We start from the raw sequence: 234,984 nt of genomic DNA on the forward strand, positions 1-234,984 counted from the left end.
TGATAGAGAAGGGTAGTCCCTGAGAAAATCGAGAAGGGAAACAAATTTACAGGAAGACAGTTTGATTTTAGATGAAGTGAGCTAGAGCTTCTAGCAGGTTGTGAGGAATGAGGATGTAGGATTTTCCACATACTCAGCCTTTTCCAGTACTTGTTACTCCTATTACCTTAGTGACAGTTATTTCCCTCTCATAGTCTTCCTAGAGCCTGGGTTTAGCACTGTCCCCACAGCCAGGAGATAAGCCTCCCAGGCCTGGTATCCTAGTCACTTTGCAGGGCGTAGACCTTGATATCACTGGTACATTCATGATAGAGGCCATAATTTAGAACCTACCCCGGCTCTTCAGAGAGACATTGGCTTTCTGAGTTATAGGATTTCCAGCAAGGTTCACTTTCCAGCCAGGGCATATATTGGGTTTTGGGGGAATCCTCAGATTCACTTTCACTGGGCAATGAAATGCCAGGATGTTGGGCAGAGAACGATGCTGAAATCCAGGTTCATCCAAGGCCTCAGGATGTGCTTTGAACAGGCCTTGCTTCCATCATTCAACACCCTCCCCTTCCCCCATCATCAGTGGCCCCTGGTGTTTGAGGAGAGCATTACCCTACACCTCCTTTCTCTCCCTTTTGGGCTCAGACTTGGGAGTTCTGGGAGAGAGGTACAGTCTTGTATTAGGAATGCTGCCTGGGGTAGGGCCACCAAGGAGGGTTATTCCTATAGCGCAAAGCTTTCTCTTCATGAACTCCAAGACTAGAGTTGTTTGGCTGTCATAGCATGGCTTGAATTTCCTGTGAATTTCCATTTTTCTTTCCTAATCTTTTATAGCACAGCTAAGCAGACTCACTGTCCTGTGCCATTAACTATCTAGAATGCTTTTAGCTGTGTTTAATAGCAGACGCTAACTTAACCAGCTGAAATGGAAGAAAACTTGGTCTCTCACATAAGTTTTCTGGAGCTCAGATGGGCTTATGGTAGCTGGTATGTCATTGAGGATCCAAATTCTTTCCATCAAGCTACTCTTGTCCACTGCAGTTTGTTGGCTTTGCTGGGCAGTTGGCTCCCCTCACTGTCGAAGAAATGTCTGCTCAGTCCCAGGCTTTATATCAGTATCCAGAGGATACTAGAGGGCTGGGTCTTATCTTTTGGGGAAGCCATTTCCTAGAAGCTGTCCAGCCAATTTGTCTCTGCATCTCATTCCCATTCTTGAACCAGTTGTTGATAAAGGGAATAGAACTATTGAGTCAGTTTACTCCATTAAGTTATCTTCATTCCTGGAGTTTGTCTCTTTCATTCAGGCCAGTGGACCTGACCTCCCTTCCATCTTAAGAGCCTGGCTTATAAGATACTTAACAGCTGTCTCCTGGAAGAAGGCCTGGCTGTACTTTCCCATTTTTTCCCCCTACTTCTCATTGATTACTACTAACTTCCCAAGTACTGGCTGCTCAACTGCTTCCTTGGGGGTGGGGGCACTATTCTTTCCTACCTGACCCCCTCCTTAACTTCCACGAGGTTCTCTGTGGCCCTCTGCCTTTTTACTTGGAGGCTGCCTTGCACATCCTTCCAGTGTTGATTGCTTCTAAACTCATTTCATGCCTGCTAGACTTCCCAAAGTTGCTCCACGTAAGATATCTTGTTAGCTGAGACATCATGTCATCAAGTCCTCCTGCCCTTACTCTATATCTGGCTTTTAGCTCCTGAAGACTGCATTAACTTCCTCTTTTGCCTCTACTGTTCCATTCACCAAAATAGTTTTAAGATCTGTGCCGTTTAGCTTCTGCTGTGCTATTCTTAGCAACACTCCCTTATTTCCTTCTGGCTCCATCTCACCAGTTATTGGCTAATGGCTTTGCCCTCTGCTTGGTGCCTGCATTTGTTCATTTGTCATACCAGCTTCTAGTCTGAAAAGGAGGCCCTCACCAGCAGCTTCAAACCAATTCTCCCCACTCTACACCTATTAACTATTGGTTCAACATGAAAGGGAAGGTGAAAGGACACACAGGAAAGATGGAATTAGATTCAGGTGTCTGTGTTCTGCCACTGTTACTTGAGATTGTTTTCCAGCTTTTGTTTATAGAAACAAAGCATTTGTGAGAATTCTCAACAGGGCTTATTTCTGAAGTTGAAGAATCACTCAGCAAATCCTACTGCAGGGAGGGAGGGCTAATGAAGTTGAAGTACGAGGAAGAGACAGACCTCATGCTCAGTCCACAAAGCCAGGTTTGGTTGAAAAGCAACCTGCTTTCTTGTGTTCCTAGAAGAATATAGGGCAGGGTGGGCAGCTCCAGGTTTATAGGCTGCACCCTTAACACTCAGGCTGTTTTTTCACCCTTGTACTCAGAATCCACCCATCTTGCTCATTTCACCTGTGAATCAGAGAATGGCCTCATTATTTGACCCCCTAGTATGAAGTCAAAGTAGCTTTGATGGCCCTAAATAGACAAGTATCGAGATACTGGGTGAGTTAACTTGAGCTCAAGAAGATTTGTCACCTCAGATTGGTGGGACTAAAAAACCTTCAGTGAGGAAAGGGGACTTGGAGTATTATAGTAGAATCCTTTTCTCCAATGTTGTGCATGTAGTTAAGATGAATAATTAAAATAATTGTGAGCTGAGGAATGAGGTAGAGCACACAAGAGATCAGTTAACACAGGCACCAGAGTCTTGAGGGAAGTTTTATATGGAAAAAAATTATGGATCGAATCAGAACTCTAAGGCCCCATTTTTCCCTTTAGGGGACTTTGACCTGGAGGACAGGAAGGCAACAAACTGCTGACTTAGAAATTGCACACCATCATCTAGTATTAGCCACAATCAATACTACTTGTAAGGTCAGCCCAGCCTAAACTGGCCCATTGGGGTCTTTAAGGCTCAAGAAAGAGGGCCATAGCTTCCTTCTCCCAAATGAGAGTTCAATTCCATGAGTTTTAAAGAAAAAACTTAAGGTAATTTCCCTCAAAGAACCTAGTGAAGAGGAAGGGATTCAGAAAGAAATAAACACAACAATGCCCTTCACTTCATTCACACACTTAGCATATGCAGCTTTAATCAACCAAAAGAAAAAGTCCCAAATGTACAAGTGAAAAAAAATCCAAACTGTTGACACAGGCTTAACTAATATCAGCTACTTTTATGTACAGCTGTATAAGTTCAAAAAAGCTATCCTATATGTATGTACAAAAGTTGTTTATACACAGGTCTGTACATAAGGGTCTATACATTTATTTCCTCAGAACCCTTAAGGTGCCACCTTTTGGTGAAGACACTAACACTTCATTCACATATCTTACAAAAAAAGACTGTTTCCTGTATTCAGGACTGACAACACTGCATCCTGTATTCAGACCATGTAGGCTCCACTCAATTGGTTAATAAGTTCCTTCCATCATAATGCAGACAACACCAGGTGCCTGGGTGCCCTTAAACAGCTTTGCACAGAGTGCTACAAAGTAAAAGCCCATAAACCAACATGAGATGAGGAAGCAGAGTCCTGACCAGGGTGCCACCAAAAGGTCCAGGCTTAGACAAGCCTGCTGCCCTGCTCACTGTCGGTACTCCAGTTCATCTACACTGATGACTTTGGCGGGCATGGAGGGCAGGGGCTGCTGTAGCACATCTGAGCCAAACCATTTGGCAAGGCCCACGGGGGAGCTGCTCCTCTGGCTGGGGCGGTGCTCTAGCTGGGGGTGCACATGAGGCAGGCCTGACCGGCTGGGCACATTCTGAGGCGTCGTCTGAACGCTGACAGCAGCTACCTGGGAACCAGACCCTGGAGGATGAAGAACTGTGGCGATAAGAAGGTTATCATTCAGAGCACAAGGAGGAGAGGTAGTTCTCTAGCAGGCCCTGCTTCACTCAAATCCTATTCATGAAACTCCAAACAGAATTCTTTACCACGTGATTGATTCTAGGCTTCTTTAGGAAGTTCCTTTGCAAAATGCCAGAAGACAGTACCTTGGAAAGCTGAGCTATTCAGAAGCAATCCATATTGAGAGCCCATCCTAGATGACATGCCCACTACTTTCCAAGACAAGCAGAAGCAATGACATAAGCTGGTGAGAGGGCATCTACTCTCGGCAGTCCCTATGCTGAATCTGTCGGAAGGATTCTCAGCCTCCTCTAAGAGGCAAAGGGACAAAAGAAAAAAAAAAAAAAAAAAAAGCCAGAGCACACCTGGCTCTCCCACTGTCTTCACAGGAATTCCAAATCCCACAGAGGTCAGTTTACTTCATCCTATTCTCTGATTACACCCTTATCCCAGTCTTGCTAGGGTGAATGGTCAGTGTCATTTTATCCCCTTCACTGGAAACTGGTTCAAAAACTTTAAGCCTGAGCCCGTTCTCAGCTCACCTGGCCCATTTCTGAACCTACCTGAGCGCTGTAGCTGCTGTTGCATCATTGCCAGATGCAGAGGTGTCCCAGGACGAGGGTTTAGGAGAGGGTGACTAGTGGCAGGTAAAGGGTAAAAGGGTTGACCCAGGATTGGGCCAGATAGTCCCTGTAAATGAGTCAGGTCCATCCCAGGAGGAAGCACACCTATTGGGCAGAGAGAAGAGACTGGTGAGAAATAATCTACCTGGAAATTTTCAAGCCTGACTATACAGTTTTGCTAATCAGGAAGTTTATTAAGAATGAAGAATGCTCAATGCTAGGTTCCTAATCTTTTAATCGACTAAGGGATAGATCAGATTGGACCCACTGGTTAAAATGGAAAAAACCTAGTAACATCTTTTTAGGGATGAAAACCTTCATCAGTTCTAGCAACTGTCATCATGCCAGGTCAGAAACTCACCAGCTTGGAGCAAACTTGGAAGATGCTGTGGATGTACTCCCTGGGCCAGCATCCTTTGGACCAACCCTGGGTGAAGCTGGTGAGCAGGCCGAACGATGGGGACATGGGGGACAAGGGGGACTTGGTGGACAGGGCGGAGAAAAGGTGTTCCTGGAACTGGGGATGCCAAGGTGGGTGTTTTTCTCCCAGTTGCTTTAGGTCGATAATCTTGTTCTTTGGTGTAACGATTGGTCTGGGATAGTGGGGTGGAACATGAAAACCGCTGTAGGGTTGATAGTTTGGGATTTGTAGTGGGAGAAGAGTCTCGATCAGCAGTGGGCACAGAGCTGGATGACAGGAGGTTCTCTGTAAGGATCCAGAAAGAGAATATTTTGGTATTGGCAAACTTTTCTCAAACACATTGTCCTCCCAATGATCCAGTAACTCACTTCTTAGCTCACAATCCTTATTTGATCCCCTCAACAGATTGAGAGGATTGCATCATAGGGTCCATCGTTTGCCTTATGAACAGGCCTAGTCAAGGTCATGGGTAGTTAAGGACAGACCTGGGAGCAGACCCCAAGTTTTCCAGTCTTCCAACACCTTGCTGCAAGTGTTTATTTTTGCTACACTCTAAAAAAACCAAAGACTCAAGTTGTAAATGAGATAACTTTTAAGAAGCCCACATCTTTGTTCTTATAATATTCCCAATCCAGGAATAGCTATGGGCAAGCAAGCCTGGCATATCAGGTCTGGTGGTCTAACTCAGTTGGGCACCCTGGTCTGCCCATATGCCTGTGGTCTGCATCTGTGTGGGAGCTAGTCCTGTCCTAGTCAGCTGCTTGGGATTAACATGCTTTTTAGTCGAAGGGGAAAATCAAGTGAGTAAAATTATGCAAATCCATCACAACAGAAAGCTTAAAGAGTAATTATAGTCTGGTGAAGGAATCTGAACTGCCTTTTAGTAGGACCAACAGGATTTCTTTTTTTTTTTCTCAGAAGCTTTCTCACAGGCAAAAAGCTCTCAGACCAACACTCTAGACCTATGTAAACCTCACTCATTAGAATCTGTTTCACTATGTCCTTAAAATCCCAACTGTGCAACCCCTAAAAACCTCTTACATTTTCTACATATTTATAAAAAGGCTCTCACACACCTCCTATATGCTTCACCCATTGCAGATTTTATTGGATGATTAGTCTCCACAGACTGGAGAGAACCTTTCAGAAATAAACCTGGTTGAACTTTTATTAATTTGCCAAATAAATGTACTAAAAATTCAAGCCAAAATAAGGATCCTAAACTAATGCTTGTTCTTCCTAATGCCAGCACTCATGCCTGCCACTGTTAGATTGGTCAGAATTTCAAGTGGCTTAAGTAACTGTGAGCTGGTCCAACCCTTCTCACTGTTAGACACAGAACTGTGGTCCAAAGCAACCAGGGGTCTTGTCCAGGGCTTTGCAGGCTGATGCTCTGTCACATTATTGGGCAGTACCTTCACTGGGCTTCTGAGTGTCCTCTTTACTGTCACCAAGAGCTGCTTTTCCAGATGCTGGCTCCTCCTTGCTTTTCTCTTTGCTCTCGTACATCTTACGAATCACTGAGGTAGGAGTGAAGGAAGGAGAAAGCTGCAGAGAAAAACAGTATTAACACATTCTTTAAATGCCTTTCCTAATCAACTGGCCAAACTACTGAAGCTGAAGAGTCCCCTTCTGGCTACATGTGGTAGAGGCCAACTCCAACGTTCTGGTCTCTAGCTGCTGGAAGAAAAGCAACAGGATGGGGCAAATAGGCGGTGGCCCAAGTGCACCATCCCATGCTCACAATTTCATCAAAACCTAGATTTAGCTCTAGCATAAAGGTAGTTGAAGCACAGAAGCTTCAACCTACCTGTCTGTGGTGATGGGGATCTGCCTATGCAGCCTCTGCTTCAGGATTAGGCTGGGAAGGGGGAAAGAACATGGCCAGAAGTATACCTTCAAACAGCAGCCCTCCCAGCTAGGAAAGGACATTTCAGTGACAACCACAGAACTTAAATTTCTCTATACTCCTAATATTTCCCATCTTAACCTGGCTACCAGAAAATCCACAATTATCTTCTTAAAGGTCTCCTCAGCCACCAGTACTCACTATTTGGGGTCATTTGTTCCCACCTCTTTATTGCCTACTTTTACATTGATGATTTTATTATGCATGCAACTTTTCTCATTGAACAAATCCTTGATGGCAGGAGACAGGGCATGAATTATGAACAGAAAAGCTCTTAGATCCTGCCTTCAGGGTGCTTAGTGCAAAGACCCACTTGAGGTCCTGAAGTACAGAGCAATAGTCTTTTCCCCTCATCAGCTTTGACTAGGTGACTGATAAAGGTCTGTGGGGGGAAGAAACCTAAAAAAGATAAATAATGCTGGTACACGAGTCGGCTGTAAAACCTGACTTGTCACCACAAGTAAGCAAACCTCTCTATCCCAGCCTTAACTTGCATTGAGACCTGAATCTGAATTTGTGAACTCCCACCATGTTTCTCTGGACTTCCCATGCTCCAAGCCCAGTCACCTCACCTCCCATCCTTACCCCTGTCCTCCCCTGCTCCCCACTCCAATTCTTCATTCGTTTGAACATATCACACCACCCTGTATGCTCTGGCTCTTAGTTGCCTATCTGCTGGAACACACTTTCCCCAAGGTAGGGGCTTCACTAGAACTTAGAATCCTAAGAGTTAGACTGTATCCTGAGAGGGGAGGGCCTAATAAATAGGCAGGTATAAAAGTCTATTAAATCACTGACTCCTGTGGAAGGCACTCAAGGACATTTTGGGGTACACAGTGATCCAACATAGGCACAACCAAACAGGGAGAAGCCTAGGAGTTATTCACAAAGGCAAAGGTCACTGACCATGCTTGTGATGGAGGCGGCTGGGGCAGGGGAAGAGGAATTCCCTCCATGCACAGGTGCTGGTGACTTGGTCACTCGCGGTTGCCTGTGAACAAACCAGTTATCAGTGTGAGCCCCAAGCTGCTCAAACTCCAAGTTCTAAAACCACATAAAACTTAAGGCCAGCCTAGGAAGCATCCCATTTCCTTTCTTCAATTCAATTCCCCAAGCATTTAATAAGTGTCTAACATATGCAAAACCATGTGCTAAGTTCTGAGGAAAGACAAAAGCTTAATGATACATGGTCCCAGGCCTTGCAAGAACCCTCATCTAGTGGGGGAGATACTTACTAACCTAGGGCAAACAAGGAACGTCAATATTAGGGTACCAACAAAGTACAATGGGAAAATGAGGGGTAGAAGGAATGAGAGGATACCCCTACAATGCAGGGACTTTGCAAAAGCTTCTCTTGGAAGGAGCTGCATTGAGTGTGCCAATGAGAAACTACAGACGGAGAACAATGATTCAGGTAAAAGGAACAGGTACAGGGACTCTGGAAGGCCTTGGGAATGTAGGGTTATCCAGGGCTAGTGTGTAGTTTACTTGCTGACTATTCCAGTGAGGTAGGCTAAGGAGGGCCTTTATTCTGTAGGGCAGGCTGTGCTCCAGAAGGTAGAGAGCAACACTGAGTAGCACAGTGCCTGGCATAGAACTGAGGCTCTGTGAGACACTGGTTCAAGTCAAATAGAGCACCAAGACTTTGAGCTATTTTAGGACCCAGTTACATGAAGCATTCCCTGCTACTCCTGGTCTACACACAGGGTTGGTCCCAGGCTTCCCAAATAAAGTTTAAAAGAGCAGACTTCCCTTCTCTCCCCAGACATCCTACTTATTCTCTCTTAACTTGGAAGAAAACAGGAAACAGTTGATGATGACATAAACAGGCTGAGAGAAGAATGAACTATGTGAGCTCACTGGCTAATCAAAGCTTCACTGCATTTCAGCCATGTCAGACTTTGTACTGCAAAGGCCAAAGCTCCAAGTACAGTCAATGATTCTGGAAGTTCTCTTGACTCATAAGCAGATGGGAATCCTAAACTCATGGCTTCTTTCTAGTCTGTACCAGGTAAGCCCCAGTGCTGCCACCCTGAGACTCTTGAGTATGACAAGGGGAGAGAGAGACAGTAGTACTCTGGGTGACTAAGAGGTAACCTCCAATCTGGTGGTTCTGCACGACCTATCATTTATTCCTTCTGATAAACATATTTGAGCACCTACTATGTGCTAGACACTGTTCTAGGTGCTGGGGATACAGCAGTAAACAAAAATCTCTGGCTTCATTACATTCTTGTGTTTGCAGGGGAGAGGGGTTACTATGGGCAGGGAGACAGAAAAAAAATAATATGCTAGAAGGTGATAGGTTCAATAAAAATATAAAGCAAGGCAAGGAGAAACCATATCTGTTGGGGGACACAACTGTGTACAGGGTATTCAGGGAAGGCCTACCATTTGATCTAAAAATTGAAGGCTCCACTGACAGTGGCTTGGATCTACCTGCTAGCTTCAAGTAAGTCACATTTAAAAAACCTAAGTTTATGTATCTGTAAAATGCAGTTCTTTACCCCATCTACCTCACAGAGTCGTTGCCAAGAGCAAATTAAATTGTGGATATCAAAAGTGCTTTGAAGATCAATAAATCGTTACGTTGTAGAGAGAAGTCCAGTGAAGGGGCTTGGCAGACCAGTCCTGAGCTCTCTGTTTAGGCTGAGGGCTATATAGATCAGATACATTTATGCACAGGAATGGGGTACTTACTGGTCCCAATGTTTTCTGAAAGTTTCAACATACAAAACCAGCTAAAGGAAGACACTGAGACAGCAATCTTAATAATCACATCAAAACAAATACGGCTTAAGTACCAAATACTATATGGGGCAGGAGTATAGTGTTCAAGGATGCACATTTTGGTGATAAAACTAAAAATACGAAGGTGGTGATTACTTTTAAAGACTGGACAATGGTCACTTCTGGAGAAAAGGGGTATTAGCGGGATAAGGCACAAGGAGGGCTTCTGGGTAGCTAACAAGAGTTTACCTTACAATAAGCCATACATTTGCTTCATGCAGTTTTCTGCTTGTTTTATTTTACAATAAAAAAGAACAATATTGCTACCCTTTCCTCCCCAACTTATGGTTCATTTCATTTCACTACTTGTTGAAACTAGTGGAGAGACTGGGAGGAGAGTGAAGTCAGCAATCATTTGTTAACAGTTCTGATCAACAAACCTGAATCAAGGCACAGTTTGATACTCAACAAGGAATCTGAGGGGGAGGAAGCTAGGTGTAGTTTTACTTTTCATCATTTCATAAGCATAACTGCAAATAAGTAGCTATGCTAGCTACATCTGTAAAGATGAATCCATTAAATGAAAAATATAAATAAAATTATATAGGATGAAAAGCCTATGCCCCTGCACTAGAATGCAATCATACGATTTCCTCTACTGAACATTCGGGAGATGTAACTGTCACCATATATTGTATAATACATCAGTGTGTAAAACAGAAGTTATACTATGGATAACTAATTTGCAAATCTCCACAAGGGTAGGATTAATAATTTACCTGTTTCTGAATCCATCTCTGGTTCTGTCCACCTGCGGTTTGCCAAAACCAGGCTGGTAGAAGTTTGCTGCCTGCACTGCAAGGTCATGTGGCAGGGCCAGTCCCTCCAGAGCTGCCTGTTGCAATTCTAGCTGGCTCATCTGCTGAACAGAAGTGGCAGAGGGGGTTCAGCAGAAGAATGACAGTCAGTGTACTTTCTACAAAGGTCTCTCTTTGCTCTTTTGGAAAAGGTATGTTTAAGCAGCAGCTGAGAGAAATGAGATATTGCAAACCTGACTAAACTGTGCTGCCATCCACGGAACAAAATTTTAGCTATTTAAGTATGACATAATTTCACCAATTTTCTAGCCTTCACTGAGCTTGAGTTATAATTCAAAACCACTTCCAAGCACTGCAGCAATTTAATTCTCTATCCCACAAGCAACAATAATGGTAAAAAGCAAGCAACAGATTGAGAAAGAGCTCAGCCAGACCTGGGCTGTGACAGGGCTCATGGGCTTGCGCATGCCTTGGAATGGATCTCCGAGAAGCTGCTGTGGTCCTGGTGTGAAACCTGTTGGGAAGGTTGAAGATTCAGTGCGTGTCAAGACAGCACCTGTACCTCCAAGAGGCATTATCAGCAATGCATGCTGCTCCTCGCTGAACATCATCTCTTTCAGGAAGTACTGATTTCCTGGGCTGATGATGTCTCTCTTCTTCTGTGGACCTCAATCAGAGCACCTAATGACTCAAACTGCTGGTATCTATCTTCCCAGCTAAGCTGTCAGTTTTGTTTCTTTCAGAGCCGAGACCTCTATCTGGGAGAGAATAGCTTTTCTAGCCAGTGACTTGGCCCATTGCAACCACACCAGCTGATACCAAAGCAGAGGCCAGTGCTCTGAGGTTCATACTCTTTCCATTATATCTCCCTAACTGTGGAAAGATTACAAAAACTTCCTCTCAAGGTATGACTGGCAGGGGCCAGAGCAGCCAGCAGCCTAAAGTGGTTGCAGGTGCAGGAACACTGAGATTCTGTACAACACTTTGCTAAGACAGCTTTCTGGAAGTGCTTCCTCCATTCATGTTCTGAATTAGCCACAAGACCTCCCAGTTGGTCGTGTACAACTTCACCAGGTTGGTGGAGAGTCACTACTCTGACTTCTCTATTAAGGAAAAACCTAAGGAGTCAAATTAACTTTTCTAGATTGAATTCCCAAAAGAAGGAAGACGACTAAAAAGCTGGATCCAATTTAGATCAACCTCAAAAGTACAAAACTTCAACATGAACCTATTTATCTAGAAGGGCAGCTGGATAATAAACTATCTTCCACATCTGTGTCCTTACCACCCCCTGAAAAAAGCATAACAAATTAACACATTTCTTTTTAAACTTTTCAAGGATACCCATGAAAAAGACTTTGCCAGTTTTAAGGGAGAGGTATAACCTAGGGGAAGGGGAGGGGAAATGATGACAGATAGGCATCTATGCACAAAAGCATTTACCAATTGGTGATGGTATTCTGGGACGAAGGTAGTCTGCTGAGGCTGCTCTCGTCTGAAACACCTGTGACAAGGGAGGAGAGGGTGCTCTTTGGCCCAGTAAAGATGTCGTAGGCTCCAAGGTCCCCATAAGGCCACTCAGAAGATTGGAAGAAGCAGGTCTCTGAACAGGTGGACCCAGAAGTTCCTAAAGGCAGAAAAGTCAAATCCTTGTGAACAAACCTAGTTCTTCCTCCTAGTCAGAGGTTGTGGATTAAATTCTGGAAGCCAATGATGAATCTCCCTCCTGCTGCACTGAAGGACTTGGCACATGTACATGCAACAAATTTCTCTGAACGTTCAGCTACCAACATTTCCTTTAAGTTAGTGCTACAAATATAAGTAAGATACTTTAAATTTCCATAGAAATTGCAAACCTGCAAACTGGAAACCAAGTGCTTACTTCATCATCTTTTTTAGCCACCTCCCCACGCCACATTGAGATTAACAAGTGACACAGAACGATGTCAGGCAGCAACATCATACCCTTCGTTGCCGGGCAACATGGATCATTCTCTAAGGCCCAAAGGTGGACCACTACACAAAACCAGTTCAGAGGACTACTGTTCAGGACTCCAAGGCCTCGGTATAAGATTGTGAAGTACCTGCAAGATGTTCTTAGGGACAGGTTGGCTTGGAATCTCAGCAGGGGACATCAAATGGCTTTCAAGCGTTCGCTAAAAAAATCAAAGGAAAACTGGTTTTAACCTTCTTACATACTTAACTTATAGATTAATTGGGGACCACCACAAGAAAACATAAAAACTCCCCAGGGAGTTGGCACTTAACAGCAGAATGATGTCCATATCACAGAAAAGTCAGATCAACCTGTCCCACTCTCTCATCACACAGGTCCCAAAGATCTCGGAACAGAAAGAATTGTCACATGTACGTGCAAAGTCCACTCAGAGACCCTCAGACAAGGTCTTTTCTGAGGTAACCCTAAGTCCATTTTACTATTTCTAACACTGTGACCAAAAGAAGGGGAAAAGAAAATGGTGAAACGGGAACACTTATTTACTGAGAAGCCACAGTAGGAAATTTTGATAATCTATAGATTTTAATTTTCCAGGCAACCTTTGCTACCCATTGTCTTTAACAAGATTTATAGACCACAGATGGTATGAAAAACCTAGTAAACAACATGTGAATTTGGCCAAAGTTGTTATATTTCAGAGTTTCATATTTCAGGAAATTTAAACTTTATTATTTTTTAACAAGCTACTCCAAATGGGTCTCATATACAGGGCAAAATTCATATCCTCCACTTTTAGCTCTTTTAATGCAGCAGCAGTTATATTTTGCATCGAACTTGTATTACCTCTGGTGCTTCAGGACATCCTTGTGTCCATTTAGCTCTGCCTGAAGTGCTTTCTCTGTCAGTTTCCCTTCCACAAGCTGGAACTGCCAAGGTCCACAGCAATGTCCTCAGGAGTGACAAATAGCCCAAAGCTATCCAAGTGTTTCATTGCTGGTTTTGGAATTGGAACTGACTGTAAATGATTTTAGTAAGATCTCCTCAAGAGTCATTTAATTCCATTTAACAAAAACAAATAGACGGGCTTCCTTGGTGGCGCAGTGGTTAAGAATCCGCCTGCCAATGCAGGGGACACAGGTTCGAGCCCTGCTCTGGGAAGATCCCACATGCCGTGGAGCAGGCCTGTGCGCCACAACTATTGAGCCTGCGCTCTAGAGCCCGTGTGCCACAACTACTGAAGCCTGCGCGCCTAGTGCCTGTGCTCCGCGACAAGAGAAGCCACTGCAATGAGAAGCCCGTGCACCGCAACGGAGAGTAGCCCCCGCTCGCCGCAACTAGAGAAAGCCCGCGCCCAGCAACGAAGACCCAACACAGCCAAAAATAAATAAATAAAATAAATAAATTTATTTTAAAAAACCCCAAAAAACAAATAGGCAACTTTATACTACATGGCTTACTATATTTGGAGGATAGTGTCTACAATTTAATTTGAAATAGAGTTTAGACTGAACCAACATGTCCTATTTTGGGGACAAACAATATGATTGAACCAAAACAGAGGCAGATCGGAAATAGTATACATAACACACACAGTCACAGTAATTAAAAGCTTGGAAGAATTCCATGACTTAAACAACAACATGCAAGTCAAGTAATATTTTGGGATAATGCCCAGTGCACTTATTACATTATTTCCTTGTTGCTTTTTTTTCTAGGTTGAGTTTGTGTTACTCTTTGCCTAGCACCTTAAATTATATCATCCATTCCTTTATGTGTGTGTTTGAGGCTCATTCCCTCAGCTGAAGCCAGATATATTTCAGAGCACTGAAACCCCAACATCATACCAGTTATCCTCACAACTCCGGGTCAACTGTGTTAATATCAAACCCTAGAATCATATCTGAAACAAGATGTTCAAAAGCATCAGGTAAACTGTTGAATTCCCCTGCTCCCATTTCTTTACTTACACTAGAAGTGGCTATTTACAAGATTTGACCCTTACCACTGTAGTCAGCACGTAATCACCATGACATAAAGGTACGGGGTTGGCCAAAAAGTTTGTTTGGGTTTTTCCGTTAAATCACAGAAAACCCCGAATGGACTTTTTGGCCAACCCAATAAGAAGAAAGCACAACAGGATAGTTTGCAGTCCTGTAATCTGGTCCTCATTTGAAAGCATTTATATCTAGTAATTCTTTGCATGGAAATTATCTAAAGCAGCTTACAAGGAACATTCCCCTATAACTGGCATGGTGTGGTCAGATACACAGAAATAAGTCTACCTATCTGAGATGCCTCCTTTCAGAGGCAGAGAGTCAGGTAGGTAGGCCAGGAACAATGGCGTCTGTTAGGATCTAGCACTAACAGCTGGTCAGAAAAGAAACATCAAAAATCAGCTGCCCTCCACTGGTACAAGGCACAATGAAACAGCTACTTCTCCCATGGTTAACCTGTAGCTCTCAGACAAGAAGGTGTCAGGAAAAACAAGAGGCAAAACTCAGTTTGGTAAATTTGCTATAACTTAGCAACTAGAGTAGTCTATGTTTTTATTTATTATTCAGATTTACCATTTCCCTTTCACTTTGTATCAAGGGTTAGCAACAGTAACACATAGACCATGGCTGAGAGGCGCCCTCTAAATGTGTTATGACAAAGACCAGTATGTGCTACACACCTGCATTTACTGACATGCAGTCACCCTGTAACCCAACTTCAGGTCTAAAGGTGTTTTACAAGTTTGGAGTCACAGCTGTTTTTATTAGTAAATTAACAGAATGCAACTGTCTTGAAAAATTCATCTTAGATACTTTACAAATGATATGTATACCTGTCAACTGCCTAATCAAGAAAGCAAGTAATCTCAGGTATCTGGGAGTAATTAGAAGTTGTGAAAAGATTTTACCCTAAAAATATGGTAAGTTACTTTAACTTAAGTAGCTGAATAAACAGAAAACCTTCTCTGGAGCTCATCCCTAAAGGTATGTTTACACCTTTTTTTTTCAGCAGTGAGTTAAGATAAGCAAGTTATGTCTGAATCTTTCAATCACTGTACTGTCACGCACAGTAACTTACAGATTAACCACAAGCCTGCTTTTTCAAGTAACGAACAGTATAGCGATAATTAAAAAACACACAAAAGTAGCAAGGACCAACTGACTACTAAAGAATTTCCAACTTACTCAGAATACCTTTTTTAAAAGCCATTTATTGGGTGGGAAGTGGAATAGAAAGAGGGAAAAGGAGAAAAGGTTGGGGTTTGTGCCAAATACTTACGCTGACTTTGGGCTGAGAAGGCAAAGTCCCACTTGCCTTCATGGTGCTCACTAGCTTGTTGAACGCAGTCATATCTCCATCTTTTCTGAGCTGTCGATTGCTGGTCACAGTACTCAGGGTCTCCTCTAAATGCTCTGCCATAAAGGGAGTTGAATTCTTCACCTGCTGGTCCACCTTCAAGCCCTTGAGCCCTGCTTCTACCTCTTCCACTGAAAGCACAACCCCCGAATGTGCTGAAAGGTTGAGAAAGTCCAGGTTAAGCGAAGCAAAGGAATATGTGGTAGGAATTCTCTTTGTATACCATGATGGGTAAGGTGAATGTAATTTATTTCACAGTTGAAGTGAGGTTGTCAGAAAAGGCTAACACCAAAAATAGACAAACTGAAGGCACTGAGATCCTGCAGTAGGACTTCTTGTAATGAGTCTTTCGGAGACTTATTACCAGGGACAGGAATCCCAGATGGCCCAACATGAGCAAGAGTGCTACCTGCACTATGGTTATATCACAAAGGTTGTATGTTGAGGGCTTAATAACCTAAGCAAGAACATGCCAGACTGGGGCAGAGGTGTGAGGAGCTGCCAAGTTATGCTCGGGAGGACTACAACATTCACGGGAGTGTTATACTCAGGTTCCAGGTAAGGAGGACTTAGAAGAAAAGTTCTTACCATGAAGCTCGTGACCCAGTGACTACCAGATTCTCAAAGAGGTAAAAAGTTTTTTTGAAGAACATTAAACAAAACCCACCATCTATCTGACTTTTGATGAGGTAGCAGTCTGTTAGAACCAATTCTGCCGTTAAGACAGAGCATCCAAATGTTTCAAATATCTAAAGCAGACTCTAATAAAAACTTACAGCTCTCTTTAAGCTTTTCTTTATTTGCAGAAAGGCTGGAAAGGAGAGGTTTTAAATCCACTTTGGCTTTCTGTAGCATTTCTAGAATATCCACTTTATTTTCAGCATGGTCTTCTAATGGTATAGGAGCAAAATAATTCCCCGAGTTCTGTCCAGGAGAGAGGATGGCTTGTTCCAGACCTAGTATTCCAAGTAAATATATTCATAATTAATTGGTCCCAATAAAGCACAGAAACATATCTTCAACAGTATTAAAAGGACACCAATTGAAGGGTTTTTTCAGTATCCAGAAACCCTTTAATGGACCCCTGACTAATGAAGACAAAATGAACCATATCAGGGAAAGCTCAAGTCTACATCCAAGACCAGAACCTGAAGCAATTTTACCTGCAAGTCTCTCCAGCTCTTCATGCGGTGTTGACCCAAGACTGCTGGATCGGCTTCCTGATCGGCTCGGGTTAGAGAACCACCTACTGAATCGACTGGCAGAGACTGACCCTTCTCCCAAAACATCTTCTATCATCTAAAGGGAAAGATAAAAGAAGCTAAGATAATAGTTTCTATGTGAAAAGGACAAGAAGGTTCAAATTTTAAGAAAGGGTCACTTACTTTGAAACTTCCTTTGATGATGCTGACCTGAAGGCAAACACCCTCAGAACTTAGGATTCTGAACATCTTTAACTTTTCTTCCCCTCCTGGATCATTTCTGAGTAACCCAAACTTGGGCATAACCAACCATGTATTCTCTAAGCATATAAAGCAAAACCTCTGTGCCATAGAAAGTGTTCTGGTTTTCTATCTTTGCCTCATTAGAAAATCCATGAATGTTCTAAGAGGGTATAGTTTCAAAATCAAAATCAGCATCAGAGTAAAGCATTCCATTGCCAAGCTGATGAGTGACCTTCAACTAAGCATCAGGTATGGAGAGCTGATGAAAGAAAACCCTTGCTTCAGACTTCAGCATCCTCAAGGTTGTAATGAACATCATGAAATCCAATGCTGACAATTTCAGAACCCAAAAGCTAAAAAGTAGAGCTCATAAAGATCATATTTCCAAGTCATATTTCCTAGTCAAAGTCCAAGTCAGAATGTGAAAGATGAACTTTTAATTGATCTCTAATATCTGTTTGAACTTAATGGAAAGTTTTCAGGTGTTCGTTTTCTTTTAAAGCTGACCTCCATAGTTTTTGGTTTAATAATAAGATCAATTAAATGATGCACTATGATCAGAAGTAATTTCTTCAACGCTGTTTCATAACACTAATTGCTATTACCAATCCTTCTTAAAAACTAAATTTAAGCATTGAAAATGAAATTTTCAGTTGTACCCCATTATAAATCTAATTAAATATCCAAATTGATCTTTATGCAGTTCTCTTATCAATATTTAGAACAGACAAGATAAAGCAAATATCAATCCAAAAATGAGGCACATCCTTGACAATAAGGCATAAACAGAAAACAGGTTTTTCTCAAGACTGGTACATAGATGACAGAGTTAGGGACTTTGTTTTATCTGAAGTCTAAAACCCCCAGTTTCTAGTCAAAGTTCAGCAGTGGAAGGTTAGATTCATTCTTTTATTCTTATCTGGAAGAATTTTCTCATAACACATACCCAATCTAAGCCACAAATAATTCTCTTCAACACAAGACCGAGACATTGATTACTTGTGGTACTTCTATTCTCTTAGGTATTATTCAAGTTTCAATCACATTCCACTTGTAGACTCTCATACCTTAAATAATGCTGACTTTTTTTTTCCTTTTTTTTAGGGCAAAGACCGACTTTTTTATTGGATTTGGCTTTGACAAGTACTGGCAAACCCTGCAGACACGAATACAAAATGATTGTAAACAAACAGGCCATGCCAGCAAATGCTGACTTGCAAGTCCACTAATTTGCAATCATTAAATTATAGCATTATAATTATATTATAATTATAAAGTGATGTTTCACTGTGATGTTTTATAAAGTGATGTTTCACTGTGAAAAATTGGGAATTACACCCAAAACACAACCACCTTGGTGATAAACAGGAATTTTTAAAAGTAAAAGCTACAGCTGTTTAAAATATTTTAATTTTGAAAAGAGTTTGAAATTTTAAAAATAGTAAAAATAGCTTTGCACTTTGTTTTTATTTCCTCTGATCATATTGTATAGGAAAAAAGCCAGAAGATACACAGGAAGAACATGAAAAAGTAAAGGAAGTGAATATAAGGTATCTGGACATTTTCTAAAGATTTGATAGTGTTAAGAAAGTCATTTCCATATTTTGATCAGTGACCAACTTTGTTAGAGAAGCTAAGTTTTACTATAGCTAAAACATAAGTAGAGACAAAGTCGCTTTTACACACCACTTACTAGAAATGCCAATTTCAAGAAGCTAGAGCATTTTGAACCCAAAAAGAATCTTAAGAGTTTATCTAGTCAGTCATTTTTTACCATAGAGCCAGCAGGGATACTCTAATACCAGTCTCTCCCTCCCCTTATGCACACTGGTACTCAGCTGACTGCTGCTACATCCCACAGCCTAAGCTAGTCAAGAAGAGGAGACTGTGAACTGCAGTCTGGTATGTTTCAGCTGCTCTTTCTAGACTACATTTTCAATAGCATTTTTAAGGTAACCTATATGACTGTTAGTTTGGTCCATCAAAGGTCATTTAGACTAGTCATATCCTAGGATTCATATTATTCTGATATAGATATTGTGAAATATTTTTGCTCTTTGACAATTACTAAGTTTTACTAATCAATGCTTTTCTTTCATTACTTTCCACTTTTATGGAAATTTCCATATTTTTGTATTTGTTTCACTCTAGTTTGATTTTTCTTTGGATTTGTAATGAATCCATTTAAGGCTACACACTTTCACCTTAGCACACTTTTGATTATTCCACCAAGGTTTTTCTATGTCATGCTCCTGTTCATCACTCTGCATAGTTTAGGATTTGTTTTGATTTCCTTTTTCTTCATTCAAAATACTTCTATGTACCTGTTACGTGTCAAGTACTGTAGTAAGAGCTGCATATCTAAAATCAGCTTATTTTTAATTACGTAACTGAAATTATTTGCACATGTGATCTAAACTTTCATTTTGTACAGATTTTCATGGCTGTCAACTTCTAAAGTATTGCAATGCCAGTAAATATAGCTTAAAAATATAGGTGTAATTCTGTTTATGCCAATTAATACCCAACATCTGTGGGGCCTACTAAGTGCCAGGTACTATATACCTCAAACACTTTATATCATTTGTCAGTTGATATTCAAATCTTATATAGCCCTTCTTATTTTTCCCAATTGGTCATTTTCTGAGCATTATAATAGAGTCCAGCTGGTTATACAGCACAACCAGAGCATCTCTTTTTACTGATCCCAGCTTTGCTTTTAAGGGAATCTATTATAGAATATACACCTTAAATGAGCAGTACCTCCATGAAAAACATGGAGAGATTTCCTAGCCAGGTACCTTCTCAGAATTAACCAAGTTTTGGGTGAGGGCCAAAGGATAAGATGGTGCTGAGTTCCTATTCCTCCCTTTTATGCTTTATAGGCAGTATAGTTGGGGGGAATAAGGAGTAAAGGCTGTTAACTGAAACTACAAAAATTAGAATTCAGTTTCCACTACTAACTAGCTATGTGACTTTAGGCAAGTTATTTAAACCTCTCTGTGCCTGCCTTCCTCATCTGTAAAACAGAAACAGTAGTAATCTAACTTACAAGAGTTTTGTGGGGATTAAATGACTTATTGGATATAAAGCCTAAAACAATCAGCACTGTATGCATGTTACCTATTATTTAAAGTTTAGTTTTGAATTCTTCCTCTGCCTAGGTACACAGGTAAGTTTCACAGGTACTCACATTTGGAGGCAAGTACAGGCCTCTAAATTTTGACCTTTTGCTGTGAAAACTTTTTACAATAAGATTTCAATCTGTCTTCTAAGAGAATGCAAAAAAAAAAGTCACTAAACACAGCTGGTATAAAAATAAAAAATTACTGTCCCCTCAAAAGCTAAGAATTTGAGAGGATCACTCAGTTTTACATCAAGTAAATTAAACTCGTATCTGGATGCAACCCTTCCGCTCATAGTGAGCCAAACGACTACTGGCCAGCTCACTGTAAGTGACGTATCTGGCTAGAGGACTTACAGTTAAAACTGTGCTAGAACTTAAGGAGCAAAACCACGCAGCTGCCGGTTGATCTGCAGCCGCCCTCCACATATTCCTGAACAGCGCTTTAGAAAAGTGTGGTCTTGGGCCAAGCTGGTCCACAATGAGGTAAGTTGAGAGTCGGAGTAAATGCTTAGCAACTTTTATAGCAACTGGGCATTGCTGTGATGTTTGTACTTTATACTAAAGTACTGGTCCTCAATGGATTGGAAATAAAACCTGGCCTTCACCATAGAGAATTTGAGAAGTACTGCCGTAGAACTGTGGCCCTGTACCTATCAGTGCTATGCAGTGTCTGCTCACCTATTCCAGGTGGCCATCTTTTAGGCTTTTGGGGGCAGGCAAATGACAAAGGCATGCCTCTCTGTCATGCCCAGCTTTGTCCATTCATGCAGTGATCAAACAAGAAGCAGTTACAGTTAAGGAGTAGAGTAAGTTAAGTTAGAACCACTAGTTCTAAAGGACTGGTCAAACTTACTTGCTTTATTTCATGTCCTGTAAAGGACATCTGGGACGTACAGATGCTTTTGGTCAAATGGTTTTTAAAATTCTATTTCATCAGTCCTATGCACTCTTTCAGCAACCACAGAAAAATCTCAATTCTGGGGGCATAGGCCACAGTTTTATCTTTTCTCCAAAAATTTGATGAGGCATTACTAATCCCTAAATGGCCGAAGGGGACAGGAGCAAGGGCAGGTACCAAGTGAAGATTTGGGATGTCTTACTATTTCTACTTTAAAAGTCGAGAAAGATTAGACCTCAACAGTTTAATAGCAACAGTGATAGTATCCCACATTCCTTTTCCTGAAAGGTTTTCAGAACCATCACATCACACAGGTACCACCTAACCAGCCTTACCCAAGGAATGCAGATCAGTATGATACTGATCATCAGTTATAAAAATCCACCTCCACAACAAACACTTAACAACTTAAAAAGCAGACAATGTTCTTAAACATCTGAAGAATTCTTAGTCCAATGCTAACAACCTGGAAAAAGTTAACTGGTATAGAATTCTCACTTAGTCATTTCCACTTAGCCTCTCAAAACGAAGCCAACAAAAATTCATATAATATTTAAGAATAAAAGCCAAAAAGCTCCCAATCATCAAGCAAAATAAAACTTTAAAAAGAGGTATCTTAAAGACTCAGGTCAAATTTAACCCTACAGTTGCTCCATCCATGTTTATAAGCATGCTGCTACACTCACCGAAGCCAAGCATGGCACCTTATCAAGGTTAAAGAACTCATTAAAGTCAAATTCTCCCGGGGACTGCTCGGGCAAGATGGCATCCCTTGGCACTTCCTGATCAGCAGCAGGCTCCTGTTCAAGGATGACGTCCACCTCATCCTCTTCAGCCACTCCTCCATTGCACTCGACCATGCCTGAAAGCAAAACCGGACAAAGACAGTCTGATCATGTAAACTGCTCCAGACATATTTTGTGGCCTCAGCATCGTCACACATACAGAAGAGCCACAGATGACTTTAAAAGCAGACTTCTTGTGCCAGTGCAGCACTTGCAACAGTAAAACAGTTCCCTTCTTATAGAAGCTAGAGGAGGAAAAAAGACTTAATAACAAGTCAGAACACCAACATGATTTAGGAAGGATTATGATCCCTCCTCTGCACATTCTTCAAGTTTTCTATAATGTAGTGGATTTTTTTCTAATTTTTTTTTAAAGGACAATTTTTGAGCCTCTCTTACTGCTTAAAAATGGAATGACATTAATTTGGCTCTGCTTTCACCCATGCATCTGCATCACCACTTTAAGTCAGGGTTCAGCAACCTAAGGTATTTATGTGAAACCTAGTCCAAGGGCAAGTTTCATCTGCCTACTAATTGTAGTTCATCCTTCAAGGCAAAGCTCAAATGTCACCTCCACTAGGAAGTCTGCACTGCTTACCCATTTTTACCCTACCAAAAAATTAATCACCACCTTCTCTATAATGTTTGTGTTATCTCTCAGAGTACTTATCACACTATATTATAGGAACAGTCTGGTGAGACTGAGCTTTCTGAGGCAGGAAAGCTGCTCTCATCAGCTTTGTCTTACTCTGCAGTGCCTGGTTCATTTAAAACTGAGTTATGTCTGGTTGTTAGGATGGGAAGATAAGGTCTAAGAGAAGCTACCAAGTTTCCATTGAAGGAAGCTAACATCTTAGTTTTAGCCAGAGGATGGGCAAAAGGCAAAATCCTTCAGATAAAAACAGACTTTTTCCTTTTAAAATAAGTGCACTGAGATACTGGAAAATCAACTTTTTAATTTGAAGAAGAGAACTCCTAAAGCCCCTCCCTGCAAAAGCACCGATGTAAAAGCTGCCTATAGTTTCCAGATCACAGCAGACATGAAGTCCTCCTAGGAAAAAAAAAGTGCCAAAGCCTGGACCCATCCCTTCTCAAAAGGCCCCAACAGGACTGCAGTCTCATTATTCATCCAGGATATTCTAGACCAAGAGAGGCTAAATGTTATCGTCTGCTTTCATTCCAATAACACTTCAAAAAGCTAGACAGCAAGGCAGGGGACAACAACTGAAAGGTTAAGTGGCTTGCTTACCCAAGGTCTCAATACTAACAGGTGGCAGAAACTTCAACCCTAGGTGGGCCATCAGTGCTCTTCCATGCTGTGCTGTGTGTGTAAGGCAGCACTGCCCCTCCACAGAGGTGCCTGCCGCCTCAGAACCCTGGGCCTTCTGAGGGCCTAAGGCAGCTGGCGAGACAGACGTTTGTGAGCCATGGACAAGGCAATGGGCAGCCTCTCCAGTGGGTCAGCACACACTTACTGCCAACCAGCAGAGGTAATCGATGTTCCTTAAAGACTGACATTTAACTAAAATGACTACTTTGGTGGAGGTATTTTCCTCATTTTACAAAGAAACCGAGCCCTAGAAAAGGTAAACAACTTAATAGCCTAATCAATGCCAAGTTTGTGTCCTTTTCCACTAGAGCAGTGCTTCTCTCTAACTCATTTAACCCACCAGAACCTGTCTACCTACTTGAGGATGAGAGCCAGAAGACAGAGTCTGTACTTAGTTCATACTCTTACAAAAAAAACTTCAGTATTTCTCCTATTCTCTTTTTTTGTGTGTTGAGATGAGAACATCTCTTAACAGAGATGCAAGCAGCAGAAGTGCCCCATGTGTAATTTTATGCCAGCTTGAGAGCAAACTGGGCCTGACAACTGAGAGTGGGTAGGAACATGCATTAGCAGACAAACACAACTGGCCATTTATTATGATAGTCTCAAAAGCCAGGGACCCAGGAAAGATAACTAAGGGCAAGTGTTATTATCACATTTCAGAATGAACATATACTTTTCTTTCTTTCTTTCTTTTTTTTTTTTTTGGCTGCACTGCACAGCATGCAGGATCTTAGTTCCCTGACTAGTGATCGAACCCATGCCCCGTGGAGTCTTAACCACTGGACTGCCAGGGAAGTCCAGAATGAACATATACTTTTCATTAGAGAGAACACAAATTAAAATTTTCTATCAGTGGAGGGTTTTAACCATTTCCTCCTTCTACATAATTGTTTTTTCTAAGTGAAATACATATTCAAATTGTTTCATTCATCACCATATGTATAATACCTAGCACTGGGCCCTGTAGAGTAGGTGCTCAACACACACTTGTATTAAAATCATGCAGGCAAGGAACACATTTGTCTTGTCCATGGCTATACTCCCAGCACTATTACATGCCTGCAGAAAACTCTACATACCAAGTTCAACGGAAAGCTGGAACACAGATATAAATGGATTCAAAAGCACTCATCATCCCTCCCCGTCCTTTCGTTCTTGCAGCCAAGATGCAACTAGAGTACCTGTTTATCTTAAACGCACTAGCTAGGGCAATTAACCAATGGGGTGAGAAAGCCCGGACCTCTGGATTCTACTGATACTTGAGGCGCTGCCATTAAACCCACGGGACAGGGTCTTGGTTGTCACCTCTTTCCAGTCCTGTCTCTTTGCATCTGTAAGGTGAGGAGGTGACACTACTGATATATTTTGCTACTTTTGGCTCCTCCCATGTTGATACAAGAATGGTTGAAATTCAGATTTCATCTCAGTTAAGAAAAAGATGGGCTTTTTCTCATCAGAAGCCTGATCTTTACCATGAGGTGAAAAGACCACACTTGCTGGTGCTGCTTTAGTCTGAGCATGAGACAAAGGCATCTCTCAAAGGCAATTTAACAGCAAAGTCTCCCAAGTTACCCACCTGCCTCTTCCCTGCTTCCTCCCAAGACCACCAGCCTGGTCACTGCTCTGAACAAGACTAGTGGGCCCCCACCCTTCACCAGGTACCCCTCGCACATTAGCTCTGGCTTCTTCAGTTTAGCAAGGAAGATACCTGAGAAAAGTGAGTTTGGGAGAAGCCAAGTGACAACACTATGAAGGCTTAACACCATGGTGAAGGAGGTGGGCTCTGAAGCACAGCATCTTGTTCAACTCCCAACTTCCCTACACACTTCTTCAGTGTCCACAGACAAGTCACATAAGCCGCCTGCATCTCCATTTGCTCATCTGTAAGATGGGCACAATAATATCTGCTTCACAGCGTTGTTAAGAGTAGGATTATATCAACAAAACGCTTACCACGTGTCCAGTACATACATGCTCAATAAATGAGACCCCTCATTATTTCTATCACATGTTCTTACCTCTGGGGAACCCTTTGGTGTACACAGTGCTCTTACTGGGTAATGGGAGACTTTTCTGTTTAGCACTGCAGGCAGGACAAATTGAGGAGACAGTACAATCTACACACAGTGAACTCACACTTAGGAAGAAGTTTCAAAATCAGGCTTCAACATTAAAAATTTGCCACTTTTAACACTGGTGCCTATTCCTAAGTGTACAATTAAGCCAATTATAAGCACATCTCATTTCAGAACAGTGAGCTTTCCTCTAAAAGTTTCTGCTGACCTTCCTTCACAGAGGCTGTGCGTCGCCTTGTTCTTTTTCTCCCCTTATGGTCTTCTTCCAGTATCTTATCATCAAAGCCAGTCAGCTCAATGGTTTCAGACTGACTTGTGGGTCCAGCTGAGAACCATTCTGGTTCTTCTTCTGTGTAGGAATCGTTTCTTCTACGCTCAAAGACACGCTTACTATCCACAAACTCCCTCTGGAAAAGTACATAATGCAAAATAAAAAACAGGATTCTAGTTACGGCATTTCTACCTCAATCAAGGACTGATGAATTAAATAACGCTCAGCAGTACAATGAAGATGCTATGCTATAGACCTGAAGCCCCTCCCCACCCCCAGCTCTCTGTTCCTCCCTCTGGCTTAACAACGGGCTATGTTCAGGGTAACCCGGCATTTCAGGGTAACCCGGTATAAACGAAGTGAACACACGAGGTGCCAGAGGATCTAGAAGACAAACCCTGAAACGCTTGTCCTTGTAGTCCCTCTCTCGGTCTCTGTCTCTCAAGTCTCGCAGGTCCTTATCGCTAAGACGGTGATCCTTCTCAAAGGTCCGAGCAGAGATTATCCTCCCACTGCCAATCCTTCGTCCACCAAGCAGGCGGAGCCCATCACTGTCTTTCTCCAATGGGCTTCCTGAGCGCCGGGAGCTAACAGCAGCTGTCACGTGGCAGCCCCCTCCAAAGCTTCGTCTCTGTGGGCTGAGAACAACATCTAAGTCATCTTCTTTCACACGCTCTCGAGGATCTGGAAAGATGCCGGAAAGAGAAAGTTAAGCAAACCAGCAAGGGCATTCTTCCTCTCTAGGTGGTCTGTCCATGACTGGTGGCCATGGGGGTACTGGAAAAGAGTCACCACTAAAACAGCTAGAGAGTTCACATATTTAACGAAGATGAGCAAACCTTCATCTCTTTGGAGGAATAAATGTACTTTATAATCAATAATTTTCTATGATTAATCTTCATAATCCCTTGGTTTTGACTAAATCCCCCCCCACACTTTTTTTTAAATTTGCTGCGCAGTGCGGCATGCAGGATCTTAGTTCCCCGACCAGGGATCGAACCCGCGCCCCCTCCAGTGGAAATATGGAGTGTTAACCACTGGACCGCCAGGGCAGTCCCTTGACTAAATTCTTATCTATGTAATTATTAGCAAATGTTTTGTCAATTAATAAACTACAGTAGGTATCAGTATTTGAAACAGTAACCACTTAAAAAGTTAAAGTATTGAAAGTATTGAATAGCTGAATATCCACATGCAAAAAAAAAAGACTTAAATTCATACCTACCACCATATACAAAAATTAACTCAAAATGGATCATAGATCTAAATGTAACCCCTAAAACTATAAAACTTCTACAAGAAAATATGGAGGAAATCTGTGACACTGGGTTAGCACAGTTTTCTTAGGCATGACACCAAGAGCACAATCTATCTTAAAAAATGATAAAATGGGGCTTCCCTGGTGACGCAGTGGTTGAGAGTCCGCCTGCCGATGCAGGGGACACGGGTTCGTGCCTGTGGGGCAGGGGTGGAGTGTAAGAAGGGACACATGGGGTGCTAGGGAACTTTTAGCTGTGATGGAAATGCTTATTACTTTGATTGTGGTAATGGTTTTACATTGTATTCACATGTCAAAACATCAAATGGTACACTTTATGTGCCATTTATGTACCAGTCTACTGAATGCCAATTTTACCTCAATAAAGATGTAAGAAAAACATGTCACCACACACAAAAATTCTTCCTAGGAAAATCAGAAAACTAAAGATAAGTCCAAGTGAGGAAAACCTCCTTTAATCCTCTCACTAGAAACATTTCCTAAAATGTTTTGGTATGCACTTTTCCAGAATTTCCATGCAGTGTCTGTTTTCTTCCAAAAATAAGACACAAAATAGACAGTTTTGTATAACTTGGTGAACATGTCACCAACATGTTTTTACAGCTGAACACTCCTATATATGGATATACCAAAGTTTACTCAACTTCATTTCTACTGCTGGACATTTAGGTTGCTTCTAAGTTTTCAGCTGTGTAGAAGGGTCTTACAGCTCAAGCTACAGTCATCACCCCATCTTCTTTGTTCAGTTCCAAGTTTTTTTTTTTTTTTTTTTTTTTTGCGGTATGTGGGCCTCTCACTGTTGTGGCCTCTCCCGTTGCGGAGCACAGGCTCCGGACGCGCAGGCCCAGCGGCCATGCCTCACGGGCCCAGCCGCTCCGCGGCATGTGGGATCCTCCCGGACCGGGGCATGAACCCGTGTCCCCTGCATCGGCAGGCGGACTCTCAACCACTGCGCCACCAGGGAAGCCCCTCCAAGTTGGTTTTATGATGCGTGTTCCTCTCATCTCAAAAAGAGTTCCCTGTTGCAACTAGTTCCTTGACTAGCTTTTATATTGCCAGCTATCCATTTCAGGGGGAAAGGTATGGAAGATCAAACTTTACTCCAGTCGCAAACCACATCGAAACCCGGTATTTGGATCATACTCTATTGTGAATTAAGAATTGCCAGAACTGGGCTTCCCTGGTGGCGCAGTGGTTGAGAGTCTGCTTGCTGATGCAGGGGACACGGGTTCGTGCCCCAGTCCGGGAGGATCCCACATGCCGCGGAGCGGCTGGGCCCGTGAGCCATGACCGCTGAGCCTGCGCGTCCGGAGCCTGTGCTCCGCAACGGGAGACGCCACAGCAGTGAGAGGCCCGCGTACCGCAAAAAAAAAAAAAAAAAAAAAAAAAAAAAAAAAAAAAAGAATTGCCAGAACTAACTTATACCTGAGGAAAAGTCTCACCTCAGACTGGGCATAACCAGCTCTCCAGCGCAGCTTTAGGGTCCCCACATCTAACTCAGTTATCCACTTCAATGAAAGACCTGGTACTTTTAATTCAAAAGCACATAACCTAATACAGTCTACTCACCACTGCTACATAGGAAGGCTATGATTTTACTCTGTTAGCTAATCAGAAATGAACTGTTTAAAAAAATAGATATTAAATAATAAAAAAAAAAGAAATGAACTGTTAAGTCAGTTTCCTGATAATGATACTTTCTCCCAATGCATAAAACTCTCACAGCTAAGAATGAAGCCAGCAGCAAAGAGCACTGTCTCCAAAATTGCTGCCCCCACTTCTCAGAGACTGCTCACCTACTATCCTGCGCACCAGGGAAGGTCGATCTGTATCTAACTCTTTCTTCAGACTTTCCATTGGCGAACTCCGTCCTGAAGCTGGGTAGAGGGAGGCATGCCACTTCTCAGGGTCCCAGACACCATCACTGCAAGTCAAAGGGCACCAACAGTTAGCACTTGCACCATGAATAACACATGTAGTTTAATTTCTACTACTTCAGGTGACAGGTTATGGAAACCCCTTTCCAATATAAAACTTCATGGTTGCCATCAGAATGGTTCTCTCTTTTAAGATGAAAACAAAAACAACTAATAAATTCAGCAATACATTGTTGTTGTTCACATAATAGCAATAGTCACTTGAAAAGCAGTGGTTTGTGCATAAATGAAACATCCAGACCACAAACCTTGGGGTACATATGGATTATAGTATCTATGCCTGTCCTATACAAAGAAATGCTCCATAAATATTGATTACTCAGTTTACTGAAGATTAGTACAGGGAAGAAAAAGCCCCTTAATCCTCTTATTGGAAGCAGCTCCTGGAAGGCTTAGTGTATATTTTCCAGAATTTCTATGTACAGTCTCAGTTTTTCCCACAAGTAGGACAGACAGCTCTTTAAGGGCCTAAAGTGTGTAGTCTGGGTTTGACTTTGTTACTCCCACGCTACTGATGGGGTGGCAGGTGGTGCAGTGTGCAGAGGAGAAGCTTTGGAGCCCAACGATCTGGTACCTAACTCTAGCTCTGCTAGGATGAGAAACTCTTTCCTCCATCTCTCTTATTTTCATTATTATTATTAGGCACAATGTCTCCACTTCAGAATCAAAGGGAATATGTGCCCATGATAACTATTTTATGCCAAGAAGAAACAGCTGTAACAAGAAAATTCAATTTGAGGCATAAAAAACCTTTACAGCTTTAATGAAGGAAAAACAAAACAAAAACAAAGAAAACCCCCAGCTAATCTGAGACTTAGCAAAAACTCCTAACCAATTAGAATCGCCATTATTCAAGTATCACCCTCACCAGGGGAAAGTGGTGAAGAGTCCAGATTTAGCAACCTTCTGAACTGTCCATGTACAAAATTTTAAAAAGCGTGTGCTATTCTATCAAAAAATTAAACACTATATATATTAAAAAAATGTGGGCCAATATGAACCATCTACCTTGATATTTAAGAAGTGACCTTAAAGTCTTAAGATAACCGTAAGAAATACAATGTAGGGTTATTCTAAGAGACTTTCAGACCATTTTTAGCTATAGCCTTCTCAAACCAAAGCTTTCTACCTTATGAAGGAGCCCAAGATGCAAAAGGGCTAATGTGGGGACTTCCCTGGCAGTCCAGCGGTTAAGACTCTGTGCTTCCACTGCAGGGGGCTCGGGTTCCATCCATGGTCAGGGAACTAAGATGCCGCATGCCGTACAGTGCGGCGAAAACAAAACAAAACAAACCACCCCCAAAAATCTGAATGGTTGAATGGTTCTCTTGTTTGGGGGTGAGGGGTGGGGGACTGATAGAAGGCCCAGAGTCCTCCTGATCGTCCTGCACCAGGCAGGCCTTTGAAGGACCCTCAAAGCACAGTGCAAAAAACCACTGGTAGAGAGAAAAGACTCTGGTCAAGTCTTAATTCTGCTTTCTGACAATGTGCCTTTGACCAATGTGTCATTTTCTAGTTTTAGTTTCATCACCAGTTAGTTGAAAGAGAATTGGTTTAGTTGTCCTTAGAGTTCCTTGCAGCTTAAATCTCTAAATTTCAGCTAATTAATAACAAAGCTGATGAAGACAGTGCAGTGAGATGCTATTTAGTCATGTTCATAGCTTACGTGCAATTTATTTGTGTGGAAGCCCAATGTCATTACCCCTGAAATCTCCCCACTCGTAATTCCAGCAAAACAATACAACTCCATTTATTAAGTTTGGTGTAACAAGAAGTTGACCCCCCCACCCCAGATACCTGTCGTATTTCTCAGAGAGGCACGAAGGCCTTTGTTTGGAATGAGGGCGTTCTTTAATATCCAAGAGCTCCTCCTAGAAAGAGAAATCATACGGTGATTTTGAACAATATTTCTTGGGCCACATATTTTCAACTTATTTTTGTTACCAGTAACTGACTGTCTACCTTAAGCAGTTCATACAGTTCTTATTTATTTACACCCTGACTTATTCCAGAAAGGACCAGAGTCAGCTCAAGGTTCTCACCAGAAGCTCAAGCAGAATTGGCAAATAACGTAAGTGATCAGTTTATTGCTAAAACACACCCTCTCATAAACTTCTGTCCAATAATATACCCCACAACACTGAACGCTGATCAAGGCATGGTAGCTTCAGGCTTACATAAAATCTTCAGCTACGGGCTTCCCTGGTGGCGCAGTGGTTGGGAGTCCGCCTGCCGATGCAGGGGGCACGGGTTCGTGCCCCGGTCCGGGAGGATCCCACGTGCCGCGGAGCGGCTGGGCCCGTGGGCCATGGCCGCTGGGCCTGCGCGTCCGGAGCCTGTGCTCCGCGATGGGAGAGGCCACGGCAGTGAGAGGCCCGCGTACCGCAAAAAAAAAAAAAAAAAAAAAAATCTTCAGCTATTCTGACTGGTCTTAAATGCATTAGATGCCAACTTACAAGGGGACAGATTTTTTTTTTTTTAATGTACATGGTCCTTTACCCCTAAACACTTCAGTGCCTGTTTCCTAAAAATGAGCATATTCTTTCACAGCCTTTTTTTGTGGCTCTATGAGAGAATTAAGCCCTATAGAAAATAATTTGAGTGACTATTTTTCCATTCTCCCAAGGATTATACTTGGCCAGTATCATTTTAGATGCACAGGAGAGAAGAGACTCTATTACATACAATGGATGCCTTAGGGCATAAGGGCTCACTTCTGCAGAACCTGGTTGAGAAGTGCTGTCAGTTTTATACAACCAGTTATCAATACCACTTTATCCCTCTGGATTCCAATTTTGTCAAATGACCCAATAATGTCCTTTACATTACGTTTTATTAGAATCTAACACAGGATCCAGTCTAGAACCAGATATTGGTTGTCATGTCTCTTTGGTCTCTAATCTGGAACATTTCTACAACTTCTTTTGTCTTTTATGACATTAGCATTTCTAAAGAATAAAGCCTACTTTTTTTTTTTTTTAAAGAGAACATTGTTCATTTTAGGTTTGCCTAATGTTTCTTCATGATTAGATTGAGGCTAAGCATCTCTGGAGCAGAATACTAACCTAAGAGATGTCCGCCTCAGAGCATCACCTCTGGATGCCTATGTCACCCATCTGCCCCTCATCAGTGATGTTAACTTGATGTTAACCACCTGATCAAGGTATTCTCCAGTTTTACTCTTTAGTTACTACATTCCCACTTGCAATCAGTACGCAATCTGTGGGGGAGACACTTTAAAATCATCCAAATATTCTGGCCTTCATCAATATTTCCCCATAAATTTAGCATCTACTGGTGATTCTGAGCCAAACCAATCTTGATTTTTCAACTGTAGGCCTCCCTCCATAATTACCAGTCAGGCACTTGACAGTCCACTGTAAATACAAACCCTCCCTTCTTCCCCTTTTATTTACCTATTTATTATTGACATGGGCTCACAGATTCCCAGCTTTTCCAATGGTCTATAATTCATTAATGTCCTTAATTATTTTGGTGCTCAAATTGAGAGTCTCTTCAAGCTGGCTCCCGCATCCTTTTGACATGCCCCATCATTTTTTAAAAGCACTTTCTTACTTTCTATCTTACGTTGTACCCATCCTGTCCTAACCCCAGAGTCAGCCATTTCTCAAGAAATCCAAGTTCCTTTAAGTGGGGAATAGTATAATAAATCAAGACTTGGGAACTGGGTATCCTCATTTGCTTCTAGGCCCTCTCAGCAGAACTAGGAAATATGTGTAGTTATATATGCACACGTGTGCACACACACACACCTGCTCATACACATGCATACACACAAAACCACTGCCTCCTTTTTATATAAACATTTTCATAGTAAAGTTAAAAACAGCAGTTCCCAAACTCTCAGTACCAGTAAAATGCTACAACTGCCTTGCAAAAAAGCATATACCACTGTGCTACAGCCTCTCCAACACCCCCGTCACAGGCCTCACAACAGAATGCTTGCTGCTTCTCTGATCACTGCTTCCCATATCTTGGGGTAAATATGGAGGGATAGAGTTACTCTCTCAGCCTACAGGAATCACAGCATATAAGCATGTCATGAAATTACTCAGTATCATCAGACACCTGAGGCACCTAAATGTTTTCTCCATTAGGTGAGAAATAGCAAAATGCCCTAGAACAAGATGACATTTTAGTTTTAAAACCAGAATGTCAATTATTTACATTTATTTACGATTCATTTATGAATTATGTCTTATTAATTGGGTAGAAATACCTAGAAAAATTTGGAAGTCTGAGATAAACAGAATTCCAAATATAAGGAAATGTCTAAAGGCTACTCAAAATTCTGAAAAAACTGTCAAAGTACTGACATATCACCTGCAAATTGCCAGTAGAGACTGGAGTCCAGTGAAATCTGCATGGTGAACACAGTGTCAGAAGGGCAGGGGTGACACAAATTTGGTGGTGAGGGGTGGGGAAGATGGACCAATAGTAGTTATGATGATTGCAGATGCAACAATACAGAAATCCTAAGAACAGTAGGGCTTAAAACATTTTCCAGTAAAAACAGGAAGGACCTTGTAATATAGGAAATACTTATACACTACAGGAAAAAACACTGCAAAGCAATCTTCTGCTATTAGAAGCAACCCAAAGATTATTACATATCCCCTCACTCCACCACCCTCAAATCCGAATTTTAAACTAAGAACACTAGTATACTATTAAACCAAGGGCAATATATTTCATACTTAAATATGTATATTCTCAATATACAAAAAGTTTCTAAACAATGAGGCTCTGTTTGAAACTTTTAACTCCAAATGATAATAGGGAGCCCAAGTGATAGGTGTTCTCTATTATTAGTACAGCTGTTTGCTGAAACGCTAATGATTTTATCTATTTATTTAGGAGTCAACTTGCAAAGATTAAAATTTTAACACAGCCGCAAAACATGTAGATGGACCAAAATGTTCTATTTGCAGGGATCAAAAAATATTTGAACAAAGGTAAAAAAAAAAAGCCTTACAAAAAAGGGAAATGAGGAGGCTAAGGAGAGATGACAACTAAATGTAATATGGTCTCCTGGATGGAATCCTGGAACAGAAAAAGGACATTGTTAAAACTAAGGAAATGTGAATAAAGTATGGACTTTAGTTAATCACAATGTATCAACATTGTTAATTGTAATAACTGTACCATACCAATATAAGATATGCTCCCAGTTTTTCTGTAAATCTAAAACTGTTCAAAAAAATAAAGTTTACCCCTGTCTCATACCATATACAAAAAGAAACTCAACATGTATCAAAGACTTAAACATATGAGCTATGACTATAAAACTCTTAGAAGAAGACATAAGTATAAATCTTCATGACCTTGGATTAAGCAATGTTATTTAGCTATGACAACAAAAGCCTAAGCAACCAAAGAAAAATGATAAATTTGACTTCAAATGTAGAAATTTTTTTGCTTCATATGACACTATCAAGAAAGTGAAATGACAACCCACAGGACAGGAAAAAATATTTACAAATCACATATCTGATAAGAGTCTAGAATATAGAGAGAACGCATACAACTCAACAACAAAAAGACAATAACCCAATTTAAAAAACAGGTAAAAGATCAATAGATTTTTCTCCAAAGATACACAAATGGCCAACAAACACATGAAAGATGTTCAACATCATTAGTCATCAGGCAAATGCAAGTCAAAACCACAGTGAGATACCATGTAATGTCTACTAGGATGGCTATTTTTAAAAAAAGGGAAAATAAGTATTGACAAGGATGTAGAGAAACTGGAACCCTCTAACATTGCTGATGGGAATGGAAAATGGTGCGGCTGCTATGGAAAATGGTGGCAGTTCCTCAAAAACTTAAACACAGTTACCACATGATCCAGCAATCCCACTCCTAGTTATAAACCAAAGAAAAATGAAAAATTATGTTCACACAAAAACTTGTACACAAATGCTCACAGCATTATTCACAACAGCCAAAAAGTTTAAACAACCCATGTGTCCATCAAATGATAAATGGTTAAACAAAATGTGGTAAACCTATACAATGGAATATTTAGCAATAAAACAGAATAAAGTACTCATACATGGTACAACATGAACCTTGAAAACACTATATTAAGTGAAAGAAGTCACATACTGTATGATTCTCTTTATATGCAACGTTCAAAATGGGTAAATCCATTGAGTCAGAAAGTAGGTTAATGGTTGCCAGGGCCCGGGGGAAGGGGATAAGGGGCGGGGGTGATTGTTAATGGGTAGAGTTTTTTTGCCAAGATGAAAATATTCTGGATTAGATAGTAGTGATGGTTGTACAACTTTGTGAATTTACTAAAAACCACTAAATGGTATACTTTAAAAGGGGTGAATTTTATGTATGTGAATTCTATCTCAACAAAAAAAAATTTTTAAGTAAATTAAACTAAGAGGTTTAGTTACCAGAGGTTAATGTTTTGTTTAATTTCTCTTGTTACAGACTTACTGCTCTAATCACAGATTTATAAATGCCAACTACTCTTGGATACAAAAGAGTGGCTCAGGTTGGTAAAAATGTTTTAATTTTCCCTCCCATATTATTCCAGTTTTCTTTGTTGACTTTATACGCTTGGCATATTCTAGGTGTGAATGCTCAATGTATAAACTTGACAGGCCTGTAAGAGCGCAAAGTGGAGCAGTGGGCGAGTTGCACACAGGCATCAACCACGCCAGCAGCACCAACTGTGCCATGGTATGCCTCTGACCAAATGCAATGCCCAAAACACAGCCCACTTGTCTACAGAGGATGAAGAGCAATTTATTAATAGGCTGAGAACTGGGGAAACCAAACAATTCTTGGATTGAATAGCTCCTAGGATTAACTTTAAACATCTAGCTCAAACTACAGGTACTGTTCTTGAGAGCAGGGCTTCTTAAACCAGTTTCATGGCATCAAGGAAATCATACACAAAACGCATTTGTGCAATTTCTGCAATGAGTGTTCATCTCCAATGGTTATCCAAAGACCTCCAATGGACCCCACAGAGGTTAAAAAGTAGTGCTTTAAACCAATCACGTTTCTCAAAATGTGGCCCAAGGTCCACCCCAACATTTAGGGAAAAATGAGATCCTCCTCATTGGGGTTAGAGAACTAAACCTGTTACCTTCAGCAATGTCTTAAGTTGCTTAAGATGGTATCCCAGCCTGAGAGGATCCCCCAGTTAAGTGGGGAGGAGAGAAACCATAAGCTAAGTCAACACAAAGTTTGCTCTTCCATAACTGTCCACAGAACACTTCCTGTGTGCCATGCTTAGTGGCCAGCACAGGCAGATGACTGTGGTCCCTGGCCCCACTGCTCTCCAATCTCTCAAAAGAAGTCTTCTTGAACTTGCCATCTCAAGAGTCCTTAACAGCAACTATTCCTGGAAAGGAATCCCTTTGGGATATCTTCAAAGAAAACCTTCAAGTTTGGCTAAAGGCAGAATACTTCAAAGTGCCCATTTTGAACTGGGAGTGCTCCTTCCCTATGAGTGTTTCAGGAGGGAATGTGAGAGTACCCTTTTGTAGAGTCCTGACAATCCACAGAAACTTACATCGTGAACAAGTTCACTAAAATTGTCATCTGGACAAGAGAAGAGTTATCAACAGAGACCTTAATTTTTGCATAGGTTACTAAAACCTGACCAGACAAGAACAAGCTGCTAATTGGCTAAGAGTCCCACATCCAAGGAAGTATAAACACATTTTCTTAGTTTTAGCAGCCTTCCTTAAAGAAAATGTGTCAAGCCTTCCCGAACAGTCTACTTGGGAATTACTAATATGGACACCCACTTTTCAGTGATCAGAATTAAAGTAGAAAGCAAATGATGTGAGTATAAGCTCAAAGCATCAGTGGTTAAAACCTTATACAGTTTCTTTCTGCAGAAATCCCCTGCAGAAGCAGCTATGCATTCTGATGACAATCTGACGTTATAGAATTTCACACAAGTCACTTATAGAAGGAGATGAAAGGGGAAATGTTCTTTACGTCCGTGAGCTGAATTCAATTCACAAGAGTAAAAAGCCCAATTTTTTTTTTTTTTTTTTTTTTTTTTTTTTTTTTTGCGGTACGTGGGCCTCTCACTGTTGTGGCCTCTCCCATTGCGGAGCACAGGCTCCGGACGCGCAGGCTCAGCGGTCATGGCTCATGGGCCCAGCCGCTCCGCGTCATGTGGGATCTTCCCGGACCGGGGCACGAACCCGTGTCCCCTGCGTCGGCAGGCGGACTCCCAACCACTGCGCCACCAGGGAAGCCCCGAGGTCCCTCTTTTTTTTTTTTTTTTTTTTTTTTTTTTTTGCATGGTACATGGGCCTCTCACTGTTGTGGCCTCTCCTGTTGCGGAGCACAGGCTCCGGACGCGCAGGCTCAGCGGCCATGGCTCACGGGCCCAGCCGCTCCTTGGCATGTGGGATCTTCCCGGACTGGGGCACGAACCTGTGTCCCCTGCATCGGCAGGCGGACTCTCAACCACTGCGCCACCAGGGAAGCCCAAAAGCCCAATTTTTTATGATTACCATGGATATTTTTATTTTACTGTTAGTGGTCTGAGCACCCTAGAAGTGCCCCAGTATCTCACCTATGTGTGCCTGGCTCTTCCTAAAGAAAGCAGATGTCCCTAGAGCAGTGCTTGGGTTGGGTCCCCCTTTGACCTCCTCTTCTAGTCCCCACCCTCCACATACCCACTAACATTGGGCTTGGCCCATCAGGCTCTCAGATGGTTGCTGACTGACCTGATATTTCAATCTATGAGTCACATGACTTTTTTGAAAGGCTTAGAAAGCTTTTAAAAATAGATGACAATGGGGTAATGGCATTCATAGATGACAGCCAGGGCAATGGTGAACGAATGACACAGGGGGTGCATGAGATACCTTCCACCATCCCCCATTCATGAGGTTTGTTGCTAAAGGGGCACTGTTTAGAACAGTTCTTACAGGCAGGTCAGGATGCAAACTGGATCCTGCAGAGCTGATAAGCAGGACTCAGCACCTGAATTCACCCAAGCCTCTAATGGTGGCTGATTTGATGCAAAGACTTTCTTCTATTGAAAGGATTTATGTGAAGCTAAGAAAATGGGAATGGGGGAAAAAAAAAAAAGGAAACCTTGCTTTTTCTGTTGATCTGGCCAAAACAATAAAAATAAACCTTGGCTTTTAAATGCGTTTATACAATCGATAAAAGCAATGTAAAACATGAACTAAGCAGGTAAATAAGTACCAGAAGGAAACTTATGAAAATCATTTTTAGGGTGGTAGCATTACATCTACATAGTGCTTTCTGGTTTCATATTAAAATGGAGATGGTTACTGTGACATTTAGAAAATAAGCACCTTGATCTAAAGGTGGTATCTAAAGAAGCTATCTTTCAGTATCTCCCCCTACCTTCATTACATCATAAGCAGTTTTTTTGTTTTGTTTTGCGGTACCCGGGCCTCTCACTGTTGTGGCCTCTCCCGTTGCGGAGCACAGGCTCCAGACGTGCAGGATCATCGGCCATGGCTCACGGGCCCAGCCGCTCCAGGGCATGTGGGATCTTCCTGGACCGGGGCACGAACCCATGTCCCCTGCATCGGCAGGCGGACTCTCAACCACTGCACCACCAGGGAAGCCCCCATCATAAGCAATTTTTAACATGTATTGTGTGCCAGCCACTTTTCTAAGCACCTGATATTCATTTTCTCATTTATTCCCCACAAAAATCCTATGGGTTTGGGCTTCCCTGGTGGCGCAGTGGTTGAGAGTCCGCCTGCCGATGCGGGGGACATGGGTTCGTGCCCCGGTCTGGGAGGATCCCACATGCCGCGGAGCGGCTGGGGCCGTGAGCCATGGCCGCTGAGCCTGCGCGTCCGGAGCCTGTGCTCCGCGGCGGGAGAGGCCACAGCAGTGAGAGGCCCGTGTACAGCAAAAAAAAAAAAAAAAAAAAAATCCTATGGGTTAGATACTATGCTATCTGTATTTTACAGAGGAAAAAGATGAGAGTCAGAGAAGTTGAGAATATGACTGAAGGCAACACAGGTTAAGGAGGTGGAAGAGTGGGGGATCCCAAACCAGGCAGTGGGGCTCAGTGGCCCCTTACCCTCTCCTCTCCAGTGATTCTCTTGAGAGGACAGGGGAAGGTGCCCAACCCCTCCCAGCAGCTTTGTCACTCAGTGATGGGTTTGTCCCAGTCCAGTGGGACTGCTGGGAACCCTGAACAAACTGCCACCTCCTTGGGCAGGCTTCCCCTAAGCCAGCTCCTCTTACAGCACCCCTTCCTGAACCAAAGATTTAGGAAGGGGTGCTAGAACCACAGATTTCTATGTCAGACGTTCCAATTGTGAAATGACTGGCTCCTTATCTAACTAGAAGTTCCCACCATGAGGAAGGAGGAGATGATACCCAAGGGGGCAAGGGCCCTTAATCCCAACTTTTCAAGATGACTTAAAATCGGAACAGGTAGGAAAGAGCAGTCAGAAGACAGTATCTATGGTGTTGCCAGCCAGCCCCCTCTAAGAACTTCCAGTTAGGTTTCTGGACAGCTGAAACATTAACATGGTATCATGATTTTTTGTACCACGATTCTGCCTTCCCCCATATAAACAGGCACCACTATTTTTATACTAGCTTAGAAGTTTATAGCTAAGTGCCTCACTGAAATGACCTGTTAGAGCCTACTATTCAACTCAGTTTATGAGATACACATGAAGTTATCAAACAAGATCTTTGTATAGCAAAAACTGACCATCGGACTACTGATTTCAACCTAGAATTTAAATCAAAGAGTATTTTCAAAGGCTTGACTTCAAGTCTTGCAACTGATTCTCTCCAAGAAGGCTAGAAGGATTACTCATATCAGTCCACTTCAGTTGCTTGTCTGTTTTCTTAATGATTTTAAAGCAAAGACAGGGAATTCCCTGGTGGTCCAGTGGCTAGGACTTGGTGCTTTCACTGCTGGGGCCCGGTTTCAATCCCTGGCTGGGGAACTAAGACCCTGAAAGCTGTGTCGCATGGCCAAAACAAACAAAACAAAACAAAGAAACAAAGCAAAGACACAAACATGGCTGTACCACTGTGACCAACTGCCCATCAGTCACAAATTAGGGTGGCCTCCTTTAAATATCCCTACAATGACAAATAAAACAGTGCCAATTTATAACCAGTCAAAGTAATGAAGAGCACACAGGTATAACTCAGATAATCCAACACCTATTTTTCAGCTGGTAGATTTAACATGCATGGTTAACATTGGTCAGTATCAAGCTGAATATTCTGAGTGTCCTCCGCTTTTATTCCGTGTCCAACTGGCAGGTGACAGCATTCAATAAGGAGTCAGTGGCAAGCTACAGGAGCAAAGGAGAAACAGCACAAAGTACGTAATACTTTGTGACCTAAGAAAATCAGTCTGTTCGCTTGAAGAAAAAAACATGGATCAGAATAGTGGGACAGGCCAAAGCATTTCTATTTTGTACTTCAAGCAGAAGATGGTATCACTAATAGAAGAGCAGGTACTACATCTCAAGAACTGGTAAACAAGGACCACTGATGAAGGTAAGAAAAAGCTGAATGAGTCCCAAACTTTTTCCACTAATAAGCCTCACTACCTCCTGTTTTCTAAACTAATGGTTCTCAAACTTGAATCTGAGTCAGAATTCTCTGAATTACTTGTTATTCAGCCGGTGATGGCTGGCCCTAACCCTAGAGTTTGATTCAATACCTCTGAGATGGGGCCCGAGATTTTGTATTTCTAACAATTTACCAGATGATACTAAGTGGTAGTTTTGAGGACCACACTTTGAGAACCACTGTCTAAACCAGTTTTAATCCATGACTTTTGATGTGAGACCCCACTCTATAACCTCCCAAAGTCTTTCAACACAATGCAATCACTTTAGAAAAATGCACATTTGAATACTACCAAAACATAGCTTTTGATCTTAGGAATCTGGCCTGGCAAAATGGACCCGAGTGGGTTTATAAATTAAGGGCTCAAGACCCTCAGGATAGCAGGTGCATATAATAAAGCTACTCCTAACCATCCAAATTAATAATCACTGAGGCTTAGGAGTAGGCCTGAAAATTCCCAATGTGACCCTAACTTGAGTTCCTGAGACATTCATGGAAACACAATGGACACCAACTGAACCCTGGGGAGTAACTATGCCCCTGAGTTGCTTGACAACATCAACACCATATTTCAAGTTCTCCACGGAAGACTAAAGCGTTGCTACTCAAAGCATGGTCAGTGGACCAGAAGAAAGGGCACCACCTGGGAGCTGGTTAAAAGGCCACATTTTGGGCTTCCCTGGTGGCGCAGTGGTTGAGAGTCCGCTTGCCGATGCAGGGGACACGGGTTCGTGCCCCGGTCCAGGAAAATCCCACATGCCATGGAGCGGCTAGGCCGGTGAGCCATGGCCGCTGAGCCTGCGCGTCCGGAGCCTGTGCTCCGCAATGGGAGAGGCCGCAACAGTGAGAGGGCCGCGTACCACCAAAAAAAAAAAAAAAAAAAAAAAAAGGCCACATTTTCAAGTCCACCCCTGCCCTAACGATCAGAATTCACACTTTACCAAGGTTAACAGGTGATCCCCAGACACATTAAGGTTTGAGAAGCAAGCTGGACTAAAGGATGTCCTACCACACAGGAAACTCTGGTCTGTTACCTTGAAAAGCACTCACCAAACACCTGAACTCCTCCACCTTCATGGGGAAAAAACCTCGAATTCTGAAGACTATTCGTGTTATCCCATAAAACAACTGAATACTACTAAATGGAGAAGGGTCAAAGCTTAAGAAACCCTCTCATCTGGCCAGTGTTTTTCTGACCCTGTAGTTAACTACAAATCCCTCAGTTACAAAGGTTTTCAGAAAAGACATCACTTACAAAAGTCACTGAGGACAGTTTCCTTCTACTGCTTCTAAACCTTCTAGCTTGTGAACCTGAAGCAGCAGAAACATTACTAAATGTTTTATTTATTCCAATAGTTTGATCCCAATATGTAAATAGGGAGTACGATGGTTCAAATATTATTCCAGCTGTGGAACCAAAAGACATTTATTATAGTGCTCAGAACACTGGACTGTTTCAAACTTCCTTCAAAAGGAAAAAGGCTTAGTTTGCCTCAAATCCCACATAAAATTACCAGAGTGCTGAGAAACATATATATGAAAGCACTACTCTAATACCCCAACCCTGCCTAAACATGACCCTAAAATTGCCATTAACTAAGTACTCTTGAATGAAGTGGAAAGTAAAACTATTTCTAACTAAATTGGGGAGAGAAGACCATTGAATGTAAACTTAAATGTGCCTTAAAGAAATTTTTAGGTTGACAGTTATCTAAGCATGGCAGAATTCTGAGGTTGGATTGTCAAAAATGGGCAAAACTGAGCTTCTCAGTCTTTACTATAGACATATATAAGTTCTACACTAAGAAAGACTAATAATATCTTCCTAAAAATGACATGCATAAAGATGGATATACATTAAAGATAAAATATACATACTACCCTCTGATGAGTGTGTGACAGTGATTCAAAAGCCTCTATGCCTGGACTCTACACGTAAAGTACCAGTCAGAATTTTTGTTCAAAAACTGCTGGGAGACCTGAATTCACATGAGCTTATATCAGTAAGGGCAGTTCAAATCACTTTCCCTTCATTTAATAAGCTTTTCTCCATTCAGATTTCACCTGTCAACATTTTGGGTAATGAATTTAAGTTGTGAAATACTATACAAGCACTCTCAGGTTTGAGAGAAACTATAATATATTTGGGAAGACCAAATCTGAGTGAAGAAGTAAAGTGCTTTGTATCAACTCACATTCTGTCATGCCAAAACAGATTGTATTAACACAGCAATTAACCAAAACTCTTTTACACCTGAAAACACTCTTTTCCTTAAGTTTTTTTTTTATGCTAAAAATGAATATTACTCCAATAGCATCAGATAGTTTATCAAGTAGTTAAGAGTAGTAGCATCAGTACACAAACAAAGCCCGAGTTTAAAATACTAACCAATCAGTATCCTGGGAAGCCAGGGACAATAACCACGTTAGAATCCTTGATGGGGTTCACACCAGGGAAGTAACAGATATGGGCCCAACTAGGACACAACCCTTCCCGTCAACAGTCCCATGCACATTTTATGTACTCCAGCTCAACACAGTTCAGTGGACTAGGAAAGAATTCACTGCTCCGGTCAACCTCTTCAGAAATGTTCAGTAGCCCACAGGACAGTGAAACAATAGCTTCAATAAATATATAACCTTGAGGTGATTCCTCCTCCCCCACCCCCCTGAAAGAGGAGATATCTGGAGGAGTTTTAAATCACCACGAATTTTTAGCTTTAAGTCTTAACTTTTGTTGAGTCCATATGCATTTTACAACAGGAAGTAAAAAAAAAAAAAAAAGAATTAAAAAATCTGGTTACCCTAGGCAAGCACACCAAAGAATATTCCTGTGGGGAGTTCGCCTCTCAAGGAAACATCGATACAGAGGACACTGATTTCTGTGAGGCATCCCAGAGCTGAAATCCTTACTCTATGGAATGTAAGTCAGTAACACACCAATTACACAGCTGTTACAGAATTCGTCTGCCAACATATACTGACCCACAAATTCACACAGGGAATATCGAGCCAATATTCCCTTCACCTGAAGGCTACTTAGAGGCAAATTCTAGTTTAAACTCTGGGTATTCACACTGCAGAAAAAAGTTCAAAGCAATGCTTTACTAAATCTAGTTAATATTTAGTTCACATAGTGAGTCAGAATGAGACTACCACTTTAAATAATACTAATGAAATTCCTACACAATGTTACTAACCTCCTCACCTATAAAGAAACACTATTTCATTAATAACAGAGCCTACTTTTGTATAGCGATGCGGGGATTTGGAGGCCGGTTGCTTCTTCAGGTCAAGGAAGGCATCTCCATTTTCTGTTTCACCCACACTTCTATCCATGGCTCCTCGGTCTACAGTTCTTTGCACCTGGAAGAAATCAGCACAAAACTGTCACCGAGAACAATAAATTTTCATAAGTCCTGACTGTTTAAGAAACGGAAATTCATATCTCTTAGACTAACTACCTTTAAAAAAACCCTCACCCAACAATTATGCTATAAACCAGACCCCACTTGGAAACAGAAACACTGGTACTTAGATACCTCTTCTAGCAAAGAGCTCTAAGCATCAACAGGGTAAGGAAAGGAGAAGTGCAACATGCCCAAATCAGGGTCCAGCCTTTAAGCAGTTTTAATACAAAAAGAAACCAACATTAGTCGCTGCCACCCGTGAGGGCCGTTCAGGCAGTAGTGGGGAAGTTTCTCGGAGTGGGGGCAGGTAGGAGGAGACTGGCTGGAGCTGGGAATCCGGGAAGTCGGGCAGTGGTAAAGTGCCTGTCACTTGCCAATGGACGGCGCCAGCTGCCCCTTGTTACCGGAGGCCAGGGACTGGGAACGGGGCCCGAGCGCCCCTCACTAGGCCAGCTGCACCTGTGGACATGTCAGGGGAGCCCGTGGCAAGCAAGGGGCGAGCGCCGGCTTCAGCTGCAAAACTCAGCTTCCCCTGGCCGAGACCCCAACCCCCAGCCTCTCGCGCAGGCCCCGGCCCAGAGGCCTCCTTCGGAGAATGGGCGGGGACAGTACTCACGGAGGGGAGGCGGGCCGGAGGAAGCGGGGAGGCCGAATACCCCGGCCCGGGCGCTCCGAGCTGGAGCCGGTATAGGCCCGCCGCCATCCGCCCCGGCCGGGCGGCTCGGGCCCCGCCAGCCCGCCCGCTGCCAGCCGGCCGCCCCGCTGGCCTCACGCCCCTGCCCGGCCCCCGCGCGCGCCCCGGCGCTCGCGCTCACGCCCGCGAACCTGGGCGCAGCGCACCCACGCCCCTTCTCTTCCCGCGGGCCCAGGCGCGCGGCGCCCCGAATCCCGGCGCCCCCGCTGCCACCCAGCCCTTACTCGGTGCCTCGGCCGCAGCTCCCCTGCCCGCCGCCCGCGCCGGTCCGAGGGCTGCTCCGCGCGGCCTTCACTCTCGCCCCCCCCACCCGCTCAGATTGTCTCCCTTCAGCCGCCGTAACCGCAGCCCAGCCCTCCGCCCCTCCTCCCCGGCCCCCTCCCCCTTAATAACTCCCTCCACGCACCCGGGCCCCAGCGCAGCCTTCGCCGACGCGCGCCCGGATGTGAGGTGTCCGTGGCGGTGCCAGCCGGAAAAAGGAAACATCGCGGCGCGCTCCTTGGGCGCCGGCCCCTGCGTACGCACGACGGCGGGGAGGCGGAGGCCGGGAGGGGATGACGGCAGAGGGAGGAGGCTTGGCCGGGGGCCGCGGAAGCCCTCCCAGGTGTTCGCAGGCGGTCGTCGTGGGCAGCCCCGGGGAGGACGCCCAGTTCCCACGTGCGCTTCAGGGCGGGGCGGAGCTTGAAGCTCGCGACCCCCGCCCGGCGGCTCTCCAAGGAGGGTTACTGCGGTCATGTAGTGGGTCGGCCGCTGCGTTTGCACGGTTCGCGTCAGCAAGAGAACCCTGGGGCTTCGGCAGCGGGAATCTGAGTTAGGCGAACTTGAGGGCTGTGCGCCTTCCGGTTGGGGTTCGAACCTTGGCTCTTTTTTTTTTTTTTTTTTTACTGGTGGTGTAATCTTGGGCAAAGTTCTGACTTCTGAGTTTCGCTCTTATTAAAATGGCCTCTATGTGTATGAGGAATAAGCGAGATTACGCGTTGCTGCATTAATAAGCAAACTTGCCACGGTTGCTGTTGAATGAGCTACGGGCGACTGACAAATTCATTGAAATGTTCTTTCCTGCCCCATAGCCTGCACGGGAAGAAGTGCAAGTGCGTTTGGGTGAAAGATGAAACTGCGAATGTCAGGCTGTTAGTATGTAGTGCTGAGACCGTCTGACGGCCACACAGACGCACGTATAATTTTCCTCCTCTCTGAACAAATGAGAGTAATTGCCATGCGGGGAGGAAAGGTTTGACGGAGATCACGTGTGAGCCGGTTTCTGCCCAGTGGGACCGTGGAATGATACATGGCTCTGGAGGGAAATGTAATTTTTCTCGCAAAGTATAGCGAAGTCTACATTTCTTTGAAGGGGCCTACTTTCTTTGAGCTTCACCTGTGAAATCAGCCGATTGGGCAGTGATTGAGCACTAAGTTCCCGTCCTTGAGTATTGGCAACGGACAACAAAACAATTACGAAAACTTTTTCTTTTCGTCTGTAATGATGAATAAAATGAGTTTCTCACAACTATCCTCTCTCTGCAAGCCACTGTGGAGAAGTGAAGAAGGCCTATTTTTTTGAAGCTCTTAAATCCTGGCTCTGCCACTCAGTGTGAAACTAGAGCCAGTCACTTCACTTTTTTGAACCTGTTTATTCATCTATCAAAAAGAGATAGCAGGGCTTCCCTTCCCTGGTGGCGCAGTGGTTAGGAGTCCGTCTGCCGATGCAGGGGACACGGGTTCGTGCCCCCGTCCGGGAAGATCCCACACGCCGCGGAGCGGCTGGGCCCGTAAGCCATGGCCGCTGAGCCTGCGCGTCCCGAGCCTGTGCTCCGCAACGGGAGAGGCCACAACAGTGAGAGGCCTGCGTACCGCAAAAAAAAAAAAAAAAAAAAAAAAAAAAAAAAAAAAAAAAGAGATAGCAGTACTTAGTTTTCAGGCTTTAAAGAGATAACATTAAAACCACTGTTCTGGTTATCTTTTGCTGTGTAACAAACTATCCCCAAGCTCAATGGCTTAACCCAACATTTATTTTGCACCAAATCTGTAAATTGGGGTGGTCCTAACTGGGACAGCTGGTCTCTGCTCCCTTCAACATCAGCTGGAAGGCTGTGTGCTAGGAACATCTAATGGCTCATTCACTCACATGTTTGGTGGTTGGTGGTGGCTGTCAGCTGGAACCAATGGAGCTACTCCTGGAACACTTAAACCTGGTCTCTCTGTGGCCTGAGCTCCCTCATAACATGGTGGCTAGATTCCCAGGCAAGTGTCCAATTAGGAGAGGGCCAGACAGTTGCACAGCCTAGCCTCGAAGTCACTGTCTGTTACGCCACATGCTGTTCCTTAGATAGGCATCACTAAGGCTGGCCTATATTCAAGGGAAGAGTGTCACAGAATTTGTGGGCATATTTTTAAATTACCACCAGCCATATATGAAATGTGCTCAAGGCATTGTAGCCATTATGATAAAGGCCTGGCCTGAAGCTCATTTCCTGGGTCCTCTGGTCTATCCTATGGAGGATGTACTCTTCCCCCAGGCTCTTCTTTAATGTCTTGTAGAACCACGTTCTTACCTCTCAAAGCCTTAATCTGTCCTTATTAAAGGAGAAGACGATTATTACCTAGGAATAAAGGTAATCATTTACTAAGGGAGGGCATCTGTGAACTAACTTCTTTCACCTGTGTCATGTAAAAGCTAGATGCTTGCAAATCCTTGTTTCATTGTCGCTTTTGAATGTTATTCTCTTTGGCAGGAATGATAATTTGTAATTCTAAATGCCCCCTTTTGCAACGAAAATGAATTTTCAAATATCAGTATAGGAACCCCTTTGAGAGAGTAAGAGAAAAAAGATTCTACTTCTTTACTAAATATTTGTAAGATCTTGGTTTAGGTTCAAATTCTTGTTTCAAAATTTGGCATAAGGGGACTCCCAACTTTCAGTCAGTTGGGGAAATTAACAGTCCAAGAACAGCAGAGAAGCAAATAGAAATCAGAAACCTAAAAACTTTGAGAGCAGCCTCAACTCAGACCTCCACTGCTCTGCACCTTTCTAAATGAGCTTTTTTCTACTCAGCTTTTCTTTCTACAAGGGTAATCCCTACTTCCAAGAAAATAGGATTTGAACAGTTTCACAGTTGTGGCATCATGTATTCAACGACTACAAAGAAATTATTAAGAGACTTCTGTAAGACCATAGAGCAAATTATTTGCTGAGCCTAAACCCTTTCTGGCACTTTACATCTTTGATTTTATATATGCAAAGTAGTTAAAAGAGTCTGACATCACCAAATGCTGCTGCACTAGCTATTGTTATTCTATATTGTTTTCTAATCTTACCCAATGGGACTAATTATTTTCATTATAATTCAAATGGAAATGCCTTTAATTCCTTCCTAAATTAGTCAAAGCTGATGGTGGTAAATGCACATGACAAAGTATCAGCAAAGCATTTAGAAAGCATGCTTACTGATTTATCATCCTGGATTATCATAATTTATATAAATGTTATTTAATAAAGTACTTATAAGAGTAACATTACAGTAAGTATTACAGTGTTAATCAGGACTTTGAAAGTAACTAAATTATTTTAAAACTACTTTGCCACATAACTTCAGATTAAAGATTGGTTCCCGTGTCCCGCTAAAATGGAACTTCTTTTAAACACTTTTAATTACAAAAATTAACATAGGTAAAAAAATCGAGCAAAAATGCAAATTACCTGTGATTCTAATACCAAGGCACCAAATAAGTTTTTTTCCCTCATGTTTTTAACGTAAAATCTTTCAAGCATTTAAATGCATAATGCTAGCCTTTGCGCTCTCCACCAGAAATCTCAAGTGCTTTCAAATGATGCTTTACAGGGCCTCCCTGGTGGCGCAGTGGTTGAGAGTCCGCCTGCCGGTGCAGGGGATACGGGTTCGTGCCCCGGTCTGGGAGGATCCCGCATGCCGCGGAGCGGCTGGGCCCGTGAGCCATGGCGGCTGGGCCTGCGCGTCCGGAGCCTGTGCTCCGCAGCGGGAGAGGCCACAGCGGTGAGAGGCCCGCATACCACAAAAAAAAAAAAAAAAATGATGCTTTACAAAGCACAGGAGAAAAGGATATAAAAATGCCCTACCTTAATAACCTATAATGAAAAATAATCTGAAAAAGAATAGTGTGTATATATATATACATAAAACTGAATCACTTTACTGTATACCTGAAACTAACAGCATTGTAAATCAACTATTCGTTAATTTTAAAAAAATGCCCTACCTACCGTCTCCCATCCCCACTTTTAAAAATTTGGGCCCACTCTGATCATCTTTTAAATTAATGACTATTTACTAACAATGCTTGTTAATTACATTTTAAAAGTAATGGTTAAGAGACGCCATCAACCTGGGATAATGTTAATTCGCCGGCGGGGCAACCCTCACCCGCGCGGTCAAGATTGACGACCTCCCAGTCTACGAATGCGCGCGCCCCAGGCCCCGGGAACCGGCTTGCGTTCCCCGGAAACCATCGAGAACCGAGAGCCAGAGAGGCTCACGCGGGAGCCCGGAGGTGGGGGAAGGAAGGCCGCGGTCCGCGCCAGCCTCTACAGGGGAGCCTCGACCCTGGTGCTTGACGCGCGAAGCGTAACTCGGGAATCCGCTTCAAAACAGCTCCCACTCCTCTTGTCTAAGAGTAGCAGTGGGAGGCTGAGCTGTGAAAGAAGCGAGTGGGCCACGGAGGCAGAGAGCCCTCCGCGGGGCCGCCCTGACAGCGCGTCCATCCATGCACCTCAGGGCCAACTCGCATTGCTGGGGCTCCAAGGCGGCCACAGGGAGGTGCGTCACCTGCTGCCCTGAGGCTCCGCTAACTCCCGGGTCTCAGGCTGGGCGTCCCTCATGCACGCCGCGTCGCCGTGGAGACGGGGGCGGGGCCGGCGCGAGATCTGCGTCTTAAGGGGCGGGAAAGCGTGGAGGCTAGCGTAGGACGGGCGGGCCTGAGGAGACCAGGCCGCGTCTTCCGGGAGTTCTCTAAGGCGTGAGGCGGGAGTGCTCGGCCTCTCCGACCGGAGCCCACCGACGAGCGCACGTCCCTCCGAGCCTGGCCGGTGACTACCCTGTGGGAGCGTCCGTTTCCTCCTCCTCTAGAAGTGCAGGTGAGGCTACCTCCCCATGGGGCTGAGGTCCGAGAGTTGGAGGAGAGGTGGAAAGGGCGCGCAGGACGGCTCCCGGGGCCCACTTTCCTCGCCCGACGTCCTCTTGCGCGTGTGGGGCGCCGCAGGCGGGTGCCGGTGCCGCGTCAGTGCAAGGCTCGTTAGCGTGCGCGTATCCGAATTCGGGGTTTCTGGATCCCTGCTGCGTGGCCGAGCGACGGGCGAGGGTTTTCAGACCGCAGGGGCCACACCTGAGCCCCGAGGGCCAATTGGACAAACACCCGCAGCGGGAGATGAGTGCTCCGTTTTTATTTGATGGGAGGCCGTTCAGATTTATTGTCAACCTCTGGATTATAGTAAAGATTTGTTGACTGAATCGTGTTAGGGCCCTGAGTACCAGCCCCAGCTGTCCTACTTAGCTGGTGACCTGGGGCACTTCTTCCTTAAAATAAAGATGGTTACCACCTGTTGGGGTGGTTGTATGAAAGCAGGTAATTAATGAAAACTGTTTAGTACTGTGCCTGGCACAGAGTACCAGCTCCATGAATGCTATTTTGAATCTAATCTATACACTCTAGGTGGCATGGTACCCGCCTAAGTGCCTTGGAAATATGAGACTTGGAGGTGTCATGGAAGGCTTCCTGGAAGAAGTAGTTGAAACTTATTCTGCGACCTAGTATATAAATTTAGGTATTTTCTTGCTTTTCTTTAGTAAGATCATTCATTTCTCAGTTATTGTTAGAAGCTGCAGAATACCGTAGAAACTTCTTTAAGATACTTTTACATTTTTCGAATTCACAAGTGTATTTAAAAATTAGTATTAAAACCTTAAATTAGAAAATAGTCTCCAGGCTCTAATTCCAATTTCCATTCTTCTGTTCCTCCTGATGTTATTTGTAAATTGGAAGTAAATAACCTTATAGGTGATATTTCTTGATTTGTTAGGTTTACACGTTAAGTGTTGACCATTCATGGGAGATGCACAGGTTTTCTTCCCTCATCTCACCAACGTGGTTATGTGGTAATTTGTTGTTAATAGTCAGTGTTTACATTATATAACAGATATTCACTGCTGAACCGAGTAGACTAACTGCAACTCTTCCTTTCTCGTACATCCTGTCATTTTTTTCTGAGAATTAATAATTGTCTTATTTTCTTATTTTCCTAGTGTTCCATGCACAGATCACTAATGTTTTTTTCTGAATGCTTCAGTATTTCTCATAAACCTGTCAGTAATTTTTTGCATTCTCTCCAAACCATCAGTTCCATTTCTTTCCTGGAGACTTTCCTCCTCTGCTCTAATCTGATCTGGTGGCTCTTCGCCAGCTGTTCCCAGTTCTAATCCAGAGACTTACTTTCACGTCTGTCCTGGGATTTGTTTCTTTTTACTATTCTTTTGTGTTAGATTCACTGTTGCCCAGATCCCTGGTGTGTGTTTTTTTTTTTTTTTTCCTTGATTTATTTCCTTGGTTTTTGGAGCACATTTTCCTGTAATACTACTACTTCTAGTACTTCTTCCTCCTCTTCTTTTCTTAATAGCTTTATTGTGATATAATTCACATGCCATACAGTTTACACATTTAAAGTGTTCAGTTGTTTTTAGTATATTCCCAGTTATCCAACCATCACCTTAATGAATTTTAGAACATTTTAATTACCCAAAAAAGAAACCCTTACCTATTAGTAAGTCACTTCACTGTTTCCCTTCAATCCTCCCAGCTGTAGGCAACCACCACTTTACTTTCAGACTCTATAGATTTTCCTGTTCTGAGCATTTCATATAAATGGAATCATACAATACGTGGTCCTTTGTTATAGGGGTCTTTCACTTAGCATAATGTTTTCCAGGCTTATCCATGATTTAGCATGTAACAGTACTGCATTTCTTTCTATGGCTGAGTGATATTCCATTGTATGGATATACCATATTTTGTTTATCCATCCTTTAGTTGGTGGGCATTTGGGCTTCTACTTTTTGGCTATTACGAATAATGCTGCTACAAATATTCATGTACAAGTTTTTGTATAGACATATGGTTTCAGTTCTCTTAGATATATACCAAGAGTGGGATTGCTGGATCAAATGGTAACTCTGTATTTGTCTTTTTAGTAACTGCCAGGTGGTTTTCCAAAGTGGCTGCACCATTTTACATTACTGCCAGCAGTGTAGGAGGGTTTCAGTTTCTCTACATCTTCACCAATACTTGTTATTATCCTTCTGTCTTTTTGATTATGGCCATTCTGATGGGTACCTCATTATGATTTGATTTTTATTTCCCTGATGGCTGATGATGTTGAGCATCTCAATGTTCTTATTGGCTGATTATATATCTTCTTTGGAGAAATATCTAGTCACATCCTTTGTCCATTTTTAAATTTGGTTAATTGTCTTTATTATTGAGTTATAGGAATTTAAAAAATCTAGATACAATTTCCTTAGCAAATATACAAATATTTTTCCCATTCATTGAGTTATCTTTTCACTTTCTTTTTTTTTTCTTTTCACTTTCCTGATGATGTCCTTTGAAGCACGAATGTTTAATTTAAAATTTTTTTTTATTTATTTAATTTTGGCTGCTCTGGGTCTCAGATGCGGCACACGGATCTTTAGTTGTGGCATGTGGACTTCTTAGTTGTGGCATGCATGCAGGATCTAGTTCCCCGGCCAGGGATCGAACCCCGGGCCTCCTGCATTGGGAGTGCAGTCTTACCCACTGGACCACCAGGGAAGTCCCACCAATGTTTAATTTTGATAATGTCCAGTTTTCCTGTATCTTCTCAATAAAGGCATATCTTATGCCTTTTCTCCTTGCATGTTGGAAAAGGTGTTTGATCTACCCTGACATTTGGCCTTGGTTCAGGACCTCTCATCTGAGGATTTACATCTCTCAGTTTTGAGAAACTTCTTATTTCTTTGATAATTTCTTCCTCTTTTGTTCTCTCATATCTCTCTGGAATTCCTGCTAGTTATATATCTGATCCCCTGGATTGAGCCTTTGATTTTCTAACTTTATTTCCTTTTGTCATTTTCCCCCCTCTTCCAATTTCTGGGACATTTCTTCAACTTTATTAACCACCTTCTAATGTTTTGATTCTCCTATATCTTTCTTGTTCTTTTTTTGTTTTCTTTTAAACAATATCCTTATTTTATTCTATGTGTATATAATATGTTCTCTTATCTCACTGAGGATATTAATCATAGGGTTTTCTTTTTTGTTGGTGGTGGTTTTTTCTTTTCTTTCCCATATTGTCTTTGTTTACTCCAGAATTTAAAAAAATTTTATTATGAAGAATTTCAACCGTGTATAGTATGTACCTATCACCCATTTTCAAAAATTAACTCATGAACTATCTTCTTTCATTTATATCTCTGCCACTGTATTATTTTTGCTTTGTTTTTTATTTTGAAGTAATCTCAGTCTTCAGAGAAGTTGCAAAAATAATACAGAGAACCCCCATATACCTTTATTCACATTACCACTTTTTAACTTTTTTGCTTTTTTTTTTTTTTTAATCATTTTCTCCATGATTGTCATAAGATGGGGGTTATCCAACTCTACAACTCCCTCCACATTTGTCTCTAGGCATTTTGTGTATGGATAAGCCCTCCTTTCTACCCCGTTTATCTAACTATCTGTGCATCCCTTTATTGTCAGATTGGACTCATGGATTCCCATTTTGTTTAATGTGTTATACTTTATTACACTCCTTAATTATTTTGGTGCTTAAATTTATCATATTTTATCTGTAAATTGTTCTCTATATTCTGTAAAAGACACAGTATCCTTTTAAAAGAACCAACACCACTATCACAGCAAAAAAATGATAATTCTTTAATAACTCATTAAAACATTAAGTTTAAAAAAGTTAAAGTTTAAATTTCCCTCATTGTTTCATGTTTTTTGTTTGACAGTTGTAGTTTGTTAAAGTCAAGATCCAGAATCAAAGTCCATGCATTACATTTGGTGGATAAGCATCCTTTTAAAAAAATTTTAATTATAATTTTCTTAATTTTTATTTTTTAAAATTATTATTATTTTTTTGGCTGCATTGGATCTTCGTTGCTGCACACGGGCTTTTCTGTTGTTGCAGCAAGCGGTGGCTTCTCTTGTTGTGGAGCATGGTCTCTAGGCACGCGGGCTCAGTAGTTGTGGCTCACGGGCTCTAGAGCGCAGGATCAGTAGTTGTGGCTCGCGGGCTTAGTTGCTCCGTGGCATGTGGGATCTTCTTGGACCAGGGATCAAACCCGTGTCCCCTGCATTGGCAGGTGGATTCTTTTTTTTTTTTTTTTTTTTTTTTTTTCACTGACAAACTATTTATTGAATTTTGTCATCAGTATGGGGTGTCTCTCGTGCTATCTTAGAATCCTAGGATTCAGGGAGGTGGTAAAGTGGCAATGGTGAAGTTGGGAATCTGGTCTCCCAAAAGTACCTGCCGCTCTACCCCTGATTCTGCAATGGCTGCCAGGCGGATCACCCCTCCGCTGGAGCCATCCCGCTCCATGGCCAAAGCGAGAGCATTGGCAGTGAATTGCAGACATTCCTCCTTGGTCATGCCCTCCCGGTAGGTAGCATCGACATAGCCATAGATATAGGAACTCCCGGAGCCCCCGATGGCAAAGGACTGTCTTACCATCATACCCCCCATGGGTACCGAATACACCTGCCCCCCTTCTTGGGGGTCCCAGCCCGCAATGATGATTCCTGCCATCAGGTCTTCTCGGTATCGGTAACACATCTCCTTAAAGAGGCTGGCTGCTGTGTGTACCAGCGGAGGCTCATTCAGCTCAATGCTGTGGAAACCAAGCTGATAAGTGACTGCGTCAGCTACTGCCTGGGTATCAGCTGCTGAGCCTGAGCGGCAGCAAAAAATACGATCGTGAATAGGGGTCAGCTTGTCAGTCACTCGATTGGCAATGTACGACCCAGTGGTTGTTCTGGAGTCGGCTCCTAGAACCACGCCCCCTTCAAATTGCACGGCCATGATAGTGGTCCCTGTTGAGACTTCCCGGTTTTCCCAGTCGGGGGTAATGGCCTCAGGCCCCCAGGCTGGTGCTGGCCGCGCTCCCCGAGCAGCTACTAAGGTGGCCGCCATCTTCCTCCTCCGGTACGGCCACAAAGCAACTGGCAGGTGGATTCTTAACCACTGCGCCACCAGGGAAGTCCCAATAAGCATCTTAAGTCTCTCTTTTTTTTTTTTTTTTTTTTTTTAATTGTGGTACGCGGGCCTCTCACTGTTGTGGCCTCTCCCGTTGCAGAGCACAGGCTCCGGACGCACAGGCTCAGTGGCCATGGCTCACGGGCCTAGCTGCTCCACGGCATGTGGGATCCTCCCAGACCGGGGCACGAACCCGTGTCACCTGCATTGGCAGGTGGACTCTCAACCACTGCGCCACCAGGGAAGCCCCTTAAGTCTCTTTTAATGTATAAGTTTTCCTATCTTTCCTTAGCAGTTTATTGAAGGAACTGAGGCGTTTGTCCTGTAAAGTTTCCTACATCATCGATTTTGCTGATTTTAAAGTCATTTTTATTTGTCCCTTGTATTTTTTGTAAGATGGTACTTAGTTCTAGATGACGCTTGATGATATTTAGATTCAAGTTTTTGGCAGGAGTACATCACAAGTAGTGGCGCTTCCTCAGGATTCCTTTGTTTGTTTTGGTTTCATTCTTTCTTTTTCTTTTTTCTTTTTTTAAAAAAATTTTTGGCTGCACTGCGTGGCATGCGGGATCTTAGTTCCCCAACCAGGGATCAAACCCATTCCCCCTGCATTTGAAGCAGAGCGTCTTAACCAGTGGACCACCAGGGAAATCCCATGTTTTGGTTTCATTCTTTTTTGTTGGAGGTCATTTCCAAATGTCTTGTGATTCTTGACTGTCCATTCATACTTGAGTGTCAGCAACTGAGAAATTAATCGGAAGCTTCCAGTGTCTGAGCCCGACTTGTCAGTTTGTGCGCTTTTCTCTAGGGGCAAGCCTGCCTTTTCATTGATGGAGGTGGGGCACAGATGTCTTTATTTCAAAGTCTGTTAAGTCTTACCTTCTTTTGAGAAGACTTCCAGTCTTCTGATTGGGAGCCAAGAAGTGTAGCTGCCAGAATTCTGAATGGAGGGTGGGGGGAGGGAGCTGGATACCCTGCCTAGCAGGGTTGGGGAAGAGACTAGGGGCCCCAAATGCTCACCAAATAGACTTATATTCAGTCCCCTCATTTGTGGCTTGTGGCTTCAGTTCTGGGCGCCTTTCCTTATTCCTTCTAGTTCTGAGCGCTTTGGGAATTCTATTGGCCTGCTTCTCTTTGGTATCCCACTCTGTAGGTTTTCGCTTCTTCAAATCTTTTAGGCCAGTTAATTTTCTTCCTACTTGTTGCAAAAATTTGTGGAAATCTTTCATTTCCTGTGATCTCTTCTCCCATCTCTTGGACCTTATGGTTTATACCCTTTTATCCTTTACTGTCATCTTAGGAGGTCAGTCTGTAGGTTTACCTTGGAGTCCACACCTAATGATTTTTGTTTTTCTTGGGCTGTCTTTTATATTTGGTTATCATTATGTATATTCCAACTCAGACATAAGTTCATATTCATACAAATCCTTACTGAGCAAACTTATGTCCTGGTCTTTCCAGTATTTATGTATCTCACCTGTTAGTTTCCAGACAGTGTTTTAGGTCCTGAAAATACAGTAATGAGGAGATCAGATATAGCTCCTGTTTTCATGGAATTTATATTCTTTATTAAAAAATTTTTTTTAAATTTTTATTTGCATTGGGTCTTCGGTGCTGCGCGCGGGCTTTCTCTAGTTGCAGAGAGCAGGGACTATGTTGTGCATGGGCTTCTCATTGCAGTGGCTTGTCTGTTGTGGGGCACGGGCTCTAGGCACGTGGGCTTCAGTAGTTGTGGCATGTGGGCTCAGTAGTTGTGGCTCGCGGGCTCTAGAGCGCAGGCTCGGTAGTTGTGGCACACGGGCTTAGTTGCTCCGCGGCATGTGGTATCTTCCTGGACCAGGGCTTGAACCCGTGTCCCCTGCATTGGCAGGTGGATTCTTAACCACTGTGCCACCAGGGAAGTCCCTGGAATTTATATCCTAATAGGGAAGGCAGATATGTAAAGTAATTAGAATGTTGGCACAGAGTGTCACAGGAGTCTTTGACTGCAGAAAACATTCCATAGCATCATTATTAAACCTAAGGCAGTGACCCATTTATTATAGCAGTATTTCACACCAAAAAAATCTCTATTTGAATCATCTTTCAGTTTAATTTATTTACAGAAATAGTCACTAATTGTGACTTTTGTTACTTGGAATGTAGTACTGGAAAGACTAGGACATAGGTTTGAGCTCAGTAAGGACTATTCATTTTGTATGGATAAACTCTCTTTTCTGGCTGATTCCTTGTCTGATTGTCATTGAAATATGTGACCTTGATTATAAGGGGTAATTTCATTCTTTTAGAATTAACGTCTCATGAATGCATCACAGTTACTCAACACAGGATGTGTCCACCCTGTTAGCTTTCCTCCACCACATACTTAAATTTTCCTCCTTTGTTTTACTACTTATGTTAGTTTCCAAAGGCTGCTGTAACAAAACCCACAAACTGGGAGGCTTAAAACAACAAATTTATTGTCTCATAGTTCTGGAGGCTGGAAATCTGGAATCAAGATGTAGGCAGGGCCATCCTCTTTCTGAATGCTCTGGGGAAGGATCCGTTCTGTGCCTTTCTCTAGCTTCTGGCGTTGCCAACAGTCCTTGGTGTTCCTTGGCTTGTAGACCCATTACTTCAATTTCAGCTTTCATCATAATATGCTGTTCTCCTTGTGTGTCTGTGTCTTCACATGGCATTCTCTTCTCTGTGTGTATCTGTCCCTCTGTCTCTTCTCTTTTTATAAAAACGTCAATCATTATTGGATTAAGGGTCCACCCTATTCCAGTAAGACCGCATCCTAACTTATATCTTAATTACATCTGCAAAGGCTGTTTCCAAACAAGATCACATTCATAGGTACTAGGGGTTAGGACTTCAATATATCTTTCTGGGGGGCACAATTCAACCTACAACATTGCTATTCTTTGCACTAAGAAATAAAAACTATGTTATTTATTAAGTTCATAATGAATATTATTGGTAGACATTATCACTAAATGAAAATGAAAACTGTACACTGATCAAAAACTGCCTGAAGATTCTTATAGATAACATTGACAACCATAAATATTAATCTTGGAGTGGGAGGGAATAGGAAATCTTGGCCTCTACTGGTGTTCTTATGAAGGGAAGTTGAAGGTCTTGGAGCATCACCTGAACAGGATGGATGAGTCAGTCATAACCTTTTTAGCGTGGCTCACTCTCCTCTCAGTTTTGTTTCTTAGAAAATCATTTTTAAAAATGCAATGAAAAATTTTGTTTTTAAATCAGCAACTTCCCAGGAATTCCTTGGAGGTCCAGTGGATAGGACTCCCGCGCTTCCACTGCTGACGGCAAGGGTTCGATCCCTGGTCGGGGAACCAAGATCCTGCAAGCTACTCAGTGAGGCCCAGAAAGAAAGAAAAAATCAGTGACTTCCCATGTTCATCTATTGTTGAATTAAGAAGGAGGTGCAGGAGACTAGAAGCTGATGTGTAGCTGTTGAGGAATGTGGCTCCTTAGAGGCTTCAGGTAAATTACTCTCATTCTACTTTTTCTTATAGTTAGAAGAGGAAGATAAAAGACTTTTTGATTCATGAAGAATCTGCTCACTGAGAAGTGTGTAGCAAGCCACTGGTTGAATTTTCATCAAAAAGGGATTAAGGGGAGAATGGAGAGGAAGGTTGATTCCAGGTGAGTGATGGGACTTGACAAAAAACGATAACTGAAACTATGGTCCATATAAAAGCCTGTAAATATTTTGTGTGTGAAAATAATAAATTTTTTAAAAGTAGTTTTTTCCTAAATCATGGGTAGTGAGATAGGAATTTTGGGTAACAGTTTTTTGTTGGTATTTTGGGTTTCTCGTCTAGAGTATAGTGTATAATGCACATTTCATACTTTATGTTACAGTCAAAATCCATTTTGAGTATGTGGAGATATCTATCATTGAAATTTTGACTTTGAGCTGAAATAAGGATGATTTTCCCGAGAAGTTATAACATTGAGGCTAGGTAGTATATCTTTCTCCTACTTTTGATTATAATTGCTTTCAGCCTGCTTTAAGGTTCTTTTGATTCCAAATAGGAGACTCCCAACTATGGCTCGCCTAGGAAGAAGGAGGGAGTTTACAAGAAGGAGACTGCAGTTTACTAACAAACCTCAGACTCACAGTGGCGGGCCTGTGACTTGCAGCTGGCCCTTCATGAGTATCCCGCCCCCTAAGAGGGATTGGTTCAGGGGTGTGCATGTGACTGCATGGGGCCAATCAGAAGTTCTCCTCTAAGGCCGAGACAGGCATTAAAGAGAGAGAGAGAGACCTACCTAATGGGTTGCTGTGGCAGCTGTTTCAGTCTCCACCCTGCATAGGCAATAGGGGACCCTATACTGTAGGAGTTACGCAGGTCAGCACACTGAGAGAAGCAGGAAGAGCTAACAATTTGAGACACCGGTTCTAGTCCTTGAGGCTCTGGTTCAGAATTCTTCTGAAGTACGTGAGCTAGGGAATTACCTCTTTGTGCTGGCTGTCTTCAATATAACCATCCAGATCTAATCTCCACTTGTGTATCCAGTGCTTCCCATTGGATTTGGCCAAAGAGGTGCTCTGGCAGGAGATAGTGAGGAGGGAGAGAGGAGAGTGAGGCCAGACTATTTATCCCCTTGGCTCCCTCCTTGCAAGATGCCTTGGGTTGGCTGTGTCCCTCTGCTGAAGCCCACAGTACCTCATAAGGTAGCAGACTTTGTATGACTCACCTGGATTCTAGTGATTATTCTCTCTTTTATCCCTTTGGGCCTAGAGGTGGTACCGCCTTCGCTTTCACCAGCTTCAGGTTCCTGCACTTTGCCTAGTGGTTTGTCTACACCCATACCTTTGTTAATATGCCATCCTCAAATTATCCTGTGTTTAGTATGTCATCTGTTTTCTTTTGGGACCCTTGAGAGTTTTTATCATGACTGGGGTTGGGTTTTGTCAAATATTTATTTGGCATCTATTGAAATGATCATATGTTTTTGTCCTTTTTTCTATTAGTAAGGTGTATTACATTAATCGATTTTCAGATGTTAAACTAGCTTTGTATTCATAGGATAAATCCAACTTGGTCATAGTATTTGTTACATGGTTTTTGTATGTTGGATTTGGTTTGCTAATATTTTTTTATCATTTCTGTGTTTATAGCCACAAGGGATATTGATCTATATTTTGTGTGTATGTCATATCTTTGTCTGCTTTTGGCATCATCAGGTTGTGATACTGGCCTAAAAGAATGTGATTCTGGAAGTGTTCTGACCACTTTTGTTTCTGGAAGAGTTTATAGAGTACTGGTATCATTTATTTTTTAAATGTCTGATAGAACTCATCAGTGAAGCTATCAGGATCTGGACTTTTGTTTTTAGGAGAATTTTTAGTTACTAATTCAATTTCTTGTTATAGATCTATTCAGAGTTTCTATTTATTCTCTAGTCAGTTTTTGTGATTTGGGTTTTTCTGGGAATGTGTTCATTTTCTCTAAGTTGTCTAATTTGTTGGCATAAAGTATTCCTTTATAATTCTTTTAATTTATGAAGGGTCAATGATAATGTCCTTTCTTTCATTCCTACTTTTGGTGATCTGTGTCTTTCCTCTCTTTTTTCTTGGTTTTAGCTAAAGGGTTATCAATTTTGCTGAAGGACTCCTGTTGTTATACTAACAGCAGCTAATTTGAGTTGGGTTCCTATTGCGTGAAACCTAGGATCCTAACTAACATACAGAAGTTTTTTATAGAATCGACTTGGTCTTGGACAAGGTGGAAGCCAGGTAGCTGGAGAGACCTATTCAGCAGTGTTTGGACCCTTCCTCCTGAGCAGTGCCATCTTTGTGCTTCACCCCCCACCTCCTGTTCAGACTGTGTCTCAGCTCAAAATTCAGTCCTGGGAGAAGTAATCTGGTTCGTCCAGCGTGAGTCAAATTTCTTCTGCTCTAATCAAGTGGGACTTGGAGGAGGGTCATGGAGCTCCCAGCATAGCTGCTGAGGTCCTACCCCTGCTGACCCCACAGAAGAGGGATCCATCCTTGAAAGCTGAATCAACACCCTGACAGTGTTTACCAATGATCCACAGAGAACTCATCAGGCCTGCCTTACTTCATCTTCTGAAGCAGATTAACCATGGCCTTAAAATGAAGCTCTGTTTCCTCAAATACTCTGCAGCTTTAGGTTGGGGAGCCTTGAGAAGGGAATGAATTCCCTAGGTATTCTGCTGTAAAGCAATCTGAGATCCCCTGTTGTGAGTCCTATAGGACTCCTTGGAGTTCCTTGACTCTCCGTGAACTTCCCTTCTACCCTGCATGTGCCGAGTATTCCCACCCAACTCTTTCCAGTTCCCTACTCCCGGCTTATTTCTACTCATATTTCCAAACTCAACTCTAATATGATCTCCAGGAAGCCTCTTCTGACCACCCTATTCCCACCCAGTATGTACGTTCCCATAACACCCTAAATTTACCTTTGTCTTAGCATTTAACGATTGGTATTCTCATTGTCATCTCAATACACCATAAGCTCTTGAGAAACTGTCTTTTATAGATATTAGGTGTGTGTCAGTGTCCTGTGCTTGCTGGAAGCTATCAATGTCTTGTTTTCTCATTGTAGGACATGAGAAACACATTGAATACATATTTGTCTTTGTAGCCCCTGGCCTTGCTATGTTGCTGGGCTTATAGTAGGTCCTTGATACTGAGTGAATAAACAAACATTACAGGATACATCTGCCAAGTAAACAGTTAAATGAATTGGTCAGTGCATGCCTTCCCCTTGGCACTTTTTTGTTTTTCTAATTTTTCTTAATTTTTCAAAAATTGAAGTATATTTGATTTACAATGTTGTGTTAGTTTCAAGTGTACAGCAAAGTGATTCAGTCATACATATATGTATCTATTTCAGATTCTTTTCCATTGTAGGATATTACAAGACATTGAATGTAGTTCCCTGTGCTATACAGCAGGTCCTTGTTTATTTTATATATAGTAGTGTGTATCTGTTAATCTCAAACTCCTAATTTATCCCTCCCCTCTTTCACTTGGTAACCGTAAGTTTTCTATATCTGTGAGTCTGTCTCTGTTTTGTAAGTTCATTTGTATCATTTTTTTAGGTTCCACATATGTGTATCATATGAAATTTGTCTTTCTATGTCTGACTTACTTCACTTCGTGTGATAATCTCTAGGTCCATCCGTGTTGCTGCAGACGGCATTATTTCATTCTTTTTTATGGCTGAGTAATATTCCATTGTGTATATGGAATATACACATCTTGTCTATCCATTCATCTGTCGATGGACATTTGGGTTGCTTCTATGTCTTCGCTATTGTAAATAGTGCTGCTGTGAACATTGGGGTACATGTATCTTTTCAAATTAGTTTTTAAAATTTATTTATTTATTTTGGCTGTGCTGGGACATGGCACGTGGGATCTTAGTTGCGGCATGCGAACTTAGTTGAAGCATGCATGCAGGATCTAGTTTTCTGACCAGGGATCGAACCTGGGCCCCTGCATTGGGAGCGTGGAGTCTTACCCACTGGACCACCAAGGGAAGTCCCTCAAATTAGAGTTATCATCTTTCCCCCTTGTCACTTTTGGATGAACATTTTCAAATTCTGTCTTTCTCCTCACTTCCATTTTTCTGTATTTCTTGGCTAATCAGTCCTCCCGTTGACATTAAAAAAAAAATTGTATTTCTATGTTTTTATTCTCCCCCATTCTTCATGATTTTTGGATTCCAATACTGTTTTTGAAGTGCCTTCTGTTTCATATTTCTTTCCATCATTCTGCCTTTCTTCTGTTCCATAATTTAACATTTTTAAAAATATTTATATTTTTTTATTTTATTTATTTTATTTTTGGCTGTGTTGGATCTTCATTGCTGCACACGGGCTCTCTCTAGTTGCAGCGAGTGGGGGCTACTCTTTGTTGCGGTGCGCAGGCTTCTCATTGCGGTGGCTTCTCTTGTTGTGGAGCACGGGCTCTAGGCATGCAGGCTTCAGTAGTTGTGGCACGTGGGCTCAGTAGTTATGGCTCATGGGCTCTAGAGTGCAGGCTCAATAGTTGTGGCGCACGGGCTTAGTTGCTCCGCAGCATGTGGGATCTTCCTGGACCAGGGCTCTAACCCGTTTCCCCTGCATTGGCAGGTGGATTCTTAACCACTGTGCCACCAGGGAAGACCAATTTAACAAATTTTATATGCCTACCTACTATGAGTGCCTGGCAATATATTAGGGGCTCAGTATATATTAGCAGATAAAAATGGTCCCTATCATCATGAGGTCTTCTGATGGGAAACAGGCACATATGTACAAAGACAAATCTGTGGTTTCAGTTTGTGATCTCTTCCTTTAGATGTTAGAATAACTTAGATTTCTGGGGCCACCTGACTTACACCAATGTTGGTATCTTTATGGTCTTTAAGTTTCCAGAGCTGTAAACAGTTCATCTGCTGCTTGAATCGCAGCTGGTGAGGAGGAGCTCAGAGTCGAAAGGAGAGAGCAGTGGGCAGGGATGACTTGAGGCATGGGCTTCCCAGTCTGACTACTTATTTGATTATGTAACAGGGCTTCAAGAGGGCACTGTCCCAGCACACCTTCCGTCAATTTGCTGTTTCATAGGCTCTTAACTTTTTAGGGCCTCTTTCATTTTTATTTTAAAATGAGTGGGATGAAAGTCTTATTTTTAAAATTTTTGTTACTGTTTTATTTTGAAATAATTTCAAATTTAGAGAAAAGTTACAAGAATAGGACAAAGAACCTTTCTTCTCCCAGATTCTCTTGTTGTTAACATTTTACCACATTCGTCTGTCTGCCTGTTTGTTTCTCTCTCTCTCTGTCTGTCTCTCAGCATTTTCATTTCATTTGTGGACATGTGCAGAGGGGCAAAACATTTTACTCACTGATGCACATGCTGCCAGCTGAGGTCAAACAAGGCAGTGTTCTGCCTTTTTGTTTCAGCTCATACTTTAAACAAGGGTCCTTTTCCCAGTCTGTGTAGTGCCACATTTTCACAGTTTTGTGCTTTTTGTTGACAGTTTTGCTGTTTAAAGTGGCCCCCAAGTGTAGTGCTGAAGTTCTGTCTAGTATTCTTTTTTTTTTTTTTTAATATTTATTTATTTATTTGGTTGCGCTGGGTCTTAGTTGAGGCTCGAGGGCTCCTTAGCTGCAGCATGCGAACTCTTAGTTGTGGCATGCATGTGGGACCTAGTTCCCTTACCAGGGATTGAACCCAGACACCCTACATTGAGAGTGCAGAGTCTTAACCACTGCGCCACCAGGGAAGTCCCTGTCTAGTATTCTTAAGTGCAGGAATGCTGTGATGTACCTTATGAAGAAAGTGTATGTTAGGTGAGCTTTGTTCAGGCATGAGTTATAGGGCTGTTGGCCATGAGTTCAATTTAATGATTCACTATATGTATTAAATAGGGTGTCTTTAAACAAAAGTACACATAAAACAAGGTTCTGTATTGATTAGTTGATGAGAATGTTTTTGAAGGCTGACAGGAACCTAACCATGTATTTTCCCGTATGGACAATGGTTCAGTATATTCACTAACTCTGTGTTTATGGACTTTATAGAACTTACCGCAAATAACGAGAATCAACTATATCTATATTTCCCCCCTCCCCTGGACCATTTGAGAGTAAGTTAAAGCCAGTTGTCCCAAAAATGTTATTTATAGCAAAAAGAAAACAACAAAATGTAAGAAAAACTTCCCTTTTTGTTCATTTTGTATTTTTATTCCCCTTTATTTGGAAATATTTCTCAGTATTTCCTTATCTTCCATGACCTAAGCATTTTTGACAAGTTCAGATCACTTACCTTTTATGCATATTTCTCAGTTTGGGTTTGTTCAGTGTTTCTTCATGATTGAACTCAGGTTGTGCATTTTTGGCAGGAATTTCGCAGAAGTGATGCTGTGTTCTCAGTGCATCAGTACCAGGAGATTTGGTCCTATTACCATTGATGTTAACTTTTTTTTTTTTTTTTTTTGGCTGCGTTGGGTCTTCGTTGCTGTGCGTGGGCTTTCTCTAGTTGTGGCGAGCAGGGGCTGCTCTTTTTAAAATTATTTATTTATTTATTTATTTATTTATGGCTGTGTTGGGTCTTTGTTGCTGTGTGCGGGCTTTCTCTAATTGCGGCGAGCGGGGCCCACCCTTTGTTGTGGTGTGCCGGCTTCTCATTGCAGTGGCTTCTCTTGTTGCGGAGCATGGGCTTTAGGCACAAGGGCTTCAGTAGTTGTGGCTCGCAGGCTCAGTAGTTGTGGCGCACAGGCTTAGTTGCTCCGCAGCATGTGGGATCTTCCCGGACCAGGGCTCGAACCTGTGTCCCCTTCATTGGCAGGCGGATTCTTAACCCCTGAGCCACCAGGGAATCCCGGGGCTACTCTTCTTTGTGGTGCACAGGCTTCTCACTGTGGTGGCCTCTCTTGTTGCGGAGCATGGGCTCTAGGCACGTGGGCTTCAGTAGTTGTGGCATGTGGGCTCAGTAGTTGTGGCTCGCAGGCTCTAGAGTGCAGGTTCAGTAGTTGTGGCACACGGGCTTAGTTGCTCAGCGGCATGTGGGATCTTCCCAGACCAGGGCTCGAACCCATGTCCCCTGCACTGGCAGGCGGATTCTTAACCACTGCGCCACCAGGGAAACCTGATGTTCACTTTTATCACTTCGTTAAGATGGTGTCTGCCAGGTTTCTCCACTATAAAGAAATGAATAAGTATCTTGTGGCAAGATATTTTGAAACTACATTAATAGCCTATTTCTCATCAAACTAGCACCCACTTGTTTTTACATCTGTTGATGATTCTTGTCTGAATCTGTTGCTACTGTGGTGGTTCTTAAAAGTTTATTAATTGCATTCTACTGCAAAGTAGAGCTTTCCATTTTCCCTCATGTATTTATTTACTCATTTACTTATATCAGTATTTTGTGGATTCGTATTTTATTTGGTGGGTTTTAATCTATTACTGTCGAAATTGTCCCAGATTTGGCCAGTGGGAGCCCTTTCAAGCTGGCTCCTGTGTCCTTTTGACACGCCCCTGTCATTCTTTGATCATTTCTTTACTTTTTGACCCATTAAGATATTCCAGGCTCATCTTGTATTTTCCTTGTCTCAGACCTGAAAGTCAGCTATATTTCCAAGGACTGCTGCTTCCTCTTAGTTGGCAGTGGTATTTTATTTTATTTTGTTTTGTTTTATTTTATTTTTTTTAGAGACGGCTTTCCTAGGGCCCATTACTTGGAATACTAGTTGGCAGTGGTATTTTAGAAACAATATTTGAGCTATCAGTTTGCTTATTGCTGATGGGATATTGTTGCCTCTAGGTATTTCCTGCAGGCAGATCTCTGACATACATTTTTTAAAAATCTTGAGTTCAAACCAATAAGATGATCTCTTAATGTTTCTGGAATGGGATTAAAAGTCATAAGTTTAGTGTTTAGTAAAAGTGTGTAGTTTCGTATTGTTATAGTTGTTTAGTTTCGTATTGTTATAGTTGTCACATAATCTGAAAATCATTCCTAGTTTATTACGTAAAGGAACCTATTTCCAGTTTGTAAATGATTCGCGTTAAATGACACATTAAAAAAGAGTGTGTTAGGATTAATGACTCCAAGGTGCCCTCCAGCTCTGTAGCTCCTGCTTAGAGCTGAGCCAGCAGTACCCACCTCCAGAGAGGGTGGGTATTTCTGTCAGAGATTGGGCTGCTTATTGTCCTTGAAGGGGAGTTATTATCATTCTGTCTCAATGAGCCTATCTGTTTAATTTCACTTGTATGTTAAAAAGTATTTGTGTCACATGCAGAGATAATTTGATTCTCTCCTTTCTCCCTTACTCCTCAAATTTAAGGTCTTCAAGGGATGGTGCAGTTAAGAAACCTTACTCTCCAAAGATAATGTCCAAAAAGAAGTCTTCTGCCTTTTCTGGGATCTGGAGTGAGATACCTAGGGCCAGGCACCCTGTACAACATCATCCCTCATATGCCTGGACCCGAAGGGGCCAGCTAAGAGAACTGCGCATCAGGTGAGCTTGCGAGGGGTTCCCTCCCCTGCCTCAGTGACCTTTCCATTGTTCTCCCTTGTTGGTTAAAATGAGGGGATGATTCTTATTCTCTTATCTCAGTTAATTGGAGACCTTGCTGACTGTTCTTCATGACAGAATGTTCAGAATATTTAGGAATCTGCTGATGTAAAATCTGTCATTGAGTGTTTTCATTCTTGGTCTCCAGTTGTGCCCCACAATGTATAAGCTATAAAGAGTCTTCCGGAAGAAGTCTAAACATAGTCCAAGAAAATGATCATTTTCTGCTACTCTTGATTAGGTCTTTGAAAAGGTATCCTTTTACTCATTCAATAAAAATTTATCAGGTGCCTACCCAGCCAGGTGTTATGCTAGATGCTGAGCGGACAAGGTGAATAAGACATTCCTGGTCCAAGACCTCATGAAAGCGTAAAATCAGGTAGGCTTGGCAGACTGTTAAACAAGCCACAACAGCAAAGTGTGGTAAGTGCTGTGAGAAGGGAGGATGTGGTGCCATAGGCCACCTGGCAACAACAGTCATGCCAGCATAGCCAGCAGTGACTTCCTGGAGGAGGTGGAGTTTAGCCAAGTCCTGAAGGATAATGTAAGAATAAGCCAGGTAAAGGGCAGGAGGAAGAGCATTCCAAGCTGAACCTGGAGATCAACTGGCCAAGACAAGCCAACTTTTTCTGTGTGTTCCAGGCACAGTGCTAGCTGGGGATACTGTGAGCCATGGTCCCTGCTCTCAGGGGCTCACAGTGCAGAGGGAACAACAGGTACCCTGCGAGCCGCTTCCTGGGATTTGGTGTCATAATGTTACACTAGGGGTGGGGGCCGGGGTCTGAGAGTACCAAGCTACTTGCTCTGTTTGGTTGGGGAGGTCCAGGAAGGCTTCATGTAGGAGTGAGCATTGAAGATGAGCCTTGGTGGGTAAGTGGGCATTTGCCAGGTGTTTTAGGCAGGAAGAATAATACGAGCAAAAGCACTAGCATGTACTTCCTTTTCCTCATCTCTGAAATCTTCATCAACAAAATACTTTATATTGAAAGTATTTTAAAAAAATAATCTGCTTGATGTTAGCTTTATAAATCTGTCCCATCCTGTGCTCTGTTTGATGCAAGATTATCTATATATGATTCACCTTTTGACTCATACTAGTATCCCACTCCCTGGGACCTTAAAGTTTCCGTCTCCTTTCCAGAAAATTGATGATATAAATAAACTAAATGGAGTTTTAAAATGCGTATGTCATTTCTTTCCCCTTTCAGATGCGTGGCCAGAAAGTTCTTGTATTTGTGGATTCGAATGACTTTTGGAAGAGTATTTCCCTCTAAAGCCAGGTAGTATTAGTTCAGAACACCTGAACTTCTGCTGAGTTCATTCTAGGATTTTGTTTTGTATCAAGCCCATATATAACCTTTACTATGTCATGTGTTGCATTCCTTCCCTACTCCTCCCCAGCCTCCAGGAGGTATATCATATAATGGTAACTTAACACATATTAGTTTGACTGAATGAATGTTTGCCCAGGAGAAGTAAATGAGCTCTTTCAGGTCCCTGGCAAGAGTGGCAGATTGACTTGGTCTAGGGCAGAACCTGGGGGAAAAGTTGGCATTGGCAAGAGGAGTGAAACTGAGTCAAGTGTAAGTCCCTCTGCCCGGTAGCTTCACTTTGTCTAGGTTGCCACCTGCTGCTGCTGTGGGTTTTGGTTAACATTGCTTTAGCTTCAGCGCCCTAAGTGGATCGAAAGGGGGAACCACCGGGGTCAGGGACACTGTGCAGGAGGCCAGAGGGATGGAGAGAAAGAAGGGGCAGTGTAGGGAATGTTTCAGAGAACTGACAGCCATTGAAAATGTAAGTGTTTTTTAAAAACTGAAATGTTATGGGTTCTCACCCTTCACCTCTCCCCTTACTATACCCTTTCCTGTTTCATTTTTCTGTAAGTATGGCTTTCCTGATCTGGAACATCAAGGTCTCTTGATTCAAGCTTTCTCAAGCAAATTTGGCCTGTGTGTGTGCGCTCTGAAATTTTTTCTTGGTATACCTTGTGGAGGGCCTTGCTGTTCCCATCTTCTTCGTATGTCTTTACCAGTGAGGCTCCCAATGTGGCCACAGCCCATCGCAGCTGCAGGGATGAGGCATAGTCTACCTCTGCTTTTCCTTCTTTCCCGGGACCTTGGCCCTGCCCTTCTTTACTGCCTTGGTAGCTCTTCGTGCCTTCAGTATTTTTTTTTTTTGTCTTTTCTTGTTCTCAGTGGGAGAACTGATCGGAGTAACATGGTTTGCCATTATTGGAAGACTCTTGTTTTTCTTTTTTTTTACTCGATTGAGTATTTTATTTATCTTCCTCCCTGTTAGCTTAGAAATTATATACTCTTCTATCCTTCTTTTACTGACTGCCGTAACAAATATAATATGTTTGTTTAACTTACTGGGATCTAATGTTAAAATTGGTTTTTTTGCCCTCTTCCCAAACAAGGCAGGGTCCTTCGAACACTTTAACTCTCCTGTCGCTGTCCCCACTTATATGCCCTTATCGTAAGGTATTTTAATTGTTTATTTTTTGTTTTTTTAAATTAAATTAAAAAATTTTTTTTGGGCTGCGCCATGCAGCTTACAGGATCTTAGTTCCCCGAGCAGGGATCGAATCCAGGCCACAGCAGTGAAAGCACTGAATCTTAAGCACTGGACCGCCAGGAAATTCCCTTAATTCAGTTTATATTTTAAAATCTTCAGAACATTATTACTCTCATTTTACACAGCCAGTATTCATTTATATTTATTCATGTGTTTACACTTTTTTTTCTTCTTTGTTTCTTCCTGTGTCTCCAGGTTTCCATCTGTGATGATTTTCCTTCTGTCATTTAAATGCTCTTGAACATTTCCTTTACAGTAGGTCTGCTTGTGATGAATCCTCTCAGATTTTGTCTAAAATTGTTTTTATTTCGCTTTCAGTTTTGAAAGATATTTCACTGGGTATGTTAGTCTACATTGCCAGTTTTTTCCCCCAGCATTTTGAAGATATTCCATTGTCCTATGACTTCCATTTGTAAGATGTTGATCTAATTGTTGCTCTTTTGAAGACTTATTATTTGTCTTATTTTTCAAAGATTTAATATGATATGCCTGGGTGTGGGTTTATTTTCTTAAAGTCTTAGCTCATTTTGAGATAGGTTACAGGGTTGTTTTCTTGGGTTTTGTTTTTGTTTTTATTTTCCTGTTCTGTGGGCCCATCTTTCTGGCATAATTTTTTTGTCCATAGACCTGTTATTCTGCTTCTGTTTGTGTGTGTGTGTGGGGGGGGTACACAGACCTCTCACTGCTGTGGCCTCTCCCGCCGCGGAGCACAGGCTCCGGACGCGAAGGCTCAGCGGCCATGGCTCATGGGCCCAGCTGCTCCGCGGCATGTGGGATCCTCCCGGACCGGGGCACGAACCTGCATCCCCTGCATCGGCAGGCAGACTCTCAACCACTGCGCCACCAGGGAAGCCCTCTGCTCCTTTTCTTTTCTCCTACAGTAACTTTGTATAGGATTTTACTTCATTTACTCCTCTGTTGCTCTCTTTTATATGATACTAATTTTTCTGAACTTTTAGAGTGAAGTGAGGTTTAGTTAAGCTTTCCTAATTTCACAGAGCTCCCTCTTCTGTCTCTTTTGTGGTGTTCACAGATGTGGTGGCTTGCTCTATGGGGTATCCTGGCTTGTTCCCCTACCACGCTTGGTCTGATCCTCTCTTTCCTTGTCTCCTTGTCCTTCTCCTGCTCAGTTTCTATTCTGCTCTCAGCAGTTCCTCCTCAGTATGAAGCCCTGTCTGTTTTTGAGGTCAGGTCGGTTTTGAGACTGTTGGGGCCAGACTGCTCCAGCAGCTTCAGCTCTTACATGAGCCCTGGTTTTGGTCTCAAGTTGGGCCTCTGCACTTTCCAGTGACTACTTATTGGCTGATTCAGGTTCTCTTGTTCTCAGGTTCCTCAGATACCACCTTCATCGCTCCTTCTTTCTTCTGTACAAATGTTAATACCATGGTGGTCTTTTGACTCTGGGTGATTTGCCCTCACCTGCTTGCATTTTGGGTTTGTAGGGATACCTTGTCACCTAGTTTTGTTGTAATAGATACATGAGTTTTTGGTTTTGCTACATGGTTGCTCTGTGTGTTTTGTAAGGATTCAGAGACTGAAAAACTATGTTGCCACCTTCACTCTCTTCCCCAAATCCTTTTCCTGCTTGATTTTGTTAAACTCATATTTGACTCATATTTAACTGGAAACCTCTTTTCAAATAATACCTATTTATATTCCAAGTACTCGGGAAACGCTGATTATGTTAGAAATGCATTTGACTCAAAGTAAGAGAAAGTCTGACGATGGCTTAAACAAATCGGGATTTGCTTTTTCTCACAGTTTGGAGGTTGGTATTGGTTCAGCTGTTTAGTGATGTCATCAGAGACTCAGGCTTTTAGATCCTTTCCAGTTTACCATCCTTAGTATACTGGCCCTTTGTCCTTAGAGATGATACTGTATAGTTGCAAGATGACTGTTCTAGCTTTACACAGGAAGGGGGAGGAAGGGTGGTGTCAGCTGGACCTGTCTCTATCAGGAAGGCAAAACTTTCCTAGAAACCCTCAGCTGCTTCTGCCTCATTGCCCAGAGCTATGTCACTGGCCATCTTTAGCTTCTGAAGAGGCTGGGAGAGAAACCTTTCCAGCCTTCCTAGTGGATGCGGGTGAGGAAGCAGAGGCTTGGCGGTGGGTGTCGTGTGTCTACGACTGATGTCTGCCTCACTGTGTTAGAGCATTCACATTGTACTCTTTTTCCTTTCTTTGCTCTTGAATGGTGGCAGGAAAGAATACTGGACTGGATTTTAGGAGACCTGAATTTTGGTTCTTACCTAGACCCTAGATAATGGTTTGATCTGGGGTTAAGTTACGGCTCTAGGTCTCAGTTTCTCAAATTGTAAAATGAGAGTGAGAATATTTTTTCTCTAAGCATCTACCAGAATTATAATTCTGATACTATGTTTTCATTGACTTTGAAATTTGTGATGGGGTGGTCAGTTTCAACTTGTAATCTCTTTTTAAATCAAGTGGGTTATTTGTTACTTTGGGTAAAGTTGGGCATATTGATCTTTGCTTTTTTTTTTTTTTTGTCTTTTTCCTTATTGAATTATTTATTTCTCACTTTTAGGAATGTTAGAGGGGAATGATATCATACCAGAAACTTCAGAATAATACCTTTATGTGCTTGGAGAATGTTTTAACTTCTATAAACTGGAGTTGTTTTATCATTAATAAATGAAACCAAAATGACCACTGAATTAATAGGGCAAAAATAATACATACAGTATGTGTCCATATGCAAGGCAGTCTTAAATAGGAAGTAGTCACCTCTTTTTCTGAAGAGAAGATCTGAACAAAATTACTTGGCTAATTTGGGAAGTAGATAAAACAGTCACGTCCATTTATAGTATTTAATTTATCAGTATTTTTCATCATTCTTAGTTAAGGCTTTGCTTCCTATTTTCTTGAGAAAACAGAAGTAACAGAAGAGACCATCACTCAGTCTACTGACCGCCAGCATCTATCGCCATATGACCTGCTTTCCCAACTGTTAGACAAATGAACTGGCCATGTATTCATCTGTGGCAAAATCCTTTTGTGTTGCATTCCCCTTGTGCCTACTCCAGGCCATCACAGTAGCAGGTTTTTTTCTGTCTCTTCTGTGTCAATTTTTCCCTCTTTACTGGATCATTTGTACCGGCAAACAATGCTATTATTTTCCTATCCTGAAAAAAAAAAATCTCTTTGATACTACTTCCTCCTGCAGCTAGCTCTCCCTCTCTTTGCTTCCCTCTACATTTCCTGGCCATCCCCAACCTCTCCAGCACCTCTTTTTGTAGTCTCAAGTCCATCCTACGAGGCTTTTGATTCCATCATGCCACCAAAATTGTTTTTGCTTTTGTAAGGTCACTACATTTGCTAAAATCAATGGTGAATTCTTAAATTTCCTCTCACTTGACTTACCAAGAAGCATTAGACAACCCATCATTCCCTTCTTCAAGGAGCCCTTTCTTCTCCCAGTGTCAAGGTTACCATCCTCTCTGTTTCCCTTCCACCTCTTTGTTCCCTCTAACTCTCTTTTGTTGGTTCCTCCTCATCTAAGTATCCCACCCCCAGTCCTTGCACTGCCTCTCTGTCTACCTCCCAACCATGTCAACCTCATCCCATGATTCCCAAAGGTACACACCCAGCCCAGACCTCTTCCTGGACTGCTACACATGTGACACTCCACTCTGTGCCCAATAGACGTCATAACTCAGTATGTTCATAACCAAAGTCTAGACCTTCCCCACAGACCTCCCTGTTCCTCTCTCCAGTAAAGGAAGCTCCCATCCTTCCAGTGACTCGGGTCAAGAAACCTAGGAGTCATCCTTGGTATCTTATTCCCTCACTCCCCAATTACAATGCCAAATGCCAAAATTATGTTGATTCAACCTTCAAAATAGATTCAGACTCCAAGCTCTTTTCAGTACCTCCAGTTGCTACCACCCTGGTCCAGGTCATCATGTCTCCCCTGAATGACTCCAGGAGCCTCCTCACTGGTCTCCTGCTCCCAGCCTTGTCCTTAGTCAGTCTCTTCACACAGACAGTCTGAGTAATCCAGTCATGTCACTCTTCGGCTCAGACCTCGGCAGCTTCCCATCCTGCTTACAGTAAAAGCCAGAGTCCTTACTGTGGCCTATAGGCTAGTCACCTTTTTGTTTTACCTATCTATGGATCTTCTCTTTTTCATTTCTGCCATCATAGTTTTAATTTCCAAGAGCTCTTTTTTGTTCTCTGAATATTCCTTTTTTTAAAAAAATAACATCCTGGAGGCTCATAATTTTTTTGAGGTTAACGTAATGATTTATTTCTAAGGTTTTTGACTGCTCGGTTTCTTCTAAGCTCCTTTTTTCTGTGTGCTTTTGTTCACTGTCTCATGTTGTATTCTTTCCTCAAATGTCAAGAGATCCTTTTATTATCTGCTCATATTTAAGAGTTAATATTAGAAGCTTATATACCCATTCAGTGTATGCATAGGGACTTGTAATCTGAGGGTTTCCCTTTAGGCTTTTGAGGCAGAAACCAGATAGTTTCATTGAGGGAACTCCCATCTGTCAGTATCTGAAGGCCTTTTCAGTTTTCCCCAGAGGAGAGGAATCCTCCAAACTCCTTCTGGGGTAGAGTAGGGTGGAGGCGGGGGGCGATGGTTATAAGCTTGGCGGCAAGCAGAGGAGAGGGAATGTGGGTCTCACTGTTCGGTATGTAGACTCTCGGTTTAGGACTGTCTCCCGAGCTGTGCCTGGTGTTGGAGAGTCCAGTGCCCCTCAGGTTCAGCCTCTCCAGAGATAAGCCTGAGTCTCTGCCAGGGTGAATAATGGGATCCAAGGGCCTAAGTGCTTCTTACGCACAGGCTTCCAAACAATCCTGTGTTTTCATTTCCACCCAGGGCTCCCCCCTTCCTGATACCTCTTGTTTCCATGCCTTTCTGGGGTTCATGCCACCAGCCACTTGCCTCTTGACTCTCCTCCCACCGACACTTAATTCTCTGCCTTCTTTCACCTGTTGATTCAGTTGCCACTCACCTGCCTGCTTTCTGTCATCTAAAATTTGTTGGCATCTTTTTTTTGTTTGTTTTTGTTTTGTTTTTTTGTGGTATGCGGGCCTCTCACTGTTGTGGCCTCTCCCGTTGCAGAGCACAGGCTCAGCGGCCACGGCTCACGGGCTCAGCCGCTCCGCGGCATATGGGATCTTCCCAGACTGGGGCACGAACCCGTGTCCCCTGCATTGGCAGGCGGACTCTCAACCACTGCGCCACCAGGGAAGCCCTGTTGGCATCTCTTGCCTAACATTGTTGCTCCTGTTCTCTTTCTTTGTGGGCTTACACCTTTTGAAAGTATTTGCTGTTATTTTAGTGAGGTTTTGGGAAAGGAAGGAAGTAGATGGATAGATAGATGGTAGAAGGAAGTAAATGGGTGTGGTTCTCTTCCATTAAAAATTTAAAAAATTGTAGGGCTTCCCTGGTGGCGCAGTGGTTGAGAGTCCGCCTGCCGATGCAGGGGACGCCGGTTCGTGCCCCGGTCCGGGAGGATCCCGTGTGCCGCGGAGCGGCTGGGCCCTTGAGCCATGGCCGCTGGGCCTGCGCGTCCGGAGCCTGTGCTCCGCGATGGGAGAGGCCGCAGCGGTGAGAGGCCCGCGTACCGCAAAAAAAAAAAACAAGAAAAAAAAATTTAAAAAATTATGAACAAAGCTGTTGCTCAAAAATTTTTTCAAACTAAAGAAATGTGTAATACAGGAAATACTAGTCTCCTGGTAATAACAATCCCTCCTGGTACTAACAATCCCTCCCTGAGACAGAACCACTGGTAACAGTTTAGTATTTTGGAGATCTTTTCAGGCTTTTAATTTGTATAATATAATAACTTTTATATGTACACATACATGTATGCATATAGGTAGATATGTTTTTATGTATACATACAAATATGTTGGTGTGTGCACACATTTTATACATATATATTTGGTGTATATTATATTCCAACATATGAGTCCTGGAAATACAAAAAAAAAATTAGCTTTAAAAAAGAGTTTAGGGGCTTCCCTGGTGGCGCAGTGGTTTAAGAATCCACCTGCCAATGCAGGGGACACGGGTTCGAGCCCTGGTCCGGGAAGATCCCACATGCCGTGGAGCAACTAAGCCCATGCACCATAACTACTGAGCCTGCGCACTAGAGCCCACAAGGCACAACTACTGAGCCCGTGTGCCACAACTACTGAAGCCCACGTGCCTAGAGCCCAAGCTCCGAAACAAGAGAAGTCACCGCAGTGAGAAGCCCTTGCACTGCAACAAAGAGTGCCCCCGCTCGCTGCAACTAGAGAAACCCCGCACGTAGCAACAAAGAATCAAAGCAGCCAAAAATAAATAAATTAAATAAATTAAAAAAAAAAAAAGAGTTTAGGGGATTTCACTGGCGATCCAGAGGTTAAGACTTCATGCTTCCACTGTAGGGGGTGGGGGTTCAGTCCCTGGTCAGAGAACTAAAACTCCACGTGCTGCAGCATGGCCCAAAAAAATAGTAATAAAAAATAATAAATAAATAAATAAATTTTAAAAAGGTTGAAAAACATATCATACCTACCACAAGGTAGCTTTACTTTTTCATCCAGCAATTTTTCTGGAGCATCTTCCATTTCAGTATCTTCCGCTCTACTCTATTCATTAAAAAATTACTGAGTAGCGTTGATTGAATTTAAGCTGTCCCCTTTTGATGGGTACTTATGGTGATTTTCTCTATTTATTACTATGAATAGCAGTGAGGTGAATTTCTTTTATTTTTATTTTTTTCCATTCTTTTTCAAATTCTTTTCCCATTTAGGTTATTACAGAATATTGAGCAGAGTTCCCTGTGCTGTACAGTAGGTCCTTGTTGGTTATCTATTTAATTAAATTAATTAATTAATTTAAATTCTTATCTTTATTTATTTTATTTTATTTATTTTTGGCTGTGTTGGGTCTTTGTTGCTGTGCATGGGCTTTCTCTAGTTGCGGTGAGCGGGGGCTACTCTTTGTTTCAGTGCGCGGGCTTCTCATTGCAGTGGCTTCTCTTGGTGTGGAGCACGGGGTCTAGGTGTGTGGGCTTCAGTAGTTGTGGCTCACGGGCTAAGTTGCTCCGCGGCATGTGGGATCTTCCTGGACCAGGGCTTGAACCCATGTCCCCTCCGTTGGCAGGCGGATTCTTAACCACTCCGCCACCAGGGAAGCCCTGGTTATCTATTTTAAATATAGCAGTCAATCCGAAATTCCCAGTCTGTTCTTCTCCCCCAGCCTTCCCCCCTGGTAACCATAAGTTCATTCTCTAAGTCTGTGAGTCTGTTTCTGTTTGTAGATAAGTTCATTTGTATCATTTTTTTTTTCAGATTCTGCATATAAGTGATATCATCTGCTATTTGTCTTTCTCTGTCTGACTTACTTCACTTAGGATGGTAATCTCCAGGTCCATCCATGTTGCTACAAATGGCATTATTTCATTCTTTTTTATGGCTGAGTTATATTTCATTGTATATTTATGTACCACATCTTCTTAATCCATTCATCTGTCATTGGACATTTAGGTTGCTTCCATGTCTTGGCTATTGTTTTTTTTGTTTTTTAAAATATTTATTTAGACTGCGAAGGGTCTTAGTTGCGGCATGCTGGATCTTTGTTGCGGCATGCAGGCTTTTAGTTGCAGCATGTGGAATCTAATTCCCCAACCAGGGATCAAACCCAGGCCCCCTGCATTGGGAGCATGGAGCCCTACCCACTGGACCACCAGGAAGTCCCATGTCTTGGCTGTTGTAAATAGTGCTGCAATAAACATTGGGAGGTGAATTTCTCTGTGTATATTTTTGCCAGCCTGTTTTTTAAAACCTGTGAGTGGGTGAGGATGAAGGACATGTTAGTAACCTACAGAACCATGAAAAGAAATTTGGAGTGGCTGACAGGCCAGAGTTCCTGAGTTACCAGTCTTCTTGACCATGCCTGTTAGCATCAGCACAATCTCACTGCCCTGCTGCTTGCTTTCTTAATAGCTTTTTCCCTTCTTATTTTCTCTTCTCTTTTGCTCTTGTTATAACTCCCCTAGTCAGATTTCAGTTAAACTAATATATTCTGTTAAGTCCTAGGAATACCATTAGGCATTTGCTTATTTTATAACTTTTAATCTCCTGGGTATGTAAATGAGAAGTGTAGCTACTATCTTTTACTGATCAAATATACTTTTTAGTCTGGTGAATGAAAAAAATTGAGAATGTTAATTCTCAACTCACTTATGGTATTTGAAAAGTCAGATTTTTTTTACTTTCACCTCTTTAATTGGTAAGATCTAGAGTATAAAATTTTTTAGCCTCATTTCTAGTTTAAGTAGTTCTAATGTTTTGATCTGAAAAAGTTGAATATGTCTATTTTTAATCTATTTTGGTGTTATCAAATAATGAACCACACTTTTCTATGAGAAAGCAATGGCCATATGAAACAGTGATTTGGGAATAGATATCAGCTCCAACATTGTCAGTTATGTCTCTCTGTTTTTTTTTTCACTGCCCTAGGTTTTACTATGAGCAAAGAATTCTGCAGAAGGTCTTTGAAGAATGGAAAGAAGAATGGTGGGTTTCCCGTCGAGAGTGGAAACTCCGTGTTCGAGCTGACTGTCACTATAGGTAGGATTTCATGTTACGTTACTTTAATTTTACTGATACACGTTATCAGATAATTACTTGTTGGCATGTTTCTGGTCAAAAGGATAGAAGTTTTTTTCCTGGTTTTATTGAGATATAATTGACGTATATTAATTACTGTATGAGTTTTTTAGGTGTACAGAATAAAGGTTTGACTTACATATTATGAAATGATTACCACAGTAAGTTTAGCTAATGTTTATCATCTCATATAGCCACAATAAAAAGAAAAGGGGAAAAAAAAGAAAAAAATTTTCTCCTTGTAATGAGAACTTCTAGGATTTACTGTCTTAACAACTTTCATATATATCATACAGCAGTGGTAACTATAGTCATCATGTTGTACATTACATCCCTAGAACTTCTTTGTCTCATAACTGGAAGTTTGCACCTTCTGACTGCCGCCCCCAACCCACCCGGCCTCTGGTAACCACAAATCTGATCTTTTTCTGAGTTTGTTTTTTTTTTAAGATTCCACTTAGCCTAATGCCCTCAAGGTCCATCCATGTTGTCGCAAATGGCAGGGTTTCCTCTTTTTTTTAATATGCATGTTTTTATGGGGTTTCCTCATTTTTTAATGGCTGAGTAAATTCCATTGTATATAGATACCACAACTTTACCCATTCATCCACCTTTGGACACTTAGGTTGTTTCCCTGTCGTGGCTATTGTAAATAATGCTGCTGTGAACATGGTGGTGCAGATATCTTTTCAAGTTAGTGTTTTTGTTTCCTTTGGATATATTCCCAGAAGTGGGATTGCTGGATTGTTTGGTAGTTCTATTTTTAATTTTTTAAAGATCCTGCATACTGTTTTCCTTGGTGGCTATACCAATTTACAATCCTACCAACAGTCCACAAGGTTCCCTTTTCTCCATATCCTCACCAGAGTTTATCTCTTGTCTTTTTTTTTTCTTTTTTATGTCTTATTTTTTGGAGACCTAATTTCCTACTTTTCCTTTTTTTAATTGAGGTAAAATGGTTTGTAACATTATATAAATTTAGGTGCACATTATAATTCTATATTGTCTTTTTGATGATGACCATTTTAACAGGTGTGTGGTGATTTTGATCTCATTGTGATTTTGATTTATATTTTCCTAATGACTAGTAGTGTTGAGCATCTTTTCATGTACCTGTTGGCCATTTGTATATCTCCTTTGGAAAAGTGTCTGTTTAGGTCCTTTGCCCATTTTTAAATTGGATTATTCGGTTTTTTTGCTATTGAGTTATATGAGTTCTTCATATATTTTGGATATTAATCCCTTATCAGCTATACGGGTTGCAAGTATTTTTTCCCCATTGTGTAGGTTGTCATTGTCACTTTGTTGGCTGTATCTTTTGCTGTGCATAAGCCTTTTGGTTTGCTGTAGTCCCACTTGTTTATTTTTTATTTTGTTGCTTGTGCTTTAGGTGTCATATCCAAAAAATCATTGCTAAGACTTATGTGAAGGAGCTTTTTTCCTATATTTTCTTCTGGAATTTCATGGTTTCAGGTCTTGCATTTAAGTCTTTAATCCATTTCTAGTTAATGAGTGGTGTTAGATATGAATCTAGTTTCATTGTTTTACATGTGAATATCCAGTTTTCCCAGCCCTGTTTATTGAAGAGACTGTCTTTTTTCCATTGAATATTCTTGGCTCCCTTGTCAAATATTAGATGACGGTATATACTTGGGTTAATTTTGGGGCTCTCAACTCTATTCCATTAGTCTGTTTGTCTGTTTTTATTCCAATGCCATAATATACTATAGCTTGAAAACAGGAAGTGTGATGCCTCCTGCTTTGTTCTTTCTCTGGATTGCTTTGACTATTTGGGGTCTTTTGTGGTTCCACATAAATTTTAGGATTGTTTTCTCTACTTTTGTAAACATGCCATTGGAATCTTGATAGGGATTGCATTGAATCTATAGATGGCTTTTGGTAGTACTAACATTTTAACAATATTTTTCCAATTCATGAACGTGGAATACCTTTCCATTTATTTGTCTTCTTGGATTTCTTTCATCAATGTCTTGTAGTTTTCAGAGTAGAGACCTTTCACCTCCTTGGTTAAATTTATTCCTAAGCATTTTGTTATTTTTGATGCTATTGTAAATGAGATTGATTTATTTCTTTTTCAGATAATTTGTTGTTACTGTATAGAATTGCTACTTACTTTTTTACGTTAATTTTATATCCTATGATTTTACTGAGTTCATTGATTAGATCTAACAATTTTTTGGTTGAGTCTCTAGGAGTTTCTATATGTAAAATCATGATGGCATTTGCAAATAGAGACAGTTTTACTTCTTCCTTTCCAATTCCAATGCTTTTTCTTTCTTTTTTTTGCCCAATTGCTCTGGCTAGGACTCCAGTACTATGTTAAGTAGGAGTGGTGAGAGTGGGCACCCTTGTCCTGTTCCTGATCTTAGAGGAAAAGCTTTTAGCCTTTCTCCATTGAGTATGATGTTACCTGTGGGCTCACCATATGTGGCCTTTATTATATTGAGATACTGATGATCATATGATTCTTTTCTTTCATTCTGTTATGTGAGGTATCACATTGACTGAGTTTGTGGAGGTTGGACCATCCTTGCAACGAGAAGAGTTTTGGATTATTTTCTGTATTTCTTCAAATTCTTTTTAGAGTAAGCAAGATCAAAGTCCTAAATTAAGCCCAGGTACACAATACTGTGTGCATGTGAGCACATATACACAGAGATACCCCTCTAATTCAAGTAATCATTATGTAATGATCATGCTAATGATTTGAATATGTTTTTCTCACTGACTCTCACTTCTGTATAATTTCTAATTCTGTGTTTTAAAATAATAAAGTTGTTTTAATTTGTATTGATTGGGAGAAAATATATGCCCAATATAGAACATTAAGAAAATAGAAATAGAAAAAACTTTAAAAATTTATTTAGTTTTTTAGCAATAAAGAGAAGAAACTCTTAATCTTTGACATTTGTATTCCCAAAGATAAGTGGAAGAAAAAGTAAAAATTGGGAATTAGATCACATATATATTTTTATATCTTTTTTTTTTTGCGGTACACGGGCCTCTCACTGTTGTGTCCTCTCCCGTTGCGGAGCACAGGCTCCGGACGCGCAGGCTCAGCGCCATGGCTCATGGGCCCAGCCGCTCCATGGCATGTGGGATCTTCCTGGACCGGGGCACGAACCCGTGCCCCCTGCATCAGCAGGTGGACTCTCAACCACTGCGCCACCAGGGAAGCCCTATACCTTTTTTAAAGTAAAAACTTAGTATGTCTTATACATTGTTTCTTTTTCAAATGGTATTCACTCATTATAATCATGTCTTTAAGCTCTTTGGGGCAGGGTTTCTGATTTATGGATGTTTCAGGTATCCATAAATATAGACGTCGTTGAATCGTTCTAAGAAGCTGGCAGAGTATGAAACCAAGTTTTAGGAAATGGGATAGTGAAGATATGGAGGGACTGACGGTCTTTTTTTTTTTTTTTTTGCGTGCTTTTTGGTTCTTTGCTGTGCGCAGCTTTCTCTAGTTGAAGCGAGGAGGGGCTACTCTTCCTTGCGGTGCACAAGCTTCTCATTGCGGTGGCTTCTCTTGTTGCGGAGCGTGGGCTTCAGTAGTTGTGGCTTGCAGGCTCTAGAGCACAGGCTCAGTAGTTGTGGCACACAGGCTTAGTTGCTCTGTGGCATGTGGGTTCTTCCCAGACCAGGGCTCGAACCCGTGTCCCCTGAATTGGCAGGTGGATTATTAACCACTGCGCCACCAGGGAAGCCCTGGGACTGACAGTCTTAATGTGTATAATGTATGTATTGAGACAGAAAAGACAAAGGAGAACATTGACTGTTTTAGTGCAAATGAGAGGTTATGTTTTACATGGTGTGGATGATTAAGATATGACTGTCCTTCCAAATGCCACAGCTTTGTGGGTGCTGAAGGTGAAGTTATTCTAGGGTAATTCACACCTTTCTTCCTTGGTAATAATATAAGGTGTGGAGAACGACACTCCAGTTTTAGCTTAGGATATAGATTGGCTTTTTTGTGTCAGAAGTGTTCCTGTTAATTTCTCCTAAGTACAGGACGGACTGGGTATGTCGAATTAGGAGTTGTTTTGTTTTAAAGAAACACTATTTGCTTTTTTGGCTCCTCAGATATTACTTGTACAGCCTGATGTTCCAGACCTGGAAGACCTACATGCATCAGCAGCGGGAGATGAGGAACAGGTACCTGAGAGCCGAGGATCATGGTGAGAAAAGGAAGTACACGTCTAAAGAAAATGCCTCTGTTTATTTGTCTTTTTTTTCCTTTATTAAGATTTTTTTTTTAAGAGCAGTTTTAGGTTCACAGCAAAGTTGAGGGGAAGGTAGCAATTGCCCATACACCCCCTCCCCAACACATACATAGCCTCTCCCATTATCAGCATCCCCCATCAGTGTGGTACATTTGTTACAGCTGGTGAACTTACACTGACACATCATAATCACTCAAAGTCCATAGTTTACATTAGGGTGTATTTTCTTTGGTGAGGTGTCGATTAAGTTCTTTTGCCCATTTTTAATTGGGTCGTTTGTTTTCTTGTTGAGTTTTAAGAGTTCTTTGTATATTTTGGATAATAATCCTTTGTCAGATGTGTCTTTTGCAAATATTTTCTTCCACTCTGTGGCTTGTCTTCTCATTCTTTTGACATTGTCTTCTGCAGAGCAGAAGTTTTTAATTTTAATGAAGCCCAGCTTATCAATTTTTTCTTTCATGGATGGTGCCTTTGGTGTTGCCTTTGGTCTAAAAAGTCATCACCATACCCAGGGTCATCTAGGTTTTCTTACGTTATCATCTAGAAGTTTTATAGTTTTGTGTTTTACATTTAGGTCTGTGATCCATTTTGAGTTAATTTTTATGAAGAGGGTAAGGTCTGTGTCTTTTTTGCATGTGGATGTCCAGTTGTTCCTATACCATTTGTTAAAAAGACTATCTTTGCTCCATTGTATTCCTTTGCTCCTTTGTCAAAGATAAGTTGACTATATTTATGTGGGTCTGTTGCCAGGCTCTCTGCTGTCTTCCACTGATCTGTTTGTCACTTCTTTTGTCAATATCACACTGTTTTGGTTACTGTAGCCTTATAGTAATTCTTCAACTCAGGTAGTGTCAGTCCTCCAGCCTTCTTCTTTAATATTGTGTTGGGTATTCCAGGTCTTTTGCCTCTATATAAATGTTATAATCAGTTTGTGATATCCACAGGATAACTTGCTGGGATTTTGGTTGGGATTGCATTGACTCTATAAATCAGGTTGGGAAGAACTGACATCTTGACAATATTGAGTCTTCCTATCCTGAACATGGACTCTCTCCCTGTTTATTTAGTTCTTCTTTTATGTCTTTCATCACTGTTTTGTAGTTTCCTCACACAGATTTTATATATGTTTTATTAGATTTATACCTAAATATTTCATTTTTTGAGTGCTACTGTAAATGGTGGTGTATTTTCAATTTCAAATTCCACTTGTTCATTGCTGGTATATAGGAAATCAGTTGACTTTTGTATATTAACCTTGCATCCTTCAGCCTTACTATGAATTGCTTATTAGTTCTAGGAGTTTTTTGTCAATCCTTTTTGGCTTCTTTACATAGACAGTCATGTCATTTGCAAACAAAGACAGTTTTATTTCTTCCCAACCTGTATACCTTTTATTGCTTTTGTCTAGTTGCATTAGCTAGAACTTCTAATATGATGTTGAAAGAGAGTGAGAGGGGTCATCCTTGCCTTATACTTTTATTTTTTATTTTACTCTTTTTTTTTTTTTTTAGTTTCTGCTTTATAACAAAGTGAATCAGTCATACATATACATCTGTTCCCACATCCCTTCTCTCTTGCGTCTCCCTCCCTCCCACCTTGCCTTATACTTGATTAGTGGAAAAGCTTTTGAGTTTCTCACCATTAAGTATGATATAGGCTTTCTGTAGATATTCTTTATCAAGTTGAGGAAGATCCCCACTTTTCCTAGTTTACTGAAAGCCGATTTACTTTTGCCTTCACAAAAGCTCAGAAGCTTTTGTGAAGGATGAGTACATTGTCTGTGAGAGAGAATAACTCCAAGTCAAAGGGAAGACTTGTTTGATTCCCTTTCCTGTTTTCCAGAATGTGTGATCTCTGAGCCGGAACTCCTGTGTGATCATACCCCTATGGTTTTCTCTATATGGCATGGTTTTGGCACCTGCCACTCACTTAAGCATGATTTGTGTGAACTGGCTGTTCGTGCCCTGCTGGTGCAGTGTTCTGGCTGTGTTCCTCTCGCAGCACTTGGGACTGTTGTCTGTTTTGCTGCCATGTGTCACATTGCAGTGCTTACTTCTGATCTTCTTTGTCCAGGTTGCCCCTTAGTGATCTTATGGCCAGTTTAGCTCTGGTCAGTGTCTGATTCCTGTAGTTGAACCCAGAAAACCATGTGGGGAGCCTAAGGGAAAAAAGGCACTAACTTTCAAAATGATAATGCAGCCTGCTGTTTCTCATAGCCATTTCACATGAATGCCCTGTAGGCACCTCAAACTCAGCACATCCCCAGTACAGCTTGTCCACTGCTCCCCGTTTAGACGTGCTCATCCTACTTTTCCTAGCTAAGCAAGAAACCTTACTTACAAATGGCTTCGTCGTAACAGCATTTAGTTATCTTCTCTTAAAACATGCCTCCCTGAGGTGTCCCTTGCACTCATCTTTTCTTTGCCAATGCCTGAGACTAAGCCTCATCTGTTTCCCCAGAGTATTATAAGTACCTCTTCTTTTATCTCCTTGCATTTATTTTCTTCTTTTTATAGATAATCTCGTTTACTCTTTGCAAACATACCTTGAAGGGAAGCACCATTTTGCAGATGAGGAACTCATGTGAGGTTACTTAGCTCAGTGACAAGGTCAGTACTCAGGCCCAGCTTATCTTACTCAGGAGCCTAAACTCTAAGCTACAGCACCATAGTAGTCCTTGTTGCCCGAGATATGCTTATTCCTAAGGTCTGAGGTGGGCCCAAAGAAGCTACATGTTAAATTCTTTTTCATATTTTGACTTGACTTGTCAACAACTATGAAATATGAAGGTATAACTCTAGTCATCCTGACCACATTTTGGAGAATGTCCTGAAAATGTTTTACATAATTTTATTTTCTCCTTTGTGTTCTAAAAAGAAAAGAAACTTATTTCATCAGTGATGACTTTCATAATGAAAATGGAATTTACCACAAAGGGAGACCTATGGACTTTTGTGCCTCCCATATTTAGTAAACTCTCTTTCCTCCAGGATCATTACTGGTCCTTGTTATTCACAGCTACAAACAGATACAGATAGTATCCTTTCCTTTTGTCTTGCTTATTCTACTTTATAATTATTGTTTCAAACAGCAAATTTTATAACATGACTTCTTCTTTAACTTTATATTATGGAAATTTAAAAATATCTACAAAATGGAAAGGTAGAATAATGAACTTGCGTGTACCCATCATCCAGCTTCCAATAATTATCGACTCACATATATCCATATCCACATTCACTTCTCTGCTTCCTGTGTTATTTCATGTGTAAATATTGCAGAATATAACTCTAAAAAAAATAAGGACTTTTAAAATAAAAGATTTCTGAACAGTGCAGTACACTGATTTTCCTTTAAAAGTTTTGTAAATGTTATCACTTATATAACCATTCTTCACATATTGCATCCTTATTAATTTTGTAGAGCTTCACAAGTTTTCCAGCAGAGGGCACTAGAAGACTGGAGGAATTTAGATATTCAAAGGAGGGATGAGTCAGAGCTTTTGAACTTTTGTCTTAACCCAGAGTGATCCATCTCCCCCATCCCCTTTTTGAAAATCTCTTTGGTGCCATCTAGATGCAAAACAAAAGATGCGACAGGCCTGGAAGTCCTGGTTGATCTACGTGGTTTTTCGTAAGACCAAACTTCGGATGCAGACCACCGCCCTGGAGTTTAGACAGTGGAGTATTTTGTGGTGAGTGTGCTCCATTGCCCTACAGATCAGCAGCGTTCATTTTACCTCAGCTTTGCTTTATGCTCCTGGAAAACCAGCATAAAAACCCACCTTAAAACAGTGTTTTGGGGATTTCCCTGGTAGTCCAGTGGTTAAGAATCTGCCTTCCAATGCAGGGGACGTGGGTTTGATCCCTGGTTGGGGAACTAAGATCCCACATTCCACGGGGCAACTAAGACCACACGCTTTGGAGCCTGCGCACCACAACTAGACAGAAGCCTGCGTGCCACAACTAAGACCCAATCAGCCAAATAAATAAGTATTTTTTAAAAAAACCCAAAAACAAAAAACAATGTTTTGATACTTAATAAATATTTATTGATAACTTGTTCAACATTGAGATCAGGTTTTCACCAAATCATAAGTAACACTAATTGAGTACTTACTAGAAAACCCTGTGTTAAGTTTCTGTGTGTGTTAATTTTTTAATGTAAAGTGTCTCATTTAATCCTTACCATAAACTATAAAATAAATACTGTTATTGCACAGACTAAGATATATGAGCTCAGGCAAGTTACTCAACCTTTCTGAGACTTACTGTATAAGTTGTAATTATCAGAACTAGGGCTCACCCACCCATCTCTCTGATGCCAAAGCTCATGCTCTTAACTTCTGCCTTGCACTGCATCTCAGCAGCATTGTCCACACATTGGAGGGTGAGTTAGTCCACTCTGAAAGCCAGGTGTGTGTAGCAATGAGCTGCTTTATAATGGGACTGATTCCACTGTGCATTGTTCCCAGTGGTCCTCTGGTGTCCCGAATGGCAGTGTCTTAAAAGCTCAGTTCCAGAGCGTGTCTGTAGTGTCTAAGTCTGGATCTGACCTTAGGAACCATCCGTTTCCAACCCTTAACTGACAGCTCTAGAACTGATTCTTGGCTGTTTAGGGAGAGGGACTTGAGCTCAGGGTCTGAGGCCCAGCCCTCAATGCCCTTCTCTTTTCTGGCTGGCCTTGCTCTGACTGGTCCCATCTTCGATTTGCTCTCTGACAGGGTGTGGTGGAGCACGTGGAGACGGCAACTGGGACAGGTCCACCTGGGCCGTGCCCTCCATGCCTCAGCTGTGAAGCACAGGGCCCGGAGCCTCCAGCTGCAGGTGAGTCCAGCAGACTCGGGCTTTGGTGTCCTCTGTCCACGTCGTCAGGCACCATACCCACATTGGGAGCTTGGGCAGGTGGGGTCGGACTCGCAAGCAGAAAGCTGACCGTCATGCTGCTGCCTCTCTGCTGGGCCCTCCCTGCAGCTCGAGGGATGGAAGGGGGGATGGGAGGCAACTTGGAAGGCTGGACTCTTCAACAGACAGAGGCCGCTGGAAGGAATGTGCTAGATGTGATTTCCAGTGATATTTAGAGAGCTCCTGTTAATTGTGGAGCCAGAACGGGATTTATGAATTAATTATAAATATGTTTAAAGAAACAGCAATATATTCTTTATTTCCTCATTACTCTTTTCCTACAGCAAATTAGAAAACAAGGGCAGAAAAGAAACTAAGACTGAAAAGAAAACCTGGCTTTTTCATATAATTTTGCTTATTTCTTAGAGTTCCTTTTGGGAAAGCCACTAGCTTTTGGTCAGTTATAAAGGCTTAACATCTGTACCAAACGTATGCTGTGGTGAAGCTTTTTTATGGCCTTTGATAAGCTTTCTGAACTTCTGTCACTTTTTAGTGTCTCCTGGGTACTTACAGGGCTGCCAAGTCAGTCATAGAGAATAGAACAGGGAGGAGGAGAAAAAGAAGTGCGTGTTACTATATTGTAGGAGTAATAACTTCTTTTTTCCATTTATTTATTGATTTATTTTTGGCTGCGTTGGGTCTTCGTTTTAGCGCGCAGGCTTTCTCTAGTTGCGGCGAGCAGGGGCTACTCTTCATTGCGGTGAGCGGGCTTCTCATTGTGGTGGCTTCTCTTGTTGCAGAGCACAGGCTCTAGGCACGCAGGCTGCAGTAGTTGTGGCACGTAGGCTCAGTAGTTGTGGCTCGTGGGCTCTAGAGCTCAGGCTCGGTAACTGTGGCACATGGGCTTAGTTGCTCCGTGGCATGTGGGATCTTCCTGGACCAGGGCTCGAACCTGTGTCCCCTGCATTGGCAGGCGGATTCTTAACCACTGCACCACCAGGGAAGTCCCTGTAGGAGTAATAGCTTTTTAATCTGACAACATTTTGTATCATCCATGCAAGAATATGCAGTATATGAAGATCATATGCAGACAGCATAGATTGGGGTCAGCAAACTTGCCCACGGATCAGATTTGGCCAGCTGATTGTTGTTGTAAATAAAGTTTTATTGGGATGCAGTTACACCTTTTCATTTATGTATTGTCTAAGCTGCTTTCAGGCTACAACAGTAAAGTTGAGTAGTTGCAACAGAGACCATGTGGCCTGCAAAGCCTAAAAAAAAGTATTATCTGACCTTTTAAGAAAAAAATTTGCCGACCTCTGAACTCATAAGGTGTTCTGAAGCAGTAGCAAGGAAATAGACATAGTTCTTGCCAGTGATAATAACAATAACAAGAACAGCAGGAGCAGTAATAGTATTTATTGTGGTCTTACTGTCCTAGGTGCTAGACTAAGTGCTTTACATGTGTTATCTCAATTTTCAAAATTATTTTTTAAATCCCATATATTACAGGTTAAATAACTCGAATGAGGGTCACGCACCTAGCAAAGGTCAGAGCCAGTATTTGAACCGAGGCAGCCTGAAAAGTGCAGAGCCGTTCTTTTAACTATCATGCTGCCCTGTCCTCAGTAGACTTGTGCTCTCAGGAGGGAGAGGGAACTATGAATGTGAAAATGCCAGAAGCATAGGAACATAATGAGGCTGGTTTTCTGTCGCTGATGGACTCCAGCTATGTGAGCGCTCGTCCCTTTTAGATAGTCACTTTGAGAGCCTATAAACTCGTACTACTGGTGCCGCTATTGCTCAGAACACTTTTAGAATTCCTTTTTTACTGTTGCCTTCAAAGCTTGCAACAACAGATACGAATGAATATTTCTAGTGATGGCAGGTTTTCGTGGTTTGAGGTTGGATTTAACTTAGAAGACACCCGAGAGTCGTTCAGAATCAAATCCAATGAAAAACGTGAGCAATCAAGATAACACTGATATGGACCACACTATATGAGACTCTAAGGCAAATTTTATAGTGCAGATTATAAGTAAAATCCTTGTGTCTGATAAGTACCATATGATTTACCAAGAACTTAAATTTAAGTCATTTCTCTTAATCCTCACAGCATCTCTGAACTAGGCAGGGCAGACGTCATGAGATATGTGAAATTTTAAAAAATTAAATTATGTACTTCAAAAATAAAAACATTAAATATAAAACATTTATTAAAAATATTAAAAGATATCCAAGTACCCAACATACAGGTTTAAAAGGTGTTAGCATTTTCCATGCTTGCCCCAGGATTTAATGTAATTTAATGTAATTAAATTCACAGTTCAAGCCCCCCCTCCTTCTGCCACCTCTCCTCCTTAGCGATAACCTGTACCCTGATACTGAAGTCCTCATTTTCTTGTGTTCTTTTGCACTTGTAAAAATGTGTGCATACATATACATAAAGAATAAATGTTCTGACTTTGTGTTGTTAGGAAACTTATGAATGGTGTCATACTGTACATTTACTTTGCAGCTTGCTTTTTTTGAATGCAACAGTGTATTTTTGAGGTTTATCCATGTTGATACATAGAGATCTGTCAACTACCTATAATATGCCTTTGTACTGAATAAGGCTCAGTTTACCTGCTCAGTGCTGCTGAACTGTTGATTCCTTCTGATTATGTTTTTTACAATTACAAACAGTGTGGCAGACAGCACTCTTAAACACAGATCCCTGTGCAAGAGTCTGAGTTTCTCTTGTTCCTGAAAGTGAAACTTCTTTGGGTATCATCTCATCATCCTTATCAAGCATCACCTATTTGCTCCAGTGCTGTGCCAGTTTATGTGCTAAAATTTCGGTTCCCATTTCTTTTGACCTCATCAGCACTTTGCATTATCAGACTTGGACATTTTCACCAGTTTGATAGGTCTGAAGTGGTAATTCCTTGTTGCTTTAATTTACATTTCGCTGATTCCTAGTGAAGCCCAGCATCTTTTCAGACACTTGTTTGCCATTTGAGTTTCTGTTTTTCAGCTTGTTACTATCCCTCACTCCTTTTTTTCTGTTGGGTTATTTGGCTTTTTCTGCTCTGTGGACATTGTCATACATTCTGCTTACTAATCTTTTGACTATTAGGTACATTGCAAGTATTTTCTTCTAGTCCATAGCTTGTTTTTTTGCTTTGTTTATGGTGCTTTTTGTTTCATGCAAGTGTTATTATTTTCAGTGTACCTAATTCTTGTATCTTATGGTTTGGTCTTTAATCTATCTTGGGTTTAATTTTATAAATTGTGTGTAACAGGGTCTTAGTTTGTCATTTTCCTTATGGATAATTTCTGCAGCACTGTTTACTGGTTAGTTCATCCTTTATCTTTTTTTTTTTTTTTTTTTTTTTTCTTTTTGCGGTATGCGGGCCTCTCACTGTTGTGGCCTCTCCCGTTGCGGAGCACAGGCTCCGGATGCGCAGGCCCAGCGGCCATGGCTCACGGGCCCAGCCGCTCCGCGGCATATGGGATCCTCCCAGACCGGGGCACGAACCCGTATCCCCTGCATCGGCAGGCGGACTCTCAACCACTGCGCCACCAGGGAGGCCCCCTTTATCTTTTTTATACTGACTATTAGTCCACCTCCATTATGGAGCAAGGTCCCATTTGTTCATGGGTCTATTCTGGGCTCTGTATTCCATTGGTCTATTTGTCTATCTCTGAGCCAGTACACACTGTTTTGATTATGATTTAATGAAGCAGGTAGGAAAGAACAAAGGTTCTCTAGTCATACTGCCCAGGTGGAAATTCTGCTGCCATTACCTATTAGCTTTGTGCCTTTTTTAATGAGTTACCTAATCTCCCTGTACCTTAGACTTCTTTTTTTTTTTAATATTGCATTTTGGTTTTTATTTTTTATTGCATTTTATTTTTTAATTTTATTTTTTTATACAGCAGGTTATACATATTAGTGTATATATGTCAATCCTAGTCTCCCAATTCATCCACCCCCCCACCTTAGATTTCTTATCTGTAAGTAAATAATAATGGTACCTTCCTCATAGGATTGTTGAGGATTAAGTGTGGTGATACATGTAATATGCTTAGAGCAATGCTTTGAGTATGGAAATCCTCAGTGAATGCTAACTGTTTATTACTACTCCTGATCTTACTGTATAGCTCTTAAGTTTTCATATGTGGAAAGAGATCTTCTTTATTCTTGTTCTTTTTAAAAATTGTCTTGGTAGTTGTTCTTTACTCTTACTAATTTTAGGATCAACTCGTCAAGTTCCACAAGAAAGCCTACTAGGATTTTTCATTATAGTACACTGACTTTTTACATTAGATTGGAGAAAATTGTCATGTTTGTGATATTGAGTCACCCCACCCATGAGCTTGACGTAGCTCGTGATATATTGATGGGCGTGAGAGGGAGAGTAGAAAAGATTAGGCCATGAGGTGACAAGGAGGCAGATGTAATAGTAAGGCTCTGCAGGCTGTGCCCATAAAGGCTTTGGCTCTTTTTCCAGGGGAGGGGGAAGCTACTGGCTTTGAGAAGAGGAGTGATGTGATCACACCCCTCCTCTTAACAGGCTCCTTCTGTTTCATCGTGTGCTGCCTTTTGAGGAAGGAAGGGAGAGAGAGAGAGAGAGTGTGTGTGTGTTATATTTTCAAGAAGAAACAATGGAAAAATAAACCAAAAACTAAGGAAAAGTGGTTACCTCTGGGGGAAGGGAGGGAACAAAGTACTTCTGTGAATTTACTTTGTTACATAGGTTTAACTTTGGAACCATGTAAATATTTGATATAATTAAAAACAAAAAATCATAAAGGAAAAGAACCAATCCCTAGGATTTTAGAATATGCCGAAACAAATATATCAAGTTTGTAGCAATGACTACAAAGAGAAAATAATTACTTTAAAATACAATATTTTGGCTGTTCATCCCAAGTGGGGATGTGTTCTAAGGACACAAAGAACTACTAAGAGATCTAAAATTGCATTCAATGGTCTTATTTTAAGTAGCAGGTTTGGATTGTTGGGTTGAATCTGTTACAGCTACATTGTAAGATAAAGCAAATAACTATGGCTGTGTCATTAGGAAGCATGATTTTCAGTGTAAAAGGAAAGATTACAGGTACAAAATCAGAAATTAAACAAAAGCCTTGTTATCTGAAATTGGAAATGTCAATATCGGTATGGACTCATGATTTTTTTCCCCTAAAATAGTGAATTTCTAACTCTATTTACTGAAAAGACTTAAATGCTTTATTACTGGCACTGCTTCTAGCATCCCCAGTGCCCAGGTTGTGGTCTCTTCTATTTCCCACTAAGGGGAACTGAGGCTTTTTGGAGAAATGGCTGACTCCAGGTATAGAGCAGGAATAGACATCATAAGCCTAGGAGGTAGTGTGCAGGAGTATGAGGAAATTAACAGAGGTTAATGGGGTTGTGTCAGAAGGACTCCCATAGGCTTAAGATAGAACAATTTGAACATCAAAAAGAATAATGACTGCCGTGGATTGAAAACATATCAAATATGTAAAAATTCATGCATTCATAATGAGAAGAAGAGCTCATTGGTCACAGTTTTGGGTTGTTAGAGCATTAATTCAATTCTTTGGAAATTAATGAAGGCCGAAGTCAAGCATTTATCCTGCCTTTCCTATACAAACTAATCTTTGAAAAACGAGAGGGTTAATGGGAGAGTAAGGCTTCTTTATAGAATTTCAGTTAATAAATGCAGGAGTATTAGAATTAGAAAATTGCCACCCCAGTGAGAAAATGGATCTAGGCAGCAATCACCCAGGGGAAAGACAACAGGGAAGTATAAGGGAGGGATCAGATTAATGCCATCTGAAGCCACTGAACAGTCTTGGCATTGCTAAAACTATGGCAGCCAACCACGATGTGATGTAACAGGAAGTACCCAGCAGCACTTGAGACACGTTCTTGCCTAAAATTTGAACATGACTCCCGTCAAGCCTAACATGAATCTGACTATCAGTTCATGGGAAATACAGGGATCAGAGGGACAAGTTAAAGACATCTGGAGGAGACAATCGGACAAATCTAAAACGTGGGACAGTTTATAGCGTACATGACCTGGTTTCTCTAACAAATTGGTAGCGTGAAGAGAAAAAAGGCAGGGAGGGAAATTGTCATATAGATGGAGAGATTTAAGTGACATAACCACAACAAATGAGAAAGGACAATTCTGGCTGTTGTGTTAAGAACAGACCTCAGAAAATCAAGGATAAAAGCAGGGAGGACAGTTAGGAAGCGATTACAAAGTTCCAGGAGAGATTCTGGACAAGGATGATAGGAAGATGGTTTTGGATTCTGGGTATGTTTTGAAGGTATTGCTGATGGGATTTGCTAGTGGATAGTTAAGATGTGAAGTGTCAGAGATATCTCTAAGAGGACTCCCAGGTTTTTGGCCTAAGTAATTGGAACAATGGAGTTGCTATTTACTGAAATGGGGGTGTTGGAGGGAGAGGCAGGTTTGTAGGGAAAGATTAGGAGGAGCTCCATTCTGAGCTCTATATCTTCAGCCTGATGGGCCTTCCAGATGTCCACGAGGGGGTGTCAGGGAGGCAGCTGGATATATGTGTGGAGTCTTAAGGATGAGTCCAGACCTGAGATGTAAAGTTGGGAGTCCTCAACATGCAGATGACATTTAGAGCCATGAGACTAGGTGAAAGCACAAAGGGGAGTGGGTATAGCCAGTGGAACTGAGCCTGTCTGGTGAAGAGATGGGAATCAGCGGCGGGAACAGAAGAGAGGCCAAGGTATACTGGAAGCCAGGTGGAGGCGGGTGTGATGAGCTGCGTCACGTGCTTCTGGCAGGCCAGGGCAGGTGAGGACTGAGATTTGGCCTTCGGATTGAGCCACGTGGAGGTCATTGATGCCCTTGATAAGAGCAGTTTCAGTGAACCCGATGGGGAGAGGATTCAAGAAAACCAGCTTAGAAGAGAAATGAGAAAGGTAGAGAGCCCCTTTGAAGAGTTTGGAAAGGAAAGCACTTGGGTGTTAGCTGGGTGGCACAGTGGTCTAGAGAGGGGTGTTTGGTGGTTGGTTTGAGGATCACTGATTTATTCCCTTCAGGAAGTACTTGTGTGACAATAATCTTTCATCCCAACTTTTTAATTTTGACAAATACCAAATCACAGAAAAGGTGGATTCTGGGCTCTCTTCACTAGTTTAACCCATCCTTAACATCTTTCCACATTTGCTTTCTCTCAAGTGTATCAGTATATTTTTTACATTTTCTGAGTTGCTTTAAAGTTGCAGACATAAAGTTTACCCTAAATACTTAAGCTCATATCTCCTAAAAATAAGGATGTTTTCCTATATAACCACAATATCACTGTCATATCTAAGAAATGTAATGTTGATATAGTAATATCTAGAATACAGTTCGTATTGCAGCTGTATATTGTTGCTCTTTTAGTGTCAGGTGCAGGGTACAATCAAAGGTCACCCATTGCTTTTGGTTGTCACATCCCCTCAGGGAGAAATAACAACACACTCAAATGCTGATTTTAAAAATCCAGCAGAGAGTGGAAACTGATGATGCAGAAGGGAGTGGGGGGAATTGCCAGAGTGATAAACTTGAGAAGGTGAGAAAAGATGGGCTGTATGCATGGCAGGGGCAACCTGTGATGGGAGAGTGGACAGTTTATCCAGAGCAACAGGAGAGAAGGCAGAGCCTGTTGGCAGGTGGGGGACATGTGAGAGCTTGAGAAAATTGTCTTTTGATTGCTTTTATTTTCTTGGTGAAATAGGAAAAATGGTATTCAGCTGAGAGGAAGCAAAGGGGAAGAGGTGTTACGGGTTTAGAAAGGTATAAGGGGGGCTTCCCTTGTGGCGCAGTGGTTGAGAGTCTGCCTGCCAATGCAGGGGACACGGGTTCGTGCCCCAGTCCGGGAAGATCCCACATGCCGCGGAGCGGATAGGCCCGTGAGCCATGGCCGCTGGGCCTGCGCGTCTGGAGCCTGTGCTCCGCAACAGGAGAGGCCTGCGTACCGCAAAAAAAAACAAAACAAAAAATCAAAAAAAAAAAAAAAAGGTATAAGGTATAAGAGAAGGTATCAAGTCATCTATGACAGTCACCTTCAAAGTAAGGCATGTGTTTTGCTGAGTGTGCACGAAGGCTTTCCCAAGGGTGTGCATTTATGGATAATCTTAAGGGAATCCTTCTGTAGACCCTCAGTTTCTGTAGGTCCACGTCTTGGAGACTAATGTCCCTGAGAAAGAGCCTCTTGACCATAGGCTTCCTCCCACTTTGAAAGAAAAGGCAGACCCTCCTCTCGTATCCCTAATCTGAATTAATTATATCACCCCTTGGATTGTCCCTGCTTCTTGTATATGCATTGATTTTATTAATCCTTTTTTCCCCCCTTCTTAATCCAGAAAAAATTACTTTCTGGAAGCAGAGAATGCCCTTCTTAAAGATCTTTTCACCCCAGATTCCCATCACTTACAATTCTCCTTGGGAATTTCCCCTCCTTTTTAGCCTTTCCTGTGTGTGTATCTAATTTTAGCCTTTCCAGTGTGTGTGTTTCTCTTTTCCCTCACCGGTACTTCACCTCTGTTTTCCTGCCTCCATTGACTGTTGTCTTTTCTCTGGTTTTCAGGCTTGGTCACGGTGGCAGGAACAGCTTCTGCATGTCTGGAGGGAGAGGCGAAAGATGGTCTCCGCAGTGAAACACCATCAGCACTGGCAACAGTGGAGAGCCCTGAGGGCCTGGCTGGAATACCTGCAGGTGCGCAGAGAGAAGAGGCAGCGGAGAGGTGAGCAGGAAGTCCTAGGCTCCAGGGACAGAGGGTTGGTCACAGTGCCCACTCTCCTGTTGCCTGTTACCGCCAATAGGGTGGTAACTTATTAAGGGGAGATATAACCGTGTTACACCACAGATTTTCAAAAAGGAGATTGAGGAGGAAGATAAATTATCCTCAATTCACAGTTAAGATATTTCCTTCTGTTTTTTATCAATATTTGATTCAGTAGGATTTAAATTATGCCATAAATACTGTGATTGTTATGATTGGTATGATACATACAATTTTGTATCTTTTTTTAACTTTTTATTTTATATTGGAGTATATCCGATTAACAATGTTGTGATAGTTTCAGGTGCACAGCAAAGCGACTCAGCCATACATATACATGTATCCATTCTCCCCCAGACTCCTCTCCCATCTAGGCTATATCTTGCCTTTTTTTTTTTCACACAACTAATCAATACTTTTCTGTGTCTTTAAGTGTTCTTAATAAATGTTATTTTTCAATTGATTGTATTTTACAGGAGAGGGGCTTACCTTAATCTACTTAGCAATTTTTTTTTTTTTTTTGGCCTTGCTGTGCATCTTGCAGGATCTTAGTTCCCCGACCAGGGATCGAACCCATGCCCCCTGCAGTGGAAGTGCAGAGTCCTAACCACTGGATCGTCAGGGAAGTCCCTAGCCATTCTTGTATTAATAGATATTTGGGTTGTTTGTCCTCAGTTATGCAGATGCATGTGATTTATGGTGATGAGTTTTTGAACGCTATTCTGATGGTTTTGTTTCCCCGAGAGAGGTCAGAAGTAATGATAAATAGGTCATGATCGTAGGTACTTTTTGTACTTCAGTTTCTTGAGCCCACACAGAAGTGAGTTGGAACACTGTGCTGGCCGCAGGGTTAGGCTCTCCTGCTTACCCTAGGCCTCCCTGTGGGATCTCCTAGGCTGCCTACACTGTCTCTTGGGAGAGGGAATGTGTCCGTGTGAAAATAGTGATGGGGGACCACCTGTCTGGTTGCCCAAGCCTGAAAGTTGAAGGCATGAAGCTATTTAATGATGAGCTGCCGACTAACGAGCCTCCAGTTATGGCATTCTCATTCCAGGACCAGTTCCCTTCCACTTGCTGGACTTATGCTCTTCAGGCCAGTCGCTAATTAGTCTTAAAAGGAGATGGAGCTGGCAGCCTGTAGCAGCCTGGCTGAAAGCTCACAAAAGCCTTTGACAGCATGTTGACCAAGTTGTGTGTCATTGACTCAGACCCTGAAATCCCATCCGGGAAACATTGATAAAGAGGCAAAAGTGAAATGGAGTCTTCTTTGAAAGCAGCAGTCGCCATTACTGCTCCTCAGTAGCTAACTAGGAGCCTCAGCCCTTTGATAGAACCCTTTTCTCTTTCCTGGGAGAGAAGAGATATACTGATAGCTAAGGGATTCCTCCCGTGTTTAAAAACCTTTTATTCTGGGACTTCCCTGGCAGTCCAGTGGTTAAGACTCAACGCTTCCAGTGCAGGGGGCTTGATCCCTGGTGGGGGAACTAAGATCCCACATGCTGCATGGCACAGCCAAAAAAAAAAAAAAAAAAAAACCAACACCTTTTATTCTAACATTCTTTGTGGGAGCAGCCTTGAAGCCCTGATGCCTGCCAGTAATGGGTTTCATCCTGTCCTAAAGGTGCTTCCAGCTCATCGCCTAACCTTGAGGGGGCAGCACTTAAGCTATTTTCTCTGTTGCAGAGATGGCTGAGGGATTCCACTGCGTCATTGTGCTCCAGACACACTTCTGTGATTGGCGGTGGGCCTGGAAGCGGAGGGAGAATTTGTACGTCCACCACGAGCGGGTAGAGGGGCTGGCCAGGAAGATGGTGCTGCGGAGGGCCTTTATTCACTGGAAACACTGTATCCTTTGCACCACCCAGCCCTGTCTGTACAGCAAGAACAGCAAGAGTTCACCAGCCTATAACACAAGAGTCAGGAGATACATGGGAAGTAGTTACCCAGCAGTTTAAGACAGTTCGGATCTCTGTTGACTTCTTTTTAAAATTTTTTGTTTCATTTTGGGAATATTCATACAAAAGAGTGCATATAACAAACATTTATAGTCCAAAGAATAATGGTAAAATGAGCACAACTCAAAAAAATAGAACATTGCTCACACCCCAGTCTGTTCCTCCCTGACTACATTCCCTTTCCTCCCCCTCAGAGGCATTGCCGCTGCCCTGATTTTGTTATCATTTCATTGCTTTTTTCTACCCATTAGATGGTAGAAATAGCCACAGCCATTTCTGCTTCATTTCATTTCTGTTTCAGATTTGTTTAATTTCATTGCTTTTTCAGAAAGCCATCTGTCCTTGGTGGCCCTGTCATTATGATCCTAGCTTCCATTCATTGAGCTGTTTACTGTGTGCAGACATTTTGCATTATCTCATTAATCCTCATAGCAACCCTGTGGAGTAGGTCTCACTGTCTCCATTTTACAGATGAGGAAACAGGTTGGGGGCTGCTAAGTGGTTTTCAAACTCATTGGCAGAGCCAGGCTTTTGACTCCAGTGCACCTTCTTAATTGCTGCCCCTGCTGCAATATGTTCCCAGGTGTGGGATTTGGACTGCCTTGGGTGTTCACCCACACTTTTGTTTGTTCACTGAACTCTTACTTTGTTTTAAACTCCTGCCTAAATTCTGGAATATAGGGAAACTTAGAGACTAACAGTAGCTCATTGTCTAGTGGGGAAAGTAGACATGAAAACCAGTCTTTGTAATGTGGCGTGATAAGTGCTATCATAAAAGTTTTTATCAAGTCTTGCTAGGGCTACTGTGGAGATCTAGCCGAGGAGGTGATGTTTGAGCTGAATTTAAGCCTTGGGGGATGACACGTTCTCCCAACAGGGAGGTCGGGAAGGGCGGTTCAGGTGTAAGCAGTGGCATTTATGCAGGTGTAGGTGAGGAAGAGCAGCCAGGGGTGATGACCGGGGTCTCCAGTGAGTTGTGGGGTATGGAGGGCAGGTAGATGCAGGCTGGGGACCGGCTTATAGGGCCCTTGTGTGCAGTGGTCAGGAATTTGGGCTTAATCCCAGTGGCGTTGGGGATCCTTTGCAGGTTTTTGAGAAGAGAAGTGATGCAGCAGATCTGTACTTTAGAAAGGCTAAAGCTCGATGGTGGCAGCGAAGCTGGCACAGGGGGACCAAGTCAAGTGTACTGCACGGTGCTGGGGGTGGGGACAGAACCGGGGAGACCTGGGAGGGGGCAGCAGATGGACTTGGCAGCCAAGAAGATGGAGGGGGTGGGTGGAGAAAAGGTTTGAAAATAACTCCAAGGTTTTTAGCACAAACTTCTGACTGGATTGTGATGCCAAAACAGAATGCAGGAGAACTTGGAGCAGGTTCTGCTTAGAGTTTGAAATGCTTACTCAAACTGGTGGCAGTTTATCTCAACTATTTTTGCCTCTCATGAAATGGGCACGAGAGGGGAGAAAGGCAGATAAGTAACTCACATGGTTCCCCTTAGTTCTTTCTTCCCTGGGTTGTCAGGGGGAGACAGAGGCGGACACCAGCCCACCTGGCACACCCATCATCTCCTGCAGCCGGGGCCCTTCAGATGGGTCACTAGGATTGCTCTGGGCTGGGGTGGGACCTTGTTGAGACAAGAAGCCTTAACTCTGGTAGACATGCTGCTGTGCGCAGAGGCAGCTATGCGACGGAAGGTGGCAGAAGAGCACCACAGGCGAGGCTTGCTGGTAAGGGCGCTACAGCCTCGCTCAGGCAGCCACTCCTGGGGGACCTGGCCCCTATCATGCTCCATAAGTGATTCTGGTTGTGTGGATGGCTTCCATCATGAAGCCCCCTTCATTGTCATGTCCCTATTTTCATTTTGGATCAGAGATGGTGATGGTGTGGGGTCAGAGGGTTTTGGGGCTGCAAAGGAGCCTTAGAAGTGATCTAGTCCTTGGGTGTTCTACATGGCAGACCCCCTTTTTAAGTGGTGGAAACCTAGTCTTCAAAATCAATCAAGGTAGAGATGATGTGGACAAAGCTAGGTCTGGGAAGTAGTGTCTGTTCTACCGGCTACTCTTCCCCACCTTCACCACACGAGGTGGCCTCCGAACACTTTCAGGAGCCTCTGTGGGTCCACAGAGCACGATATGAAAAGCCCTAGTTGCTTCGCTTCTGTCTCAGAAAACTGAAGCTAGGCTGTGGGGGATGTGCTTTGCTTAGTCACACGTGAGACATTTTTGACAGGAGCCAGGCCAGCATGTCCTGCCTCTACTCCACCCCCACCCCCACCCCCAGTCACCTCTCAAAATTCCTTCTCTCCCTTCTATTTTATTCTTACAAAACTGCATTTATAATTGTGTAAGCATACACATTGACCCCACATGGCAAAAAAAAAAAAAAAAAAAAACCCACCATAGGCTGGAAGTCTGTCTCTTTTCTGAGAGGCAGAGTTGACGTTTTGACCTTTGTCTGGTGTTTTCATCTGGGTCACAGGGACCTCTCCTGGTCAGAGGTGCGGGTGTGTTTGTTCCTGTGCAGTATCTGTGGACGGCAGGGAGTAGTCCCACAGCTAGTTATTAAGTGTCTACTGTGCAGGCTGGCTTGTATCAGGCTCTCAATTGAATCTCAAAACAGAGAAACACTCTGGGACATGGGAGCAGCTGTGAACAGCTACTACTGAGCTTCTTGCCACCCTCTTGGGCATTGCTCTTATTGTTACAGACACACCACTGATTTGTGTCCATTCTTCTTTTCACAGCATTTTTGCTTTAGAGCCCTAAAAGACAATGTGGCCCGTGCCCATCTCCAACGAATAAGAAGGAATCTTGCTCACCAGCAACATGATGTCACGGTGAGAGTCCTCTTCTGTATCAAGGCACCTCTTCTGATGGCCATTCTCTTTTCCTTTTAACCTTTGTGCTTAGAGGTTTGTTTGGACCTTTAGACTCCAGATCCTTAGTGTCCATTTTCTTTAGTAATCTATGCCAGAGGCTGGAGAAACTCTTATTCTTCTCTTGTTTAATCCCATTTTTTTTATCTGTTTGCTAAAAAAATTGATAGTTGAATCAGAGGTCAGGGACTGTGGATTCCAACCTTGACCTAGGGAATACACTTTAAGTCTTGCATTCCAGGAGGCTTTGGTTATGTTTGCACTGTGAGTCTGTTGTCTTCAGTGGTTAAATTTACTTGAGGGCAACAAACATTCTATCTCCACCTGTAGATTGTGTTTCTGAGTGTAGGAGAAAGGGGCATTCTAATTGTGAAAATGTTCAAGCATACAGAAAAATATAAAGAATAGTGTAATAAACCTCTATTTTACCATCTAAATTCAACAATTGTTAATATTTCCTTTTTTTCCCCAAATCATTCAAAGTAAATTACAGACATTATGACACTTTTACACCTAAACATTTCAGTATGCATTGCCCAAAAATAACATTTTCCTGCATAACCACAGTATCATTATCATCCCTAACAAAATGAACAGTAATGCTCTAATATTAACCAATACCCAACCCATATTCATATTTTCCCAGTTGCCCCCAAAATGTCTTTATATCTGTTTTATTAAAACCAGGATTCAATTAAGGATTGATGACTCACTCTACATTTGGTTATGTCTCTTAAGACTCTTAATCAATAAGTCCCCCCACCCCCACCCCCACCCCCACTTCTTTTGTTTAAACATGTTTAGTTTTCAATTGTAAAATACACAGAATTTATCGTCTTAACCATTTTTAAGTGTACAGTTCAGTGGCATTAAGTACATTCACATTATTGTGCAACCATCACCATTATCCATGTCCAGAACCTTTTTCATCTTGCAAAATTGAAACTCTGTGAATTAAACAATAACTCCCATTCTCCTTCTCCTCCCCCAGCCCCTGGCAACCACCATTCTCCTTTCTGTCTCTTTGAATTTGACTGTTCTAGGTACCTCATATTTACAGTATTTGCCCTTTTGTGATTAGCTTATTTCACTTAGCATAACGTATACTATCTTTCTTAATAACATTAACTTTTTGAAAAGGAATGCCAGTTATTTTGTACGGTCTTCCATATTCTCCAATTTTCTGTTTCCTTCTGATGTCATTTGATTTTCCTTTTTCCTGTGTAGCTCTTATAAACTAAAAGTTAGATCTAAGGGCTTGATTAGATTGAAGTTAAACACTTTTTGGCAAGACTACTTTATAGGCAGTAGTAGGTGATAAGATCAGTTTTAATTTCTAAAATGGCTTTGTCTTCCATGAGGCCCAGATTAGGAATACCTTCTTCATTCTGATTTACATAGATTTGGTAGATCCAGCTTTTTGCCTTTTATGTTGGCCCAGAATAGTTACATATTGCTCGGCCATAATTATTTTGCAAATCTGTTATATGTTGGGTGCTCCAAATTGAGGTAATTAATGCTTTGGGGGAGCTTACAGTCTTCTGGAGTTACAGATTTGCTAACTAATGGGTCAAGAGAGATCATTTTACCTTTTGCCTTAATAAACTTCTGTTTCCTTCCTGTTTTGCTGCAGCTACTGCACAGGTTCTGGAACCTCTGGCAGTCTCAGATTGAACAGAGGGAGGAAAGTGAGCAGCTCCCCTTCCTGTGTGCTGCCTGGGACCACTACAGGTAGGGACTGTGGCCTTCAGGCTCCCCAGGGGCCCGTTGTGACTGACTGGCTGGTCTCCAGGAGTCATCATCACCCTCAGTGTGTTACTGCGGCAGATTGAGAGAGGCCCTGCTGTAAACCAGTGTTCCTGAGCTCGCCTTTTCCTTTTGGTTGATGGGATGGGAGGTAGAATGAGGACGTTTGTGCTGGTGCTCGGCCACCACTGCCTCAGTTTTCAGGTGTTAGTGACGTTCCATCTTGGAATGTAGGCATTGATAGTGTCACAGAGACGGCCCAGGCAAGTGGGTGTTTGTGGTTTGGTCTTGGAGGGTGTAGAGTGTGTCCTCAATTTTTTAGAGTTAATCATTCATTAAAATAAATAAAAGCACCACATGTCCACAAGAAAAACTCAGAATGTATAGGAAAGAAGTAGAAAGTTAAAATAAAGGCTGCCTGGACACCTTCCTTCGACCCCTTAGTCTTACTATTCAGAGGGAAACACTATTCACTTTCTTGCTGCAAGAAATGTTCGATAGGGCTTCCCTGGTGGCTCAGTGGTTGGGAATCTGCCTGCCAATGCAGGGTCACGGGTTCAGGCCCTGGTCCGGGAAGATCCCACATGCCCAGAGCATGGGCCCGTGAGCCACAACTGCTGAGCCTGCGCTCTAGAGCCCGCGAGCCACAGCTACTGAAGCCTGTGCGCCTAGAGCCTGAGCTCCGCAACTAGAGAAGCCACCGCAGTGAGAAGCCAGAGCACCACAATGAAGAGTGGCCCCCGCTCGCAGCAACTAGAGAAAGCCCGCACACAGCAACGGGGACACAATGCAGCCAAAAATAAAATAAATTTAAAAAAAGAAAAGAAATGTTCGATAAACCCTCTCCCAAGAGTATAATTAACTTATTTTGCATAGTTATAGGTATGATTTGAGGACAGTGAGGTCCTCTCACTGTTGTGGCCTCTCCCGTTGCGGAGCACAGGCTCCGGACGCACAGGCTCAGCAGCCATGGCTCACGGGCCTAGCCGCTCCGCGGCATGTGGGATCTTCCCAGACCGGGGCACGAACGCGTGTCCCCTGCATCCGAACGCGTGTCCCCTGCATCGGCAGGCAGACTCTCAATCACTGCGCCACCAGGGAAGCCCTGGGGCACTTTTTAATGAGTCAGTGAGAATCACAATATTTAACTGAGTCAATTTGGAGTTGTCAGGATGTATCATTATTCTAAATGCTGGTTTACAAAACTGAATGTGGTTCTCACTCTCAGTATCACTGTGTGAAAGCATGTCACAGACCCAGGTGGTCCTAAACAGGCCCCAGAGTTTGGCTGTAAAATCAGAAAATTCAGGATATTTGGGGGATTTCATACATATTACCTGAGTTCCAGAGACACTGTGCTTGGTGGTCTAATTACCTTTACAAGAAAGTTGTCAAATTTTGAGGGCAAGCCACAGTCCAAAATCAGGGTGGGGGTTTGGCAGATTTCATGTCAGAAAACAGGTTCTTATTTCCCTTAGAATGAAACCCCTGGGGTGCCTTTAACGCTCAAGATGTACCTATGCCCAGATTTACCTTCCTTAAAATCAAAACAAAATTCTGAAAACCTGACACCTGAAAGTGGGAGGGCAGTTACCTTGGTGTTGTGTGTTTCATTTCAGAATAACATTGCTACGCAAGTGTTTCAAATTGTGGTTACAGTATACTCAGAAGAGGCGATCCCAGCAGGTATGGAGTTCCTCAGAGCAGGGAGCTCTGCTGGCTTACATTCTTGGATACGTTTGCTTTGGAAAGATTCTCGGAAAAGGCCTGTACCAAGAGGTCTGGTGTTCTGATTTGGAAGAGAGGGTACTGTGAAAAGCTCAAAGGTATCTGCCCCAGAGCCCCCCAGGGATGTCAGAAAGTCTGCATAACTCCTGTCCCTTCATCTGCTTTGAAAATGCAGCTGCTCTCTGAAGGTGGTGAGTGTATCAGCCATTCCATTCACATCTTGACCCAAATTGTTGATTATATTACTCAGCCAGCCCCTCCTGAGACCTTCAGGAGATGTTGGGGAAGGTGCAGAACCTGAGCGCCATATCCTAGAGCTAAACGGTGTGAGACCCAGGTGCCCACAGTGGTGGGAGGAGGCGGGGGTCAGGCTGAGGGATTAATGAAGGCAGGTAGAGAAAGACGGATTCAGTTCCATTTAAGAAAGACTTACTGAGCGGCTGCTATGCCTTAGATGCCAGACCAAGAACTGAGGATACAGCTGTGATGCAAAGCAGACAAAGTTCCTGCTCTCAGGGGGCTTGTAGTTTAGCCCCAGGGTGGCTCTAATGATGGCAGGTAGCCGTCTGGAGCGCTGAACGGAGAAGGATTTTCCAGGCCACATTCAGGCGCAGGGGAGTGTGTGTTCAACTGATGATGTCCGCACAGGCCTTGCAGTGGGAGGTGGACTACGCAGGCCTCTGTTTGGCCGTCCCTGCGGTGGAACGGGGAGGACACGAACGAAGCTCCTCCTGGTTATTTTTGTGCTGTCCTCTCCACCCCCTCCTCTATCTGCTGCTCGAGTCTAACAGTGAATCTAAAGAGTTTGGCTGGTTCCTCGGTTTTGGGAGGCGTACAGACTCCTTTGGGAGCTGGTTCTGTCTGCTTCTCTCCCCATTCCTGTTACCGCTCTGCCCCTTCACAGCTGCACTCAGTCAAGCTGCTGGTCCTTCCCTGAATATTCTCTGCGAGCTCCTGCTTCCCAATCTGCCTGCTGCCCTTTCAGCTCAGGTGTCACCTCTTCCCCCTGCTCCACCCCTCGTGCAGCTTTCTCATAGCATGTTGTTGGCTGGCCTCCCTCCCTGCCAGGCTGGGGGCTCCTTGAGGGTACAGCCTGTCCTGCCTCATTCTTCTCCTGAACTGTTGACAAAGGGTAGCTGCTGACTAGTACTTGGATGAGTGAATGAACACAGGAGTGAACAAACAGATGAGCTGCCGGTGATTGCTTCAGAGTTTTCCCCAAGGATCACCACAGTTCTTGGTGTTTGGATGGGGCTAACCCAGGGCATGGCTTGTTTTTGTGTCACCTTTGCCTTCCACACCTAGAAAATGTTTAGAATTGGTACATTCTTTCACGTCCCTTTGGATTATGTGGCTGTTTCGGAAAGGACATTGCCATTGGGTCTCTTAAGCTCATTGAATGCAAGCACAACAGAATGTGAAGAAGGAGCCCTTTTAGAAAAAGAACATGAGCCCCAGAGTTGAAAGGTTATGTGTATTCAAGGTGGAAAAGAAGCAAAGGGTCTCATTTAGTTTCTCCCTGAAAAAAGGGATCTCCTCGACCCTGGGGCCCAGCACTGGTAGAAGGTCGAGGGTCAGAGTCCTTATCTCTTACAGGGCTCCAGCACGGCCTGCACAGTGGAAGGTCTGAAAAATAGTAAGAGCCCTGCTCAGCTGTTGTTTTGTTTTGGTTTTTTTTCAGCTGTTGTTTTTTAAAAAATCTTTAGCTAACAATCTGAATGTTATCTCTTGGTTTAGATATCCCAGGAGCTCATCAGTTCCTTCTATTTTAGGAAAAGATAAAAATATTATTTATTGTGGGTTTCTTTCTATTTAAAAAGTAATATATAAAGAATGGCAAGAATGTTTGCTAATTGTTGAAGCTGGGCAATAAGTTTGAGGGGATTCATTATACTATTGCTTCTACTCTTGTTTACATTTGAAAATGCCCATAAGCAATATGTAGACATCACAGAAAATTTGGGAAGTATAGGAAGACATAAAGAAGAAAAAATTAAAATACCCATAATCCTGCCTCTTAAGATGACATTAGATGAGTAAACCTGGTATTTTTTTTCCCTCTGTGTGGGTAGGAATGTGTGTACCCATGTATTCACAAACACACACATAGGCATGCTGTTTAGTTTTCTATTGCTCTGTAAAAACTCACCCCAAACTCAGTGGCTTAAAACAACTACCATTTTATTATGCTTAAGGATTTTGTGGGTCAAAAATTGAGACAGGACGTAGCAAGGATGGCTGGTCTCTGCTCTGTGATTACTGGGACCTCCACTGGGAAGATTCTAGCGGCAGGGGGTTAGAGTCTTCTCGAAGTTTCTTCACTTACAAGTCTGGTTCCTGGGCTGGAATGACTTGAAGATGGGGCTCTACTGGGACTATTAACCAGAGTGCCTGCATATGACTTCTCCAAGAGGCTTGGGCTTCCTTACAGCATGGTGGCCCCTGGGTAGTCAGACTTCCTGTGTTGCAGCTCAGGGCTACAAAAGTGAGTGTTCCAGTGAACAAGACAAAAGCTATGTGGCCCTTTAAGACCTAGCCTAGGAAGTCACTTAGTGTCACTTTCGCCATACTCTAGTGGTCAAAGTAGTCACTGTCCACCCAGATTCAAGGGAAGGAGGATGAAAGAATTTGCAGTCCTGTTTTAAAAGCTGCCACACGTGTATATGCTTTTCCTCCCAAGTTTTGGATCATGGAGGCATATATAGTCTTATGTCAGTTGTCTGTCTTCTTACTAATGTATCAGTGAAATTTATAATAAAGTACAAATTTAAATAATCTGTACTACAAATAAACATTATAAACAAAATCAAAAGATATTTTACAGGGTCGGAACAAAATTCATAACACACGAGACAAAGGACTAATAAATTTAAGGTTGAAAAAGCCCATATATATCAGAGTTAAAATGCTGACAATCAGTAAAATGGGCAGTGAGGATGACCACTTAGGCCATAGGAAAAATGTTTAGATAAATATATATCTATACACACGCATACATAGACAAATGTATAAAGAGATGCTTAACTCACTTTTAATTAAAGGGAAGCATTTTCACCTGTCATGTTGGCAAAGATTAGAAATAATGATTTTCATTTTAAAAAATGTTTGTGTAGGAAGCAACCCTTCCTCGAGAGTGTGACCCTGAAAGGTCTTTTTCTTTTTAATGTAAAGTACAAATAAAGGTCATTCATTGTTTTACTTCAGCTGTTGCAGGCCAGAGCAGACAGTCACTTTCAGCGGAGAGCCCTCCCTGGGGCCTTCCAGGCATGGAGAAGGCTCTGGCAGTGGCACCAGCGGGAGCGAGTCCTCTATGCCAGAGCAGCACGCTTTCACAGGTACACCGTGCGGCTCCTGTCTGCTCTGGGCCAGGCGTCTCAGGTCCAGTTCTGCCACCCACATAGCCATTTGCTTTGTTTCTTAGCCTGCCAGTCCCCTAGACCCTGGTTCTTCCTTGATTTTCAATAATGTGGACTCTTTGAGCTCATCTAGCAGAAAAAGACAGTCACTGTTTCCCCTGGGAAAACTTGTGTCTATCTGTGTAGCAAGTGCTTTCAGAACAGCCCTGGTTTTATGCCCATTCCCTCGTTACAAGCCACAGTGAGCTGCATTAAAGCTGCCCGTTAGCTTTCTGGATCAGAGTGTGGTTGGACCTCGCATCGCCTTGGCAGGCTTTCTTGAGCGTGATTTCCCTGAAACTCTTGGTTCCTGTTCTGCTAGACCTGGCTTTTTGAAGTCTTGAAATTATCATTGTCAACAAAATTAGAACGGGCAAGGAGCAGGGCTCCATCCTTTTAGCTCTCACAGGGGCAAACTTGCCCAGAGCCAAGTCCGTGCTACCTATTGGTGGAATGTCATGAAGAGATTATTAATGACTAACTGTTGGCCACTGTGATGGGTGCAGTGTGATGGGAAAAAGGAAAATATAGAAGCTCATTTGCCTGTGGTATCGTCATCTTCACTAATAACTTGCTTCTCACAGCAGTCCTGATAGAACAGGTTCAAAGTGATAAATGACTCACCCTTGTAACAACCATTAAATGGCAGAGCCAGGGTTTACATTCAGTCTTCCTGATTCCAAAGTCCAAGTACTTGCTACTGGATCAAGAGGAATATCTTTCTGATGACTGGGTGTCAGCACAAGTTCTTCCAGAGCTCAGAGCTGGTGCTGAGGGAAGTGCCCTGGGGAGGCTCTCTGTGAGCTGGGGGTGAGGATGGCTGACGGGATGAGGAGGGCCAGACTGAGGGGCTGCCTGCTCCTACAGGTAGATGATGGACAGGTGTTTGAGCAGGTGCATGGAACTAGTACGTTGACAGTTTGGGATTTTGCCCTGAGGACAGTGTGCATCAATTTAGGACAGTGAAACAAGGGGGAGGGACATGCATTGGGAGAAGTTGCAGTGAACTTGGCTTTGGAGGACTCTGAACGCTGGTTTGAGAGAATCAGCCAGAACCCCGGGCTCCTTACACAAAGTTCAAGATGTTTCTAGGGGGTGGCCACAAGGAAAAGTGGCTGACGTGGGCTAGCACTTACCTCTGCCCCCGCCCCTTCAGAGAGCAGCTGCGCCTTTCCTTAGCTCCTGTGTTGAGGTCTAGTGTAAGATTCATTCAAAAAATGGCTTCACTATGAAAACACACACATACACACCCCTTTGTTTTCTTTACAAATGAGTCATGTTTGGTTCTATTGCTTTTTTGTATTTTGGCATGTTGTGGGGACCAGAAATTGAGGGTACCTTCAAAGCAGCCAAGAGGAGCTCCTAAAAGAGGGCTTTTGCTGGGGGGCAGGCATGGGTGAGTTTAGAACCATCACTTGAGACAAAAGGGTGGAAGGTGAATCAGAGGCAGGAAGTAGCACAGAGGCTTGAAGGATGGCGAAGAGGATCTAGGCGTTATCTTTTTCGGGTTTAGTGAGATCTTTTTAGAAAAGTTAGTTTTTCAGGTTCCCACCTTCCTGGTTCACAAGAAGGCAGAGTGATTGAGAACCTGGCCTAGAAGCCGACAGGCCTGACCGAGTTCAGACCCTTGCTCCATGCTTGCCAGCTCTGTGACTCTGGACAAGTCACTCAGTCTCTCTGAGCCCCAGTTTCCTCAAGTTTAAAATGGAGATGATTTGATAATAGTCCTTATCTCACAGGGTTGTCATGAAAACTAAGTGGGATAATCCATGTAAAATACAAGCAGAGTGCCCAGCATAAAGTATTAACTGTCCCCTGACCCCTAGAATTGATTTGTGACTCTTAGGGTAAATTAATATCCATAGGTTTGGTTTGGAGTTTAGCAAATCAAAGTTCTAAATAAATGTGTATGTTCTATCTTTCCATAATCCTTAGGGTATTTTAAAAAATATTTTAGGAATACGGATGGAATTTATGGTGGAATCTCATGAATTATGAATAAAAATGGTAGTTTGTTAACCTGCCAGTGAAATATTATACTGAGAATGAGACAAGACTCATTTGCCTTTTTTTTTTTAATTGAGCTAAAATTTACATACAGTGAAAGGTACAGATGTTAAGTAAAGAGATTGATGCGTTTTTACAAATTACATCTCTGGATAATCAACACCCCAGTCAAGATACGGAACATTTCCGTCACCCCAGAAAGTTCCTTCAAGCCCTTTTCCAGCCAGTTCCTATCCTGCATAAATAACCACTGTTCTGATTTCTGGCATTCTAGGTTAATTTTGCATGGTTTTGAACTTTGTACAGTGGGATCATGCAGTACGTACTCTATTGTATCTGCAGGTCTTTTAAAGTTCAGCGTAATGTTTTTGAGATTGTGCCAGGTTGTTGCATGTATCTGTAGCTGTTTTTTATTTGCCGAGTAGTATTCTACTGTATGAATCTAAGACAGTATTTTGATCCATTTTAACAGAGGAGTTGTTTCCAGTTTGAGGCCATTATGCGTAAGGCTGCCGTGAACATTTGTTTTAGTGGAATATGTTTTCATTTCTCTTGGGTAGATACCAAGAAGTAGACTTCTGGATCAGGGGTGGGTTTATGCTTAATCTTACAGGTGGTTGCATCATTTTACGCTCCCACCAGCACATCTGAGAATTCTGGCTGCTCCACATCCTCACCAACTTTGTTTTTGACACAGTCTTTTAACTTAGCCCTTACGGTGGGTGTGGAGTGCTGTCTCATTTTCCTGACGACTAATGATTGTCCAGCATTTCTTTAAAGCCTAATGAGCCAGGAACGGAAGCCTCTGTAATTTGACCAAGTCAGATTGATTGCCAGGAAGGAGGGCATTCCAGAGGAACTCTGGAATGCTGCTGTACCTGAGGGAAGGGAATTTGTAACATTTGGGCTCCCACTGAAGGAACTGAGGAGACTCTAAGAGAAACAGGGATCTGTTTTGGATTGATTGCTGTTTCTGAGGCAAGTTGAGGGAGGGACTCACTAGGGAGAGCTGTCATGAGTATCCTCAGGAGTGAATGGACATAGCAAAGCTTGTCTGGGGCATCACTGGTGAGGAAGCAATAACCACCCAAAGAGGGGGTCCTTGTGGCATCTTGCATGACGTTGGGAGAAACAGTGTTTCTTTGCAGTTGGCTTTCTGTGTGACTGATGAATGGTAGAGCTGTTCTTCTTTTCAGTCTGAGCTGATTTTCATTCTTTGAATACCAGACAGGTTTTGACTCTTTCAGCCTTTATCATGTGCTTATTGACCATTTTATATCTTTTGTGAAGTGTCTGTTCAAGTCTTTTTCCTCACTTTTTAAAAAATTGGGTTATATGTCTTTTTAAAATTCTTATTGATTTGTAGAAGTTTTTAAAAAATATATTCTGGTTTGTATTATTTCTTTTATTGGACTGGGTATTAAAAATATTTTCTTCCAGTGTGTGGCTTGCTTTTCCATTTTTTAACAGTATTTTTTTAAATTGAGAGCATAATAGGTGTTTATATATGTACTGAAATGAATTAATAGTTGTTGGGTTTTTTTGATGAGTGGAAGTGTTTAATTTCGATACAGTCCAGGGGAACTTTCCTGGTGGTCCAGTGGTTAAGACGCTGTGCTTCCAATGCAGGGGGCCCAGGTTCAATCCCTGGTCAGGGAACTAAGATCCCACATGCTGCACAGTATGGCCAAAAAAACCAAATTAAAAATAATAATAATAAAAATAAAAAGTAGAAAAATTATATTGTGGTGGTTTAAAATTTTTTTGATATAGTCCATTTCCTCAGTTTTTTTCTTTTATAATTAGTAATTTGGGGGTTCTCTCTAAAATAATTTGCCTACTCCAAGATCTCAAAAGATATCTTCCTACATTTTCTCCAGAAGCTTTATAGTTTTAGCATTTACATTTAGGTCTGTGATCATCTTGAATTTTTTTCTGCATATGGTATGAGGTAGGAGTCAAGGATTTTTTTTTTTTCTGTTCTTCAGTTTTTTCCAGCACCATTTCTTTATCTTTTTAATATTTATTTATTTATTCATTCATTCATGCATGCATGCATGCTGCGCCAGGTCTTAGTTGTGGCACACAGGATCTTTGTTGTGGCATGCGGACTTCTTAGTTGCGGCTTGCGGACTTCTTAGTTGTGGCATGAGGACTTCTTAGTTGCGGCTTGCGGACTCTTAGTTGCGGCATGCAGTCCAGCACCATTTCTTGAGAAGATTTGCATTCCCCCATTGAATTGCCTTGGCACGTTTGTTGAAAATCAATTGGCCATATATGTTTGTATCTATTTCTGGACTTTCTTTTCTGTTTCATTTATCTATGTGTTTAATGTGTTTATTCTTATGCCATTAAGATACTATCTTGATTACTGTACCTTTATAGCAGGTTTTGAAATCAGTTTATTCTTCCTGGGATTTTGTTTGGAATCACACTGAATCTGTATAGATCAATTTAGGGGAGATTGGATATCTTAACCATATTGAGACTTCCCATAAAAAGAACTTGGTACATCCTCCATTTATATAGGTTTTCTTTAATTTTTCTCAGCAGTGTTTTGTAACTTTGCATTGAAGTTATGTATATATTTTGTTAAATTTATTCCTAAATATCTTATTTTTTGATGCTGTTGTAAATGGAATTACTTTTAAAATTCATTTTCTAATTGTCCTAATATATAGAAGTACAGTCGATACCTTGAGTTCCATGACCATTCTAAATTTCTAAATTCACTTACTAGTTTTAGTTCATCCTTCCTTCCTTCTTTTAAAATTGCATAGGGTTTCTGCATAAATAATCATGTCATATGTAAACAAAGGCAACTTAATTATACTTCTCAGTCTGTAGGCTTTTTTTTTTCCTCTTATTGAACTGGCTAGGATCTCCAATAAGGTATTGAATAAAAGTGATAAGAGGGTACATACTTGTCTTTTTCCCAATCTTAGGGGGAAAACAAAAGCAGTTAGTATTTCACTCTTGAGGCGTTAGCTTTTTATAGATGCCCTTTATTAGACTGAGAATGTTCCCTTCTATTCTTAGTTTTCTGTTTTTATTATGAATGGTGGATAAATTTTGCCAGATGCCCTTTCCACATTACTGAGATGATCATATAGTTTTCCTGGTTTTCAAATGTTAAATCAACCTTGTATTCCTGAGACAAACCCAACTTGGTCATGATGTATTATCCATTTTACATATTATTGATTTTGGTCTGTTAATGTTTTGTTAAAATTTTTTAGATGTACTTTCACGAGGGATATTGGTCTATAGTTCTCTTGTAATGTTTTGCCTTTATTTTCTGAAAGGCTTTTTAAGGTTGGTATTATTTCTTTAAATTTTTGATGGAATTTCCTAGTGAAATTATCTGGGCCTAGAGTTTCTGTTTTTGTTTTTTTGTTTTTTGCGGTACACGGGCCTCTCACTGTTGTGGCCTCTCCCGCTGCGGAGTGCAGGCTCAGCGGCCATGGCTCACGGGCCCAGCCGCTCCACGGCATGTGGGATCTTCCCGGACCGGGGCATGAACCCGTGTCCCCTGCATCGGCAGGCGGACTCTCAACCACTGCGCCACCAGGGAAGCCCTGTTTTTGTTTTTTAATGAGAAGGTTTTTGATTACAGATTTCATTTTGTAAATAGATACAGAGCTACTGAGAGTTTCTTTTTGTGTCAGTTTTGGTAAGCTCTGTTTTTCAAGGAATTTTTCATTCTGTCCAGGGTGTCAAATATATTGGCGTAAAGCTGTTCATAAAAGTGCCTTTTGGAACTTCCCTGGTGGCACAGTGGTTAAGAATCCACCTGCCAATGCAGGGGACACGAGTTTGAGCCCTGGTCTGGAAAGATCCCACATGCTGTGGAGCAACTAAGCCCATGCCTCACGACTACTCAGCTTGCACTCTAGAGCCCGCAAGACACAACTGCTGAGCCCACATGCCACAACTACTGAAGCCTGCACGCCTAGAGCCCATGCTCTGCAACAAGAGAAGCCACCATAATGAGAAGCAAGTATACCACAACGAAGAGTAGCCCCCACTCGCCACAACTAGAGAAAGCCTGGGCGCAGCAACAAAGACCCAATGCAGCCATAAATAAATAAATAAATAAACAAATAAATTTATATTTAAAAAGGTGCCCTTTAATGTCTGTAGCATCTGGAATGATACCACCACTTTCATTCCTGATTTTGGTAATTTGTGTGTTTTCTCTTTTTTTCTTGATCAGTCTTGCTAAGAATTTGTTTTTTAAAGAAGCCAACTTTTGCTAATTTTCTTGTTTATTTTTCTTAATTGATGTAAGCTCTTTATTTTGTTCTTTCTACCTACTTTAGATTTTTAGTTTGATGTAGTCCATTTGTTTATTTTTGCTTTTGTTTCTTTTGCCTGAATGAGGTGTATCCAGAAAGATATTGCTAAGACCAATGTCAGAGGTTGTACTGCCTGTGTTTTCTTCTAGGATTTTTATGGTTTCAGGTCATACATTCAAGTGTTTAATACATTTTGAGCTAATTTTTGTGTGTGCTGTAAAATAGTGGTCTAGTTTTCTTCATTTACATGTGGTTGTCCAGTTTTCTCAACACTTTTTTTTTTTTTTTTTTTTTTGCGTTACACGGGCCTCTCACTGTTGTGGCCTCTCCCGTTGCGGAGCACAGGCTCCGGACGCGCAGGCTCAGCGGCCATGGCTCACGGGCCCAGCTGCTCCGCGGCATGTGGGATCTTTCCGGGCCGGGGCACGAACTCGTGTCCCCTGCATCAACAGGCAGACTCTCGACCACTGCGCCACCAGGGAAGCCCTGGCATCTGTTTTTTTAACTACTTCCCCCAAGAATTTGTGTAGCAGCAGCCTGGCAGCTCAGCATGGACTGGAAAGACTTTCACTGTGAGCATTGAGCACCACTGGTAATTCAACGTGGGGTGGATGAAGAAATAGGGTCTCAAATTCTGAGTCTTTTTCGTACCGTGTGGGTGAGGCCAGAAATAACGTGGAATGTGTTGAGTCATTTGTGGGTTTTTTGTCTGTTGTCTGCTTTCCTTCCTCCCCACCTAGGCTTATTTCGCTCTTAATGGCAGTGTGTAAAAGAAAAAATCCAATTATTTGGAACTTCTCATTCTTTTGGAGTTGTTTACTCTTATTCATTTGGGTTCTTTTAGGGTGATGTTAGAGAAGCAGTTGTTTGCACTTTGGTGTCAGAAGATATCTCAGCATCGAGAACACCGCTTGGCAGAGAGAATGGTAAGTGGTTCTCCCCTAGGAGGTACTGGGACCAGGAGGACTTGCTTCAAGCCTTTGCACTCACTGCCTCCCCTCCTAGGACGCTATCCAGACTCAGACCCACCCTGAAGGGCGACCTGCCTGTGACCAGGACTCATGAGGCAGGGGCAGGGTCTGGGCATTTGTTTCCTTTGTCAGTGGAGTTTACAGATGGCTCCTGGGCCAGAGCAGCTCCTGCACATCCAGTTCTTCTGCCTTGGTCATCGTTTGTGGCCTGCAGACTCCCTGGCTTCTGTATCGCCTCCTACTTGACCCATTCTGATCTCTCCCTACCGCAGGCCATACTCCACGCAGAGCGGCAGTTTCTGCGGAGGTCCTGGTCCACGTGGTGCCAGCAAGCAGCAGCACATCGCCTGGAGTGGCAGCGACAAGCAGTGGCCTGTGCCCACCACCGCCTCAGGTGGCTCAGGAAGGCCTTCTGTGTCTGGAGAGAGAGTGCCCGAGGGCTCAGAACAGAGTGAGTGGCCGCTTCTGCCTTTGAAGCCCTTCCCAGCTCAGGGCAGCTTTGACTGTAGTAGCAGCGCTGAGCATCATTCTGAGGGGTCGTGTTAGCCTAGACTCTGGTCTTAAGTTCTGGAAATTCAACTTGAAACAGTCTAAGCAAAACCAGGGCTGTAGGGAGAGGCTCCTGGGGCATCACATGGATCTCTGGGCTCAGGAACTCGGCTGGTCAGACGTGCCTATGGATCTTAGGTCCTGTCCATCAGCTACATCCTACTCGCTGATTTGGGCCCATTCGAAGCAACTGTGCCCAGGGACAGGTCGTGGCAGTTTTTACCTCGCCATGTGGTTAGGGGCCAGGGCAGGTGCCCCTGTGTTCCCTGCCTTGGTTCCTCTCTAGATCTACTTCATGCTCTGAGGGTCTCTCACCTCTCAAACTCTGGCCACATTTAACCTCCTCCTCAGTTACCTATTACCACACGAATACAGAGCCCTGTGAAGTTGTCCACAGAAATTTGATTTTATGTGTGCTTTTCTGGGTGGAGAACCTAAATCCTTTGGCAGCTCTTCTGAAAGGGTCTTAGTTCCCGTCCATGTTGAAGAACCACTGAGCAGGGGCCAGGGGCTGCGAAGGGGTGCCCCTCGAGAGGGGCCTGGGTTGAGCACTGACTGTCTCCCCACAGGAGGACGGGCAGGGCACGGGCTGCACGGTTCCACGCGGCACAGCTCCTGTGTTGGGCCTGGAGCAGGTGGAGGGAGGTGAGGCTTTGGCACAGGTGCGGCCCGCGTGGGGTTGTGGGCAGGTGGAGCCATGTGTCAGGCTGACTCAGGGCGAACATACGGTCTCCTCCACGGTCCCTCGGAAACCACCTGCCTCTGAGTGTGGGGAGGAGGCCAGGGTGCAGGTGCAGTGCTCACCTGGTTTCATGAGATGATTGGCTCACAGTTCCGTGTTCTGTTAGCTGCCAGGCTGTTCTTCCATAACGCTCTGAATTTAAAGTTCCTGGTCTAACTGGTCACAGGCATCCTCTTCAGGATGAAAAATGTTAAAGCTGAAATTGGTTAGCGTTTACCCGCAGCCAGGCACTTGCTCCCTATGAGCCTCACAGACCCCTAAGAGGAACATGTTTATAGAGGCGGATGCTGGGGCTCGGAGGTTAATAAGCACCTTGCCCAAGCTCCCCCAAACGAAGTGTGAAACAGAGGCACATCCGAGCCCTCCTTAGCCCCGGGCCCACAGCGGCCAGCTGTCTCCTGTGTCCGCAGCACCTGGCCCTGCACAGTGCCGAGCAGCAGAAGCTGATGCGAGCCGACCTGCATCGCCAGCACACCTTGCTGTACAGGGCGCTGCAGACCTGGCGGGTAGGAGAAGCTGCTTTCCTCCAAATCTCCTTGCCTGGTAGGGAGGGGGGTTCTGGAGGCTTTGTTTCCCTTCCTTGTTCTTCCTGCCTCTCCCAAAACAGAGTAGTAATTCCACAAGACTCAGGGCAAGTGCCCTGGCCAGTGGGTCTTACACTGCAGAGCTAAGTTCTCCCATCCTTGCCTGGGGTACCAGCCTTACCACCAGGGGGGCTCCTTGTCAGGGGTCCAGTGGTTGGACTCACCAGGTGAGAGCTTAGCAAGTCCTCTCCCTGTTGTTGGGTGGGCTCCTGCCCACTCCCCGCCCTCTGTGGTGAGCGCTCTGGGCATCACAGCCCCTGCACCTCTGCAGCTGCCTGAGAGTGGGGAGTGGTGTGGGCCTGGGGCAGCCTCCAGTCCTCCTGGTCATCTGCAGGTTTACCAGAGCCGGGTGCGGAGCATCCTTCAGGAGGTGGCAGCCAGGGAGAGCCAGCACGAGAGGCGGCTGCTGCGGTGAGTCTCCACGGCCCCAGCCCAGCCTGAGGAACAGGGAACAGACTACAGACCCGGATGGGTTGGGGGCCCTAACGAGGGCCAGGCGATGGGGCCTGGCTGCCTCGTGCTGCTCAGAGAGTGGCTTTGGCTTTTCCACAGCAAGCACCGTTCCCTGGGCCCCTCATGTCTTGCCACCCGCACTGTGTGCAGAGCCAGGACTCTGGGAAGCAGCTGCACCATCTCCTGCGTGTCTCACTCGTCTGAGCGCCTCTCCCTGCCCAGTTCAGACCTGCAGGATTCGCCTTTTCACCTCCTCTCAGCTCCCAGTCAGTCCCCCCACCCCCGGCTCTCCAGGCCTTTCTCCCAGCCTCTGGGACCATCTGTGTCTCTCACACCCGTGGACTCACTTATACCCCTCGGCTCCACTGCCTCCAAAGCCTGTCCCGCAGCTCCTGCTGAGCCAACCTCTACCCTATTCCCTCCCTCATTTCCGCTCTTTCTTTTCCTGCCTCTGTGTTTGTTTAGCACATGCTGTCCCAGGCTGCCCATGCCCTTCCTCCATTTTCCCCATCTCCACCTCTCTTATCATGGATGCATCACCTGTGTCACCGTCACCTGGAAACGGCTTAGTGTTCCCTGTGGTGCGTGAATGCACGAGGCTGCGGTGCCTGTGGTGCTCCCACGGCACCTGCACAGAGCAGCTCAGCCTTGTGCAGTGTGTGCAGTTTCAACGTAAATGTGGCTGTCAGCACGACAGATACACTTGGGCATGGGGAGACCTGGATGCAGGACCGGGCTGAAGAGCCTCGCAGTGTTCACACCCATATCACACTGTCCCCCCATGTACCCGCAGGGGTGCATTACGTCGCTGGAGAGAGAATGCTGTGGCCCAAGCGGACGAAGCAAAGAAAGCCTCTCGAGCAGCAGCTCACTACAGAAGGACCCTGTGCTCCAAGGTGGGCCCTGGCAAGCCAGCTGGCTGCCAGGGGGTGGGGGCCGTGTTCCTGTGAAGGGGTGATGTTGGGGGTGGCTGTGGAGGTTTGAGCTGAATGAGGAGCCTAGAAAACGAGATGGCTCCCTTCTCCAGCACACACAGCTGTGCCCACAGGTGGGTTTCTTCACTTGTTTATTGTACTGAAGTATGAACCAATATCCATTAAAACAAAAGCATGGCATGTAGTGAGTATGAACCAGCTCTTACCAGAACCAGTATTTCCCACACACGTGGAATTTTCCGCTGGGACAAATCCTGTAAGTCACCACACCTCTGTCCCTTTGTGTCGGCACAGGATGCTTGGGTGCCCCCCTTCCCCCATCCTGCTCATCGGCCTCGCGGGATTCGTGGCTGTGCGGGCTTTCCGTAGAGCATGCAGGAATGTGAGGTCATTGGTCATTGTCGCTGGGAAGTGGCCCCCAAAATGCCACTTGGTGTGGCCTGGGCCCACGTGCTGGGGGAGGGACATGGCTATGAGAAGAAGACGTGTCACTAGACAGGAGACTCAAATGACATGACAGAGGTGGTACCTGGACTCTGGGGTGTTTTAGAAGAAAGCAGTTTGCTGGGAGCCCCGCACTGGCGGCCGAGACTGTGCTCACAGCTTGGGAGCCTCCACAGATGTGTTAATTACACATGGTCAGGGCGCAGACTGCTCTCAGGAACACTCCGAGGCCAGCGTGTGTGTCCCCTCCCCTAGAAGGACGGTCAGGACTCTGCTTGGCTTCAGGGCTCAGAAGGGAGGAGGCCTTTGTGGGAGGATGGAGTTCGTGACTGTTTGGGGAGCGGGCACCCCCTGTGTTCTGCTACTGTGATTTCATATGTACCTCATGTGTGAAAGTGCGTGAAACGTAAGGCTTCCACTTAACAAATAGTAGAATGAAAGCCCACGTGAGGACTTGACTTCTTCGTGGCATGGTATGAAGTTTAGCTCCTCTGGTCCCGTCTCCTGAGATACAGGGCCTCCAGCGAGGGTGCTGGGCATGGTTGCCTGCCATCTGCGTGGACGGCAGGCGCTTCCTGGAACGTGTGTGAGTGCCGTATGCCTGGCCTCATTCCACGAGGAGCCACCTGCAGAGCTGGGGTGACCCTGGGGAGTCGGGACATGCCGTGATCACCCCTCTATTCTTCTGCCCCTTAGGTCCTGATCGCGTGGCGGGAGGCAGTGTCAGTGCAGATATACTACCGACAGCAGGAGGGCCAGGCTGTCAGGGACGCCCAGGTGGCGCTGAATAGGGGTAAGCGGGCCCGGAAGCTGAAGAGAGGCCTGTGAAGGACACAGCTTTCTTTATTCTCCCAAGGTGCTTCCCCTCAGTCTCTGTCTCTTTCTCATGTGTATTAGCTTCCTGTTGCTGAGGTAACCAAGGACCATAGACTTTAAAACAACAGAAAATTGTTCTCTGAGTCCAAACTCGGGTGTTGGCAGGGCTGTGCTCCCTCCGAAGGCTCTAGGGGAGGCCCCTTTCCTGCCTTGTCCAACTTCTGATGGCTCCCGGCAATCCTTGCTGTTCCTCAGGTTGTAGACAGGTCACTCCAGCCTCGGCCCTATTGTCACGTGGCTGTCTTCCCTGTGTATGTGTGTCTCTCCTTAGAAGGACACCAGTCACACGGGATTAAGGGCCCAGCCCCAGCCCACTTCAGCTGTCAGTTACTGCACTGCACCGACCCTCTGCCCAAATAACATCAGCTCTGAGGTTCCAGGATGGACGTGAACTTGGTAGGGAGTAACTAACTATTCAGTCCAGATACATCTTCACTTTCTCTTCCCAACTGATTGCCAACCAGTTTTTATTAAAATGAAAGGCCAAGGCTTGAGACCTACAGAGAAATGCAGACACGGAGCTGGAACGGGGGACTTGGGGGTTGCCGGGTGGGGCACTTTGATGGGAAGGCGGCGGCTGCTTGTCAGGTCAGCCCTGTCGTGTCAGAGTCCGCTTCCTTGCCCGTTTAGGGAGCAGGGACTTGCCTGGTTGGCCCCAGGTAGTCCCGTGACCTGCTGTACAAACAGCCTGGGAAACGGTCCAGATGGAGCCTCTGTTCAAGAGACGCGTGGAAACAGAGGCCCTTGGCTCTGCTGCGGGGAGTCTGATGCTCTAAAGAGGCAGCTCCTATTAGAATAAATGAGAAAACAAATGGAAATGTTTAAATCAGACCAGAGAGAAAACGGACCAACTTGTTAAATTGGCTTAATAGCATTTGTTCCAGGACAATCCACTTAGGTTTGGTTCTGACTAGTTCTTGTGTTGATGAACACAGATCCTGCTTCCCCCTGAATGGAATCCTGGGGTCCAGAATCCCGCACCTGGTCTGCCCTCAGCATGCTTCTGTGTGTCCTCAGGCTGCCCCTCGCCCCAGAAACCAGGGCTGTGTTTCTAGTCATTCCCAGGAAAGATGCCGAGGGGCTAAGCCCGTCCCTGGTCTCTGCTTGAACCAGAGTTTTGGCACCGGCGCTGCATGGGCCTTCCAGTTTGGGTCAGGTGGCCGCGGTGGGGAGGTGACAGGCACAGGACACAGCTAAAGCTTCTTCCCTCCTCTGACCTGCGGGCAGCAGCTTTCCTTAGGGTGGCAGCATGTGGCTGGCCCTGGGCTCGCTGTGTCCATTAGGGCTGGTACACAGGACTGGGGAGACCATGTGAGAAGACACTGTGTTGTCAGCACACAGCAGATGTGCAGTCAGTACCTGTGGGACCGTGTCTTGGCTTAATTAAGGCCTCTGAGTCTCAGGCACACCTTGGCTGTCCAGGGCTGGGCTAGGTGCTGCAAGAGGACAGAGTCGTGGACACTTACGCTCATCAGTGCTTGAGAGGTGCAGGCAGGGCCTCCTCTCAGCCTTGGTGTCTCCGTCTGTGGATGGGGATGATAGTACCTGCCTCTGGAGTTGATCATGAGGGTCCAGTGAGGCTAAGATATTCCCACGTAAAGCAGGACCTGGGAAATTTCAGCACTTAGTGCTAACACCTCCAAGCTTGTGAACGTGGCTTTCCCTGCCCACCTCCGGCAGGTCCCGGAGGACACCCCATCTTGGCCTCTGTGCCTTGGGGTCAGCTCTCTTCTGTTGTCTCTAAAAGAAACTTCTCTTGGGGCTGAAGAAGAGGAAAAAAATCAGAAGAGAGTGCTTGCTCCCTCAAGAGAGAATCTGGTGACACAGACTCAATGCAGGATGTGGCCCCTGCCTGCCTGTGGAGCTGGGGCAGGACACGGCCAGCAGACACCTTGCTTCTCCCCAGCCTGTCTCAGGCTGCCTGGGCCTCTGAGCCTCATTTTCCTCCCTGGAATATGGGGCCACTGTCTCCCACTTCCTCACACCCAGGGTCTTTTCGTTCATGTGCCCAGCAGCATCTTGTGGGCAGCTCCGCTGGGGCCCTGGCACACCTGCGGTCGCTGTGCACAGGCTTATGGCTGGGGGCGGGGTGTCCTTGGAGGGCCCAGTGGTAAGCAGCATATCTGGTTCCAGTCAGGGTGTGCATAGTCACTGAAGGTGGGTGGCCAGAGCTCTCCTCCCAGAGTGGCTACCGTCCACACGTGGTGTCTCACCGAGTGTGGGCTGACACCCCAGTTCTGTCCCCACACAGCCTTCTCCACCCTCTAAACTTTCACCGTTGCATAGTCATCCATATATTGATACTTCCTCTAAAAGAGCAAACTGACTCCGACCCGCCTTAGGCTGTCTCAGGACCTGGTTTCGGCGCTGGAGGGACCGCAGCCGGAGCGCAGCCCAGCAGAGGATCCAGATGGAGAGGGTGGTGCAGCATTACTGCCGGCAGCTGCTGCTGCAGGCCATGGCCCAGTGGAAGGTGCACCATCTGAGCTGCATCAGGAAGAGGGTGAGGCAGACAGCAACTCCCCGAGTTCCCCTGTGCGGCGGGGCTGTCTGGGCCAGGGGACCGCATCGCGGGGAGGAAAGGTCTTTCCAGAAGCACTTACTGCTTCCGTTGTGGATGCTGGGTGGTTGGAGCCCTGCGGGCGCAAGGCTGCCCTTCTGGGTGTTCAGTGAAGGCTGGGGAAGCCGGCCTTCCGGGTAGAAGATGGCTCAGCAAAGAACTTGGTTCAGTGTGAACCATGCCTGTCAGAGCTGGGTGACCTACCGACGCATCTGGGCACCCCTGTCTGGGGCAGGAGGCCCTTGGCTTCAACCAGGACGACTCCTGGTGGTGGGAGGATGGTTCACTTGGGCCTGGAGCCTGCACTGCCCACAGGGGCTCCGGGTGTGGGCACCTGGCTGTACCAGGCACACAGCCTCCTGTGCACGCTCTCTCCCCAGCTTCTGCAGAGACAGGCTGCCCAACTCCTGGCCCAGACACTCAGCCGGACCTGCTTCCACCAGTGGAGACAGCAGGTGGGAGCCGTGGAGAAGCCCCTTCTCGCTCCCCCTCCTCCCGCTGCCTCCTGAGCCTGCCTCTAGCTCATCATTTCTCATACCACCCTCTTCCCAGGGTTCCCCCATCCCCAGCCACCTCCTGGCACCACCAGCTTCCTTCACTTGGAATCTGTTTAAGGCCAAGTCACTTCAGGGCCATGTTTCTACAGTGTCATGTTGAAAAATTGTCAGGGTAATATTCAGAAATTAATAGGAAATGCATTTTAGGTCTTTGCCAAGGCCTTGATAAAACACCCGGTGGGACTGCGTCCTGCTCTGGCCCTTCACGGTCCAGGTCCCTCTCACCCTCGGGCCCGCGGTGCAAGCAGTCCCAGCTTTTCTCGCTGGAGCCCGCTGCACTGCCTCACTGCTCCAACCCCAGAGCTCCTGGCCTTCGTTCCTCCCAAAAGAGCTTCCTTGATCCCCCCTTAGGGAAGGCCTGACGAGAGGGTCGGAGAGTGACCGGGGCCATGGGGTCAGGGTGGCCTCCCTAAGGAGACATTTTCTTTCTGGCCCATAGCTGGCGGACAGGAGGCGGGAGCAGCAGGACACGGCACGGGCCCTGTGGTTCTGGGCCTTCTCACTACAGGCGAAGGTAATGGGCTCCCCGTCCCAGGAGAGGACCATGCCCCAGTGGAGGGAGCCTGAGCAGGAGGGCTGGGCCTCACCTCCTCCTCTCCCTGGAGGTGTGGACTGCGTGGCTGGGCTTCATGCTGGAGATGAGGAGAAAGAAGGCGCGGCAGGAGCGGGCAGTGCAGGCCTACCACCAGCAGCTCCTCCGGGAGGGCGTTGCACGCCTCCTGTGCTTTGCAGCGGGCATGAAGGCCTTCCGGCAGCAGCTGCATGCCCAGCAGCAAGTGCAGGTGGGCCGGGGTCCTCTACCCCTCTGTGGAGAGCGGGTAGGCACAGCACGACCTGACCAGAGGCTGGTTGCAGGCGGCCCACAGTCTCCACCGTGTGGTCCGTCGCTGTGCCACGGTCTGGAAGCAGAAGGCGCTGGGCCTGGGCAGGGAGCCTCAGCCCCCCACGTCCACTGTGCGCAGCAGGAGAGTGACGTTTGAGGGTCCCCTTCCCAGCCACCTTGCTGCTGGGGCTGGCGATGCCTCCCTGGAGACCAAGAGGACAACAGCTCCTCGTGGGCTTCGGGGAGCTCTGGACAGCCTGGCGTCGGCCGCTGGGGACACCCAACTCCTGGAGCTGTGAGTAGCACGTCCCTCACCACTTCCTCCTCGCTTCCACCTGGGGCAAAGCTTGGACGGTACAGGAATGACACTGGGCCCCGAGGGTCATGGCCGAGCCACTCGGAACCCTCTGTACAGGATCCTGCGCCCCCGTTCTTCGGCCCTAACCAAAAGGACCACAGCCTCTGTTCCTCCCAAGCGTGGGAGAGAATGTACGGTTCCTTAGCAAAGGAACGGGCCGTTGGGCAGCCCACCTCCCGCCCCAGACCTGGTAGTCTCCCCACTTCTCCCGTGACAGCCAGGAAACAGGTACCCTCTTGGAAACCCCACTTTTTTGTGACCTGGCCCAGCCCCATCCCCATCCCCACATGCTGTGCTGCTGTAGCTGACAAGGGCCCCATCTCTGAGCCTGTTCCAGCCTGGTTGCCTGGGTCAAGTGAGACAGCGTGGGTGGAGCACCCCTCGCCAGCAGGCTCACTGGAATTACTAGAAGTTCAGTAGGGCGCCTGGGGCGGAGCCTTTCCTTCTCTCTTCAGTATCCCTGTAAGATGGAAGGGGTCGGACTGAATTACCCCGCCCCACAGAGGTCTCAGGCTCCGAGCAGCCCCTGGGCAGTCTGGAGGAACAGCCTGTGTTTCTTCCCAGTAATGCTGCCCGCTGGGCAAGAAAGCAACCGCGACGCCCAAGCTTCCTGCTGGAGCCCGTTGAGAGCCAGACGCCCCTGGGGTATGGCACCCTTGGGGGGCAGGGGTAGGTGGTGTGATTCTGGGGACTTTAGGGCTGGTGGCCCCCCTTCTGTCCTGCTCCTCGGGAGGGTACCATGCCTGACCAGCTCGTGTCTTCCCTCTGCTCAGGCCTGAGGCACTGTGGGAGCATGGCCTAGGCGAGGTCCAGCCAATAGGCCTTGCGCTGACAACACCCTTCCTGGCAAAGGCCCAGACAGCACTGGACCCAAGCAGCCCCCTGCCAAGCGCCCCTGGCCTGAAGCCGCCGCCCACAGCGAGTACAGGCCTGGAGCTGCTGCCCCCTTCTTCCTTCATGCTGCGTGGGGCGGAAGCACACACCTGGGTAAGTCCCCCTGGTTACCTGGGGTCCTGTTCTGTGGTCTGGTCTTCGTGCCAGTGCTCTTTTTTGTGCACTTGGTGCTATAGCCACAGGAGTACTCATTGCTTCAGGGGAAGATGCAGGGAGGCCTGTGCAGGGGCCAGTGTCCTAGGGGCATGGCAGGGAACAGCCCCTGAGGCCCATCCCTGCTCGTGACGCTTACATGGTGGAGACAAAAGAAACCCCGGCATGCAGACGAATGAAGAGACTGTGGATCGTGGAGGGTCATACAGGGCCTGTTGATAAGTCTGGACTTCAAGAACAGGAAGTTGTGGAGGATGGTTGGTGGCTGTGCTCGGGTCCAGCAAAGGGTGCTGGCGGCCGGGACTGGGGGGGTGGCTGTGGATGTCGTGGGAGGCAGACTAGGTAGGGCTTGCTCTGATGAGTCTGATAAGAGGGAAAGAAGGAATCGCGGATGGCTCCTGGGTTTCCGGCCTGAAAAGCTCAGGGAGTGATGAGTTCTTTACTGTGAGAGGGAAGATGGAGGGTGGGAACCCAGCAGCTGAAGCATCACGAGTGTGTCTTGAACCTGTCAGATTTGAGGTTAACACAATAGATTCAGCCTGGCCTTCAGGAACAAGGTCAGGGCTGGAGATCAAAGTTGACAATTCGTTGGGCTTCCCTGGTGGCGCAGTGGTTGAGAGTCCGCCTGCCGATGCAGAGAACGCGGGTTCGTGCCCCGGTCCGGGAAGATCCCACATGCCGCAGAGCGGCTGGGCCCGTGAGCCATGGCCGCTGAGCCTGCGCGTCCGGAGCCTGTGCTCCGCAACGGGAGAGGCCACAACAGTAAGAGGCCCGCGTACCACAAAAAAAAAAAAAAAAAAAAAAAAGTTGACAATTCGCAGCACAGGTTGAAGGTAAAGAACCGATGGGGTCATGGGGAGGAGTGGGGCCAAGACTCTGGTGCCTGTGATGTAGGAGTCAAGGAGTTCGGGTAAGGAGGCGAGGAAGCACGAGTGTGCAGTGGGCTTGGGCCCCGCAAGGAGCTGGTGCCTGAAGAGCTGTGACCTAAGTAGGGGTGGGGAGAGGGTGGGGGATGGGAGAGTGTCCATTCCCACCAGAGGACACTGTCACCAGGAGGGGAGGAGGGTTGTAGCTGTGGTTGGACAAGAACAGTTGCCACTGAAATGCATGGTCATTGTAGGAGGGGGTGTGAAAGGTCAGTAAGGCTGGAAACAGCTGCTTGGGTGGTCATGGGACTCTATTGGTGTCAGGTGCTGAATGAAGGGGCAGGACCAGGTGAGCTGGCTGTGGCAGGTGCAGGTGTGGGGAGCCCCAGCTCCCAACCTTCCTCCCGCTTCCCTGCTCAGTGTTCATCCTTCCTTTACAGGCATCAGCCCGGCCGACGATACCTGGGCTTTTGTCCCAGGCCCCTTCATCCCTGGCCAGTGTCCCCAACCCCCGTCTGCTCCTTCCTGGGGACTTCACAGGCACCAGGCCTGGGCCTGGCTCTGATACTACAGGTGTGTACCTGGGGCCTGTCAGTACCTCAAGTGCTCAGGTCACTCCCGGCACCTGGAATCCCTGGGTTCAGCCTGGGCCCAGACGGGAGGATGGTCAAGATCAAGCTTATTATCCTATTGCCACTGGCCACATGGACCTGGAGGCCGAGCTTGAGGGCATCCAGCAGCAACTGCAGGACTACCAGACCACGAAGCAGAACCTCAGGTGAGACCCAGAAACCCGCCTGGCACCCATCCATGGGGAACAGGGGGAGCTGTCTGCCCAGTGATGGCCCCTGCATGCAGGCGGCACCTCTCCCCTTCTGTCCTGCTCAGGAAGGCCCAGGTTGGCCTTACCTTCAGGAAAAGCTGAGCAAAACTTTACACCCGTGTCTTGTGGAAGCCGGTGGTCTACCGGGCAAGTGTGACTGACATGGGATGATGCAGTGAGCCACCCTGCTTTGTCTGGGTCCACAGCCCACGTACCCCACGCCCAGGCCTGGGACCCTCAGCGTGAGCAGCAACCTCAATCAGAGGGAAGCAGGCAGGTCCCATGCGGCCAGCTCTGCACAGGGAAGGACAGAGGGCATTTCTGCCTGAGGGTGGAACAGGAGCCCTTCTCCCTCCACCCACACCAGAAGTGTGCTGGGCCTCTGCCTCGGGCCAAGCCAGGCAGCAGGTGCGTCACTCCCTCAGGTCCTGCCAACGGCAAGCAAGCAGCCTGCGGCAGTGGCTGGAGCTGAGCCAGGAGGAGCCCAGGCCGGAGGACCAGGAAGCGGAGCGGCAGGTTCAGGAAGAACTGCAGGAGGTGAGACCTTGGGCAGCCCCGGGACAGCTCCCAGGCGGGGCTTCCTCTCAGCCTGCCCCCTCAACCTCCCCAGGTGGAAGCGCAGATCCAGCAGCTGGCCTCCAAGTTGCAGGCCCAGCGCCAGCCCATCCGCACCTGTATCACCCGCATCCATGCCCTGCGGCAGGCTCTGTGCTAGTCACCACCCCATGTCCAGGAACAGAATGCAAAACTGCAGTGAGTTTATTTCAAAATGTTGCAATTAAATGAATTACTGTTCAGAAGTCTCCCACTTTTCATACAAAAATACTGTGCTACTGATACAGTTGAAAAAGTTCAAATGGCTTCTCCTGCAGGAGAAATTCACAGCATCCCCAGGAAACATGAAATCTGGCCCTATCCCCACAATCAGCGGCTCCCTAAGGACTGTGTACCTGTTGCCTGGGGACAGGTTTTCTAGGCACTGACATTCTCCCCTCCTCCACACATCAAATACACCACCAAGGTTCCTCTGCCTCTAACATAAGCCCCTGATCAATAGCAGCAACTTTCTGTAGGCCTAGATACAGGGGACCCAAGCTCTCCCCTGGCCCCAGCTGGGCCACCACCAGCTAGCTGCCTGCCCCTTTTGCTTTGGACACCACTGAGGGGGTTTGGTAATGGGTCCTGCCTACTGGAAAGAGGACCTGCCAGCTCCGGGAGGTCACTCATCGGGGCCTGCAACGCACAGAGCCATTAGTGAGCACCCTCGGAAGTTGACGGCAGAGTTGGAGGTGATGCGTTCAGCCACAAGTGCAAAGAGAGGACAGCTTTTCCCAACAAGCAGGGTGGGGCAAATTTGGGAGCAGTTGCATTAAGGGCCCTGGTCTGGGACCCACAGTCAGTGCCAGGAGGCACCTCACCCCATGCAAGGGAGGCCAAAAAGCAGTGATAGGAGGAGCAGCAAGAATGTACTTTAACTACCACTTATCTTAAAACGGAAATCAGACCAACCGAGTGCTCGGCCAGGAGATGTAGTCTCCAGTTTATACAACACGTTAGAAAATCTCCAAGAGGGAATCAATCGTCCCGGCCTGCACTTTCTCTTCAGGTGGGTAGGGGGAAGATGTAGGTCTAGGACATGAGGGGGGCTCTGACAACCTTGTCTGCACCCTGGACAGCAGGGACAGGAGTCACCCAGGTCCTGCCTGGTCAGACCCGACGGTCCCCTCCCTAGATAGCCTCAGAGGCTCCCCCTGAAAAGACCCTCACATTTCTGTGGAAAAGACCCCTCAGCAGCTGTGGCCATGAAAGAGGCTCTAGAGAGAGCCCAGAGCCTCCCCGAATCGGATTTTCTGTCCCGCTTTCAGCTTGAAGTTGAAGTCCTTGGGGGCCTCGAAGATAAGCACAATGGTGGAGCCCAGGTTGAACTCGCCCAGGTGCTCGCCCTTGCGCATGGGGATGCCCTCCTTGTTCGTGTGCGTCACGAAGCTGAAGTCATTGTAGGAGCCCTTGCTGTACCGTGGGCTGTTTGTGTGCAGGTCCTGTGGGAGGTGGAGGCAGAGCACGTGGACCTTGAACACACCTGCTGCCGTCCCGAACCTGTCCCCCACCCTGCTCAGAAAGGGAGGTCCGGACAGCAGCTCAGGCCATGGACCAGGCCTAACCCGATAGCCCCTGACCAGCTGTGAACTGGAGGGAAATGGAGGATTCAGACCCAACTGTTCACTAGTATGCACGGTGCCACAACATCAGCACCCGGGGGGCTGAGGGGCAAACCGACAGCAAGAGGGGAAGCCCCACGGGCACTGGCACCCCTCACACTTGGCCTCCATCAGCATGCCCCACCCAAGCTCCCCTTGAGTTTCTGCAGAAGCAAAGTGCCAGGCAGGGAAGTTAATTCCCTCCCTCACCAGCCACCTCAAGACAGGAGTGGGTGGGGGATAAGCAGAGCAGAAGCTCAGGGCCCAGCCCCTCCTTGGGGCAGCTGCTCCGCACAGCCAGGCCTGGTGGGGGATGTGCCCTCCTAGAACTTACAGTCCCGATGGACCTGGCTGCACAGGAGACGGTGCAAGTGGCCTAGCCCTTGGGCTTCGGCAGGATCTGGGCTCTGCTTACCCGGTCAAAGTAGATGCGGATGGAGCCCACGTTGGTGGCCCCCACAGCCGTCAGTGAGAAGAAGCCGTGTTTCCAGTCACCAGTCAGGACTACCCGCTCATTGTGGCAGAAGAGCTCTTTGATCCAGCGGGCCATGCCGGGGTTCACGGACATCAGGGAGCCTGTGGGGACAGACACTGCCACTCCCTGCCCATCGGGAGGACAAGCCTCCCAGAGCCCAGTGTAGACGTCTACTCTGGGAGGGCCCAAGACCCACTGTACCCCCCAGCCTGCCCCTGCCACCCACGCCCAGCAGTCACCTCACAGCTTTGGAGCCTGCGTCCCCTGACAGCAAGAAGCTGAGGACCTCTCTGAGGCCCCCAGGGGCAGGTCCCACCCATGTGCTGGCCCAGGCCTACCTGGGAAGTGGCGCCGGTGGGAGACAGTCCAGTCAGTGGGGGAATGGAAGCAGTGGTAGTCCCCGGGGGCCAGGTAGATGACGCAGTGGTAGAGCTCGTTCCCTTCTCGGGTGACCAGCTGGCTCCTGAAGGAGCCAGAGGAGGTCGCTGTGGGGCAGACACGAGCCAGGCACTCAGACAAGCACTTGATGCTGCCCAACACGAAGCCTGCGTGCAGCCTGGACACTGGCTCCAGGAAGGCCTGAAGCTGCGGGCAGAGTAACTACTGGTCTACAGGCCTCCCAGACCCACTCCCATCCCCACCCTCCACCCTCTGACATCCAGCGCAGCCACACCACAGCACAGCTGCCTGGCCGCCACCGGGCCAGGACCCACCTGGTGGGAAGGGCAGGTCCTCTGCGGGGATGCGAGGGCCCAGGAACGACTCCAGCGAGTAGGTGACCCCCTTCACCTGCTCTACCTCGCAGTTCTTCACCTGCCCGAAGTTGAGGATCTTCCCATCTGATGGGCTGATCTGTAAGGGCCAGGAGAGGCTCGGTGTGGGGGAGGGGAGGGGACAGAGGGCAGGGCCGCCGCCTCCTTGGGGTTTGGCCTGGGAGGAGTGCCCACCAGGCCACCTGTTCCTAAAGGCACAGCCAAGAGCTGCCTGTACGGAGGCAGGAATAGAAGGTGGGGTTGGGCCTCACCACGCTGTGCAGGCCGCACACGGGCCGGGCCTGTGGCTTCAGCTTGCGCCGGAAGAACTCGCTGAGGTTGCGGTAGTGGTGCAGGTCCTCCACGGCGGCCTCCTTCATGTTAACCCCGAAAGTCCAGATGTACAGGCTGTAGACGGGCCTGCGCAACCAGTGCGGCAGCTCCACTTGGTTGAGACGGCCCCAAGCCCGCGATAGCAAGCGCGTCGGCACCGACTTGTACAGGGCCACCTGCAGGCCGCAGGCAGGCAGGTGAGTCAGCCACACTGTGTGCTCACCCCCCAACCACCCCCATCAGCCGGTACCCTCTCCCCTCCCCATGGGGGCCACCTCCTGAGGCCTGAGCAGCTTGTCCCCACGAGGGCTTTGTGACATGGTTGTCTCTCACCAGGAACCAGACTGAGCTTCCAAATCTCTCACACACAGTACCAGACCAGCACAGAAGGGAGAGACCTCTGGTGCGCGGGCAAGTCCACAGCCCAAAGCGCATGTGCTCGTCCCCCACCCCACCCCGAGGTTGGGGACTCTCATGCAGATGGGTTGACCACTGACACCCACCCTGTCCACAAAGCTGTCCCCACCTGGTGCTCCTCCAGGAGGCAGAGGGGACTCGGCCTCTCAGTCGGACCCTCCAGCCAAACTCAGGGCCAGACGACCCAGAAGGGGCAGCCTCTTAAACCTCAAGTGCCTCTACCATAGTGGGACGTGCTTCTAATTGGTGGCTGCTGCTTGCTGAACACAACCAAGACACCGAGTCCCCAAAGCATAAAAGCAATTCCATTCCAACTTTAAACACCTTTAAAGAGGCAATAAGTTAGCGGCTCCCAGCTGACGCCCGTCCGCGGGGGCGGCCCAGGGGGCTGCCCTATGACCCCAGGCCTAATGCCCAGTGCCCCATAGGTGCCCCTGAGCTTTCAAACCCTGGCAACACCCTACGTGGGCTGTCCAAGGGCCTGGGAGCAGGGTTTCCTCCTTGGGGCCAGCTTGCCTGAGAGCCAGGCACAGCCAGGCCGCTCCCTTACGCAGCCCTGCCTGGGGCTCCTGGGTCCTCAAAGGCATCCTCACCCAAAGGGGCCCACACAGGCTCCAGCCTCCCTGAACCACCCTCTGGCGTCCAGAAATTAATTTGGATTCTTCTCAAAATCACCCCTAAGCTCTTTTCAGACACCATTTTCTGAATGCCCAATGTGGGTTCTTTCCAGAAGCAGAGTCCCCACGTGGCAGAAATGCAGGCAAAGAGAGCAGGCAGTGGACGGTGGGCCGTTACAGTCACCTGTCTGCAGCCCACCCTCTCCACAGGCTCGCCTTCCAACATGACCCTGCCGGAGCGCTCAGGCCCCACAGCACCACCTCTGATCTGACAAATGTCTCCTCCTCGGTCTCCTGGGCCCCAACCTCAGGCCTGCCTGGGGGGAGGCCAGGCCGCAGCCCCTGCACACTTACCCTGCTCACAGGTCTCCATCCCACCCGGCTGAGTGGCCTGAGGGCGCCAAGGGGCAGGAGGTAGTAGAGGACCGTCAGGGGCCAGGAGCGCAGTTTCAGGGCGGGTTTGGACATGCAGCTCAGCTGTCCCAGCCTTCGCCTCAGGGCCAGCTGGGGGAAATACAACCTGCAGGGCACATGTCCGCACACAGCCAGGGTCAGGGGAGGACCGGGGGCCCCACCTCACCCTCAGCAGGTTCGCCTCTCGATGGAGTCGGGCAGCACCGGCCAAACTCCTTCATCCCAACCCCACTCTGAGTTGGGGGCTTGGCTGCCTCTGGTCAGCAGACTCACTTCCCAGTCTCCCCACCTGCCTGTCAGCTGAGACACACAGGGTGAGGCACCTCTCAGATGGAGTAGCTTCTGAACCTGGCAGGGACCCCGGAGAGGACCTTGGGGCTGAGTGCACCAGGAAGATGGTGCAGCGCCTGCCTTGCGGCCCCCTACCGGCCTGGGGCCAGCTCTGCCCACACAGGCTCCGAGGAGAGCTAGTCTGATCCCCCTTAGCCCCTGGCAGCGCAGGATCTGGGAAAATCTCTTCATGGCTCCAAGCCTCTTATTTCCTCATTTGAGGGGCCTGACAAGATCACAAAGGAACATACAAACATGCACAAGCACTAGTGCGCGTGTACACACACACGCACACTCACGCACGCATGCACGCGCGCTACTGCTCCATCATCCCCGTGGTCTTTCTGCATCAGGTCAGGTTCTCCAAAACGATCCAGAGGTTGGTGGGGATAAGCTCCCCGCCAACCCTCAGGCCGCCTTCCAGGTCTGCTGGGGCCACATACACCTGACCCAGGCCCCTCCTTCCGATAAAGGTAGGTGGGCTTTCCCCAGACCCCACCAGCTCAAATTCAGCGCATTCAGCCAGGCTCAGCCTCGGGGGAGCCAGACTCTGGGATGAGCCTTTCCACCGGAACCCTGGCCCTCCTGAGGCATGACACTGAGGCCCAAGTCACCTTGCCACATGCCTAGGACCTAGAAAGTGCTCCTGAGGCCCCAGTGTGGCCATCAGAAGACCACACTGCCACCCACTCTGAGAATGTCCCGGGGCTTTGGTTTCCTCATCTACAGAAACACTTCATTCAACTGGAGAATAAGGCTCCATCTGTGCCTGTGTGCTTTCAGAGCAGCTCTGTCCTCTGCCCCCAATTGCTCAACAAACCAAGGAACAAAGAGGCACCTCAGCTGATATGAAAAGCAGAAAAAAATAGAGAACTGAGCCGAAGGCCAGGCCCTGCAGCTCAATGGTGGCCCTGGGAGGCGCTGCTTCTTCACTGCTCACCAGACCCCCTGTGTCCACTGTCTCTCCCATCCCACTCCCTCCAGCTTTAAGAAGGTCTGGCAAGTGGGTAGGGGCCAAGCAAAGCCTGACATCACTGCTCTCCCCTGGGCTCCCCCCATCTACCTCGCTCTCTGCAGAAGTACAGGGACCAATCTCGGAGGAGCTGTGCTGCAGCGGGGCCGGGGCGCAGCGCAGACACTGGCCCACCAGCCTGCTGGCCCCCCAGTACCTGAAACAGGCTCTCCGACTCAGGCCCCCCGGGCCAGGCCCCTCCAGCCACCGCCACCACCTCCACCACGGGGCCGCTGGACGTGAACTCTGACCTTTCGGGGGTCGAGGCGGGGCGAGGCCAGGTTAGGACGCAGCCATGGCCCGCAGCATCTCACCATTTTGCCGCGCGGAGCTCCGGTCCTCGCCGCGCCTCTGACTGACACATGGTGGGCGGCGCAGGGAAGCAGTGCCAGGCTCGCTCCCTTTGTCTCTCCTCCTTTCTCCCTTCCCCCCCGGAGCTCCTGCGCTGTCACCGCTCCTCGCCCCGGCGGCTGCGGCTGGGGGACCGCTCCCTGGCTAGGTCCAGTCCAACGGATCAGGGCTGTTGCAGAGACAGGCACCATCACACACCTGCTCAGCCTGCGCACCGGCCCCGCCCTCGGCCCGTTCTGTCCCTGGCTTGGCTGCCTGCCTGCTCCCAGCAGGGAGGGGACCCGGCGCCTCTGAACCCAGGAGCACAAGTGGGAATCTGAGCCCCGCGCTCCAGGCGGGCGCCCAGCGTCGGCCTGTCTGCGGCCCCGGCGGCCCCTCCCTCACTGGGACCTGACCCATTTTCCTTTCAGATGACAAAGTAGCATCTGAGGGATGAGGGCGCAGGAAGGCAGGAGAGGCGCGGCGGTGAGACCCCAGCATCTGGCCTGTTCTGGCTCTCTCCTCGTCGTCGTCCCCACCCACCGCCTCAGGGTCCCCCATATCTGCCTCCTCTGAAGAGGGGCACCAGGGCGACCTCAGGGAAACCAGCCGCCCCGCCTTCCCATCTCTCTGGGGAGGAACAGCACTTTGGTCTGCGGCCGCCCGGCTCCCTGAGAGGACGCCCAGCCTCTGCAGATCATGGGCAGGGGGAGAGCAAACATTCTGCAGCCTAGGAGTCACAGCCCACCCAACGCAGCCCTCAACCCACGCACCTGGCGTCGTCTTTAGATGAAGACATGCGGGGTCCCAGGGCTGCTCCGAAGGCAGAGAACTGACCCGGCCCAGGCCCCCGCGCCGAGACCGGACAAGAGGCCCCAACTCGGACATGGTTCGACCCTCACAGGCTGAACTTCTGAGGTCCTGGGCAAACCCACCTCAGCCAAGGAGGTGAAAACCGCCAGCCCGACACCTGCCAGATCTCTAGGTGTGAGTGGCCACGGGGCTGGATGAGACTGACTAAGGTCTGGACGTTAGCATGGATTTCCACCCCTGCCAAGGCCCACCCCACCTCAGACCAGGACCCCTCGGCAAGCTCATCTCCCCAGGCCACCCGCCTCGCTGAGTGGCCGTTGAATGGCAGGAGGGCGCCCACACAGGCCTCCTCCTGCCCAAGGCCCCATGGAAACTCTGGCTTTTGCCTGGCCAGGCTCCAGCTGAGGTCCCACTAACTCCCTTCCTACAGCCCACCTGCCGAGCACAGCCCTGCCCCGCCCTCCCAGCCTCGGGCCCCAAACTCGCCTCCCGGTGGCTCCCCAGGAAACAGGCCCAGCGGGGTGATGGGCAGTCAGGGTTGCTCCTGAAGCTAGGCTCCAGGACAAGGCTCTCTCCCCGACTCTAGAAACTTTAGAAAGCTTGGGCTGCGTGCACAACCGGGATTCACAGTGGGGGCTGGAGACGCCTTGTGGGCGGGGATGAGAGCCAGGCCTCCTCCTGCCAGTTTTCCTCGGTGGGACCTTGACCGCTGCAGGATGTTGTCAGAAAGGCACGTTCAGGAAGCCACAGACAAACCCAGCTTGGCCCAAAACCTCAGGACCTCAAAGCAAATCCCCGTGTGTGCCTTTGCATTGCATTCTCCCCCAAGGCCTCCAGTCCAGGGGCCTGACCGGGCCACACAGCCCACCAGGGCAGTGGAGGGGACTCTGGGGGACCAGCCCAAGGAGCTGCTATCCTGGAGAGACTCCAGGAACTGCCCTGAGAAGCTGGGCAGGAGGTCTTCACGCCTCAGTCCTGTCTCTGTCACTATTCTACTTCCTCTTCTAAAACGGGACACTGAGACCAGGGTCAGGTTTCTTTTAAATCACCAGTGTTCCCCAAAAGGCCCCCAGCAAGCTGACATGAATTCAGCTGTCCACCAGGAAGCGGGCCAACACCCTCTGACTAGCTCAGAGCCGCAGGACGGAGGGAAGGGGGTCCCTAGAGGTCACCCCTTCTCACTTTCCAGGAGCAGAGCCACTTCCTCAGCCAACAGTGCTCCCAGCATCCCCACCTCAGAGCCCCACTTGCCCTCTGCGCCTACAGTGGCCTTTGGAGGCCAAGCTAGAGCCTTCTCCCTTTCTGGTTCCCTGAGTGCAACTCGGGGAGTTCAGGCCTGAAGGAGGAGCCTGCAAGGAGAGCGCCCTGAAGCAGAGAAGTACAGACACCTTCCCTCTCTCCTGAGAGTCTCAAGGACACTCTGTGGAGGTGAGTTTGGGGCTATGACCAGTAGGACTTTAAAGTCATTACATGGCCATGTGGAACATGAGAACACAGAGGCTTTGGTGGGGGGAAAGGACAATCTGGTTACTGTGATCCTGGATGCCCTCCCCCCACCCTCGCGCTGAGAGCTGGGAAAGGCCTTGCAAGTCACACATGCTCTCTGAGTCTCAGTTTCCTTATCTGGAAATGGGAAGGGTCCTTCCTCCTGTTCACCGGCCTTGAGTCTCAGATCAAAGCTGTGACCAAGGCCAGGAACAACTCTGCTTAGAAACCCTACGCCTCTCTTCCACCCAAGAACTTAGTGCAGCCTCACCCCCCAGACCTGGCTCCCAATGCCTCCCCCCTCCCTTTCCAAACCCACGCTCTGGGAGGACAGAAGTTTGCTACCACTGGGAAGATGGAAGGAACAGGGCAGAGGAGGCAGTTCTGACAGAGGAGCCCAAACCACAGGGGCAGCGATGATGTGAGTAGGAAGAGATGGCTCAACAGGACCATGTTGCGGAGGGGGCTCACCTTTGTCAGGACGTGCTGTTCTGGGAGTTCACATCCCAGAGGTGCTGCAGCATCCCCACCCACCCCTCACCGCCCTCGACGAAGGCCTTGCAACCCTGCACGTGTCCAGCCCGAGAGCCCAAGGATGTGCTCCTGCTCCCTGAGTGGAAAGCTCACTGGGTGCCAGTTACCCGGCCTGAAGCCTCAGCAGAAACCCCCGGTGCCCCCCAAAACATGCGTCCCCAGCCTGACTTGCTGTGCACACTCCCGGCTCTGGAGGGCAGGGCTGCTGGGTAGCTGTGTCCAGGTGGGGCCACCAACCATTCCTCCCCTGAGTTCCAAGGCTAGAAGCTGACAAAATGTCAGAAGTAGGGAACCAGGAAAATGGATTCTCCCGGGTGAAACGGGTGAGCCATCTTGGGGAAGCCTTGGGCGAGAGAAGAGGAAGCAAAGAGAAGGGTCCAGAGGCACCTCTTTCAAGGGCGGTAGAGATGGGGACAGGACTCGGCAGGACTCTTTCTTAAATCCCCTCAAGGAAAGGAACCTTCTCTGGGGCAATCCTTGGCACTAGCGGGGAATGGGGTTCTGGGAAGGGCGGGGTGTCACTCCCTCCCGCCCCTTGGCTGGTACAGGGTGACAACTGCAGCATGTCCGGTCCCACCAAGGAACACTGCCGCCTCCCTCCCCCTCTGGCGCCCGTCCCAGACCCTTAGGGCAGAACTGAGGAAATGGGCGCAGGAGGACATCGAGCCGCCCGCAACGCCCACATTTCCCTTTTCCGGGCCGGGAGGCGAGGAGATGCTACACGACGCGAAGGAAGTGAGCTCATCCTGCCTGGCCCCGTGACCCACCGCGGGGCCAGGGAAGCCACACTCGATCGGGGTTGCGGGGTGGGCTCCTCAGGCCCCAATTGGTGAGGGGTGACCGGCCTCCCGGCTACGCGAGCAGGCCTTCCGCTTGCGCGGGGCGGCTCGGCCGCGGCCGCTCACTCACCAGCAGGTGGTCCGCTCCGCTGGCTTCTGCGCCGCCGCCGGCTGAACTCGCAGGGAGGCGTTGCTCCTCGCTCCTCGGAAGCCTGACTGCGGGCGGGCGGGCGGGGGCTCGGCTCCACCCAGTCAGGCAACCGGGGGCGGCGGCAGGAGACCGGACACCAGGCTCGCTCGTCAGCCGCGCCCCGCCCCCCAGCCCGGGGTTCCTTTAAGGGGAGGGGCGGGGCCAGGGGAGCGGCGGGAACAGGCGACCTGCCCGACGGCCACAGGACTTCGCGGGTGCCTCCTGGGGGCGGGGCTGGGCTCCCTGGGCCGAGAGCTCCTCCCACACACCCCTCGGGGCCGCCAGGGCCTCCACGTGCTGCGGACCTCACCCGAGGGCCGGCTTCTCTGGACTGAGCACAAAGCCACCTCCAGACACCTCTTCTAGCCCTCGCTCCTTCATACACCCGACCCTGAAGACAAAGGCTGCTCCTCACCCCACCCCCTCTCCTCCAGGCAGACACACCCTGACACACAAAATCCCCTGGTGCAGACCAGCAAACAAGACCCAGTGGGCAAGGTCCACCCGCGCCCAGCACGTAGGCTTCCTAGCGGGGATCAAGACCTGTGGGGTGATTCTCGCCTTATCTTTCTACCCCACTAGATGGTACCCCACTGCAGGGTCAGCACCCTACCCCCATGCCCACTGAAAACACTCAGTCAACATGGGATGGAATTAACCAGCTTAACACTTTTTAGGGGAGGGGGAGGGTCCAGCGGGGAACACCACCACTACTCAACCACAAAAAGCATGTGGAATTCAGGAGCCTGATTAGCTGAAAAACCCCAGCTTCTTTTGACCACTGGGAATTTAGTTTCTAAAGCAACATTTAGACGAGGAAGAGAGCTGACAGGCCTTGTGAAGAGATGGGCAGCTCAGCCAAGGCAGCCTGGAAGAGGACACAGCAGCATGCAGACACAGCCCCATACACCTGCCCCCTCATCCGGATCCAGCCCAACCAAGTGTTCCATAACAAGCTGGAGGGATCCTTGGGACGCCAGTAGGAACTGGGAGGCAGGGAGGTGCACGGCCCACCTCAGCCTCCTAGCCTGGGCTCACAGCATTCTTGGAGGCCCAGCGAGACTTTAGACCCCTGCTCACCTCAGAGCTCCAACCAACCACCACTCGAGATGGAATAAAAAGGAGTTAAAGCACAGGAAGATGCTGACACACAATCTTAGCAACACTAAATTCCAGAACCAGAAATCCAGGAAGACCGTCCTGACTTCCCCAAAGCCTGCAGTGCATCCAGCAGGACCCAAGTTAGACCTAAGGGGGAAAAACAAGTCTGGATCAAAAGCCCAGATTCTTATTTGCTGAGCGGCCTGTGGAGCGCTGATGCTCTCCACTGTAAAATGACCAACTGGGCCCCTCCACATGGACCAGAGCTCCTCTGTAATCATTCAAAGCCTCTCAGGCCTACTGGCGTCTAGGAAACTCATAAACCAGCCCACAGGTCTGCCCTGAGATTAGCCCACCCAGCCTTTTAACCTGCCCTCCACCACGTATATCTCAGGAGGGAAATGCCTTCTGGACAATATTCCAGACAATACTCAACATGATTTCTGGGAGTAAGAAAAAAACCCCTGGAAGGTTTACTCTCCCAGCCCAAATGAGGTCCCTTCTGGCCACCCACACTTGGTCCTTAATTTCTAGTCCTCCCACCTTGTTTGGACTCCCCTGGGCGGGAGTGCCACCTAGTGCCATTGCGAGGCTCTGCAGGCCCCAGGCCACTTGGCCGCAGCACTCCTGGACAGGCCAACCTCCTCAGTCAACCCACTGCCACTCCCCCGCTCCTTGCAGAGTGAACTCCGTGCCCTGCTGTGCCAGGGGACAGAAGGGAGTGGCGGGGTAGGGGTGGCAGGTGCTCTCTGTTAATTCTAATTCCCTGGGGGCCGATGGAGGCCCCTCGAAGAAGAGAGGTGATGGTCGGTGTCCCAAGGCTGGCACGAGGAGCCAGGGACAGGTTATCAGCCTTACAGAAGCCTGGGCAGGAACCCGGACAAGCACGGACTACGCTCAGGTGATTCCTTGATCTGAAGGCTTCTCATAGCCCTGCCAAATTCTCCCTTCGTGTTCTCGCATGTTTCCTAGCAATCCCACCAGCCCAGATGACTTCTCTGCCACCCAGGCAGCGAGGAGGGTGCAGCAGGGTAAGGAAGCCCAGCAGAAAGCTCCCTCCAGGCAGGAGCCCAGTCTTGTCCATTCCCTTTCCCCTTAGTGGTGCAGGCACAGAGCACCCCCTTGGGCTGGGGGAGGCAGGGGAGAGGAAAGACTGGAGTGGCTGCCACAGCTCCTGGCACATACCACAAAGGAGGTCCCTGAAGCCTTGAGATGTCCTCCTGCCCTGGAATAAGCCCAGGATTCTCTGAGGTCAGAGCTGGGCAGGCAGCAGGGTCTACTTCCCACCAACTTGACTGACTGCCCATTTTAACATCCAGAACTGTCTTCTCAACACCTATTAGGTAAGAGGTAAAATAGTACTTACTGAATCTCCACCCCCTGCCAGCATAGGACCAGGTATTTATTTACACCTACATCGTTCTCATTTAACAGCAGCCTGTTCACAGAGGGGAACAATAAAGCTGTAACAATTACAGGAAGTTTAAAAACATGCAAAACATGGTCTACACTGTCCAGGGTCATGGACTCGTGGAGCGAAGGAAATGCCAAGTGCAGATCAACAGGGTAGGGGTGAGCGACGTGGGAGACCTGACAGGCTGATCTGGCTTTATTCCTTTTCAGAACTGGAATGTCACACCCCACGTTTTAAAAATACTAAACTGAGGGCAGAAACAACGAAGCGGTGCTAACACACCCCATGGCCAGACGAGATGACAACAAACCACGTTATTATGCTCAGATGTGGACTGAAGTGTTCAGGGGTGAAGTTTATAGTGTCTGCTATGTACTTTCAGTGGCTCAGAGGAGAGTCTACATATGCACAGAGACAAAGCAGATACGAGGAAACATTAATAACTGGTCACTAGAGCAGTGTGTGGGTAACAATTCTCTCAACTTTTCTACTCTGTTCAAACGTGTTCACAATAAAATACTGGAAGACTTTGCTTTCAGCCACAGAAAAACCTCTAAATTCTACTACTAGGGAGAACAGCTCAAGACCGCATTGAGCACACAGCGCCTCTCTGGCCCTGAGGAAGCATCACGCCCACCACTGCTGCTTCATGAGGCGGGCGGGGCAGTTCCAAGCCGAACCCCTCCCTCCTGTCCAGGCAGCAGCCCTCCGATGACCACAGCCCGCTCTGCAGCCTAGGGCCCCATCTCCGCAGAGTCAGCTCCTTGGTTTGCAGGAGGAGGGACACGTGGACGGCTTCTTCCCCAAAGGGCTCCCAGGCCAGCTTCCCCACCGCCTGCACCCCTGTCCTCAGGACCCGTGAAGGCAAAAAGGACTCCTCAGAAGCACCAGAGACCAAGGGAAATCTGCCACCAGATGCCACCCTTCATGGAACAGGCAGGAAACCCCGGCGGGAGGGGGGTAGCACACCTGGGCACTCCCCCCATACACACCTGCCATCCAGGTCACCTGGTGACCTGGGCTTACAGACGCTATACAGCTTCCACCCCTCTTGGTAAGAAGCACTTATGAAGGTCTGTTCCCCCCTTTGACTTAGAGGGACAAAAAGGACAGCATACCTGAAATCACAACTGCCACACAAACGCAGACTGCGATGCTCGGGCACAGGCGGTGGCCTTCCAGCTCCAGTCAGTGCTGCTCCCTTGAAGCCAGTTCTCCAAAGAGGCCCGGTGGCAACCACCCTTCCCACTGAGGCCGAACGCCAGGCCCAGGTAGCCCAAATAAGGTAGCTGGGCTCTTTGACCCCAAACCCTGACCTTTTTCAGGAAGGACACCATGAGTTCCTGAAAAGAAACTCGTGGAAGCGTCCCCTCCTCCATGCCCGGCACTCAGCCTGCTCGAGGCTCCAGTTCTAAGGGCAGGGCGTTCTCCTGGTCTGACCAGAGCTGGAGGAGTGTGGTGGATTCCTTGTTCCGTGCCATTTAGACTAAACGTTAAACTTACAAATACTCTGAGCCAGTATAGACAGACAATAAACACATGAAAATGTTGAAGTGGACTCACATTTAAAGAAAAGCAAATTACAAACTGTATTAAGGTATGATTCTTGATGTTCCCTATTTCCTCCACTGCTCTCAGTAAAGAGCTACTCCACCCCTCCATCCACTCAAGTCAAAACTCATGAGTCATTTTCCATTTCTCTCTCCCCTCAATCCATCAGTGCATCCTGTCCACTCTCCCCTCAAAACATACCCAGAATCGAATGTGGAATCTAAAAAATACAGCAAACTAGTTAATATAACAAAAAAGCAGCAGACTCACAGATATAGAGAACTAGTGGTTACCAGTGGCGGGGGGATGGGGGTGGGGAGGAATATTGGGATAGGAGAGTAAGAGGTACAAACTGTTAGGTATAAAATAAGTTACAAGGACTTCCCTGGTGGCACAGTGGTTAAGAATCCGCCTGCCAATGCAGGGGACACGGGTTCGAGCCCTGGTCCGGGAAGATCCCACATGCCACGGAGCAACTAAGCCTGTGTGCCACAACTACTGAACCTGCACTCTAGAGCCCGCAAGCCACAACTACTGAAGCCCACATGCCTAGAGACCACGCTCCGCCACAAGAGAAGCCACCGCAATGAGAAGAATGAGAAGCCCGCGCAGTGCAATGAAGAGTAGTCCCCGCTCACTGCAACTAGAGAAGGCCCGCACACAGCAACAAAGACCCAACGCAGCCAAAAATAAATAAATTAATGAATTAAATAAGTTGCAAGAATATACTGTACAACATAGGGAATATAGCCAATAGTTTATAATAACCTTAAAAGGAGTTTAACCTTTAAAAATTATGAATCACTATATTGCACACCTGTAACTTATACTGTACATCAACTATACTTCAATAAAAAAAATACCAGAATCGAGGGCCTCCCCACCACCCCAACTCCACTGCTCCCCACTCTGATCCAGGCCACCACCTTCTCTTGCTGGGATCCTGTCAGAGCCTCCCAACAGGTCCCCTAATCTGTCTCCACAGCAGCCAGGACGACTGGATCAGAACCTAGATCACTCAGCACTCAGAGGACAGGCTGAGCTGGTGCCACGGGTCCTCCTGCCCTCCTACCTTCCTGCCCTCTGTGCCTCCAGCCACAGGGGCTCTTTGTTCTCCCTAAACAGCTACAAGTGTTCTCTATCCATCTCAAGCCTCTACCTGGACCACTCTCCCAACCCCTCAGATGCCCCCTCAGCCCACACGGCACTAAGCGGGGCCTTCCTTCCTTCCCTGACTGCCTTGCTCCCAGCCCAGCTCTGCCCCAGCCTGAGACACTGTGCCCTTTACCTGTCTATGTTCTCTCCACGGCCTTCAACCACTAGACATGTCCATGTGTCCGTCTGTTTCTCAGCTGTCTCAGCCCCTAATGAGGGAAGCTCTCTGAGGATGGGAGCTCTAGCTCTATTTACCAGTGGATCCCCAGCATCTCAACAGGGCCCGGCATACGGAAGGAGTTCAAAGATTTGTTGAATGAAGCAGCAAATTCAAGAAGAGAGGAATGGTGTTCATCTATGACAATTGTTTCAGTAACACCCAGTGTGGTTCATATACCCAACAATGCCTATTACAAATGGGTACAATAGTTTTAGACGTCAAACATGTAGCAAAAATCGTGCAGGTGCCCAGACCCCTTCAGACAGCAATTCTACACTGAGGCATTCAGCCTGAGGAAAAGGCCTACGTGCAAAGATGTGCTCTACAACGTTAATCACGATGGTAAAAACCACTGGGGCACCAGAATCCACTATGGTAGTAGAGCCACTTAAGGTATATAGTTACATGAAGTCTTGCAAAATCATCATATGTAGCAATATGTATAAGGTAAAAAAGGCAAGATACAAAACAGGAGTAGCTGACCCCTGAACAACACAGGTTTGAATGCGCAGGTTCACTTATAAGCAGACTTTTTTCAATAAATATGTACTACAGTACTACATAATTGGAGGATGTGAAGCCACGTATACCGAGAGTGGCCTGTAAAGTTATATGCATATTTTCAGTTGCTGGGGGGAGGGGAGTCAGTGCCCCTAACCCCCGCATTGTTCAAGGGTCAACTGTATATCCATTAAAAAAAAAAACAGACAGACATCAAGTGAAAAATAAAGCCCGTGATTATGCAACAAGTCGTCAGGTGAGAAGGGCTGGGAATCATGACTGTCCTCCCAGTTCTCCAACATTCTGTCAGAGCGTTACATCACCTCTGTCATTTACAAGAGAATGAGACTGACTTCCAGAAGGGGGCCAAGACCATTCAATGGGAATGTGCTGGGAAAACTGCACATCCCCATGAATGAAGTCAGATACTTAACCTTACACGATATAAAAAAACAACTCAAAATGGATCAAAGACCTAAACATAAGACTTAAAACTATAAAATTCTTAGAGGAAAACAGGAGAAAATCTTCATGACACTGGATTCAGAAATGATTTCTTGGATATGACACCAGAAACACAGGAAATAAAAGTATAAATAGATAAATTGGACTTCATCAAAAGCTATGATCGAGAGTAAAAAGATAAGCCATAGAATGGGAGAAAAATATTTGCAAATACATATACCAGATAAGGGTCTAGTATCCAGAAAAATAAAGAACTCCTGCAACTCAGCAACGAAAAACCACACAATTCAAAAATGGACAAAGGGGGACTTCCCTGGTGGTGCAGTGGTTAAGAATCCACCTGCCAACACAGGGGACACAGGGTCAAGCCCTGGTCCGCAAAGATCCCACATAACACAGAGCAACGAAGCCCATGCACCACAACTACTGAGCCTGCGCTCTTGAGCCCGTGCTCTGCAGCAAGAGAAGCCACCGCAATGAGAAGCTTGAGCACCACAATGAAGAGTAGCCCCCGCTCGCCATAACTAGAGAAAGCCCGCGTGCAGCAACGAAGACCCAACACAGCCATAAATAAATAAATGAATGAATGAATGAATGAATGAATGAATAAATAAATAAATATTTTTTAAATGGACAAAGGGCTTGAACAGACTTTTCTCCAAAGATATATAAATAGCCAATAAGCATGTGAAAGGATGCTCAACATCACTAGTCATTAGGAAATGAAAATCCAAACCTCAATGAGATACCATTTCACACCCATTAGGATGGCTATTATAAAAAATAAATTAAAAGGTGGATTAGAGACCTAAATGTAAGACCAGACACTATAAAGCTCTTAGAGGAAAACACAGGAAGAACACTCTTTGACATAAATCACAGCAAGATCTTTTTTGATCCACCTCCTAGAGTAATGGAAATAAAAACAAAAATGAACAAATGGGACCTAATGAAACTTAAAAGCTTTTGCCCAGCAAAGGAAACCATAAACAAGATGAAAAGACAACTCTCAGAACGGGAGAAAATATTTGCAAATGAATCAACGGACAAAGGATTAATCTCCAAAATACATAAACAGCTCATGCAGCTCAATATTAAAAAAACAAACAACCCAATGCAAAAATGGGCAGAAGGCCTAAATAGACGTTTCTCCAAAGAAGACATACAGATGGCCAAGAAGCACATGAAAACCTGCTCAACATCACTAATTATTAGAGAAATGCAAATCAAAACTACAATGAGGTATCACCTCACACCGGTTAGAATGGGCACCATCAGAAAATCTACAAACAACAAATGCTGGAGAGGGTGTGGAGAAAAGGGAACCCTCTTGCACTGTTGGTGGGAATGTAAATTGATACAGCCACTATGGAGAACAGTATGGAGGTTCCTTAAAAAACTAAAAATAGGGCTTCCCTGGTGGCGCGGTGGTCGAGAGTCCGCCTGCTGATGCAGGGGACACGGGTTCGTGCCCCAGTCTGGGAAGATCCCACATGCCGCAGAGCGGTGGGGCCCGTGGGCCATGGCCGCTGAGCCTGCGCATCTGTGCTCCGCGACGGGAGAGGCCACAACAGTGAGAGGCCCGCATACCACACACACACACACAAAAAAAACGAAAAATAGCATTACCATATGATCCAGCAATCCCACTACCGGGCATATACCCAAAGAAAACCATAATTCAAAGACACATGCACCCCAATGTTCATTGCAGCACTATTTACAACAGCCAGGTCATGCAAGCAACCTAAATGCCCATTGACAGACGAATGGATAAAGAAGATGTGGTACATATATACAATGGAATATTACTCAGCCATAAAAAGGAATGAAATTGGGTCATTTGTTGAGACGTGGCTGGATCTAGAGACTGTCGTACAGAGTGAAGTAAGTCAGAAAGAGAAAAACAAATATCGTATATTAATGCATGTATGTGGAACCTAGAAAAATGGTACAGATGAACCAGTTTGCAAAGCAAAAGCCGAGACACAGATGTAGAGAACAAACGTATGGACACCAAGGGGGGAAAGCGGCGGAGGGGTGGCGATGGTGGTATGATGAATTGGGCGATTGGGACTGACATGTATACACTGATGTGTATAAAATTGATGACTAATAAGAACCTGCTGTATAAAAAAATAAATAAAATAGAGCTTCCCTGGTGGCGCAGTGGTTGGGAGTCCGCCTGCCGATGTGGGGGACGTGGGTTCGTGCCCCGGTCCGGGGGGATCCCGCATGCCGCGGAGCGGCTGGGCCCGTGAGCCATGGCCGCTGGGCCTGCGCATCCGGAGCCTGTGCTCCACAATGGGAGAGGCCACGGTAGTGAGAGGCCCACGTACCGCAAAAAAATAAATAAATAAAATAAAATTCAAAAAAATTTGTTTAAAAAGGTGTTGTTGAGGATGTGGAGAAAGTGGAATCCTCAAACAATGCGAATGGGAATATAAAATGGTACAGCCACTGTGGAAAAGTTTGGTAGTTCCTCAAAAAGTTAAACATAGACTGACCATATGATCCAGAAATTCCACTCCTAGTTATACACCCAAAAGAACTGAAAGCAAAGACTCAAGCAGATACTTGTACATCAATGCTCACAGAAGCACTATTCCAACAGCCAAAGTGGAAACAACCCACTATGTATCAATAGATGATAAACAAAACGTGGTCTATCCATAAAATGGAATACTATTCGGCCTTAAAAAGGAATGAAACTCTGAAACATGCTATAAACATGGATGAATCTTGAAAATCTGGTAAGTGAAATAATAAGCCAGACACCAAAGGACAAATGTATGATTCCACTAATATGAAGTACCTAGAATAGTCTTCACAGAGACAGAGTAGAACAGTGCTTAAGGGGGCTGGGTGGGAGGTAGACTAGGGAATATTATTTAAAAGGTACAAAGTTTCTGTTTGAGATGAAGAAAAAGTTCTAGGAACGGATAGTGGTAATGGTTGCAAAACAGTATGATGGGGCTTCACTGGTGGCATAGTGCTTAAGAATCTGCCTGCCAATGCAGGGGACACAGGTTCGAGCCCTGGTCTGGGAAGATCCCACATGCCGCAGAGCAACTAAGACCGTATGCCACAACTACTGAGCCTGTGCTCTAGAGCTCATGAGCCACAACTGCTGAACCCACGTGCCACAACTACTGAAGCCCGTGCACCTAGAGCCCATGCTCTGCAACAAGAGAAGCCACTTCAACAAGAAGCCTGCACACCACAACAAAAGAGTACCCCGCTGCCGCAACTAGAGAAAGCCCGCGTGCAGCAATGAAGACCCAACGCAGCCAAAAATACAACACAGGGAACATGGGTTCCATCGCTGGTCCAGGAAGATCCTACATGCCGTGGAGCAACTAAGCCCGTGCGCCACAACTACTGAGCCTGAACTTTAGAGCCCATGAGCCACAACTACTGAGCCCATGCACCACAACTACTGAGTCCGTGCACCACAACTACTGAAGCCTGCGCACCTAGAGCCCATGCTCCGCAACAAGAGAAGCCACCGCAATGAGTAGCCCCTGCTCGCCACAACTAGAGAAAGCCCGCGCACAGCAATGAAGACCCAATGCAGCCAAAAATAAATAAATAAATTTATTTTTTGGAAAAAAAGAAAAGAAATAGACCCCAAAATGACAGAAGATGATGAAAAGGAGAAAAGGACTTTGAGACAGCTAAATAAACAAGCACAATATGCTCAAAGATGTATGGGAAAATATCATAATGAGAGAAATGGAAGACATAAAAAAGAACCACTTGAGGGCTTCCCTGGTGGCGCAGTGGTTGCGAGTCCACCTGCCAATGCAGGGGACGCGGGTTCGTGCCCCGGTCCGGGAAGATCCCACATGCCGCGGAGCAGCTGGGGCCGTGAGCCACGGCTGCTGAGCCTGCGCGTCCGGAGCCTGTGCTCCGCAGTGGGAGAGGCCACAGCAGTGAGAGGCCCGCGTACTGCAAAAAAAAAAAAAAAAAAAAAAAAAAGAACCACTTGAAACTTCCAAAATGAAAAACAGAATGTCTTCAATGAAAATTTCTACAAAAAGCTACTAGAATAAGTGGATTTAATAAGATTACAGAAATGTTCATATATTGCTAATGGGCACACAAAATGGTAAAACAACTATTAATACTTTCAAAACAGTTTGGTGGTTTCTTTTTTTTTTTTTTGCGTTACGCGGGCCTCTCACTGTTGTGGCCTCTCCCGTTGCGGAGCACAGGCTCCGGACGCGCAGGCTCAGCGGCCATGGCTCACGGGCCTAGCCGCTCCATGGCATGTGGGATCTTCCCGGACCGGGGCACAAACCCGTGTCCCCTGCATCGGCAGGCGGACTCTCAACCACTGCGCCACCAGGGAAGCCCGATGGTTTCTTATAAATACACAGTTACCTATGAATAGTAATTGTACTTTTAGGTATTTACACAAGAGAAATGAAAACAAATGTCTACACAAAGACTTAAACACAAATATTCATATAGACTTTATACATAATAGTCAAAAGATGCAAACAACCCAAATGTCCACCAACAGATGAAGGGTTAAAAATAATATGTGGGGCTTCCTTGGTGGCACAGTGGTTAAAAATCCGCCTGCCAATGCAGGGGACACGGGTTCGAGCCCTGGTCCAGGAAGATCCCACATGCTGCAGAACAACTAAGCCCGTGCGCCACAACTGCTGAGCCTGCACTCTAGAGCCCAAGAGCCACAACTACTGAGCCCGTGTGCCAAAACTACTGAAGCCCACGTGCCTAGAGCCCGTGCTCCGCAATAAGAGAAAACACTGCAATGAGAAGCCCGCGCACCGCAACTAGAGAAAGCCCGTGCACCGCAACTAGAGAAAGCCCGTGCATAGCAATGAAGAGCCAACACAGCCAAAAAAAAAACTGTGGCATATCCACCCAATGAAATGCTATTCAGCAATAAAGAGGAATGAACTTCAACATTATGGTCAGTGAAATGAACCACATAGGACAGAGTACATTCCATTTAAATAAAATTTCTTAAAAGAAAAATCTCATCTATAGTGATAGGAAGCAGATCAGTGATTGCCTGGAACCATGGGTGGATACTGCCTGCAAAGGGATACATATTTTCTATCTCCAGTGTGGTGGTGATTACACAAGTCTATACATTTATTAAAACCAATGAATTATATGCTTAAAAAGGGTTTTATTGCATGTAAACAATACCTCAGTAAAGTCGACTTAGAAATTGAATCAGGGCTTCCCTGGTGGCACAACGGTTAAGAATCCACCTGCCAATGCAGGGGACATGGGTTTGAGCCCTGGTCAGGAAGATCCCACATGCCGCAGAGCAACTAATCCTGTGCACCACAGCTACTGAGTCTGTGCTCTAGACCCCGCGAGCTACAACTACTGAAGCCCGTGCCTAAAGCCTGTGCTCTGCAACAAGAGAAGTCACCACAATGAGAAGCCAGCGCACCACAACGAAGAGTAGTTCCTGCTCTCTGCAACTAGAGAAAGCCCACGCTCAGCAACGAAGACCTAATGCAGCCAAAAATAAATTAATAAGTTTATTTAAAAATAAAAGAAATTAAATCACTACAGCAGCATTATTTACAGTAGCCAAGACATGGAAACAACTTAAGTGTCCATCAAGGGATGAATGAATAAAGAAGTTATGGTGTATATATTTACAATGGAGTATTATTCAGCCATAAAAAATAAGGAAATTCTACCATTTGCAACAACATGGATGGACCTTGAAGGCATTATGCTAAGTGGAATGACTCAGACAAAAAAAGACAAATGCCATATGATCTCACTTATATGTGGAATCTTACAAAAAAAACAAAAAACCCCACCAAACTCAGAAAAACAGATCAGACTGAGGAGGAGGGGGAGCGGGGAATTAGAGGAAGGTGGCCAAAAAGTACAAACTTCCAGATATAAGAGAAATAAGTTCTAGGGATGTAATGTACAACATGATGACTATAGTTACCACTGCTGTATTAACATATAGGAAAATTAAGAGAGTTAATCCTAAGAGTTCTCATCACAAGGAGAAACTTTTTTTTCCTTTTTTCTTCTTTATTTTCTTTTTATTGTATCTATATGAGATGATGGATATTAGGTGAACCTATTGTGGTAATCATTTCACAATGTATCAAGTTATCATGTTGTACACCTTAAACATATATACAGTGATGTATATCAATTGTTTCTCAATGAAATTGGAAAAAAATTAAATCAACTTTCAATAAATATGTAAGTATGGAGAGACTTTCTGGAAGATACACAAGAAATGTTAAAAATTCTTGCTTGGGGCTTCCCTGGTGGCGCAGTGGTCGAGAGTCCGCCTGCCGATGCAGGGGACACGGGTTCGTGCCCCGGTCCAGGAAGACCCCACATGCCGCGGAGCGGCTGGGCCCGTGAGCCATGGCCGCTGAGCCTGCGCATCCGGAGCCTGTGCTCCGCAACGGGAGAGGCCACAACAGTGAGAGGCCCGTGTACCGGAAAAAAAAAAAAAATCTTGCTTGGGGCTTCCCTGGTGGCGCAGTGGTTAAGAATCCGCCTGCCAATGCAGGGGACACGCGTTCGAGCCTTGGTCTGGGAAGATCGCACATGCTGCGGAGCAACTAAGCCCGTGCGCCACAACTACTGAGCCTGCGCTCTAGAGCCCGTGAACCACGACTACCGAGGCTGCGTGCTGCAACTACTGAAGCCCACATGCCTAGAGCCCGTGCTCTGCAACGAGAAGCCACTGCAATGAGAAGCCTGCACACCACAACGAAGAGCAGTCCCCACTCGCTGCAACTAGAGAAAGTCCGCCCACAGCAATGAAAACCCAACGCAGCCAAAAATAAAATAAACAAATAAATTTTAAAAAAAACATGAAAAATTCTTGCTTGCTTCTGGAGAGCAGGAATGGGATTAGCAGATGGGGTGGAGAGTGGAAGGCTCATTTTTATGTAATCCCTTCTTTACTATTTGAATTTTCACATGATCATATTTTATTTAAAAAATTTTAACTACCTTATTAAAAATAAAAATTAATTTAACAATACATACTCCTAAACAGAGCCAAAAGCTTAGAAGGGTGATGTTCACCAAAATGTTAACTGGTTTCCTGCGGGTTGTAGGATTACAGGTCATCAACTCTTTTCGTCTACATATTTTGCAACACTTTCTTATTTTTTGTAGATGAACACATCTTTATAAGTAGATAAAGGACAAAGCTATTTCCACATTGGGTAAAGTGATGCCATATATATATATATAAAGAGTGGAGCTACTGGAACCTGGATGCTTCTGAAAGCTTCCAGAGACTCCACTCTCCTTAACAGGTTACTTTGTTGCTAGTTACAGAATTCCCTTAATCCCACAGCAGCAAACACATAGGTTTCACTTCTACTCAGCAGACTGCATGAACTCTTTTTTTTTTTTAATTTTATAAATTGATTGATTGATTGATTGATTGCTGCATTGGGTCTTCTCTGCTGCGCGCAGGCTTTCTCTAGTTGTGGCAAGCAGGGGCTATTCTTTGTTGCAGTGCGTGGGCTTCTCATTGTGGTGGCTTCTCTTGTTGCGGAGCACGGGCTCTAGGCGCACAGGCTTCAGTAGCTGTGGCACGCGGGCTCAGTAGTTGTGGCTTGCGGGCTCTAGAGCGCAGGCTCAGTAGCTGTGGCACACGGGCTTAGTTGCTCCGCGGCATGTGGGATCTTCCCGGACCAGGGCTCGAACCTGTGTCCCCTGCACTGGCAGGCGGATTCTTAACCACTGTGCCACCAGGGAAGTCCCTGCATGAACTTTTTTTTTTCTTCTTTTCTACCATAAAAACAACATGAATCTTAGATCAGGCAAAAATCTTAGAAACATTTTCTTAAATGTGTAAAAACAGAAGCCCCAAGGTGACACAACTCACCCAAGGCCTCGCAGCTGCTGGTGCCCAGATCTCAAGTCTCCTGACACCCTGTCCCTCCTTCCTTACTGCTCCTACGTGAGAGTTGCACCCACCCCAGCCCAGAAGACAGCCTGCAGGGAGTGAGGCGGCATAGATTTTGGAGTTATGGTTTCCTCTAAACTGTTACCAAAAAGAGGAAATTCTATTTACATGAAGGAAAGATGTGAGCATGAATTCTTCAGGAGCGCTGTGCTGGGGGTGGGGTGGGGGGCAGTGGCTAATGTGAATGCTCGTCACATTATCGCAGACAACAACTGTTCAAGTCAGGCCACTCAAATTCACCTCCCATTTTAAACAGTCAGCCCCAGAGAATGGAGGTACCTCAAATACACAGCAAGCCCTCCCTCCATCTCTCACTGCCACCGTCGAGCTCCTATACTAAGAGCACCTTCTATGAGCAACATGGTATTTACTGTTCCAAGAGTACGGCATTTGGCATCGACAGATCTCTGTTCTGGAACCTATTCTGCCACCAACTAGTCTTTCCATTTGTAAAATGGCTCTAACACCTGCCCTTCCTACCTCAGTGAGCTATTGTAACTAAAAGGGTTCAGAAAAACTGTGAGGTGCTGTTCAACATAAGGTACTACAACCATGCTCTTGAGAGTTTTGATACAGAGGAAAGACCAGAGGGTTCTCTGCAACAAGAGAAATTCACAAGCTAGGAAAGGACAAAGGCTTCCTGCTGGCACTCTGACCAAGAGGGGCTAATAGGAAGGTTTCATGTGTGGGGATGGCTATACTGCCCATGTCTGTCTCCTGGAAACCCAGAAAACACTATTTGGTAAGAAAAAATCACCCAGTCACTTCAACTGTGCCACTGACCCCAGAGGCCATCTCAGCAGTAACTTCGAATCTGTCTTCTTTCTTAGCTCTGGAGATGCCAGACTTGACTTCAGGGATAGGAAGGGATTATATTCCAGCAAAATCACCACCAGAAATTTTCACCTGCCACATACTAATGGAGCCCTGAAGGGACCCGTACAGTTCATCTGCCCATGATTCCTAAATCTGACTTGTCATGAGAATCACCTGCAGGGCCTTGTAAAAACAAAGATCTTGAGCCTTGCCCAAACTTTCTAAATCTCTAGGGCTGAGACCAAAGAATCCATATCATTAAAGCTCCCCAAACAATTCTGAGGATCAGCCAGACTGGGGTACTCTCTCATTTTTCATATGAGGTGTCAGTGATTAGGTGCAGCGGGGGATGGGACTAAGATCCAGCCCCCACCTGCCCGTTCAAGAACTGCCCCCCGCCCCGCCCCCGCAACCTGCTGCCTCTCCTGAAACCTTACAGCGTCTACTCTGAGCCCAGATGATTCCCCTTCATAAATGAAATGTTGCCCAACTTGCAAACCCAGGAGCCATCTTACTCCACCGAAAGAACAGGACCTAACGTAAGCCCAGTTCTTTACCAACAGGGGCTTCAGACCTCTCACTTTATTAGGCCACGCTGCTCCTGTGTCCTGTCACTGTCCACAGCCGAGAACTTAGAAGCTAATCAACCCTGTCCTCTTTACAAATAATCGTTTTTCAGGTATTGACTCATATACGGCAGTAATCCCAATTATACAAACAGTGGGTGCTATGAAAAACTACCGACATTAGTCTTTTATGAATGAGGAAGTAGCAAATTTCTTCCAAATGTAGATTCTCTTGGGATACCTCTGAAATGAGTGGGAATTTCCTGAAAGCAGGTGGGCATGTCACCAGGTGGGTCAGCCTGACAGATGCCTGGGGTCAGAGGGAAGCCAGCTTGGGTTTAACACTTGAGTTGGGTCATGGATCACAGTCTTAACAAGTATTTTACTAGTTTGAAGGAGAAGGATATGTTTACAGAGGAAACCACCCATGTTATGGGAAACGGTGTTCAGCGTACTTAAAAAGTATGACTCACATACTATACAATTCTGTAAAAAAGGACTCTGTAATATACAACCAAAAAACAGAAAACTTGGAAAGTGACATGTCCAAGTCCACACAGCTACTAGGAGCATGGTTAGAACCTGCCTTCAGGACCGGGACCCTGGCTGCTAGGTGCAGCTGAGCTGGATTACCGATACGGCGCAGCTCATGGGGAAATCCAAATGCATCATCCCAAATACCATCGTCTCTGCTTTCACCCCCTCTGTTGCCCAAGCTATCAGGGTCTACTGATATTGCAGATATTTCACTTGTTAAATTATGGGTAAAAAGAAAGCAATTTTTAAACTTACACCTTTATATTCAATTTCAGTATTTACTGAATGTCTGCTCTGAGTCAGATATCCTGGGCCTCAGGAAGCACCGATGAGTAAGACAGTTCATTACGTATCACACAAGGTACAATGACACCAAAGCCCGCCCCAACTGCACGGCCCAATTGCGGGGAGAGCATTTTGAGCAGTAATGATAAAGGAATTTGATGATTTCAGTCTGGTCTCTGGTGAGAACTTATCCACATCACAAAAGTCCAACCCTTCCAGCTCATCCTCAGACTTGAGAAGGCGTGAACTGTCAGGACGCCAGCCTGAGTATAAGGCACGAGCTCTGAAAATTTCAACAGCAGGAAATTCCCACTCAGAGGCCTTGGGGAGACCACGGGTGGATCTGGAGACAGAGGGAAGCCGGACATGATGCCCAAGGTATAACTTCTGTAACAGCCCCAAAACCACTGGAGATGTGAGCTCCAAGAAAGCACATTTCACTTTTTCAAACAGTTTAACTTTGGGGCAATTTACAAAGTGACAGGCAGTTGTGCTCCATGAGAACCGAAGGTGGTTCCATCCTGTTCCTACCTCCCAGTGACCAGCAAGTTTGGGCGGGATCTCCAAGCCCAGCTTCTCCCATTCTCGCTCCTGGTACTTCTCATACTGCCGGTAACCTGCATACCCGCCACCCGTCGCGACCAAAAAGAGCAGGGGGCGCAGCAGGGACAAGGTTCGGGCAGGGGCAGTGTGGACTTTTCTGGCATCTGTAACAAAAAGCAGGAAAATTTTGAGCCTGGGAAAAGGGACGGGTATGAGTCACGCAAACACAGCACCAATAGGAGGGCTGGGAAAAGCCCTCAGCAAAGCTGACTGGACCCGGAATGGATCCAACAGGGAGGTGCAGCCCTGAGTCACTGCAAAGACCCTGCTGCCTCCAAATTCTATCTAGTAAGGTACAAACTTCTGTCCTGTGACACTACAGTGCACCCCAACTGCCACCATAATGACAGAATTTAAGATGAAAACACTGAATTGCAAAGAGGTCAAGAAACGAATCCAGGTTGCCCCGCTGGCTACCAGCAGGGCCAGGACTGGGACAGGTACCATTTCTCACACAGGCTCTCTGAGTTTACTTTTACGATCCAGGCCCAGGTCTGACTGGACAGTAGTATTCTCCCAAATGCAAAACCTCATAAGCTCTTACAATTCAACGATAAAAGATAAATAGTCCAATTTTAAAAGGTACTAAGAATTTGAATAGATATTTCTCCAAAGAAGATACATGAGTGGCCAGTAAGCACATGTAAAGATGCTCAACATCTGTTATGGTTGAATTATGTCCCCCTAAAATTCATATGCTTAAGTCCTAACCCTTAGCACCTCAGAATGTGACCTTACTTGGATAAAAGGTCTCTACAGAGGTAATCAAGTTAAAATAAGGTCAGCACAGTGGGCCCTAATCCAATATGACTAGTGTGCTTATAAAAAGAGAAAAATTTGGGACTTCCCTGGTAGTCCAGTGGATAAGAATCTGTCTTACAATGCAGGGGACACCAGTTCGATCCCTGGTCGGGGAACTAAAATCCCACATACCACAGGGCAACTAAGCCCACGCACCACAACTACTGAGCCCATGCGCCACAACTAGAGAGAAGCCTCTGCACGCACAGCAACAAAGCGAAGAGCCATGCGCCGCAATGAAGGATCCTGCATGCTGCAACTAAGACCCGACGCAGCCAGAAAACAAATAAATAAATAAATAATTTTTTAAAAAAATAAATTAAAAAATAAAAAGAAAATTTGGAGACAGACATGCACACAGGGAGAATGCTATCTGAAGATGAAGGCAGAGATCGGGGTGATGCTTCTATAATACAAGCCAAAAAAGCCAAATATTGCCAGCAATCCATCAGAAGCTAGACAAGAGGCTCTCCCTCACACCCCTCAGAAGGAAGCAGCCCTGTGACACCTTGATCTTGGACCTCTAGTCTCCAGAACTGTGAGAGAATAAATTTCTACCGTTAAAGCCACTCAGTTTGTGGTACTCTGTTCCGGTAGCCCTAGCAAACCAATACATCATTAGTAATCAGGGAAATGCAAATCAAAACCACGATGAGATACAACTTCACACCCACTAGGATGGTTTTAATCAAAAAGACAGATAAGTGTTGGTAAGGATGTGGAGAAACTGGAACACGCATACACTGCTGATGGGATTGTAAAATGGGGCTTCAGTTCTTCAAAATGTTAAACATAAAATTACCACATGACCTAGCAATTCAGCTCTTAGGGAAGTGAAACATACATCTACACAAAAATTTGTCACACATGCTCCACAGCAGCATTATTCATAATAGCCAAAAAGTGAAAATAACCCAAATGTCCATCAACTGACAAATGAATAAAAAAGTGGTATATCCATACAATGGAATACTGATAATAAAAAAGGAAAAGAGGGGCTTCCCTGGTGGCGCAGTGGTTGAGAGTCCGCCTGCCGATGCAGGGGACATCGGGTTCGTGCCCCGGTCTGGGAAGATCCCACATGCCGCGGAGCAGCTGGGCCCGTAAGCCATGGCCGCTGAGTTTGCGCGTCCGGAGCCTGTGCTCCGCAACGGGAGAGGCCACAACACTGAGAGGCCCGCGTACCGCAAAAAAAAAAAAAAAAAAAAGGAAAAAAGGAATGAAGTACTGACACATGCTACACATGAACCTTGAATACATTATGTAAAAGTCGTCAGCCACAAAAGGCTGCATATTGTATGATTCCATTTATATGAAGTGTCCAGTATAGGAAACATACTAGAGAGACATAAAGTAGGTTAGTAGGTGCCAGGGACTAGGGGTAGGGAGAAATGGGGAGTGACAGTTTAATGGATCAAGTGCTACTATTGTGGAGCGGGTGAGGAGGGAATGAAAATATTCTAAAATTAGGTAGTGCTGATGGTTGTACAACTCTGTACGGATACAAAAAAAAACACTGAATTGCGTACTTAAAAGGGTGAATGTTATGGTATGAAAATTGTATCTCAATAAAGTTATTGTTAAAACAAAATCTCAAAAGCTGACTTCTCAGTAGCCTGCACAAAACCTTCATCCTGTCCTTGGCTTCCAATGGAAGGAAATCATCCTGCCCATTTGTCCCTGTCCCTCCACCACCTTTTGGTTGTTGCTGTTTCTTTTTCTTTCTTTCTTTCTTTTTGTTTTTGGCCGTGCCGAGAGGCTTGTGGGATTTTAGTTCCCCAACCAGGGATTGAACCTGGGTCCTCAGCAGTGAGAGCGCGGAGTTCTGACCACTGGACCGTCAGGGAATTTCCTGCTGTTTCTCTTTTTTAATGAACAAGTATAGATGTCATTAACTTCCTCCATTTTCTGATTACTCCTAATGAACTCTTACTACTTAACAACTAAATATTCTACCTCTGACCAGAAAATCTTGTCAAAAAGCAAGAAACATTTTTTTCCCTCTTTCTGAAATATTTGGTGATGAGAGAACTTTTGTACACTCCCTACCTGCACTGAACCAGCACCCTAGGCTGACTGGTCACACTCTCCTGCATGCTTCTGCTACACTGGACCTTTCTTCAACTATAGGTCTTTCTCTTGCCTTCCAAAGGCTTACTTTACTCCTCCAACAGGAAGTAGCAAGCAGAGAGTACCCTCCACTCCTGACCGCCTCTCTGCTGCATTTGTCACTTTAAAAAAGCACAGCTTTTCTGCAGATCCAAGATTCTGGCTTGATTTCTGAGGCTCCCCGTGAACCCTTCAAGTGATTCCTATGTGTTCCAGCCTGCAAGTCCTAATTAAATAAGTAACACCCAGATGTGCCCCTATTAACTACCTTAATAAGCCTTTTGTCTTTATTCTCATTAACCATCTCATTTTATTCCCAAGGTATGATTACTGGACAGTCAAAAATAGCCTCCAATATGATAGAATAAAAAGGATATTTAGTTAATAAAGACAATATACATTTTTGTACAGGTTCAAATAGCTGCTTACAAGATCCAAAAAGTTCATAATCCAGTGCTGATGAGGGTGTGGGGAACTGATGTACTCATGAGCACATCCTGCTCAGAAGAGTGTAAACAGGGACAACCTTCTCTGAAGAGTAATTTGGCTTAAATACCAAATTATAAACTACATAAACCTTTTGATCCAGTAATTCTAAGCCTAAAAATTTATCCTGAGGATGCACAAAAATATGTTAGTACAGAACTGTCTGTAATATGAAAAGACTAGGAGCAACTTAAATGTCCAACACCAAACAGTACAGTCATGTGACGGAATACTACACAGCCAGTAAAAACAATCAGATAACAGCAGCTAATGCTTCAGTGGTACCTATATGCCAGGTACTCTAAGCACTTTGCAGGCATAATTCCATCTGATTCTAACAACAACCCTATGAAATACGTGCTGCGTTTATCCCAATTTACTGACAAACTGAAGCAGAGAGGCCAGCATTGCCTCTAATGGCTACTTACTTGTGGAAAAGGTTCTGAGAGGCAGCTTCCTTAAGGACTGAAGGAAATGGCTCAGGGCAATGTCTTCACAGTGATGGCGCCTACAATCAAGCAAAAATGAAGCATTAAACATTTTTTTAATTAAAAAGAAATTAGTGGATCAACTTCTAAAATTTGAATACAGTCTATAGACTCAACAATAGTATTGTGTCTGTGTTAATTTCCTGGCTTTGACCATTGTACTGTGGTTTTCGTAAGAAAACGTCCTTATACAAAAAGAGCTCAAATATTTAAAGGTAAAGGGGCATCAGAAAAAAATATATACAAACACACACTCACAAAGAGAAAAAAGGGAGAGAGAATGATAAAGCAAATATAGTTGATATTTGGGGAATCAGAGGACAGGGTATTTGAGAATCCTCTGTACTATTTTTATAACTTCTCTGTAAGTCTAAAATTTTTTCACACACAAAGTTGCTCTTTTCTTAATTAAGTATAAGAGCATAATAAGAAGTAAACGTGGCACTTACACAAAGCCATACATTTCTTCACCACAAAGAGCTATACACAGCCTTGTAGCCTCTAACCCCTACTCATTAAAGAACCTAATAAAGTGGTTGAAATTTTAAACTGGTTTTTTTTTTTTTTTTTTTTTTTTTTGGCCGCGCCGCCGCTTGTAGGATCGAACCCATGGCCCCTGCAGCTGGAAGTGTGGAGTCCTACTAACCACTGGACCACCAGTGAATTCCCTGAAATTTTAAACTTAAATGTTTGGCCTGGAAAAAAAATGACACAAACCAGGCTGAACTATTCTAATCTACTTTGGGTCTGGAAGGCTCAACTGGTTTGGAATTTTAAAATTAATATTTGTGGCTACTTTGCCACAAAAGCTACTTTCAAAGAGTGAATAGGGTTTTCAGGCATTCTGAGAAAAAAATGACTATTTTCATGGCTTCAAGCTCTAAGAAAATATTATTTCCGATTCTTTGTTTCTCTTCTTTGTTTCCTCTTCACCCAGGGAAACTGGACATATCCCCAGTGGCAATAAGTGACTTGGCCAGCAAGGAAAGCATGAATGAATTTTTAGTGAACTGGTTCTCTCCTTAATCAAAAAGCAAACACCCCACCTTCAATTCAGATAGCACTTCAGTTCCCCCAAATACTGGCCTGAAATCTAAAGTAAAGAAACTATGTCCTTGTCAGTAAGTGTTTTTTTTCCTTGAAGCCCTTTATGAGAGAAGCAGAAATTTACTCTATTATAAATGTCTAAACTGCTATTTTTGTGGAGAACAGAACTGCATTTATGACTTTCATACAATGATACTGACATTCATGGATAGTCGGTAGTTATGTCTCACACAGACATCCTGTAGATTTTATCAGATTTAAACACCTTCGTTTATTCACATGAAATTTCCTTGACTTAACAACACTCTCACAGCATGATGCTAACATGACGAATCTGATTCTCCTACAGGCAAGCAAGGTCTGTATGGAGAACAAGCCTGGGACCATGACAGTCACCAACCCCTCAGAGGCCAGATGGATGGACAGTTATTAACACAAAGGAGGGTGTGTTGCAGTACCTGAATGTTCTTTCAGCAGTGAACAACGCTCATCTCTTAGACTGGGCACTCCCACTGCAAAAGCTAAGCGCCTAAAACCCTGCTTTCCAAATGGAATAAGAACAAGAAGTGTAAAATCTGACTAAAGGCTGTATTGTTGTGTTGTGCACACTGCTATACTGTGTGCTCCAGAATTGCTGCTGAACCTCCTAACTGAAAGAATGTTTTCAGACTGTTGGAAAAGGCTTTTTTTGTGGGGAGGGGGGTATGGGCTGGGGGAAGTACAAGTGGGAGATAATCATTTATCCACTGTAACCCAATGCATGGCACTCAGGTGGCTGGTTTGCATACGGATCTTCCTGAGAACAGTCTTGGTCTCTCGTCCACTGCTGTAGCCCCAGCTCCTGGAACAAGTGCCTGGCAAACGCCCCAGTTGCATCAGCTTGTCTTTCATTCCTGGATCATTCCTATCCTCATATAAATGTTGTACTTTCTCCAATCTTACAGAAACACTGTCCACCCCACTGCAGGCTCTTTAAAAGAACAATGTTCCCTGTCATCACTTCCTCCCCTCCCCCTCCCTCTTCATCCCACTCAACCAGGCTTTTGTTCCCACGTCATCTCTTGTCAAGGTCACCAACTTCCACGTTGTCAACCCCAACACATATTTCTTGGACCTCGTGTTATGTGACTTCTCAGCAGCATTTGCCACTGGTGAGCCCTTCCTCCTTTTTCCCCCCACTGAGGTATAATTGACATGTAACATTATATTAGTTTCAGATGTACATTATTCCCGATTTGTATATATTGTGGAAGGATCACCACAATAAGTCTAGTTAACATCCCTCACCATACATATTTACAAAAACTTTTTTCTTGTGATGAAAAAGATCTACTCTATTAGCAACTTTTAAATATACAATACAGTATTGTTAACTGTAGTCACCATGCTGCACATTACATCCCCAGGACTTAGGTATTTTATAAGTTGTATCTTTTGACTTCATTCACTTTCTCCTTCTTGAAACACATTTAGCCTTTGGGACCCTGATCTTCCTACCTCTCCAGCCTCTCCCTAACTTCAAACAGCTGCCATGCCCAGGGTTCAGACCTCTTCTCTGTCTGTGCTCTCCCCCAGACATGTTCACCTAGTCCCGCAGCTTTAAATAGCCAGATACTGAGGACTCCCTCGCTGCTCCTTCAAAGAACTCTGGACCATATTTCCACCTGGCTACCCAACATCCCCACTCTGAATCACCTCAAACTGAGTTTGTTCAGAACAGAATTCCTGACACTCCCTCACTCCCGTTCAACCTGCTCTACCCTCAGAATTGTTCATCTGTGGCAGAGACTAGCCAGATGGTTATTAAATCCACTTCCTCTACCCAACAGACTACATTTCCCAGCCTCCCTTGCAATAGGGTGTGGCCACATAACTGAGTTCTAACCACTGTAAGAACCATTCAGGCTTCCCAGGCTGTCCCGTTTCAGCCTGTTTGATGCAAACATGCAGACCTTGGGAAGCCATGTGTTAAAGATGTCAGGAGATGGGTCCTCAAATCACTGCTGTCCTGCAGATCAGGAGCACCCACTGGGACTTTACATGATTGAGACAAACACTTTTACTGTGTTTAATCACTGAGATGCTGGAGTTTACCTGTTACCACAGCAACACTGCTATAATTAATATACCATCTCAGAAAAAAGGCACCACCATTCACCCAGCTGCACAAGTCGAAACGCTAGGGACTCCTTTGTAAGTCCTTTCTTTCTCACTATCCACATTCAATCCACTGACAAGGCATGAAGTCTCTACCTTCAAAATATACCCTTATCTGCCTACTTCTCTGCCACCACTCTCACTCTGGCCTGAGCCACCAGATCTATCACTGAAGGACTGCACTAGCCTGTTCTTCCTGCTTGGCTTCTGTGTCCCATTCACCACAGAACAGCCAGAGTGACCTTTTCAAAACAGAAAATAAGACCAGACCCTATGTAAGTGGTCCTCGCTGAACCCTCAGACCTCCTGCTGCTTTCCCTTCTCCTCACTCACCTGCCCCCATTCCTTGTACGCTCACGCCTCTGCATTGCTGTTTGCTCTGCTGGGCATACCACTCCAGCTGGCTCAGTCCCTCGTCATTCAGTTCTCTGCTCAAATGCTTCCTCCTGGTTGGTTTCTCCTCACCACAAGCCCAAAAAGTTGTCCCTCTGGAGCGTTCTCTAACCCCTTAATTACCTGCCTTTTTCTTCGTAACACTTCTCACTACCCGAAATGAACAGATTTTTTTTTTTTTTTTTTTTTTTTTTTTTTTTCTTTTTCTTTTTGCGGTATGCGGGCCTCCCACTGTTGTGGCCTCTCCTGTTGCGGAGCACAGGCTCCGGATGCGCAGGCCCAGCGGCCATGGCTCACGGGCCCAGCCGCTCCGCGGCATATGGGATCCTCCCAGACCGGGGCACGAACCCGTATCCCCTGCATCGGCAGGCGGACTCTCAACCACTGCGCCACCAGGGAGGCCCAAACAGATTTTATATATATTCACTCATTTGTTTACTGTCTGTACCCCTCAAATGCAGGCGTTTGTCTGTCTTCCCCCTGGACCTCAATCTCAACAGTGAGATTAAGCTTCAGAGAAATGAACGGCTGGCTAGGTTCAATCACATGTACCTTCTACATGGTGAACTCACGTGGGCCTCCTGCAAGCGGGTAGTTAAAGCCCAGGATTAAGCACTCAAGTCTGATTGTGGGGCTCAAATCTCCATCCTGCCACTTATTAATTAGCTGTGTGACCTTAAGGCATTTCTTAACTAATCCTAAGCCTCAGTTTCTCCACCTGTAAAAACAGGACCTACCTCATTAGGAATAAATGATACAATCACATAAAACCTTAAGCCCAGGCCCTGGCACCTAATTACATATTACTATTATTAAAAGTAACAGAGGGGCTTCCCTGGTGGCGCAGTGGTTGAGAGTCCGCCTGCCGATGCAGGGGACACGGGTTCGTGCCCCGGTCCGGGAAGATCCCACATGCCACAGAGTGGCTGGGCCCGTGAGCCATGGCCGCTGAACCTGCGCATCCGGAGCCTGTGCTCCGCAACAGGAGAGGCCACAACAGTGAGAGGTCCGCGTACCACAAAAAAAAAAAAAAAAAAAAAAAAAAAAGAGAGAGAGAAAAGTAACAGAGTTGATATTCAGCTGGCACACACTGGGATGGCCATATTAACTGTCTGTGACCACTCTGAATGGTTTGTGTCCACACTGTCATAGTTTTAAATTATTTTTAACATCACCCCTGGTGGTAACACTAACTATAGTCCTTGTGTCTCTCCTGCTTTTTAGAGCTGTGAAAGTTCTGAAAATGAACTGGCAGGCCTCATTCCACGTTCTATCTCATATTATTTAGTAATGTTTCCTTGCTCTTCTACTAAACTGTAAAGCTCTTTAAACACGAGGACTGTATCTTTTAATTCCTCTCTCTTCCCCTGCTCTCCCTCCCCCTCCCGATCCCTGGCACTGCAGTTGGCAGTGGTAGGAATGTCATAAGTATTCCTGAAGGAAAGTCTTGCACAAGCAACCATTCCTTGGGCACTATGTACTTGCCTGAACCTAAGAATCATCCAGGATACGTGTAAAGAACACAGCTGCCAGAGCCCCAACCTACATCTACTGAACCTGAATTTGGCAGTATTGGGGGATATACCTGGAACTCTCTTTTTCTAATAAACACCCATCCCATTTTTTCATCAAACAAATTTGGGAAACATGGCCCTAAATTATCACCCATAATTGCCTTCTTTTTGTTCTCTCACCTGTCACCTATCACCCAGGTACTGAAAAACTTCCCTGCAATATGAGGTTTTCAAACATATGTCTCACAGACACTGCTTTACTTAAAAATCATGGAAATGTTCTCTTTTGGGGGTTTTTTGCATCTAAATATAGTTCCCATCTGGATATGTAATACCTTTGAAAATTGAGTTCTTATTGTACCCAAATCCTCACCCTCCTTAACTTGCACCTAAGTCCAGTCTTATCTACCTACACTGGTACTAAAGTTATGACTTTTCTTCCCTTTCCCTTTTTAAATGATAGTACATCCTCCTCACCATCGTTAAACAAAAAAAAAAGAAAAAATTTTAGGAGGGTCATTTTTTAGTCTTTCCAACTTATGACACATTTTAGATGATTTCACGACTGACTCATAAACAGCACACCTGGTAACAACATTAAAACCAGAGACTCTCCTGTCCAAATCCTAACAGTTACCATCACATTGCAGAGCCCCCTCCTGAGAAAGTTACACCATTTCTGAGTAGTTAATAATAGAGTGAAGCTTTAGTGTTCAGGGCAATGACAGTTTCTGTTCCCTTTCAGTCCGAAACCAGTGTCCTTACTTCCCAAAATTACAGCGCAAGCTTTGGTCAACGCTGACAAAATGAAGGTTGCCTGAAACACAAAGTACCGTGTGTCTCTCAAACCTTAGCTCTTTGAAATGACACGGAGCAGCAGACTCTGAGTCATAGCTACCAACATTTTAATCCATTTTCTGAGAGTCCAAATGTTCCCAAGCTGGTTCTTACATAAGCTATTTCGAATAATGAATGTCCTCACGGTGGGCAGCCTGAGGGAAAGGTCCTTGCCTGAGAGAGAGAGAGGCATCGGCGTAGGGGTCCCGGCTCTGCTACTAACTGGCTGGGTGAAACTGAGCAAGTCCCTTCCTCTCTCATGGCCTCAATTTTGCTAACTCCAAAAAGAGCTTGATTTAGATGACCCCTCTAACAACCTAAGAGTTGGGAGTCACTAGGGTAACTAAGACCCCATTTCCATCATGGACGATTTTGAGATAACAGAGTCCAACCCTCTCGCTTCAAAGACCAAGAATACGAAGTGAAAGCCGCCCGACTCCCAGTCCAGTGCTCTTCCCACATCACGCCGCCCCTCCCAGCAACACGAATCCCTGAGAAAGAGGCGTCCAGCCCTGCCTCGGCTATAAGTGGCGGGCACACAGCCTATTTCACTGGTTGGGTCTTTCTGTTTATATCTTTGTTTTTTGTCCCTTGTGGAAAGGGCAAGGAGAGAGCGCTTAGGCCAGACGCGGAACGCCCTACGCGGCGGCAGTCGCACCTGCTCGAGAGCTCCAGGTTAAGGTGAGTGCCTACGTCTCCACTCGAGCTCTCCTCAGTGCGAGCCCGCGACAGAGAAACAACTCCTCTCTCCAGACCCCAGTTTGGCCCGGGCCACCCCCGGCAGGTCCCCAAGCAGCTGTACCTGCTCCGCCACGGCGCAACTCCGCGCAGCAACCTCAAACAACCTGGCCCCACGGACGCCGCCATCTTGTCTCCAGCTTCTCGGCGGGACGCGCCCCCTTTTACACGCTGATCGCACGCGCGTGACGTCACAAGCCTCGAACTCACAGGGCCAATGAAGAACGCGGAGCGTGTGAGGGCGGATCTGTCTAAGCTCCTCCCCCGGCTGCTCCGGGCACCCTCCGCCTGACACTTCCGGCAGCTAATGGGCTAGGTCGGATAGGTGCCGCCGGTGGCGGTGCTTACAGTGCTAAACCTGGACCTGGGCACAGCGTTGCCAGTTCTCCTTTTTCTCTCTGACGTGCGTTTCTGCATGTGCCTGGAAAATCTGATTCACCCAAGGTCCGAGACTGGATCAAGTGAGCTAAATCGTTCATTTTACGGATGGGGAAACTGAGAGCGTCCACAACTCAGCTACCATTGACTAAGCGCTTCCTAAGTGCCAGGCTCTGTGCTGATGACTTAGCATGCATGGTGTCTCATTTTTACCTTGCATCGCTGTACTATCTGGGAGTCCAGAGACCAGAGGTCTTGGATCACCTAGAAGTGCAATTAGTCGTCGAACGAGGTGCCGGGTGTGATAGCACTTGCTCCTGCAAAGATTCCTGATCTTCAGATTTAAGGGAAAATAGACTTTTCAGTAGTATCAGCTTTTTTTTTTTTTTTAGTGGGCAGAGACTAGAGACCGCCAGCCAGCCCTGAGAATTATTCTCATTTTAAAGATAGAGAAAACAGAGCTCAGGAAAGTTAACCATTAGAATGCTCAAGGGCACACAGCTATAAAGGAGAAAAGCTAGAATTTGAACATACATCTCTGATTTCAAAACCCATGATCTAACATCCTTCCTTTTAAGCCCTTTGCCTAGAATCTGGCTGAGTATAGGTCCCCAAACTGAAGGAATACAGCTCCTCTTTTTTCTCCCCTAAGCTGCTAATAGCACTTGTCTTCACCAGGCGTTTGACACAGGAGGAGGGGTATGTTGCCTGGTACCTGCAATTATTTCTACATGGTTATTTAAGCTCAACTAGGGCATACCGGGCCTACAGGGAGCCTAACCGGCACCAGATTTCCTATTGGAGAGGAGACACTTCCCTCTATGGTTTTCAAAAGTCTGAAGAGGAGGAAAAAAAAAAAGTATAGAATTGGGTTTTACTATTCAATTGAGAGTAGTAACTCAAAACCAGGGGGAAGAAGAAATGGGAGGGGGAGATTATTTCAAAATGAAATGCATTTGGGGAAATTGGATATTCACATGCAAAAGAATGAAGTGGACCCTTACTTTACACCATATACAAAAATTAACTCAAAATGGATCAAAGACCTAAAGCTAAGAACTACAACTATAAAACTCTTAAAACATAAGGGAAATTTTCATGACATTGAATTCAGCAATGATTTCTTGGATATTACGCCGAAAGCACAGGCAACAACAAAATAAGATAAATTGTATTTCATCAAAATTAAAAAGTTTTGTGCATCAAAGGACACTGTCAACAAAAGTGAAAAGACAACCCTGAGAATGGGAGAAAATAGTCACAAACAATATATCTGATAAGCATCTGGTATCCAGAATATATAAATAATTCCTAAAATTCAACAAAAAAACAAATAACCGAATTCAAAAATAGGCAAAGGACTTGAACAGACATTTCTCCAAAAATAATATACAAATGACCAATAAAAGATGCTCAACATCACTAATCATTAGGGAAATGCACACCAAAAGCACAATGAGATATCAACTTCACACCGATTAGGATGGCTATTATCAAAAAAGAAAAAGGAAAATAACAAGTGACAAGTGTTGGGAAAGATTTGGAAAAATTGGAACACTTTTGCATTGCTGGTAACAATGTAAAATGACTGTGCAAAACAATTCGGTTGTTCCTCAAAAAGTTAAACACAGAATTATCATATGATCCAGCACCTAGGTATAATCTAAAAGAATGAAAGCGGGGACTCAAATAGAGACTTGTACACCAATGTTCATAGCAACATTATTCACAATAGCCAGAAAGTGGTTCAATAGATGAATAAACAAAATGTGATATATCCATATAATAGAATATTATTCAGCTATAAGAGCATGTATGAAGTACTGTTACATGCTACAACAGGAATAAATTTTGAAAACATTATGGTAAGTAAAATTAGCCAAACACAAAAGGACACATATTGTTTAATTCCACTTATATGAAGTGCTTAGAATAGGCATATTGATAAACACAAAAATTAGAATAAAGGTTACCAGAGGCTGAGAGGACAGGGAAGGGGGATGGGTACAGAGTTTCTGTTCGAGATGATGATTAAGATCTGGAAATGGATAGTGGTGATGGTTGTTCAACATGTGAATGTACTGAATGACACTGAATTATACATTGTTAAAAATGAATTAAAAGGTTAAAATGGTAAATTTTATTATATTTCAACACATACACACACACAAAGCAGTTAATAACAAGTGTTGATGAGGATGTGGAGAAATCGGAATAATCTTTCTGTCCCTATAGGTTTCTCTATTCTGCATTTTCATATGAATGGAATCATATAATATGTGGACTTTTTTAACTGGCTTCTTTCACTTAGCATATTTTCAGGGTTTGTCCGTGTTGTAACATGTATCAGTACTTCATTCCTTTTTATGATTAAATAGTATTCCATTATACGGATAGACCACATTCCTTTATCCAGTCATAGCTATGGACATTTGAGTCATTTCCGCCTTTTAGCAATTATGAAAAATGCTGCTATAAACATTCATATACAGTTTATTGTATAGGCACATAACTTCACTTCTCTTCTGTGTATACCTAGGAGTGGAATTGCTGGGTTGTATAGTTTAATTGTTTGAGGAACTGACAGATGGTCTTCCAAAGTGGCTGCCCCATTTTACATTCCCACCAGTAGTGTATGAAGGTTCCAATTTCTCCACATCCTCACCAACACTTGTTATTTTCTCTCTTTTCAAAATTACTATCATTATATCCAATCTAATGGGTATGAAGTGGTGTTTTATTGTGGTTTTGATTTGTATTTCTCTGATAACTAATGCTGTTGAGAAATTGTTCATGTGCTTATTGGTCATTTGCATATCTTCCTTGTAGAAATATCTATTCAGATTCTTTGCCTGTTTTTTTTTTTTTTTCTTTTTGCGGTATGTGGGCCTCTCACTGCTGTGGCCTCTCCCGTTGCGGAGCACAGGCTCCGGACGCGCAGGCCCAGCGGCCATGGCTCATGGGCCCAGCCGCTCCGCGGCATGTGGGATCCTCCCAGACCGGGGCACGAACCCGTATCCCCTGCATCGGCAGGCGGACTCTCAACCACTGCGCCACCAGGGAGGCCCCTTTGCCTGTTTTTAAATTGGGTTATTTATCTTTTTATTATTGAGTTGTAAGTGTTCTTTATATATTCTAGATACAATTCCCTTATCATATATATGATTTGCAAGTATTTTCTCCCATTCTTTAGGTTGTCTTTTCATTTCTTGATGGTGTCCTTTGAAGCAAAAAAGGTTAATTTTGATGAAATCTCATTTATTTTTTCCTTTGTTGATTGTGCTTTTGGTGTCATAACTAAGAATCCTTTGCCAAATCCAAGGTCATGAAGATTATACCACGTTTTCGTCTAAGAGTTTTAAAGTTTAAAAGAGTTTTGTATATGGTGTGAGGTAAAGATCCAACTTCATCCTTTGCCTGTAGCCATCCAGTTGTCCATTGATTGATTTTCATTTGTTAAATCAATCTGACATTGCTGGTTATTGTGTATTATCCTTTTTATCTATCACTGGATTCAATTTGCTAATATTCTGTTTAGGATTTTTGTATCTACTTTATGAGAGAGAATTGGACTGTTACTTTCATCTCAAACTGATTCATGTGTATGAAGTTAGGTTCATTTCACCATACACTTATCCAGTTGTTCCACTACTATTGCTGAAAAGACTTTCCTTTCCCCATTGAATTGCATGGCCTCTTTGTCAAAATCAACTGAACATCCATGCATGGGTCTATTTCTGGGTTCCAAAGATTTCCATTTGTTCCACTGATTTATCTTAATTACGGTTGCTTTAATTATAAGTCTTGAAGTCAGGTAGCATGGATTCTTCAACTTTGTCCTTCTCTTTCAAGATTATTTTGGCTTTTATAGGTCCTTTGCATTTCCATAAAAAATTTAGAATCAGTTGGTCAATTTTAGCAAAATGCCTGGTGAGATTTTGATTGGGACTGTGTTGAAACGAGAGATCAATTTGAGGAGAATTGATATTTTAACAATATTGAGCCTCCCAATCCATGGACCTGATAAATCTCTCCATCTTTGACTGTTTACAACCAAAGATATGGTATGTAACTTAGTACTGGCATACTCATTTTATTGCACTTTGCTTTATTGTGCTTCACAGATATTGTGGTTTTTTACAAATTGAATGTTTGTGGCAACCCTCTGTCTAGCAAATCTACTGGCATGATTTTCCCAAAAGCATTTGCTCACTTTGTGCCTCTGTGTCATATTTTGGTAATTCTCACAATGTTTCTAACTTTTTCATTATTATTATATTTGTTATGGTGATCTGTGATCAGTGTCCTGTGACGTTACTATTTCAAAAAGATTGTGACTCGCTGAGGACTCAGATGATGGTTAGCACATTTTAGCAATAAATAAATAAATTAATTAAGGTGTGTATATTTTTAGATGTAGTGATATTGCACACTTAATAGGCTAAAGTATAGCATAAACATAACTTTATATGCACTGGGAAACAAAAAAAAAACATGTGCAACTCACTTTATTGAAATATTAGCTTTATTGTGGTGGTCTGGAACCCAATGCCCAATATCTCTGAGGTATGCCTATACTTTTATTCATTCCTGGTCAATGCAAGCACCTTAGAACATTTAAATTCCATTTATTCTCTTCCAGCCTTTTGTGATGACATTGTTATACTTCATTCTATTAGATTTTGTTTTCATGAGGATGTACATAGCAGCTGTATTCATAAGATGCCCAAACTGGAAACAACACAAATGTCCATCAGCAGGCGAGACTATGGACGAACAAATCATGGTGTGTTCATACAATGGAATGTGACTGTGCAACAAAATGAACAAACTCACAGGACTTGCAACAAGGAGGATGAATCTCAAAAACATTACATTGAGCAAAATAAGTCAGACATCCATAGAGTAACACTGTCTGGTTGCAGTGCTATGAAATTTAAGAGGGGGCAAAACTATAATATTAGAGGGATAGAATTCTGAATAGTTGCCTTCCTCAAGGCAGGAGCAATTAACTGGAAGGTGCCTGAGGGAACTTTCTGGGGCAATGGAAATATCTGGGTGGTGGTTACATGGTATACATTTGTCAGACCTCATCAAATAATAAATGTTAGTTCTGTGCATTCTCCAGTGGGTAAATTATACATCAAGAAAAAGAAAATATCTGGGAAAACCAAAACCCAAAACTACTGATTTATTTTTTTTCCTTTTTTTTTTATTAGTTTGTTCCATGAAAACTTTTCCATTTTCTCTCTGACTTGTACTGCAGCCAAGCAAGTTTTGAAAAAACAGTTTTCTACTTTTGTTTTCCAGAGGCCATTTCTGGAATGATCCTTTTAAAGCCCAGGCTCGATGTACAGTGAGGGACATGACCCTTTTCTTTCCAGCACACCTACTGTTACACGAGGTCCTAGTTGTATTAAAAGGAGGAGGAAACAGTGCAGCTGCTTGAGATAGATTCCAGGGAATTTGCCATGGTCAGATGGAACCCTCTGCTCCAGACTCCCCTGGCTACCTCCCAGCAGCCCTTTGACATGCACTAGACTAGAGGCTTCCAGCTACTTCTGTGTTGACAGTGGTCTTCTTTGGTCAGGGTAAGTATATGGATTTCATGTGCTGACAGATTTTGTTTCATCTCATTTTTCCTTTAAGTCATCTCATTTAGAAACGCATTAGATTGGTGAGTCCCCTGGTAAAATCCTAGGGGGAGGAGTTTCCTGAGTACAAGTAGAGACGCTTATCCTCCAGAGTGAAGGTTGGCAAACTAGGTGTCACTGCCTGTTTTGTAAATAAAGTTTTATTGGAACACAGCCACACTCATTTGTTCATATATCACCTACAGCTGCTTTCCTGCTACAACCACAGAGATGAGTAGCTGCAAGAAAGATCATATGGCTTGCAAAGCCTGAAATATTTACTATCTGACCCTTCATAGAGAAAGCTGGCTCAACTGTGGTCTAGAGCACCTCCCTGGGGGCCTCTCCTGGCATCAGAGATGGGGGCCAGCCACAGCCGCACAAAAAAACATAAAGGACAGGGTTTGGATATAATTTACCAAAAGGGAAAAGTATCTCCATAGGATGATTTATGCTCTTTGACATTCAGTTACTACCAAGAATTGAGATTGGAATCAGAGGAATCTGGATCAGGTTAACTGTCCTGGTGGAGAAAGACACAGAGGGCTTTGGAGAACTGGAAATCCTTGTGGAAAAGGCCAGGGAAGGCTTGCTGACGAGTTCAGAGGAGGCAAAGGGACAAGCAAGTACCTAGCCAGTCCACAGCAGTGGAGGTCATGGCTTTCAGCACCTCATCTCATATCTGAGGCTCCACATAGGTTGTGGGCACAGAAACTTCCTATAGAAATCCTGAGCACAATTCTGCAGGGGAAGGTCATCAACACTTTTCAACAGTGAACAGCAACAAAACAAATTAAAAGATATCAAGATACAACCCCTTACATTTTAAGTATATATATAAGCGTGGACGTGTGTATATATATATGCATATATATGTATACACATGCACATGTTCCAACCCTCTTAAATTTTAAGAATATATACATATATGTGTCTGTGTGTATGTAAAATATTTATATATCAAAGTTTTAAGGCCTCTTTCCAGCTATAAAGTTCTATGATTTTAAGGCAATATGTGCCTGATTTGGGATTCTGTTCTATAAAATTTTAAAATAATAAATCAGTTCTAGATTGTGTCTAATGAGGAGAAGGGAGAGGTACTGGACAAAGAAAGAGGGAAGGAGAGAAGTTGGGAGAAAAGGAAGCAGCAGCGATGGAAACAAACACACCCATAAGGAGCTGCAGATAGGAAAAGGAGACTGTAAGGAAGGCGGCGGGTTCACGGGGGCCTCACCTCCAGCGTCCGGCCTCTTAGAGAACATTGTGAAAGTTGTTCCAAAGCTGTGCTTCAGACCTAACTGTGGTGCGTGACCTGTACGCAGATAAATGTAGTCGGTGGGGCTTCTCCGGAAGCTCACAGGGTGGTGTGGGGTGCGGAAGTTAGAGCAGGCAGTTCAGAGGGTGGGGGTGTGTGGGCTGAGGGAGCAGCTAAGAAGCCTGCCTGACAGGGAAGGGAGCGGGAGAGGGAACAGGTGGGGAAAACCTCCAGAGATCTGAAGACATGGAGGCAGTCAAGTGAAGGGGTGAGAGAAAGAATATTTGCAGCTGACGGTATAGCTTTTGTGCAAAAGCTTCAAGGCAAGAGACAGCATGGAGGATTTGAGGAACTAGAGGAAATTCAGAGTGTGGAGCGCCTGTGGGAAGCCGAGCTGGAGAGGCAGGTGTCGGGGGAGGTGTCTGGTTTGCTAGAGCAGATCCTGGGGGCAGGAATAGACCTGGGCTCTAACACTTACCACACAGGCGCGGCCAATTAATGTCTTTAAGCCTCAGTTTCCTCATCTACAAAGTGGGGATTAAAAACAACATCTACCTCATCAAGTTGTTGTGAGGATTCAAGAAGGTAATAAACACAGAATCCTTGGCACTTGGTCAGAGCTCAACAAACGCCGAGTTACTATCCTTATGTGGGGGCGAGGGGAACCCGCAGAAGGATTTTAGGGGAGTGGTTCTGACAAGTGCGAAGTTGTATTTTACAAAGATCACTTAGGCTGGAAGCAGTAGGGGAAAATCTCATTGTCTGCTGCAGCACCTGGGTTATTTGCCGCCGAGTTTGTACTCTTCCAGACCATTTTACTCTCTCCCAAAATCTGAAATGAAAATGCAAAAGGGAGAAAGATTCTCAAGACGATTCTTATCCACATGAGCCTCCACCCTCAGCATCCCAGCATGCCCGTGCCCAGAGGCAGGGATGCAGGCTCTAGGTTGGGCCGCGCGGACCTACCTTCCAGGTAGATCTCTCAGGAGGTGGTAACTCCTCGACTGGCCCCGCCCCGCCTGTGAGCTACAGCCAATCAGACGGCGCGAGGTCAGCAGTGGGTGTGGCTGCACCAGAAAAGCTCCCGGTTCACCTGCGACTGGTCCTTTGAAGAGTAATTGAAGGGAGGGGAATTACGAGGTCTTCAAATACTCAGAATCGGCAGGATGAAGAGGACCTCGGCCGTTCTGTCAAGCAACAGGGTCTGTTAATGAAGGCGGCCATTCATTCACCCATCAAGTATTTACTGAGCCCCTACGACTTATACCAGGCACTGTTTTAGGTGCCTGAGGGGTCACAGGAGGGACCAGAGAGGAGCCTCAAAAATAAAGCGTCGGGGAGTTCCCTGGCGGTCCATTGGTTAAGACTCCATGCTCCCAATGCAGGGGGCACGGGTTTGATCCCTGGTCGGGGAACTAAGATCCCGCAGGCTGCAGAGGCGGCCTGAAAAAAAAAAGAAAAAGAAAAAAAGAAAAATAAAGCATCAGAAGGAGGATGTGGGGTGGGGGGAGATACACTTTTAGGAAGAGTCATCTGAGAAGGCAGAGATCTGAACAGTGCCTGCGGGAACCATGTGGCCATGTGGGAGAAGAGCCCTCTAGGCACAGAGGACGCTGGGTGAACATATCATAGGGAGGACCATGCCTGCGCTGGCCAAGGAACTGCAAAAAGGGTCCGCATGGAAGTCCTGTACAAACGGCTTCCACCTCAGGAAAACGCGGAAGCAGAAGCACCGGCTGACAGCAAGGAGGGAGAAGACGCTGTAAGTTTGAGGAGGATGTTAGACTCACCGGTGACCCTGAAAGTTGCTTGAAGTATTGGGAGTTTTCTAGAACACTTCTCAAGAGAAGTCGCAGAAGGAACTGAAGAAATGAGGTCTCCATCATGTGAAGAGGGCAGGTCACGGTGGAGGATTCTCCCATCGGTTTGGACCTTTTACTCTCAGGAGGCCCTACCAAGGCTAAGATACTGTGATGAGGGTGCTAGAGGAATGACAGGGCCGTAGGTGATCATTGGCCTCTTCCTTCTAAAGGAAGAAAAATTGTAGAGAGGATTCTTCTCCAGGTAATTGTGAAACCTAAGCAGCAGAAACACAGCTGCCAGGCAGGAGGACAGAGAGAGGTCTTGACTGTAGAAATCCAAGAATTGGAAGAAGGGCAGGAAGGGACATTGGGCACTGCTTTCCCTCTGGACAGAGGAAGAACATCCTCAGGAATCTCACTTCTTTCTGGAACACGTAGGAGTGGTGTTAAACAGCCTTGTTTTGTCAATCTTTCACCAGTTTCCACTGGTTAAACAAAGAGTTGAGAATCAGAGGACTCACAACCTAACCTCATGTACAGCTGGGAAGGATATGAGATAAAAGGCAAGACCTTTTCATTTTTTTAAGACCTTTTAAAAAGTAAATGAATAGGGCTTCCCTGGTGGCGCAGTGGTTGAGAGTCCGCCTGCCGATGCAGGGTACATGGGTTCGTGCCCTGGTCCGGGAAGATCCCACATGCCGCGGAGCAGCTGGGCCTGCGCGTCCGGAGCCTGTGCCTGACAACGGGAGAGGCCACAACAGTGAGAGGCCCGCGTACGGCAAGAAAAAAAAAAAAAAGTAAATGAATGTACTCCACCATATTTATACTCTCCCAAGTAGCCTCCTCAGCAAGCTAAGCTCTCATTCCAGATGTTGCTAATATTTGACATTTTGACCTTAATTTTTTTTTTTTTTTTTTTTTTTTTGCGGTACGCGGGCCTCTCGCTGCTGTGGCCTCTCCCGTTGCGGAGCACAGGCTCCGGACGCGCAGGCTCAGCGGCCATGGCTCACGGGCCCAGCCGCTCTACGGTACGTGGGATCCTCCCGGACCGGGGCGCGAACCCGTATCCCCTGCATCGGCAGGCGGACTCTCAACCACTGCGCCACCAGGGAAGCCCCCTGACCTGAATTTTTAAAAATTAATTTATTTATTTTTGGCTGCGTTGGGTCTGTTGCTGAGCACAGGCTTTCTCTAATTGCGGTGAGCAGGGGCTACTCTGTTTCAGTGCACGGGCTTCTCATTGTGGTGGCTTCTCTTGCTGTGGAGCACAGGCTCTAGGAGTGTGGGTTTCAGTAGCTGTGGCTCACGGGCTCAGTAGTTGTGGCACACGGGCCCAGTTGTTCCATGGGATGTGGGATCTTCCCGGACCAGGGCTCAAACTCGTGTCCCCTGCATTGGCAGGCGGATTCTTAACCACTACACCACCAGGGAAGCCCCATTGACCTGAATTTATTATTGCTTTTTCATTTCTCAGCCATGTGAGAAAATAAACACTATTCAAAAATCACACCTAGAATACTGGCTCGGCATCCCTACCCAACTTAATTGGGTGTGACTCATCTGAGTGAGTCTTCGCTGTTTCCAAATACCAAAGTCCCTCACAAGAGATGATCTGCCACCTGAGTAAATTTTAAAAGCTCCACGACAGTCTTGGAAGGCCACCCAGAGGTGGAGCTCTACACATGTTCCAAGCACAGCGCAGTCCTCAGAAAATGGTGATCGCTTTGGAAGGGAAAATGCTTGTGCGATATATATAACTTTGGAATGTTTTATTAAAAACCAACAACAGCAACCTCATGATATTACAGGTAGAATTTTAACTTATTATGAAGTCGTATAAGAATAAAATAACAGCCTTGAGAGTTATTTGAAAGGTTTTCCAAAAAAAAATTCCTTTTTATTTTCATAAATTAACACACATAACAGTGGGAATTTTAGAGTCACGAACTACCAAACAGAAAAGGAACTGCAGGGGCATCATGTATGCCAATGTTACCAAAAATGTACAAATTTCACTGAACTATTGACCATGATAATATACAGACACTTCAGGCAGCTATTTACTGGCCTAGACCAGCCCAAGGAGATGCTGAGGCCTCTTGCCAAGAATTAAAATCCGATTCAGCACCAGAGAGGGGCTCGTGGAGACACAAAATGAACAAGCATCCAATCTGAAAGAGTGCTGTGCTAGACGGCAGGCTATGCGGGGACCCTCACTTCACAATAAAAATAAATAGCCTTTGCTGATCAATTTATGGCTAGATGATAGTACTAAACTTTGATTTCAGTAAATTAAGCCTTCTTCCCAGCCAGCTTTTTATACAGGAAGTTCAGTCGTGGCAAGGAGCCCTTCCCTCGCATGAATCCAGGAAAGGATACTCCGCACCTCTGGCCAACTACTTAAAGACTTTGGATACAGCCACCCACGATGTGGTGTTTCAGAGGTCCTTTCCATGAAACCGGGGTGGGGGAAGCTTACAGAAACAAAACACAAGGGAATTAAAGAAAGCACCAACTGCATACTCTGCCCCCAGGGAATGGGAGAAAAGTACCACCGTCTAAAAGTTGGTCTTTCGCGGATCTTGATGTACATTGATTATGAGATGAAATCCCAGCCTGGAGACGGAGCACTGGCTCTGTGTTCCATCAGGCCGCACCAAGCCTTGGACCGGCAGCACCAGTCCTGCACTCTGTGCAGCCCTTAGCCTGGCGGACAGGGAACCAGCCACAGGGGGAGGATCATGCCCAGAGGGTGGGATCTGGAATCTGCCTCAGGTTGGCTCTGGCACTCGCGCAAAAGACCCTTTCAGGCAAAATTGTGACAAAGCGTCATGATTTTCACAGCTTTTGGAGGAGCGCTGTTTCAGGATTCACAGCATGAGTTTCTGAGCTCTTCAGGCTCCGAGTAAGGCAAACGCTGTATGTCTCTCCACTGTACCTCCCTCAGCTGTAGCTCTTAGAATAAGGTCAGTAAAAAAAAGTGGACATAATCTGCTTGAACAGGTGATGAGGTACATTTAATTAATAGAGAAATGAAGCTAGAAAGGAAACCAAAAGAAGAGGGGGAAGGTGAGGGGGGCAAATATAGCTAAAACTGACAGATGGAAAACACTATAGTTGAAAGTTTCAGTGGAAAGCTGAAGTGCAGAACCCTGATTGGACCTGAGATTTCTCCTCTCTTTCCCATATTAAAAACACTAAGTGTCTTTGGGTGGTAAGTCCCCACACTCAGAAACTGTACCAACTCCCACCCCAGAACCAGACCTCCTGTAGCTATGGGCAGGTGGCTGGCTCCGAGGACCACAGACAGCACTGCAGCTGGCTAGGCCAATGGTAAAAATGGATGTTAAGACAGGTGTGGCTGAGCACGGTTAGAACCCTATGTGGCAACTTCAGGTAAGCAATTTCAAGTTTGCAGTGGGGGCCCCTTCTTAACTTTGGAATGAGGAAGGAAGGGCCTTGGCCAGATGCAAGCCAAGAATTACAAGGAGAGGGTTGGCCTCAGCAGAGCTTTTTCCTATGTTCCCAGGACAAGGAAGGAACCCAGGTCTCCACTTCCTCCAAGCCCCCATTCCAAACGCCAATGTTCCAAATCACTGCTCCTGGCCCTGAGAAGTGCCATTCCTGCAATGGGTAAACTTGAAATTGTATCCCCGTAATGTTGGTGATGCCACAGCTGCACCCACGTCAACTTCAGTCTGCCACGCTTGCCACACTGCAGACCCGTCTACACTGGCAATGGAGCTGGCAAACAGGGCTCTGTAGATTTGCTGGGAGTTTGCAAGCTGTGCAGCAGGAACTTCCTAAAAACGTTTGTACAAGGGCACAAACTCATCCCACTCCCTTAAGCAAAAAGACAGAGAGAAGCATTTGTGTCTAAGGACCCTGTCCCAGGAAGGGAGAGGTATTGAGGGGAAATACAGGTCGTATCTACACAGTCTGGGCAAAGTGAATGCACAATGGCAGCATCTGGTTTGCACTGTTCAGAGCTGGTGCGGAAGCTGGGCTCCCCTCTAATGCTACGTGGCTGTGGCCTTAGAAGCCTCTGTGGATCACCAGGTGTGTATTTCACTTACTAAATGCTCTGTCTGAGGCATTGGGCCTACAAGACAGATGTGGCACTTCGTTTTTCTCGCACTGTCAGTTTTTCTGCTCCAGTGTGGCACAGACTGTCAACCTGCAAAGGAAAGGCACATAGAAACCCCCACCCCCACCCCATGCTCCCATCCCGACAGACGGGAAAACCAAAGGGACCCAGGAGACATGATCCAGGACGGCACCACTCACTCCTCTCACAGACTGACTCGAAAATGTCTCTGGAGCTTTGACAGTTCCCATTGGCGCTGCTCCATGGCAGTGGCTCCGGGGAGGATGGGAGAGGTGACCAGTGTCCTGAGGCTGGGCTTAGCATCCCACTCACCAGCCAAGGAATGTTAATTCTCTGCACTCTTGTTTTGAGAGAGAGAGAGAGAGAGAGAGAGAGAAAAGATAAAACACAAGGGAAGGGGAGGAGGGGAAGCAAGGCAAGGGCACACAGGCCTTAAGTGGGAAAGGAATGAAACCTCCGGGCTTGTGGCCTCACATAGCACGCTTCTGGTCCTCTGCCCACAGACTGCCGCAGGCAGAAACGGAGAAACCCAGAGACTTTTGTCTGGCATTGTACCAAACTTCCAGTAGGTCTGACGCAGGAGCCCAGAGTACAGTGAGCTGCCCTCCAAGAGGGCTGGCCATGGAACTTCGTGACCCCAGACTGTCCTCCTCCCCACTATGGAGCGGGCTGCTCTGGCAGCTGCGAACGCTCTGGGTTGGCTTCATCACCACCTGAGCCATCGTGGATGCCTTTGTCATGGACCACCACTTCAGATGAAACCCACTAAAACCGCACCCAAGCTTCCAACTTTTTAAATGACTGGGGGAGAGACCTGCTCTTACTTCCGCCATTAAAATAAATACAACTACTCAAGCAAGAATGAGAACCCAGATGAGAAATGAGTCGCACTAGGAGCTGGAGGCGGGGAAGGGGCTGCTTGAACACGTCAACGGGAAAACGGCTCTCAGCCGCCCCACACCACGCACCGACAAACCAGGTCAAATGCCTGTCGTGTGTTCTGAAGATGTGTACTGTCTTTCTCCTTGATGTCTTAAAAAACTCCTTTAAAAATCACATTTAAAGGCTCCAAACATGCAGCAATAATGAAAAAAAAAAGGGAAATAAAACAAATGAAAATAACCAACACCACCACATTAAAAAGTGCAACTTACTTCGAATGGGGCCTGGACGGGCTCCTCTGGCACTAGTGACCCACAGTCACAGAGGGGAGAAAATGATGGGGAAAAGCCACACACACAGACACAGACACAGACACACAGACACACCCCCCCCACCCCGGTTCTGGACAGATGGGCTCAAAGGATTAGAAAACACAGCAGCTCATCTTTCCTCAACTACTGAAATGAGCCAGTGAGACCACACGGGACAGGACGCCAGGTCCCCCTCCCTAGGCCACGTGTCTAAATAATCTTGGTCTAGCACCACCGTAAACGATGCGGAACTTTCACATGGACGTGCAAATGCTGTGAGTCCTTGGAAACCTAGTGTTACTGAAGGTATGTGGTGTCCTCCTCCGTGGATGGCAGAGAGTGTGGGGAGGAGGCCGACATCATTCAGGACCATTTCCAGGAGAAAGGGAGCGTTCCTGAGGTTCTATACTCAGCAGTACAAGTTAGAGGACCCTCTTTCACCAGTTCCTAAAAAGGCTGCACCTTGAAATAGGTAAAAATCCATAGTCTGCATTTTGAGTGGTTTGGGCAGTAGGGCAAAATTAGGCAACCTCTTCCAAGGAGGCCGGGAAAGTCTAAAGTTGAGACCCCCCCACCTGAATTGCTTCTCAACAACCGGACGACCGCTCCTGCTCCTCCTCTTCCTTGGCAAAGAAGGTCTCCAGTTCCATCAGTTTCTGTATCAACAGAGCATCCAGCTCTTGACTCTGCAGCGCCGCCTTCTGGGCCCGGGTAAAGCTGCCTGCCACCTTGACCTTACCGCGAGCCCTCCTCTTCCGTGGGACTGTGAAATCCTGAAACTCCAGAACTCGCTTCCTCTTCTGTTGGCTGATTGAGATGAGCGTACCATTCCGTTCCTTAGGTTCCTCAAAGATGGTCTCTAAACACCTAAGGGTGGAGCACAAAACAGAATCACCACCATGCTCACCCTGGGGGCCACCAACCCTCCCAGTCAATGGGCGCTAAAGGCTAACTGCTCCTGACAGCTCTTTCCTCTGGTCTGCAGCTATTTCTTGATGATAAAACACATATATCTATGAATATGTAGTACAAGCACATAGTGAAGAAATTTAAACTGGACAGGAGGGTAAAGAATAAAAGTAAGATGAACCCCCCCACTCCCCACCCCGGCAACAGCAGCAACGGTGTTTTGTGTATCCTCCCAAAGTCACTCAACGTACAGACGTGCATAGGTAAGCATGTATCATCAGAGGTCAGCCCTTTTGTGTAAAGGGCCAGGTAGTAAACATCTTAAAATTAACGAGGCACACAAGTCTCTGCTATATATTCTTTTTTGTTTTTTAAACAACCCTTTAAAAGAATAAAAACCATTCTTAGCTCACAGGGCTGGAAAAAAAGAAAGAGAAAACGGGTTGCTGGTTGGACCTGGCCTGTAGTTTGCTGACCCACAGCATCTATCCAACACTTTGGTTTCTTCTTTACTCAAATGGCAGCAAACTACATGCACTGGCCTATGCATTGTGCCACTCTGACCTATCAATAACGTTTAAGATTGCCCCAGCTGGGTACACAGGTATCTGATTCATTCTTTTAAATGGCTATGCAGTGTATCCCATTACAAGGATGGACTATAATTTAATAAGAACCCTATTAATGGATATTTTAAGTTGTTTCCAATCCTTTCCTATTATTTAGCAAAGCTGTAATGAATAGTCTTATATCAATGCCTTAGAGTTTTATCTTCTAGGATAAAACTCTCCTGCTACATCCTAGATGCTACAGGAATTTAATAAATGTTCAACGACTTGAACTGAATTTAGACGCAAAGGTAGCCAAGTGAAATGCCTTCTGTACTTGGGTTTGGAGTCATATCTGAAGATCAATGATTATTAGTATTGAAGACAGCTGGCATATTTGCTAAAAACCAAGTACAAACGAAAAGGAGACTACCTAACCTAACACACATCTCTTTCCCATCCTACCACCGACCCCAATTCAAGTGCTGGGAACTAAAAATACCAATTCTAGTTATTTTCAAGACCCCGGTATTGGAAGAACTGAACATAAAACCCTTTCCGAAGCACAAGGATTGGAGATTTACATCAATCATTTCGGAAGCCCCCCCAATCTATTATTTCCTGCTCATAGGTACTTACCTGTTTGCAGGAGGAGATTTATAATTCTTGTTGGTATATATTTCTTCTAAACTAAACTCCTTTTTCTTTAACCTGAAAAGAGAAAAAACAAATTCTTCACGGTCTCTTAAGAGAGACAAGATTGGTTTCCCAACTCTATGCTTTCCATTCTTTTACTTTCCAAGAGTAAAAGATGAGTCCTAGATGTGTCTCATGAGAACAATGAGTACTGGATCTTCTTTTCCAGGGCATCAATCTTCAACTTTGTGAGATTTGGTCCAGTTATACTTACTTGGAGGGATATAACTGGATTTGTACCTATTATCTTAGTTTACAGCTTCTTCTTGTCCTACTTTTTCAATGTTTCTTCTGCTTAACTGACTGCTCTTTTTATTCTCCTCTCCTGGCTTGAAAATTATACATATTCTGTTTTTTTAGTGGTTGGCAAGAATTTTAATGAGCATATTTAACTTATAAACCCTTCTCTCAAACAACACAAGGTCCCTGGAACCTCTAAGTCTGATCAATACTGTCCCAATTTATGTTAGTAGTGTCCTATTTTGCCTTTTTATTTTGTAATTTTTTTTTGGTAAGAAATCAGGTCATTTGGTCTGTGGCTTCCCCAGTCTAGATTTTCTTGATTACATCCCACTGATGTCATTTAACATGCTTCTCTGACCCAAACATATGGGAAATACTATAGGTATTTCCTATGGACTGGTAATTAAATAGAGAGGTATGATCAGATTTAGGTGTTCCGGGTTTTTTGACAGACTTTTAGGTGTCCATCATGAGGGACATGATACCCAGCTGTCACCCTTTTTGTGTATTAGCAGCCAGCCACTGATAAACATTGAATATATTTATTAGTTCTTTAGGATTGTACACGGTGACAGTCTATCATTCTTCCGGGAGAATTCTTCCATCTAAAGAAAACTTCATGCTCATCCATGCTTTGTTAACCCTGAGGTACCGTTTGCACAGGAAAAGTGGGTTGTATGCTTGGTTCTTTCCCTTTATTTACCAGTTTACAAAACAATGAATTGTTTCCCTATTATCATCCAAATACAGCCAATGAGCTGTGAACTCATTCATTATGAACTATTGGACTGAAACATATCTCATGTGCTTCAATCTACTGCAGTTATTATTCCTTTTGATGCTCAGACTGTCTCATCTGTGGCAGTGAGAGTCTCTTCAAATTGGTTCCTGCATCTCTCCGATATGACCCCAGTTGCCTCGAGAGTTCATCACTTTCTGGCACAAGACAGTCTATACTCGTGCATTTCCTGCCCTAGACCTGTAGCCAGTCTTCAAGGAGCCCTGGTTCACATATCATAAAATTCACCCATTCATTCATTCATTCATTCATTCATTTTGTGGTACGCGGGCCTCTCACTGTTGTGGCCTCTCCCGTTGCGGGAGCACAGGCTCCGGACGTGCAGGCTCAGCGGCCTTGGCTCACGGGCCCAGCCGCTCTGCGGCATGTGGGATCTTCCCGGACTGGGGCACGAACCCGTGCCCCCTGCATCAGCAGGCGGACTCTCAACCACTGTGCCACAAGGGAAGCCACCCTATTATTTATTTTTATGAGTGTGCTCAATCTGTTTGCTCACTCTTAGTTTTTGGTACTATGTAGAAGATAAAAGCTTCAACCTTCAGGCCACCACTCTTAGTAGAAACTTATTTTCAGACAGCACAGTACCTTTATTACAAAAGAGCAAATTATTATAAAGTTTCTGTGCCTTAAACCTTTTTCAGATAAGTTAAGGAGTGACTGAACAGCACAGCAATAAACTTTTCGGCATCGTGCTTTAGTTTCTTACCGGCTTTTTGAAAATCTTAATTGAGGCTCAGTTTGGTTCAATTCCAATTCAGCAAAGAACATGCTTGTGGAAAAAAATACATAAATAATAGCATGGATAAGATTTTTCACAGGGATTTCCAACAAACAACTGTTACTTTTCTTAACAACAGCAAAAGCTACGTTAGATTAAGGATGTCAGATGGGTAGTTGGAAAGTGAAAGATTAGGCTTCTGACAGTCATTCTGACAAGCAAATCAGGGCAGTGTGCACCCATGTCCAGTTTCTGAGCTGAGGTGAGCGCTGAAGCGCCAAGTTCAGATTCTGGGATTCCTAGGCTCTCAACAAGCCTTGCCTTCCTCAGAGGGGCTTCACTCACTGGAGGTGGTGAGATGTGTAAACGTCCTCAAAAGTAGACACTTCCTGTGTAGATGCCACTTTGCCCAGAGTGGCTCTGGCAAGTCTATGCTCAAGCATCTTCTGTCTGGTGGTTCCTTGCTCCCTCCATCTCTTGATCTGTTTTTATGACTTGATTTCCCTCTGGTAAAGAAGCATCTTGAGACAATTCTGAAGCAAGGCTGTGCTATTCTAGTATTGACAAAACGGAGGCTCTGAGGGGCTCGCTCGGGGGTCAAGCCCTGGTCCCTGGGGTCTCCTGTGAGGACCATGCCACTGTGACTTCAAAAGCACATTACTGTGCTCATGCCGTGGCAGATCTGGCCCCTGGAAAGATGTGGCGGGGCCTGGTGGTCAGTGGGTGCAGCGCCCCCAATCCTGTGCTGGAGCACCTACAGGCTCTCCTCACAGCCAGGTGATGGGGCCCTAAAATTCACCCTTTAAAGTGTACAGTTCAGTGGATTTTCGTAGAGGCACAATGTTATTCATCACCACTAATTCCAGAACATTTTCACAACCACAGAAGAAACCCTGGACCAACAAACAGTCACACCCACCCTCTCCTACCCCAGCACCGGGCAACCACGTATCTACTTTCTGCCCCTATGGTTCTGCCTATTCTGGACACTTCATACAAATGGAATCATACAGTACGTGCTCTTTGGAGTCGATCTTCTTTCACTTAGCACACTGTTTCCACGGTTCATTCACGGTGTAGCACGTCTCAGTGCTTCTTTTTAACATTCTATGGATAGACCACCTTTTCTTAATCTATTCATCAACTGATGGACATTTGGACTGTTTCTACTTTTTAGCTGTTATGAAGAATATTGCTATGAACATTCATGTACAAGATTCTGTGTGAACATGTTTTCAATTTCCCTTGGACATATACCTAGAAGTAGTGATATGGTAACTCTAACATTTTGAGGAACTGCCAAACTATTTCCCACAGTAGCTACACTATTTTACATTCCCACAAGCAATGTATGACGGCTCCAATTTCTACCCATCCTCAATGCAAACACTTATTTTGTTGTTTTTATTTGTAAAAAAATTACGGCCATCCTAGTGGGTGAGAGCCATCTTGTGGTTTTGATTTGCAGTTCCCTAATGACTAATGATGCTGAGCATCATTTTTTGGCCATTCGTCTACATCTTCTTTGGAGAAATGCCTGTTCAGAACCTTTGCCTACTTTAAAAAATTGCGTTGCTGTCGCTTTGTTGTTGAGTTGTAAGAATTCTTTATATATTGTGCATACTAGAGCCCTATCAGATATATGACTTGCAAACACTTTTTCTGATTCTGTGGGTTATCTGTTATCTTAAAAAAACAAAACAAAACAAAAAAGACTTATTTAGAGCAGTTTTTGTTCATAGAAAAATTGAGTGGACAGAGTTCTCATATACACCCTGCCTGGAACCCCCTGCAACTCCCCTACTAAGCACAGCAACCCCTATTATCAACAGCCTGCGCCAGAGTGGAACATTTGTCACCACTGATGAACCTGCAATGACACATCATAATCACCCACAGTCCATGGTTTACATTAGGGTTCACTCTTAGTGTTGCACATTCTCTGGGTTTGGAGAAATGTATAATGACGTGTATCTACTATTACAGTATCATTCAGAATCATTTTCACTGCCCTAAAAATTACTGTACTCGCCTATTCCTCCTCCCCTCCTCCCTATTCCATGGCAACTATTGATTCATTTACAGTGTCCATAGCTTTGCCTTTTTCCAGAATGTCACATAGCCGGAATCATACAGTATGTAGCTTATTCAGACTGGCTTCTCACTTAGTAGTATTTCAGTAAGGTTTCTCCATGTCCTCTTCATGGCTTAAGAGCTCATTTCTCTTTAGCATTGAATAATATTCCATTGTCTGGATGTACCATGATTTAGTATCCATTCACCTACTGAAGGACATCTTGGTTGCTTGCAAATTCTAGCAATTATGAATTAACCTGCTGTAAGTATTTCTGTGCAGGTTTTTATATGAATGTAAGTTTTCAACTCATTTGGTTAATACCAAGGAGTATGATTGCTGGATCATACAGTACGAGTATGATTAGCTTTATAAGAAACCACCAAACGCTTCCATCCCATTGGTTTACTTTTTATTTTTTTGGCTATACCACACGGCTTGGCTTATGGGATCTTAGTTTCCCAAACGGGCTGAACCTGGGCCCTCGTCAGTGAAAGCACGGAGACCCTAACCCCTGGAGCGTCAGAGAATTCCCTATTCCATTAAAAAAATAATAATTTATTTATTTTTGGCTGTATTGGGTATTCATTGCTGCGCACGGGATTCACTGAAGTGCACGGGCTTCTCTTGTTGCGGAGCATGGGCTCTAGGCGTGCGGGTTTAAGTAGTTGTGGCACACAGGCTCAGCAGTTGTGGCTCTCGGGCTCTAGAGTGAAGGCTTAGTAGTTGTGGTGCATGGGCTTAGTTGCTCCGTGGCATGGGGGATCTTCCTGGACCAGGGCTCGAACCCGTGTCCCCTGCATTGGTAGGCAGATTCTTAACCACTGCACCACCAGGGAAGTCCTCTCCGTTGGTTTTATGTCAATCCTTATGCATTACCACACTGTTTTGATTACTGAAGCTTTGTACTAAGTTGGTGTATGTTTTTTTTTTACTGTGGTAAAATATACAAAACATACAATTTACCATTTCAATTATTATTATTATTATTATTTTTTTTTGCGGTACGTGGGCCTCTCACTGTTGTGGCCTCTCCCGTTGCAGAGCACAGGCTCCGGATGCACAGGACCAGTGGCCATGGCTCATGGGCCTAGCTGCTCCACGGCATGTGGGATCTTCCCAGACCGGGGCATGAACCCGTGTCCCCTGCATCAGCAGGCGGACTCTCAGCCACTGTGCCACCAGGGAAGCCCTCAATTATTTTTAACTGTGCATGTAGTAAGTTTTGAAATGGGTTAGTGTGAGTCTTCCACTTTGTTCCTCTTTTTCAAGGTTGTTTTGCCTATTCTGGGCCACTTGTATTTTCAGGATTTTTAGGATCAGCTTGTCAATTTCTGCAAAAAAAGGTAGTCGACATTTTATAATAGGATTGCAGTAAGTTGTAGGTTGCCTTGGGTAGTACTAACTTCTTGACAGCATTAAGTAGCCCAATCTATGAATGGATGTCTTTCCATTTATTCAGGTCTTTAATTTCTTTCAACAGTAGTTGGTAGTTTGTAGTGTTTACTGAACAAGACTTACACTTCGTTTGTTAAATTTATCCCTAGGTTTTTTGGGTTTTTTTGATGCTACAGTAAATGGCACTGTTTCCTTAATTTCATTTTCAGATTGCTCATTGCTAATGTATAGAAATACAATTTTCTTTTCCTTCTATCTTGATCTTATATCCTGCAAACTTGCTGAATTCATTCACTAGCTCTAATAGTGGATTCTTTAGGGTTTTCTGTATACAAGATACTGAAAAGATAGTTTTACTTCCTGAGTGCTATCTCATTTTCTTGCTTAATTGTCCTGTCTAGAACCTCTAGCAGAATGTTAAATAGAAACGGTTAGAGTGAATATCCTTGTTTTGTTTCTGATCTTAGGGGACATCTTTCAGTCTTTTACAATTAAGTAGGATTTCTGCTTCAGGTTTTGGGGTAGATGTCCTTTATTCATTTGAGGAAGTTCTTATTTCTCTCTCTCCCTTTTTAAAAAATATTTATTTGGCTGCACCAGGTCTTAGTTGCGGCACATGGGATCTTCGCTGCCATGTGTGGGATCTTTGCTGTGGCATGCGGGATCTTTAGTTGTGGCATGCAAACTCTTAGTTCCAGCATGTGGGATCTAGTTCCCCGACCAGGGATCAAACCCAGGCCCCCTGTATTGGGAGCTCGGAGTCTTAGCCACTGGACCACCAGGGAAGTCCCTCTTATTCTGAAGTTCATGGAGTGTTTTTATCATGAAAGGGTGTTGGATTTTGTCCAATGCTTTTTCTGCATCTAATGAGATAATCATGTGCTTTCCCCCCTTTATTCTATTAATGTGGTATACTCCACTGATTAATTTCCTGTGTTCAACTAACCTTGCATTCCTGGCATAAATCCCACTTGGTCACGTGTATAATCATTTTTTAATATGTTGCTGGATTCTGTTTGCTATTATTTTGAAGATTTTGATGTATACATTTATAAGGTTCCCTGGCTTCTTTTAAGATTATCTCTTTGTCTTTGGAACTCTGAAGTTTTCATACTTAACTTCTTTCTGAAGTTAGGTATGAAATTCTTTTTATTGATCCTGCTTGGGATTAGTATCTTTTTTTGCCAGTATACTAAAACACCCGGAATTACACAGTATGTGAACTATTTCTCAATAAAGCTGTTTAAAAATTTTCATTTAGATGCTGCTTTACTGAGGTGTAACTGACACATAGAACTGTAAGATATTTCAAGTGTACATTGTGATGACCTGATATATGTATACACTGTGAAAGGATTCCTCCTATCTAGTTAATTAAGAGTTTGTGTTTTGGGGGCTTCCCTGGTGGTGCAGTGGTTGAGAGTCCGCCTGCCGATGCAGGGGACACGGGTTTGTGCCCCGGTCCAGGAAGATCCCACATGCTGTGGAGCGGCTGGGCCCATGAGCCACGGCCGCTGAGCCTGCATGTCCAGAGCCTGTGCTCCGCAACGGGAGAGGCCACAACAGTGAGAGGCCCGCATACCACAAAAAAAAAAAAAAAAAAATTTTGTGTTTTGACTTTGTTTATAGTTGGTTTCTTTTTTTCCCAGCAGAAGTGATAGATTTTTATGACATATATTTTTCAGATTTTTATTTTATGGCTCTGAATTTTGTGTTATACTTAACCATTTCCTATAGTTTCTTCAATTATTCTTATGGCTTCATTTGTTTACATTTAAGTCTGATTTTATTTGGAAGATATTCTGGTGAAAGGTCTAAGGTAGAGATCCAGCGTTCCTTCTTCTTCTTTTTAATATTTATTTATTTATTTTGGTTGCGCCAGGTCTTAGTTGGGGCATGTGGACTCTTAGTTGCGGCATGAAGGATCTAGTTCCTGGACCAGGGATCAAACCCATGTCTCCTGCAGTGGAAGCGCAGTCTTACCCACTGGACCACCAGGGAAGTCCCCCAGCTTTATTACTCCTAGAATGGCCACCCAGCTGTCCCAGCAGCATTTTACTGAATAGTCTATCTTTTCACCACTGATTTGAGGGGACACCTTTGTCACATACTAAATTTCTCTATGTATTTGTGTCTAATTATGGACTTTGTTTTACCAATTTGTATATTTATGCTCTGGAAACATACTGTTTTAATTATTGAGACTTGACAATATATTTTAAGATCTCTTAAGACTAGTACTCTTATTTCACTCCTTTTCTGAATTTTCCAGGCTATTGCTTCTTCATTTCTGTAATTGTGTTAAATACATGCCTTTCCATTTATTCGTATCTCTTCCTAAAAGAACAGTTCTTGGTCAAGTGAATGTGTTTAAATTTTTATTGTTTACTGGAGTGTACCAGTTATCTAATTACTGCTTCTCAGCTCAGAATGCGCCCTCAGTATCTGCTCTGTGACAATGGCATCTTGGACTCCTAATGCATTTCTTCTTCACAGTAAGTTGGTGCTGAGCTTCAGCAGAAGGAGGCACTGGAGGAGCAAAGGAGCTTTTCTTCTTGCTCCTGCCACGTGGCCCGTCATGGGTGCACGTGTACTGGGATGTCTGGGGTGGGGCCGGATGGGGACAGTTGCCCCAGCTGTATAGCCAGAGCGTGGAGCACCACCCCCCAGTGCCCCTGCAGCACTAGCCTGGTGACCACCACACCACAGATGGGGCATTCGGGGACTGAAGCCCATAGTGGGACCCCAACATCCTGAGGGTTGTTTCCTGTGACTCTCCCGGAGCAAACGCCACATGCCCCAGGCCACGCACCTGCAGCAGCACCGTGACACCCTGGGTGCCTGCCTTCCAGCCTCAGCTCATGCCCTGGAAGGCTGTTGTTGTTGTTTCCTGCTCGCCCAGCTCTGGCGTTAGCAACCTGGCCATCCGATGGGCTGCAACCACACTTTTTCCAACAAAGTCAGACTCCAATCTGGGGGAGAGGGCCCCCTTCTCCCTTGGCCCTAGGATGCCCTTCAGAATTCTCGGTACACCTTAACAGTTACTCTCCTGTTATACTTCAATACTTTAAACTTCCCGTTTAAAATACTGTGTGGTTTCCGTCTCCTGACTGGACCTAGACTAATAACATGATACTAAGGTAAAAGCCCTAAGGTTTTGCTAGACCAGGGGTCCTCATACCAGTGTACTAGAAGACTTTCCACAGACACACTGAAACCCAGCTCTAGGGTAATCAATCTCCCAATCTTTAATCTCCTGCACGTGACACACCTGAGAAGTGTCCTTACACTCATGTAAACGTCTCCATTCCCACAAATTCTTTTTTTTTTTGGCTACGCCACACAGCATGCAGGATCTTAGTTCCCCAATCAGTGATCAAACTCACGCCCTCTGCAGTGGAAGCACAGTCTTAACCACTGGACCGCCAGGGAAGTCCCCGCACAAATTCTTTTAGAACAGCCCCTATCCACCCTGAATTCTACTTTGGTATCAGAATAAAATCACTGATCTCACTAGGCCCTCCTCAGATATTAATGAAATCACCGTAAACCTGTCTTGGACGTGTCTTTCCCCACCCTACGCACAGTTCCGCTAAGAGAAGAGTGGCTTTAGCGAGAGGGGACTCAGCCTAATTTCAGATATGGTGTGGAATGGGGCTGTCAGAGGGACTTTGCCTCACTCACCTCCTGACTATCATCAAACAATGCCTACTTAAGAAAGAGAGCTTCAAACACCAAAAATAGCTTGGTCATGTATTTAACTGTACACAATGTCTTTTCAAACTATTCTCAACTCTCATGCACAGTCTGTTATCACTTAGAAGAACATTAATCAAATCATATAAGGAAATATTTAAGTCAATTATTCAATCTTCATCTTACAAAATATTATAACTTCTACTTCCTGTTAACAACAAAAATTATATGAGCTGCCATGCCAATTGGTTTGCAGTGATACACTTTTCTCCTACATTAAATATTGAAGCAATCATGAGATTTATATAAATTAATGGATTTATTTCCGATTTTTTACATCATTCTTAATTGTTCCTAAAAGTCTAATAATAACAGAGTTTTATTCGTGCATGTATACACATTTACTGAAGCAATATCATGCTTTCTAACATACTCCTCACTTCATAATTTATTATTTTAGCTATAAATTACATTGCTTTATTACAAATTCAGAAATGGGAAATTCTTATACATAACTTTAATTTTGACTTATGGCTTTTAGAAATCTACGTTACAAGAAGTGTTCCATAATTTATTTTTCAATGGTCTGTATGATTTTCTTGAAGGTAAATATTAACATATTTACTGTTTCATACCCACAGATATGGAGGGGAGGCTGTATTCATTGTACCAGGTCATTTTATATAAGAGACTTGAGCATCCGTGGATTTTGGTATCGGGGGGTCTCCTGGAACCAATTCCCCGAGGATACTGAGGGATGACTATATTATAATTGGAAAGCAGAAAAGTTAGGAAGTAAGAATGATTTGGCCAATGGGCTTGAATAATAAAACCTGCCTTCACCAAGTAAGTTGTATGTCAAAAATTTTCCATAAATTTAATGCCCTAAATCAGCACCTTCAAAGTGTCTATACAAAAGTGTATTTGAAGTAATAAAAGCATTTTACCAAGATGTCTTAGGTAAAGATTTATTGAAGATCTTTTATTTTTCAACCCTTTCATTATATAGGACTAAATAAAGTACCCCTAAGTGCAAAAGTAACATAGAATTCTTAGGTATCTGAAACTGGTCAGATCCTCTCGGTGCACGTCCCATAAACTGAGCCACTTCTGGCCTCCAAAGTCTGGGTGACAGAACCCGAGTGAGTCAGCACTTTTTGATTCTTTGCTTTCAAAAAAGATGAGGTGATAAATCATTAAATTTGATTTGTTGATAGATCACTCTGTGATTTTTTGATATTACTTGACAGAAGTTGAAAGGACTGAATGTCATTGTTCTATTAAAACTCTTTCCACTCCCAACTACCTATCTTTATTAATAAGGCTTTCCAGAACTTCTATCTACGTAAAAATTCAAGAGAGAATACCATGATTCTGAACCCTATTTCATTCTAGTAAAAAGTACTATTCAACCCAGGATATCTGAAATACTTTAAAAATTTCTCTTGAAAAGACATGGTAGGCTGATCAATAAAAGAACTGTAGGATAAAAACACAACACGTTAAGATAAGAACCACGTGGGAAAAGTGGAACGTAAATCATAGTAACAGTTAACTATCGCATTTGTGTTGTGTGAAGCAATAAAATAGATACAGTGCACATTTTTTTCTCGACTGTACAGCAATTTTAAGTGTTGGGAATTCTTACTCACATTCTACAGGTAAGTCCTTGAAGCTCAGGAAGGTGAAATAACTTACCTTGGGTTAATCAAGGGACACAGGCTTCCATTTGCTGATGAGAAATTAAGGAGTGAAATCCATCACAAGAAAACATAACTCTGGAGATCTTTTAAAAATGTTTATATCTTCATAGTGTCTGTGTAATATACATCATCCCCAAACTGGAGTTATGTCAAATACACAATTTGGAATCATGCCCAACCAATACATAATTTAGTAATCTTTTTCTTTCCACTTCACTTTATAGGAATTAGCAATCAGCTGTCATAAAAATCTTTAGAATCCCAATTTTTAAAGGCTATACTATGGACCATAACATGGATCTAGCATTTTCTTGAAAAAAAAAAAAAAGACATCTTTCCTTCATGATGTGTAGGTCCCTTCCCAGTTTTGTGCACAGAATGTCGTGAGCCTGGGCTGTGGGGTCGGGTAAGACCTGTGAGAGACAGGAACCACCTGTTCTGTCATGAGCGACGCTCTGGCCTAACACAGATTTCTCAGCTACTGAGCCTTGGCACCGTCACCTAAACCTGGGGACGACAGCTGTGCCTACCTTCCAGCACCCTTGGAGGATGAACTGGGACTGTGTACACAGAACGACAGCACCCGGCATAGAGAGCTCAGGAAAAGTGATCGAGAACGCGTTCAAATATCCCTGCACACAAATCTCTGGCCACAGTACCGATGAATTCTTTTGGATAAATTCCTAGAAGTATAACAAAAGCTCAGAGTATATGATCATTCAAAAGGTCATCATATTTTGCCAACTTCCAAAAAAGTGCACACGTGCATGTTAGAGAAGGTGCTCACCTTTTGGGTCGAGGAAGGCCCATGGGGGTAAGGTTAGGGTCTGGCTTAGGAATGGTTTTCCGGATGCGAATCTGTGAGACCTTCTTTGGCCTCTTCTCTGGCTCAGTCTATTTTTAAGAAGAAGAAAGATGGTCAGGTTGTAAGACATTCTAAATATACGAAGTCCCCTTTCCTGACACCCACTGCATTGCTTCCTCAGTGTACAGATGACTTCAGGAAGTAGTTTATGACAAAGCTCCCACCCCCCGCCGCCCCCACTCCTGCCAACAGCATTTTCAGCAACCGCCCCCTTTATGTTACTGTACATGCAGTTCAGATACTGAGATTATCAACATGGAAATTGGAAACTGTTGGAGACAGCAGATACTGCAAAATTGAAGCACACCATTGTTCACTCGTCTCTGAATGCACGAAGCTTCTCGCTCTGTGGTTCGGTTCTCTAAACACTGTTAAATGTGTCATCAAGAGAAAAGGGTCTGGAAGGCGACGAGGAAGAAGAGGTTCAAGGTATCCTTTAGTGTCTTGCTAACCTCCCGTACTCAGCTGAAGCTAAAGGTGGCAGCAAACAGACTCAGGGGCCCATCTGTATCTGTCACATCATCTGTGGTGCCACTGCCACCTGACCCCACCGGCACTTTAAATTTACCTCTTTCTGTTCTGGGGGGCTGCTCTGCGGTCGGGGGCACGGGGCTGTCACACCATCCAGCTCATCAAATCCAGGAACCGGGAACTCGGAGGCTGAAAGCAGGAGCTTGCTGACAGCTGAGTCTGTTACCAAGCGAGACTTTGGTACCAAGGCAGGGAATGGAGGCTCTAGCCTAGCACCACAGAGAGAGAGACAGAGAAGAACGACATGGGACGGGTTCACCTTCTATGTCAGCACATTCGTCTTAACATCCAGACAAGAGCTGAATGACGTTCCCAGTAAACCTGTCCTCTTGTCACTTCTGGACACACCTGTGTCCATACATGTAAAAAACGACGAGAATGTGGTCAATCCACTTCACTGTGATGGAATAACGAACAAGGAAGATGCAGTGAATAAGGAAAAACATAAAAAGGAACAGGTTTTTTGTGGGAAGAAGACATTTAGTGAACTAACAAATGGATTGTGCTCAGACGACATCAATCCCATCCGGGCACTGAAATCGGCTAAACGACCAAGAAGTATCTTGAGGGGACTTGTGGTACAATGAGCTGGCTAGGGATTTTGACGTTTTTTTCATAAATGGGATTGATCACCCAACTTTAGTTACACAGGGTGAACCTCAGATTGTTCATCCGAGAGATGCAGATCAGGCTTAGAAGGAGAACGAGAGGTCAGAATTACACCATGCCCGACCCACACCAGCCGCCAGTGTACTCATCCCCCACTTCTTTCTCCCTCTCCCTCCCTCCCTCCCTTCCTCCCTCCCTCCCTCCCTCTCTCTCTCTCTCTCTCTCTCTCACACACACACACACACACACACACACACACACACACACACACATACAGCAAACCACAAGCCCTCACGTGCCAGGCGCCACTGAAGCCTCACCTCACATGACTGCCGCTGGTGCTGTAAGCAGCTTCCAGGCCCAGAAGAGACACGGACGGTAACGCAGCGTGGCTGAAGTGGAGCAAAAGTACAAGAGAGGCAGGTTAGGGCAGCAGGATGGCAGGAGAGGCTCTGGTGTACCGTGGGTTTGGAAGGATGCTCAATCAGAGCCCAAGGAAGACGAGAAGTGTCGGTCACCCAGGAAGACGAAAACCTCCCTCCCAGGCATGAGAATTACATGTACGTGCCCACCACTGGAATGGAGGCAGTCTGACAGGAGGATTATATTCTAACTTAAATGGAAAGAAGGCAGAGAGAGATATACAGAGGACAGTAAGAGAAAGGAGGAGAACAAGAATACCCTTTACCTTATACCTTTTAATCAAGTTGTTGAACATGTATGTTAAAGTTTTTAAAAAGTAATTTAAAGATAAAAATACACTCCTCAGTTCTGTATTAACTGTATTAAAATAAAATCTGCCAATTTCTATAAACTTACAAAAAATTGTGAAGAAACCTTATTTTCTTTAAAGCCGAGTTCCACGTAAAACATGGCCATGTAGATGAAAACTGTTCACAGGGCTAGTTCCTTTATAATTAAGCTTTGATTTTTGTAGATGAAAAATGGTATTAATCACTTATAGATACATTAATATGCATTGTTGGAGAGCTTTTGGTACCCCTCAAAGTAAAGCTTGTATCCATTTCTACTGAATTTAGACACAGTACAGGTTTAATTAATCAGATGTTTATATAGTGACCATATAATCCATCTCCTTTGGGAAGTTAGAGAAATTTGTTCAATGGCTGAAACAGATAATTTAGATTGTTAGAGAGTTTAGCACCAATCTGGAATACTGGGAAAGGGGCTGACCAAATCAGAGGCCTCATCTGGGTCTAGCTCAGCTGACACAGCAACCAGCTAAGTGACCCAAGTTAGAAAAAACCATGTGCCTCAGTCTCATCATCTATTAAAAAAAGGCAAAAAAGATGCTTGTTTGACCCATATTATGGAGTGCTGGAGGATGAGGTTCAAATGAGAAAACCCTGTGGAAACATAAATTAATTTAATCTTGGTTAAGTCTTGCTTTCTGGGGCTCCCCAATTTATCACGCTTAATATTTCTAAGTGTGTCTACAAACACAGCAAACCTCTAAGCTCTAAGCCAAGGATATATATGATGTTAAGGCACTTTTAGAGCCAATGAGAAAAAAAGTTCCCACAAACACCACCCCTACCACTTCAATTAAAAAAATAGGGACTTCCCTGGTGGTGCAGTGGTTAAGAATCTGCCTGTCAACAATGCAGGGGACACGGGTTTGATCCCTGGTCCAGGAGGGTCCAACATGCCGCATAGCAAGTGGGCCTGTGCACCACAACTACTGAGCCTGCGAGCCACAACTACTGAGCCTGCATGCCACAACTACTGAAGCCCGTGCACCTAGAGCCCGTGCTCCACAACAAGAGAGGCCACCGCAATGACAGGGCTGCGCACCGCAACAAGGAATGGCCCCTGCTCGCTGCAACTAGAAAAAGCCTGCGTGTAGCAACAAGGACCCAATGCAGCCAAAAATAAATAAAATTTAAAAAAAAATTAAATCTTTAAAATACAGGGACTTCCCTGGTGGCGCAGTGGTTAAGAATCCACCTGCCAATGCAGGGGACACGGGTTCGATCCCTGGTCCGGGAAGATCCCACATGCCACGGAGCAACAAAGCCCGTGCGCCACAACTACCGAGCCTGTGCTCTAGAGCCCATGAGCCACAACTACTGAGCCCACATGCCACAACTACTGAAGCCCACGTGCCTACAGCCTGTGCTCTGCAACAAGAGAAGCCACCGCAATGAGAAGCCCGCACACCGCAACGAAGAATAGCCCCCGCTCGCTGCAACTAAAGAAAGCCCGCGTGCAGCAACAAAGACCCAATGCAGCCAAAAATAAGTAAATAAATAAATTAAAAAATAAAATAAAATAAAATACATATATAAACACACACACACACATATATAATTAAATTAAAAGTAAACTAAAAAATAAAATAAATGAAATGTCAGATACAGGATCTAAGGGAGAGAGAAAATATTCCCCACTAGAAAACAGAAAAGTCAGGTGGGAAAGAGTTCTGGAAGAGGGAAAAGGGTCATATGGTCATTCACCTTCACAGGGTGAAATGAATAACTACCCTCCATGCTACCTTAGGACTGGACATAGTTTAGAGAAGATAGCATGATTTAAAACTGAGTGTTACAGATACAGAGCAGAGTTTGTTGTAGAGGCAAACAAACTATGCAACAGAAGCAGTGCACCATCATTTAAGACAATTTGATTCATCATGTTGTACTTTTATGGCTGCCTGATAAGAAGTGAACATTTTCCTGTTTACCTACAGGACAAGAACTCACAATCAGCCACATTCAGGTTCTGGGGTGCCTTTCTGAAGCTCTTTTATTTAGTTAGTTTTCTGCTAAGATGCTGGGTAACTTCACAGTATGCCCCAGAAGCTTTTCAATGACAGAATGATTCTGCATGAGAGATTCTGCCCAGACACACAAACAACAAGGCCTCTCCCAGGCCGTTTGGAATTTTAAGGCTTTTTTGGTGTTGAAGTTTTAAACTACAGCAATGATAAGGGCAAACTAAATAATGTTTAAAGTTTCTGTTTATCCAGAGGATTATAAATAGGAGGATTTCTCTATTATGTCTAAAGCAGATCTTTAGGGATGTAACTCCCAAATTCTTTTTCTTCTCTCATTTCCTATTAGAAGGTAAAATGATATTGGTGAAATTATTTTCAACTATTCTCAGTGGTTAAACCACAAGAACTCTTTTCCAGTTCACTTAAAATTCTATAAATTCTATAGCTATAATATGTAAATGCCAATCTCTGAAGCTTCTCTGCTCCAGAAAGAAACACAGAGGTTCCTAAACTAGACTTGGTGATGCCTATGTAATTAATTAGTTTATTTAAAAAGTATTTCTTCTGTATCCTTTACACACTAACCACTGAGTTAGGTGCAAGCTGTTATAATACCTTGTGAACAAGTAATAGTTACAAGTCACAAGTCACTACTTATAGTAATGGGGTATGTTCTTTGCAAGGTGAGGGCAAGAGGAGAAAAGGAGAGATTCAAGATTTAATGGTTCACAGAATTAAATGGACAGAACAAAGGAAGGTATAAAATAAAGGGTTCTGCAAGAAATCTAGATCCTTCAGGAAAATTAGAGGGGGCTACACTTCAGAATTACTGCTGCATGTTCTTAGCAGAGATTTGGCAATAAACAGGAAATGCAGACATAGACTCTGAGCCCTGCATTTTCAGGAGCGCCCTTTCCTCTCCCCAATGGTAGGATGCAAACATGGGACTTCAGCAAAGAACAGGGGATGGATTTTACCTGCTCATGGTGCCCAGAGGTGGCTGCCGCTTGCCGTGAGAGGAATCAAGAGCAGAGATTTCGAAGGGGCAGGCAGAAGGCCCGTGCTGGCTCCAAATGGACAGTACTCGGCCCACCGAGTAGGGCAGAGAACAGAAGACCTTGTCTGCTATGGAGGTGGGAGACCGTAACCCTTTCAGACCCTGGGTAAACTGGGTCAGGAAGAGCCTCTGCATGGTGGGCATGTGGCTGGAGCAGCTCCGTTTTTTCGTCCAGATTCGGTAACATCCCGGGGAACAAAGTGCTAGGAGTGTGTGAAGGCCAAGCACGGAGCAGCCTGCTCTGGTCTGGACTATGGCGGTGGCTCCATGGCCTTGGAGAGGAACTGGAGGCTGCAGTGGAGGCTGGGTGTCTCCTTGACAGTAGAGGCCAGGGTCTTCCCTGAACGTGGCCACCCCAGGGCAGTCGTGGGCCAAGAAGAAAGAGAAGGTCCACTTGGGAGGTGAAGACGGGCACCGGCGGGCCTCTCCTAAGGCGAGCCTCACGGGTGCACAGTGCTCGGGAAAAGTCCTTGGGGACTCGGTCCCGCACTCGGAGCCCGACTTCACGTGAAAGGATATTGGGAAGATTTCGGGACCAAACAACAGGGATGGCATCTTGTTGCTCAAATCTATGAAGCTCATTTTGATGGCTTCGAGCGAATAAAGCATCAAGGGTTTACTGTTAGGCCTCCTGTCCCAATCACTACGTGCCAACCATGGATTCAGCTGTGTTGTGCTGTAGGAAAACCCATCCAGGAGCCTTTTGTATCTGAGCCGCTTGTAGCTTTTAGCCACTGGAAGAAGGTCAGAGGAACACCGCCGATACCGTAGCTTCTGGGTCTTTGTGGCCGGGGCCAGTCTGGAGGCAAGGATGGACAGCTTGCTGAATAAGGCTGATTCTTTGGTAGGCTTCTGAACATTCAGGCTATGCAAGGGCTGGCTTGGAGTGGCCTTCTGCTTTGGTACGTGGCTAACAAGGCTCCTGGCAGGGGCTGTTTCAGGTTCCGGTTGCGTGGGTGCAGACATAGCATGTGAACTGAGAAATCTGTGTGCGTTTGTGGGGATGGTTTCAGAGGAGCTCTTTAAAAATGCAGAATTTCTGATTTTACTTATTTTCCTCCCCGTGTTGACTAGCTCCTGGAAGGAAACTTTCTTACACGTTCGGTGGGGCTGCTTCTTTAAGGGAAGCACTCCTTTCTGATGTGAAGTGTTCCCAAAGGCACCATGTAGTTCATCACGCCCAGTGGAGTTGGGGTCTTGTGCTTTCCGGGGGGCATCACGGAGGTAAGGGCCTGCGCACGACTCAATGTCCTTTTTTGATGGGCGACACAAGCTTTCCTCCTTTGGGTCTTTCAGCTTCTGAAACCCTGCAGCAGTGTTGCCTGTGGCTGGCTTTGCTAGGGTGATTTCTTTCACCACGGTGGGCTCAGCTTTGCAATCCTTAGATTGGCTCTTACTTTGCACCTCATCTGACAACATATTAGATGATGTGCATCGTTCCAAAGCTGAATGTGCTTCTTTTTGATGCATCTGTTCCTCTTCCTTATAGTCCAAAACCTTCTGGCTCTGTTGGTCCTCAGCATCACGTGGCATCCTCGGGGGGTTAAGATGGGTCTGAGACACCCGGCTCATGTTATCACCATGAACACCTTCTCTGACAGTCATCTCTTCGAACTCCTCCACAGCAGGAAACTGACCCCGTGGTCCCCTCTGGTGTTCTGCAGTTTCTTCTCTTTTCACTTCGGTTTCTGTTTCCATCGTCAAAGGCAAACTTTCCGCAATGAGGGCTGTGCTGCTTTCTTCGCTAGGATTACTCTTATCCCTTGGTGCTCTTCCTTTCATCTCAGGCAGGACCATGCAGTCCTTTACATTCTCACAGGGCATTTCACCATCTTTTGGTTTAAAAAGGTTTTTCAGGTCAGTTTCCTCACTATTCATAACTGTTTCTGATTTTTCTTGAGAAAACGGATGCAAAGGAATTATCTCAGTGGATTTCAGGCTTCCCGGGGGAACAGAGTTCTCATCTTGGTGTCCAGAAGATGTCAGTTCTTCTGAAGAAATTCCAATGGCATTTCCCTTGTCGTGCTCGGAATTTATTTCTAGTCTTGATCCTTCAATCACTCCTTGTGTTTCTCTCAGAGATCCTTCTTTAGCTTGCTGTTCAAGATGAATATAATTTAAAGACACATTTATTCTATCCAATACTCTTACATTTGGTTTATGATCTGCCACAGACCCTGTCTCAGGGGCACAAGAGTCTGGACACACTTCCATTTCACAGTCTTGTAACAATCTGCATACTTTCTCTTCACGTGATTTTTTAATTTCGAGAGAGTCTGCTGTTGAGGAAGTAGCATCTTGGGAATCTGAATCCTGGTTGATCCTTCCCATAAATGCAGCAATAGGCTCTCCCCTTTGTGACAGCACACTCCTTGAGGTTTCCTGTAACGCTGGCCCAGCCTGCCTTGCACTCCCATCAAGAGTACTAGATGCCCTTATGTCCAGAACGCCTTCTGTGCCCTTATCACTACAGCCTGTGGAGACCATGTCTGCCATACCGTCTATGGGCTCCTCACAACCAGAAATCCTTTCAAAGGTCCCTTTCTTCAGGCTTCCACCAGACGATGAGCTGTTATTGCCTGAACCGACTGGTAGATCCTTCAGGCCGTGGTTCACCTCTCCATTAGGCTCTGCGACCACCTCTCTCTGGTCGCTGCCTAGTGTCTCCTTAGCTGGGTTATCTTCACTTCTGCATTCATTGGATCTGTTTGGGTTACTCTGGCAGCCGAGGGCTTCATCTGCCTTCTGCTCAGGAGTTTCAGCTGCTTGGTTCATGTTTTTAACAGCAGAGAACGTAACAGTAGGAAACTGGTCCAACAATTTTTCAGGACTTGGAATGTTTGCAGGTTGGTTTAATTCCTGTGCAGCACAATCACAGATGTTACGTTTACACAACACAGTCTCTTTGGGTGTGTCCTGTTCTTTTTCTTCTAGCCCTTCCTCGCTGGGATGGATGTGACAGGTGGTGTGGATGGTCCTGTTTGGAGCTTCACTATTTAACATGCTTGCCGTCATTTCGTTTCTGATCTTACCTCCTGGAAGGCTGCCTTCAGTTTCTCCCCCATCTGGCTCACTTTCCGCCGATGTACAACTCACTTTATGGATGCAACTTTCCACAGAGGCTTCTCTCCCTTGGGGGCGGTGATCACTGTGCTGAAATGCATTTTCATACTTGGTTATCCGACAGTTCTCAACTCCCAGGATGGTTTCGCTGGGCTCCAGGGCAGCACGGGCAGAACACGCGCTCTCCTCTGGGACGTTTTTTCTTACACAAGGGCAGCTAGAGAGATTCCGAGATGGAATGCTTCGACATTCCATGGCAGAGACCTCTCGAGGCAAGCCTGCTGCTTCTTCCTGATTTGAGAGAAGTCTGGAATGCAGACCTTCTTCTGCTCCTGAATCAGCTGTTTCAGTTTTTCTTTCTAGGCTTTCTGATTTGCGGGTTAAGGTGGGATTGTTTGAAGAGGCACCACAGGTTTTGTCACCTGGTGGAGAGATGTCTTTCATTTTTGTCTTTACAGGAACAGTCTGGGTACCAGCAGTGACATCTGCTCCATCCTCTGACGGAGGGTGCTGGCTCCGTCGGGAGCCCTCGCTCTCTGCTACAGGCATCTCTTTGTCAGTTGGCAACTTCGCATGGTTTTGAGAATTAAGGGACACTTGATTTAAAACACATTCACTTCCTATTTTGTTTACAGCTAGTTCGTTGGCATAAGGAAGTTCATTCACCTCCCATGCAGCGCTCTGTTTATCTAAATGGGGACCATCGTCCTGGGAGTTCTGTACAGCTATTTCTGACTCAGGTCTGTCATCAAATTCTAGGGCTGGCAGTAACGGAGCAATGTCTTTCTTGGGTTTCAACACCTCATTTATAGAACTTATCTGGTCCTCTGGCGTTAAACTCACAGGGGGTTTTCTTTCAATCAGAAATACGTCATGTGATGCTTCATTTAACTGGGTGCTGCCTTCCAGATTTCTCTGGGTGCTAACTAAGGAGTTAGAGTCTTTACTGTAAATCTTTTCACTTAACATACCGGGCTCTATAGTGGTTGTCTGTTCTGGCTCTTCAATCTGCATCGAGAAGGAAAAATGGTTCTCTTCAGAGTGTGTGCCTGGATGGCTTATATTAGCAAAAGTTCCTCTATGGTCCTCATGTTTTGCCAAGTTATCTTGAATGTCTAAAGTGATTTTTAAATCATTTTTTTTAAACATTATTTCCGTGGCTTCAGTAAAAGAATTGGGCATTAAAGAACTAGAGCAGTCTGTATGGATACTGCCTTGAGTGCAGTAGTGATCGTGGATATTTTCTTTGGGGAAGTCAACAGCATCTTTTTTTCCAGAATAGTGACCACTAGCATCCTCTTCTGCTTGCCTGGCATTAACAAGAAACAGTTCCTCTCTTTCACTCCTGGGGTTCAAAGACTGTTCATTTTCTTCTCTAGAAGCCAAGGTCTTGCTTTGATCGTCCCCATCAAAACAGGAACTGTCCGTCTTTTTAGCAGATCCCTTTGGCAAGCTATCACCATCAAAACCACACTTTTCTGAGGATGTTGTTCTGGATTCTGGACCAGACAAACATGATGTGAAATGTGAAACTTCAGAATTTTCTTCTAAGGGCTCTACAATAACCACCTTTCTCATGGCTTTGGGACTACCATGTGCAGAACTGTGTCTCTCACTATGGTGGCCAGGAACCTGTTGGCGATTGTCAGCTGCTTCACAGACAAGGTTTAATGTATACAACTCTTCCTTTCCATTGTCCACTTTGGAAATGGCACTCTTCCCTGGTAACAATGACAACCAAGGAGGACAGGTTTTTAGTTCTTCACATCCTTTTTCTTTAGTTGCTTCTATTAATCCAGGGTCCACAGAGTTTAAAGGCTCTAGGGAAACTAACGTGCTAGTCTCTGAAACCTCATCACTGGTCATGATTTTGTCTATTTCTGGGTATCCGCTGCACCCAGCCGAGAGACCTTTACTTACATGGCCATTCTCGTGTCCTTCATTATTATCCGTCTTAGTCCCACTGACCTTCATACCTTGTACTTCCTCAGTAGATTTTAGCAGAGTTTCAGCTGTAATTTGTACATTTCCTTCTGCACAAGAGAAAGAAATCCAAATCGATATGTAATCATTAAAACAAACCATTTGCTATATCATCATACATTTAATCATGCACCAAACGGCAGTAACAAAAAAGACCCAACTCACAAAGAGAATTGCAAAGTTAGTGTTACAATACCATTGGCTTTGTTCTTCTCTGCAAAATATGACAGAGGGCCAAAAGAGTACCTGGAAGAAACAGGTTATTTTGAACAAATGCCTTTCTTTAAATGTTACTTACTTAAATGCACTTACCTAGCTGGACAAATGAATATAATGGGGAGACATATGTCTAATTCAAATCTTAGGAAGCTTCCATCCTAAAGCATTAATAAAGTAGACTCACAATAAAATAGCTTATATTACTAAATGACCATCCTCTTAATACTTGAATAAACAATAGATAAAATTATCTCTTTGACAAAGAACAGTTATACATAAAACCTATGTAAAAGAGATTAATCTTTAAGTTAAATATTAGTCTTGAACCCAACTACCTGCAATACTTGCCTCTCTACAGGACTGGTCATTAGTTGGTAATTATTGAAGGTGAGTGATAGGTACACAGAGGTTTAATACATTCCCCTTTCCACTGCTGAATAAATGTGAAATTTTCCGTTATGAAACGTTAAAAAACAAACAAAAAACCTTTCTAAGCAGAATATAAACACAATTCATAAAGGACTTTACTGCACAGTTTCTCTGAAATTCTAGGCACACGATGTAATATAAAGAAGTTCCCCAAACGTGCTAATCTACAAGACTTTTCATCCTTCTCTCTTTACAGAAAACAAACCCGAAGCTATTCACATTAATGTAAATGTAAATGTGTATATGCATGTACGTATGCATGCATGTATATAACAGGATACCTGCATTAAGCAGATAAAGCAAAATGCAAATCCATCTACAGATCTAATTCCCACTAGAACATAAGCTCCACGAGAGGAAGGATCATGTTTGTTTTAGTCTCTCCACTTCCCTACTGTCTAGCATAATACCTGGTATGTAATAGCACTCAATAAATATTTGTGGAGTTAATAAATGACTACAGTTGGGTGACATCAGCAAACGCTATTAATAATGTCTTCCTAGGGCTTCCCTGGCCATTTCTTAACTAGTTCTGAGAGCAGCAATTTTGAGAGAAAGAGCAGTGACTCTGAAGGCAAGCCAGCTGGGCTCTGTGATGTCACCCACCTCTCTAAGTCTCCTTTGTAAAAAGAGGGTTAAGTATACTTACTTCAGTGTTACTCTGGGGATTAAATTAAATGATACATATAAAATACCACCTGGGGGCTTCCCTGGTGGCGCAGTGGTTGAGAGTCCACCTGCCGATGCAGGGGACACAGGTTCGTGCCCTGGTCCGGGAAGATCCCACATGCCGCGGAGCAGCTGGGCCCGTGAGCCATGGCCACTGAGCCTGCGCGTACGGAGCCTGTGCTCCGCAACGGGAGAGGCCACAACAGTGAGAGGCCACAACAGTGAGAGGCCCGCGTACCGCAAAAAAAAAACCCCCACCTGGTACAGTGCCCGCCATATATAGGAGAAGTGTTTTTCCTTTGTTCTGCTCTCTCTGATTCTTATTTTACTGAATCTGAGAATAGTTTAAATGATAAACTTAATAACTAGGCTAGAACACAGCATTTAGAAATACCCAGAGTCACCAAATACTAGATACGTAAATGCGTGCTGCATTCCATAAGTGTGCAAAGCTACCAATCACTGACAAAAGGCAGCCTTGAAATTCTAATAGTCCACAGAGTATTTATCTTTGAAACTGGCCCACTTTCCATATCATAGCAGACAATTGTAACCTATTCATGAATTTCTAAGCAAAATATTCCAAATGGTTTTACTATGTCTCTCTGCTGGACGCAGCAGCATTCATGAAACCGGTCATGTATATTCTGGCCCCTCCCCCACTCCCCTCTCTGTTCCAGCACCACACTAGTCCTATCCCTCACTATACCTACTCAGGAAAACACTAAAACTCTTCATCCAACCCCAAACCATTTACTGTGCAAGGCACTTAAGGCAAGATTCGCACTTAGAGCCCCCACCTGCTGGAAGACCGCCTGTTTTCCACACGTCCAGTCTTAGTGGGGAGGCCGGGGAGCAGCCATTTCCCAGGTGGTGAGCAGAGGGGCGGGTGGGGAAGAGGGGTTGTGGACAGCGCGAAAGCAAAATGATACTCTGCCCAATCTTTTGGCTTGTTTTTAATCACATTTATTGTGAAATCACAAAGAACTTTAAAGGAGCCTTTAAGAAAGTCTTCTATTTATTAGTAAGCTTTCAAAAGGCCATGGAACACTGACCTGGGTCCTCATCTGTAATGTGGGAGAAAAAGAGTATCCACATCACAGGACTTCTAAAGATTAGATAAGTCGGTGACCTGTCCGTTGCTTCTGACAGGTAAAACTGTCAGAAGTGCCAGACGGAGTCCACGCTTAGTGAGTGCGAACCACTCCCCTGGAACTTCACTCCCTTGCACAACATCTCTATCAAAGCCTCTGTAAGGCTGTTTCTCAATTATGTGTCTCATTTATCAGCTCCATGAGACTGGAGGTATGTGAGGGCAGAAACTGGATCTTAATGATTGCTGTGTACTCAGTACCCGACCGTGAACCTGGAGACTGGCAGGTACATATAGATGTTAGCAGAATGAAGAATTAAATGAGGGAAGGTGTTGGAAGTATTAGGTAGGTACACTGGAGGGTGAAATGTGTATTCTGTGAGGTATGTGCCCATTTAAGAAGCACAGGAGTTTCATGACCTCAGCTGAAGATCCTGGATTTGTAGTTCTGTGATAATTGCTTAAATGGTGCTTGTGTTCTCAGAAATTGACAAACATCATAAAACTTGTATGAAAATGCAACGGACACATAACAGTCAAAACAATCTTGAAGAACAAAGCTGGTAGACTCATACTTCCTGCTTTCAAAATTTAACTACAGGGCTTCCCTGGTGGCGCAGTGGTTGAGAGTCCGCCTGCCGATGCAGGGGACACGGGTTCGTGCCCCGGTCTGGGAAGATCCCACATGCCGCGGAGCAGCTGAGCCCGTGAGCCATGGCCACTGAGCCTGTGTGTCCGGAGCCTGTGCTCCGCAACGGGAGAGGCCACAACAGTGAGAGGCCCACGTACCGCAAAAAACAAACAAATAAAAAATCAATGTAGCAGAACCCCGAGTCCAGAAGCTAACTCTAACATTTATAGTCAGTCAACTGATTTATGACAAAGGGACCAAAAAGAATACCTTTCCAACAAATGGTCCTAGAAAAAGTGGATATCCACATGCAAAAGAATAAATTTGAACCCTAGCTCACATCACACAAAATAATCCACTCAAAGTTGATCATAAACTTAAATGTAAGAGCTGAAACTATAAAACTCTTAAAAGAAAAACACAAGAGTAAATCTTCATGACCTTGGGTTAGGTAATGATTTCTTTCTTTCTTTTATTAAAATTTATTTATTTATTTTTATTTTTGGCTGCCTTGGGTCTTGTTGCTGCATGCGGGCTTTTCTCTAGTTGCGGCGATTCGCGGGCTTCTCATTGGGTAGCTTCTCTCGTTGCAGAGCATGGGCTCTAGGCACGCAGGCTTCAGTAGTTGTGGCTCAAGGGCTCTAGAGCACAGGCTCAGTAGTTATGGCGCACGGGCTTAGTTGCTCCGCAGCATGTGGGATCTTCCCAGACCTGGGCTCAAACCCGTGTCCCCTGCATTGGCAGGCAGATTCTTAACCACTGCGCCACCAGGGAAGTCCCAGGTAATGATTTCTTAGCTAAGAAACCAAAAGCACAAGTGATTAAGAAAAGGAAGACTGATAAGCTGGACTCCATCGAAACTAAAAACTTTTTATACTTGAAACTAAAATAATATTGTAAATCAACTAGACCTCAATTTTTTTAAAAAAAGTTAAATTAATCAATTAAAAAAACAAAACTAAAAACTTTTGTGCTTTTTAAACATTTTTTAAATTAAAAATCAATTTTTGGCCATGCCATGTGGCATGTGGGATCTTAATTCCTCGACCAAGGATCGAACCCGTACCCCCTGCAGTGGAATTGCAATCTTAACCACTGGATTGCCAGGGAAGTCCCAAAACTTTTGTGCTTCTAAGGACAACATCAAGAAGCAAAAAGACAAACCACTGGTGGGGTGAAAATATTTGCAAATCATCCATCTGATAAGGGATTTGTACTTAATATATATAAAGAAGTCTTATAACTAAACAATAAAAAGACAAAAAGCCTAATTCAAAAATAGGCAGGGGGAGCAGAGTTCCCCATTTCTCAAGTGTTGTCTGTACATAGTGATTTCCTTCCAAAGAGGACAGTATGGAAAGGGGGAGGGGGAGTAACCTTACAAACACCACTTCACGTTTATAGTAAGTACCCTTGATATGTGATGAAAATGGCACTTTACCTGTGTGAGTTTCCTCTCCCAAACCCACAAATAACCCTAGTCTTAATGAGAAAAACATCCGACAAACCCCAATGGAGAGGCATTCTACAATACACTCGACCAGCATTCTTCAAAACTCTCAGCGTCACCAAAAATAAGAAAGCGTGAGAAACCATCATAGCCAAGAGGAGCTTAAGGGGTTAAGAGGACTAAATGTGAGGTGGGTTCCTAGATGGGACCCTAGAACAAAAAAAGGACATTAGGGAAAAACTAAGGGAATCGGAATGAACTATGAACTGTATAACAACACTGTTTCATGAGCTGTAACAAATATACAATACTGATACGTTAACAATAGGGGGAACGGGGTGGGGGGGGGCGGGCGTTGGAGGGCATGGGGTGGGGAGTGAAGGCTGGGATGGAAACCCTCTGTGTCATCTGCTCAATTTCTCTGTAAATCCTACACTGCTTTACAAATAAAATTATTAATTTTTTATAAAAGAAAAACAAAAGGGAAAAGGACTTGAATAAGCATTTTCCCAAAGACATAGGAATGGTAATAGGCACATAAGAAGATGCTCAACATCATTAGTCATAAGAGAAATGAAGATCAAAACCACAATGAGATGTCAATTCACACCCATTAAAATGGCTATTATTCAAAAGAAAACAAAAGGTAACTGTTGGGGGCTTCCCTGGTGGCACAGTGGTTAAGAATCTGCCTGCCAATGCAGGGGACACAGGTTCAAGCCCTGGTCTGGAAAGATCCCACATGGCGCAGAGCAGCTAAGCCCATGCACCACAACTACTGAGCCCACATGCCACAACTACTGAAGCCCGTGCGCCTGGAGCCTGTGCTCCACAACAAGAGAAGCCACTGCAATGAGAAGCCCACACATCACACGGAATAGTAGCCCCCACTCACCACAACTAGAGAAAGCTCGTGTGCAGTAATGAAGACCCGATGCAGCCAAAAATAAATAAAATATAACTGATAAAGGATGTGGAGAATTGGAACATTTTGGGAATTCCCTGGTAGTCCAGTGGTTAGGACTCGGCACTTTCACCGCTGGGGCCCGGGTTCGATCCCTAGGCGGGGAACTAAGATCCTGCAAGTTGCGGGATGCAGCCAAAACAAAACAAAAACAGAAAGATCATATGTTGTAAGGTCTCATTTATACAGTGTCCAGAACAGTCATATCTACAGAGACACAAGCAGATTAGCGACTGGAGGAGACTGGAGGTATGTGGGGATGGGGAATGACTGCTAACAGGTACAAAGTTTCTTTGGGAAGTGATAAAATTTAAATTATTGAAGTATACACTTTAAATGGGTGAAAATTATTGTCTATAAATTATATCTCCATGAAATTGTTTTATTAAAAAGTGCTCATACTCCAATTATAATAAAAGTTACATCAGAAAACTCAGACACCTTTTTGGTGTTATCTCCAAATGACCCTAATTCAGGATAGACATGCTGGAGGGTTAACAAAGGTTCAATAGCATTTCCATGACAACCTTTTCCTGGATCAAAATTTAAGTGGCTAGACATGGAAACTAAATATGACGTAAGTTTTGGTTTATCCTGCATCTTGTTCTTGGAAAGATGTGTAATGGGTTAGCAATGTTGAAATGCCTTATAAAACGAAGCTCTCTGGTGGAGGTTCACAAAGGCTGCCTACTGGTGATAGGAATGCGGCAGACAGCCCTACAAGTTCCGTCACCTCCTATGCTTGTACTGACCACTGGACACCTGGCTTTCTGAATTCCAGATAAGTCAACCAACAATGAGATAGCATTCAACTCCTCACCTGGAACTCTTATATATTGCTGGTGGGAATAAAAAAGCGTGCAACCACCCTGGAAAACAGTTTGGTAATTTCTTGTAAAATTAAACACATACTTCCCAAATGACCCAGCAGTCCCAAGCCTAGGTATTTGCCCAGGTGAAATGACAACTCAAGTTCACACAAAAACTTGTACGAGGGACTTCCCTGGTGGTCCAGTGGGTAAGGCTCCATGCTCCCAATGCAGGGGGCCCGGGTTCGATCCCTGGCCAGGGAACTAGATCCTGCATGCATGCTGCAACTAAGAAGTCTGCATAGGGGCTTCCCTGGTGGCGCAGTGGTTGAGAGTCCGCCTGCCGATGCAGGGGACGCGGGTTCGTGCCCCGGTCTGGGAAGATCCCACATGCCGCAGAGCGGCTGGGCCCATGAGCCATGGCCGCTGAGCCTGCACATCTGGAGCCTTGCTCCGCAACGGGAGAGGCCACAGCAGTGAGAGGCCTGCGTACGGCAAAAAAAAAAAAAAGAAGTCTGCATGCCACAACTAAGACCCAGCACAGCCAAAATAAACTATAAATAAATAAATAAATAAATAAATAAATGAAAGTAAATTAAAAAAAAAAAAACTTGTATGAAAGCGTTTACCACAGCATTATGCATAATTACCAAAACTGGAAACAACTCAAATTTCCCTCGAACGAGAAGCAGATAAATCGTGATACAACTAGATGACAGGATACCTTTCAGATGTAAGAAGCAATGAGCTACGATACACACAGCACTGTGGATTAATTGTAAATGCACTACACCAAATGAACAAAGTCAGGCTCATAGGCTTCCCCCGCATGATTACGTATATATGGCATTCTAGAAAAGTCAAAACAATAGGGAAATGACATGGATAAGTGGTTGCCAAGGGCTGGGGGTGGCAAGGACAGACTATAAAAGGGGCCTGCAAGAGACTGGTGCGTGATGGAAATGTTCTATTTCTTGATTGTGCTGGTACAGCTGTGATTACACAATTGTATGTTTGTCAAAACTCACAGAACCATATGCACACCCAAAAAAAGGGTGAATTTCAGTATATGTAAGTAATACCTTAATTTTTTTAAAAATGAAAAAAAAAATTAGTTCCCCAAATGTCTACACCTCCTCCTTGTAGCCTATTAAATGGGTGTGGTACTGGCTGATTTTTCAACTTTCCACTCCCCAAAATGTAAATTATAGGAGGAGAATGACATAAACAGGGAATACAAAACATGAGATAGTAATTCCCAATTATACAGATCAGTAAACTCCAAGAATCTGGATGCATATACCACCTAAGGGCTTTATTGATAGGTTCATTCCATCTCCTTAAAATGCTTAGTTTATTCACATAATAGAAATAGAGGCTATGAAAAGATTGTTTCAACTTTAGTTATTCTAAATAATTTAAACTATTTGGTTCCAAAAATTATATAAGGTAGCTTTTCCCTCCTTGATGCTTTCACCTCTGCATCAAAGTTTATTTCCTCAATGCTCTTCCAATTTCTGGTGACCCTACTATTGCAGAGGATTCCCACATAAGCCTTAACGGAGACTGTTACTAGGGGAACTAAGTCTCACAGTAATTAGTGGGAACTAATATTTGTATTTTTCCTGGAGCCCGTTCCATCTTTCTTATGCAACCTTCCCAATCAAGCCCAGTTACAAGGAAAAAAAAATTGATAACATTAGTTTTATAAAATATTGAACAGAAAATTATGGTGAAACAGCCAGGTTAACACTCAGAACAGCAGGAAGGGAGAGGCACAGTCAGAGGGCCTGACGGGACATTCTTCCCTTGTGAAATGGCCTCTTGACTACCACCCAGCACTGGTCCCCATGCCCGCTTCTCTCAGATCTGCCTTACGGCAATCAAGAAATGGGGAATGCAGCTTCCCTGGTGGTGCGGTGGTTGGGAGTCCGCCTGCCGATGCAGGGGACACGGGTTTGTGCCCCGGTCCGGGAGGATCCCACATGCCGCGGAGCGGCTGGGCCTGTGAGCCATGGCCGCTGGGCCTGCGCGTCTGGAGCCTGTGCTCCGTAACAGGAGAGGCTGCAGCGGTGAGAGGCCCGCGTACCGCAAAAAAAAAAAAGAAAAAAAAAAAGAAATGGGGAATGATATGCAAAATAGCATTCTACAAATTAAAGACTCCATTTGGTTAACACAAAGGTCCTTTTTATTAAAGAGTCAATCGTGTTCTCATTTTACCTCACTGAACCACAGCAGACAGAACGACTGTAAAGAGCCTCAAAAGCCTGGAATCCCATGTGAACCTGGGAGTGTGCTGTGAACGGGACATTTAGAGAAAGAAGGAAAAACAACACAGAGAAGGGAGCTGCACCAGAGTCACTTACTAGATAGCTCAGTACGGGGGACCCAAATTCACCCCTCAGCAAATTTATAAATTATTACAGAACACTGACCTCAGAGGTGCCCCCATTTCAGAATAATCAAAACTTAGTATAAACAAAACTATGTACAGCAATTTGCACAGTGCTCAACAGTACAAACGCTCACAACAAAGGTAGCAAGGATCCATTAGATTTCCATCAGAAAAACTTAAAATATCTAATATGCCCAGAGCTAGGAGCTACAGTCTGGGGCAGAGTGAAAATTTTGGCCGCTGGGGCCCCTGGAGAGACAGTACAACCAGATTTCCAAGAAACATCATTTACTTCTCAGTTCTATAGTAAATGGTAAGTTAGTAAATCTTTGACCTTGACCTTGGCAAAGCAAGCTGAAATGCTGGTCACACGACAGTAGAGCATGTGCATCTGTTTAACTCAAATCTGTGGTGGCAGCTACATGGCCTGCTTGCACTCCCAAGGCTCAATTCCTGTGGAGACCTGCCTGCTTAGAACCCTCCTTTCTGCCTGGCCATGCCTGCCTGGGACACTGGACAGCCGAGCTGGTTCCCGCAGGTGTAACACAGGGCCAGCTTGCAAGGTTCTCGGGGGCTGCATGGAAGAACGTCTCACAGTCGGGCACTAGGCCATCGCTGCTAAAAGTCAGGCAGAGCTGCCATTTCTAGGCTCCCCCACATCAACCTGAGAACCCTATGGCTTGGGAGGAAAACAATTTCCTTTTACCAATTTAAGACACTAAAGACGAATGGCATTAGGACAGGAAGAAAAGTGCCACAGAGCAGTTTATCTGAGAACACTTTTCACAAGAGCTCAACTTATCCAGGTCCAGTGGGGACCAGCTTTTTAGGTGGAGAGAACCCAGGTAAGTCTGAGAATGCATATTTCATCATAGAAAATAACTCTGGTTCTCTTGTTTAAAAGGTCCATTCAGTGGTTAAATGAAAGTAGTTAAATGTAGTTCATAACATACAGTGAATTTTGTGATAAGATGTGGATGAAAATACACCAACACACCTACGACTCAGTATACCAGTACTGGAGCCCCACTAAAAAGGTCCAGGCGGGGACAGGTGACGGCACTAAACTGCATCCCTAGTAAAGCCCTGAGACTGGGTGAGACATGCACAAAGCGACATTTCTCATCTTCAGAGCTTTACTCTCTACTGGACAGCCAAGGCTTTGAGCCACAGAGAGAATCTCCAGCAGCAGGAAGCAGGGTGATAAACTGGGACAAGTGTCCTTTCTCATAGGGATGGTCTGTGCTTCCTTTTCTGTCCAGGCTGCCAAGAAGCAGAGTCAAATCTGACGTTGTATCACAGTAACAAAATGTTCACACAATTAAACATGTTTGCTTTTTTTTTTTTTTGCAGTTTTGATTATTCTACATTGTTAACCTTAATTATAAAATAGATACACAGAGTCCTCGCTAAAGTTACCTAAGATTATTTTCAGCCTGGGGCAGTGGGAGAAGAATCTTGGCTCAGCACTCTCTTCTGGGCCTCAGCTTCTTCCTCAATCAAATCAATCAAATCAAAGGCAGTATCTCAGATGCCCATATTCAACAATGGTTTTGAGGAGTAAACGACGTAACGGAAGTGAGAAACTGTCTGCAAACTCTCAAGGTGACCGGGAGTGGACACGCTGTCCCCGAGAACAGAGCAGGATGCCCTGCACGGCCGGCGGTGGTTCCTCCCCGTCCACGTGAACCCTTCCACACAGCAGTGCAGCTTTATAAAGTCAAATGAAAGACTTCACACCAGCATTAAGGTTCAACTCACAGTCAATGGGGACTCATTATAGAAAAAGTGGGAAGCAAACTTTTGTCACAAATGAGGCATCGTTCGATCATACCAGGGGCCTCCGAGTACGTCTGTGGGCAGTGATACCAAGAGCTGCTACAGTGAAGTCCATCTGGCAAGGCAGGGACCTAAAATCCTCACGTTCCCAGTGTGAACTAAAATTGTGTGTTTAATAATGGAAGAAGGAAAAGATGTGAGAAATAAATACCTTTGTTCCTCAGACCATCTTCAGGGAGGTCCGCGCATAGATGTTCTTTGCTTGCCTGCATCAGGAGGTCCTCCTGCGGTAAGAAAATCCAGCGGTCAGGGAGGATCCAGAGACACCCGAGCTCACCAATGCCAATGATTCTCTGAGAGTCTTCTTTCCAACTCCTGGAAATTTGCTAGCAGTCACAAGGACTGGGAACTGAAGCAAACCTCAAATTCATATAATCAATAAAACTTCCACTTCTCTAGAATTTGAGCTTGAAAAGCCAAGTTTCCCAAGGTCTGGACAATAACAGAGGTTTAGAATGCCGGGGTGCAGATCCAAACAAAACCCTGCAAGTATCCTCCGAATCAAGAAACACATTGATGCAATGTGATCTTAATTAAGTGAAAATCTGAATGGAAACTATCAGGAAGTTGAATGTAACTCAGTCCCTAACCATTCTCAGCATCACATACTCATTTTTTTCTCAAACTTCCTGGAAGGGCTATTTTTCCTTTTCATCCCTGTTCACTGGAGGAGGGTATAAGGAAGAACACCATCAATGACAACCTACAGAGGGACTTCAGGAAAATGGGAAGGGGCAACAGCAGCAGCGCGTGTGTGGCATGGGGCCCCGTGAGGAAAGGGTCCGACAAGGCTGACCAGCTGGAGACACTGACAGACCAACGATGGCAGCTCACATCAAAGTTTCCTTCTGGGTCACCTCTTTTTCTCTGCCCAAAGACTTTTTTTTTCACATGGATTTAACTGGTAAGTAAAAGATTCTGACATAGCATTCACTTAAATTGACAGATGGTGAAATCATTGCTACAATGCTTGATGACTTTTACAGCACTTAAAAAAAAAAATCACTGCCCACATTCTCCACCAAAAAAAATCCCCCCCAGGGCTTCCCTGGTGGCGCAGTGGTTGAGAGTCCGTCTGCCGATGCAGGGGACACGGGTTCATGCCCCGGTCTGGGAAGACCCCACATGCCGCGAGTGGCTGGGCCCGTGAGCCATGGCTGCTGAGCCTGCGCGTACGGAGCCTGTGCTCCGCAACGGGAGAGGCCACAACAGTGAGAGGCCCGCGTACCAAAAAAAAAAAAAAAAAAAAATCCCCCCCCCAAAAACCCCAAAACAAAAACAACAACAACAACAAACAAGCAAAACCATTTCATTTCTAAGCAAAGTTCTGTGGTGGAAACAGAGATCAAAGTGATGGCAAATACAGGTGGACACAGGAGGAAATAAAGCATCATCACTGGAAGTGAGAGAAGAGGCCCGGCATGGAGTGTCATGTACAAAGCAGGACTGTTCCTTCATTTTCTATTGCAACTTCAGTGTGGAACGCTTTTGCACAGCATGAACTTAAAACAATCATCTCCCACAGAACTCATGTGTTACCACGTTTGGCCAAAAGAGTATAAATTCTAGCGTGATGCCAGGTCAAATTTATTTGTAAACGGGGAGAAGAAAAGCTCTTACTTACCGTAGAAGGAATGGTGGAATTAGAAAATCACCATTTGGCAACCATCACAGTGATAATTATCTCAAGAATCATCAATAGATGTTAAAACTAGTCGCTAAAAGTTTGAATGAGAAACAGAAATATTTACATAGTTTCAAAATATCTCCCCACAAGATACTTAATAATTATGAAGGGGAAAATAGTACCTTCACAGTGGAGAGGGCTGGCAGACCCCACCTGAATCAGGTGATGGCAGTTCCCCTGCCCAGGAATGAGGCACCTCAATGCCAGGCGCTTACTGAGAGGATGCACAGGAAGAACCACATCACTTCTGTGGGGTTCCTGCCCCCGAAATGCACAACCAGGATCTAATCATGAGGAAACATCAGACAAACCCAAACTGAGGAAAATTCTACAAAATAAATGGCCTGTACTCTTTCAAGTGCCAAGGTCATGAGCTGAGAAAATGTTAACGAGACTAAACAAACATGACAACTGAATGCCACAAATGATCCTGGACTTTTCCTAGACCAAGAAAACATTTTTTCTTTTGCTACAAAAGACTTCAGTGGGACAATTGGCCAAACGTACTCGGATCAGTGTTAATTTCTTGATTTTGATTAGGGTACTGTGGTCATCTGACAGAATGCCCTTGTTTGCTAGGAAATACACAGTCAAGTATTTAGGCATCACATCTGCAACTATATGCTCAAATTATTCAGAAGGGAAAAAAAGCAAAGGTGGTAAAATGTTAACATGTGAGGAATACGCATGAAGGGTAATGGGAATTCTTCACACTACTTTTGCAACTTTTCTGTAAGTCTCAAATTATTTCAAAATAAGAGGTTAAGAGAACATCATTATTTGTAGTTACCCTTGATCCTTTCTCCAAAATGATACTACCCTCCACACTTCCAGTTCTCAGGCTGAATGTTTGAAGTGTTAGATTAGATGCTATTTAGAGTATTTCTTCAGGTTAATACTTTATGGGAAAGGCCGGGTGCTGGAGCAAAAGCCAAGGGGTGAGGAGTCAGATGCAGCTCCGTTCCAGCCGCAGGACTCCCACCTGCTAGCTTTGCTGCACAGAGTGCATGCTTACAGGTGGTTTTATAAATGGGGACCACAGACACCTCGCAAGATGCCCTATCAGGACAGCTGCTCCATGAGCAGGAGCTCTCACCATCCAGTAGACCTTAGACCTTAGATCTCACTTTCCTGTGAGAAAAGCCAATAGGACTGTCACCAACAGAGCCCGGTGTCATCTGGAGTGACCGCCCTAAGCTCTTCTGGGCCTAAAAGAGACTCTGCAGTGAGAGATGACCTCCTGCCAGCAGCATACAGGTCCCCTCAGATTCCCAAGGACTCTGGTGAGCTCGTATGATGAACCCTAAGGGCTCCGGCTCCTGGAGGGACTGCTGGGATTTTAGTCTGGCCCCACCTGCTGCTCTAAGGAGATGTCTTAGCTGGAGCCCGCACACACCTTGGTGGAGTGCCAACCTGACTGCTTCAAGCCATCCCCCCGTCTCCCTGCTTAGCCATGACTCCTAACAGTGAAGGGGAGCAGCAGAAGCCAGGAGTGCCAGACTCCTCTCTCCTCCTGCCTTGCTGACTTCTCCTGAAGGTTCTGAGTTATGAAAAACAAGTTTCCCCTCACAGAGGGCTGTGGACCCTACGAAGTTTTAAGTCTAGATATGATCAGGAATTGACAGGGTTGAAAAACAGTGTGAGGCTGAGTTCAGATGTGAGGGACCCCCAACCACCAGCACTACGGCGGTGGGAGATCTTCACATCAGGTGGGAGCTCAACCAGCCTTGGGTCCCAAACGCAGATGAAGGAACAGAACAGACCACTTGCGAGCAATGGCCGTGTAGCGTAAGCATCCTGTGTGCAACTCCCTCCATCCCCTCGAGCCAACTGATCATGTAATAAACACTTGCAGAAATTTATCAGACACAATGTCCTTTTCCTACAATATTTTATCAGCTAAGTGTTCTAAGTTTCAGGATTTCTAGAGGTAAAGTCCTAAACATTTCTCTCTACCATCTAGATTTTACTAAATCTTGACATCTGATCGTTAATATCCTAACATTCCTTGCAAAATCTGTTTCCAAGATAAAAGTTCACGTGGATCCCTCTTGCGAAATCAAATGAGATCATTGCAGTAGTTTGTAGCATTATATAAACTATATAAAATACGAAATGCCACGTAATAGTGCAATTTGTCAAACTGACAGCAAATTCTCTGCCTCAGCCTGGCACAGCCAACATGTCATCCTCCTGCCCACTGCTTGGAATCAAAACCAACTTAAAATACTTCTCCAAAGTATAGGCAGATTTTAGGAGGGTCTTAAAAACCATTCTTACTGTTCATCTGTAATCTTATTTCCCACTAAAAGCTGGTTGTGGGGCACCCCTGGTGGGGCAGTGGTTGAGAATCTGCCTGCCAATGCAGAGGACACGGGTTTGAGCCCTGGTCTGGGAAGATCCCACATGCTGCGGAGCAACTAGGCCCATGAGCCACAACCACTGAGCCTGTGCATCTGGAGCTTGTGCTCCGCAAAGAGAGGCCGCGACAGTGAGAGGCCCATGCACCGCGATGAAGAGTGGCCTCTGCTTGCCGCAACTAGAGAAAGCCCTCGCACAGAAACGAAGACCCAATACAGCCAAAAATAAATTAAAAAAAAAAAAAAAAAAAGCTGGCTGTTTATCCTGGAAAAGACACAATACTGATTCATTCCTATGAGGCTAGTATTGAGCCAGAAACCCCCCCCCCACAAATATCTTTAGGAGGGAAATGAACATACACCAGGCCCTTCAGCTTTTATAAGCAGGGTAGTTATAAGCTCCTCAGGGCCTGAGGTACACCTGAGCCATGAGCCCTGGTTGTAAGCAGATCTCGCTGACTTCCTCCTAGACTGAGCTTCCTGAGCTGGAGCAGTGGTGGTCCCAGCTTCAGGTGGGACTGCCGACACACTGGACACACAATAGGGCCCCAACACAGAGCAAATGAGATACCTCCCATTTCCTGGCACTTGTGGGAACAGCAGTGATCATGCTCACAGTGAAGAACACTGAAAATAAACAAGACATTGGATCTCTAGATGGACCTTTCAGTTTCCTACACGTGCATATCTAGGAAGGAAGAGCTGTAGGACAATAACTTTAAGTCATCTTTACTGAGCCTAAAAAGGAATTTTCCTCCATGTATCTCAATTCAGAGAAACTTTAAATGAGGCATCGATCACATTAGCTGGGTAAGGCATTTAATAACAGTCCGCCACAAGGATTTATCTAAGAGAACTGCTAAACTAATGAGGAGAAAGTTCCACCTTAAGTCCCAGCAATATGTGAATGGTGCTTTGGGCACTTCTTTGTCACACACTTTTAACAATATGAGCTGTGAACCACAGGCAAACCATCACTGTGGGGACCACGGTACCCTGGCAGACCAGGAGAACACCTTATGGCCACCAACTGTACTACTGAGAGTGTGAAGTTCAGATCTTTTCACCTTTAAATCACTGAAAATGAGTTCTTTCCAACAAGATTTCCTTTTAAGCAAACAGCAAGCTGCTTCACACTATTGCGAATTTCCCTTAGGATCAGAGACTCTTAGGGTGACGAGGAAGGAAGCTTAATGGGCATTTATCATAACAGCCTTTCCCTTAAGTGAAGTCACATAAATTGCACAAGATTGGGTCTTTTCTGAACATGCCATTAAATAACAAGTTTCTCCAATAGCATAACATGCCTCGGGTGATCAACAGCCATTGTGCTTCCTGACTTGATGTCTCCTGTCCATATGCCTTCAAATATCTGTCAAAAGATGCATACTGAGTCTTAGTATGTTTCCGCTAACAGACAATTCAGAACTTTTTCTGTGTCTGTGTTGAGCATGAATGATGTATCTTGAAGCCAAAGCTTTTGCAACACATTCACCCCGGCAGATCTACCCCTGTGTACAGCTTATATCTAAGCAGCAAGAAAAACAAACAAAGCATGGTATAAAGAGTTTTCACAGATACAAGGATGTAATGTTCAGCACAGGGAATGTAACCAATATTTTATAATAACCTTAAATGAAGTATAACCTATAAAAATGTCAAAAATCACTACACTGGGCAATTCCCTGATGACCTAGTGGTTAGATTCTGGGCTTTCGCTGCCATGGCCTGGGTTCAGTCCCTGGTCGGGGAACTGAGATTCCACAAACTGCGCAGCCAAGAAAACAAAAATGAAATCACTACGTTGTACACCAGAAACTAATATAACATTGTAAACCAACTATACTTCAGTTAAAAAAAAGAAAATAAAGTTGGTTGTTCAAATCAGGAAAAAAAAAGTTTTCAGTGTCAAATCACCTGTGTGGGATGTCGCATACCCGTCTTTCCACTTTATTCTGAAATAAGACCAGTCTTTTCCGTATCCTGGTCCATAACCTCTGTGTGCACCGTAGCTCTTGACCTTCCTCCTGTGAGTGCAGAAGTCAGAGCTGAATGGTTCTTTCACCACTCAGCGTGGCTCCTGCAGCTGTCCTTTCCACGCACCTGTTCCCAGACTCTTTCCCCTCCCGATAACAGAATATCCCAGATCAAAGGACAAAAGTACCAGTTACAAGTCTTCATACCTTTTTGACACAATCATAAGGCAGGAAAGAATGATTTTTTTGCTGGTTTAACTTTTCATGATTGAAATATTTCATGACTGGAATATTTATTTTAACTTTTAAAGTGGATCATTATTTTTTTATTTTTTATTAAAAAAAAAATTTTGGCTGCACCACACAGCATGCAGGATCTTAGTTCCCCAACCAGGGATTGAACCCTTGCCCCCTGCAGTGGAAGCACAGAGTCTTAACCACTGGATCGTCAGGGAAGCCCCACGTGGATCTTTAAAGAAAATGTCAAATACAGTCACAAAAGGACAAAGACTGTATGACTGCACTTACATAAGGTCCCCAGAGCAGACAAATTCATAGACAGAAAGGTAGTGAATGGGGGTTACCAGGGGCTGGGGGAGAGCATATGGGGAATTATTGTTTAATGGGGACAGAGTTCCAATTTGGGAAAATAAAAAGAGTTCTGGAGATGGATGATGGTGATGGTTACACAACAATGTGAATGTACTTAATGCCACTGAAGCGTTACAAAATAATAAAAATGGTAAATGTTATATGTATTTTACCACAGTAAAAAAAGCCAAAAACAAAGTTAAGACCAACATTTAAAAATAAGTTGCTTCAGGGGCTTCCCTGGTGGCACAGTGGCTGGGAGTCTGCCTGCTGATGCAGGGGACACGGTTCGTGCCCTGGTCCGGGAGGATCCCACATGCCGCAGAGTGGCTGGGCCCGTGAGCCATGGCCGCTGAGCCTGCGCGTCCGGAGCCTGTGCTCCGCAACGGGAGAGGCCACAACAGTGAGAGGTCTGCGTACCGCAAAAAATAAAAATAAAAAAATAAGTTGCTTCATAAAATAACCTGTACTTTTTCTTTTACAACAACAACCAAAAAAACCAGAAAAACAAAAACACAACTAATAATGACCTTAAGAGAGGTTAAATGAGTGAATGAAATGAATATTTAACAAAACCAGTTTAGGTTTCATCAGGGCCCAAGGTACAAAAAAGCGTAAACTTTTAATTCTAAATATTGGTGCTGTTCTTCTCCATGAACTGGGAAATTCACGAAGTAGACTTAACTTCATTAAATTCATTTAATTCATGCAATCCACGCCGGAAAGTGTAGGTGGCTGTCCTTTACAACCACAGCAAGTTCTTATTCCTGGAGCGGAGCTCTGTTGAAGTCAGTACCCTTCCGCCTTGACTGATTTTGGTTCAGAGGGAACAGAGAAGAGTGGGTTAAGTGATAACCTCTGAGTACTATTCCCCAAACTGGAGCCAGTGCACGATTGCGGGCCTCTTTGTTGGTTTGAGATGAACAACAGCTGAAGAAAAAAAAACTTTGTGGAATGCTGCTAAAGGCAAATCAACTATTAGAACAAAATCACAGAATGTCAGCATGGAAAAGAACACCTCTGAGGTTGCTTGTCCGAGTTAGAATCCCCTTTGCTATATTCCTGACAGTCACTGAGCCTCTTTATAAACAGGACTTCCCTGAGTAACCTAAGCCATTTCTAGACTGGTCTAGCTGTTAAAAAGCACCTCTCATACTGAGTTAAATTTTGTCTCCCTCTATCAAGAAGAGGTTATTTTTTTTATTGTTATAATATTTTTAAAGTTTTTAAACATTTGATTTAGAAATAATCTTTTAAATACACCAAAAAATTGCAAATATTGGTCAAAAAATTTCTTGTAGTCTTCATCCAGCTTTCCCTAATGTTAACATCTTACATAACCACAGTATAGTTATTAACACTAATAAAATACTAACTAAAGACCTTATTCAAATTTGTTAATGGCTCCATAACACCCTTTTTTGGGACCAGGATCCAATCCAGGCTCCCAGAATTCATTTAGTCATCGTGCCTCCTCAGTCTCCTTTCAACTGAGAGGGTTCCGTACGTATTCATCTTTCATAACTTTTGGAAAGTCCCTTGGTTTGGGTTTGTCGGATGTTTCCTCATGGTTAGATCCTGGTTGTGCATCTGTGGGGCAGGAACCCCACAGAAGTGACATGGTTCTTCTCTGGCTCATCCCTCCTGTGTGTACACATGTGTGTGTTTTATACAAATGAGCATACACTTGTACACTTGCTTATTTCCCCTTCTTTCATGCATGAAAGGGAGGATACTGTAGAAAGTCCTTCAGTTTGCTTTTTCCACTTAGTATATCCTCCTTTGCAGAAGAGTTAACAGCAGCAGGCCTGACTGTTACTCTTAGAAAGGCGTGCTTACAAGGGTAGCCTTGGCTAGCATCTGGGAACTTAGATTGCAGGAGAGTCTCCACCATTTCCTGAATGATCAGAGTGGCTCACGACACCTATACAACAATGTGATTCATGGGGAACCCCTGCTTTCCTCCTGTGACGTCTGGGATTTTGGTATGTGACCAGCCTGAACTCTAACAAGCTTCCATGGTAGACATTTCACATGTATGAGCAGACTTTGTTCCCAGAGGAAGTGAAGTGTGTGTGACTACACTCGGAGAGGACTCCTGGGAGCCTGTGCGTGATTTCCTCTAGACATTGTCCCCATGCCCCTCTTCCCTTTGCTGACTGCTTTATGTCCTTACACTGTAATTAATCTTAGCTGTGAATCTGACCATGTGCAGTGTCCTGTGAATTCCAGAGAATCACCAAACGCAGAAGTGGTCTAGGGGACACCTGTACCTGTACATGGAGATCTGCATTCTTTATTACAGTTGCACAGGGCTCCAGGGAAGGATGTTTATATACCACAGTTTGTTCAACCTGTCTCCTATATGTGGGCATTTAGGTTGCTTCCAACATTTTGCAATAATAAACTATGCTTCAAACAATAACCTTGTGTATACATATTTTTATGCTGTGGGAGGTGTATCTTCAGGGTAGATACTCTCTAGAAATGAGAGTTCTGGGTCAATAGGTCAGGGCATAGTTTTGTTAAGTGTAGCCCAATTCCTCTTCTGCAAGGTTGTATCAGTATGCATTCCTACCAGCCATGTGTGAGAACAGCCTTTTTCCTCACAGCCTTGCTGACCAGGTGTGTTGTCATAATTCTTCATGTTCACCAATCTGATAGGTTTCATAAAAGTAGTATCATGGGTTGTTTAAATTTGCATCTCTAATTATGAGTGAGGTTGGCCATCTTCATGCGTTTAAATACAATACACACACACACAAACACACATGCATGCAGTGACTTATCTACTCAAATGTCTCCTCCGTTTTTCTATTGGGTTTTTTCATTCCCCAATTTAAGAGGTCTTTATACATTAGAGATATAAGCCCATTATCCATGATATACGTTGCAAATATGTCCTCCCAATTTGTCAGTTGTCTTTTGACTATGCTTGTGGTGTTTTGCCATCTAGCAAGAGTTAACCTGGGGTCCAAGGATGTCTGGAGTCTGCAGACCTTCCGGGATGGCATGTCTGCTTTTCTGAGAGGCCTGCAGCATTCATCCAGATTTCCAATGGTGCTGTGACCTAAGAATGTCAGGAGCTGCCACCGTCCCACCCGTCTTCCCCTGAGCTTAACTGTGCCCAACAGAACTGCTCTGCTCAACCCTCCAAAGTCTCAAAGGCTTCTCTCATTCCTCCTGATTTTTCAGGAAGACCCAGCAACTTGGCTTCCAATGGGGTATTTTCACATTGTGTCCTTAGTGTGAACTCTTATCCATGAATACATTCCTCCCACAGGACCCCAGGCTCAACGTCAAAAGGAAGGGACAGGCTCTGCTTTGGCCAGGAACCCCAACACTGACTCATTCCTTGCTTCCCTCTGCCCCCCCACCCCATCCTCCCTGTATCTTGAGCTCATCTGGGTGCTGGGGAGGGTAGGGGAGAGAGAACCATGAGGATGATACTCTAGGTACAGGCGAACCAGCACACAAGCACACAACCACCACATCTGTCCAGGCAACACATTTTGTTAATGTATATTAAGAGCAAACTGGCTTTTCTTGGCAGCTACAGAGTCAATTCTAATTAAACAGTTAAAACCTGTAGGGCTTCTGTTTTTCACTTCTGTTTTCCACTTGTGTGTAGTTCCCTTTATGAAACCAAGTGCAAAATCTTGCATTTATATCTATTAAATTTCATTTTGCTTTACACAATTCAAAATAGAATTTACCTCTGGTGGAGTTAAAAGGGAGAAAGGGAATGGTTTAGAAAAGGAATAGGGAGACAGTAATCTTCTAGTTCTCGAGTTGGGTGGTATGTATATTATGTGTGTATATACATGTACTAATATAAGTATGTTGTGTTCAATTATATACGCAAAATTTCATTTTATATCAAATTTTACATGAAGAAAACTTTCCATCTTGTTAGATGTAGCCCACCGTAGCAAGGAGTAAGGAACTTTGGATCTGTTACCTTGCTCATTTAACTATATTTTTAAGGATAGGTCATTACAGCATAAAATCTGATATTCTGTTCAACTGTTACTTCATGCTTTATCTATTCTTAATTATGGTTAATATACGCAGCCTACTAATGACAGTCAATTGCCCTGCAACCTGTGTAAAGAAATGATGTATTTTTATCAGGTGGGGAATGGAGCCTAGCCCAGGAAGCCCAGAGAATACAAATTTATTAGTACATAGAGCAGGGGTTGACAAACTACAGCCTGTGCTTATAGACAACACTTTACTGGAATACAGCCACACTAATTTTTGTAAGAATCACCTATGCCTGCTTTCAAGCAACAATGGCAGAGTTGAGTAGTTTCAACAGAGGCCATATGGCCTGCAAAGCCTAAAATATTTACTGTATGACCCTTTACATAGAAAGTTTACTAACTCTTGACCTAAGGCACCATCCAGGGCAAAGAGTAAGCTTCCTAGTCCACTTGGCAGGTAAAACTTCCTTTAGGAATTGGGGTCCATCAGGCTACCTTAGCCCACTAACCATTAGTCTCACCTAACTAATCCCTCTTATTCCAATATCAAATTCACAGAGATGGGATTTTCCATGCCACACCAAGCAGTGATTCCACTTTTCACTGTGTGTTAGTTAAAGAATTGGCTTTCTGATTTAAGCTTCAGCCTCTCATGAAAGGGGGTAGCTTGGATCAGTCCTTTGGAGATCATCACCTCTGATGTACAAAAGATATAAGTCAAGTTTCTAGACCTGCAAAGCTTAGGACTTACTTCTGAAATATGGAGACCCCGCAAGGGTATCCATCCTATGAAGCCCTAGCTGGGTCAACAGTCTCTCTCAAAGATACCCCTGTGACACCTCACTCTATCCTAACCATGACGCTACCAAAACTCAAGGAACGAGTACACATCGTTCCTTAACATCAGACACAGAAATCCCACATGACCATCACAGAGAGACTCAACATGCCATATACAGTAGCTGTGTCAGAGGACTGACACGTTTTCATGAGATAAGCACTTCCTCTCCTCAAGTGTCTGATGTGACACGAATGTTTTAAAAAATCATCAGAAGAAAGTTAACATCAAAATCAACATTTTGGAAATGTTTCAAGAATAAATCATAAGCTACCTGTCAGACTCTGTACTTTATCCTGAGAAGTGTTAGTCCAGCTGGAAAGATGCCATACCCACTCAACTGATCTGCATCAAGATCTCATTTCTTACCTGGCTGGGGCAGAGCTTCTCTTCAGCAGCTGTGGAATATTGACGTGTGTCTTCCTTTGCTCCCTCACAGGGGTCTCTTACAATCTCCGCCTGGTCCCCTCCATCTCTGAAGACCTTTTGCTCCATGCTCTTGGCTTTCACTTCCCTATCCAAGATCCCAGAAGCCACAGAACCTTCTGCTGTGGGGTCCACCAGCCCACACCGCCCAGGCTCACCCCCATGGTCCAAGGTCTCAGGGGTTTCTTCGTGACAACTTTCCACAGGAGTCCTCTGCAGCTCCAAGGGCACTGCCCTACTCTGACTTATATGAGAGCTTGAGGCTCCAGGTTTTACATCTGGAATCGCACTTGGCTCAGGGTCAGCATGAAGCTCTTTGGAGACACTCACTGGGAGTTCAGAGTATAATTCCTGCACCTCGGCAGACATGGAGGAATCGAGTGGAACGGGCTGGGTCTCTACGCCGGATGACAGCATGGGGGCAGATGCAGATATGGAGTCAAGTCTTTTACACCAAACGGCTCACCCTGACACAAATCAAAGGAAGGGATAAAAGTTTAAAACCTTGCAGGGTAGTAGAAAGCTGTCTCAGCTTAAACTGGCTAAAACAAAGGCAAAAAATTCTACCTCAAATGCCAGCATTATCTGGCACCAAAAAATTCTCTGTAAGAGACTGAGTTTGAGGAAAATAAATACCTTAAACCTTTAATAGACATCTGTCTAATTTCAATGCAAATACTGCCTTGTGAACAATTCTTAGTATAAATCTGGATTTAAGTGAGATCTCATCAAATGTAGATGAGACATATCTAAGCATCCAAGGATAGACCCAATGTAAATAAGAAAATAAAGATGGTTTTGAATTGTTTTCAGGTCATGAACCTTGTGCATTTTGTTCACTGCTATATCCCTGCTGCCTGGAATAGTTGTTTCACACATAGCAGGTACTCAGAAAATATTTGCTGAATTAACATATACTGAGGGACTCTGAAGAATTCGATTCACTGACTTTTCTTCATTAAGAATTCTCTTTGGAAGAAGGTATAGAGAAAAGTGCTCACCAAACACCTGAGCTGTGTCTACGCAGGCTGGCACCCGACACAACTAAATCAGCTCTTGGGCAAATCCTTCCTGACTTCAACTCAGCACCTCGAGATTTTCCAAGCACCTTCACAGACACCACTCATTTGATTCTCATAACAACCCAGTGAGCTAAGCAGGGTGGCTGTTGTCTTCCTGTTACAGGTTCTAACACCACACCTGAAGAGGGTAAAGGTGACCTGACTAAAATATTACATGGTTAACTGAGGGAAGGACGGGGGACACCCAGGGCTTCCACTGTGTTGGTCATGTTTCACTTCTCACATTGGGTAACGGGAACATGGGTTATTTGCTAAAATGTACATATTTAAGTAGTTCATGATACTGTATTATTAAAGTAATCAAAACAAACGCACACACAGATAGGGAATGGTACACCCAAAACCAGGGTCTCCTGGCTGGTAACTTTTCCATTTTAGTCTACCAAACGCGTGTGGTTTCCACCACAAAATCCACTTGACCTAACCAAGGCGGAAATGATAACCAAATGAGATACTGCACGCTTTTGTTCTCGATGTTTTCCTTAACCCTAAACAGGAGGAGAGAGAAGGTGAGAAATATTTGGCATCTCCGAGTTCATAACAAGAATTTATCGCAAGTACCGACGGCAGATCCCTTTGGCCAAAGTGCACATAGGAAAGGATATTTCAGATGTACTCTCACCACTTCCTAATGTCCATCTTTCTCCAAAATAAACACATTACATACAAGTAATACCCAGAGCTTGCTACGGAACTGTTTTGACTGTTAGGCTGTCTCACCGTCTCTCCACCGACCACGATCAGATTTCTGAGCATGAGGGACTCTCCGAGACACCATGCAACTCCCTCCTTATGACCCAGCGGCCCTGGGCCCTGTCTCTGTTTGTACCCTGATCATGGGGGAAAGCCCACCGACGCCGCTTACACAAAGGCACACGCTCTGCCTCCCCGTCAATGAGCAGCCCGCTCCTTGAGCACTCCTGGGTTGACGACTGCTCCTCCTTGACAGAAGGTCCCCTACACTGGCTTGTGCTGTCTGGACTGGAGCTGGGGCTGAGGAAGGGCAGATGACAGGTCCTCTCATTCCAGACCATTCTGCCCTTCTCCTGGTTTTCCAACCTGTGGTGGCTGGTTTACTCACGTCCCTATGCTCTCATCTGCTGAGCAAGCGTCTTAGTGTTTTCAAGGAACCGTACTCAAAGGTGAAAGGACATAACGCGATACCACTAACTTAAATATGAATACTAGAAATTACAGGAAAGTAGACTGCTGGTCCATAAGGTTGAGGTAACACAGGAGGGCTGGTGAAGAAACCTGAATCCAAAGGAGAAGCAAGGAGAGACACACTGGCGTGCAAAGGAGTGAGGTGAGACTCACAGGGGACTTTCATAAACCGTGCTGACAAAGGCATCCTTTCTGGAGCTAGTCTTCCCCTTTCTCCTCTAGCTCCTGGATTTCTAGGGGTACTTTAGATTTTAAGCCATTTTGTGTGTGTGTGTGTGTGTGTATACGTGGAGCTTAAGGGATAAAGTGAAATTGCTATTTGATGCCCCCGCTCCCAAAAGGTTGGAAGTGCTCCATTTTAATTTGGTTCAGTTTCCCTTTCCCATCGACAGATAACAATCCAGCTTTTGGTTGTCACACCACATATGCACCGAAAGAGTAAGTGCAGGAAAGACTACTGTAGAAGAGAAGGTGGAGACGGGCTCCGTGGGTCTCCCTGCCTGCCAGGGTGCGGGTGTTCTCAGGTTCAACCCTCGATACACCTCCCTTCCCAGGCTTCACTTTTTCGATGCCCTCAACTTTTCGTGCAGCTTCTCTGCTAAGAGGATGACTCAAAACTGTCCCTTTAAGCACAGAGTAACCACATGATCCAGCGACTCCACTCTGAGGAACATGTGCAAAAACCACATGCCCGCACAAAAACTTGTACACGGATGTTCACCGCAGAACTGTTCACAAGAGTCAAAAAGTGGAAACAAATCAAAATGTCCATCAACTGATCAACTGATGAACGGATCAACAAAATGTGGTCTATCCACACAATGGAGTATTACTTAACTATGAAAAGAAATGATGTGCTGATTCATGACACAACATGGATGAACCTTGAAAACCTTATGTAAGTAAAAGAAGCCAGGCACAAAAGACCACATATTATAAGATCTCACTTACACGAAATGTCCAGAGCAGGCAAATCTGGAGTCAGAAACTGGATTAGTGACCACTTACTGCTGGAAGAGTTGGAGAAACAGGGAGTGGCTGATGGAGAGTTTTTCTTCGGGGGGCAATAAAAGTGTTCTAAAGTTGATTGTGGTGATGGTTGCACAACTCAGACTATGCCAAACACCACTGAATTGTACATTTTAAGTTGATGAATTACAAGTTATATGAATTATATCTCAATAAAGCTGATTTTTTTAAAAGAAAGAAATCTGTCCCTAGCCCCAACTTTTTCTCAAGCTGTGACCTACGTTTCACTAACAAGGATGGCACCCCCCCCAAAACGTAACATGCCTAAAACAGAACCCATTCAACCCAGTGAATAATCAAGTATTGCTACATGCAAGCAGCTATGAGAAACAGGATGAGTAAGAGGCTCTCAGTAGCCTTACATGCTTATTTTTGATCCCACTGCCTCTCTTAGTAATGGCACCCGTTACCCCAGAGCTCAGACTTGAATCCCCAGACGTAACCATATCTGACCATCCACATGCCGTTCAGTTAGCACTTGTACCAACGGTCCCAACTCCAGCTGTGTCTCTAACAAATCTCACTCCTTTCCAACCCCACGGTCCTAACTCAAGATTTTGTTCTGAACACAAAATCACACACAGATACATGCTTCCTAAACAGATGCTTATCACAAAGAGGCAATATTGATAATCACATAAAATGGCTCAAAATATTCCTCAGGAAAAACAGTGCCATTACCTTTCCTACACCTCCATCTATGTTGTAAACTGGTGTGGACCAAAACAGAATTGTAAAGCTTGGTCACCAAAAGATAACTTCCAATATACAAAAGCCAAACGCCACAAAACTACCATCTCTTGATACGTGTGTTTGGTAGAGACATAATTATAAGACTTTTCAACCTGTAAAACAACTAGGCACATCGGCTGTCGAAGCAAAACAGACACTCCCTCCTTTTTGCAGCCTGATTCTGGTCCTCAAGTTTCTCAGCAGCATGTGAAGTGGAGTCACCAAGAACAGCTAAGTGCCTCAGCTGGAACCCTCAGAGGTGAAGTCATATTTAGATGCAAGCCTAGAGCAGCAGTTTACAATTATTCTCAGCTCACTAGCTCGCATCACTAAACTGTCCTCTCAACTTTCTCCCTCTATCAAGATACTGGTAATGCCACAAGACTGCAGAAACAACAGAATTCTACCATTCAGGTTCTTTAAATTTCTGAATGCAATGGAGCAATTAAAAATGATGGTACAGAAATATACCTCTCCATAGAAAGCTGCCTGAGATGTCTTATCAAGCTAGATAAATATTAGGATTCTTTTATTTTGGAAAAATATATATCCATATAGGAAAATTATTTTAAATACTATAAGCCAAATGTTAAGTGTTACCCTGGGTGATGGGCTCATGAATGACTTATCTGCATGTTGTACTTTTTTTTTTTTAACAATGAGCGTCTATCACACATGTTAAAAATTTTTTAAAACGTTATATCTCAAGATCCAAATATGAAGCAATAAAGAATAACCGGTAAGTGTATTATCCCTTTATCAGTATCTTTCCAAATGTCAGCTCTCTCCCTCAATCATAAAAGTTTTTACACTAAAGTGTTAAATAAACTTGAAGTGAGCGGAAAGAGTAACACATGCTTATAAAATGTAGACACGGATTTATGGCTTAATCCTTACTAATGATTTATAACCAACCTACTGGGTGAAGACACCACCAGATAATTACCTAATTTGAGGTATAAGTGGAAAATAACCCATAGATTCACAAACAACTCTCTCCTGCTGCTATTGGCTTGTCATCTTTACCATTAACACAAATAAGAATTACATTGTTTGGGGATGGATTTATCCCAGGGGTGGGGATGGGGGTGAAGACTAACGTTTATAAGGAGTATGCAGTACAATTATTCCAATAAAAGAAGAAAGCCCTTTGAATTGAGAATTATCATCTCCCAGTCTTTCTGCTTCAAATGCAGAATCAGTGCTGGGAAGCAGTCTAGTTGTTGGTCTCCAAGCTGGGTGACCAGGGTCCCTATCCTGCCTCTCGCTTACTAGCTGCACAGCCTTGAGTGTGTCACTGAACTTTCCTGGGCTTGTTTTTCACATGTAAAGTGGACAAATTAAACAAAATAATCGCAAAGCATTGTGTTACCCGTAAAAATCCCAAGACTCTAAATAACTTTTCTATTCCAGTTTGTTTCAGCACAGCAGACCTACAGACACCAACAAAAGTGCTACAGAGCTCAGACTAATCCCCACTGCAAGTACTCAAGGGCAAACGAGGTAATTTAAGAACACTTTACATACGAAAAAGAGAAAGCTGTTCTTCAGTGTGTCTTCAAGCAATTTGGAAGTGTTAATTCCCATCCCACCAAATAACAAAAGCCAAGGGGAGGATGGGGAAACTACGAATGAAAGATTAACATTGCAGCCCTCAGCCTCATTAGAATACGTTTTATAATACTAAAAACCTGACAAAGTGGCAACTTTAGTCATTCAAACATGCCCCCAAACAAAAGTTCTGGGGGTACAAAGTTTACAGCAGTAAGCAAAAGAAAAAAAAATCAAACAAAGAAAACAACAGAACAGAAAGCCATGTGCCCCAATAATCCCATCTGATGGTCTCCCTTCCCTTTAATTCCAAAAGCAAAGGGGCTGCTCTTAACCAAAGGAAGCAGTTAATAACACTAGGCACTACCACACTTGTGACAAGGGACAATACTCACAATAATGATCAGGCCCTCAGAAGTTCACCACACTCCTTTCACCTTGAGAAAGGGGCTTTCTTTCCAAAGATTCGGACACTGTAGCCAATCCCTCCCTGAGGGAATTCGGAGAAGGGGGCCTCTTCTTGAGTAACAGAGAAAGAAGACTCTGAACAAGATCTCTAGACAAACTGAAAGTGGGGCAGGGAAGTCCATATACTGAACAGGGTCTGGCTCTTCCCCACGGAGTGCACAAGAAATCTCAATAGCATCAAGCACGGCTTCCCCCGTTCCTCCCTTTATCAGCACGCAGAAAAAGGATCCCTCTGTCTCCACATGGGGAGTGAAAATGTTCCTGATTTCTACTGACAAAGACTGCGTAAAAGATTTTCATTCCTTTTTCAAAGGAAGGGGAGAAAAGAAACCATCTGTGCCACTCCAAATATACAGCAGGAAAGCGTCCTCCTCTCACAGGTCTAGAGTCTTATTTTTCTCGGGAGAGCAAGAGAAATAAGTTGGAATCTCCATCTTGGGTGTAGGGGGGTGTGCACATCAGATAGAAGGAAGCTTTTTCGTCACTAGAGCAAGTAGGAGGAGTGGGAGAGGGCATCTCTAACCAGTCGGGAAGGAATGATAGCTTCTGTGGACAAAGGAAAGGATGGCTTCTCCTATCAGGTCTCCCTCTTGGAGTACAGACCTGCTTCCAAAAGCAGTCTTTTTTGCAAATTATTCTAACGGAGGCCCTCTTTGTTAATTTGGGAAGTGTGGTCGGATCTAAGACAGTACAAGTGTCTCTTTCTCTGCCCCGGGGAAAAGCCTCCTCAGAAAGTGATAAGGGGTGGGGAGGGATGGGAGGATGAGACATGCACGGAAAAATTCTGTTTCTCTGTGGAAGATACTAGTTTCCTTTTTAAAAAAGAAATTAAGTAACAATAATAGCAACAGTTTTCCAAAAGGTTACTATGTACTAAGCACTTACACAAAATTTCCTTTAGCCCTCAGGACAATTCTTTGAAGAGAGTACCCAAATTAGAGACGGGAGGACTGACAAAAGGTTAAGAAATGAGTCAAGGTCACAAAGGTGGGAAGTGGGACACACGCGGGCTTGCATCCATCACACTCCAAACGCCACGCTCTTCACTGTGCGAGGGAAAAGAGCTCCAGGCACACCAAGAAGCTCGGGGGCGGAGAAGCGAGGCTACCTCTGTGGACACGACTGGGGGAGGGGAGAAAGGCTGACTAACACCATAAAGTAAATTCAGGGTCTTCCTCCCTCTGTATCAGGGTAAAGATAATAAATAAAGAAGGGAAGATAAGTCTATCTTTTACAGGGAAGGAAGAGCCCCCTGTCACTTTTAGGCAACTTGAGTCTTTCTCTCCACCTGGGGGGCGCTGACCAAATCGAGAGAGATCTTATCCCTCCTGAAAATAAGTTCAGAATCGCCCTCTCGCACCCCGGGAGCGGGTCTCCCTCTGCTGACAAGCGCGCCGCAGCCGGAGAAGCGCGTTCGCCCACGACAAGGGGCGTCGCCCGTCCCGAGGAGAGAAGTTGGGGGTCCCCCGCCGTATCGAGGTCGAAGAGGAGTCGTTCTCCGCCGCCGGAGCCATGACTCGGAGAAGCCGTTTTCCCCTCACGACGTGGGGCCTGGTCTCCTCCCTCTCCCCGGGTCGCTCCGCGCCCGCAGCGCAGCCTGCGTTCCCTTCGGCGCCCCGAGAGGGCGGGGGGCCCGGGCTCCCCTTCAGCCTGCACCGCCCGGCGAAGGGTCCGCTCAGGCTGGAGTGGGGCGGGGCGGCTACGCCCGAAGCCTTCCCGCCCCCGGCCTCTTACCCTGAGGTCGGCTCCGCGGCCCGCGCTCGCCCCGCCAGCCCGGCCTCTGCAGCCGCTGCCCCGTAGCCTCCAAGTCTACCTGAGCCTGCGGAGCCGAGAGCCCGGGGGCGCTCCGGCCGCCGCCGCCTCTTCGTCTCTATGGTCGCCCCGCACTTCCTCATCCGGGGCCCGAGCTAGCCATGCGGACTCGCCCAGGTCCCGCCCCCGCCCTGCGCGCGCGCTCGCCTGGGGCGGCTCTTCCCGCGTGGAGCCTCACGCCCTCGGCTAGCTCCAGTGTCTCTGCCCCGCCCCTGCGGCCAGGACTCTTAAAGGGGAACACATCTTTTGACTCTGCTCCTGCTGAGCTTCAGGTCCAGTGTCCGACTCCACTGAGAGCACTGTGGTCCAGTCTCTTTTCTGGCCCGAACGGCTGCAACTCTCCGGGCCTCCCGGCTTCTACCCTGGCAGCCCAAGATATCTTTTTATACCTGGAATCAGTATTTTAGATCATGTCACTCCCCTGCTCCATCTCCTTTCTGGCATCTTGTTTTAATTTCTTCATAGCTTTAACACTAGCCAAAATTGCCGTTTCATGTTTATCGACTCGTTTATCATCTGTCCCTCGCACCCTTGTCTGTTTTGTTCATCATTCTTTGCTCAGCACCTAGAACAGTGTCCTGCACAAGCAGGCACTCAACAGATATTTGAAGGAAGGAAAAGAACGTTTATTCAAGAGGGAATTGAGACGGTCCAGAGAATGCAATCAATCCCCAAATCACACAGCCCTGTGTTAAACAGAAATCTGTTGTCTCTTGGAGCTTATCAACTTGGCTGAGTAGAGAGCTAGAGGTTTGGAGGTTTGTGGGAGATTTTAATTTTCTCCTCTCTAATCAACATATCCTTGAACCAGTCAACATGTGGACCATTTTATCTAAGACAGTGGTTTTCCCAGCTTTAGTTAGGGCTGGAGATATACACACCTAAATGCCAACCCTATTGTTTACAGCCTGTAAGTCTATCCATCGTGTATATACATACACAGTTTACAAATAGGCTACCACAGATGCTATTTGGATGAATTAAGTAGAAATTCACTTTAGAACATTTCTACACTTATAGTAGCCAAGTCCTCAAGTTCTTTCTCAGGCAACTACGTGCCTATAGAAGAGGATCTGAGAAACTCAGTATTACTGGTTTGTCTTTTCCCTCAGGATCTAATATTACTGCACAGCACCATTATTGATCTCGTCTTTAAAAATGTGATATTTTGTTCAACATGGATTTTTTTGTATTCTTTTTTTAAAAAAAAAATCACATTATTTACATTGCTGAGTTTTTTGGCACCCCCTTAGCATTTTGTGCTCTAAATAAGGCAAGTGTCTCATTAGCCCCACCCACCACACCCTAGTCCCAGTCTTGTTCCTAGCTCTGTGTTAAGCACAAAGGGACCCCAAAGAAGCATCATATATATAATTCAATCCCCTAAAAGTCGAGAAGAGCCAATTTCCTGACAAATTCCATGCTTTTGGTGACATTTACTTGGCACTTTAAGTTCTTCTAATTTCAAAGATTTAACATGTCCCACACCTCACTTGGCCCTCAAACACCTTGTGAAGGAGGAAGAACACGTACTTTTTATTCCCATCTGTCAGGGGAGAAATCTGAGGAAAGAGAAGTATCCTGTGCAAAGCCACACAGCTAAAAACAGGCAGTCCTCCATGTTGTTGTAGCACAGTGATTGTACATTGTAGAACCAAGGCCATTGGCTCTCCAGTCTGGGAGCTACCCACTCCAGCCTTCCCTAACCCCTAACTTTGACCAGCTTTAGAATTTTTTTTTTTTTTTTTTGGCCACATGGCTTGTGGGATCTTAGTTCCCCCACCAGGGACTGAACCCGTGCCCTCAGCAGTGAGATCATGGAGTCCTCCTAACCACTGGACCACCAGGGAATTCCCTAGGCAATTTTTTAAAAT

The 234,984-nt window shown here is 44.9% G+C and overlaps 5 protein-coding genes across 24 annotated transcripts; 1 reads left to right on the forward strand and 4 right to left on the reverse strand.

Moving 5' to 3' along the window:
* Positions 1-3,013: 3,013 nt before the first annotated feature.
* EIF4ENIF1 (eukaryotic translation initiation factor 4E nuclear import factor 1) lies at positions 3,014-44,957 on the reverse strand. 6 transcript variants are annotated; one of them, XM_081252018.1, is made up of 19 exons: positions 44,885-44,957; positions 43,621-43,740; positions 30,562-30,635; positions 28,624-28,751; positions 25,946-26,232; positions 25,486-25,684; positions 21,771-21,946; positions 16,778-16,913; positions 16,391-16,570; positions 15,537-15,769; positions 12,391-12,462; positions 11,750-11,933; positions 10,741-10,820; positions 10,268-10,410; positions 7,665-7,749; positions 6,265-6,397; positions 4,790-5,134; positions 4,369-4,533; positions 3,014-3,781 (listed from the first exon to the last, which is right to left on the reverse strand). In XM_081252018.1, exons 2-19 carry the CDS (start codon positions 43,711-43,713, stop codon positions 3,540-3,542), a joined length of 2,955 nt encoding a protein of 984 aa, XP_081108144.1. In that variant the 5' UTR covers positions 43,714-43,740; positions 44,885-44,957; the 3' UTR covers positions 3,014-3,539. The 6 variants fall into 6 exon arrangements, with proteins under 6 accessions (XP_081108144.1, XP_081108143.1, XP_081108141.1 ...); XM_081252017.1 differs by lacking the exon at positions 44,885-44,957 and adding an exon at positions 44,703-44,808; XM_081252015.1 differs by lacking the exon at positions 44,885-44,957 and adding an exon at positions 44,401-44,544 and having other exon boundaries at positions 10,268-10,407.
* A 4,444-nt stretch (positions 44,958-49,401) lies between these two features.
* Positions 49,402-127,272, forward strand: SFI1 (SFI1 centrin binding protein; the record flags this gene model as incomplete). 9 transcript variants are annotated; one of them, XM_081251680.1, is made up of 32 exons in its annotated part: positions 49,403-49,586; positions 58,265-58,394; positions 66,563-66,736; positions 68,002-68,073; positions 77,854-77,964; positions 82,108-82,202; positions 85,824-85,941; positions 86,971-87,073; positions 95,702-95,858; positions 97,581-97,742; positions 99,506-99,576; positions 100,593-100,685; positions 102,358-102,455; positions 104,090-104,156; positions 107,403-107,533; positions 114,743-114,824; positions 115,142-115,320; positions 115,988-116,063; positions 116,571-116,666; positions 117,079-117,155; positions 117,991-118,093; positions 119,273-119,369; positions 121,795-121,955; positions 122,393-122,467; positions 123,009-123,083; positions 123,175-123,351; positions 123,425-123,687; positions 124,315-124,419; positions 124,524-124,737; positions 126,104-126,441; positions 126,912-127,023; positions 127,097-127,268. In XM_081251680.1, exons 2-32 carry the CDS (start codon positions 58,297-58,299, stop codon positions 127,199-127,201), a joined length of 3,885 nt encoding a protein of 1,294 aa, XP_081107806.1. In that variant the 5' UTR covers positions 49,403-49,586; positions 58,265-58,296. The 9 variants fall into 9 exon arrangements, with proteins under 9 accessions (XP_081107804.1, XP_081107808.1, XP_081107812.1 ...); XM_081251678.1 differs by having other exon boundaries at positions 49,402-49,586; positions 124,315-124,395; positions 126,912-127,272; XM_081251681.1 differs by lacking the exon at positions 58,265-58,394 and adding an exon at positions 60,463-60,636 and having other exon boundaries at positions 49,570-49,586; positions 126,912-127,272.
* Positions 53,881-54,696, reverse strand: LOC308626860 (proteasome subunit beta type-6). The gene has a single exon (XM_081252354.1). It carries the CDS (start codon positions 54,675-54,677, stop codon positions 53,958-53,960), a length of 720 nt encoding a protein of 239 aa, XP_081108480.1. The 5' UTR covers positions 54,678-54,696; the 3' UTR covers positions 53,881-53,957.
* PISD (phosphatidylserine decarboxylase) lies at positions 127,228-165,061 on the reverse strand. 4 transcript variants are annotated; one of them, XM_081251687.1, is made up of 9 exons: positions 164,977-165,021; positions 158,167-158,246; positions 154,271-154,446; positions 131,633-131,798; positions 130,184-130,420; positions 129,873-130,011; positions 129,498-129,644; positions 129,100-129,260; positions 127,228-128,525 (listed from the first exon to the last, which is right to left on the reverse strand). In XM_081251687.1, the coding sequence occupies exons 3-9, from the start codon at positions 154,444-154,446 to the stop codon at positions 128,301-128,303; spliced, it is 1,251 nt and encodes a 416-aa protein (XP_081107813.1). In that variant the 5' UTR covers positions 158,167-158,246; positions 164,977-165,021; the 3' UTR covers positions 127,228-128,300. The 4 variants fall into 4 exon arrangements, with proteins under 4 accessions (XP_081107813.1, XP_081107814.1, XP_081107816.1 ...); XM_081251688.1 differs by lacking the exon at positions 131,633-131,798 and having other exon boundaries at positions 164,977-165,061; XM_081251690.1 differs by lacking the exons at positions 130,184-130,420; positions 131,633-131,798 and having other exon boundaries at positions 164,977-165,061.
* A 13,383-nt stretch (positions 165,062-178,444) lies between these two features.
* On the reverse strand, positions 178,445-233,193 carry PRR14L (proline rich 14 like). 4 transcript variants are annotated; one of them, XM_081252424.1, is made up of 10 exons: positions 233,033-233,193; positions 225,216-225,739; positions 213,560-213,632; positions 202,904-202,960; positions 197,785-202,648; positions 194,391-194,462; positions 193,499-193,670; positions 192,853-192,959; positions 181,378-181,449; positions 178,445-180,148 (listed from the first exon to the last, which is right to left on the reverse strand). In XM_081252424.1, the coding sequence occupies exons 2-10, from the start codon at positions 225,687-225,689 to the stop codon at positions 179,869-179,871; spliced, it is 6,171 nt and encodes a 2,056-aa protein (XP_081108550.1). In that variant the 5' UTR covers positions 225,690-225,739; positions 233,033-233,193; the 3' UTR covers positions 178,445-179,868. The 4 variants fall into 4 exon arrangements, with proteins under 4 accessions (XP_081108550.1, XP_081108549.1, XP_081108552.1 ...); XM_081252423.1 differs by having other exon boundaries at positions 197,785-202,960; XM_081252426.1 differs by lacking the exon at positions 225,216-225,739 and having other exon boundaries at positions 197,785-202,960.
* Positions 233,194-234,984: the final 1,791 nt, after the last annotated feature.

Source organism: Mesoplodon bidens, assembly GCF_964165515.1.
Source record: "Mesoplodon bidens genome assembly, chromosome: 13".
Taxonomy (NCBI): domain Eukaryota; kingdom Metazoa; phylum Chordata; class Mammalia; order Artiodactyla; family Ziphiidae; genus Mesoplodon; species Mesoplodon bidens.

What these genes read in the sequence shown, in the direction of transcription:
- EIF4ENIF1 (XM_081252014.1), bottom strand. Translation starts at nt 44,487, where the DNA reads ATGGCGGCGGGCCTATACCGGCTCCAGCTCGGAGCGCCCGGGCCGGGG. An exon ending in AGAGCTGGAGAGACTTGCAG is followed by an intron (nt 16,571 to 16,777) that starts GTAAAATTGCTT and finishes TTGGAATACTAG; the next exon opens with GTCTGGAACAAGCCATCCTC. An exon ending in ACAGCAGCTACAGCGCTCAG is followed by an intron (nt 3,782 to 4,368) that starts GTAGGTTCAGAA and finishes TTATCGCCACAG; the next exon opens with TTCTTCATCCTCCAGGGTCT.
- LOC308626860 (XM_081252354.1), bottom strand. Translation starts at nt 54,677, where the DNA reads ATGGCGGCCACCTTAGTAGCTGCTCGGGGAGCGCGGCCAGCACCAGCC.
- PISD (XM_081251687.1), bottom strand. Translation starts at nt 154,446, where the DNA reads ATGCCAGAAAAGTCCACACTGCCCCTGCCCGAACCTTGTCCCTGCTGC. An exon ending in AACTTGCTGGTCACTGGGAG is followed by an intron (nt 131,799 to 154,270) that starts GTAGGAACAGGA and finishes TGTGCCCTGCAG; the next exon opens with GTTGTATTTCCCCCAGCTGG. An exon ending in CCACCGGCGCCACTTCCCAG is followed by an intron (nt 129,261 to 129,497) that starts GTAGGCCTGGGC and finishes CTGTCCCCACAG; the next exon opens with GCTCCCTGATGTCCGTGAAC.
- PRR14L (XM_081252423.1), bottom strand. Translation starts at nt 225,689, where the DNA reads ATGCTGTCATCCGGCGTAGAGACCCAGCCCGTTCCACTCGATTCCTCC. An exon ending in CCTCTGGGCACCATGAGCAG is followed by an intron (nt 194,463 to 197,784) that starts GTAAAATCCATC and finishes GCTCCACTTCAG; the next exon opens with CCACGCTGCGTTACCGTCCG. An exon ending in GCCCCCCAGAACAGAAAGAG is followed by an intron (nt 192,960 to 193,498) that starts GTAAATTTAAAG and finishes TCTTAAAAATAG; the next exon opens with ACTGAGCCAGAGAAGAGGCC.